Genomic DNA, 248,922 nt, shown 5'->3' with positions numbered 1-248,922 from the left:
CAAGCTTGAGTGTCCTCAGACCACATGTACTTCTCACCAACCGGCTGCAAATTTGGAGATTCCCACCGTGCCCTCAGGTTTGATAATTATAACAACTCGCAGAACTCAGAAAAGCATGACACTTTCTTTTTCTTTTTCTTTCTCTTTTTTTATTTTTTTGAGGTGGAGTCTCGCTCTGTCGCCCAGGATGGAGTGCAGTGGCGTGATCTCGGCTCAGTGCAACCTCCGCCTCCCGGATTCAAGCGATTCTCTTGCCTCAGCCTCCCGAGTAGCTGGGATTACAAGTGATCACCCCCAGCTAATTTCTGTATTTTGAGTAGACACAGGGGGTTTCACCATATTGGCCAGGTTGGCATCGAACCCTTGACCTCAGGTGATCTGCCCACCTCGGTCTCCCAAGTGCTGGGATTACCAGCGTGAGCCACTGTTCTCGACCAAGCATGATACTTGCACTACAGTTTTACATAAGAAAAACACTGACAAAAGTTAAGACCGGACAAAAGCAGAGACGCATAGTGGAAACTCTGAGAGCGTCCCACAGATGACACTTCTGTGTCCTCAGGACGCACAATCCTCTCAGCACATTGATGTGTGTCACCGACCAGGGAAGTTCACCTGGGCCTCCACATCTGGGGCTTTGATTACATTGGCCTGGTTGACTCGATCATTGGCCAGGCAGTGGAGTCATCCTCCAGCCCCCCATTTCCTTTCTGGACGTCGGCCTGATACCATGTGGCTCAAAGTCGCAACCTTCAAATCACATGATTGGTCTTTCTAGTGTGGTTGACCAGAGTCAATCACAAGTCAGCTGGTTGGCATAAACTCAGGTGTGACCCTGGGGGGGTCACCATGAGTAACAGACACGCCTATCACCCAGGAAATTCCAAGGATTTAGGGGCTGTCTCCAAGAATCAGAGACAAAGGCCAGAAACAACTGGGAAAAGAAGGGCAGGGAGGTGTCAGAACAGCAAAGAAACATAAAAATTCCTTTTTATATGTCCATATAGATAATGTATATAAAACAGAAATTTAATGTATTAATGTATTAAATATATAGATTGCTTTATAAATATAAATATATGACATATTTATATACAACTTATATTTATATATATAAATATTGTAAATATAGGGAGAAATATATAAATATCCCTCTTTATTTATTTATTTTTGAGTTGGAGTCTCGCTCCGATGCCCAGGCTGTAGTGCCGTGGCTTGATCTTGGCTAACTGCCACCTCTACGTCCCAGATTCAAGTGATTCTCCTGCCTCAGCCTCCCGAGTAGGTGGAAATACAGGCACCCACCACCACGACTGGCGAATCGTTGTATATTTAGTAGAGATGGGGTTTTACTATTATGGCCAGGCTGGTCTTGAACTGCTGACCTCATGTGATCCACCTGCCTCGGCCTCCCAAAGTGCTGGGATTACAAGTGTGAGCCACTGCGCCTGGTCAAATTTCTCTCTATATTTATACTTATAAAGGAAACATATGTGTTTGTGGTGGTGGTGGGGAGGGAGGTCTTGGGCTACCATAACAAAATACCCTAACTAGGCGGCTTAAATAGCAGAAATTTCTTTTCTCACAGTTCTGGAGGCTGGAAGTCCAAGACCCAGGCGCCATTAGGATTGGTATCTGTTGAGGCCTCTCTTCCTGGATTGCAGGTGGCTGAGCAAACAGCAACATCTGTCTCTGGGTCTGGGAGGCTGAGAGACATCCTGAGTCTGGTGAAAAGCAGTGCAATCCATCTCGAGTGTGGACCCAATGTCAGAACAGCGAGGGAACCTTTAGAACACTCCCAGAATATGTTGTTGAGAGAAATGAAAGAAATTAGCAAACCCCCTTTTAATGGGAGTAAGCTAAGGGGGAGGTTCAACTGATGAGAACATGTCAGCATTTCTAGAATGACTGAGAAAGTGCCTCCAGGACTCGATGTCCTGGGACTCCGAGGCAAAAGGTGTCAGGTGGTCCTCAGCACCGACTTCATATCTCAGAGTGCCCCAGATAGCTCCAGAAAGCTCCACAAATGGCCATAGGCTCTGACATTAACCCCTCCCAGCTAGTAGAGGCAGACATCCAGGTTTCCCTTTTTTTTTTTTTTTTTTTTTTGATATAGAGTTTGCTGTCACCCAGGCTGGAGTGCAGTGGCTCAATCTCAGCTCACTGCAACCACTGCCTTCCAGATTCAAGCAATTCTTCTGCCTCAGCTTCCCTAGAAGCTGGAATTACAGGTGTCCACCACCATACCCGGCTAATTTTTGTATTTTTAGTAGAGATGGGGTTTCGCCATGTTGGCCAGGCTGGTCTTGAATTCCCGACCTCAGGTGATCCCCCCGCCTCGGCCTCCCAAAGTGCTGGGATTACAGACATGATCCACCACACCCAGCCGACTTCTAGAGTTTCAATAACAGAGATGTGGTTCAAGAAGAAAGGGAGACATCGTTTGTGGAAGGCAGGAGCTTCACGAAAAGAGGCCAGTGAAGGGCAGGACGTGTAGTTGTCAACCTACGGGAAACCAGCCAGGAGCCTCCCCGCAGGGACTTCACCACAGACGGCCGGGAAAATCTGCATTAACCTGAGCCCTGGGTCTAAGAGAGTACAAGGCCTTGACTGTTTCTGCAGACTCACAAGACGCAATCTCTGTGGTCCATGCCCATGATGCGATCTGGAAAACAGGGGGCCTTCTAAATGCCAACAACAAGGAAATCAAATGTGCAACAAACAGAAATACTGGCATTGATGTGGGCCACGGAAAGGCCTAAACAGATGACTGCAGTCCATTGCCAAGGTCATCAAAGGGGTGACTCTGAAATAATAAATTTCAGACGCCATGGCCCAAATAGCTGCACGAGGTGGGGAAGTCCTCCATGTGCCTCTGCTTCCTTTAGTACCTCTTTACGAAATAAGCCGAGGTACTTCCCTGAGGAATTTCTTTTTTCTTTCTCTCTTTCGAGATGGAGTCTTGCTCTGTCTTCCAGGCTAGAGTACAGTGGCACGATCTCAGCTCACTGCAACCTCACCCTCCCGGGTTTTAGCAATTCTCCTGCATCAGACTTCTGAGTAGCTGAGATTACAGGTGCATGCCACCATGCCCAGCTAATATTTGTATTTTTAGTAGAGACAGGGTTTCACCATCTAGGCCAGGCTGGTCTTGAACTCCTGACCTCGTGATCCACCCGCCTTGGCCTACCAAAGTGCTGGGATTACAGGCGTGAGCCACCGCGCCCGGACTTCTTTTTTTGTTTTTTGAGATGAAGTTTCGCTTTTGTTGCCCAAGCTGGAGTGCAATGGCACAATCTCAGCTCACTGCCACCTCCTCCTCCCAGGTTCAAGCGATTATCCTGCCTCAACCTCCTGATAGCTGGGATTACAGGCACCCAGCACCAAACCCAGCTAACTTTTTGTATTTTTAGTAGAGATGGGATGTCACCATGTTGGTCAGGATGGTCTTGAACCCCTGACCTCTAATGATCCACCCGAATTGGTCTCCCAAAATGCTGGGATTACAGGCATGAGCCACTGTGCCCAGCCCCTCCCATACCTCTTTTGGCCAAGGCAGTACCATTCAGAAGAACCTTGCCAGGGAAGACTGGCAAACGGACATCAACGTGATGCCTATGGCTCCTGGAGGATTTAGATACCTCCTGGTGCTCACTGATATCTTTACCAGTTACATGGGGGCTTTTCCATGCCAGACTGAAAATGCAGGAGATCACTGATCAACCTTCAACTATTCACTAGCAGAACACTGAGGGGACTGTTCAGTCACCAATACCTCCTATTGCACTTGGATAAACACCTCCCGGGAAATAGAGATGAATAGAAAGGAAATAGTCAAACTAGCAGAATGGCTGCATTCCTTCAACCAGAAGGGTCCATTAGTCTGTTTTCATACTGCTATAAAGAACTACCTGAAACTGGGTAATTTATGAAGAAAGAGGTTTAACTGACTCACAGTTCTGCAGGCTGTACAGGAAGCATGGCTGGGGAGGCCTCAGGAAACTGACAATCATGCAGAAGGCAAAGGGGAAGCAGGCACGTCTGGCCATGGTGGAGCAGGAGAGACAGAGAGAGTGAAGCGGGAGGTGCTGCACACTTTTCAACAAGCAGATCCCACGAGGGCTCACTCACTGTCACGAGAACAGCAAGGGGGACGTCGGCCCCCATGAGCCAATCACCTCCCACCAGCTCCCTCCCTCAACACTGGGAATTACAATTTGACATGAGATTTGGGTGGGGATACAGAGCTGAACCATATCAAGGGTAGTTCAACTACTGAGATAGATAGATAGATAGATTGATTGATTGAGATGGAGTCCTGCTCTGTTACCTAGGCTGGAGTGCAGTGGCACAATCTCGGCTCACTGCAACCTCCGCCTCCCAGGTTCAAGCGATTCTCCTGCCTCAGCCTCCTGAGTAGCTGGGACTAGAGCACATGCCACCATGCCTGGCTAATTTTTGTATTTTTAGTAGAGATGGGGCTTCACCATGTTTTCCAGGCTGGTCTCGAACTCCTGACCTCATGATCACCCTGCCTCGGGTTTTCTTTTGCTGGAATTACAGGCGTGAGCCACTGCACCCGGCCAACCACTGAGATTTAGAAGGCAGTCAAGTCCACTATACCGCACCTCACCTGGTTTCTTCCTCTGCTGGGGCCCCTTGTGGCCACTGTTCTGTTACTTTTTGGCCCAATTTATTTAAATGGATGGTGAGCTGTTTGTCCTTCAGGCTCCAACACTTCCACCTTCAGCCTGTATTACAACAATACCAGCCTTTCAAGCTACTCCAGGTGACCCCAGAACTCATTTGAACTCAGAAGCCCAAGAGTTTCATTCCTCTCACTTTAGGGGACTCAGTGCCCCTGGTCAGCATGAAGTCGATACAGAAGCATGACCTCCATCCCTAATCCCTCAAGAATGAGGAGTGGAAGGTGTCTGCAGGAGGGTGGGGGCACAGTTTGTAAATCTGTAACTGCATCAGACCAAATCTAGTTCAACTTTTTTCTTTCTTTCTTTCTTTTGACGGAGTTTCGCTCTTGTCACCCAGGCTGGAGTGCAATGGCACGATCTCAGCTCACTGCAACCTCCAACTCCTAGGTTCAAGCGATTCTGCTGCCTCAGCCTCCGGAGTAGCTGGGATTACAAGGGTGCGCTACCGCGCCTGGCTCATATTTATATTTTTAGTAGAGACGGGGTTTCACCACTTTGGCCAGGCTGGTCTTGAACTCCTGACCTCAGGTGATCCACCTGCCTTGGCCTCCCAAAGTGCTGGGATTACACATCTCAGCTCAAGTCATCCTGAGCTGCTCGTACTTCCTCAAATGTAGCTGCTGTTACATTCACTCTCTGCCTCTCTTCTTATCTTTCTGGTGAATCCCTTTTTTCCTGGTTCACCTGTTCTATGAAGACTTTTTTTGACCAATATTGTATTTCTCAGGACTCTTGATTTTAAGGGACAGAAACCCAACACAAACTGGCTTCAGTTAAAAGGGGATGTATTCACTCATATAAACAAGGACTAGACAGAGCCACCACAGGAATGGCTAGATCCAGACACTCAAACAATGCTGTCAGCTCTCTCTCTCTCTCTCACACACACTCATATGTACACGTATTTTGTCTTCTTATTATGAGTTGGTCTCATCCTTTCTTGCTAGGGGAGACTGTACTCACAGGGAACTCTAGACTTACATACAGTTTTATCACCCCAGGAGAGAGTGAGGCTTCTTTCTCCCAGTCTCAGGTTATTAAAATTATGGGAAAGGCTAAGAGTAGCCTGGCTGGTGACATGTGCCCAGCACTTGGCCCATGACTGGAGGGACAGTGTTGTGACTGACCATGCCTTGGACCCTCTTTCTTGACCTAGGAAGAAAGAATGGGTATTCCTCTTGTCAGGGAGCAGCTGTCAGATAAAAGAAGGAGTCTGTTATCACATAAAGAGGGTAGACCACTGATGTCTCCTTCTTACCCCTCCCTCCACCTCCATTCATGTTCCCACTGCCCTCTGTGCATAGGCAAAGAAGGGGACAAAACAGATTTTGGAGTCAGATAGACATAGAGCCAGTTACTGGCTTTATAGTAACAATGTTACTTTGGAGATGTTTTAAACCTCTTTGTGCCTCTGCTTTTTCATCTGTACGATGTTTTAGGGATGTGTTGTAAGGGTTAAAAACCTAGGCAGAGTATCTGGCACATAGTAGGTACTATGGCAGTCATAACAATTATATTTGACCATCTCCCCTTTCTAAACCATGACTTGGCCGGGCATGACGGCTCACACCTGTAATCCCAGCACTTTGGGAGGCAGAGGTGGGAGGATCACTCGAGGCCAGGAGTTCAAGACCAGCCTGGCCAACATGGTGAAACCCTGTCTCTACTAAAAATACAAAAATTATCCAGGCATGGTGGTGCATGCCTGTAATCCCAGCTACTTGGGAGGCTGAGGTGAGAATCGCTTGAACCCAGGAGGTGGAGGTTGCGGTGAGAGGAGATTGCACCACTGCACTCCAGCCTGGGTGACAGAGTGAGACTCCATCTCAGAAAAATAAAATAAAATAAAATAAAATAAAATAAAATAAAATAAAAATAAACCATGATCTGCGTGAGGCAGGGCCTTATTTTAGGCAAAATTTAACTTGCTTATAAGACCAGGGCTCAAATATATGATGGATTGATTTCTGTCCACTGAAACAAGATGATACTGAAAGATAAGGCAAGTTTTGCAGATGAGGGAGGCATTCAGTTCTGTCTTCTTTAATCTTGGCTTTATGATACTGGCCCATTGCCATTAGGTAGTCTTCTGTTTCAAGCTCTCCAAAGCATCTCCACATCTGTTACTTGACTTCACTGTGTCACCCTGGAGGGAGGCTTCATGAACAGATCTGATGAGGGATCTACAAGACACAAAGTCAACCAAGAATGGGCAGCAGGGGACGCTGTGGACAAGCCCCGGGAAAGCCAAGGGAAAAACTGCGGAGGTTCTGAACCTAGACCTGCCCAGCGTCCTACTGACTGACTCAGACACCTCCGGACCTGGGTGTCTGGATATTGATCGGGTACATGCTGAAGCATGCTTGCCTCCCAGGGCATCTCATCACAAATTAGGCCCCAGCTCTGGGATCTGGCCCAACGCAGGCCCTCTCCCATATATAGGAGCTGTGGGGACAACACAGGAGGTTAATGGGAGCCTGACTAGGATCCCAGGAAATAAAGCGCTGAGGTTTGATACATTGGTGGGCACACTGTGGACAGCAGGCTGGCTGGACTGGGGCAGGTGGAGTGTTATGGGAGGTTTCGGTCACGTGCCCTCGCCGAAGCCCCCGTCTCTTATATTCTTATGCTTCCTCCGGCTTCGGTTGTCAGGAGTAGGTGCTTGTAGTCTACAGAGTCGTTTATATTTGAAATCCTGCATGGATGCGTTTGGTTCTCACCGCATCCTTCCTCCCTTCCGGAAACTGTACGCTCCCCTCCTTTGGAGACGGTCACTTCTCCACTCCATGGGGTTCTAGCGGGGCTGCCAATCACAATGCGTTCACATCTCCACCCTGACCCCACCCCCCAGCCCACCCAGCCACTGCAGGTGGGAAAGACCAAGGGCTTGTCAGAAGGCAGACCTTGAAGGAGAAGACCCTCCCAGTAGGGAGGTTAGGAATGTGCTCAAAATCCAGGCTCAGATGTCTTCAAAAGCCTGGAGAGATGTCACCCACCATGCATGGCGGTCTTTGGCAACACATGTGGGACAGAGCTATAGACTAAAGAATGTTCTGCCCCATTCTCTTGTGGAGGACAGAGCAGGGGAGAGTAGAGCTCCTTCCAAATTCGAATTTCCCTTTCTCCTCTTCACGGCAGGGGGTCTGACCTTTGTGTTCCTCCATCAAGTGGAATTTGTGCTGCAGGGTAGACAGTGAAAGCTGCTGAGACATAACCTTTTTTCCCCCCTTCTTTCTTTCTTTTTGTGAAAGGCAAAACTCCTCAAAGTCCCAAACTGTTAAGAGAGTTAGGTGCCCCAGGAGGAGAGGGGAGAGACGTGATGCCTTCAGGGCAGCAGCAGAAGCAATGGAAGGATGGATGAGGAACCCTGCAAAGGGGAGAGAGCTCTGGGGTCTGTGAAGAGCAGGGAGCTGAGACCCAGCTCACTATGTTACGGGTTGTGTGTTGCTGGATCCAGCAGGTAACAGCTTGCTGGACTGAGCGTTAAAGTCTCAAGAGTTTTACAAACTGGTTGACTTTACTTTTTAAATTGGCTTTATTGAGGTACAATTTACATACTTGGAAGCAGCTATGGCGGAAGTGTTTTTACACCATGGAGAATGGCACATGCTACAACTCAGGACTTTCTTGCTGCCCCAAAGCCAGCTGCTAAACATTTACCAGCACACCACCGAACGTAAGAGTGGCTTCTTCCAGTCTTATCATCCACATATGGCTTCTTCCTGGGGGACAATGAGTGACAGGAGTGGGAGAGAGAGGGCCAGAAAGTATGTTACACCAACAGCACACCCCTGAAAATGGACTGGAGGTTCTTCATGGAAACAAAGAATGGAGATAGAGGGGCTCCCTCTACCTTCCTTCCTTCCTTTTTCTTTTTTTACTCCATAATAATGACTATACTGAAGATTTCAGGAAAGAATAGGAGGCATCAGAGTGGTGGTTGAGAGTAAGGCTTTGGAGTCAGATGGCATTCGGGTTCCCACGGCGACTCAGCCACTCTCGAGCTGTGTGGTGTTGTATAAAGTGGAGCAAGGTCAGAGTGAGAAATATCGTGATGTGTATTTAGGGTAGAAGCCAGTCCACTCTGGTCATATGAGCTCTGTCGAGGATCTTCATTGGCCACAGAGTCCTCTTTTCATCTTCTCTGAGCCACTGCAATGAATGAATGGTGGTAGGCGTCCACAAACCTGCTGCACAAAATATGGATAGGATTTAGGTGATATCTTGACAATTCAAGCAGAACCAGGTTTCAACAGTCCAAGAGGCAGTTGTCTCCTTCTTCTAGGCACATCTGAAAACGAAATGCCAAACGGGAGGTCCTGTTGCGAATGTTGGTCCTTCGGTTCTTTATGACGGAGTGGGTAGATCCCATGGACTGTCTGAATGTCAGTTTCCTCTTCCATAGGGTAGAAATGACAGGATAGCCTCATTATCTTTTGTGAATCCATATTAAAAGGCCCAGAACCGTTGCAAATTTGTTACTGAAACTTTCTGGAGTCCCCCAGTTGGATCCAATTAGGATCATTACTGAGGTGGTTGCCTCCCCTCAGCTGAAAGAAAAATGCCACCGTTAACCTGTAATCATTCACAACAAGCCCAAAGGAAAAGTCCTTGGCCTAGGTCTTAACAGGGCTATTAAAGCTATTTTCCTATTCAGCTGCTTAGACTCGGGGTGAATAACCCGGTAATTTTCTACTGCTTCTCCCCACGGAATGTAAAGGACCAAGAGTGAACTTGTTTTCCTCTGGGTAGATACCTAGCAGTGGGATTGCTGGATCAAACGGTAGATCTATTTTTAGTTCTTTAAGGAATCTACATACCGTTTTCCACAGTGGTTGTACTAGTTTACATTCCCACTAACAGTGTGAAAGTGTTCCCTTTTCAACACATCCACACCAACAACTATTATTTTTTTATTTCTGATTATGGCCATTCTTGCAGGAGTAAGGTGGTATCGCATTGTGGTTTTGATTTGCATTTCCCTGATCATTAGTGATGTTAAGCATTTTTCCATATGCTTGTTGGCCATTTGTATATCGTCTTTTGAGAACTGTCTATTCATGTACTTAGCCCACTTTTTGATAGAATTGCTTGTTTTGTTCTTGCTAATTTGTTTGAGTTCTTTATAGATTCTGGATATTAATCCTTTGTTGGACGTATAGATTGTGAAGATTTTTCTCCCACTCTGTGGGTTGTCTGTTAACTCTGCTGATTATTTCTTTTGCTCTGCAGAAGCTTTTTAGTTTAATTAACTCTCATCTATTTATCTTTTTGTTGCATTTGCTTTTGAGTTCTTGGTCATGAAATCTTGCCTAGGCCAAAGTTTAGAAGGGTTTCTCCGATGTTATCTTCTAGAATTTTTATGCTTTCAGGTCTTAGATTTAAGTGTCTGATCCATCTTGAGTTGATTTTTGTATAAGGTGAGAGATGAGGATCCAGTTTCATTCTTCTACGTGTGGCTTGCCAATTATCCCAGCAGCATTTGTTGAATAGGGAGTCCTTTCCCCACTTTAAGTTTTTGTTTACCTTGTCGATGATCTGTTGGCTGTAGTATTTGGCTTTATTTCTGCGCTCTTTATTCTGTTCCACTGGTCTGTCTATTTTTATACCAGTGGTACACTTTGGAAAAAATTTTTATCATAATTACCAAGCTTGAAGTACATATAACTTACAATTCAACAACCCCATTCATAGGAATATACCCAACAGAAATAGGTACACATGTTCTCTAAGAGACATATACATGAATGTTCATAGCAGCTCGATTTTTAATTATCTCAAACTAGAAACTGGCTTAAAGTCTGTCAATTTAAGAATGAATAAACAAAGTGGTATGCTCAAAAAAAAAATATTGAGCAAAGAGTAACAACAGCGACACATAACACTCTTTTTTTTTTTTTTTTTTTTTTTTTTCTGAGATGGAGTCTTGCTTATCACCCAGGCTGGAATGCAATGGTGCTATCTCAGCTCACTGCAACCTCCATCCGGGGTTCAAGTGATTCTCCTGCCTTAACCTCCTGAGTAGCTGGGATTATAGGCATGTGTGGCCATTCCCGGCTGATTTTTGTATTTTTAGTAGAGACAGGGTTTCACCATGTTGACCAGGCTGGTTTCGAACTCCTGGCCTCAGATGATCTGCCTGCCTAGGTGGATGGGATGCAGATGCAGTCCAGGCACAAAGAGGCTGAACTCAAGTACACAGGCACCCTCGATTGCTGGAGGACCATCTTCAGAGAGGAAAGGGGCAAAGCTTTCTTCAAGGGCGTGTGGTCCTCAGAAACAGGGACCTGCTGGTCCTGTAGGATGAGCTGAAGAAAATCACCTAAATGCATCTGTCTCCCCAGTAAAAGAATCAAGAGACTCATGAAGAATACTTCTCTTTCTCTCTCTCTCTCTCCCCCCTTCTCCCTCTCTCTCTCTCTTTCTATTCCCAGGCTCAAGTGATCCTCCCACCTCAGCCTCCCGAGTAGCCAGGATTACAGGCGAGTGCCACCAGCCTGGCTAATTTTTGTATTTTTTGTAGAGACGGGGTTTCGCCATGGACAGGCTTAAAATACTTAACTGTTACAGATCACTGACCGAAAAATTCTAATCGTCTTTATCCTGGCCAGTTCGTGTCTGTAGAGGGTTGCAGAAGGCTCTAGAAAAGGAGCTCATTGTGATCACGTGTGACCATTGGCACTTGATGCCACGTATTGATCACTGAGCTGAAGGGGGGAATCATGACATCATTGTGGGCCCAAGCGGGAGTCAGCTCCACTACTCAGACCTAGAGTCCAGATACTTGTAGGACCTGAGTTGTGTTTAAGTATTTATTAAAAATAAAAGAATCATGTCTCCTGTTTGTGCTTAAGTGCTAGCAACTCTTTTGCACAGTTGAATATTTGCGATTATGTTCTATGTTGGGCACTCTGCTGCAAAATACTGAAAACAGGACATGGGGGGAGAAAACCATGTTGCTGAGTGGAACAAGCCAGTCCATAAGAATAAATATTGTGTAACTTCATTTACATAAAATTCAAATGCAGCGATAGAGAGTAGGACGATGGTTACCAGAGGCTGGGAAGGGTAGTGGAGGTGGTTGTGGGTGGTGGGCATGGTTAATGGGTACAAAAAAATAGAATGAATAAGACCTAGTATTTGATAGCATGACAGAGTGATTATAGTCAATAATAATTTAATTGTACATTTAAAAATAACTAAAAGAGTATAACTGGGTTGTTTGTAACACAAAGGATAAATGCTTGAGGGGATGGATACCCCATTTTATATGATGTGATTGTTAAATGTAGCATGCCTGTATCAAGACATCTCATGTACCCTATAAATATATATACACCTACTATGTACCTACAAAAACTAAAATTAAAAATTTTTAAATTTAAATACAGGCAAAGAACAACTATTGTGTTTGGGGTTCCATGGTTATGAGATAAAACTATAAAGAAAAGCAAGGAAATAATTATCACTGAAGTTAAGGTAATAATTACTTTGGAAAGAAAATAGGCAGTGATTGGGAGGAATCACCAGTGAGATTCCTGGAATATTGGCAATTTTGTATTTCTTGACCTGGGTGTTGTTTTGTGATATCTCATCAAGCTGTTTTGTACACATTACTGCCTGCACATTAGACTGACCCAGGAAGAAGTAGAAAGATTGGATAAACCAATAACTAGAGAGGAAACTGAAATGCTAGGCGAGACCTACTTTCCAAAAGGGACCAGATCCTACGACTCTATGGCTAGGGTCTATCAGGCTTTTAAGGAAGAAATATTTCCTCCCTTATACACATGTTACTGTGCTAACACCACCCTATACCAGAGCTAATGAGGAGAGCACAAGAAATAAAATACAGGCTAAGCTCATTTATAGAAAGATACCAATGTTCTACATACAATACTAGCAAATCCAATCTAGCAATTTATCAAATGCATAATAATCACAACCAAGTCAAGTGTATTTCAGGAATGAAAGGGTTTTCCAACACCAGAATATCTATAATGTAATCCACCAGAGACGTGAAATAAAGGAGGAAGATGATACGAACACTAACTTGGTGGATGCCATAGAAGCATTTCTATGTGGTCTGTCCATACAATGAGAAATTATTCGGCCATAACAAGGAATGATGTACTGATACATAATACAGCATAGAGGAACCTTGAAAACACACTATTGAAAGAAGCTAGACACAAAAGGTCACATATAGTATGATTCCATTTCTATGAAATGTCCAGAATAGTCAGATGTATGGAGACATAATTATTCTATACCAGCAATAACAAAAAAACTCCTCAACCCAGTGAGGTTCCAGAAATGCAGGCATGGTCCATTATTAGGAATTGTACCAGCTGGGCGCGGTGGTTCATGCCTATAATCCCAGCATTTTGGGAGGCCGAGGTGGGTGGATCACCTGAGGTCAGGAGTTCGAGACTAGCCTGGCCAACCTGGTGAAACCTCGTCTCTACTAAAAATACAAAAATTAGCCAGGCATGGTGGTGGGCACCTATGATCCCAGCTACTTGGGAGGCTGAGGCAGGAGAATCGCTTGAACCCGGGAAGCAGAGGTTGCAGTGAGCCAAGATCGAACCACTGCACCCCAGCCTGGGTGACAGAGTGAGACTCCTCAAAAAAAAAAAAAAAAATGGAATTGTACCAATGTGCTACTATATTAAGAGATTGAGGGAAAAAGTATAGTCATCACAGTAGATACTGAAACGCCATTTAGCAAAATTGAGCATTCATTCCTGATTTAACAAACAAACCAAAATCAAAACAAAAACCAGTCTTAGTATCTTAGAAATAGCTAGATTATTTTTGCCATTATAAAAGTTCAGCATCATACTTTAATCTCCATTAAAGAAAGAAGATATTATGCTACACAGATGTATATATTTTTTAATAAAAAATTTTAATTAAAAAATTAACATGTACCATATGGCACTTTGAGGAAGTATGTGTTTAGTTTAGTTTTGTTTTGTTTTTTGAGACAAAGTGTTGGTGTGTTACCCAGGCTGGAGTCCAATGGCATGATCTCGGCTCACTGCAACCTCCACCTCCTGGGTTCAAGCGATTGTCCTGCCTCAGCTTCCCAAGTAGCTGGGACTACAGGTGCCTGGCACCAGGCCTGGCTAATTTTTATATTTTTAATAGACACAGGGTCTCATCATGTTGGCCAGGCTGGTCTCGAACTCCCGACCTCAAGTGATCCACCCGCCTTGGCCTCCCAAAGTGCTGGGATTACAGGCATGAACCACCGCTCCCGGCCAGAAGTATGTGCTTAAAAGACATGTAAGAATATATTATAAAATCAAAAATGTTAATACGTTAACAACTACAAAATCTTTAGATTATAAGGAGACTCCAATTCCAAATCGTAGAACAAAGATTCTGGTTACAACCAGGATGGTTACCGTGGTTTACACTTTGGGGTGAACTGGAACACTCTGAGCCATCCCAAAGTGATGGTGTGCCAACAAACGAACGATTTTATTATATAGGTAACATATATTCACTGTAGAAAAAGTAGAGACTAGCAAGAAGCAAAACAATAAAAAGGAAGCCCTGTAATCCCACGACCCATTAGATAACCATCAGTAACTTTTTTCTTTCTTTTTTTGAGACAGTGTCTCACTCTGTCACCCAGGCTGGAGTGCAGAGGCACGATCTTGGCTTATTGAAGCCCTGACCTCTCAGGCTAAAGTGATCCTCCCACCTCAACCTCTCAAGTAGCTGGGACCACAGTCACACACCACCACGCTGGCTAATTTTTAAATTTTTTTGTAGAAATAGTGGGCAGTCTCTCTATGTCACCCAGGCTGGTCTCAAATTCCTGGCCTCCAGTGATCCTCCTCCCTCAGCCTCCAAAAGTTCTGGAATTACAGGCCCATCAGTAACCTTTTAAAGTAAGATATTATACTTTAATAATGCTTTGGAAATCCTAACCAGTACAATTAAGAAAATAATTTAAGAGTTAAAATGACCTCTTATGGTAAGGAGGATTTATTAATTTAAATGGTATCAAATAATAACTAGAAACCTGATGAAAATAGGCCAAAAAGAAATGTTAGGAGTCTGGGGGAGATTGCAAAAACAGCTCCAATCTTTTGCAGCTCTTCTCAGAAATGAAGTATATTTCTTCACACTAGGAGCTCAACCATGTGACTTTCTTTAGAACAATGGGACATTAGCAAACATGATGCAAGCAGAAGCCTGAAAAGTGTTTGTGTGTTGGGACTTGCCCTTTTTCACCATTTTAAGAGACTGAGGCCACTGCTCTGTGAATGGGCCTAGGTTGGCCCCGGCACGATGAGAAACACACAGCCTCTTCATCCCTGTTGCTCCAGCTGACACAGGACCAACTACCAGACATCTGAGGGAAGCCACTCTCATCTATCAAGGCCAATTAAAGTGCCAGGTTTCTGCAGAAATAAACCGAGTTGGCCCACAGAGTTGAGAAATAACGTTTCTTATTTTAAGACACTAAGTATTGGGTGGTTTGTTTTGCCAGAAAAGCTAACAGAAATTATAAGACAATTTTAGTAGTTACTTTTTGTATAATTACTGTACAAAACGGCTAGTTAGAAAATACAGTGAAAGAAAAGATCCCATTTAAATAGCAATATTATCATCAATTTATCTGAAAATAAACTTAACTAGAAATAGGCAGGACCATATAAAGAAAATATAAAATCTCTATTAAGGGATATTAATTCTTGCTAAATTTAACCTATCAACTCAGTGTGATCCCAATAAAAATATTTTAAAATTTCTTTTCAACATTTTACAAGATAATATTGGGTTCATCTGTAGAAATAAACAAGAAAGAATAGCCAGGAAGAAAATCTCAACAGAAAGATATTAGGCGAGAGGAGGCAGTTAGATTAAATATTTAAATACATTTTGAAGTTACAAGAATGAAAACATTTAAGCTGGGTGGGGTGGCACGCACCTGTAGTCCCAGCTACTTGGGAGGCTGAGGCAGGAGGATGGGTTGAATCCAGCCTGAGCAACATAGTAAGACTCCATCACTAAAATAAGTAAATAAGTGAAAAAAAACCGAGTTTGATTCTAGCAAAGATTTAGATAGATAATGGAATAAAATACGAAATCCAGAAATAAATTAAAATGAGAATTTAGTAGATGATAATGGTGACATTTCTGATCCATCAGAGGAAAGATGAATTATTCAGAAAACAGTGTTGAGACTATGGCAGGACTATCTGGGAGAAAAAAAGAGTCAAGCTGTATAACTCTACTTCTTTCATCAAAGTAAATTCCATAAAGAGTATGATGTAAAATGTTAAAATGAAACTCTAAAAGTAGTAGCAATAAAGAAGTCAGACACAAAAGGCCACATACTTTGATTCTATTTCTATGAAATGTCTTGGGAATCCACAGAGACAAAGATTAGTGGTTGCCAGGGACTTGGGGGATACGAAAATGGGAAGTGATCACTTAATGGGTGGAAGATTTCTTTTGGGGGTGATGAAAAAAATATAAAATTAGATAATGGCAAAGATTGCACAACTGTGAATATACTGAAATCACTGAATTGCATACTTTAAAAGGGTACATTTTATATGTGAATAATAAATGTACTCTTACTAAAAAAAAAAAGAAAGCCAGAGGCGAAGGAGTCCATAGGAGGCTCTGACCCACATAGTGAGGTCGGGAAGGTTGTCTACAGAAGGAAGAGGAGGACAGGGTCTGAAAAGGTGTTTCATGGCAGTAGATGTTTTGCAGGTGAGAAAGGGGGCAGGAAAATTAACTCTCTTGGCTCTGAGTACCCTGTGACTCTGTCTCTTTCCAGGACTTAAGAACTTTGCATGCACTGGACAATAATTTTGAATTTAATGAGTGGTTTTTGAGTAAAATAAATGCTAGAAGAAAACAAGGGTGAATTTATTTATAATATTGTTATGAAGACTTTGCATAAAACTCAGAAACCATATAGAAAATAATTGATAAGTTTGCTTAGAAACGAACAGTTTTATATTTAAAAACCATATATATATGATTATAGTTTTATAGTTACATTTAAAAAAAATTTTTGTCTTTAGAGATATACACTGAAAATACTTGTGGACGAAATGATGTCTGGAATCTGCTTCAAAATAATTTTTTATTAAGAGACAGGGTCATACTCTGTCACTCAGACTGGAGTACAGTGGTACAATCACAGCTCACTTAACCTCTAACTCTTGGGCTCAAGTGATCCTCCCTCCTTAGCTTCCCAAGTAGCCGAGACTACAGGTACACACCACCACACTCAGCTAATTTTTTTAGAGATGGGGTTTCACTATATTGCCCAGGCTGGTCTCCAGCTCCCGGCTTCAAGTGACCCACCTACTTTTGGGGTTACAAGTGTGAGCCACCATGCCTGGCCCTTAAAATAATTTGAGGTGTGGTGGAGATTAAATCTGGTAATGGGTATATAGAGTACTCTTTCTCTACTTTTTAAATATATTTGATGTATATATTTTTATATTTTGGATTTTTCCATAATAAAAAGTAAAAAATAGGCCAGGCATGGTGGCTCACACCTGTAATCCCAGCAGTTTGGGAGGCCAAGGCAGGCGGATCATTTGAGGTCAGGAGTTCAATACCAGCCTGGCCAACATGGCAAAACCTTGTCTCTACTAAAAACACAAAAAAAATGAGCCGCAGGTGGTGGCATACGCCTGTAATCCCAGCTACTCAGGAGGCTGAGGCAGGAGAATTGCTTGAACCCAGGAGATGGAGGTTGTAGTGAGCTGAGATCGCGCCACTGCACTCCAGCCTGGGTGATGCAGTGAGACCCTGTCTCAAAAAAAATATAAATAAAATAAAAAGTAAACAGCAAGAAGAAAGATCTATGTACAAAGTAAAAAGATAAACTGGGAACAGATATTTGCAACATAAGATATTAAAAGGGCTAATTTCTTAATTTATTAAGAATGCATACAAATTACTAAGAAAAAGACAGCCCAAAAGAAAACAGTGGGTAAAGGTAACAGGTGGAACAATAAAAAAAAAAGTCGCCAATAAATCTGTGAAATGGTGACCAGCGTTACTCATACATGCAAAGGAGAACAATAACCAGATTCCTCTTCCATGGAGTAAACTGGCAACATGAAGAGGCTGGATAGTAGGCAGGATTGGTGAGGGTGGGGGAAGGGCGGTTGGACCTACTTGCTGTGGTGGGAGTGAAGGTTATCACCTTTTAGAAGGACATTTTCAGAATATCTGTCTGCAAATTTAAAATACATACCTCCATACAGTGAATATAATATTATTCAGCCTTAAAAGGAAGGAATTTCTGATACATGCTGTAACATGCATGAACCTTGAGGACATTATGCTAAGTGAAATCAGCCAGTTACAAAAAGTTACAAATGATTCTGCTTCTACAAAGTAGCCATAGTAGTCAAAATCATACAGATAGAAAATAGAATGGTGTTTGCTAGCAGGAGGGACACGGAGGGCAGTGGGGAGAATGGGGAGTTCATGTTGAATGGGTATACAGTTTCAGTCCGAGATGAGGAAAAGAGTTCTGGAGATGGCTGGTGGTGAGGGTTGCACAATACGGATGTACTTAAAACCACTCACCTGCACACTGAACAAATGATTCGGATAGTAATTTTTAGGTGTGTTTTGCCACGATGAAAAAAAAAAAATAAGCCAGGCACAGTGGCTCACTCCTGTAATCCCAGCACTTTTCGGAGGCTGAGGTGGGCAGATAACTTGAGGTCAGGAGTTCGAGAGCAGCCTGGCCAACATGGTGAAACCCTGTCTCTACTAAAAATACAAAAAAATTAGCCGGGTGTGGTGGCGGGCACCTGTATTCCCAGCTACTCGGGAGGCTGAGGCAGGAGAAATTGCTTGAACCTGGGAGGCAGAAGTTGCAGTGAGCCGAGATCACACCACTGCCCTCCAGCCTGGGTGACAGAGCAGGACTCTGTCTCAAAAAAAAGAAAGAAAGAAAGAGAAAGAGAGAGAGAGAAAGAGAAAGGAAAGAAAGAAACAAAGACAGGCAGACAGACATACCCCTTGACCAAGTGCTCAAAAAAAAGAAAGAGAAAGAGAGAGAGAGAAAGAGAAAGAGAAAGAAAGAAAGAAACAAAGACAGGCAGACAGACAGACATACCCCTTGACCAAGTGATTCCACTGCCAAACATTTACCTTAGGTTACACAAGAAAAAATATGCCAAGTATGTTTATTTCTATAGCTCTAACAGCAAAATCTTCAAACAACTTGAATGGCCAACAATGGTGAATTCACTAAATAATGATGTAATACCATACAGCACACTACTCCATAGATTTTGAAAAGGTGGTTTGAGCTCTGAGATATATGACTATGTAACCAAGGCAATGGCATACCACAGAATGTGTACTGTACGACCCATGTGTACACATTTCTAAAAATGTGTTGTGTATGTATGTGATAAATTATGAGTAATTTCTATGTAATTGTAACATGCTTTTCTGCAGTCACAAATAAATTGTTAATAGTGGGAAGAGTATGGATGGTGGTAGTGACAGTAAGACTTTTAAACCTTTTTTTTATTTTTTATTTTTTGAATGTAATTCAAAATAATTTATTTGAATGTAATTATTTTTATTTATTTATTTAGAGACAGCCTTGCTCTGTCACCCAAGCTCGAGTGCAGTGGTGCCATAGCTCACTGTAGCCTCCAACGCCTGGGCTCAAGAGATCCTCCCGCCTCAGCCTCCTGGGCAGCTGGGACTATAGGCATGCTTCACCACATCCAGCATTTTTAATATTTTAAGTTTAAAAAAAAAGGGACATTTTGTACTCAGAGGCTGTAAGCTTTGTCATGGTTTACAAGACGTATTTCTATTTGGATATTTTATCTAACCACTTTAGAAAAAATTTACATTTCCTCATGCCGCCTTGTCTAAAATCATAATGTTAAACCTTATTTTTGTCTTTCTACACATTTCTTCAGTTTTTCCTCTCTCCTTCCATTCTCTCTGGGTGCTCACTTTCCTGATTAGCTTAACTGCCTGTGGCTGTTACACACCGCGTTGGGATGTCTTTGGAATGGCTGCCTTCCTGCTGGGGTGACTTAATTCCCTGGAGGTCGCCATCTTCAGACTTTTTGTAGCACTCCTTGCATCTGGTACATGCATAGCATGTGCTGAAAATTTTTTCTTGGTCATGATAGACCCTCTTCCCTTGAAAGCCTCAAAGCTGCAGTCTTGGATTCTTTGTTCCTGGCACCTCAACCTGCACCTCCTTTTTACCCCTCAGTTTTTAGGAATATCAAGTCCACCTCAAGTGGTAAGCCTAAATTCGATTTTTTCTTTTCTTTTCTTTTTTTGAGACAGGGTCCCACTCTGTCATCTAGGCCGGAACACAGTGGCATGATCATAGCTCACTGCAGCCTGGGCTCAAGCAATCCTCCCTCCTCAGTCTCCTGAGTAGCTGAGACTATAGGTTCACACCACCACGCCTGGCTTCTTTCTTTCTTATTTTTTGTAGAATGAGGTCTCACTATGTTGCCAGGGCTAGTCTTGAACTCCTGGGCTCAAGTGATCCTCCCACCTCGGTCTCCAAAGTGCTGGGATTACTTACAGGTGTGAGCCACTGCACCTGGCCCTGAGTTTCTTACTATGTGGGTGTCCTCTTAACTTTTCACATGCGCTTTCCACATCTTTGATCTTTTAACCGCCTTCTCCAAGTGCACAAAATAGAGAAAAGAGCCCTGGAAGGCGGGGCCAGGAGACCAAAGTTTAACCCAGCTCTGCCACCCGTATCCTGAGTGGCTCCAGGCCCAGGTCCTCCTCTATGTCGTGAACATGAGCGCTAGACCCCGCCCCACACACTCCCACTGCCAGTGCTGGTGCTTGGCAAAGACCACCACACCCTCCTCTTTACCCATGATTCACACCTTCAGTTGTCCCCCCTCACCCGAATCTTTCTTTCAATCCATCAGCCTTTTAAGATATTAGTCTATTTTCCAGGCTTTGTTGTTTAGCTCTTGTTCCACCTTTCCTGCCTTACCCTCTTAAGTCCTTTTGATTCTTTCAATCAATATTCCAAAGCATAAAAACCTAGTTTCTACTTCTTTTTCCCCCTCTTCATTGAAATTACAACTCAAAACCACCACCCTCTTGAAGAGCTTTATGAATGAGTAGATGTATCACCACCTTGAGAAGCAGAGACGAAGCTTGGTAGCACAGAAAGGACATGAGCCTCAGAGTGACAAGGATCAGAACTGAATCCCCCTCATGATCCAGTCTCAGTTCCTTCATCTGCATAATGCATACAGTAACAGTTTACACCGCCCCGCCCCACCTAGTCAGAGCCGACAATGCAGCTTGTCCCCAGGATCCATTCCCTTCATAGGTGACACTCCTGCCCCCAAGCCCTCTGGTCATCCTTCTCCGACGCCCTAGGCTCCCACTAGCTGCACCTCATGGCTCTCCCCACTCTGTTCCGGCTTCTCAATGAATCAAAGCTCCCTGTGGACAAACAACAGGGAGATGTGGGGGAAGAGGCCAGCCAAGGAAATGGAGGGAGTTGAAGGGCAGTTTTTTAGTTCCATTCTATACAAAGCTGTAATTCCCACCCCCAATACACAAATACCTACTCTCTCCCCCTATCCCTTTCCCTCTCTTTTAGCGCTTAACGCTGTCTGATATACTCAATGTTTTACTCATCCTGGTTTTTGTGTCTCCACCAGAATAGTAACAGAGCTGAGACTATCCTGGATGCCATCGCAGCGGTGACTGGAACCTTTTCTTCTCTATCTCAAGTGACTTTTCTGTCCCTTGTTTGTCCAAACCACAGACCTCCTAGAACAGCAAAAGGTTCCACTTCCCCAGCACCATCACCCACCACATCTGCATCTCCTAAGGCACCTCATCACTGAACCTCTCAGAGCTCCCAGCAAAAAGACCTTTCTTCACCAGGCTCCTATATTCACTTCCTGGCCCTAAATGTGTCTGTGGCCACTCCTGCTGGGCCCAGCAGCAGAGCTCGTGGTGAAGAGGATGCACTAAGTCAGCCCAAATCTGGATTCCGATCTCCAGCTGAGCTGTCAACCCCAGGCTGGCTCACCAGCTCCTGAAACTTTACGAGGTTGAGAAGCCCCACCTAAGCCAGTCCTCTCTGTTCCGTGGACCTTGACTGATTTTAAGAGGTAGATTTTATGTCCCTGACCTCTTCCAGTTCAGGTTCTGAACTCCGTAGATTTTGTTTGATGACACAGACTAGGTTAGAGGATTTCATGAGGCTTTAATTATAACCTAATAATACTGTTAAAAACAACACATCTGTCACTTGCAGAGACCCACAGGGACACACATTCTCTTCCTCTCACATAGACTCTGAGGTAGGAGGTACACTGGCTAAGGAATAAAAAATACTCAGTGGCTGTGCAAGGCTCAGACCAGGCTCACAAGGCTCTTGGTTGAAAAGCAGCCCCTTGACAGCAAGAGCAGAGGCCATGCCAGCTGCACTGAGATCCTAGAGGTTCTGACTGGGGCTGCCCAGAGTTGGACATCCCTGACTTCCAGCATTTGAGATCTAACCTGGGACTGGTTGGTGCAAGTAGGGGATGAAGCTAAGGTGGTAGCTGGTCTTGTTCCAGGTTGCAAGGATAGAATGATGTTCCTAGCACATAAACTGCTCTCGGTGAAGATTTGTTTCATGAATTGAATGAATGGTGTGGGGGAGGGGAGGAAGAATTCTAGAGGACAGTCCCTGTGGCCTTCTAGCCCAGGATAGGGGAGCTAAGGGGTGGGGAAGCCCTTATACCAATCATTTTAGAAGTGGCCAGGGAGGGAGGTGAAAGTTTTGGGGCACCAGCTATACCAATGGCAGGGGGAAAAGAAAAGGTAGTCTTCTTTCCTCCCAAAGTGTCTTGTACGTAATTGGGGCTCTTGACCCTGCAGGGCCCAGCCCTTCTCATCTTGTTCACTGTGAACTCCTTGAAGGCAGGCCTCTGCCCCACTCAGCACCATCCCTGGTGCCCGGCCCAGCACAGGCATCCCACTCTTGCTGAGTGCATGGAGGCCACAGCAGCATCATTAGCTTATCCTCGCCTGCCTTCTGCCAGCAGTCACTCTCCATCTCTGCCGGCTGGGTCTGATCCTGCTTCAAAGGACGCCGTTCACCTCTCCCTTCACTGGCGAAGCAGCCTCAGCCTCAGCCTTGGGGAAAAAGTTCTGTGCTAACTGGGTCTGAGGCAGCTGATACCCCTCTGAGGAAAGTAGACTCTGGGCCCTGTCCACCTGGGTCAGGGTTGGGCTCCCAGCAGGGGCTAGGGTGCAGCCGGCAGTAGCACATAAGCCACAGAGCCAGGCCCAGAAAGAAGCAGCCGCCTCCTACAGGCAGCCACAGCTGCAGTGGAATCCTGCTGGGCAGCCAGGAGCTATGAGTCACCCAGGTGGCCACCAGGAGAATGCTGTCACTCAGGAGGAAGGCCAAGTGGATGGTGGCCCGGCCTCGGGTGTGGCCCTCAGCCACGTTGAACCAGGAGAAATAGAGGATACTCGGAACTGGGGTCCAGCATGAAGTCTGTGCCTTGAAGCCAAACCCAGAGCAGCAGTACCAGCCACAGGCCCAGGAAATGCAGGGCTACATAGCTGGGGAACAGGGCTGAGAACAGGGCCACAGCTAGGACTCGGGGCCACAGTAGCAGCAGGTTCCACAGGACGTAGATCACAGAGGAGCCCAGGCCCAGGAGGGGCTTGGAGGGGAGGCAGGTGTGCAAGGCCTGGTGGTAGTCGAGCAGTGCCCACGAGATGCCCAGGAAGGATGTGCAGATGCCAACCCCTGCAAGGAGTAGGAGGGAACAGTGAGTCCAGGAGCCAGCCTGCTTGGCATTCCCCAGGGGTCGCGGGTACCGTGGGGGCCCTCCAGCAACCCTGGGGTAGGTATTAGAATCCCTCGTTTGTTGAAGGCAAATCTGAAGCTGGAGAAGACCCAGCGAGTTCCCGTAACCAAAAACAAAGCTACGACTCCTAACATGGAACCTGCCCCTCACCACAGTGCTTTGCTGCACAGGTGCTATATCCAGGTGGTATTTGTCAAAGATGAGAGGGTGTGACTTGTGGCCCACCCAGCACTCAGCACCCCTGGGCCTTGGCTGCACCCTGGGCGTCTTTCAGGGCCCCATAACCCTTTCTTTCTGGGAAGAACACAAGCCTTTCTTGTGTCTGAAAATCAACAGTCTCAGTTGCCTCTTTCTTAGTCTCAAAAAGGGAGTAGAAAATCCCATGGGGTGGCAACAGGCTCTGGCTAAAGCTGCCCTCAGGGCCAGGAAAGATGTCCCTGCTGTGTGGATAGAAGGTCTCCCCACTCCCCTTCCCTCCCCTCCAAGACCAAAGGCCATCGGACTGACCCCTAGTCTTGATTTTCCAAGATCCAGAAGTTTACAACAGGGGTCCTAGGGTCCTATCCCATCTCCTGGTTGTCCCATCCTGGAGCAGAAGCACAAGGGCCTCCAAGGAGGGATGCAAGTGGCACCGGCACATCTCCTGACTGCTTCCTCCCGTCCCCGTCCATCCCAGTCACTCAACAGACGTTTACTGGAAACCTATTAGGCGCCCAGAACCCACTCCTAGCCTGGAAACAGAGCTGTGCCTGTTACCCTCACCCAGGTCTCAGCAGGGCTGATGTTCTTCCAGTTTCCCCAGCATGCCACCTTCCGTGACCTTGACAAGCTCTGCCCAGGCTGTTAGGTCGCCAGAAGCACATGCCTCACTTCCCTGGCCTACTCCTCCATCACCCCACAGGCCCCACCCTGACCCCATGCCACCCACTCAGCTGTGTCAGGTATCCCTGTAACATGCCACCCACCTCTGTCTGGAGTCTCATCACATAGTAATTATCTATTTCCTTTTCTCTGAGCTCCTCGAGGGTAGAAAACAGACTCTGCTCACTTGGGATCCCCCAGCAGCCCAGTACCTGGCACATAGCAGCGAAAGAGATGTTTGCTAAATAAAAAGTAGGGAAAATCTGTTTCGTCCCCTTACCCCGTGCCATACATGCAGTGCAGACTGTCTGCACTTGGCCCTGGTTCTAGACCTCCCCCATCCTCAACAGACAAAAACATGTGCCCAGTGAGTGCCCAGTGACCCAGAGCAAGTCACTCACCTTTCTGCACCTCTTTAAAAATGGAGATCAATCTAGCACAAACCTATAGGGCTGCTGTGAACATGAGCAATGATGACTGTAAGTGCTTCCCACCGGGCCTGGCTAATAGCTGGCACCTGGCTAACAGTGACAGCTGCTATTATCGTTTTTTCAATCAATACATAGACTCAGACTAACAAGATGAAAGGGCCCTTGGAGATTGAGTCCAACCTCCATCTTCCACAGGAAGGCTCTCCGGGTCACACAGCAAGTGACGGTAGAATGAGGACTGGTTCCTTGAGAGGCTGTGGCATTTATGGCAGTGGTGGAGGAAGGCAAAGGGGAAGGCTTGGACCCTGAATCGGATGTGAGTGGGAGCCCTATTTAGCTTGGCCACTGTCTGAGTCTGTGAAAACAGGCAAGTCACCTTCCCTTTATGGGCAAAAACCCTCCCAAAGCTCCTCACTATAAACTTCACCCATGCTTAGGGGGCCCTGTGAGCCTCTGCCACCTGCCTCTCCCTTTTCCAGTCACTCAACATGCTGTACAGTAGCTACTTGTTTTAGTCTATCATCCTAGCAGCGCAGGGGCTGGGTTCATCTTGTTCACTGCTGTGTCGTCAGCACAGTAACAGGCAGAAAAGAGAGGCACAATGAAAACCTGACTGGATGAAGGCATTCAATATATTGTTTCTTGTTTCTTTTTTAAAAATTTGAAGAGATGAGGTCTCACTATGTTACCCAGGATGGTCTCCAACTCTGGCCTCACGCAACCTGTGCACATCCCAACGTATTAAATTGTTTCTTAACAAAAAAGTTACCTACTCTGTATCAGGCACCTTACACACTTTATTATCTTCAAAATTATAAAAGTTACAATTAAGACTTGTGGGCCAGGCACAGTGGCCGACACCTGTAATCCCAGCACCTTAGGAGGCTGAGGTAGGAGGTTACTTGAGCTCAGGAGTTCAAGACCAGCCTAGGTAACAACGTGGGACCTCATCTCTACCAAAAAAAAGAAAAGAAAAGAAAAATTAGCCAGCATGGTTGACACATGCCTGTACTCCCAGCTACTCAGGAGGCTGAGACAGGAGGATCAACTGAGCCTGGGAGGTCGAGGCTGCAGTGAGCAATGATCAGGCCACTATACTCCACTATGGGCGACGACAGAGTGAGACTCTGTACCAGGAACTTATGTACCAGGAAATGGGCTTTCTTTGCATCACCTCACTTAATCCTTTCATCAACCTTATGAGGCAGGAGGATTTATGTCCGTTTTTCAGATGAGAACAAACATACTCAGAGAGGTCAAGGCATTTGTCCAAACTCAAACAGCTGCAGAATGACTTTAGGTTTCAAGCCAGATCTGCTTGACTAAAGCCTGTTCTCCTGTTTTCTAAGCAGCCTTTATAAAAGAATAAAAACAGCTCTGACATTTGAGAGAGACCCCCCAAGCCACGACAGGGGGGCCAGCCACTGGCCTTCACTCACACTGGTAGTACTCAGCCCAGCCGCTCTGCAGCATGATGGCCAGCACCAGCGTGAGCTGTGGTGCCGTCTCCAAGGTCTCAAAGAGCCGCAGCATGCTGATGTCCAGGGAGAGGAAATTGGCGTAGGCCAAGTCAAACTCAGAGGGCTCCTCCTGCTGCCACACCAGCAGCCCCTGCCGCAGCTCCTGCATGCACCTAAGCAGCACACACAGATGTCCAGAGGGCCAGGTTAGCGTCCTGTGAATTCCTCAGCCTCCCACCCATCTAATGAATGCACACAGGTCCAACCTGGCTCCTCACATCCATGCTATGGGGCCTTCGGCAATGTCCTAACCTCACTGAACTTGTTTGATCTGTAAAACGGGGATCGAGGCCAGGTGTGGTGGCTCACACCTGTAATCCCAGCACTTTGGGAGGCTGAGGCGGGTGGATCACGAGGTCAGGAGATCGAGACCATCCTGGCTAACACGGTGAAGCCCCGTCTCTACTAAAAATACAAAAAACTGGCCGGCTGTGGTGGTGCACGCCTGTAGTCCCAGCTACTCAGGAGGCTGAGTCAGGAGGATCTCTTGAACCTGCGAGGCGGAGGTTACAGTGAGCCAAGATCTTGCCACTGCACTCCAGCCTAGCGACAGAATGAGACTCCATCTCAAAAAAAAAAAAACAAAAGGGGGGATCGATACACCTACTTCTGCTGGCTAAGCACTGTCCCAAGCTCATCACAAACCTTGTCCTGTTTACTTCTCACAAGAGCCCATTTTACAGATGGAGAAACAGGATCAAGAAGCTAATAAGGTCTGGGTGCAGTGGCTCGCGCCTGTAATACCAACGCTTTGACAGGCCAAGGCAAGAGGATCACTGGAGGCCAGGAGTTTGAGACCACCCTGGACAACACAGCAAGCCCCATCTCTACAAAGAATTTTTTAAAATTAGTTGGGCCTGGTGGTATGAGCTTGTAGTCCAAGCTACTCATGAGGCTGATGCAGGAGGACTGCCTGAGCCCAGTTCAAGGCCACTGTGAGCCATGATTGTGCCACTGCACTCTGGCCCAGGAAACAGAGACCCTGCCTTTTTTTTTTTTCTCTCTGAGACAGAGTCTGCTTCTGTCACCTGTTGCCCAGGCTAGAGTGCAGTGGCACAAACTTGGCTCACTGCAACTTCCACCTCCCAGCTTCAAGTGATTCTCTTGCCTCAGCCTCCGGAGTAGCTGGGATGCTGGGATCACAGACATGCGCCACCACACCTGGCTAACTTTTGTATTTTTAGTAGAGATGAGCTTTTGCCATTTTCAGCAGGCTGGTCTCGAACTCCCGACCTCAAGTGATCCGCCCACCTCAGCCTCCCAGACTGCTAGGATTACAGGCATAAGCCACCAAGCCTGACCAGACCCTGCCTCTTTAAAACAAACAAAAAATTATAAGCAGCTAATAAGTACTGGAATGAGGATTTGGATCCAAACCTGAATTGGAAAGGCATGTTATAAAGTTGCCTGAGGCAGTAGTTCTCAAACTTTAGTGTGCCCATCATCTCCTGGGGTCCTGTGGGCAAGAGGACACTTGCCTCTTGGGCACTTCTGGGCACAGGCCAGGCCAGATGGGATCAGACTCTGCCTTACCCCAGCCACACAGGGGAGGGGCTGGAGGAGGGTTAGATTGGAAGGAGGAATCCCATGTAAGAGGCTGGCCCTGAGTGGTTAAGGATGGAGACTGGGGCAGAGTTAAGAAAGTCCAGAGGTTGGACAGACAGGCCTGAGGTACCCATTGGCATGAAGAGTAAGTGGAGGATGCACCAAGGACCCTCCACCCAGAACTTTGCTCTCAGTTGCCTATTGGGAGGGAATCCCATTCACTCATCACAAGCTCATTCACCAGACATGTACTGTCACTTCCCTTGGAAGGACCCAATAACACACTGAAGAGCAGGCAGGCAGGGTGGGCTTGTCTGTTCTTGGTAATCTCTTGATCTTAACATTTACTATCTGGTTCCTAATACATTTTATTTTGATTCTCCTTTTCTCTTGCTCATTCTCACATATTTTTAAATTCAAACTTTTTCTTCAGAAAACAAGTTTTTGGGGCCAGGCGCAGTGTGGCTCATGCCTGTAATCCCAGCACTTTGGGAGGCCGAGGAGGGTGCATCATCTGAGGTCAGGAGTTCGAGACCAACCTGTCGAACATGGTGAAACCCCCAGGCGTGATGGCGCACACCTGTAATTAAACCCAGCTACTTGAGAGGCGGAGGCAGGAGAATTGCTTGAGCTTGGGAAGCAGACTCCCTCTCAAAATTAAAAAAAAAACATACAAAAAACAAAACCAGTTTTTGGTATTATGGGAACAGAAAAGCACATGGTTAGAGAGTAAGCTTTGAAGCCAGATTCCCAGCTCGGCTACTCGCTAGCTGTGTAACAACTGCCAAGTTACTTAACCTCTCTGTGCTTCAGTTTTTTCTATAAAATGATAACAATGGCACATACATCTCATAAGGCTATTTGAAACATAAATGAAATAATCCATTAAAGCACTTAGAAAAGTGACTGGTACATATTAAGTGCTCAATAAATGTTAATTACTATAATTATCAATGCTACAAATTAAAAAAAATTTTCACTATTATTTCTTTCATCTTTACTCGGTTCTTTTTGTAGTTTATCACGTTAAAGTAGTAAGATTTATTTTCAGTCCTTTATTTTTATTTATTTACTTTTTTTGAGATGGAGTCTCACTCTGTCACCCAGACTGGAGTGCAGTGGCGCGATCTCGGCTCACTGCAAGCACCGCCTCCTGGGTTCATGCCATTCTCCTGCCTCAGCCTCCTGAGTAGCTGGGACTACAGGTGCCCGCCACCATGCCCGGCTAATTTTTTGTATTTTTAGTAGAGACGGGGTTTCACAGTGTTAGCCAGGATGGTATCAATCTCCTGACCTCGTGATCCGCCCACCTCGGCCTCCCAAAGTGCTGGGATTACAGGCGTGAGCCACCGCGCCCGGCCTCAGTCCTTTATTTTTAAAAATAAATACAATTAAGTCTATAAACTTCCCTCTAATGTATTTTCCTGCACGACCATAAAAAGGACAGAGGAGGGAGAACCCTGTCTCACTGTTTGAGTCAAGCAATTATAGCCCAAAGAGCAGTGAGAAAAATGGAATCCCTGGAACAGATGAGGGATTCTTAGCCTGTGTCCTTATAAAAAGCTGTTAAAATAGGCTAAGTGTGAGTCATAAACATTAAACTACTAACGTAAATCAAGTGTATTTTCTATCTTATACTTCCAGGGTCCTTCAAGATTATCTGATAAGTAAAATTAAAGAATCAGCACCTAAATTAAAGTGCTATACCTAAAACAAGAAACTGAATCAAATAAAATGAAGTTAACAGGGGAAAATGTGAGATGCAGCAAAACTGAGACAGGTTTATGACCTGACAGCAATGTGGGTGAAAAGAGCAAGGCTGAATGTGAGCAGACCTCATGTGGAGTATGATGTGCAGTCTTCTATACCCCAACTTTCAAAGAGACCCTGACAAGCTAGAGAGGGGCGCACAGGGAAGAGGAGAAGGGCAGTCAGGCTGACGAACGGGCAACAGCCAGAATCTCTCTCCACAGGCAAGAACTACAACCATGGCAGGACATTTCAGGAAGTACATGCTGACAAACATAAAGGAAGAACTGTCTAAAAGACAGAGCGGACCAACAAGGAAGTCAACTATCTTGCAAAGTAGCACTTTCTCCGCCACTGAAGTCAGAAACAAACGCTGTATGGCTATGTACAAGGATGCCTGTTCTGAACTCTGGGTAAATCTGGCTGAATGAAAAACCACCTGCACACTGTCCCTAGTTCTACATTCTGCCACAGGCCAGGGCGAATGTCATGTCAGCAGAGCACTGCTCCACAGACTGGCTTAGGAACCTCAGGAGTCATAGCCTAAGGGATTTTCTTTTAGAGCCTGAAAAGTTCATAGTATATACAAATACTTTCCAGCTTTATAGTTACCTGAGTTTCCACTTAGTCATACCTGAAATCAAGTGTGGTAATTAAGTACACATGTAACAGAAAGGGATGATCTCTAGAAAAGTTGTAGTAAACTCCTTTACTGGGTGGAAGCAACTCAGATAAAATCTGAGTTGTTTTAACACTCAAGTTTACATTTTTGGGGATCAGACCTGAAGTAACCTCTTCAAAAGGGTTTTCAGCAGTTATTTCATCAATAAGAATGACAGAATTTTGGAGAAACGTGGCTATTAGCCATTCTCTCAGTTGCATAAGTGACCCTCTGCAGTAAGCCCTCATTCATAAGTCTGGGTAGTTTTTACCTAATAACACAGCCAATTCGCATCAAACCTTCAAGACCAGTTTTTCCCCCCAAGCTTAACAGCACACTCAAATACCTTCTCACACATGAATTTTCTAACACCACACAAAATTTTCCTCTCACAGTTTATCTTAAGTAGGAAGAAGGAAGCCAACAAGGGCAGCCACTTTCTAAAAATTTTGACGTGCTGAGAAAATAGTTCCTGTCCAGATGCTCAGCAGACACCTGTAGCACGGCTTCCTTCACTGACTGTGAAGAAGAAAAGGTACGGTGTTGCAGCTACACACTGCCAGCAACACAGTTTGCATTACCTTGTTCAAACTTGAAATCAATTTAAGAATACTGGTTCATTTCTTTTCTCTTTTTCCTTTTTCCACTGGTTTCTGGTGATAGCTCCTGCCATTTTTTAATGGCATCAGAAAAGGCCTAAAAATTGAGAAAGGGAAAGGTTCCTTCTGTAAATGGAAAATAAGAATACATGAGACAGGCAACCCCCAAATGCCATTTTAACACAGTTTCAGCTTTCTTCCCAGCATGGCTAACAATTGGTAGTGGCAGCTGGGTGCGGTGGCTCAAGCCTGTAATCACAACACTTTGGGAGGCCAAGGCGGACGGATCCTTTGAGATCAGGAGTTCGAGAACAGCCTGGCCAACACGGTGAAACCCCATCTATACTAAAAATACAAAAATTAGCCGGGCATGGTGGCACACGCCTGTAATCCCAGCTACTCAGGAAGCTGAGGCAGGATAATGGCTTCAACCCGGGAGGCGGAGGTTGCAGTGAGCCAAGATCGCACCACTGCACTCCAGCCTGGGCAAGAGTGAGACTATGTCTCAAAAAAAAAAAAAAAAAAAAAAAAAGGAATAGGCAGTGGTAAAATAAATAGGCAGCATTTCTTTATTTTCATTTTCTCTGACTTTCATAAACTGGTACAGTGGTGGAAGCAAAATACTTACTGACAGATTAAAGACTAACTAGGGAAAAGAAAAACTGTTGGCTGGGTGCAGCGGCTCACACCTGTAATCCTAGCACTGTGGGAGGATGACGGGGGTGGATTACTTGAGCTTAGGTGTTCAAGGCTTGCCTGGGCAACATGGGGACACCCCGTCTCTACTAAAAATATAAAAAAATAGCTGGGCGTGGTGGTCCACAGCTGTGGTCCCAGGTACTCGGAGGCTAAGATAGGACAATCACTTGAGCCTGAGGCAGGGTTGCAGTGAGCCATGATTGCGCCACTGCACTCCATCCTGGGTAACACAGGAGACCCTGTCTCAAACAAAACAAAACTGTCCAAGCTGTCCTTGAATAAGTACAGGTTAAATCACATGACAATGGACTGGTGAGTCCCATTCTGTAGGCAAATCTTCCATGTTGTTTTTCTGGTCAATGCTCCTCTTTACTCTCCCCTAACCTGCTTCCCCCACGCTCTTCTCTGCATGCACCTATATCCACCCCACCCTTCAACAGGATGCTGGAGTTCAAAATCCTTCCACTGGTGAGGATCCCTTTTCTTTCCTACCTTCAGCTTCTCCCTGTTAGATTTTCCTTATCAGGATTTAAATGTGCTCAAGTTAGGGTGGGCGCGGTGGCTCACGCTTGTAATCCCAGCACTTTCGGAGGCCAAGGCAGGTGGACCACCTGAGGTCAAGAGTTCAAGACCAGCCTGGACAACATGGCAAAACCCCGTCTCTACTAAAAATACAAAAAATTAGCTGGACGTGGTGGCATGCACCTGTAATCCCAGCTACTTGGGAGGCTGAGGCAGGAGAATCGGTGAACCTGGAAAGCGGAGGTTGCAGTGAGCTGAGATCGCACCATTGCACTCCAGCCTAGGTGACAGAGCGTGACTCTGTCTTAAAAAAAAAAAAAAAGTGCTCAAGTCTTTGCCATCCTAAAAACAGGAGGGAGAAGGGGTACCTGATTTGAAACGGAAGGAAGGGTGTGTGAGGTAAGGCCATTCTGCCTGGAAGAGGAGGAAGAGTGGGAGCCTTTCAGGAAGACTGGGTGGGACTCCTGACTGTGGCAGGGGATAGGAGGCCTTGGGGCTCATGTCCTGTGGCTACGCTGTTAGGGTGCAGGGCAGGCTGGGGTCCCAGTCTGGGTGGCAATGAGAAGGTGGGTGGCTATGATGCAGTGTTTGTCTGAAACTCCTGCTGACTTAATCCCCAGTGTGGCGGTGTTGAGAAGGTGATCTCATCTCTCTTTCAATGCCAGCCCCTTTCTTCTTCCCCTCTTTGTAGAGAAACTTATCAAAGGAGCTGTTTATCTGCTGTTTCACCACCTCACCCTTATGACCACAAGCTTTCCAGCTGTCTCTAATTTGGCATCTACCCTGCCTTTGCACTTACTAATCTATGCTTATTATTGAGTGGCCAAGTCTATAAGTCTACCATCTACATTTTAGTCCTCACCTTGCACAAACTCTTAGCAGCATTTAATAACATAGGCTGGGCATGGTGGCAACCCAGTGCTTTAGGAGGTTCAGGTGGGAGGATAGCCTGACGCCAGGAGTTCCAAGACCAGCCTGCACTATCTAGCAAGACCCCATTTCTACAAAAAATAAAATAGAAAGATCATCCAGGTGTGGTGGCGCGCACCTGCAGTCCTAGCTACATGGGAAGCTGAGGCAGGAGGATGGCTTGAGCCCAGAAGGTCAAGGTTGCAATAAGCCATGATTGGGCCACTGTACTCCAGCCTGGGTGACAGAGACAGACCCTGTTTCTAAACAAGAATAACCATGATGATGATGATGATGATACAGACGCTCCAGTCTCTCAACTTCCTCCTTCCTGTCTGCCTGCCTCCTCCGCTTGGTCTTTACATGTCAGGAGTCCTCTCTTCTCACCTGGTATCTCTGGGTACCTCATCCTGGCTGGTGAGATTTTCCATATGCTGATGACTCTCAAAGTCCTATCACCATAAAACCCAAGGAGATTAAAAAAAAAAATCCTATCTACAGTCTGTATTTTCCAAACTTTCTAGTCCATTCAACCTCCCAATGAATTATTTTTACTCAGATGTCTCACAGGCCCTTCTCAGCACATTGGCAACCAACGTTTCCCAGACTGAATTCATGATTATTTCTCTCCAAAGCAGATGTTTATACTAGTTCTCACCCCAATAAATGATACTAACATCTTCCACGACCCCTTTCACCAAACTCCTATGTGGGTCTGTGATTAAATGTCCCTTGCTCAGGGAGGCCCTTCTGGAGACCCTTGGTCTACCTTAGGTTGCCTCCTGTTTTACCCTTTCAAAGCCTATTTTTCTTTCAGTCTTTTTTTGGCCGGGTGCAGTGGCTCACGAGGTTATCCCAGCACTTTGGGAGGCTGAGGCAGGCAGATCATCTGAGGTCAGGAGTTGCTGACCAGCCTGGCCAACATGGTGAAACCCCGTCTTCAGTAAAAATACAAAAATCAGCCAGGCGTGGTGGTGAGCATCTATAGTCCCAGCTACTCAGGAGGCTGAGGCAGGAGAATCGCTTGAACTGGGGAGGCAGAGGCTGCAGTGAGCTGAGATCACGCCATTGCACTCCAGCCTGGGCGACAGAGCGAGACTCCATTTCAAAAAAAAAAAAAAAAAAAAGTGGAAGGGGCTTGGCCTAGACCTCAGCATAAGCCACAGTCCTTGGCTTGGTTCTTCCCTTCCTACAGGTAAGACCCAATGAGTATTTTAACCACTACGATAACTCCACGTTTGTCCTTTGGACAAAAGAAACATCACTGTGTTTGCTGAGAATCACAAGAATTTCAGTAGAATAGAATTTAATGGCAGTAAGAGCGACCGAGAGGAGTAAGCCAAGGTCTCTGCTGGTGCGTGCGCTCCTGTTCTGGCCACAGCTACAAAGCATGCACCGTGTGCTGTCCTTCATGGAAGACGCCTGTGTTACCCACCACAAACCAGCACCCTCCTCACCCTCAACCAAGGCCTTTAAGTGCCATCTATTTTAGGATCCTGGGGGGAGAATGCTGGGAGCTGTCAGTAGCTGCCCATTCTCTTCTGAGGGGACACTGCTGTGTTCCCGGACTCTCTACAGACCTTACGTCCTATCACTGATAACTGAGCCACCTGGGGGATGGATGGTTGTGTGACCTGTCTCAAGTCGGAAAGCAAATCAGGAAGGAGCAGGATTAGAATGCATCTCTCATACTCCTGCATTCCACAGTAGAATGTATTACGCTACATGTTTTTACGGTCTAAGCAGAACTTCTCTACTTCTCATCTATCTATTATTTCTTTTCATTTAGCCCTTCACGATCAGCAAATACCCATCTATTTATCTTCACCCTCATAAATTCCTTAGCAATCATAAACCATCCCAATTTCCACAAGCTGAACTGTTCATTCTGTTACCATGGGAAGATGTAGTCAAGAGGTGTGACCCCAACAGGAAGACCAGGTAGAGTACCTTTCGGGTGATTGCATAGTGTCCTTTGAGCTCGTGCAGGGCCCACATGATGTCCTGACTACTGAGCACTTTGAAGTCGGCCATGAGGAGGTCAGCAGCTTGGATGAAGCAGTGCTGGTCAAGAGGAGTCAATTTAGAATAGTCAAAAAAGTCTTATTTTAGGCAACTGAAACGAGACAGAAGCATAAAATCAAAGGCCAGGCAATACATTTCCCATGTAGGGGAAATCATTTTAAGAATTTATGTGTAGAAAAGAATAACATTTGTTCTAATTACTCTATAAGGAAGTTACCAGCCCTATAAGAGAGATGAGAAAATGGTGGCTCAGAGAGGTTAAACAAACCTGTCTGGAGCCGGCAGACTAGTTTTACTAGTTATAACTAGTAAAGAAGTATAGTTGGGGATTTAAACCAATCTTACAGCCATCTTCTTTCCATACCATATTTACAAACAACTATTTTTTTTCTATTATAGAATACGTAACAGAGATAGTCAAAGAATCTATGGGGAGTTGGAAGATCAAGCAACAGATCTTAATAAAGTTAGTTCTCAACGATACTTTACCATATAACAAACTAAATGCCAGTTTAGATCACAAATAATGACAATGATTAAAGTTTTTAAAAACCAAACTGTTTACATCTTGATATGAGATCTGGTTAAACAGATATACAGGATACGCTGTATACAAATCTCACATCAGAAGAAAAAAGATATTCCACTCTGGGTAATGATCTGCATGCTGAAGTACTTACAGGGAAGTGTACTGATGTTTTTGCAATTTACTTTGAAATGCATTATCATGAAATGAAACATAACAAAGATGTGCTGATGGACAGACAGAGGACATATGTGTGATAAAGAGGATACAGTAAACTGTTAACTTTTTAGTAGTACCAGTGGTAGGTATACAGGTGATCAACGTAAAATATTTCAATTTTTCTGTAGGTTTGAAAATTTTCATAATAAAATGTTTAGAGTTTTGGCCAATTCTTGTTTTGCTTTAGGAATTTGCTTTGTAGGATTAAAGATATGGAGGATTCGTTCAATTCTTTGTGGGAAAAGGAAGATAAGAATTACAAGGAAAGATAGAAGTTAAAGACAGAATTCAAAGTGGCTCAGACTGGGAGATCGCACTGAAGTATAGACATATTCTGAAATCCTATGTCCCTCGGCTAGTCTTTAAAAACTTGTCCCAACAAAGCACTTTCTTCCCACAGAGATAACAACAACAACAACAACAACAACAACAACAAAGCACAGCATTTCCAGGCAGTGACTGCAAAACACGAACATGACACTTGCCTTTGTCTCATCTTGGCTGGCCAGCAGACTGCTACTGGGATTTATAATGATTCTGTCTTCTCTTTTTGGATAATCTGGGTTTTCCAGAAGAAAATTACAAAGTCTGCAGAAACAAATGATGTTACTTTCATACTGCTTCCAAATCCCAGACCTGCCCATTGCTTCAAATGCAATGTTTGAAGAATATAGTCCTTAGTCACACATTACAACTGGCCTATCAAGAAATTAAGATGTTTGTAGCCCAGAAAAACTAAACAAATAAACAAACAACTGCACTGAATTTCTATCTTTGTGAAAGATAAAAAATTTAAAAAGCAATGAACATACTGATTAAGGCAAACTCCTCTGAAGTTTATGTATCAATTGGGTGTTAATGTAATGAAGTCACTGAAACTATTATTGGTTAAACTACAAAATGGGAAAATTTGAAAGAAAAGTAGCTACTCTTTGTCAAGAAAACTATGAACAAGTAAGAAGTGGAAAACTGTGTGTTCACATTTACGATAAAAAACAGTCTGCTAAGAGATGTAATAAATAAATGAAATATAAAAGACCTTCTGTTAATTCATTAATACTTTTTATACCCCTGTGGTAACATAAATCTCTATGGTAATATAAAGATCTATGAGCCGTTGAGTTACACTTGGTTTATTTAGCTAGCTGCTAAGCTAGACTGATGAACAGATCATGTTTTCCTATGAACAGACTCTCTTCACACAAAACCCACTAGCTTTGTCTATTATCAGCATGAAATACTTCCAAAGTAAGGCTATATAGAGTGAGATAACACACACTGATGTATCACCACCCAGACCCAACAGATGTTAACTATCCAGGCTCTTCACAGTCAAATCAGACAACCACCTTGGAACGACTGCACAGTAGTGAAGACAGAGTGGGTGGGGTACAGCTCTAGCCACATTCAGTAGCAAGGAAGCTTCTTTGCTCGGAGGGTAATGGGGACTTCCCCTTTTCTCTGTTCTTTCTCTTGCTCCAGTAGATTTCTAAGATGACCTCCTAGGTGCTATACCTGCAGTTCTCACACACTTCCCTTTCTACTGGTTCTCTTTTGCCAGATGTCAATAGTAAGGCCTGTAATAGTAGAACAGGAGGTCTGGCAGAAAGAGGGCAGAGAAAAAGTGCTCAGCTCTGCTCCTTTTCTCATCCAGGTGCCAGTGTTTGGGGACTGGTTTGGAGACGTTCGTTGATTCTGCAGCCCCCGCCTGGGACCCATGTCAAAGCCTTCTCCCTCATCCTGACATCTCAATGCATTTCCCTTTGCCGTTACTTCAGGACTCCCATATACTCTTCATCTCTAAGCTCCCCACTTCCCTACCACCACAGCCTGCCCAGTCCACAGAAGACAACGCCAGAGGCCCAAAGAGAGGAAAAAAAGCAGCAAACTCCTCCTATTACAGAGGGCGACAAGAATTCCGAGTACACTTTCCTTTAAAACCATTGTCATCAGTGGTAATTCTCCATCCTAGAATTCACTGGTGTACACTGAGGTTATGCAAACCTTTGAAGGCTGACCTGAGAATTAGCCACCAGCAAAAATCCCGTCTGTAGGGAAAGGCCTGAGTTCCAGGCAACTCATTACATGTGCATATTTGACGTGGTGACAAACCAGACACGGACTAGCTTTAAAATGGTCTGTTTTTACGTGTTTTCTCAAGTAAATGATACATAAATACACCTCTACATGAAATACAGATGGAACAGTAGATATGATTTCTTGAAAAAACAAAACATGTTTGAGAGGTTCATCTCTCCCCAATTCATTTTATATTTGCAACAATATTAAGAACTTCAAATACTGAAATGCTACAGACATGAAGTTCCACATGGCAGAAATCAGAAGCTCTCACTATAAACTGTCAAAATTCATTTCCAGTTTAATCCCTTCATTATGCTTACCAACACAACTCTTCTGGAGGTTAAGTGACATTTGGAGGCACAGGAAATGAAGGACAAAGTTTTTCTTCTACAGAAACAAGTGGTAGCCTCTGTTCTAATATCTGCACCCTGGGGCAAAAGCAGTGGGGAAGCCTGTCGGACTTCAATCTGCCCACCTCTTCATATGACCTCACGCTTGAGCTGATCTGACATGCTAGCAGTTCTAGAGAAGGCACTCCTGCAAAGTAAGCCAGGCTAGTACTCCAATATTTTTTTTTTTTTTTGAGACTGAGTCTCGCTCTGTTGCCCAGGCTGGAGTGCAGTGGTGCAAGCTCCACCTCCTGCAAGCTACAAGCTCCACTTCCTGGGTTCATGCCATTCTCCCGCCTCAGCCTCCCGAGTAGCTGGCACTACAGGCACCCGCCACCACGCCCGGCTAATTTTGTTCTATTTTTAGTAGAGACGGGGTTTCACCGTGTCAACCAGGATGGTCTTGATCTCCTGACCTTGTGATCCGCCCGTCTCGGCCTCCCAAAGTGCAGGGATTACAGGCGTGAGCCACCGCGCCCAGCCGTACTCCAACCTTTCAACCCTTAGATAGTTGTTGCTGCCCTCATCCAACTGAAGTTGACCACGTGTGAGTGAAAGATCTAAGTTAACCAGCCAGAGTAGATTACCTGCCAGGTGGTTCTCTAATGAATAGGCTCTTCCTGCTTAAAATGGCCAGATGGTTCCATCTGAAGGCCATTTAAAGACGCACATAAAGCAACTGAGACTGAGCTACAACAAAATCCCAGCCTGCTCAACTCAGCTTTGGGCCTTATTTCCAGTTTCCATTAACATTTTAGTTTAGTTGTGGAGTTAACACTGTCCTAGGAGTCCAGAGAATAATGGAAAGGAAAGCAGTGTCAGGAAAACAAGATTGGCTTGAAAAGATGCAATACAATGACTGTACATTCCCTTGCTTTTTAGATTTCACGAGAATTTTTATGTGTTTAAAGATCAATGTTTCTGAGTGACACAAAAAGCACAGAGGGACAGCAAGTCCCTAAAAATAAGTACACGTGTGAGACTCAGGAAGTAGGAGAACAGAACTGTAAGAGAAGGTGTCAATTTGATTACATTTTAGTGATTTTTCTAGACAATCTTGAAGATATATTTAAACATGACGTTCATTTGCAGAAGGAGACAAAAACATGGAATATACTCAATTTCTATGAGATTAAATTGTTAAAAAATACTAAAACATGGTATCTGGTATTCAAATCATTGTTCTATAAATGAGCTAAGTTTATACTTTTCTCTATCATTTGCATTTTCTGTAATGAACAAACCTGTATTACATTTCATAACCAGGAAACAGTAACCAAAAAAAAAGGAATTCAAAGAGAAGAGAGAAGTAAACAATTCACACGCAAGGGAAATACAATTAGTAAACAAATATTTGAAAAACACAGCCAATTAGCAAAGAAATGTCACTTATGCTACTTCACGCCTACCCTAGTTAACTGCAAAAAATACATCATAACTCAGTATTGTTGAAGAGTTGTTAAAGCAATTCACACATATAAGTTGCTTTTTAGATGAGTGAAGCCTACAAAAAAGTTTTCATTGTAAAAATGTAGTCATTGCTGCTCAATTTTCCTGTAAACCTAAAACTGCTCTAAAAAATAAAGCTTAGTAATTTAAAAACATGTAGTTATTATCACACCACTTGGAAACCCAAAAAGAAAGTATTTTAAAAGCTTAGGAGGGGAAAAAAATCTCCAACAAACAATTCTGTTGGAAGACGCAAACATAGCCAATAGGAAGGAGGATGCCAGGGCGTGGGGCAAGTAGAGTTCAGGAGACAAGCAGGAGAATGTTCACAGCTACATTATTTGTAACAGTCAGAACTCAAATGCCTACCAAAAGTAGATGGAAAATTTCATTGCTAAGTGGTATAAATGGAATACCACTTAGCAATGGAAAATATATAAACTGTGGCTCTACCCAACGTGAATAAACCTCACAAACATGATGCTGAGTGAAAAGAAGTCAGACGCAAAAGACTATAGACTATACAAAATCTTTATGTAGTGTTCAAAAAGGATAGCAACGTTCTATTTCTTGAAGATTTCTGGGTTGTGGTTCCATAAATGTTTGGTTTGTGATAAATTATTGAGCTGTGCATCTTTGTTTTGTTCATTTTTCTTTATGTATATTATATACACATTGGTATACAATAACCAAGTTTAAAAACTATACACAATAAAGAATATGTGGAAAGGCTTCAGAAGAGTGAGTAACTGGCATGTAAATAACCAAATGGCTTTCTTTCCTCACTGTAAGGAAGGTTAAATAACCAGGTAGAGTCTCTTGTTGAAAAATAAAAAATGCTTTAAGAGTTTGGGTAATCCAAGCCGGGTGAGGTAACACATGCCTGTAATCCCAGCTATTCGGGAGACTGAGGTAGGAGAATCACCTGAACCTGGGAGGTGAAGGTTGCAGTGAGCTGAGATCATGCCACTGCACTCCAGCTTGGGCGACAAGGGCAAAACTCTCTCTCAAAATAAATAAATAAATAAAAGGTTTGCAAGGCACGGTGGCTCACGTCTCCCAGCACTTTGGGAGGCTGAGGCAGGGGGATAACTTGAGGTCAGGAGTTCGAGACCAGCCTGGCCAACATGGTGAAATCCCATCTCCACTAAAAATACAAAAATTAGCTGGGCATGTTGGTGCACACCTGTAATCCAAGCTACTCAGGAAGCTGAGGCAGAAGAATCACTTGAACCCTGGAGACGGAGGCTGCAGTAAGCCAGGATCGCGCCACTGCACTCCAGCCTGGGCAAGAGAGTGAGACTTCGTCTTTAAAAAAAAAAAAAAAAAAAAAAGTTTGTGTAATCCAAAAACTTCAAGACAGGAATCTAAAGTCATTTCAAACTGACACTGCCCTCGGGGACTTGAAAGAAGCAAAAGCAATTCTCTCTAAAGAAACCAACTCTATCAAGAACTCAAGACATGAGCTTAGAGTCAAACTTAGAAAATACACAAGAAAATGAGGCACCACGGGAGCCAGCAGGAAGAACAGAATATGATTCCCAAGAACTTAACACATCAGCGCAATCAAACTCACAAAGAAGCTACGTTTATTGGTTAAAGAAATTTAAAAAAGACTAAAAATATAGGCAAAGAGCAAAACTCTAGGAAAATAGCCAAGAGAATTAAAAGCTAAAATACCATAACCGAAAAACAGTGGATGAGTTAAAAGGAGATTACATTCTACTGAAGAGAAATTTGTGGGCTAGAAGACACATCTGAAGAAACCATCCAGAATGCATCTCAGAGACAAAGAGGTGGACTTAGAGACTTGGAGACTGTGGGAGAAGAGTTACAGAAGACAGGAAACAGCTACAAAATTTCCAGAACTGACCAACATCACCAATCTATGGCCAGGTAGTGTATACTCTTAATGGTTTTGCCTTACTGAGAAGCATGTTAAGTAAAATTGATAAAGATTAAGGGAAGGCCAGGTGCAGTGGCTCACACCTGTAATCCCAGCACTTTGGGAGGCCGAGGTAGGTGGATCACTTGAGGTCAGGAGTTCAAGACCAGCCTGGCCAACATGGGAAACTCCGTCTCTACCAAAAATACAAAAATTAGCCAGACATGATGGCGCATGCCTGTAATCCCAGCTACTTGGGAGACTGAGGCAGGAGAATCACTTGAACCTGGGAGGTGGAGACTGCAGTGAGCTGAGATCGCACCATTGCACTCTAGCCTAGGTGACAGAGTGACACTCCGTCTCGAAAATAAATAAATAAATAAATATAAATAAATCTGATGACAGTGGTTGCCTCTGTACAGTGGTGGGATCAGACAAGGCCACTACTGGCTCCAACAGTGTCACTGTACAAATTAGAAAAAAGTACCTACATTGGGCTAAGTACCTGGAAAGGGGACCTTCCTTCTCAGCCTTGGCAGGGAAGAAACTCACCTGCACCCCAGACTGAGAACTACAGTATAAGATACGAACTTTGAGGACAGGTGTTCAGTGAACTGTCTATTTTGTTTAAATTTACCACCAGGCTGGGCACGGTGGCTCATGGCTGTAATCCCAGCACTTTGGGAGTCCAAGGCGAGCAGATCACGAGGTCAGGGGTTCAAGACCAGCCTGACCAACATGGTGAAACCCTGTCTCTACTAAAAATACAAAAATTAGCCAGGCGTGGTGGAGTACGCCTGTAATGTCAGCTACTCAGGAGACTGAGGCAGGAGAACTGCTTGAACCCGGGAGGTGGAGATTGCTGTGAGCCAAGATCACACCACTGCACTCCAGCCTGGGCAACAAAACGAGACTCCGTCTCCAAAAAAAAAAAAAAAAAAAAATTTACAACTATTTCACCTCTGCAGATCAGAAGGAGGGGAAAGAGTATATTTTTCATTTTATATTCTTCAGGAGAACTTATTTTTTAAAACAGCGTATTTATCACTTATAACAAATTTTTTTTAAATAGAGACAAGGTCTCAATCTGTCTCCCAGGCTTGAGTGCAGTGGCCTAACATAGCTCACTGCAGCCTTGAATTCCTGGATTCAGGCAATCCTCTTGCCTCAGCCTCCCAAAGTGCTAGGATTAAAGGTGTGAGCCATTTGTCTGGCCCATATTTATCCCTTTTGTAATGAAAACTAAGAAATGTGGCCAGGCGGGTGGCTCATGCCAGCACTTTGGGAGGCTGAGGCAGGCGGATCACCTGAGGTCGGGAGATCAAGACCAGCCTGACCAACATGGAGAAAACCCATCTCTACTAAAAATACAAAATTAGCAGGGCATAGTGGCACATGCCTATAATCCCAGCTGCTCGGGAGGCTGAGGCAGGAGAATTGCTTGAACCCAGGACGTGGAGGGTGCAGTGAGCCGAGATTACGCCATTGCACTCTGGCCTGGGCAATGAGCGAAATTCCGTCTCAAAAAAAGAAAGAAAAAAACCCAAAACTGCAGAACAAAAAAATACATGTTCCAAAATTCCCCTCAAGGCTAAGACAGAATCTTCTGGCAAAAAAGAAATTAGGCATCATGGGAGGACAAGACTGGTTCAGCATCACCTGTAGTATTTCAGATCATAAAGGCCTAGTGGAGCACTCCTTTATAATCACCACACCTTCAAAAACTGATGCTGACACTGTCTCTTAAGACTCAATGACTGCATATTAACAGCGTCTTGCCAGCAAATTAATAGCTGATTAATCCATTTGTGATGAATGAGTCTTACACTTCATTCATGCCAGCAATATCATTATCTGATACAATTCTAGTCTAACTAGTCTTTTTATGTCAAAAATGAAATGTCCCTGGATTCTAAATGGTACAAAATAGGTTCATTTCAAAAGATACAGCTATGATACTAAAAGAAAAAGCCACAGGGAAAGGGATGAAGTGAGAACAAACAACTTACCTTGTCCCCGATGGCAGTGAAAGTTGTTCAAGTGAATTACCTCTTCATTGTTGTTTCCCTCTTCCATTTTCAAATGCAGACATGCACATACGGGACTGCTAATACCTAAACATGGTGACCATCTGTTTCAAAAGGGCTGAAAAGGAAGCAAAGAGGAACAGTAAGAATGAGGGAGTATCAAAACTCTTGCCATGTATCTGGTCAGTGGAACATCTGAAGCTTATGCTGAAAACATTCCTTAAGAAAACATATCCAAGGAGGTGGGTCAAAAAAAAAAACGCACAAACTCAAAACGTATGACATTAAAACATATTTTTAAAATACACGCATTAAAGAGACAAAGTACTGACAGAGAATTCACATCTTGATACAAGTATGCTAACAAAGAAATGGGCTAAGTTTATTAATAGGCAATTCACAAAAAAGAAAACACAGAAGATGCTCAACCTCACTAATAATCAGGGAAAGGCAAATCAGAAAATGAATTATGTTTCAGCCAGACGCAGTGGCTCACGCCTGTAATCCCAGCACTTTGGGAGGCCGAGGCGGGCAGGACACAAGGTCAGGAGTTGGACACCAGCCTGACCAACACGGTGAAACCCCAGCTCTACTAAAAAATACAAAAATTAGCCAGGCATGGTGGCACGCGCCTGTAATCCCAGCCACTCCAGACACTGCTGCAGGAGAATCGCTTGAACCCGGGAGGCTGAAGTTGCAGTGAGCCAAGATCGCGGCACTGCACTCCAGCCTGGGCAACAGAGTGAGACTCCGTCTCAAAAAAAAAAAAAAAAGAATTCTGTTTCAAACCACTGGGGTGGCAAAAAAGGCAAGTATGTAAGAAATGGGAAATCTTATACATTGCTGGTTTGGATAGTAACTTGGAAAAGATACTCTGAATAGCAATCAGCAATACGCCCTAAATTACAAATGTACATTCCCTGTGACTTAGCAATTCCACTTCCAGGTATATTAGCTAAAGAAACCTCTGTGTGTTCTCCAAGAAATATGCATAATACAATATACGGACAGGGATGGTCATTACAGCAAATATGTAATAAAAGCAATTGGAAATGGCCTTATTGGACTTCAATAAAGGAATACATAAAATTCATATGATACAACACAGTTAAATTAACGTTAAATGAAAGTGTGATACCATTTATGTAAATTCATACAGAAATTTTAAATACATATTTAAATATTAAATTAAAAAATACAGCCAGGCGCGGTGGCTCACACCTGTAATCCCAGCTCTTAGGGAGGCCGAGGCGGATGGATCACGAGGTCAGGAGATCGAGACCATCCTGGTTAAAACGGTGAAACCCCGTCTCTACTAAAAAATACAAAAAATTAGCCGGGCGTGGTGGCGGGCGCCTGTAGTCCCAGCAACTCGGGAGGCTGAGGCAGGAGAATGGCTTGAACCCGGGAGGTGGAGCTTGCAGTGAGCCGGAATCGCGCCACTGCACTCCAGCCTGGGCGACAGAGCAAGACTCCGTCTCAAAAAAAAGGGGGAGGAAAAAAAAAAAAAAAAAAAGAACGTTCTCTTTGCACGATCAAAGTACCTAGGACAACTGCTACCCAGGCCCTTAGGGATTCACAGAGCCCTGGCGGATTTGTCAGAAATTTCTGTAACCCGCACGCCGCGCACGCTCCAGGGTTGGCTGCAAGTGGCCCAAGTCTTAGATCCCTGGTCCCGTTCCACCGGGAGCAGAGCCACCTCGACGCGGGGACAGCGGCCTCGCTCCCTGCCCAGCTCCCGGACACCCGAGCCGGGCCAGCCCCCAGCGCCCCGCAGAAAGGTCTGACGCACTTGCGGCGCCCTCGCGAGTGCCGGATGACGGTCGCCAACTTTCGCGGAACAACACGCGCTCCAGATGTGAGGGGAGAGGAGGGAAAACGCCGCCCGCCTGGGCTGGGGTTCACAGGCACGGGCCGCCTCCCGCCGCTCCTCCAGGCCGCGCTCGGGTGCACGGACACCGCCTCCGCGGCGGCCTCGGGCCCGAGGGAGGGAAGCGGCCCGAGGGGCCGGCTCGCGAAACTTCGCGAATTGGCGGGAGGGTGTCGCTCCCGCCTCGCCACCGCAGGGGGCTTGGAGACGCCCAGCCCAGCTCCCGGGCCCGATCCCGCCCGGGCCTCGGCCGCGCCCCACAGCTCTGTGGTGCTAACGGCCCGCGCCCCCGCCCCCACCCCCGAAGCTCAACGGAGGCGTCACGCAGGGAGGCCGCCTCGCCTCACAGACCCGCCCAGAAGCTCGAGCGCGCCCCGCAGCCGACACTCACTCGCCACTCAACTCGCCGGCTAGCCAGGCGGGTTCGGCGACCTTCGCTACCACGCCGCTTACTCCTCCAAAGCTGCAGCTGCGAGCTCCGTGGCAGCCGCTGCACTCCTTCCGGCCCTGCCCCGGCGTCACCTCGCGCAAGCGCACAGCGCCCCCTTCCGACTAACGACAGGAAGAACCATAGAGGCCCTCCGGGTGCTGCGGAGGAGGGACCGGGGGGCTCACCATAGAGAGGGCCGCCTAGCCGCGCCTGCATCCGGGCTCTCCGCCTGCGGAGACTTGACTCCCCCACGAGGCTGGAGGATGAAAGGAACGGAGACCCCCAATCCCCGACCCCACAGGAGCCACCATCTCCCCAGAGCTGAAAAGGGTATGGGGCAGGTGGTTGTGGATGTTTACTCGATATCTACTTATTTGCCCTAATTCCTTTGGCAAGTCATTCATTCATTCTGCAAATATATTCTGCGGATTTCCTGTGGGCCATGCACTATTCTAGGAATTGGGGAAATTAAGAGTAAAGTGGGTCTCACGACTGGGCACAGTGGCTCACGCCTGTAATCCGAGCACTTTGGGAGGCCGAGGCAGACGGATCACTTGAGGTCAGGAGTTCCAGACCAGCCTGGCCAACATGGTGAAACCCCTTCTCTACCAAAAATAAAAAAAATTAGCCGGGCGTGGTGGCGGATGCCTGTAGTCCCAGCTACTCTGGAGGCTGAGGCAGGAGAATGACGTGAACCCAGGAGGCGGAGCTTGCAGTGAGCAGAGATCGCACCACTGCACTCCAGACTGCGCGACAGAGCAAGGCCCTGTCTCAAAAAAAAAAGAAACAGAATCTCGCTTTGTTGCCCAGGCTGATCTCGAACTCCTGGCTCCAAGTTATCCTTCCGTCTTGCCCTCCTAAAGTGGTGGTATGGCAGGTGTGAACTGCCACGTCTGGCTAGGAATTTTTTATTGGTAAAATGGGAATTTTAAGACGTTATCTCTTGCCCAGTGTTCTTGCAAGGATGAAATGGGGTCATATGTGAACTGAGAAGCTCTCATTGGAGTTATTTGTTGACATGTTCTTGTCTTAGGCATTTTTGGAGTCATAAAGACCATTATCCTATCTCTGCATTTCTCCCAGTGAGGGTGAGAGGAAGCTACTCCTTCCTTCTAGGTAGTCTGGAATCATTCAGGTTATTTTTGAAGCCTCTGGCTTTTTTTTTTTTTTTTTTTTTTTTTTTGAGACGGAGTTTCACTCATGTGCCCATGCTGGAGTGCAATGGCATGATCTTGGCTCACTGCAACCTCTGCCTCCCGGATTCAAGTGATTCTCATGCCTCAGCCTCCCATGTAGCTGAGATTTATAGGCGCCCGCCACTACATCCGCCTAATTTTTGTATTTTTAGTAGAGGCAGGATTTCACCATGTTGGCCAAGCTAGTCTCGAACTCCTGACCTCAGGTGATCTGCCTGATTCGGCCTCTCAAAGTGTTGGCATTACAGGTGTGAGCCACTGTGCCCGGCCCTGTTTTTTTTGGGGGGTGGGGGGTTGGGGTCTCACTCTGTCAGCAAGGCTAGACTGCAGTGACTCAATCAATCATAGTTCACTGCAGCCTTGACCTCCCAGGCTCAAGGGACCCTCCCATCCCAGCCTCCTGAGTAGCTGGGACTATAGGTGTGTGCCACCATGCCTGACTAATTTTTTAATTTTTTTGTATAGATAGGGTCTTTCTATGTTGCTCAGGTTGGTCTCAAACTGCTGGCCTCAAGTGATCCTCCTGCCTCAGCCTCTCAAAGTGCTGAGATTATAGGCTTGAGCCACCGCACCTGGCCTGTTTTTGTTTGTTTTTTTGAGACGGAGTTTCACTCTTGTTACCCAGGCTGGAGTGCAATGGCACCGTCTCGGCTCACCGCAACCCCTGCCTCCCAGGTTCAAGCGATTCTCCTGCTTCAGCCTCCTGAGTAGCTGGGATTACAGGCATGTGCCACCACACCCAGCTAATTTTGTATTTTTAGTAGAGACAAGGTTTCTCCATGTTGGTCAGGCTGGTCTCGAACTCCTGACCTCAAGTGGTCCACCCGCCTCGGCCTCCCAAAGTGCTGGGATTACAGGCGTGAGCCACCGCGCCCAGCCTGTTTTCTTTGTCTTAATGTTAACCAGCACCAAGAATCAGAAAGGGCAAGATAGCTACCTGCAGACTAAACTATTGTCAACAAGTGACGTTTTGCTGTTTTCCTGGGAAGAAGCATGGAAGTTCTGTCTATGAAAATCCGTATCATCCGTGCTGGCTGTAATTCCGTGCAGTTACTGCCAAAGGCGTGCAACCTGCACTCACCCCGTGAGCCTGCCAGAGAGCCGAGGCTGTAACTCCCCCACCCCATGAGTCATCACGGCACGGCTTCATTGCATTTTCTGGTTACAGTTAGTTTAATGTGCATCTGACCTGTGAAATCATTGACAGTAGTGGAGGACCGCCATTATTCACAATTTGTCCATCATCATTTTGTTCCCAAGAACTGTCATCAGCCGTATCTACATGAAGGTGTGCTGGTGTTGTCATAGAGGACATTATTCCCGAACTCAGTCTGCTTTCAGAAGCAGTAATTTCCTGCCATTTTGGCCCATTGCTTGTAAAAAAAAAAAAAAATCAATGTTATTGAGGTGTAATTTATACGTGGTACAAGGCACCCTGTTTAAGTGTACCTTTCTATCAGTTTTGACAAATTTATACACCCTCATAACCCCCCACAATCAAGATAGAGATCATTTCCACCACCCCAAACTATTCCCTCCTGTTCCTTCCAGTCCATCCATCCATAACCCCCATCCCTGGCGCTAGGCAACCACCTGCTTTTGGGCACCTGCTTTGTGTCACTTTATATTACTTATTTGTTTTAAGATGGGAGTCTTGCTGTGTCATCCAGGCTGGAGTGCACTGGTGCAATCTTGGCTTACCGCAACCTCCACTTCCTGGGTTCAAGTGATTCTTCTGCCTCAGCCTCCTGAGTAGCTGGGATTACAGGCACCCCCCCACCACACCCAGCTAAGTTTTTGTATTTTTATTTTATTTTATTTTTGTTATGGAGTCTCACTCTGTCGCCCAGGCTGGAGTGCAGTCGCGTGATTTTGGCTCACTGCAACCTCCACCTCCCAGGTTCAAGCGATTCTCTTGCCTCATCTTCTTGAGTAGCTGGGATTACAGACATCCACCACCATGTCCAGCTAATTTTTGTATTTTTAGTAGAGATGAAGTTTTGCCATCTCTACTAAAAAGATGGCCAACTAAAGTTTGCCAGGCTGGTCTTGAACTCCTGACCTCAGGTGTTCCAAAGTGCTTGGCCTCCCAAAGTGCTGGGATTACAGGCTTGAGCTACCGCACCCGGCCCTTTTTCTCATTTTAGACTAAAATTTATCTTTCTGTAGTTTCACATACATGGGATCATATGACATGCACTCTTGTGTCTGGTTTCTTTTGCTCAGCATGCTTTTTGTTTTTTGAGACAGGGCCTCACTCTGTTGCCCAGGCTGGAGCGCAGTGGTGTGATCTTAGCTCACTGCAGCCTTGATCTCCCAGACTCAAGCCATCTTCCTGCCTCGCCTCCTGAGGAGCTGAGACTACAGGCACGCATCACCATGCCTGGCTAATTTTCTTGATTTTTAATAGGGACGAGGTCTTACTATGTAGCCCAGTCTGGTCTCGACCTCCTGAGCTCAAGTGATCCTCCCACCTCAGCCTCCCAAAGTGCTGGGATTACAGGCGTGAGCCCCCGTGCCTGGCCTCCGCATGTTTCTGAGATTCTTCTATGTTACATGTATCAGTAGTTCATTCCTTTTTACTGCTGAGTAGTATTCGACCGCAAAGATATGACACAATTCATTCATCCATTCACCAGCCGGTGCACACTGAGTTTCTTTTATTTTGGGGCAATTATGAATAAAACTGCTAAGCACATTCGTGTAAAAGTTGTTGGGTGAATACATGTTCATTCTCTAAGTGTGGAATTGCTAAATCATATAGTAAGAACCAAACTGTTTCCCAAACTGGTACATCATTTTACTTTCCCACTGGCACTGAAGGAGAGGTCCAGTTGCTATTCTTGGTATCACTAGTCTTTAATTTCAGCTGTTGTAATGGACAGGTAATGGTCTATCACTGTGGTTTTGATTTGCATTTCCCGGGTGGCTAATGATGTTGAGCATCTTTTCTTGTGCTAATTGGCCTTTTGAATATCTTCCTTTTTTTTTTTTTAGACACAGCATTGTCTAGGCTGGACGGCAGCAGCATGATCATAGCTCACTGCAGCCTTCAATTCGTGGGCTCAAGCGATCCTCCCACCTCAGCCTCCTTAGTAGCTGGACCTACAGGCACATGCCACCACTCCTGGCTAATTTATATGATTTTTTTTTTTTAGAGATGGGGTCTCGCTATGTTGCCCACGCTGGTCTTGAACTTCTGGCCTCAAGTGATCCTCCCACCTTGACCTCCTAAAGCACTAGGATTACAAGTGTGAGCCGCTGTGCCCAGCCCTGGCCTTTTGTATATTTTCTTTTGTGAAATTTCTGTTCAAATTTTTAAAATCCCATTTTAAAAATTGGATTTGTTTTTGTCTTCTCATAGTTGACTTGTAAGTGTTCTTTTTATAGTTTGGATATAAGATTTTAGTATTGCATACATTTCCTCTGGCTTACTTTTCATTTCCTTCTTTAATTTTGTTTTTCATTTTTTATTTTCCAAGGCTGTCCCTTCCCTTCCCCTCCCCTCCCCTCCCTTCCCTTTTCAGACATAGTCTCACTCTATTGCCCAGGCTGGAGTGCAGTGGTGCCGTCTCGGCTCACCACAGCCTCAACCTCCCAGGCTCAAGCAATCCTCCCACCTAGGCCTCTCAAGTAGCTGGGACCACAGGCACGCACCACCACACCCAGTTAATTTTTGTACTTTTAGTGGAGATGGAGTCTCTTGATCTTGATGAGAGCAACATAGTGAGTACTGGGGTTACAGGCGTGAGCCACCGCGCCCGGCCAAATTGTACATTTAAAAATAACTAAAAGAGGCCGGGCGTGGTGGCTCACGCCTGTAATCCCAGCACTTTGGGAAGCCAAGGCAGGTGGATCACAAGGCCAGGAGTTTGAAACCAGCCTGGCCAACATGGTGAACTCTCGTCTCTACTAAAGATACAAATAATTAGCAAGGCGTGGTGGCGGGTGGAGGGCGCCTGTAATCCCAGCTACGCAGGAGGCTGGGGCAGGAGAATCGCTTGAACCTGGGAGGTGGAGGTTGCAGTGAGCCAAGATCGCACCACTGCACTCCAGCCTGGCGACAGAGCGAGGCTCCGTCTAAAAATAAATAAACAAAAAAAAGTCTTGCGAGAACAGGGAAAGGAGGCTGGCTTGGGGTTTTTATGGTGGTTGGTGGGTGTGACTGGGTGAGGGTTTGTGCACTCAGGGGCTTGTGTGGTTTAAACCTCCCATTGGCGGCAAAGGAGGGAGCACTGAGGCTTCTTATCAACTTCCCCAGATGTCAGTCACGGGGGAAGAGGGAAAATGATACTTAAAAGCTTTCAGCACTATATAAGATTTGGCCGGGCGCGGTGGCTCACACCTGGAATCGCAGCACTTTGGGAGGCTAAGGTGGGTGGATCACTTGAGGTCAGGAGTTCAAGACAAGCCTGGCCAACATGGTGAAACCCTGTCTCTACTAAAAATACAAAAATTAGCTGGGCGTGGTGGCGCATGCCTGTAGTCCCAGCTACTCGGGAGGCTGAGGCAGGAGAATCACTTGAACCCTGGAGGCGGAGGTTGCAGTGAGCCGAGATCGCGCCATTGCACTCCAGCCTGGCGACAGAACGAGACTCTGTTAAAAAAAAAAAAAAAAAAGATTTAAAAATAGAACAAGGCCAGGCACAGTGGCCTACACCTATGATCCCAGTGCTTTGAGAGGCAGAGATGGGAGGATTGCTTGAGACTAGGAGTTTGAGACCAGCCTAAACAACACAGCATGTCTCTACAAAAAAATTAAAAATTAAAAATAAAAACAGGCCGAGTACACTGACATGACTGTAATCCCAGTGGGAGGCTGAGGTGGGAGGACCACTTGAGACCAGGAGCTTGAGACCAGCCTGGGCAACAAAGTGAGACCTCGTTTTCTACAAAAAATACATATATATATGTGTGTGTGTATATATAATATATATATATTTTTTTTTTTTTTGAGACAGAGTCTCTCTGTGTTGCCCAGGCTGGAGTGCAGCAGCATGATTTCAGCTCACTGCAATCTGTGCCTCCCAGTCTTAAGTGATTCTTATGCCTCAGCCTCCCGAGTAGCTGGGATTACAGGCATGTGTCACCATACCCAGCTAATTTTTGTATTTTTAGTAGAGATGGGTTTTTGCCATGTTGGCCAGGCTGGTCTTGAACTCCTGGCCTCAAGTGATCCACCCGCCTCAGCCTCCCAACGTGCTGGGATTACGGGTGCAAGCCACCATGCGTGGCCAACAAAATTTTTTTTATATTAAATAAAAATAGGCAGTGTGTGGTAGCTCGTGGCTGTAATCCCAGTACTTTGGGAGGCTGAGGCAAGAGAATCACTTGAGGCCAGGAGTTTGAGACCAGCCTGGGCAACATAGTGAGACCCTCATTCTCTACAAAAAAAAAAAAAAAAAGTAGCCAGGCATGATGATGTGCACTTGTAGTCCCAGCTACTAGGGAGGCTGAGGTTGGAGGATGCTTTGCACCCAGGAGTTCAGGGCTATAGTGAGCTGTGATCATACCAGGTGGCAGAGCCAGACCCTGTCTCTGAAATAAAATAAAATAAGACCAAAGTGTGTTTCCTACTCTCACACCACTCAATACTTAACACAAAGCACTTTTTTTTTTTTGAGACGGAGTCTTGCTCTGGAGTGCAGAAGTGTGATCTCGGTTCACTACAACCAACCACCTCCTCCTGGGCTCCAGCGATCCTCCTGCCTCAACCTCCCAAGTAGCTGGGATTACAGGCACCCACCACCACACCCAGCTAATTTTTGTATTTTTAGTGGAGATGGGGTTTTGCTATGTTGGCCAGGTTTGTCTTGAACTCCCGGCCTCAAGTGATCCGCCCGCCTCAGCCTCCCAACGTGCTGGGATTATAGGCGTGAGCCACCATGGCCGGCCTGTTTACCAGTTTACTATAAAGGGCATTACCAAAAATGCAGAGGAATGGCCAGATGCCGAGGCCGAAGGGGCAAGTTTTGTGGGAACGGGTGGAGCTTCCATGCCCTCTCTGGGCACACCACCCTCCCGGCACCTCCACATGTTCAGCATTGAAGCTTTCCGAGTGCTGTCCTTTTGTTTTGTTTTGTTTTGTTTGTTTTGTTTTGTTTTGTTTTTTTGAGACAGAGTCTTGCTCTGTCACCCAGGCCGGAGTGTAGTGGCGCGACCTCAGCTCACTGCACCTTCGCCTCCTGAGTTCAAGCAATTCTCCTGCCTCAGCCTCTCAACTAACTGGGACCACAGGCACGCCCCACGATGCCCGGCTAATTTTTTTTTATTTTTAGTAGAGTAGAGATGGGGTTTCGCCATGTCGGCCAGGCTGGTCTCAAACTCCTGACCTCAGGTGATCTGCCCACCTCGGCCTCCCAAAGTGCTGGGATTACAGGCGTGAGCCACCATGCCTGGCCCTTCTTGGGTTTTTTGGAGGCTTCATTTCATAGGCATGATGTACTGAATCATTGGTGATGAACGCACCCGTCAGTCCCTCTTCCCTCTCCGGAAGTCAGGGGGAGGAGTAAACGTTCTAACCCTCTAATCATGTGGTTGGTTCGCCTGGCAACTAGCCCCCACATCCTGAGGCTACCCAGGACCCCCCCAGGAGTCACCTCACTAGAACAAAAGATGTTCCTATCACTCAGGACGTTACGGAGATCTTAGGAGGTCTGTGTCAGGAAACAGTCAAAGATCAAATACTACAACTAAAGATCCTCCTTAGTGCCCTCGTCTACAAAGGTTTCAGAAGCTCTGCCTCAGGAACCAAGGGAAGGAACCAAATAATATTTATTGTATCACAATATCACAAGCAGTTAAATATCAAAAAGGGAGTCAAGGCCGGGCGGGGTGGCTCATGCCTGCAACCCCAGCACTTTGGGAGGCTGAGGAGGGAGGATCGCTTGAGCCCAGGAGTTTGGGATCAGCCTGGGCAACATACTGAGACTTTGTCTCTACAAAAAATTAAAAGATTAGCAGTGTGTCATGGTGTGCATCTGTGATCCTAGCTACTTGGTAGGCTGAGGTGGGAGGATTGCTCGAGACCAGGAGTTCGAGGCTGCAGTAAGCCATGATTATGCCACTGCACTCTAGCCTGGACAACAGAGGGAGACCCTGTCTCAAAAAAATGGGTTGGGGGAGTTAGACTATTACATTTAGTATCAGTGTCAGTTCAGGTTCTGTATGCCATAACCTGACACAAATGTGGGTATTGTGTTTTCTTTCTTTTTTCTTTTTTTTTTTTGAGAGAGAGTCTCTCTCTGTCCCCCAGGCTGGAGTGCAGTGGTGTGATCTGCAACCTCTGCCTCCCAGGTTCAAGCATTCAAGCGATTCTCCTGCCTCAGCCTCCCAGTAGCTGTGGGGACTACAGGCGCGCGCCACCGCATCCGGCTAATTTTTGTATTTTTAGTAGAGACAGGTTTTCTCTATGTTTGCCAGGCTGGTCTCAAACTCTTGACCTCAAGTGATCCTCCTGCCTTGACCTCCCAAAGTGCTGGGATTACAGGCACCTGCCATCATGCCTGGCTAATTTTTGTATTTTTAGTAGAGATGGGGTTTCGCCATGTTGACCAGGCTGGTCTTGAACTCTTGATCTCAAGTGATCCGCCTGCCTTGGCCTCCCAAATGCTGGGATTACAGGCATGAGCTACCATGCCTGCCTACAGGTGCTGTTGATGCTGTTCCCTTCACTTGGAACTCACTTCCCCACCTGGATGCCTTTTTCTCACCTGCTCCTTCTTGTCCTCCTGCTCGTTTTCCAGCCATCTTGCAAGACTCAGCTGAGAAGACTTCCCTGACTTCCTTCAGACCCTAATACCCCAGGCAACATTGTTTCCCCGTCCTAGGGCCACCCCCAGACCCCCGGCAAAGACACTCTCCTTGGCCAAACTCCAGCCAGGCTCTTTTGAGCGCTTTCTCAGCTGGGCCTCAGCCTTGGCCCATAAAAACTTGAACAAACACGAACCTCGTTTCCAGCCGCTCAAGGTTGCATCCCTAGGATGGCCCCTGTCTCTCTAAAAGTGCCTGCCTGAGAAAGCTCAAGGCTGCCAGAAGTTACAGTTTGTTCCAGCAATGCAGGAGGAGAGGGCCCCTGTGTCCCAGCCTCCAGGGGAGGGCAGGAACCTAACTTTGATAAGCACCGTTAGCAAACCCAGATGGTTTCACGTGGACCAATGCCTGCTTTACACTTTTTGTAATTTTTAACTCCCCGATCCTCCTGAGCCCCATCCACCCTCTCCCTTTTCCACCTTTCTCCTTTTTAAGTTATTTATTTATTTATTTTTGCAACAGAGCCTTATTCTGTCACCCAGACTGGAGTGGCGGTGGCGCAATCTTGGCTCACTGCAACCTCCGCCTCCTGGGTTCAAGCAATTCTCCTGCCTCAGCCTCTCAAGTAGCTGGGATTACAGATGCACACCACCACGTCTGGCTAATTTTTTGTATTTTTAGTAGAGATGGGGTTTCACCATGTTGGCCAGACTGGTCTCAAACTCCTGATCTCAAGTGATCTGCCTGCCTCAGCCTCCCAAAGTGCTGGGATTACAGGTGTGAGCCACCGTGCCTGGCCTTTAAATTTATTTTTTTAGAGATAGGATCTTGCTCTGCTGCCCAGGATGGAGTGCGGTGGCACGACTGTAGCTCACTGCAGCCTCAAACTCTTGGGCTCAAGTGATCCTACTTCAGCTTTCCAAGTAGCTGGGACTACAGGTGTGCACCACCACACCTAGCTAATTTTTAATTTGTTGTAGAGATGGGGTCCCGCTATGCTACTGGTCTTGAACTCCTGGCCTCAAGTGATCCTCCCACCTTGGCCTCCTCACGTGCTAGGATTACTGGTGTGAGCCACCACTCCTGGCAAACCTGCAAAACTTTCAATTGCCATCAACCTGGCCCTGGTGGCTACTGGTGCTACCTTGAGACGGAGAGCAGGGACGGAGGGAGGGTTTTGGCCAGGTGAGGTTGATGGAGTATCTACTCAGTGTGAGTTGTCCCTGAGGCAGTGGCCTCGGTTTTCACCTGGAGATGAGGGCACGACCACCCATTCCCAGAGGCAGTGGAGAGAGAGGCTTAGGTGACCAGGCTGGGCCAAGCTGGAGCCCTCAGAGGTGGCAGGAGGTGAGTGTGGCTAAAGGGAGACAGGGTCATTAGGAACACAGTCAGGTGAGCACAATCAGGCGAGCAGACGGGGAGACTTCTGTCTGGAGGGGCAGACCTGCCGCCTGCACCAGCTTGTCCCCCAGCTGGTGCCTGCCCCAAGCCCCATCCCTGCCTTCTCCCTCATCATACTCCAACCCCGCCTCCTCCTGAGCAGGAGTCAGGCCCTCAGTTGCCATAACAACTGGATCCCGACAGTAAAAATAGTAACTAATTTTTTATTCAACATCTTTTGCTTTTGGAGAAACAGAAAATCCATTTCTAGGCTTGAGTTCCACTTCGGGGGTCCCCTCTGCGGCCCTAAAGATTCCATTGCCAAGGTCGGCTCGAAGGTCAACAGCAGGCTGGGGCCAGGAAGAGGGCGGCAGGCCATGGACCCTGGACAGGCCCAGCCCCAGCCTCCTGGGAGCTGTGGTTACCAGTGGCTGTCTGAGCCTGGCTGGGGCAGAGGTGTCGCTGGTACCTGGGGACAGGTGTGTCCCGGTGCAGTGGACAGCGAGGCCTGGACCTGTGGGGTCAGAGCAAGGGCCATAGAAGTCAAGGTCAGGGCAGATGCCATGGCATGCAGGGCTTGGCTTTGCTTACTACTTCTGTTTGACTTCCATCTTCTGGAGGTCCGAGAAATCACCAGAGCAGGAGTTCTGTGTCGGGAAATCAGCCCAGAGCCCAGCTGGGCTCCAGGACAGTCCCGCCCCCATAGGCCCTGTGACCTTGGGAAGGTCCCCAGCCCATGAGCCTCAGTTTCCCTCATCGGCAGGAGGGGATAGGAGGCATTCATTGCTCCTATCCGAGGTCTCGCTTGTTTTGTGACTTGTGACGCACAGCATCCCAGCTGGGACACGCAAATGTAGATGCCAGACACGCGGCAGAAACAAGGCTTCAAGAATGGGACTCCTCCTGACTATGCACCAATGCCTAAAAAGTCATTTCTTCTGTTTCATTTCCCTCCTCCTCCTCCTCTTCCTTCTCCTCCTCCTCTTCCTCCTCTTCTTCTTCTTTCTTCTTTCTTCTTCTCTTTTCCTTTTTCAGACAGAGTCTTGCTCTGTCACCCAGGCCGGAGTACAGTGGCACAATCTCGGCTCACTGCAGCCTCTGCCTCCCGGGTTCAAGTGATTCTCATGGCTCAGCCTCCCGAGTAGCTCGGATTACAAGCGTGTACCACCACCCCCTGCTCATTTGTTTTATTTTTAATAGAGATGGGGTTTCACCATGTTGGCCAGGCTGGTCTGGAACTCCTGACCTCAGGTGATCCACTTGCTTTGGCCTCCCAAAGTGCTGGGATTAACAGGCGCGAGCCACCGTGCCTGGCCCTTGTCTTTTTTTTTTTTTTTTTTTTTTAAGAGAGGGTCTCACTCTGTACAGGCGTGAGCCACCGTGCCTGGCCCTTGTCTTTTTTTTTTTTTTTTAAGAGAGGGTCTCACTCTGTCGCCTAGGCTGGAGTGCGGTGGTGCCATCATAGCTCATTGTAGCCTCCAACTCCTGGGCTCAAGTGATCTTCCTGCTTCAGCCTCCTGAGGAGCTGGGACTGCAGGCGCATGCCACCATGCCTGGCTAATTTTAAAATTTTTTGTATAAATGGGGTTTCACCATGCCAAGGTTGGTCCTGAATTCTTGGCCTCAAGCAATCTTTCTGCTTTGGCCTCCCAAAATGCTGAGATCACAGGCATGAGCAGTGGCTTACCCCACCTGGCTTAAAAAAATATAGATAGATAGATGGATAGATAGATAGATAGATAGATAGATAGATAGATAGATAGATGAGGCTGGGACGGAGGCTGAGATCCTGGAGGCAGAGGTTGGAAAACCAGGAGTTCTCATGTCCCAGGGCAGAAGAGTGTCTCAGCTCCAGGAGAGAGAGAGACCATCTGCCACTTTCTTTCTTTCTTTTTTTTTAGACGGAGTCTCGCTCTGTCACCCAGGCTGGAGTGCAGTGGTGTGATCTTGGCTAACTGCAACCTCCGCCTCCCAGGTTCAAGCGATTCACCTGCCTCAGCCTCCCAAGTAGCTGGGACTTATAGTCCCAGGATGGTCTCGATTTCCTGACCTCGTGATCCGCCTGCCTCGGCCTCCCCAAGTGCTGGGATTACAGGCATGAACCACCGTGCCCGGCTGCATCTGCCACTTCTAATCCATCATCAGGGTGGTCTGGTGGCCTTTGCCTCCTAAGCATTCCTGATCCCTCTTCTGGTCCCCACCTCAGCCATCCCCCACCCCACCCCCCAGCCCTCAGCCCTGCCGTGGCCTCTGAAGGCATCTACTTATAACCCTCTGGTCCTCCCCAGTGGGAGTGGCGAAATAAATTAGATGGAGTCAGCAACACCTGTAATCTCCCCAGTTTGGGAGGCTGAGGCGGGCAGATCACCTGAGGTCAAGGAGTTTGAGACCAGCCTGGCCAACATGGTGAAACCCCATCTCTACTAAAAATACAAAAATCAGCTGGGCATGGTGGTGCACGCGTGTAGTCCCAGCTACTTGGGAGGCTGAGGCACGAGAATCGTTTGAACCCGAGAGGCAGAGGTTGTAGTGAGCTGAGATGGCGCCACTGCACTCAAACCTGGGCGACAGAGTAAGACCCCGTCTCAAAAAAAAAAAGAAAAAAAGGTGAAGTCCTTTGTCTTTTTCCCACTTCTGGTCCTAGCTCCCTGGGGGCAGAGGGAGTGGGTGGGGTTATCTTCTGAATGTTCAGCAGGATCTCAAATAAAGCATTACTGTATTAATAAAAAGGAATAGGGGCTGGGGCTTGGGAAGGAGGGTGAAGTGTGCGTGCAAAGGAAGGGCCTTCTCTTGGATCCGGGGACCAATCCTAGGGTTCCTCAGGTGCCGCTGGCATGTCTTTCACATGGAAGCCTGTCTTCCCTCCATCAGCCCCCCCGGGGTTCCAAGCCTCCCATAGGGTGGTTGGTTTTCCAAAGCCCAGAACCTGGCCCAGGTCTCCTAAGGGAGAAAGCTGGAATTTGTACTCGGGAATCCAGCCACCAGATGCAAATGACCCTGTCATGGGGGTCACGAGGGTCCTCAGAGTCATGAAGTCTTGGGGGAAGAGGGTTTTCCCAGAGGCCCTGACCCTTCCCGGGCAGGTCCCATAGGGGCCCTTGTGCCTAGCAGGGACGTGGCAGTAGGGAGCCAGGCAGTGGGGGGAGCAAGCAAGCCACAGGTAGGCGGTAGGTGCTGGGCCCAGCTACACTGGGGACGACGGGCACAGTGTCCGCTGTCCCTCCAGCCAAGTTGGGGCCAGTGGGGTCGGTCCAGCCCTGTCTAGCCCTGGAGGGCTTTTTTCTCCTCACTGGAAAAAGTACTGGTGGAGGACACCTGGGAAAAAGGGGCTGGATTGAGAAGTCCCCTATCCACTTCCTACTCCCTCCACCCCCCACCAACCCCACTTTCCAGTCTCCCTACCCTCAGGTCCCCCACTCCCCACCAACTCCTCCACTTCCCACTCCCTCCACCCCCAGGTCCCCCGATCCCTCCAACACCCCCACTTCCCACTCCCCCCACCCCCAGGTCCCCCGCTCCCTCCAACACCCCCACTTCCCACTCCCCCAACCTCCAAGTCCCTCTCTTCCCACTAACCCCCTCACTCCCCCCCCAACACCCCCACTTCCCACTCCCTCCACCCCCAGATCCCCTTCTTCCCACCAACCTGCACTTCCTCCACCCCCAGGTCCCCCACTCCCCCCAACCCCCCACTTCCCACTCCCTCCACCCCCAGGTCCCCCACTCCCCCCAACCCCCCACTTTCCACTCCCTCTCCCCCCAACACCCCGACTTCCCACTCCCTCCACCTCCAGGTCCCCTTCTTCCCACCAACCCCCCACTTCCTCCACCCCCAGGTCCCCCACTCCCCCAACCCCCCACTTTCCACTCCCTCCACCCCCCAACACCCCCACTTCCCACTCCCTCCACCCCCAGGTCCCCCACTCCCCCCAACTTCCCCCACTTTCCACTCCCTCCACCCTCAGGTCCCCCACTCCCCACCAACTCCTCCACTTCCCACTCCCTCCACCCCCAGGTCCCCCGATCCCTCCAACACCCCCACTTCCCACTCCCCCCACCCCCAGGTCCCCCGCTCACTCCAACACCCCCACTTCCCACTCCCCCAACCTCCAAGTCCCTCTCTTCCCACTAACCCCCTCACTCCCCCCCCAACACCCCCACTTCCCACTCCCTCCACCCCCAGGTCCCCCACTCCCCCCAACCCCCCACTTTCCACTCCCTCTCCCCCCAACACCCCGACTTCCCACTCCCTCCACCTCCAGGTCCCCTTCTTCCCACCAACCCCCCACTTCCTCCACCCCCAGGTCCCCCACTCCCCCAACCCCCCACTTTCCACTTCCTCCACCCCCAGGTCCCCCACTCCCCCCAACCCCCCACTTTCCACTTCCTCCACCCCCAGGTCCCCCACTCCCCCCAACTTCCCCACTTTCCACTTCCTCCACCCCCAGGTCCCCCACTCCCCCCAACCCCCCACTTTCCGCTCCCCCACCCCCAAGTCCCCCACTCCCCACCAACGCCCCCACTTCCCACTCATCCCACGTCCATTCCCACTCTCCTTACCCCCCTCTTCCCACTTCCCCCAACCCCTCCAGCACCCCCTGTTCCCACTCCCGTCCCCTTCCCACTCCCCGACTCCCTCAGCCCCGCAACTTTGCATTCCACCCACCTGGCGCCCCCCCTTCCCAATCCTTCCCACTTCCCCCTACTACCACTTCCCGCTCCCCACCCCACCAACCCCCCACCTCCTGGCTTCCAGGGAGGGCACCGGGAAGAGGGGCCGGGGCCAGGGCCGCCCCAGGCCTGGGCGATGGGTGGCTCGCGCGCGCAGCCAGAACCCCCCCGTCCCGCCCCCACTCCTTACGCCCACTTCCTCACCCCCACCTCTCCCACCCCCCATCTCCCCACGACCCTCCTCCACCCCAGCGGAGGCGGCGGGGTCGCGGGAGGGAGGGGGCCGGGCTTAGGCGATTGGCAGCGCGAGCCCGGGAGCCCCCCCGTGCCCCCGCCCGCCCCGCCCCCGCCACCATCTGCTCGGGATTTGGCGTCTGCGGCTCCGGGCGCCTCCAGCTCCGGCTCGGGCTCCGGCTCCGGCTCCGGCTCCGGGCGCCGACCAGGTCCCCTTGGCCCCCGCCGCGCGCCGTCCAACCTGCTGCTGCGGCCGCCGCGCCCCCCAGGCTCTGCCAGCTACCCGCGCTCTGAGCCCGGGGCCAGATTCCCATGGAAGCGCCGCGATGTTCGCCCCCCGGCTGCTGGATTTCCAGAAGACGAAATACGCTAGGTGAGCGGCGGCCGCGGAGGTCCGCGGGGAGGGAGGGAGGGGCGCGCGGCGGCGGGGGCCGCGGAGGCCACCTTGGTTCTCGGGCCCCGCCGCCCAGAGCGCCAGAGGGGATCGGCGGACCCCTGACCCCCGCCCGAGAAAACCAGGACCCAGGCAGCCTCGTCTTCTCGCTGGGATGGAGTAACCGGGGCGCCCGCGCCTCCTCGCTAGGTGCCATTGGGCAAGTCGCTTCACTTCTCTGAACCTCATTTCCACGTTTGCAAAACGGGGGTTATGCGAGTCCCCGTGTCCTGGGTCGCCGTGAGGATTAAGCGAGCTGGTCCTTGCAGAGCACTTTGCACAGCGCCTGGAGCCCAGGCCAGCTACGCTCGGGCAGTTACGCTCGGTCTCTCTTGGGCACTCTTGTTCATGGTAAAAGGCGTTGGTACCACCTCTGTCCACCCTTCCAGCAAGTCGGAGGAAAGAGTAAGTGCTCTTTTCAGATGGAGAAACTGAGGCTCGGGGTGCGGTGGGGGGAGGCACCTGTACATCCTGGTCTTTTCATAGTGTGAACTCCGTGGTCCCCTCAGAACCTCAGTCTCTTTTGTAAAATGGTGATTAACAGACATTGTGATATCTGAGTAGAAGTTAGGCTCCTGTTGCTTGGAATTCCAGTGAAGAAGGTGGGCGTGGGGAGGGGGTTTCTCCTTTTACATATCTTTAAGATTTTGTTGGGAGATGTGCTTGCCTGGAAGCTGGCATGAAAAATCCCCTCCTAAAGTTGCTCCTCCGTCCCCAGTGGTCTTCGGCGAGCACAGACCCGTCTGTTGGGAGCAGCCCGCGGGGGCCTCTTTGGAGGGGGCACCAGGCTGTCCTCCAGGTCACCTTTCCCCCTCTGCCACCTGGGGTCCCCTGCCTTCGTGAACAGAGGGGCCTGGTGTGTGCTGAGGCTCCAGTGGGTGGTGAGTGGGAGATGGGCTGGCAGTATTCTTCCTACTCACATCAGTGTGGCTTGTTACTTGCAACTGGTTGTTGAGAGTGCCCTGGTGCTCCTGAAGTCTCCACAAGTTCTGGTCATATTGAGCACAGCTTGACAAGAGGAGCTCAGGGCTAGGATGGTGTCCAGGGTAGGGAAGGCTGGCGGACAGGACGGAACCCTTCCTTCCCCCTCAGTCTCACCCTCTGTTTCCCCCTGGGGGACATGATGAGTCTATCTCTCCTAAATGGGGAATCCCACCCGGAGATGTGATGCACTTGGGAAGGACTTGAGGATGAGTTCCTGCGGATTGACTCTGTTGACCAGATTGTGGGACTGGACTGGACTTACTTTTTTTTTTTTCTGAGATGGAGTCTCGCTCTTGTTGCCCAGGCTGGAGTGCAATGGCATGATCTCGGCCCACTGCAACCTCCACCTCCTGGTTTCAAGCGATTCTCCTGCTTCAGCCTTCCGAGTAGCTGGGACTACAGGCACCTGCCACCATGCCCGGCTAATTTTTTGTATTTTTAGTAGAGACGGGGTTTCACCGCGTTAGCCAGGATGGTCTCAATCTCTTGACGTCGTGATCCCCCCACCTCGGCCTCCCAAAGTGCTGGGATTACAGGCATGACCCACCGCCCCCGGCCTTTGTTTTTTTTCTTTGAGACAGGGTTTCGCTCTGTCACCCACACTAAGGCTGGAGTGCAGTGGCACAATCATGGTTCACTACAGCCTCAAATTTCTGGGCTTGAGCGATCCTCCTGCCTCAGCCTCGAGTAGCTGGGATTCCAGGTGTGGACCACGACAATACCCAGATAATTTTTGTATATATATATATATTTTTTTTGAGACAGAGTCTCACTCTGTTGCCGACTCTGGAGTGCGGTGGCGTGATCTCAGCTCACTGCAACCTCCACCTCCCGGGTTCAAGTGATTCACCCGCCTCAGCCTTCCGAGTAACTGGGACTACAGGCGCCTGCCACCAAGCCTGGCTAATTTTTGTATTTTTAATAGAGGCGGGGTCTTGCCATGTTGCCCAAGCTGGTCTTGAACTCCTGGGCTCAAGTGATCCTCTCACCTCGGCCTCCCAAAGTGGGCACTTGGACTTGTAAAGGCTGGCTCCAGGGGATTTTGTGAGACGTAAGTTGGTGGACTGTTCACGGGAAAGAGAGAAACCCTGGGTTTAAGGCTGCCGACGTGGACATGAAGGGAAGGAGCTCTGAAGTCTCAGCAACCAGCCCGGGCCTGTCCCACACCTGCTGTGTGACCTTGGTAGATGTCTCAACCTCTCTTGACCCCAGTGGGTTGATTTGTAAAGTCATGAGAGCTGGTCTAAATGGTCTCTAGATTTGGACACTTGCGCTGGCTGCTCTGGAATTGGAATAGGGATCTGGAGCTGGAGCACGGGCCAGTCTTTCATGCTTGGGCCAATGCAGCTTCTATGGGTGATGGGTCCAGGGAGGAAATGGATCGCATGGATTAGTTCTATTTCTGTTCCCTTCCTCGTTGTGCAGTCTTTACAACTGTACAGTCCACAAATTAGGTCTGTAGTAAAGGCTTCTTGATTAAGTGATTTTTTTTTTTAAAGATAGGATCTACTCTATCACCCAGGCTGGAATGCAGTGGTGTGATCATAGCTCACTGCAGCCTCAAACTCCTAGGCAAACATGATTCTCCTGTCTCAGCCTCCTGAGTAGCTGGGACTACAGGTGTGCACCACCATGCCTGGCTAATTAAAAAAAAAGTATCTGTAAAGATGGGGTCTCACTATGTTGCCCAGGCTGGTCTTGAACGCCTAGGCTCAAGTGATCCTCCTGCCTCAGCCTCCTGAAGTGTTGGGATTACAGGCATGAGCCACTGCACCCAGCTGATTGAATGAATTTAATGGTATAATCCAGGGCTGTCCATGAGTAATATACAAGCCACAGATGTGGCTTTATTTTATTTATTTAGTTTTGAGATGGAGTCTCACTCTGTCACCCAGGCTGGAGTGCAATGGTGCAATCTCTGCTCACTACAACCTCTGCCTCCCAGGTTTAAGCGATTCTCCTGCCTCAGCCTCCCAAGTAGCTGGGACTACAGATGCCCGCAACCACGCCTGGCTAATTTTTGTATTTTTAGTAGAGGTAGGGTTTCACCATATTGGCCAGGCTGGTCTCGAACTCCTGACCTCAAATGATCCACCCACCTTGGCTTTCCAAAGTGCTGGGATTAGAGGAGTGAGCCACCACGCCCGGCCAGCTTTAAATTTTCTAGTAGACACTCAGTTTAATGTGTGCCTAATATTCCATCTTGTTATAAGAAAGTAAAAATAAACAGGTGAAATTATTATAATTTTTAGAATATATTTTAGTTAACTCTTTATATCCAAGGCATTATTATATCAATATACAATGAATATGAACAAATTATTTAGGAGATATTTTACATTTTTCTCCCCACAAGTCTTCATCTAATGTGCATTTTATACTTACAGCCCGTCTGAATTTGGGCTAGTCAATTCCAAGGGCTCAATAACCACATGTAGATTGTGTCTACCGTATTGGTATCTTCTGTGGTGAGAGATGGGTATTCCAAATTAAATTATGTGTGACATTGTAAAAAATGCTGTCCTTCTTGGAGTCTCTGTTTCTCAGTGGGTGGTAGGCCAGCTAACCCCCTAGGTTCTAACCTAGAGTCTTTGATGTAAGTAACCACCTGGTCACCTGGAATGGCTTTTCTACATCAAGAAACATTCATATCATAAAGCTGTAAGAATTAAGACAGTATGGTGTTGGTGCATGGCTGGGCAAATTGACCAATGGAGCAGAATAAAGAGGCCTGAAATAGATTCATGCATGTAAAGGTGTTTTAAGCTGTGTGTGGTAGCACGTGCCTGTAATCCCAGCTACACTTGAGGCCAAGGCAGGAAGGATCACTTGAGGCCAGGAGATTGAGAACACTCTGGGCAACATAGCAAGATCCCATCTCAACTTTTTAAAAGGCATTTTATTTTTACCAAAGGTGGTGTTGCTGATACACCTAGGCAAGGATGATCTATTGGATAAGTGGTACTGAGACAATTCATTATTCAGATGAGAACAGTGGAACAGGAACCCTACCTCACACCATACAGAAAAGACACTTTTAGAGGGATGAAAGATGTAAACATGAAATAAATAAAAAAGTTGAAAACTTTGAGATCTATAAAAGAATAACTTTTGAACTTTGGGGTAAGGTTCTGAAGGCACATAAAGTACAAATCATAAAAAAAAGATTGATGAACTTGACTACATTAAAAATTAAGTTGCAGCCGGGCAAGGTGGCTTATGCCTGTAATCCCAACATTTTGGGAGGCCGAGGTGGGAGGAGCACCTGAGTCCGGGAGTTCAAGACCAGCTTGGGCAACATGGTGAAACCCCATCTCTACAAAAAATACAAACAATTAGCTGGGCATGGTGAAGTGTGCCTGTAGTCCCAGTTACTCAGGAGGCTAAGGTGGGAGGCTTGCTTGAGCCTGGGGATCGAGGCTGCAAATGAGCTGAGACTGAGCTCCTGCACTCCAGCCTGGGTGACAGAGGGAGACCCCGTCTCAAAAAAAGAAAAAAAAAATTAAGTTTCTGTTAATCAAAAATGCCATGAAGAAAGTAGAAGACAAGCCACAGTGCAAAGGACATATTTGCAACACCTTTAACCAACAAGTAATTAATATCCAAAATATATAGAGAATAAGAAACAGAAAAAGACAAATAACCAAATAGAAAATGTAAAAGACACGGACAGGGATTTCTTGGAAGAGAACACAGGTGAGCATGTGAAGAACTGCTCCCTCACAGTGGTAACCAAGACAATGCAAAATGAGATACCACTTTAATATCCAGTGCATAAGAAGCCTAACTGTCTGGGTGCAGTGCATGTAACCCCAGTGCTTTGGGAGGCTGAGGTGCGAGGATCTCTGGAGGCCAGGAGTTTGAGACCAGCCTCTCCAAAAAGAAAAAAATTAGCTGGGCATGGTTGTGTGCCTGCGGTCCCAGCTACTCAGGAGGCTGAGGTAGGAGGATCCCTTGAGCCCGGGAGTTCAAGGCTGTAGTGAGCTATGATCGTGCCACTGCACTCAAGCCTGGGTGATAGAACAACTCCACCTCCAAAAAATACGGTAAAAGGCAAAATGTAAATTTCAGATGAACAACTGTAAAAATTTAAAGTCCAAAGTAGTTCAATAAAACCAAAATATTTTATGAAAATGAGACTGAGGCTGGGTGCGGTGGCTCACGCCTTTAATTCCAGCACTTTGGGAAGCCAAGGCAGGTGGATCACCTGAGGTCAGGAGTTCGAGACCAGCCTGACCAACATGGTGAAACCCTGTCTCTACTAAAAATACAAAAATTAGCCGGGTGTGGTGGCATGCACCTGTAGTCCCAGCTACTCAGGAGGCTGAGGCAGGAGAATTGCTTGAACTTGGGAGGCAGTGGTTGCAGTGAGCCAAGATCTTGCCACTGCATTCCAGCCTGGGTGATAGAGTGAGACTCCATCTTAAAAAAAAAAAAAAAAAAGAGACTGAATCACACGAAAATGAAACCACTCAGGCTGAGGGTTCAACGTCCATCTAGTTGCCAGTGTAAAGAATTGGAATCGGGTTTTCTACAAGTCATGTGTAGCCCTACATCTGCAGGAGTTCAGGAGTTGTAGGAATGTGTTGATATTGATGGTGTTTCCAGCTGCCATGTGCACCTGTTGGAAGTAGCCAGGTGGTGCTGACCAAGACAATTCCCTGCCCTCCTGGAGCTCACATTCTTCTGTGGGAAGCAGACAACAGATAATAACTATGTGATAACACTTCAGATAGGAATACGTCCAGGTGAGATGGGGAACTGTAGGGATGGAGGAAACAGGGATTAAGATGACTTCCTTGGCTGGGCATGGTGTCTCATGCCTGTAATCCCGGTGGATTATTTGAGGCCAGGAGTTTGAGACCACCCTGACCATTATATCGAGACCATGTCTCTAAAAAACCAACCAAGCAAACAAAAAAACAAACAAAAAACAAAAAAAGGCCAGGTGTGGTGGCTCACGCCTGTAATCCCAACACTTTGGGAGGCTGAAGCAGGCAGATCACTTGAAGCCAGCCTGGCCAGCGTGGTGAACCCCTTCTCTACTAAAAATACAAAAGTTAGCCAGGTGTGGTGGTGTGTGTCTGTAATCCCAGCTACTCGGGAGGCTGAGGCAGGAGAATTGCTTGAACCCAGGAGGCGGAGGCTGCGGTGATCCAGGATTGTGCCACTGCAGTCCAGCCTGGGCGACAGAGCAAGACTCTGTCTCAAAAAAAAAAAAAAAAAAAATCTCATACGGAGCACGCAACCGAGATCCTCACATGTGCAGTTCACAATAGGGTTCATGCTCCTATGAGAATCTGAAAAACAAAAAAAGGATGCCTTCTTGGTAGGACTAACTGTGAGGAAATGAGTGCAGAGTGGTATACAGTAGGTGCCAAATAAACGATGGGCTGATACCAGGCAGTGTTGGGCGGAGGTTAGGGCAGTGGCCGCCCGGCCTATGCCTGGGGGGAGCTGTTCTTTCAGCACCAGCAGGTCTCAGTGTGTTTGTTTTCTCCTTGACCGAAGAGCTGAGTTGACCAATATGCAGGGAGAAATAGGAAGTGAGATTTGCCTGGAAACCCCCACTTCATCAGCAGTGCAGAAATGCATCTTCAGATTCATCCAGGCACAGCCCACCCTTCCAGGCTTGTCCCAAGTCCCGGGCCTTTTAGGATCCTTCAGGAATGAGCAGGGGATGGCCCCACATGTCCTTCAGCTTTGCACACCTCTCCCCAGCCAGACTGCAAGCCGCTCGGAGCAGGAGTGGGCTGGGGCTATTCAAACCCTCTTGTGTTCCCCAAGGGGCCAGCATGGTCTGGCGTGTGGTGGGCGTCCCTGGCTTGTCCACTACCCACAGCTGGTTAGTTGGTTCACTGATGCATTCAAAAACCTTGTTGAGGCCGAGCATGATGGCTCAAGCCTGTAGTCCCAGCACTTTGGGAGGCTGAGCTGGAAGATCACTAGAGCCCAGGAGTTCAAGACCAACCTGGATGACATGGTGAAACCCTGTCTCTCCAAAAAAAGGCAAAAAATTAGCTGGGCATGGTAGCACGTACCTGTAGTCCCAGCTACTTGGAAGGCTGTGGCGGGAGGATTGCTTGAGCCCAGGAGTTTCAGACCAGTCTGGGCAACATAGAAAGACCCTGTCTGTACAAAAAATTTAAAAATTAGCCAGTTGTAGTGGCTCATGCCTGTAGTCCCAGCTACTTTGGAGGCTGAGATGGGAGGATCACCTGAGCCTAGGAGATTGAGGTTACAGTGAGCCATGATTGTGCCACTGCATTCCAGCCTGGGTGACAGAGGGAGACCTTGTCTCAGGAGGTGGGGTGGGGAAGAATGAGTAATGCTAGATGCTGGATGGGCAGAAACCACAGGTGTCCATGACAGGACAGGACAAGCCTCGGAGGTTGCAGCATGTAAGTGGGCTCTTCAGGATGAATAGGAGTTTTCCAGGGTGAGGGAAGGACATTGAAGAAAGAGGCCATTGGGGGGTGAAGTGCAGGGACCCAGGGCAGGGTCTGGTGAGGCTGCAACACAGGCTGGGCGTGGAGAGGATACTGAGCCTGGTCCCAACGAGTCCCGAGCACACCCAACCACTGTTCCATGGGCTCTATGGCACCATTAAGGGCTTTTAAACTGAGGGTTTAAAAGCAATTAAACCGTCTGGATTTGGGCTCCAGAGGGAAGAAAATAAAGGGACAGAAGCTACTTTTGAGGCTGCCATCATAGTTATCAAGGGAGTTGCTTTCTTGGGATTCCAAGGATAGGGCTGCAGGCAGGCTGGAGCTGTAGGTGCCTCATGGGGTTGGGGCTGCCCTTCACCTCCTGGACTGTGGGAGTTGCCTGTGGACATCAGGCCCCTAGACCTACAAACCCTTCAGGGCACTCTCTTATGCAATGAGATCAAAATAAGGAAATTTAGGCCGGGCGCTGTGGCTCACGCCTGTAATCCCAGCAATTTGGGAGGCTGAGGCGGGTGGGTCATCTGAGGTCAAGAGTTCAAGACCAGCCTGGCCAAGATGGTGAAACCCTGTCTCTACTAAAAATGCAAAATTAACTGGACATGGTGGTGCATGCCTGTAATCCCAGCTACTTAAGAGGCTGAGGCACGAGAATTGCTTGAATCCGGGAGGCAGAGGGTGCAGTGAGCTGAGATCACACCACTGCACTCTAGCCTGCTGGGCGACAGAGTGAGACTCCATCTCAGAAAAAAAAAAAAAAAGAAAGAAAGAAATTTAGCTTTAAAAAGGAAGGAAATTCTGGCACACGCGGCAGCCTGGATGAACCACAAGGACATTCATTATGCTAAATGAAATCAGCCCCAAGGGGACAAATACTGTATGATTCCACTTATCTGAGGTCCCTGGAGGAGTCCAATCCATAGAGACAGGAAGTGGAGTGGTGGCTGCCAGAGGCAGGTGGGGGTGGGTAGGGAATGGAGAATTAGTGTTTAATAGGGACAGGGTTTCAGTTTTGCAAGATAAAAAGAGTTCTGGAGATGGATGGTGGTGACGGTGGTATAAGAAGATGAATGTGGGGCTGGGTGCAGTGGCTCACGCCTGTAATCCCAGCACTTTGGAAGGCCGAGGCAGGCGGACCACCTGAGGTAGGGAGTTCAAGACCAGACTGACCAATGTGGAGAAACCCCATCTCTACTAAAATTACAAAATTAGCCAGGCCTGGTGGTGCATGCCTGTAATCCCAGCTACTCAGGAGACTGAGGCAGGAGAATCGCTTGAACCCAGGAGGTGGAGGTTGTGGTGAGCTGAGATTGCCCATCGCACTCCAGCCTGGGCAACAGAGTGAGACTCCATCTCTCACACACACAACACACACACACACACACACAAAAGAAGGTGAATGTACTTAATGACAGCAAATTGTATGCTTAAAAATGGTTAGGATAGTACATTTGATGTGTGTTTTACCACAGTGAAAAAAATTATTCTAAAAATACCTAGCCAGAAATGGTAACGTGGGCAGGTCATTTGTTAAATGTGAGAGAGGAGATGGGGGGAAAAGGAAATTTAACATTGATGCAAAATTATGATCAAATTATCTTAGCCTGTTCACGCTACTCTTATAAAATGCCATAGTACTGTTCAGGCATAAAAAGAGTGATATTCTGGCTGGGCACAGTGGCTCATGCCTGTAATCCTAGCACTTTGGGAGGCTGAGGCAGGTGGATCAGGAGTTCGAGACCATCCTGGCCAATATGGTGAAACCCCGTCTCTACAAAAAATACAAAAATTAGCCGGGTGTGGTGGCGGGTGCCTGTAGTCCCAGCTACTCGGGAGGCTGAGGCAGGAGAATTGCTTGAACCTTGGAAGCAGAGGTTGCAGTGAGCCGAGATTGCACCATTGCACTCCAGCCTGGCAAGAGAGTGAGACTCCGTCTAAAAAAAAAAAAGACTGAGATTCTGTCATTTGCAGCAACATGGATGAAACTGGAGATCATTCTATTAAGTGAAATAAGCCAGGCACAGAAAGACAAACATTGCATGTTCTCACTTATTTGTGGGATCAAAAAATCAAAACAATTGAACTCTTGGACATAGAGAGTAGAAGGATGGTTACCAGAGGCTGGGAAGGGGAGTGGGCAGGTTGGGGGGAGGTTGGGATGGTTAAGGGGTACCCAAAAATAGTTAGTATGAATAAGACCTAATATTTGATAGCAAGCAGGGTGACAATAGTTAATAATTTAATAATAATAATTTTTTGAGACAGAGTCTCACTCTATTGCCCAGGCTAGAGTACAGCTGTGTGATCTCGGCTCACTGCAACCTTTGCCTCCCAGGCTCAAGTGATTCTCCTTCCTCAGCGTCCCGAGTAGCTGGGGTTATAGGTGTGCACCACTGCGCCCAGCTAATTTTTCTATTTTTAGTAGAGATGGGTTTTTCCATGTTGGCTCAGCTCACTGCAACCATCTTTTGTACAAAAGAATACAAAAACTAGTTAGGCATGGTGGTGAAACCCTGTAGTCCCAGCTGCTCTGGAGGCCAAGGTGGGAGGATCACCTGAGCTTGGGAGATGGAGGCTGTGTGAGCCGTGACTGTGCCACTACACTTTAGCCTAGACTAGGTGGCTTATAAACCACAGAAATTTATAGAACCTAAAAAGAATTTTGGAAAGAAAAAACACAAAAATGTATTTCCTACAATTCTGGAGGCTGGAAGTCAAGATCAAAGTGTCAGTACAGTCAGATTTGTTCCCAGGTGGTAGATGGCAGACTTCTTATAGACTTGGCAGTAAGAGCTCTCTGGCCTCTTCTTCTAGGGGCACTAATCCCATTTGTGAGGGCTCCACCCTCATGACCTTGTCATTTTCCAGAGGCCCCGCCTCCTAATACTATCACATTGAGGAGTGAGGATTTCAACATGTGGATTTCTTTTTTTTTTTTCAGTGAGACGGAGTCTCGCTCTTGTCACTCAGGCCGGAGTGCAGTGGCGCGATCTTGGCTCACTGCAACCTCTGCCCCCCAGGTTCAAGTGATTCTCCTGCCTCAGCCTCCCGAGTAGCTGGTACTACAGGCATGTGCGCCACCACGTCCAGCTAATTTTTGTATTTTTAGTAGAGATGGGGATCCCCCCCAAGGCTGGTCTCTAACTCCTGGCCTCAGGTGATCTGCCTGCCTCAGTCTACCAAAGTGCTGGGATGACAGGTGTGAGCTACCACACCCGGCCTCAACATGTGGATTTTGAGATGATGCCAACATGCAGTTCATAGCACTTGTATAGAGTTTGATATGGTTTGGATCTGTGTCTCTGCCCCAATCTCCTATTCAGTTGTAATCCCCGATGTTGGATGTGGGGCATGGTGGGAGCTGATTGGATCATGGGGGCGGTTTCTCATGAATGGTTTAGCAGCATCCCCCTTGGTTGAGATAGTGAATGAGTTCTTGTGAGATCTGGTCGTTAAAAAGTGTGTAGTGGCCGAGCGCGGTGGCTCATGCCTGTAATCCCAGCACTTTGGGAGGCTGAGGTGGGTGGATCACCAGGTCAGGAGATCGAGACCATCCTGGCTAACACGGTGAAACCCTGTCTCTACTAAAAATACAAAAAATTAGCCAGGTGTGGAAGCACTCCCTGTAATCCCAGATACTCAGGAGGCTGAGGCAGGAAAATCGCTTGAACCTGGGAGGTGGAGTTTTCAGTGAGCTGATATCGCACCACTGCACTCCAGCCTGGGCAACAGAGCAAAATTCTGTCTCAAAAAAAAAAAAAAAAAAAAAAAAAAAAGGCCAGGCGCAGTGGCTCACACCTGTAATCACAACACTTTGGGAGGCCGGGACAGGCAGATCACCAGGTCAGGAGATTGAGACCATCCTGGCTAACATGGTGAAACCCCGTCTCTACTAAAAATACAAAAAAGTAGCTGGGCCTGGAGGCATGCGCCTGTAATCCCAGATGCTCGGGAGGCTAAGGCAGGAGAATCGCTTGAACCTGGGAGGTGGAGGTTGCAGTGAGCTGAGATCCCACCGCTGCACTCCAGCCTGTGCAACAGAGCGAGACCCTGTCTCAAAAAAAAAAAAAAAGTGCGTAGCACCCCTCTTCCTTCTCTCCCTTCCTCCTGCTCCCATGTAAGACACCTGCTCCCCCTTTGCTTTCTGCCATGATTGGGAACTTCCTGAGTCTTCCCCAGAAGCAGAAGCCGCCATGCTTCCTGTACAGCCTGCAGAATCATGAACCAACTAAACCGCTTTTCTCTTTCTTTTTTCTTTTGTTTGAGACGGAGTCTTGCTCTGTCACCCAGGCTGGAGTGCAGTGGCGCCATCTCAGCTTACTGCAAACTCCACCTCCCGAGTTCAAGCGATTCTCCTGCCTCAGCCTCTGGAGTAGCTGAGATTACAAGCATGCACCACCACACCAAGCTAATTTTTGTATTTTCAGTACAGATGGGGTTTCACCAATTTGGCCACGTTGGTCTTGAACTCCTGACCTCAGGTGATCGGCCCATCTCGGTCTCCCAAAGTGTTGGGATTACAGGTATGAGCCACCACACCCAGCCTAAACTCCTTTTCTTTATGAATTACCCAGTCTCAGGTATTTCTTTCTAGTAGTGTGGCACGAGCCTGTACTCCCAGCTACTGGGGAGGATCCGTTGAGCCCAGGAATTCGAGGCTGCAGTGAGCTATGATTGCACCACTGCACTCCAGCTTGGGCAACAGAACCAGACCCTGTCTCTAAAAATAAGAAGAAAGAAAGGCCAGGAGGATTATAGGCCATATGGTGTACTTCACCTTACTGGGAGATATCTGGTAGACCTGCCACCCGTGGTGCTAGGTTGATCCATGAGGGCTCTAAGGTAACCCCTGGGATGAGAGATACTGAGGTCCTTTTCAGCATCCTGTTACTCAGCAGCCTCTCACCTGGTGGTCTTAGCATCCATTGGTTATCATTGTCTGAATCCTTTGTTTCACTCGCGGTTGCAATTTTATGCTTTTTCAAGATCCTCCCTTAGTGAAGACTCTGCACCCCCACTTCCCTTCAGCATCACTGGACTCAGCTTTTTAAAGTACTTGGATTTTCATTATTATCTTAGATAAAGCCAAGGTTTCATTTCTTTCAGAGAAAGGCCGCAGAGGGAAACAAATTGATCCATCCATGTTTGGAGCATGGCTATTCTTAGGATGGGGGGATGGTGTTTCGACTCTGTGAAGCTCCTGGGATTGTGTGCACGGGGTGGGGTGTGCGTGTGTGTGCGCGTATGTGTGCATGTGTGTGCATGCGTGTGTGGGTGTGTGCGTGTGTGTGCATGTGTGCAGGTGTGCGCGCGTGTGTGCGCGCGTGTGTGGGTGTGTGTGCGTGTGCGTGCGTGCGTGTGCGTGTGCGCATTTTGCCCCAGAGAGGTGTACGTCTCCAGAGGAATCTTCTCTGAGCAGGCAGCTGCGTTACATAGGAATGAATGCTGAATTCTGGTCTTTGGGAAAGGAGTTGGGCTGGAAACTGGCTTGTACCAATTTCCGAGCTCTCTGCTTTGGAATTTTCACTCCTCTGTCCTGGAGGAAAGAAGGAAAGAGGCCGGGTGCGGTGGCTCACGCCTGTAATCCCAGCACTCTTTGAGGCCAAGGCGGGAGGATCACTTGAGCTCAGGAGCTCAAGACCAGCCTGGGCAACATGATGAATCCCCATCTCCACTAAAAATACAAAAATTAGTCAGGTGTGTTGGTGCACACCTGTAATCCCAGCTACTTAGGAGGCTGAGGCAGGAGAATCGTTTGAACCCTGGAGGCGGAGGCTGTAGTGAGCCAAGATTGCGCCACTGCATGCCAGCCTGGGTGGCAGAGTGAGATCTCCAAAGGAAAGGAAGGGAGAAAGGGGAGGGAAGGGCTGGGTGAGGCGGCTCATGCCTGTAATCCCAGCACTTTGAGAGGCCAAGGTAGGTGGATCACGAGGTCAGGAGTTCAAGAACAGCCTGGCCAACATGGTGAAACCCCGTCGCTACTAAAATATACAAATTAGCTGGGCATGGTGGTGGCACCTGTAGTCCCAGCCACTCCGGAGGCTGAGGCAGGAGAATTGCTTGAACCCGGGAGGCAGAGGTTGCAGTGAGCCGAGATCACGCCACTGCACTCCAGCCTGGGTGACAGAGCAAGACTGTCTCAAAAAAAAAAAAGAAAGAAAGGGGAGGGAAAGAAAGAGAGAGAGGAAGAAGAAGAAGAAGAAAGAGGAAGAGGAGGAAGAAGGAAGAAAAAGAAGAGGGAAAGAAGAAGGAGAAGGAAAGAGAGAAAAAGAAAAAAGAAGTGTGTTGGTGTCCAGAAGAAGGGGTGGGGGGGAGGAGGAGGAAGAAGAAGAAAAAGAAGGAGAGGGAGAGGGAGAGGGAGAGGTAAGAAAAGAAGAAAAAGAAGAAAGAGCATCCTGGCTAACATGGTGAAACCCCGTCTCTGCTAAAAATACAAAAAAAAGTAGCCAGGCATGGTGGCGGGCGCCTGTAGTCCCAGCTATTCAGGAGGCTGAGGCAGGAGAATGGTGTGAACCTGGGAGGCGGAGCTTGTAGTGAGCCGAGATCGCGCCACTTCACTCCAGCCTGGGCGACAGAGCAAGACTCTGTCTCAAAAAAAAAAAAAAAAAAAAAAAAAAAAGAAGAAGAAGAAGAAGAAGAAAGAGAAAAAAGAAAAAAGGAATGTGTTGGTGTTCAGGACTGAAAAGACCAGAAGTAGCAGGGTTCAGCAGGACCCAGAGAGACTGTCTCTCTGCTATTCTGGGCTCTGCGATGGCACACTGGACCCATGGCCACTGGCCGGGCTGGACTATTCTGGTGGAGAATGGCCATTCCAAGGCCTCCTCGATCTTCCACCAGTCCTTTCGCAGGAATAGTAGGAGTGCTGAGAGGGTTGAAAAACGGAGAGCATCAGCCACTCCGGAGCCTGCTCCACAGATCCAGCGTGGGGTGAGCTGGCCCAGGTCATGCCTCTTGGCTCCAGCAGGAGGGTGGGCTCACCCCTGGCTCCCCTCATCTCTGGAACTAGACCCACCTTTGCTCCCTCCAAGTGAGCCCAGGGCTAAAGTTTCCCTGGGGCCAGGGGAGGGATGGGAAGGATTTGCTAATTTCCTTCAGAATAGATTCCAATTTTTTTTTCTTGCTCTGTTGCCCAGGCTGAAGTGTGGTGGTTCGATCATAGCTCACTGCAGCCTCGAACTCCTGGGCTCAAGCGATCCTCCCTCCTCAGCCTCCCCAGTAGCTGGGACTACAGGTGTGTGCCACCATACCCAGCTAATTTTTACATTTTTTGTAGAGAGGGAGTGTTGGATGTGGTAGTGTGCACCTGTAGTCCCCAGCTACTTGGGAGGCTGAGGTGGGAAGATTGCTTGAGCTAAAGAGTTCAAGACCAGCGTGAGCAACATAGTGAGACCTCATCTCTACAAAAAATAAAGAGAAAATTAGTTGGGGGTGGTGGCGTGCACCTATACTCCCAGCTACTCAGGAGGTTGAGGTGGGAGGATCACTTGAGCCCAGGAGTTTGAGGCTGCAGTGAGCTGTGATCGTGCCACTGCACTCTAGCCTGAGTGACAGAGCAAGATCCTGTCTCAAAAAATAAAGTAAAATAAAATAATCAGTCAACAACAGTGATTTGTCTTCAAGCTGCCCTCCTCTTCGGCTCTCAAGGCAGTTTGTGAAGTGTCTAGGATAGGGATTTTCCAGAAGGGCTACAAGCTCAGGGAGGTTAAGTACCATTTCCTGGGTTGCACAGCCAGGGCTGGACTGCAGGGCTAACATGCTGGCTACTGGTCTCCATATCTAGAGGTTTTCTGTGGCCACAGTGTGAGTGCTCAGCCTAAACCCTCCCCCTGCCCTTTGACACAAGCTAGGTAATGGGCACTGCTAGGGGACATCAGGGTAGAGCAGTTGGGTCTGTCTTCTCTTCTGTGAAATGGGTAGGGTGTGAGTTGAAAAGGGCAGGACTGACTGGGCACGGTGGCGCATGCCTGTAATCTCAGCACTTTGGGAGGCTGAGGCGGGTGGATCACGAGGTTGGGAGATGGAGATCATCCTCATCAACATGGTGAAACCCCGTGTTTACTAAAAATACAGAAAAAAGGCCAGGCGCGGTGGCTCATGCCTGTAATCCCAGTACTTTGGGAGGCTGAGGCAGGCGGATCACAAGGTCAGGAGTTTGAGACCAGCCTGGCCAACATGGTGAAACTCCATCTCTACTAAAAATACAAAAAATTAGCGGGGCGTGGTGGCAGGCGCCTGTAATCTCAGCTACGCAGGAGACTGAGGCAGGAGAATCGCTTGAACCCAGGAGGTGGAGGTTGCAATGAGCTGAGATTGCGCCACTGCACTCCAGCCTGGGTGACAGTGAGAGACTCTGTCTCAAAAAAAAAAAAAGAAAAAAAGAAAAGGGCAGGACCTCCTGAAGTGTACTCCAACTATCTAAGGGGTCACTGGCTGGGATGGAGTTAGGACAGAAGTATAGACAGGATGGGGCCTGGCGCGGTGGCTCATCCTGTAATCCCAGCACTTTGGGAGGCTGAGGTGGGTGGATCACTTGAGGTCAGAAGTTCAAGACCAGCCTGACTAACATGGCGAAACCCTGTCTCTACTAAAAAACAAACAAAAAAGCCGGGTGAGGTGGTGGCACGTGTCTGTAATCCCAGCTACTTGGGAGGCGGAGGCAGGAGAATCGCTTGAACCCGGGAGGCAGAGGTTGCAATGAGCTGAGATAGCACCATCGCACTCCAGCCTGGGCAACAAGAGCAAAACTCTGTCTCAAAAAAAAAAAGAGGTATAGACAGGATGAAAAGTGTAATGGGAATTAGAAATGTCCTCCTAGGGCCGGGTGTATGGCTCATGCCTGTAATCCCAGCACTTTGAGAGGTTGAGGCAGGAGGATAGCTTGAGGCCAGGAGTTCAAGACCAGCCTGGGCAACACAGTGAGGCTCCATTTCTAATTAATTAAAAAAAATTTTTAATTAAAAAAATAGAAATGTCCTCCCAGGCAGGGCCAGGTGGCTCACACCTGTAATCCCAGCACTTTGGGAGGCCAAGGCGGGAGAATCACATGAGGCCAGGTATTCGAGAACAGCCTGGGCAACATGGCAAGACCCCCCCCCATCTCTACAGAAAAAATAAAAATAAAAAATAAGACCAGGCATGGTGGCTCATGCCTGTAATCCCAGCACTTTGGGAGGTCAAGGCAGTGGATCATCTGAGGTCAGGAGTTCAAGATCAGCCTGGCCAACATGGCAAAACACTGTCTCTACTAAAAATACAAAAATTAGCTGGGCATGGTGGCACGTGCCTGTAGTCCCAGCTACTCGGGAGGCTGAGGCAGGAGGATCACTTGAACCCAGGCGGTGGAGGCTGCAGTGAGCTGAGATCATGCCACAGCACTTCAGCTTGGGCAACAGGGCGAGACTTCATCTCAAAAATATATAAATAAATAAATGACCTCCCACCAGCACCAGGAATGTTGCACCACAAATGTATCTTTAAAGTGTCCTTTGGCATGCAGATTATTTTGTCACCTCAAGGACTCTTTAAAGATACATTTGTGGTGCAACCTTCCTGGTGCTATTAAGAAGATATTTATTAATTTCTTTATTTGAGTCAGGGACACCAGACCCCCGTGACATGCAATTTACCTACATAACAAACCTGCACATGTACCCCTGAACCTAAAACAGCAGTTTAAAAAAGTATAAAGAAAAATAATAATAAAATGCAGTATTCCACTGTTTAAAAAAAGTGTCTTTTTTTTTTTTTTGAGACAGGTTCTCACTCTGTCGTCCAGGCTGGAGTGCGGTGGTGCCATCTCGGCTCACTGTAACCTCCGCCTCCCAGGTTCAAGCGATTCTCTTGCCTCAGCCTCCTGAGTAGCTGGGATTACAGGCACCCGCCACCATGCCCGGCTTATTTTTGTATTTTTAGTAGAGACAGGGTTTCGCCATGTTGGCCAGGCTGGTCTTGAATTCCTGGCCCCAAGTGATCCACCTGCCTCGGCCTCCCAAAGTGCTGGGATTACAGGCGCGAGCCACCGCGCCCAGTCATTAGTGTCCTTTTTCTGCTATTGCCTGAAAACTTACCAACTCTCAAAGTAAGGCTGCCTCTGACCTGCCAACCTGGGACACTCTGATTGGCTGCTGGTGATGTCACAGGAATCTCTGGGAGATGATTGGTGGGTGAGAGCCCCTAGGTCAGGTGGAAGGAGGGCTTGATGGTTAGGGCTGGTGTCTGTGGCATGTTCACAGAGGCCGACCCAGGAGCTAGCTGAGGACGAACAGGTGGCTAAGGGGCCCCCATCTTTGTTGGGGCGACCCCTCCTCCTAACCCCACTCACAGCAGCCAGCGATGACCATGGCCCCTTCTCACTCGATAGCATCTGGGAGCCTCCTGAGGCTGGGAGATGGTCCTAGCTTTGGAGATACGGACCCTTCTCATCCCATAGAGGAAGAGATTTCCCGGGGAGCCACAGGGTGGGCGCCAAGGCTGGGAGCTGGTCTCAGATCTGTCGGGTCAGTACCCCCAGGCCCAGGGGGCCGTTCACATGGGATGCCACGCACAGTGCACCTGAGTGCTGTCTCCTGCAGATCATGCCAGAGTCCCGCGCCTCTGGCACGAGATGCAAGCCCGGGCCCCTTCCACCCCTTGCTCAGTTTCCCCTTCCTGTTCCCATCACTGTCTGCCCCAGGATTTTATTTCATGACCATTCCCAGGTGGCACCGGCCCAAGGACTGTTTCCCAAAGACTGAGCCAAGATATCGCCGGCCTTTCAGGAGGAGCCTTGAATTCATGAATGGACACAAAGAAGCGGCCAGGGCCAAGCGGAGAGGGGGAGAGAGGCTTAGCACTGCCGGGGCCAACTTGGCCCTGCGTGGTCCCTTGCCTCTGTGGGACAGACGGACAGAACCCCCTTTGTGTAGCAGCCCGGGCAAATCTCTCTAGTCCTCTGTCCAAGGGACTCAGGGTCGCCACTGACAGGCACCAGCCCAGCCTGGGAGGGGTGGCTGCAGCCGCGTTCCCGGGCCCAGGCTCATTCATGAAAGGGGTCAGGCTTCTTTTTGGGGGCCGTAGACCCCAGCTGGGTCAGGCCAGAGAGAGAGAGGGAGGAATTGCAGAAGCTGAGCTCTGAGACTGGGCCTGGCTCCTGCCAGACTTCGGAGGAGGGAGCCAGGGGAGCTAGGGTGTGCCGGACCCTGCACCCAGGTCAGGATGCTCAACATGCCAGGCCTCAGGAACCCCTTCACACCCCATTAGTCAGTCCTCACTACCGTCAAGGGCAGCCACTCTCCTGGCTTCATCGGACCTTCAACAGACCTGCGCTGCCTCTTCTTGAAATTTATAGAAATAGATTGGGCCAGGTGCGGTGGCTCACGCCTGTAACGCCAGCGCTTTGGGAGGCCACGGCGGATGGATTGCTTGAGGTCAGGAGTTCGAGACCAGCCTGGCCAACATGGCAAAACCCCGTCTCTAGTAAAAATACAAAAAAAATTAGCCAGTGTGGTTCTGTACAACTGTAGTCCCACCTACTCAGGAGGCTGAGGCAGGAGATTGCTTGAACCTGGAAGGCAGAGGTTGCAGTGAGCCAAGATTGTGCTCCAGCCTGGGCAACAGCGCAGGACTCCATCTCAAAAAAGAAAGAAAGAAAGAAAGAAAGAAAGAAAGAAAGAAAGAAAGAAAGAAAGAAAGAAAGAAAGAAAGAAAGAAAGAAAGAAAGAAAGAAAGAAAGAAAGAAAGAAAGAAAGAAAGAAAGAAAGAAAGAAAGAAAGAGAAGGAAAGAAAGAAAGAAAGAAAAGAAATAGATTGGAAGTGTGTGCACTGCCATTTGACATTTGTCTGCAGTCTGCAGAGTGTCCTTATTTCTTCTGAAAGCTGTAATTCATTAATTCTCATTACTATCTAGTGTTCCATTGTATGAATATTTCTATGCTAATTCTACCATGGTGGGCATTTGGGTAGTTTCCAAGACTTTTTTTGTTTTCTGAGACAAGGTCTCTCTCTGTCGCCCAGGCTGGAGTGCAGTGACATGATCATAGCTCACTGTTGCCTCAAATTCCTGGGTTCAAGCTATTCTCCCACCTCAGCCTCCTGGGCAGCTGAGCCCACAGGTACACACCACCAAACCTGGCTAATTTTTAAGTTTTTTTTTGTAGAGAAAGGGTCTTGCTATGTTGCCCAGGCTTGTCTTGAACTCCTGGCCTCAAGCAGTCCTCCTGCCTTCCTAGTGCTGGGATTACAGGCACGAGCCACCGGGCCCAGCCTCCAGGATTCCTTTTACCTAGCACCTCTCCTCCTCAACTTTGTTTTTTTTGGGTTTTTTTTTGAGACGGAGTCTCGCCCTGTCACCCAGGCTGGAGTGCAGTGGCACGATCTCAGCTGACTGCAACCTCCATCTCTCTAGTTCAAGTGATTCTCCTGCCTCAGTCTCCCGAGTAGCTGGGATTACAAGTGCCCACCACCATGCTCAGCTAATTGTTTTGTATTTTTAGTAGAGATGGGGTTTCACCATGTTGGCCAGGCTGGTCTCCAACTCCCAACCTCAGGTAATCCACCCACCCCAACCTCCCAAAGTGAGTGCTGGGATTACAGACATGAGCCATCGAGCCCAGCCACCCCTCCCCAACTTTGATGCAGCTTGTTTGATGTCATCTGGCCTTGAGTGTTGATTTCAAAACTTGACTTTATTTAAAATGTTTTTTATTTGATAGGATTTTAAAAAGATCACTGAGGTAGTACATGAACATTGTAGCTGGTCAAGTAACACACAAATATAAATAAAATAACATTTCTCATGCCTGTCTCCCCCAGTCTCTCCTCTGCTACAGCCAAAGGTTGACTTTGCTTTCTTTCATACCTTCTGCCTTTCCAAGTCGACAACCTGGCCTTGTCCCTTGCTGTGTTTCAAATGTTTGTCTCTTCGAAAACTTATTCTGAAACTTAATCCCCATTGTAACAGTATTAAGAGGGTGGGAAATTTGACTGTGGTACTGGAGGGGTGGGACCTTTGGGAGGTGATTAGGATTAGCTGCAGTCTTGAGGGTGAGGCATTAGTGGCTTTAGAGAGGAGAAAAAGAGACTCGAGTTAGCACATACAGGCCCCTCACCACGGGATGCCCCACACTGCCTCGGGATTCTACAGCATCCTCAGCAGCAAGAAGGCCCCCACCAGACACAGTCCCTAGACCCTGGACTTCCCAGCCTAAAGAGCTGTAAGAAATTAAATTGTTGGGCCGGGCGTGGTGGCTCATGCCTGTAATCCCAGCACTTTGGGAGGCTGAGGTGGGCGGATCACGAGGTCAGGAGTTTGAGACCAGCCTGACTAACATGGCAAAACCCCGTCTCTACTAAAAATACAAAAATTAGCCTGGCATAGTCGTGGGCACCTGTAATCCCAGCTATGGGGGAGGCTGAGGCAGGAGAATCTCTTGAACCGGGAGGTGGAGGTTGCAGTGAGCTGAGATCGTGCCATTGCACTCCAGCCTGGGCAACAAGAGCAAAACTCCATCTCAAAAAAAAAAAAAAGAAAGAAAGAAAGAAAAAAAGAAAAAAAAAAAGAAAAAGAAATTAAATTGTTTTCTTAGGACCAAGTGATGTGGCTCATGCCTGTAATCTCAGTGCTTTGGGAGGCCAAAGGAGGCGGACTGCTTGAGGCCAGGAGTTTGAGACCAGCCTGGGCAATAATAGTGAGACCCCATCTCTACCAAAAAATGTTTAAAAATTAGCTGGATGTAGTGACGCACACCTGTAGTCCTAGCTACTCGAGAGGCTGAGGCAGGGTGGGATCACTTGAGCCCTGGAGTTTGAGACCAGCCTGGGCAACATGGCGAGATTCTGTCTCTACAAAAAATTAAAAATTAGCTGGGTATGGTGGTGCATGCCTGCAGTCCCAGTTACTTGGGAGGCTGAAGCAGGAACATCACTTGAATCCAGGAGTTGGAGGCTGCAACAAACTATGATTGTGCCAGTGCGTTTCAGCGTGAATGACAGGGCGAGAACCTGTCATTATTTTCTCTAAAAAACAAAACAGCAAAAAATAATTTATAATTTATAATAATTTCCCTTTCTTTCTTCCTTCCTTCCTTTCTTCCTTTCTTTCTTTCTCTCTTTCTTTTTCTTTCTTTTTTTCTTTTTGTGACAGAGTCTCTCTCTGTTGCCCAGGCTGGAGCACAGTAGTGCAATCCCGGCTCACTGCAACCTCCACCTCCCGGATTCAAGTGATTCTGCTGCCTCAGCCTCTCAAGTAGCTGGGATTACAGGTGCGCGCCACTGTGCCTGGCTAATTTTTGTATTTTTAGTAGAGACGGGGTTTCGCCATGTTGGCCAAGCTGGTCTCGAACCCCTGACCTCAGGTGATCCACCCGCCTCAGCCTCCCAAAGTGCTGGATTGCAGGCATGAGCCACCATGCCCGGCCCACAATAATTTCTTTATAAATTACCCAGTCTCAGGTATTCCAGCAGAAGATGGACTAAGATACCCTTTAAAGACTGTGTGGGCTGGGCATGGTGGCTCACGCCTGTAATTCCAGCACTTTGGGAGGCCGAGGCAGGTGGATCACTTGAGGTCAGGAGTTTGAGACCATCCTGACCAACATGGTGAAACCCCGTCTCTACTAAAAATAAAAAAAATTAGCCAGGTGTAGTGGCAAACACCTGTCATCCCAGCTACTTGGGAGGCTGAGGGAAGAGAATTGCTTGAACCCGGGAGGCGGAAGTTGCATTGAGCTGAGATCGCGCCATTGCACTCCAGCCTGGGTAACACACTGAGACTTTGTCTCAAAAAAATAAAATAAAATATTCTGTGGCAAACATTTCCTGTATAATTTTAGCATTTTTTAGGCTGGTTGTGATGGCTCATGCCTGCAATTCCAGCTCTTTGGGAGGCTGAGGCAGGAGGATTGCTTTAGCCCATGAGTTCAAAACCAGCCTGAGCAACACAGTGAAACCCCATCTCTACAAAATAAATTAGTAATGAAATAAAAATAACACTTTTATTGTAGTTACATGAGTAAAATTTGAATACAATCTTATAAAGATTCAAACAACACAAATCAAATGAAAGACTCTTTATCTCCCACCCAATCCTAAAAATTAAAAAAATAAGGGAGGGGGGCAAAGTCTTCTGTGACCAGCACCCCCAAACTCACCAATCTCCCTGTTTTCTTTCAAGTCTATTTCTATGCATTTATGTTTCTAAAATGTTGGGGTGTGTGTGTGTTTTACACCAATGAAATCATGTTGTGTATATAATTTTATTACTTGATTTTTTCATTTGATTTTGATGAACATCTTTGCATTGTATGTGGTTACACTTTACATTTTTTTTTCCTTTTTTTTTTTTTTGAGACAGAGTTTCATTCTCATCACCCAGACTGGAGTGCAGTGTCACGATCTCAGCTCATAGCAACTTCTGCCTCCCGGGTTCAAGTGATTTTCCTGCCTCAGCCTCCCGAGTAGCTGAGATTACAGGTGCCCACCACCACGCCTGCCTAGTTTTTGTATTTTTAGTAGAGATGGGGTTTCACCATGTTGGACAGGCTGGTCTCGAACTCCTGACCTCAGGTGATCTGCTTGCCTCGGCCTCCCAAAGTGCTGGGATTGCAGGCATGAGCCATCGCGCCCGGCCCAAAATTTTTTATTTTGAAATAATTATAAATGCACAGGTAGTTGCAAGAATGGTAGAAAGATCCTGAGAATCCTTTCTCCAATTTCCCTAGTGGAACATCTTACATAATTCAAGTACAGGGTCCAAAGCAAGAAACTGACATTGGAACCACTCCACAATGCCAAGCATCATGGCCTAGCACCATCAACGTATACAAATTTTTTTGGTTTTTTTTTTTTTGAGACAGGGTCTTGCTCTGTTATTCAGGCTGGAGTGCAGTGGCTCAATCATGGCTCGCTGCAGCCTCAACCTCCCTGGGCTCCAGTGATCCTCCCACCTCAGCCTCCTGAGTAGTTGGGAGTATAGATGCATGCCACCACGTCTGGCTAATTTTTTAATTTTTTTGTGGAAATAAGGTCTCACTGTCTCTGCCCATTTTTTAAATGCTAAAAAAAAAAAAAAAAAAAGAAACTTCTAAACATGCCAATATCCAGGCTTTACCCCAGACCGAATAAACTGAAATCTCTGAGTGTGGAGCCCAGTCGTCCGTATTTTATTATTTTTTGAGACAGGGTCTCACTCTGTGGCCCAGGCTGGAGTGCAGTGGCACGATCATAGCTCACTGCAGCGTCGACCTCCTGGCTCATATGATCCTCTCGCCTCACCCTCTGAAGTAGCTGGGACTACAGTCGTGCCCCACCACGTATAGCTAGTTTTTTTTTCTTTTTTTGAGGCAGAGTCTCGCTCTGTCTCCCAGGCTGGAGTGTGGTAGCACGATCTCGGCTCCATGCAACCTCTGCCTCCCGGGTTCAAGAGATTCTCCTGCCTCAGCCTCCTGAGGAGCTGGAATTACAGGTGTGCGCCACCATGCCTGGCTAATTTTTGTATTTTTAGTAGAGATGGGGTTTCACCATGTGGGCCAGGCTGGCTTTGAACTCTTGATCTCAGGTTATCCGCCCGCCTCAGCCTTTCAAAGTGCTGGGATCACAGGCGTGAGCCACCGTGCTCGGCCTTAAACCGTATTCTTTATGACACCTGCTGGCTAGGTAATATTATTCCCGTTTACATACTTGGAAGCTGCAGCCCAGAGACGTTAAGTAATTTTCCCTAGCTCACACAGCGGTCAACTGCCCATGCAGGCATTTTCCGCCCAACAGTGCCAAGCTCCAAAGCCTGTACCTCCTCAAGTTCAGGGTGAGAATTCAACATTCTCTCCTCGTCTCCTGCCAGCATCTGGCTCTGGGTCCCGGCTGAGTTTGGGAGTCCTCCACCAAGCCATGGCCATGTGCTCATGTAAGCAGTAAGGGTTGGCTACAAAATGAGGAGTCTGTTCTCCAGGGAGGAGGAAGAAAAGGCCACTTCCCTCCTTTAGTTTAACCAGCCACGGCCTGCTAGAAACGTCGGCTCTTTCAAGAGAAGTTTCCCACAGCCGAGGCCGCCTCTCTGACTGCCACCTCTGTTCTAACACAGTCTCAATTTTATCTATGCATTTCACTTGTTAAACATGCATCCCTGCCAGGCCCAGTGGCTCACACCTGTAACCCAGCACTTTGGGAATCAGAGGCAGGAGGATTGCTTGAGGCCAGCAGTTTGAGACCAGCCTGGGCAACATGGCAAAACCCTGTCTCTGCTAAAAATCCAAAAAAATTAGTTGGGTGTGGTGGTGGAAGAAATAAAAGCATTGTGGGCCGGGCATAGTGGCTCACGCCTGTAATCCCAGCACTTTGGGAGGCCGAGGTGGGCAGATCACTTGAGGTCAGGAGTTTGAGACCAGCCTGGCCAACATGGCAAAACCTCATCTGTAGTCAAAATTCAAAAATTAGCTGGGCGTGGTGGTGGATGCCTGTAATCCCAGCTACTTGGGAGGCTGAGGCAGGAGAATTGCTTGAACCCGGGAGGGAGAGGTTACAGTGAGTTGAGATTGCACCATTGCACTCCAGCCTAGGAGACTGTCTCAAAAAAAAAAAAAAAAAAAGGCATTGTGGCCGGGCACAGTGTCTCATGCCTGTAATCCCAATACTTTGGGAGGCTGAGGCCAGAGGATCACTTGAGTCCAGGAGTTTGAGAGCAGCCTGGGCAACATATCAAGAGCCTGTCTCTGCAAAAAATTTAAAAATTAACCAGGCATGGTGGTGTGTACCTGTGGTCTCAGCTACTTGGGAGGCTGAGGCAGGAGGAATGATTGGGCCTTGGAATGCGAGGCTGCAGTGAGCTATGATGGCACCACTGCACTCCAGCCAGGGTGATAGACCCTATCTAAAAAAAAAAAAAAATGCATTTATTATCCCTCAACTGGAGAATGAATGAACAAACTCTGGTATGTCCATGCAAAGCAATATTGCTCAGCAGTAAAAAGGAAGGGACGTGCAACACCAGGGAGGAGGAATCTCAGATGCTCCCTGCCCAACAACAAAGCCAGACGGCAAAGGGGATGCAGGAGCAAAGATAGGGATGGAAGAGTCGAGAATAATTACCAGGAAAGATAACGTTACATTTAGGAGGGGCCATTTTCTTTTAGTATAAAACAAATTTACCTTCAATACATTTTGTTTTATTTTGAGACAATCATGCTCTCTCACGCAGGCTGGAGTGCAGTGGCACGATCTTGGCTCACTGTAGCCTTGACCTCCTGGGCTCAAGTGATCCTCTTGCCTCGGCCTCCCAAGCAGCTGGGACGACAGGCACATGCCACCACACCCAGGTAATTTTTTAATATTTTGTAGAGACCGGGTCTTGCTATGTTGCCAAAGCTGGTCTCAAGCGATCCTCTCGCCTCGGCCTCCCAAAGCGCTGGGATTACAGGCGTGAGCTGCCGCGCCCGACCACAATACATTTTAAGAGAAAACAAGTAAATCCCTTTTTGGCATTCAGAGTACAGTTTCTTTTCACTTTCAACTTTATACAACAGATTCTCTTTAAACATAAAAAAAAAAAAGGCTGTAAAACTGTGTGACTCCACATAGGTGACATTTTGGAAAAGGCAAAGCACGGAGACCAGTCCTGTTGGCTCATGCCTGTAATTCCAGTGCTTTGGGAGGCCAAGGCGGGTGGATCACCTGAGGTCAGGAGTTCAAGACCAGCCTGGCCAACATGATGAGACCCCCTGTTTCTACTAAAAATACAAAAATTAGACAGGGGTGGTGGCACATGCCCGTAATCCCAGATACTCAGGAGGCTGAGGCAGGAGAATCACTTGAACCCAAGAGGTGGAAGCTGCAGTGAGCTGAGATCATGCCATTGCACTTCAGTCTGGGCGACAGAGCAAAACTCCTTCTCAAAAAAAAAAAAAAAATGCACCACAGAGGACAGAGGACAGGGCCTTAGCTGACTGGCTGGCACTGGGCAGAGGTTTCAGGTGCAAAGAGGGGACAGGAGAGAATTCTGGGGGATGGTGAATCTGTTATTCACCTTGATGGTGGCGGTGGCAGTTACAGGACTCTCCGTATTTGTCAAAACTCACAAAACTATAGCAAAAAAAGAGGAAATTTTGCTTTATGTAAATTATAAAGCAAATTAAAATATGAATTCACTTTTTCTTAAAATGCCTGACTAGAGGTTTAGGGAGGAAAGAAATGAGGTCGCAAGGAGTTAAAGGGAAAGTGCTCGGGTCTTCAGGGTGGTGGGAACACTGTTTCTTGGTCGTTTGCCCACGGCCCTGTCTCCGGGCCTCCCTCTCCCCTCTCCGCCAGCATTCAATGGCCACAGTGACTGAGAGACAAGGAGAGTCTTGTGGAACTCAGAAATAAATAAATAACTGCCCGCCCCAGGTCGCCACGGCAACCGTGACATCACCCTGGGACCCATGTGGCTGGCACCCTTGGTGGTTTCCTGGTGTTTGTTACAGGAGCAGGGGAAGCCAGGGCTGCAGGCCTGCACCTGGTGGCAGGTAGAGGGAGAGACCTCGGGGAGAATAGGTTTCCCACCTTGGAGACCAGTGCAAACCACACCCTCATAGTTGGTCTCCGGACTCCCTGCCCAGTTGGTGGGAAGCGTAAATTGGCCCGGCCTCCTGGAGGGCTTTTGGGCAGAGTCTCTCTAAATGAATACTGTGAGGCCGGGCACGGTGGCTCATTCCTGTAATCCCAGCACTTTGGGAGGCCAAGGTAGGACGATTGTTTGAGGTCAGGAGTTTGAGACCAGCCTGGGCAACAGAGCAAGACCCAGTCTCTACAAAAAATTAAAAAATTAGCTGGGTGTGGTGGCATGCATCTGTAATCTTAGCTACTCAGGAGGCTGAGGCAGGAGGATTGCTTGAGCCCAGGAGTTTGAGACCAGCCTGAGCAACACAGTGAGACTCTATCTCTACAAAAATTAAAAAGTATTAGCTGGGCATGGTGGAGTGCACCTGAAGAGGGAGGATCCCTGGAGCCCAGGAGTTCAAGCTTGCAGTGAGCTGTGATCACACCACTGCACTCCAGCCTGGGTGACAGAGTGAGACCCTGTTTCAAAAGAAAAAGGTAAAGAGGCCAGACGCAGTGGCTCATGCCTGTAATCCCAACACTTTGGGAGGCTGAGGTGGGAGGATTAACTGAGGTCAGGAGTTTGAGACCAGCCTGGACAACATAGTGAGACCTCACTTCTACAAAAATAAAAATAAAAATAAATTAGCCGGGTGTGGTGGTGTGCACCTGTAGTCCCAGCTACTCGGGAGGCTGAGGTGGGAGGATTGCTCGAGCCCAGGAGGTCGAGGCTGCAGTGAGCTATGATAGTGGGGCCACAGAGCAAGACCCTTTCTCAAAAAAACAAAAACAAAAACCAACAACAAAGGCCGGGCACAGTGGCTCACGCCTGTAATCCCGGCACTTTAGGAGCCAGAGACAAGTGGATCACCTGAGGTCAGGAGTTTGAGACTAGCCTGGCCAACATGGGGAAACCCCATCTCTACTAAAAATACAAAAAATAGCCAGGCCTGGTGGCGGGCGCCTGTAATTCCAGTTACTCAGGAGTCTGAGGCAGGCGAATCACTTGAACCCAGGAGGCGAAGGTTGCAGTCAGCCGAGATCGCGCCACTGCACTCCAGCCTGGGTGATAGAGCAAGACTCGGTCTCAAATTAAAAAGAAATAAAAATAAAGAAAAAAACAAGCACGACATGCACCTGTGTTTTTGTCCGAGGGCTGGAATCACAGGTGACGACACAGCAGTGGCTTACAACAGCAGATATTTCTTCGCATTGCCACAATCTCTGCCTCCACCGTCACATGGCTGTCATCCCCGTGTGTCTCTGTCTTCATTTGATGTTGTCCTCTCTGTGTCTCTTTCGTCTTTTTTTTTTTTTTTTTTTTTTTTTTTTGGAGACAGAGTCTCGCTCTTGTTGCCCAGGCTAGAGTGCAGTGGCACGATCTTGGCTCAGCACAACCTCTGCCTCCCAGGTTCAAGCGATTCTCCTGCCTCAGCCTCCCGAGTAGCTGGAATTACAGTTGCCCACCACTACGCCTGGCTAATTTTTGTATTTTTTTTTAGTAGAGATTGGGTATTGCCGTGTTGGCCAGGCTGGTCTTAAACTCCTGACCTCAGATGATTCTCCCACCTCCGCTTCCCAAAGTGCTGGGATTACAGGTGTGAGCCACCATGCCCGGCCTGTTTTGTCTTTTTAGGGAACCCTACTCATATTGGATGGGGGCCCACCCTACTGCAGTCTGGGCTCTTTTTTTTTTTTTTTTTTGAGATGGAGTCTTGTTCTGTCTCCCAGGCTGGAGTGCAGTGGCGTGATCTTGGCTCACTGCAACCTCCACCTCCTGGGTTCATGCCATTCTCCTGCCTCAGCCTCCAAGTAGCTGGGACTACAGGTGCCCGCCACCATACCCAGCTAATTTTTTTGTATTTTTAGTAGAGATGGGGTTTCACTGTGTTAGCCAGGATGGTCTCGATCTCCTGACCTTGTAATATGCCCGCCTCGGCCTCCCAAAGTGTTGGGATTACAGGCGTGAGCCACCATGCCCGGCCTGTTTTGTCTTTTTAGGGAACCCTACTCATATTGGATGGGGGCCCACCCTACTGCAGTCTGGGCTCTTTTTTTTTTTTTTTTTTGAGATGGAGTCTTGTTCTGTCTCCCAGGCTGGAGTGCAGTGGCGTGATCTTGGCTCACTGCAACCTCCACCTCCTGGGTTCATGCCATTCTCCTGCCTCAGCCTCCAAGTAGCTGGGACTACAGGTGCCTGCCACCACACCCAGCTAATTTTTTTGTATTTTTAGTAGAGATGGGGTTTCACTGTGTTAGCCAGGATGGTCTCGATCTCCTGACCTTGTAATATGCCCGCCTCGGCCTCCCAAAGTGTTGGGATTACAGGCGTGAGCCACCATGCCCGGCCTGTTTTGTCTTTTTAGGGAACCCTACTCATATTGGATGGGGGCCCACCCTACTGCAGTCTGGGCTCTTTTTTTTTTTTTTTTTTTGAGATGGAGTCTTGTTCTGTCTCCCAGGCTGGAGTGCAGTGGCGTGATCTTGGCTCACTGCAACCTCCACCTCCTGGGTTCATGCCATTCTCCTGCCTCAGCCTCCAAGTAGCTGGGACTACAGGTGCCCGCCACCATACCCAGCTAATTTTTTTGTATTTTTAGTAGAGATGGGGTTTCACTGTGTTAGCCAGGATGGTCTCGATCTCCTGACCTTGTAATATGCCCGCCTTGGCCTCCCAAAGTGCTGGGATTACAGGTGTGAGCCACCGCGCCCGGCGCTGGCCTCATTTTAACTAATGAAATCTGCTCCAATCTTGTTCCCAAATGAGGTCCCCTTCTGAATACCAGGAGTTAGGGCTTCGATGTGTGAATGCTGGGAGGACACGGTTCAACCCATATCACTATTTTCGTTGTTATTACTTATTAGTTAATAAGCCAGTCTTGGCTGGGCACAGTGGCTCACGCCTGTAGTCCCAGCACTTTGGGAGGCTGAGGCAGGCAGATCATGAGGTGAGGAGATTGAGACCAACCTGGCCAGCATAGTGAAAACCCGTCTCTACCAAAAATACAAAAATTAGCCGAGTGTGGTGGCGGGCGCCTGTAGTTCCAACTGCTAGGGAGGCTGAGGCAGGATAATCACTTGAACCCGGGAGGCAGAGGTTGCAGTGAGCCAAGACAGCGCCATTGCGCTCCAGCCTGGGTGACAGAGCAAGACTCCGTCTCAAAAAAAAAAAGAGACTCCATGTCAAAAAACAAACAAACAAACAAACAAACATAAGCCAGTCTTGGCCACAGGCAGCTTCCTGGCCCACCTTGAGGAAGGTGGGTGGATGGGCGGCGTGTTCTGGGCTCCTGGGGGGGGCTTCAATGGGGTCCCCAGGGTGGGTCCTCCATGTTCTCTGTGACTGTAATTCCAGTTTTCAGTCTGCCCCTGCAAGGCTGCTGCGGCCGTGGGAGATGGGGGTTGGTGTCTCTCTGGCTTGCTGCAGAAGCCTGGCCCCAGGGGTCTTAGTTTTCTCATCTGTCGAATGGGCTCGGCGTGACCCTGGTGTTGAAGTCACTTGACTGACTGGAATCACGTGACCATGGAGTCCCAGCTGGATGTGGGCAGAGAGCAGTCACCCGAACCTGGAGACCCCTGGACTCACCCAGGCGCCAAGTGTCCCAGGACAAATCACAGTGTCAGTGTCTGGCAGACCCCCCTGCCCAGCTTTCACTCCTGCGCTGCCCATACCAGCATACGTAAAGCCAGCATACACAGTATGCTCCATAAATGAGCCCTGAACTATGCTAGCATACAGCTAGCACACAGAAGGTGCTCAATCAATGCCCCAGGTCTGTACTAGCGTGGAGCCAGCACACAGAAGGTGCTTAATAAATGCTCCATGCGCTGCACTTAGCATGGATCCAGCACACAAAAGGTGCTTAATAAATGCTTCATGAACTATACTTAGCACGGAGCCAACACATCAAAGGTACTTAATAAATGCTCCATGAACTGTACTTAGCATGGAGCCAGCATACAGAAGGGGAGCCAGCACACAGAGGGTGCTTAATAAATGCTCCATGAGCTGCACTTTTCATGGAGCCAGCACACAGAAGGTGCTTAATAAATGCTCCATGAGCTGCACTTACCATGGAGCCAGCACACAGAAGGTGCTCAATGAATGCTTCATGAACTATACTTAGCATGGAGTCAGCACACAGAAGCTGCCTAATAAGTGCTCCATGAGCTGTACTTAGCATGAGGCCAGCATACGGAAGGTGCTCACTGAATGCTCTGTAACTGTACTTAACCTGGATCCAGCATACAGGAGGTGCTTAACAAATGCTTCATGAACTGTACTTAGCATGGAGCCAGCACACAGAAGGTGCTCAGCGAATGTTCCAGGGTCTTGATGAGCGTGGAGCCAGCACACTGGAGATGCTGAATAAATGCTCCATGCACTCCTGATATGACGCCAGCATACAGAAAGTGCCCAATAAATGCTTAGTGACCCATATATACTGCATGGAGTCATTTGTCCTGAACCATACACTCATTTGTTTGGGGGGCAGTCTACAAAGTAACCATCGGACCTGAGGGGAAAGTTTTTGGTGTGTTTAGTGGAGTTTAACCCCATTGGGTGGCTGCTGCTTGGCAACGTCCAGGTGAGCTGATTCCGAGCCTGTGTGGGCCGAAGACATGCACACTGCTGTGGTCCCGGCTGCTGGTCCGACAGCCAGGTGTGTGCAGACCTTAGCCCCAGTTCTTGGATGCCTCTTCTCTGCCCAGCCAACCCTTGTCTGTCTTCCCAGCCTGACTAAGTCCCCGAGCACAGACTTGCGTCAAGGCAGAACCAGACGTCGGAGTCAACCAGGGCTGGGTTGAGTCCCTTCCCACCGGGTGATTTCTTTCCCTCACCTCCCTGCCCTGTAGCTTCTCCATCTGTAAAATGGCCAATAGCTCCACGTGGTGCTCCGGTGAGGATTAAACAGAGGTGATAACGCTTTGAAGATTCTAAAAAGACACCAAAACATCGGGAATTTTTGTTTTGTTTGTTTTGTTTTGGTTTGGTTTTTTTGAGGATGAGTCTCTCTCTGTCACCCAGGCTGGAGTGCAGTGGCACAATCTCGGCTCACTGCAACTTCTGCCTCCCGGGTTCAAGTGATTCTCCTGCCTCAGCCTCCCAAGTAGCTGCGATTACAGGCCTGTGGCACCACGCCTGGCTAATATATATATATTTTTTTGAAATGGAGTCTCACTCTGTCGCCCAGGTTGGAGTGCAATGGTACGATCTTGGCTCACTGCAACCTCCACCTCCCTCAAGCAATTCTTCTGCCTCAGCCTCCCAAGTATCTGGGATTACAGGCACATGCCACCACTCCCAGCTAATTTTTGTATTTTTAGTAGAGATGGGGTTTCACCATGTTGACCAGGCTGGTCTCGAACTCCTGGCCTAAAGTGATCCGCCTGCCTCGGCCTCTTAAAGTGCTGGGATTACGGGCGTGAGCCACTGCCCCTGGCCAGGAACGTTTATTTTTAAGATAAAGTCATGTAGCAATTTCACCTGAGCCCAGCAGAAATAAGTGCACGTGTTCACCAAAAAATATGCACAAAAAAGTTCATGGGCCGAGTTCTCCATAATATCCCCAAACAGGAGTGTCCCCCTGCAGTGGGTTGGAGAAGTCACTTGTGGTCTGTTCACCCAGTGGAATACAATACAGCCATGAAAACTACCAGTTGCTTTGCCGGGCGCGGTGGCTCACGCCTGTAATTCCAGCACTTTGGGAGGCCGAGGCAGGCGGATCACGAGGTCAGGAGTTCGAGACCATCCTGGCTAAAACAGTGAAACCCCGTCTCTACTAAAAATTTAAAAAATCAGCTGGGCATGATGGCGGGCGCCTGCAGTCCCAGCTACTCGAGAGGCTGAGGCAGGAGAATGGCGTGAACCCAGGAGGCGGAGCTTGCAGTGAGCCGAGATCGCACCACTGCACTCCAGCCTGGGAGACAGAGCGAGACTCCGTCTCAAAAAAAAAAGGAAAAAAGAAAACTACCAGTTGCTGTACCCCAAAATGTGGATGAATCTCGCAAAAATCACGTTAAGCAAAAGAAGCCAGACAGAAAACAGCGTGTTCTGCGGGAGTTCATTGAGCAAGTTCAAGAACAGGGGAAACAAGTCCAAGAAGACAACGGCAGAGGGTGGTTTCCCTGGGAAGAGGTACCCATGGGAGGGGGCACTGGGCACTTTCTTGGGGGTGAGGAGTGAGCCGTAGCTCTTCCTGGATGGTGGTTTAGTGGGTCTATGCATCTGTAAAAATCCTTCAAGCTGCCCCCTTGCAGAGCTATATTGTTTGTAAGTTGTACTTAGAGAAAATAAGAAACAGGAAATGAGGCCGGAAGCGGTGGCTCACGCCTGTAATCCCAGCACTTTGGGAAGCCAAGGTGGGAGGATCGCTTGAGCCCAGGAGTTCGGGACCAGCCTGGGCAACGTGATTAAACCCTGTCTCTATAAAAAATACAAAAAAATTTAGCCGGGCATGGTAGATTGTGCCTGTAGTCCCAGCATCTCAGGAGGCTGAGGCGGGAGGATCACGAGCCCAGGAGGTGGAGGCAGCAGTGAGCCATGATTGTACCACTGCACTCCAGCCTGAGAGACAGAGTAAGACCCTGTGTAAAAAAAAAAAAAAAAAAAAAAAAAAGCCCGGACGTGGTATCTTACGCCTGTAATCCCAGCACTTGGGAAGGCTGAGGCGGGCGGATCACCTGAGGTCAGGAGTTTGAGACCAGTCTGGCCAACATGGTGAAACCCCTTCTCTACTAAAAATACAAGAATTAGCCTGGTGTGGTGGCACATGCCCAGCTACTCAGGAGGCTGAGGCAAGAGAATTGCTTGAACTTGGGAGGCAGAGGTTGCAGTGAGCTGAGATCACGCCACTACACTCCAGTCTGTCGACAGAGCGAGACTCCATCTCAAAAAATAAAAATAAAAAAGGTAAATGAAGAGAATGCCATATCTAGCATTTAGTAAAATTTTGTAACAAATACCGCTTTGGGGATTAGGCACAAAATATTGGATAATCCAAAACCATTTAATGATCGGAAAGAGTGAGGGAGGGGAGGAAGAAGAGAGAGGGGGGGGAGATGAAAAAGGGAGAAGGGGAGTGCTCTTCTTTTCCTACCAGTAGGAAGTAAGGTCTTCAGGCTTCCTGGAAATTCGGATGGCACCTCTTGCCCAGCGGAGCTTCCTGGAATTCTCCCTCTCCTTCCAGGTTCATGAACCACCGAGTCCCTGCCCACAAGAGGTACCAGCCCACAGAGTATGAACATGCGGCCAACTGTGCCACCCATGCTGTGAGTTGGCTTTTGGGGAGCTCAGGGCTGAGATGGGGACACTTCCGGGGAAGGGGGGTGGGGGAAGTCACCTCCTTCATGTATGTCCTAAGTGGCCTGTTCCTCGGGTCTTCTGTGGCCCTCAGAAGAGCGAGTGCGTCTCGAGGGAAGGCCACTGGGGTAAACTGGACTGCAGTGCTGGCCATGTCTCTGTCTTGCTCTAAGAACCTTCGATGGGGCCGAGCATGGTGGCTCATGCCTATAATTCCAGCACTTTGGAAGGCTGAGGTGGGCAGATCACCTGAGGTCAGGATTTTGAGACCAGCCTGGCCAACATGGTGAAACCCCGTCTCTACTAAAACTACAAAAATTAGCTGGGCATGGTGGCGGGCACTGTAACCCCAGCTACTCTGGAGGCTGAGACAGGGGAATCTCTTGAACCCTGGAGTCGGAGGTTGCAGTGAGCCGAGATCATGCCATTGCATTCCAGCCTGGGTGACAGAGCAAGACCCTGTCTCAAAAACAAACAAACAAAAAAGAACCTTCGATGGCTCCCTAGTACCTAGTATGGCATCCTGTCACTCTAGCAAGCTCCTAGCCCGTCTGTCCACGCACCTCCCACCACCATGCTCTTGCTCTCAGGCTCAAACACTTGAATCCCTCACTGTTTCCTAAATGGAAGACATGACTCCATGCCTTTGCACGTGCTGTTCCTGTTACCGGGAATATTTCTCGTCTGCACTCCAGCCCTGCCTATGAAACCCTTTCCATCATTCCCAAGCCTTGCTGAAATGTTCCCCAACAAAGTCTTCCCCTCTGCCCAGATGCTGGGAAGCTCTGAGCCAGTGCCTGCCTCCCCAGCCATTGTAGCCTTCACGGCCCATCACCATGCCAGCTGCCCATCACATATTCATTCAGCAAACAGTTCCTGGGTACCCTCAAGGCAGCAGGCAGTGCTCCAGGCCCTGGCAATGCAGACATGAGTTCAAACAGAACCCCTGCTGGATTCTTTGATATCTCAGGACATCTCAGCACACCTGGCACAGGGAAGTGCCCAGATAGCGTGTGTGGAGGTGAATTAATTCTCAAACCCCCCGCCCTGACCTGTTAGACCCCGGGGGCTATTGTGTGTTTGGCCTGAGCCCAGGCCTTTAACAATGGGCCACCGGTGTCATAGAAAGGAGTGGCTGGTGCTGATTCGAACTTAGTGTGTGCCTGGACCACACTTGGTTTTGTTGTTGTTGTTGTTGTTATTGTTTTGTTTTTGTTTTTTTTTGAGACGAACTCTTGCTCTGTTCCCCAGGCTGGAGTGCAGTGGTGCTATCTCGGCTCACTGCAAGCTCTGCCTCCTGGGTTCATGCCATTCTCCTGCCTCAGCCTCCCGAGTAGCTGGGACTACAGGCACCCGCCACCAAGCCCGGCTAATTTTTTGTATTTTTAGTAGAGACGGGGTTTCACCGTGTTAGCCAGAATGGTCTCGATCTCCTGACCTCGTGATCCACCCGCCTTGGCCTCCCATAGGGCTGGGATTACAGGTGTGAGCCGCCGTGCCCAGCCCACACTGGGTTCTAAGTTCGCATTTTCTCAGTCAGTCCCTTTTGAGCAGGTGCTCTGCTGAGCAGAGACTGGTTCTCACTGGCTCTTCTCTGAAGCCCCATGCTGTGTGCATCGTAGGGGCTCGGAAAATATTTGAGAATGAACACATGACTCCCTCTTTTGCAAGGGAGGAAACTGAGGCTTGGGTGAGAGAATCTGCCCAAAGCCGCAAGCTAACTCATCGACACAAGTCTACACTGCACCCCAAAAAGTAAAGCTCTAGGAAGAGAACACCTGCCTTTGAATCCCAGCTCCATCATTTAGTGGCCCTGAGCCTCAGTTTCCTTATCTGTAGAATGGACATCGTAAGAGCCACTCCCAAGGGTGGCTGTGAGTGTTGCTGAAGGCACCATGTTGGCACAATGTAGGCACATTGACAAGTGTGTTTCTTTGACAGCACACTCCTGAGGAAAGAGGTGCTGAATTGGCCGGATGCAGTGGCTCACACCTGTAATCCCAGCACTTTGGGTGGCTGAGGCGGGCGGATCACTTGAGGTTGGGAGTTCGAGACCAGCCTGGCCAACATGGCGAAACCCCATCTCTACTAAAAATACAAAAATTAGCCAGGTGTGGTAGTGTGTGCCTGTAATCCCAGCTACTGAGGTGGCTGAGGCAGGAGAATCACTTGAACCCAGGAGGCAGAGGCTGCAGTGAGCCAAGATTGTGCCACTTTACTCCAGTTGAGTGCAGGACAGAATGAGTGAGACTCGTTTACAAAAAAAAAAAAAGTGCTGAATTGATTCTGCCATCATACCTGAGAGAAGCTGTGAGGCTGGGGACAAAAACCTATTTATGATCTCCTCTGACCACTGATGCTATAAACACAAGGCATATTCATAGTCCAGCAGGCTCCAGGAAGTGGGTGACTGAGTCACAGGTACCAGGCCCCTGCTGTTAACTCATTCATTTATTGGATGCTCCCTCAGTTAGCACCTATGAGCACAGGGTGAGGGCAGGGTGATGGGCATGTATCATTTCATTCCTGAGGACATGTCCTGTGCTCACAGGTTTGTGGAATGAATGAATGAGTGAGAGAGGAACTCAATGAATACTAGGCATGGTAGGTGATCGCAAAATAGCACAAACTAGGAGCCAGGCGCAGTGGCATGTGTCTGTGGTCCCAGCTACTCAGGAGGCCAAGGCAAGAGGATCATGTGAACCCAGGATGTCGAGGCTGCAGTGAGCTATGATTGTACCACTGCACTCCAGCCTGGGCAACATAGAGAGATTCCATCTCTAAAAAAAATATGTATATATATTTTAAAATAGCACAAAACATAATTGGAGTCTACAGCCTAATGAGAAGCATGTCCCCAAATTATGAAGTAGCATGGATAGCTGCTGTTTATTTATTTTTTTAAAAATGGAGTCTTGCTGGGACTACAGGCGTGCGCCACCACGCCTGGCTAATTTTTGTATTTTTAGTAGAGATGGGGTTTCGCCCTGTTGACCAGACTGGTCTCAAACTCCTGGCCTCAAGTGATCTACCTGCTTCAGCCTCCCAAAGTGCTGGGATTACAGGCATGAGCCACTGCACCTGGCCAGTTGCTGTTTATTTTTTTAAGATGATGTAATAAGATTGATGAAAGTGATTTCTTTTTTTCTGAGATGGAATCTCGCTCTGTCACCCAGGCTGGAGTATGGTGGTGTGATCTTGGCTCTCTGCAACCTCCGCCTCCTGGGTTGAAGCGATTCTCCTGCCTCAGCCTCCCAGGTAGCTGGAATTACAGACGCATGCCACCATGCCTAGCTAATTTATGTATTTTTAGTAGAGAGGGGGTTTTACCATGTTGGCCAGGCTGGTCTTGAACTCCTGACCTCAGGTGATCCTCCTGGCCTCAGCCTCCCAAAGCGCTGGGATTACAGGTGTGAGCCACCGCACCCGGCCAGAAATGATTTTTTAAAGTTATAATTCCATCCCCTACAGCAAGGCTTCTATCTTCCCTGTTGATGTTCAGTCTGCCATGCGCAGATGGACATGTGGGTGGCTGATGGCCTCTTATTAAGGAGCCATCCCATTCTGGTGCATTGCTGTTGACCTGTCCCCATCCGGCGCCCAGCCTGGGTGTCGGGGAGGCTAGCGGGACACCTCTTTCCTTTGGGACTCACCTGGGCTGATCTTGCAGGCAGATTGCGTTCAGTGAGTCCTGGAGGATGCACACGGTAGGGGCTGAATTCCCACCTGCCTACTTTTTTTTTTTTTTTTTTGAGACAGAGTCTTGCTCTGTTGCCCAGGCTGGAGTGCAGTGGCGCGATCTGAGCTCAGTGCAATCTCCACCTCCTGGGTTCAAGCAATTCTCCTGCCTCAGCCTCCTGAGTAGCTGGGATTACAGGCGCGCACCACCATGCCTGACTAATTTTTTGTATTTTTCAGTTGAGACGGGGTTTCACCATATTGGCCAGGCTGGTCTCGAACTCCTGACCTCGTGATCTGCCTGCCTCGGACTCCTAAAGTGCTGGGATTACAGGTGTGAGTCACCGCACCTGGCCACCATCCACTATTTAAACCCGTTTACAAGCTGAATGGTACCTGGGCGCCTGTGCTGCTTAGGGCTGGGCTCTTCCTTCAGGGCAGTCCAAGCAGATGAGGTCAGGACATCAGTGGTGATGATGGGTGACATGTGGCACATCATACTTCTCTGTGTCGTGGCCCAGAGAGTGGCTGGGATGTGGTGGGGATGGCCACTCTCTGGGACGTGGTCTTTGACCGTTTCATACATGGACCCCTTTGAGAATTGAATCAAAGGTCTAGACCTGCACTGTCCAGGTTGGCAGCCACTGGCCCCACGTGGCTGTTGAAATTGACACCTGAGGCTGGGCATGGTGGCTCACGCCTATAATCCCAGTGCTTTGGAGGCCAAGGTGGGAGGATAGCCTGAGGTCAGGAGTTCAAGACCAGCCTGGGCATTATAGCCAGACCCCACCTCTATAAAAAATATAAAAATTGGCCAGTCGTGGTGGTGTGTGCCTGTAGTCCCAGGTACTTGGGAGGCCAAGGTGGGAGGATCACTTGAGCCCAGGAAGTTGAGGCTGTAGTGAACTGTGATTGCACCACTGCACTCCAGCATGGGGGACAAGACAAGGAAGGAAGGAAGAGAGAAAGGGAGGAAGGGAGGGAGGGAGGGAGGGAGGAGAGAGGGAGGAGGGAAGGGGAAGAAAGAAAGAGGAAAGGAAAAGAGGAAGAAAAGAAAAAAAGCAAAGGAAAGGGGAAAGGGGAAAAGGGAAAGGAAAGGAAGGAAAGAAGGGAGGAAGGAAGGAAGGCTGGAAGGAAAGAAGGAAAGGGAAAGGAGAGAGGGAGGGAAGGAAGGAAGGAAGGAAGAAAGAAAGGAAATTTACACTTGAATCCCTTAAAGTGAAATAAAATGATTCCGTTCTTCAGTGGCACTGACCACATTTCAAGAGCCGAGTGCTGCCACGTTGGGCAGCTCAGCCGGGGAAGGGGCAGGAGGTGTGCTCTGAGCCACCCAGCTGCTGCACCTGTCCCTGCCGTCCCTGCCCCTCCAGTTCTGGATCATCCCCAGCATCCTGGGCAGCTCCAACCTCTACTTCCTGTCGGACGATGACTGGGAGACCATCTCTGCCTGGATCTACGGCCTCGGCCTCTGCGGCCTCTTCGTGGTGTCCACTGTGTTTCACACCATCTCTTGGAAGAAGAGCCACCTCAGGTGCCTCCCGCCCAGAGGGGACCCATGCCGGGTAGGGGGTCGGGGCAGGAGGACCCATGGCAGCCCGGGGGGTGAACCAGGACATCCGGTCTGCCTGGTGACATTCTCCACTGAGCTGGGAGGGGCTGGGCTGGGCGACCCACAGGCTGGCTTTGCAGGAGGCACAAGCCCTGCCTTAAACAGGCTGCAGTTGAGTCTCTTCAGGGCAGACCACCTCGCCCACGGGAGCCTGGTTTGCTCACTTTTTTTGTTGTTGTTTTTTGTTTTTTTTGAGATGGAGTCTCACTCTGTAGCCCAGGCAGGAGTGCAGTGGCGCTATCTCAGCTCATTGCAACCTCTGCCTCCTGGGTTCAAGCAATTCTCCTGCCTCAGCCTCCCGAGTAGCTGGGACTACAGGTATGCACCACCACGTCCAGCTAATTTTTGTATTTTTTTGGGGGGTGGGTAGAGATGGGGTTTCGCCATGTTGGCCAGGCTGGTCTCGAACTCCTGACCTCAGATGGTCCACCCACCTCGGCCTCCCAAAGTGTTGGGATTACAGGTGTGAGCCACTGTGCCTGGCCAACTTGTTTTCTTTTTTGTTTGTTTGTTTGTTTGTTTGTTTTTTGAGAAAGAGTCTCAATCTGTTGCCCAGGCTGGAGTCCAGTGGTACAGTCTCAGCTCACTGTAGCCTCCACCTCCAGGGCTCAAGCACCTCCTGCCTCAGCTGCCTGAGGAACTGAGACCACAGGTGTGTGTCATCATGCCTGGCTAATTCTTGTATCTTTTTGTAGAGATGGGGTTTCACCATGTTGCCCAGGCTGTTCTCCAACTCATGGGCTCTAGTGATCCACCTGCTTCAGCCTCCCAAAGTGCTGGAGTTTCGGGAATGAGCCTTCACGCCTGACTTGTTTTGCTTGCTTCTGAGAGGACCAAGAGAAAAGCCCTTGCTGGCTGCAGGGTGGTCACGACGGGCCAGCTCCCCTCTGGGCTTCGTTCCAGGCATGCTACAGGCGCCATTCCCTAATCTTTCTAATAATTCTGCAATGCAGGCACTAGAATCCCTGAGTATTACAGTTTTGATTTTTATTTTTTTTTGAGATGGGGTCTCAGTCTGTCACCCAGGCTGGAGTGTGATAACGTCATCTCGGTTCACTGCAGCCTCCACCTCCAGGGCTCAAGCGATCCTCTTATCTCGGCCTCCCGAGTAGCTGGGACTACAGGCATGCACCACCTCATCTAGCTAATTTTATGTATTTCTTGTACAGATGGGGTTTCATCATGTTGCCCAGGCTGGTCTTGAATTCCTGGGCTCAGGCGATCTGCCCTCCTTGGCTTCCCAAAGTGCCAGGATTACAAGTGTGAGCCACTGTGCCTGGCTAGTTTTGATTAAAAAAAAAAAAATTACAGGCCAGGCAAGGTGTCTCATGCCTGTAATCCCAGCATTTTGGGTGGCCGAGGTAGGAGGATCACTTGAGGTCAAGAGTTTGAAACCAGCCTGGCCAACATGGTGAAACCCTGTCTCTACTAAAAATACAAAAATTAGCCAGGCACTGGGGCTGGCACACACCTGTAATCCCAGCTACTCAGGGGGCTGAGGCATGAGAATTGCTTGAACCTGGTAGGCGGAGGTTGCAGTGAGTCTAGATAGTGCCACTGCACTCCAGCTAAGGCAACGGAGTGAGAATCTGTCGAAAAAAAAAGAAAAAGAAAAAGAAAAGAAAAGAAAAAGAAAAGAAACCTTATTTGCTCAAGGTTGCATATCAGCCACATTCAACCCAAGCTGACTCTGGGAATCCAGGCCCCCCATAAAGCTGTATGCCACTCCCTTTAATTTCTAGGAAGACATGCAGTTGAGCCGTGCATACAATCATTAGTCAAATTTGTTCAGGGCTGCACTTTGCTAGACAGAGCCACAGTTTGTACTGGTCAGTGATTGCTTTGTAACCAAGTATCCCAGAGCACTATGGCTTAAAATAACAAGAAACACTTATTCTGTCTCAAATAAGAGTTTGAGAGCTTTAGCTGTGTGGCTCCAGTCTGTGCTGTTTCCTGTAGTCAGAGGCTGGCTGGGGCTGCTGTCATCTGATGGCTTGACTGGGGCTGGAGGCTCTAAGCTCCCTCACTTGGCTGGTGAGCTAGTGCTGGGTTGTAGTGTGGCTGTCTTCACAGCCACATGGGAGCTTGTTTTCCCCAAACTTAGCGACCTAATAGAACAAGGCAGAAGCTGTAATGTCTTTTATGATCTGGCCTCAGGAACCACACACCATCATTTCTGCAATGTCCTATTTGTTCCCTGAGTTTACCTTATCTGTTTTGGGAGGGGAGGGTCCCAGTGTGTGAATACTAGGGGCTTGACTCATTGGTCACCATTGTGGAGGCTGGCACCATTCCAGTCCCATGTATTGAGGGTTATCGCTCACTACACAAGGTGAGGTCATCATAAAAATGGTTGGTGTTTATTTATTTTTATTATTTATCTATTTTTTATTTTTTTTTGAGACAGAGTTTCACTCTTGTTGCCCAAGCTGGAGTGCAGTGGCATGATCTCGGCTCACTGCAAGCTCCGCCTCCCAGGTTCATGCCATTCTCCTGCTTCATCCTCCCAAGTAGCTGGGACTGCAGGTGCTCACCACCACACCCGGCTAATTTTTTGTATTTTTAGTAGAGACGGGGAATGTTTTGTATTTTTTGTAGAAACGGGGTTTCACCATGTTAGCCAGGCTGGTCTCAAACTCCTGACCTTAGGTGATCCACCCACCTCGGCCTCCCAAAGTGCTGGGATTACAGGCATGAGCCACCATGCCTGGCCAAAACAGCTGGTATTTATTGAGCACTTACTATGTACTGTGCTGGGTATTAGCTAATTTAATCCTCCCCACAGCCCCATGTCAGGTTGCTGGCATCCTCCGTATTTTACAGAGAAGGAAGCTGAGACCTAGATCAAATAGGTAACTTGCTCAAGGTTATGTACTCCTGAAGTGTAGAGCTGGAATTCGAACCCAGGCCTTTTGGCTCCACAGCTTGGATCCGAACCACTAAGCTCTTCTAGCATTAGAATGTCAGCTCCCAGACAGTCTTGAGGGGCACGTAATTTAGTAGTTTTTGCACTTTTTTTTTGAGACAGGATCTAGCTCAGTTGCCCAGACTGGAGTGCAGTGGCACAAACATGGCTCACTGCAGTCTCCACCTCCCAGGGTCAAGAGATCCTCCTGCCTCAGCCTCTGGAGTAGCTAGGACTACAGGCATGCACAATTATGCCTGGCTGATCTTCCTAATTTTTAGTAGAGATGAGGTCTCACTGTGTTGCCCAGGCTGGTTTCCAACTCCTGAGCTCAAGCAATTCTCTTGCCTCAGCCTCCCAACGCTCTGGAATTACAGGTGTGAGCCACTCCATCTGGCCATTTTTGCACTTTGTCCACAGAATTCTTTCCCCATTATAAATCTTTGGAAAAACCCAGTATATAAAGCAGAAATGCACAGTGGCTCTGATTAAAGTAGGGGAGGATGGCCAGGCGCGGTGGCTCACGCTTGTAATCCCAGCACTTTAGGAGACCCAGGCGGGTGGATCACTGGAGTTCAGGAGTTTGAGACCAGTCTGGCCAACATGGCGAAACCCCGTCTCTACTAAAAATACAAAAACTAGCTGGGCATGGTGGCAGGTGCCTGTAATCCCAGCTACTTGGAAGGCTGAGGCAAGAAAATGGCTTGAATCCGGGAAGCGGAGGTTGCAGTGAGCTGAGATCGTGCCACTGCACTCCAGCCTGGGAGACAGAGCAAGACCTTATCTTAAAAAAAAAAAAAAAAAAGTGGGACGGAGGATGTTCAATCCTTACCTGTAGGGGCGCAAGGCCCTCAGTGGGACCCCCGAGGCAAGGTGTCTCCATGCAGCCCCTAGGGTGATAAGGAGCCTGGTTTGAAGACCACTGCTCTGGTCACTTACAGATGGGGATTCTGAGGGCCAAGGGGTCTTGGCTGGACAGAGGAGCCCAGCCCTGCTAACCTGTAGGCAGGCACGATCAGCCCAGGGCACGGCTCTGGGGGCACTGGCCCTTCCCTGCTGTGCAGGGGCTGTGACTGCCGGCTTCTCTGCCGCCCTAGGATGGTGGAACACTGTCTACACATGTTCGACCGGATGGTCATCTATTTCTTCATAGCGGCTTCCTACGCACCCTGGTGAGTACCATCCCGCCACCCAGCAAACCCTTGGCGGCCTTTCTTTTCATCGTTTGAATTTATTTTTCTATTTGGCTGGGTAATGTGTTGACTTGGCACAAAGGAGTTAGGTTAAAAGCTTCCCGCCACCCTTTTTTCCTTCCTGGAAGCAGCTACTTATATCCACTTTGCTGTGTTATTTTATGCAGAAAATAACTCACTTCTTGAGTTATTTTATGCAGAAAAAGCAAATATATACATTGTTTTTTTTTTTCTGAGAATTCTGAGACAGAATCTCACTCTGTCACCCAGGCTAGAGTGCAGTAGCGAGGTCTTGGCTCACTGCAACCTCCGCCTCCCTGGTTCAAAAGATTCTCCTGCCTCTGCCTCCCGAGTAGCTGGGATTACAGGCATGCGCCACCACGCCCAGCTAATTTTTGTATTTTTAGTAGAGACGGGGTTTCACCATGTTGGCCAGGCTGCTCTCGAACTCCTAACCTCCAGTGATCTGCCCGCCTCAGCCTCCCAAAGTGTTTGGATTACAGGTGTGAGCCACCGTGCCCATCCAGAAAAGCAAATATTAATATGTACATATGTATGCATATGTGTCTACATATATACACATATATAAATATGTGTAATAGACATAGACGTATGCATACACATGCATATACATACATATATACTTATATTTATATTTACTTAATATTTAATTTATTTAATATAGCTTTTAAATTTTTAATTTTTTTTTAAGAGACAGGGTCTTGATCTGTTGCCTGTGCTGGAGTGCAGTGTTGTGATCATAGCTCACTGCAGCCTCCAACTCCTGGGCTCAAGTGATCCTCCCGCCTCAGCCTCCCAAGTAGCTGGGACTGCAGGTGCAAGCCACCATGCTTGGCTAATATTTTTATTTTTGTAGAGATGGGTCTCAGTATGTAGCCCAGGCTGGTCTTGAAATCCTGGCCTCAAGCCATCCTCCCGCCTCAGCCTCCCAAACTGTTGGGAGTACAGGCGTGAGCCATTGCAATGGCCACATTTTATAAGTATATATTTATTTTGTTTTTATTTTTTGTTTTGTTTTGTTTATGTTTTTGAGATGGAGTCTTGTTCTGTTGCCCAGGCTGGAGTGCAGTGGCATGATCTCGGCTCACTGCAACCTCCACCTCACGGGTTTGAATGATTCTCCTGCCTCAGCCCCCTGAGTAGCTAGGACTACAGGCACATGCCACCATACCCTGCTAATTTTTGTATTTTTAGTAGAGATGTGGTTTCACCATGTTGGCCAGGGTGGTCTGAAACTCCTGACCTCAGGTGATCTGCCTGCCTCGGCCTCCCACAGTGATGAGATTACAGGTGTGAGCCACCGCGCCCGGCCTGAGTTTCTCTTCTTTACCTTTACCCCTGGTTGTGATTGACTGGGCACTGCCCTGTGTCAGGCCCTGTGCTGGTATCTGAGGGTATTGTCACAAACAAAACCCCCAGCTCCCTCTCTTTGTTGGGGACAAAAACAAACAAACCAAAAACCAAATAAATATTGAAGGTTTTACATAATCAGGGAGAATACATTTTCAAAAAGTCTAAATTACAGCAATCAGAGAGAAGCTGATGGAAATGAAAGAGACAAATTCTGCAGGCATTGAGACTGAAAAAGTAAATTATTTGCAATGTGAAAAAAACAAGCTGGCTTCTGAATGTGGCCACAGCACCATTTAATGCTGACACACAGTGGAGACACTTCTAATAATTTCCCAGAGATAGACTTCAGAATAAACTATCAAATGGGGTTGTCATGCAGACATAAAAACAATAGGCACCATGGTCACGCATGAAAGAAGTCCAAGAATACCATAACCATGAGGAGTTTTTGAAAGAAACTAGTTTGTGATGGCATGTGCCTGTGCTCCCAGCTACTCAGGAGGCTGAGACAGGAGGATCGCTTGAGCCCAGGAAGTCGAGGCTGTAGTGAGTTATGATTGTGCCACTGCACTCCAGCCTGGAAGAGTGACACCCTGTCTCTAAAAAAACAAACAAGAAACTGAAACATGTAATTTAAAAAATCCACCTGCCAGGCGCAGTGGCTAACGCCTGTAATCCCAGCACTTTGGGAGGCTGTGGTGGGCGGATCATGAGGTCAGGAGATCGAGACCATCCTGGCTAACACGGTGAAACCCCGTCTCTACTAAAAATACAAAAAATTAGCCGGGCGTGGTGGCAGGCACCTGTGGTCCCAACTACTCGGGAGGCTAAGGCAGAAGAATGGCTTGAAAAAAAAAATCCACTTTTTTTTTTTTTTTTTTGCCGAGATAGAGTTTCGCTCTTGTTGCCCAGGCTGGAACGCAATGGCATGATCTTGGCTCAGTGCAAACCCTGCCTCCCGGGTTCAAGCAATTCTCCTGCCTGAGCCTCCCAAATAGCTGGAATTATAGGCTTCCGCCACCACTCCCAACTAATTTTTGTATTTTTAGTGGAGATGGGGTTTCACCATTTGGGCCAGGCTGGTCTTGAACTCCTGACCACAGGTGGATCCACCTGCCTCGGCCTCCCAAAGTGCTGGGATTACAGGCGTGAGACACTGCGCCCGGCAGAAAATCCAGTTTTCTTGTGCTTTACATAATTTATCTTAACTTCAGAGTCCAAGTGAATTTTATGGTGAAGAAACATTTGTTTGAAGTTCAGCAAAATTTGTAAGTGTCCATTTTCTTCTTTTGAAGTCAAGTTAAAATTAAATGTAATACTTTTAATTAAAAAAGATGTGTATAACTTTAATTCTCACCCTTTCTCCTTTCCCTTCATCCCGTCCTATCCTTCTACCCAGTGGCCTATTTTCGGGTCTACTTGGAAGGATATCTAGAATGATGTTCACTGATGGTTATTTTGGGTAATGAGATGGGTTATTATTTTTTACTCTTAAACTTTTCGGTGTTACTTAAATTCTTTACAATGACAGACTCCAAGCAGGTCACTTTTTTTGGCAGAAGTTTTACATAACACATTCTCATTTCAGAAATTCATTCCAGGCCAGGCGCGTGGCTCACGCCTGTAATCCCAGCACTTTGGCAGGCCGAGGAGGGCAGATCACCTGAGGTCAGGAGTTTGAGACCAGCCTAGCCAACATGGTGAAACCCCATCTCTACTACAAATACAAAAATTAGCCAGGCATGGTGGTGCGCCTGTAATCCCAGCTACCCGGGAGGCTGAGGCAGGAGAATCACTTGAACCCGGGAGGCGAAGGGTGCAGTGAGCTGAGATTGCCTCACTGCACTTTAGCCTGGGTGACACAGCGAGAATCCATATCAAAAAACAAACAAAAAAAGAAATTCATTCCAGAAAAAACTTAAAGGACCCTCTTCCTCAGTCATCACCACCACTGTTAACTACACCTTTCCAGACAAAACCACTTGGGAAGAGGTTCAGATCTTTTTCTGTGCATTGACCGTTATCCCTTTTTTTTTTTTTTTTGAGACGGAGTCTTGCTCTGTTGCCCAGGCTGGAGTGCAGTGGCACGATCTTGGCTCACTACAAGCTCTGCCTCCCGGGTTCACGCCATTCTCCTGCCTCAGCCTCCTGAGTAGCTGGGACTACAGGCGCCCGACACCACGCCTGGCTAATTTTGTTTTTGTATTTTTAGTAGAGACAGGGTTTCACCATGTTAGCCAGGATGGTCTCAATCTCCTGACCGCGTGATCTGCCCGCCTCAGCCTCCCAAAGTGCGGGGATTACAGGCGTGAGCCACCGCGCCCGGCCAACAGTTATCTCTTTATACATACACACAATATTGTCATCTTATTCTTCTTGGTTCATACCCTCCACCCTCTTGAACACCTCACAATATAGCTTAGAGATCTATCTATGTTGGTAAAAACAGATCTTCTTCCTATTTTTCATTTTTTAATTATTATTATTTTTAATTTTTTTGAGACAGGGTCTTACTCTGTTGCCCAGGCTGGAGTGCAGTGCTGGGATCATGGCTCACTGCAGCTTCCACCTCCCAGACTTAAGCGATCCTCCCACCCCAGCTTCTCAAGTAGCAAGACCCTGTCTCTTAAAATAATTATTAACAAAGGATTGGAGGCCGGGCACGGTGGCTCAGGCCTGTAATCCCAGCACTTTGGGAGGCCAAGGTGGGTGGATCACCTGAGGTCAGGAGTTCGCGACCAGCTTGGCCAACATGGAGAAACCCCATCTTTACTAAAAATACAAAATTAGCCAGGCATGGTGGCACATGCCTGTAATCCCAGCTACTCAGGAGGCTGAGGCAGGAGAATCGCTTGAACCCGGGTGGCGGAGGTTGCAGTGAGCCGAGATTGTGCCACTACACTCCAGCCTGGGGCACAGAGAGAGACTGCATTTCAATAAAATAAAATAAAATAAATAAAATAAAATAAAATAAATAAAATAAAATAAAACAAAACAGCATTGCCTTGGTTAGCTGCCGGAACTGTGGTGACAGAGAATGCACAATCGCCCCCAAACAGGCTTTACTTGTTCATAATCCCACCAGTTTGAGGTGCTACTTACCTTTTCTTCTAGATATTATCAATTTTGCTAATTTTCCTCTAATCATTGCTTGCTGTTTCAAGTTATCTAGCACCCTTTCTGCCTGTTCACCCGTCTTCCTGTGAGCACCCATGTCCCAGCCATGGAGTCACAGGTGACAGGACTTCCCTGGGGTCCATTTCCTGTGACAGGCCAGTCCTCGAGGGCCGGGGTCCTGGTGGGCCCCCCTCAGGGCCATGGCCTTGGCTCTTTCTCTCCCAGGCTGAACCTTCGGGAGCTGGGCCCCTGGGCCTCCCACATGCGCTGGCTGGTCTGGATTATGGCTTCCGTGGGCACCATCTATGTCTTCTTCTTCCACGAGCGGTAAGCCAGGCCTGGGGGCTTCAGGGAGGCGGGATTCCCTTACATGCTCCGGCCTCCCCAGCACTCCTGGGCTGCCGAGAGTCCAGGATGATCTCATAATCATGAGAGCACAGCTCTGGCTGTCACGTCATTCAGGCTCATGGGTGGCCACCAGGTCTTGCAGACCCTAGGGTCAACTTGAAGTTGTCAAAAAGACATCATAGGTGGCCAGGCATGGTGGCTCACGTCTGTAATCCCAGCACTTTGGGAGGCCGAGTGATCCACGAGGAAGGCAGATCACTTGAGGTCAGGAGTTCAAGACCAGCCTGGCCAACATGATGAAACCCTGTCTCTATTAAAAATACAAAAATTAGCTGGGTGTCATGATGGGCGCCTGTAATCCCAACTACTTGGGAGGCTGAGGCAGGAGAATGGTTTGAACCCGGGTGGTGGAGGTTGCAGCAAGCCGAGAGCGTGCCACTGCACTCCAGCCTGGGCGACAGAGCGAGACTCTGTCTCAAAAACAAACAACAACCAAAAAACATAGGTTCCTAGCCCCATTGGACTGGGGTGGGGGGGGGGAGGCGGGGGTGGTCACATGCCACCTGCCCTACCTAAATTATTAGCAGATGAAGGGGAGAGGTCTTGAGAGAGCCACACTCTCTGTATTCCCATTCTGTCGAGTGATGGGGATGGAAATAATTCAGTGGGGAAAGAAACAGGACGATACAAGCAAAAGAACATAACAGACTTCCTGTAGTCTCAGAGCCCAGGAACCTCTGGAAGTCATTTAGTCCAGGGACAGCAAAGAGGCTTCAGCTGCTGCAGCAACCCAGCTCAACTGGAAGTGGCTGCTTGGGCCTTGTGGGAAGAGATGCTGGGATCGAATAGTGATGTCTGCCATGGGCTGAGCATCGGAAGTGCCCATGTGTGTGCTATGCCCAATGTTTGTAATCCCTGCTCTGGCACCAGCATGCATTTTACAGATGTGGAAAGTGAGTCTTAGGGAGGGAAAGTGCCCAAGGTCACATAACTGCCAGCACCTGTTGGATGTAGCTGGGTGAAATCTGAGCCAAGCCGTGCTGGACAGAGAAAGCGTCCTTTCTTCTCACTGTTCTGGCCAGAGTGTTCCCTCTTCCCCAAGAACAGGGAGCTGTGTGCAGTTTCTTCGTGGGGAGGCATGTCCTAAGGCCGGCACGGCTTGTCTTCCTGCCAGGTACAAGCTTGTGGAGCTTCTCTGCTATGTCGTAATGGGCTTCTTCCCCGCCCTGGTCATCCTCTCCATGGTAAGTGCTGCCAGCCCTGCATAGATGGGTCCCTGCAAGAGACCAAGAGTGTCCGAGCTGGACCTGGCTGTTGAGATTGTCACAAACCCTCTCCTTTGGCAGGCGGGGAAACTGAGGCCTGGCATGACTTGTCTAAAGAGGCAGTAGGCCAGGTATCAGTGGCTCATGCCTATAATCCAGTCCTTTGGGAGGCTGAGGTGGGAGGATAATTTGAGTCCAGGGGTTTGAGACCAGCCTGGGCAACATAGCAAGACCCATCTCTAAAAAAAAAAAAATTAGCCAGATGTGGTACACACCTATAGTCTCAGCTACTCTGGAGGCTGAGGCAGGAGAATGTCTTGAACCTGGGATGCAGAGGTTGTAGTGAGCCGAGATTGCAGCACTGCACTCCAGCCTGGGCTACAACAGTGAAACTCTGTTTCAAAAAAACAATTTTTTTTTTTTTTTATAGAGGCAGGATCTCCCTGTGCTGCCTAGGATGGTCTTGAATTCCTGGTCTGGTGAGGGCTTGGCAGGTTCTTCTTGCTTAATTCCCTCCTATTCTATGAGTGTTTCTTTTTTTTAGAGATGGGGTCTCACTATGTTGCCCAGGCTGGTCTCGATCTCCTGGGCTTAAGCCCACCTTGGCCTTCCAAAGTGCTGGGATTACAGGCATGAGCTACCGTGCCCTGCGGAGAGTTTCTTTCACTAAGAACAACTCGTGTTAATAGTACTCACATCTGGGGGCCAGGACTACTACTTTTTTCTTACCATGTTTTTTTTCTCTAAATATTTTTTGCCATGAAGCAAAAACAAAAATTATTTTCTCTACTTTTTTTTGTTTGCCATGCCATTACTTTAAAAAACTGTGGTAAAATATTCAGTTCAGTGGCAGTAAGCACACTCACATTGTCGTGCGTCCATCACCACCATCCATCTCAAGAACTTTTTGCATCTCTGCAAACTATAACTCTGTCCTGTCCTCATTTTTTTTTTTTTTTTTTTTGAGATGGAGTCTCACTCTGTCGCCCAGCGTGGAATGCAGTGGCACGATCTCGGCTTACTGCAACCTCCAACTCCCAGGTTCAAGTGATTCTCGTGCCTTGGCCTCCTGAGTAGCTGGGATTATAGGCGCGTGCCACCACTCTCGGCTAATTGTTGTATTTTTAGTAGAGATGGGGTTTCACTGTGTTGGCCAGGCTGGTCTCGAACTCCTGACCTCGTGATCCGCCCTCCTTAGCCTCCAAAGTGCTGGGATTATAGGCGTGAGCCACCGTGCCCGGCCTTGAGCTCATTTCGTTTATCCATTCATTCCTTGGCTGACCCCTGGGTTGCCTCCACCTTTTGCTGTTGTGATTATACTGCTATGAACATGGGTGTGCAAGTATTTGTCAAGACCCTGCTTTCAATTCTTTGGGTATATACCCAGATGTATTACATTTTTACAAAAGATAAGCTATAGGCCAGGCGCAGTGGCTTCCGCCTATAATCCCAGCACTTTTGGGAGGCCAAGGTGGGCAGGTCACCTCAGGTCAGGAGTTGGAGACCAGCCTGGCCAACGTGGTGAAACCCCATCTCTACTAAAAATACAAAAATTAGCCGGGCATGGTGGTGCATGCCTGTAGTCCCAGCTACTCGGGAGGCTGAGGCAGGAGAATTGGTTGAACCCAGGAGGTGGAGGTTGCAGTGAGCTGAGATCTTGCTACTGCACTCTAGCCTGGGCAAAAGAGCAACTGTGTCTCAAAAAAAAAAAAAAAAACAGATAAGATAAGTTATAAAAATATTATTTGAGGCCGAGTGTGGTGGCTCACACCTGTAATGCCATCACTTTGGGAAGCCGAGGTGGGAGAAGCACTGGAGACCAGGAGTTTGAGACCAGCCTGGGCAATATAGTGAGATGCCCCCATCTCCAAAAATAAAATAAAATTAGCCAGGCATGGTTGTGCCATGGGATATCTGTAGTCCCAGCTACTGGGGAGGCTGAGGCAGGAGGATCATCCCAGGAGTTGGAGTCTACAGTGAGCTACGCTTGTGCCACTGCACTCCCGCTGGGGCAACAGACCAAGACCCTGTCAAAAGAAAAAAAATTGGTGAAGTTTTAATAGAAATGAGAATGTCTATCATCTGAGAACTAGTCTGGGGAGAATTGCTGGTATGTCAGTGTTGAGGCTTCTCACCTGGGAGTCTGGGCTGGTTTGCCATCTGCATGTCTTTTGGTTTTGGGTGGTGGGGACTGGCTGGTGCTTTCAGCCACACTGACTGCCCCTCTGACCTGTGCCCCACCCTTGTCCTTGCCGACAGCCCAACACCGAGGGCATCTGGGAGCTGGTGACCGGAGGGGTCTTCTACTGCCTGGGCATGGTCTTCTTCAAGAGTGACGGGAGGATCCCCTTTGCCCACGCCATCTGGCATCTCTTTGTAGCATTTGGTGCTGGTACCCACTACTATGCCATCTGGAGGTACCTCTATCTGCCCAGCACCCTGCAGACCAAGGTGTCCAAATGAGGTGACCCAGACTCGAGAGGTCGTTTGGGCTTTAGGAGTGGAGCACGTTTCTGCGAACGTTAACCCAGAGCACAGCGCCAAGGCCTGTCTTCCCTTTATTGGGTAGAGTTCTTGATGGCTCCAAGGTGACTTCTGGTGACAGCCAGATCGTCCCTCGAGTCCCCAGCGAGAAAGAAAGCATTTAGCCATTCTTACAGAGGAGAAATTAACCCTGTAATGTGTTTCTATTTTAGATGAGTGTTTCCTAATACAAGCAACATTAACATCTTCAGAAAAGGAAGCAGGCATGGTCCTGGAAAATTGGGGAATGACGGGCCAATCTGTGTTTCCTAAGGTCCTGAGGAATCTGGCAAAGAGTCCTGTGGGTTGTTTATACCTGGGTGGCCAGGGCCTCCCTCTCTGTTACCAAAGTCCAGGCTGGCGTATTGTCTCTGGTTCAGGGAAAGGGGACAGCCCAGCTTGGAGATGAGGGATGGTGAATGGCTGTGACCATGGCAGACATCACCAGTCAAGTGCAGTACATGGGTGATGTCAGAATTCTTCCCAGCACAGTGTTCTGGGCAGCCAGTACCAATCAATTTGGCACTCATGATGGGACCTCTTTGCCCTTCCTGTCTGGTGTGCTCTGAAATGGGATAATGGCCAGAGTAGCTGAAAATCTCCAAATGGGCATTTGCATGCCTATCTCCTCATCTCCCCCTCCCTTTTGGGAAACTCCTGGAGTAGGCAGTTTGGGGGCAGTAGAGGGAAACTGAGGCACACACCCATGCAGCCCCTGATGTTCTGTTCCACCGTAGTTGGTTCTCAGTAGAGTTGGGAATGAGGATGCTGTTACTTGGCCATTTCTTCCCATCTCCAAAAATCCAGAGACATTACGAGAGCTATTCATTCATAAGATGGGGCAAACAGCCCCCAGGCACTTGCTCCCTGCTCCATACTTAAGGTTTGTGATGCCAACATTTGGATTCTCTCTTGGTGCCAATCAGTGGCTGTTAGAGGCTACTCAGGTGTACCCCAAACGGAAGGCACATGGATCTGGGGAGACTGTTCCAGGTCCTCCCAACCTCTGAAGTGCTCAGTAGCCCAACAACAAGGCTGCTGGGGGCCTGTTCTTCAGCCCCCTTCAGGGCAGAGCCAGCCTCTCTGTCCAGTGCTGCCTGGACATTTACTGGGGAGGTGAGTAGCAGGCCGAGCTCCAGGATCTGAATTGGAATCTCAGATTCTCTGGATAAAGAATCTGTCTCAAGTCAGGAGGTCCTCATTCTGCGACTCCCAACCAGGGTGGAGTGGGCACAGACAGGATGCCTTATGCTTATCTCTAGCACATTCCAGGGGGTTCCAGGGTTCCTGCACCTGGAATCCAGTGTGTCCAAGCCAGTATTAAATTATCTCAACACATTCCACAGACCAGACTGCCTCCGTGCTGGGAGATGCTGTGTGGATAGCTTTTGTCCTCCTGCCCGTGTGTGTGCGTGTATATGTGCGTGTGTGTGCGTGTATATGTGCATGTGTGTGTACACGTGTGTCTACACAGGCACTCCTAATGCCTGGAAGCTGTCTTCGGTAAGCCTGACCTGTGGAGCTCACCAAATATTTCCCACCAGCTGGGGTCAGGGCTGGAGGTCAGTGGGGAAACTTTTGCAGGGGAGGGCTGGTTGGAGAGAGACTCGTTCCCAAATGGGGACAGAGACACTGAAAACTTGACCTCTGCCTGGGCCTGGGGCTGGGAGAGGGGGTTCTGAAGGTTCTGGGGTGTTGTTTAGGAGACCTCCCAAGGCGTGGCACCATGCCAGGCCAAGATAAAATCCTGTGATCACGATGCTGACGGACACCAAAGCACCTTCCTGGGACCAGTGACTTGGGACTACTCCTTCTTCCTTGCTTCCTTCTTTCCTCCTCCTCTTCCTCCTTCCCTCCCTCCTTTCCTCCCCTTCCTCCCATTCCTCTCCTTCTTCCCTTTCTTCCCCTTCCTCCCCTCCTCCTCCTCTTCCTCTTCCTCTTCCTCCTTCTCCTCCTCCTCTTCTTCTTCTCATTGCTGCTTCTTCTTCCTCTTCCTCTTCCTCTTCTTCTTCCTCTTCCTCTTCCTCTTCCTCCTCCTCCTCGTCCTCTTCTCCTCCTTCTCCTTCTTCTTCTTTTCTTCTAAGATACTTTGACTTCTTTTCCTATTTGGATGACTTTGGACTTCTTTAGTGGCCCCATAGCAGCTGCTGACTCCTCAGTCTGACACCTGCACCTCCCGTGCCCCCTCCTCCTGGGCATCTGGGCTTGCATTTCCCCAGGACAGCCTGCTCCTTCATGCCCCTGGATTTTTGGAGGTGCTGGTCCCACTGGTGGGAACTGTTGATCCCCTTGTCCATGCAACTTACTCCTACTCATCCTTCAAAGTCCAGTTCAGGCATCAGCACTGGGGAACTTCTGGCCTTCCTCTGACTTAGGGGCTTCCCCTCTGCTCCCTGTCATGCCCCCTGCCCTCCGGCATCACGGCTTGGAGCCCCATCCTTCATCATGCAGCTACTTGCACTGGTCCCAGGCCTGGGAGCTCCTGGAGGGAGGGACTGTGTCTTGCTGGACTTGGGATCAAATTCAGCATAACCCCGGCATTGTGGGAGCTTTGGTCAGTTTCCTAACCTCTCTGAGCCTCAGTGTTCTCAGTTGCTAAATGGGGAAGGCAGCACTTTATGGGCTGCTTGAAGATGCAGCAGGATAACAAATGCACAACACCACCTGCTCTCCTCATTAGTTCTGTTGGCTTTCCAATGGAAAGCAACCCCTGATCCTAAAGATCACACGATTTCAGGGGTGTCAGCCAAAGGAATGAATCACTAATGGTGGAATTTCCAACTGTAGTCTGGTGAGAACATGGAGGGCATTCTGAAGGGCTTTGGCCACATTTCCTCCCCTCACTCCAATTCAGGGCATGCTTCCCATAAACCCTTTCTCTTCCCCAGCATCATTCTGGAAGTGATTTTCCCAGGATTCCATTCCACCCAAGCCCAGACCCTGGATGTCCTCTGAATGTATCCTAAGTAGTGCAGGAAAGGAAAAGAAGTTTCCTAGGCCATTCTCTCCGGTGGGCAAGGCCCTGTCCTGGGAGCATTCTAGGCTGCGCACTGGGTGTGTGGTGTAGAGAGGGGCGCCGAGCACAGTGGCTCACGCCTGTAATTCCAGCACTTTGGGAGGCCGAGGTGGGCGGATCACCTGAGGTCACGAGTTCAAGACCAGCCTGGCCAACGTGGTGAAACCCCATCTCTACTAAAAATACAAAAAATAGCCAGACATGGTGGCACATGCCTGTAATCTCAGCTACTCGGGAGGCTGAGGCAGGAGAATCACTTGAACCCGGCAGGCAGAGGTTGTAGTGAGCCAAGATTGCACCACTGCACTCCAGCCTGGGCAACAAAAGCGAAACTCCGTCTCAAAAAAAAAGGGTGGGGAGGGCATGCACCGGAAATTCAGACAGCAACACTCTCTTCCTTTCCATCCCTGGGGCCGTGAGGTTCCCGGTGACCCAGCAGAGCTGTCGTCATGCCTCAGGGAGTCAGGAGAGCAGTCGGCAGCAGGCTGGCCTGTGTGATGTTCTGGACTCGTTGGCCTCTGCACCTGTGCTCAGTGGGCACTGCCAGGGCAGGATGAGTGAAGGCAGGTGGGAGTGAGGCAGTGTCCTGCTCAGTAGACTCACATTTGGCAGGGCAGCTGAATCAGTGGCCCCAGCAACACACCTCCCACACCCCGGCTGCGTGCCCACCTGGGAGGACTTCTCTGTAAGGCCCAGACAGAGCTTGGCTAGGCTGTCCCCAGGGTCGACAGCCTCCCGGCCAGGGAAGGATTTGAGTCAGCATCACAGACCAGAGCTGCCTTTCCCACTGGATTGGAAGCTGAAGGTGTGGTGTGAGTGGCGTTGAGCCTTCTCCTTTCCATCAGCTTCAGGCTCCGCGAGGGAGAATCCTAGGATAGCGCTTGAGGGTGGGGAGGGGGATGCAGATGGACCCAGAACTGGAGATCTAAAGTCACTTTGGTCATGGGTGGGGGGCTTGCACAGGGGGATGACAGCACTGAAGGCTTACAGAACACTTTTACAGTCCCCAATTTTCAGCTTCCCAAACTCTCGTTTGTTTTTGGTTTTGTTTTGACATGGAGTCTCGCTCTGTTGCCCAGGCTGGAGTGCAGTGGGGCAATCTCGGCTCACTGCAACCTCTGCCTCCTGGGTTCAAGCGATTCTCCTGCCTCAGCCTCTCGAGTAGCTGGGACTACAGGTGCCCGTCACCACACCCAGCTAATTTGTGTATTTTTAGTAGAGACAGGGTTTCACCATGTTGGCCAGGCTGGTCTTGAACTCCTGACCTCAAGTGATCTGCCCGCCTTGGCCGCACAAAGTGCTGGGATTATAGGCATGAGCCACCATATCCCAAACTCTCTTTTCCGTATCAGTTTGCAAAAGCTACAGAGCATTTCCTTCCACCGATGCCTGAGCCCCTGCTACTGGGCTCAGGAAGTGGGAGGTGGGAGCAGCTTGGGGTGCTAAGGGTGCCCATGCTGGCTTCATGCACCACGGGTGCTGAGAGGGGGCAGGTAGAGGTCAAAGGGTTGGGAGATGGGCACCTGTCAAATTTGCCACCATGTACAGCGTAACCAGATGCCGAAATGCAGGCTCTGGGGACAGCATCTATGGGATTCAGAAAGAGCCAGTGACAATTCCAGCATCCACTTCCAATGAGCATGCTGATGTCACAGGCGTGGTATTCAGCAGGTGTGACGAGAAAGAGCTGGAAGCAGGGCAGGCAGAGGCTCACCTGTCTGGGTCTCCTCCGGGGTGCCAGTCTCCCTTGGTGGTTTCTAGATGCTGTCTTCACCGATTCACACAGACTCCCCCCGTGGGGTAAGGATAATTTGCTGATATTACAAAGCAGGAAGCCAAAGCCCAGAGAGGTTTGGTGATTTTCCCGAGGGCACCCAGCTTCTAACCAGCGGAGCAAAGCGTTGAAGCCAGGACTATCTAATACCCAAGCCTCCTGCCCTTGGCCAGACCTGGCTGCTTGCAAGGAAACACACTGCCTCCAAATCTTTTGCCCAGGGAGGAAAGCTGACCTTAAAAAAAATTAAAGAATATTTTTTTTGGTGGGGCGTGGTGGCTCTCGCCTGTAATCCCAGCACTTTGGGAGGCCAAGGCGGGTGGATCACTTGAGGCCAGGAGTTTGAGACCAACCTGACCAACATGGTGAAATCCCATCTCTACCAAAAATATAAAAAATTAGCCGGGTGTGGTGGCACACGCCTGTAATCCCAGCTACTCGGGAGACTGAGGCAGGAGAATGCTTGAACCTGGGAGGCAGAGGTTGCAATGAGCCGAGATTGCGCCACTGCACTCCAGCCTGGGTGACAGAGCGAGATTCCATGTCAAAAAAAGAAAAAAGAGAGTAATTGTTTTAAAACCTCTGGTGTGTAGCATTGTCAATTTCCATGGTGTAAATACTCATGCCAGTGCCAATTTTGTGCTGCCAAAGTGGCATTGCCAAGGATGAAAAGCAATGTATGTAATTGGTCGTCGCAAATGCTACAAGCCAGGTGCAGGCTCCCCCTGCTCCACCACTTCCCAGCTGTACCTCTTGTGAAGCCCGGCCAGGGAAGCCAGGGATGTGAAGTTGGTGACAACAAACCCAGCCCCAAAGGGTCCCTGTGCAGGGCCAGTTCTGTCACAGAGACACTCAGAAATGGTGAGGTAGGAGTCCAGAGTCTGGTGCCAGTCGAACCTGACCCAAATTCAGCTCTCCAGAGACCAGTGTGCAAGACCCTTGGACCTGTCCCTTATCCTCTCTGTGCCTCAGTTTCCTGATTTATAAAATGGAGATTATGATCCACAAGTGCTATACACACATCAGGGTTTGAGTTTTTTCTGTTTGGTTTTTAAATTGTATTTATTTGTGTATTTTTTGAGATCGGTTCTCTGTCACCCAGGCTGGAGTACAGTGGCATGATCTTGGCTCACTGGAAACTCTGCCTCCCGGGTTCAAGAGATTCTCTTGCCTCAGCCTCCCAAGTAGCTGGGATTACAGGCGCATACCACTACGCTCAGTTAATTTTTGTATTTTTAGTAGAGACGTGATTTCACCGAGTTAGTCAGGCTGGTCTCGAACTCCTGACCTCAAGTGATCCGCCCACCTTGGCCTCCCAAGGTGGTGGGATTACAGGTGTGAGCCACCACACCCGGCCAATATCCCACTTTTTTTTTTTCGATAGTGTTTTACTCTTGTCGCCCAGGCTGGAGTGCAGTGGTGTGATCTTGGCTCACTGCAACGTCCGCCTTCTGGTTTCAAGTGATTCTTGTGCCTCAGCCTCCCGAGTAGCTGGGATTACAGGCGCCCACCACCATACCCGGCTAATTTTTATATTTTTAGTAGAGATGGGGTTTCACTATGTTGGTCAGGCTGGTCTTGAACTCCTGACCTCAGGTGATCCACCCGCCTTAGGCTCCCAAAGTGCTGGGATTACAGGTGTGAGCCACTGCGCCCGGCCCAGAGAGCTGATTTGTATGGAAGATATAGAACAGTCAACCCTAGCAGGAAGAGCAAGGTGTGGAGAGGAGGAGGCAGGAGGAGTCCCACACTTGTTCTGCTGCTGATCTGGTGGGTGGCAGAAGAGGGGATATGGGTTGTGGGGGGGACGCTGCTGGAGGGAGAGCCATGAGCACTTTACATGAGGAGGGTATACCATCCCGTCTCATGTTGCTCCACTGCTGGGGCGGGAGGTGAGGAGTCATTGAAGGTATCAGTGTTCTTACATCCTTAGGGCACCCTGGAGACTGACTGTTACATATTCAGGCTTTCGCAAGTTATTAGAAGACTGGTAGGGTGAAATTAACCAAGGTGTGGTGATGGGTGAAAGCTACAGATCAGAGCTTCCTGTTTTTGGAGAGCTAATTTACAGGCACACCATGACCTGCACCCCATGCACACATCTCTGCACACCATCCCCCTTTTTACCAGTATAACAGATAATATGCGCACTTATGAACGTGCACACATTCACATCCCTCTTCTTGTATTTTGCTCTTCCAAAACCTCACAAGATGAAATTACTGTTTTCTTTTTCTTTTTTTTTTTTTTTTTGAGACACAGTCTCGCTCTGTCTCCCAGGCTGGAGTGCAGTGGTGCACTCAGTGCTGCCTCAGCCTCCTGAGTAGCTGGGATTACAGGCACCTGCCACCACGCCTGGCTAATTTTTGCATTTTTAGTAGAGATGGGATTTCACCAGTTGGCCAGGCTGGTCTTGAACTCCTGACCTCAAGTGATCCGCCCACCTCAGCCTCCCAAAGTGCGAGGATTACAGCCATGAGCCATATGAGGACACCGAGGTTGCTCAGACAGGTTAAGTGACGTGTCCAAGGTCATCTAGCTGGTGCAGGCGGGGCCTGGAATTCAGCTCAAGGTCCTTGGAGGTCACATGCTTCTTTCCACAACACCTGGTTGTTTTGCTCCCCTAGAGGCCAGGCAGGTAAAGGCCATTTCCCTAAGTCCTCCTGGCGACTCCGTGTCCTGGCTGCTGGATCTCTGATTTTGTCAATTCTTCCTGAGCTTTGAGAGGTCTGAAGATACAAACACTGATGTTCTCTGCCTCTGCCTCCCATCAGGCCACCACAGGGAACAGGCAAAGGCTGGAAGTCTCTCTGGTGGGCAAGGACACTTTTGGTCAAAGCCTTCTGCATGGCCCGGCAGCCTTTGCAACCTCAGCTCTGGGAAAACCCTTAGTTTTGGGGGCTTGACTGGGCAGAAAGGAGGTGTGGGCTGTGAGCCTGTCTCCTATAGCGTCCGTCTTTGTGCAGAGCTTTCTCCACCAGCACCCACGTGATAAACAGGCGTTTAAATACCTTAACTAGGTAATATTTTATTTAAAGCATTACGAGTGTGTACATAGGCGACTGTTTTTATCTATCTGGCATTTTGGGATGAGGATTTGAGATCTACTGGACTTGGCGCAGCCATGACTGGTTATCACAGGTCTGAGTGGAGATCTGTCTGCTCACATACCTTCAGCTTGTCCTGACAACTTTCTCTTTGCACATCTGGCTTCCTGATGGACTTTCAATGGATTTTTGCCCCTGTTGCAGTGTTAAAAGAGGAGGGTGCTACATCCTGGCTGGGGCCAGCAGCCCTTATGGGTTAGGTGTTAGGTTTACCTGTGTATCATGTGACCCGCCCATTTCATCACCTGGGGTCCAGGTGGCAGAGGTCAGCCGTCTTCTGTTTACTCCCACAGGGCAGTGTTTTTCAAGCCTTTTTGTTGAAGACCCATACTAAGAAATACATTTTCCACGCTGGGCGAGGTGGCTCATGCCTGTAATCCCAGCACTTTGGGAGACAGAGGTAGGTGGATCACCTGAGGTCAGGTGTTCGAGACCAGCCTGGCCAACACAGTGAAGCTCCCTCCCACCGTCTCTACTAAAAATACAAAAATTAGCTGGGCACAGCGGTTTATGCCTGTAATCCCAGCTACTCGGGAGGCTGAGGCAGGAGAATTGCTTAACCCAGGAAGCGGAGGCTGCAGTGAACTGAGATCATGGTACCGCACTCCAGCCTGGGCGACAAAGCAAGACTTCGTTTCAAAAAAAAAAGAAAAATACATTTTACACAGTGATTCCAGTTTACTGAAATGGGGCTGACTTTGGTGATATGCTCTGATACTTGCTATCCTATCCTATCCTGTCCTAGCCTTTGTCTATTTTGGCTGCTATAACAAAATACCATAGACTGAGTGGATTATAAACAACAGGAATTTATTTCTCACGGTTCTGGAGGCTGAGAAGTCCAAGAACAAGGAACTGGCAAGTTCAGTGTCTGGTGAGGGCTGTTTCCTGATTCGTAGGTGGTGTTTTCTCATTGTGTCCTCCCATGGCTGACACATGGACAAAGCAGCTCTCTCAGGCCTCTTGTGTAAGGGTACTAATCCCATTCGTGAAGATGCAGCCTCCCTGACCTAATCACCTTCCAAACCCTCCCTTCCTTCCTCCCTTCCTAGCTTCCTTCCTTCCTTGCTTCCTTCCTTCCTAGCTTGCTTGCTTGCTTGCTTGCTTGCTTCCTTCCTTCCTTCCTTCCTCTGTCTCTCTTTCTTTCTTTTTTCTGAGACAGAGTCTCACTGTGTTGCCCAGGCTGGAGTGCGATAGTGTGATCTTGGCTCACTGCAACCTCTGCCTCCTAGGTTCAAGCAATTCTCCTGTCTCAGCCTCCCAAGTAGCTGGGATTACAGATGCGTACCATGGCGCCCAGCTAATTTTTGTATTTTTAATAGAGACAGGGTTTTGCCATGTTGGCCAGCTGGTCTTGAACTCCTGACCTCAAGTGATCTGCCCACCTTGGCCACCTCCTGAAGTGCTGCAATTACAGGCGGGAGCCACTGCGCCCTGCCCAAACGCCTCATTTCTTAATACCATCACCTTGGAGTTAGGTTTTCAACGTAGAATTTGGAGGAACACAAATTCCAGCACCATCCAATCTTATCCTATCCTATCCTTCCCTACGCTATCCTATCCCATCCCATCTTATGTCATTGTTTCAAATTACTGGTTGCAACCCACCAAATGATGTTATGACCCATGAGTGGGTCTAAATCCTAAGTTCTGAAAGCTGTTCTTAGTGGTACCTTCCCAGAAAGCCATAGTTGTTGGTAATCAGTGCTTAGTGTGTATTTGCTGCAATTGGCAGGGCTCAGCATGGTGTCATACCTTGGTATCCAGAGTGCCCCCAGGCCATGTGGGGACAGGTAAGGAGAAAGACATTAGGAGCTTCCAAGAATCTGGTTACCCAGAACCCTGACCCCACTAGGAGGAATACAGGATCACATTTTGTGGCCTCTTGTCTTTGTGATGGCCCGTGTTCGTGGGGGACCTTGAGGCTAGGTGGTCCTAGAGACCCAATGGGCAGCGTGGCCCTGAACTTAAGCCAGCATTAGGTCAGGAGGGTTTAGAAGGCAAGAGAAAGAGATAGGCCGGGTGCGGTGGCTCACACCTGTAATCCCAGCACTTTGGGAGGCCAAGGCGGGTGGATCACTTAAGGCCAGGAGTTTGAGACCAGCCTGGCCAACATGGTGAAACCCCGTCTCTACTAAAAATACAAAAATTAGCCAGGCGTGGTGGTGGGCACCTGTAATCCCAGCTACTTGGGAGGCTGAGGCAGGAGAATCTCTTGAACCCGGGAGGCAGAGGTTTCAGTGAGCCGAGATCACACCATTGTACTCCAGCCTGGCAGATAGAGTGAGACTCTGTCTCAAAGAAAGAAAGAAAGAAAGAAAGAGATTAAATACACTGGAGAAAGGAAGGAGGGCACCCAGTGTTGGAAGGGCTACTCTGCCTCCATCAGCATTTTCAAATTTCAGGCTCTGGCCTTTCACCGAATGCACTTCCCACCAGTCCTGTTTACACTGCCAGGTTCCGCTAGGAGCTTTCCCACCTCTGCAGGTGCAGGCCTCACTGCTTCTTAAGGCCTTTCTCTGGGGTGGGAGGAAACAGAAACTGTATGATTGTCTTTCATATTCACTTTTATAGACCTATAATGTCTACAATGTCTGAGAGTGGCATTTGCGGCATGACTTTTAAAAAAATGTCCTGCTGGTATTGGACCCTTTCTGTGTTTGTGAAATTGCTATTTTGTATTAACACAGTGTTTGATAAACATTTATATTAAGAAGAATAATCCCTCTGCTGAATATTATTGTTTCCAATGGAGTAGAAAGAACTTAAATTAAAAAAAAAAATCAAGATGTCTCACTCTGGCCTAATTGTCTTTTTTTTTTTTTTTTTTTTAAATATAACACTTGCCAATTCTTTTTATAAAAGTGATCTCTGTTCACTGTAGAAAATGGGATAATTAAGGCCGGGCATGGTGGCTCATGCCTGTAATCCCAGCACTTTGGGGGTGCTGAGGAAGGGCATCACTTGAGGTCTGGAGTTCCAAACTAGCCCAGTCAACATGGCGAAACCCCGTCTCTACTAAAAATGCAAAAATTAGCCGGCTGTGGTTGTGGGTGCCTGTAATCCCAGCTACTCCAGAGGCTGAAGCAGGAGAATCACTTGAACCCGGGAGGCGGAGGTTGCAGTGAGCTGAGACTGGGCCACTACACTCCAGCCTGGGCTACAGAGCGAGACTCTGTCTCAAAAAAAAGAAAAGAAAAGAATAAAGAAAAATAAAGAAAACGGGATAATTATTGCTGATATAAATGGGGGTGGAGTAACACTAAAGAAAAAAACAAAATGGGGTATTTAGAAAAGACAAAGAAAATGAAAACTCCTGTATTAGCTCTCTATTACTGCATATCATAAATTATCCTAAAATAGTGGCTTCGAACAATAGTCATCTATATCTTTTGTGGTTTTCACGGGCCAGGAATTAGAGTCTGCGGCTCAGCTAGAGGAGGTGGAAGTGGAGGCTGGAATCAGTTGAAAGCATGTTCATGCACACATCTGTTGGCTGATGCTGGTGGCTGGCTAGGGACCCAGCTGGGAAAGTTGGCCAAACACCCTGTTTTATTTTATTTATTTTTTTTGCGACAGACTCTCGCTCTGTCACCCAGGCTGGAGTGCAGTGGCACAATCTGGGCTCACTGCAACTTCTGCCTCCCGGGTTTAAGCAATTCTCCTGTCTCAGCCTCCCAAGTAACTGGGACTACAGGCATACACTGCCATGCCCAGCTAACTTTTTGTATTTTAGTAGAGACGGAGTTTCACCATGTTGCCCAGGCTGGTCTCAAACTCCTGAGCTCAGGCAGTCCACCCGCCTCGGCCTCCCAAAGTGCTAGGATTACAGGTGTGAGCCACCACCTGGCCTATTATTTATTTTTGAGACAGGAGAGCAAGGCCCTGTCTCAAAAATCATTAATAAAAATGTAGGTTTTACCATTATTCAGGTATGGTGAGACCAACAGATCACAGGTGACAACTGCCGCCAAAAACATTGTTTGTTACTCACAGATCCCAAAAGGAGGGGACACATCATACCATGCAGGGTCATGTGGGGAAGCACTAGGCTTGGTCAGGAAGGAGTGATGGGAAAACGTGGGCAGGAGTCTTTGTCATGATTTCCCGGGAAGGAGTGGGCAGGGCATGCTAAACAGGCTTAGGATTTGATAGTTGAGTAATTGAAGCAGGTTCTGGGTTGTACAGGTTGTCCTGATGATACAGAATACCTGGGCTCAGCCGGGCGCGGTGGTTCACGCCTGTAATCCCAGCACTTTGGGAGGCCAAGATGGGCAGATCACGAGGTCAGGAGTTCGAGACCATCCTGACCAACATGATGAAACCCGTCTCTACTAAAAATACAAACATTAGCCAGATGTGGTGGTGCGCGCCTATTATCCCAGCTACTCCGGAGGCTGAGTCAGGAGAATTGTTTGAACCCGGGAGATGGAGGTTGCAGTGAGCTGAGATCTCGCCACTGCACTCCAGCCGGGGTGACAGAGCAAGACTCTGTCTCAAAAAAAGAAAAAAAAAAAAAAAGGAATGCCTGGGCTCCTGGCTAAACTCCACCCTCAAGCCTGGAACCTCAGCCCTAAGTCAAAACCGCTGACCCCATTTCTCCACACCGTAACCCCGCCAAATAATTGCCATTTTGGCCCATCCCACCCCTAGCCTGTGTCCATAAAAAGACTTCAGCTGGCTAGGCTCCGTGGCTCAGGCCTGTAATCCCAGTACTTTGGGAGGCCAAGGAGGGCGGATCACCTGAGGTCAGGAGTTTGAGACTAGCATCGCCAACATGGCAAAACCCGTCTTTACTAAAAATACAAAAATTAGCCAGGCATGGTGGTGGGCGCCTGTAATCCCAGCTACTCGAGAGGCTGAGGCAGGATAATCGCTTGAACCTGGGAGCGGAGGTTGCAGCGAGCCGAGATTGGGCCACTGCACTCCAGTCTGGTGACAGAGCGAGACTCTGTCTCAGAAAAAAAAAAAAAAAAAAGACTTCAGCTGGCTGATGCAAGCGGTCAGGGATGCAAGCAGCTGAGCGTTGGGGATACAAGTGGCTGAGAGTCAGAGACTACGTTTAAATGAGGCTAACTTCAGACAGTGCAGCTTCCAGGAAAGATCGTTTTCTTCCCACAGGATCCCCTTTCCAATTCCCCATGGATGGCTGAGAGCCACATCCATCACCCAATAAGAACCTCCACATACACTACCTATCCTTCAACTTGTTTGGGTGACCTGATTCTTCCTGGACACGGAACAAGAACCTGGGTGCCGAGAGGGCAGGGGCGTAGAGGCTGCTGCAGGGTCCTCACAGAGCCTGCTCCCACCAGAGACAAACGACTGGCTGGTTCCAGCGTGGGTTCCCTCTGGTTCCTGCACTTGCTAGCTTGCAAGCTCCCTCTCAAGAGGAGTGGCCAGGGGCGGGCTGAGTGAAACAATCCATTCCAGTTCCCGCCCACGAAGGGAGTCAAGGTCAAGGGAACTATCCCATCTCATTGAGATGTCCGGTACCTGGCCCTGGGGTGATTAGGATGGGGGAATATTGGACTGGAATCTGATGGCCCAATAGAGGAGGTGGAGGGGGTGAGCTGCGATTGCTTGGTTTGCATATGAAAGGCACGCTTAAAAGTCACTCTGTTACTATCTCTAGGAATTGGCTACTCCTGGGAGGGGTAGTCCCTCCAGGATCAGAAAGGCCCCAGGTGTCCAAACAAACTTTTTATTCTATCAGAAATAACTGAAAAGACAGGCTTAATATACATTCACATGTGACTTCTGCGTGTGGCCTGGACTTCCCCATGTGGCCTGGACTTCCTTACAACATGGCGGCTAGGTCCTAAGGCAAGTGTCTCAAGAGAAAGAAAGAGCCAGCTGGGAGACTGTTGCCTTTTATGATCTGGCCTTGGAGGTCGTGCATCATCATTCCTGCCATATTCTTTGGTCAGAGGCATTTGAACCAGAGTGACTCCATCTTGAATAGGGGCTGAGTAAAAAAGACTGAGATCTACTGGGCTGCATTCCTAGGAGGTTAAGGCATTCTAAGTCACAGGATGAGATAGGAGGTCAGCACAAGATACAGGTCGCAAAGACCTTGCTGATAAAACAGGGTGTGGTAAAGAAGCCCACCAATACCTACCAAAACCAAGATGGCGAGGAAAGTGACCTCTGGTCGTCCTCAATGCTTACACTAATTATAATACATTAGCATGCTAAAAGACACTCCCACTGGCATCATGACAGTTTACAAATGCCACGGCAATGTCAAGATGTTACCCTATAAAGTCTATAAAGGGGAGGAGTCCTTAGTTCTGGGAATTGCCCATCCGTTTCCTGGAAAACTCATGAAGAATCCACCCCTTGTTCAGTATATAATCAAGAAATAACTGGGCCGGGTGTGGTGGCTCATGGGTAATCCTAGTGCTTTGGGAGGCCGAGGCAGGCACATCACCTGAGGTCAGGAGTTCAAGAGCAGCCTAACCAACGTGGCGAAACCATGTCTGTACTAAAAATACAAAAATTGGCCGGGTGTGGTGGTGCATGTCTGTAATCCCAGCTACTTGGGATGCTGAAGCATGAAAACTGCTTGAACCTGAGAGGTGGAGGTTGCAGTGAGACGAGATTGCGCCACTGCACTCCAGCCTGAGTGACAGTGCTAGACTCTGTCTCAAAAATAAATAAATAAATAAATAAATAAATAAATAAATAAAAGAAATAACCATAAAATAGCCAATCAGCAGGCCTTGGTGATGCTCTGCCTATGGAGTAGTCATTCTTTTATTTCTTGACTTTCTTAATAAACTTCACTTTACTCTGTGGGCTCTCCCTGAATTCTTTCTTGGACAGGGTCCAAGAACCCTCTCTTGGGGTCTGGATCGGACCTTTCTGGTACCACTTTTGCTCAAGGCAGCTGCAAGGGTCCTGCTAGCTTCAAGGGGAGTGCGTGTAGACCCCACTCCCCCACACCTGATAGAGGTACAGCCACTCCTCTTACAGCAAGACGAGTGCATAGGATGGGATCTATGTATTGAGGTGGCTATCTTAGAAACCACAATTAGTCAGCCGGGTGCGGTGGCTCGCGCCTGTAATCCCAGCACTTTGGGAGGTAGAGGCGTGAAGATCATGATGTCAGGAGTTCGAGACCAGCCTGGTCAACATGGTGAAACCTCATCTGTACTAAAAATACAAAAAATTAGCTAGGTGTGGTGGCACGCCTAGTAGTTCCAGCTACTCAGGAGGCTGAGGCAGAAGAATCGCTTGAACCCAGGAGGCAGAGGTTGCAGTGAGCCAAGATCACACCACTGCACTCCAGCCTGGACGACAGAGCTAGACTTCGTCTCAAAAAAAAAAAAAAAGAGAAATTGCAATTAGTCATAAACTCTATCACCTAGAAATCAACACTCTTAGTATATTCTACCTGTCCTGCTTGCACATCTTTTAATTAATTAATTTTTTCAGATTTATTTATTTATTTAGAGCAGAGTCTTGCTTTGTCACCCAGGCTAGAGTACAGTAATGCGATCTCGGCTCACTGCAACCTCTGTCTCCCAGGTTCAAGAGATTCTTCTGCCTCAGCCTCCCGAGTAGCTGGGACTATAGGCACCCACCAGCACGCCCAGCTAATTTTTGTATTTTTAGTAGAGACGGAGTTTCACCATGTAGGCGATGCTGGACTTGTACTCCTGACCTCAGGTGATCTGCCTGCCTTAGCCTCCCAAAGTGCTGGGATTACAGGCGTGAGCCACTGCGCCCGGCCTTGATTTATTTTTTATTTTGTTCCTTTAATTCACAAATAAAAATTGTTTGTATTTATCGTCTATGGCGTGATGTTTTGAAATATATATACACATGGTTGAATGGCCCAATAGAGCTAATGAACATTTGCATTATCTCACTTAATTATCATTTTTCATGGTGTGAACCAAAAGTATCTGAGACAGGTCTCAATCCATTTAGAAAGCTGATTTTGCCAAGGTTAAGGATGTGCCTGGGACACAGCCTCAGGAGGTCCTGACGACACGCGCCCAAGGTGGCTGGGGTACAGCTTGGATTTCCATGTTTCAGGGAGACATGAGATATCAATCAGTATGTGTAAGATGGACAGGGGTTCAACCAAGAAAGGTGGGACAACTTGAAGCAGGGGGCGCTTCCAGAACATAGATAGATATAGATAGATAGATAGATAGATAGATAGATAGATAGATAGATAGATAGATGATAGATTAGATAGATAGATAGATAGATAGATAGATAGATACATAGATAGATAGAGAGATAGGTAGGTACGTAGATAGATAGATAGATAGATAGATAGATAGATAGATAGATAGATAGACAGGTAGGTAGGTAGATAGATAGATAGATAGATAGATAGATAGATAGATAGATAGATAAATAGGTAGATAGGTAGGTAGGTAGATAGATAAATAGGTAGATAGGTAGGTAGGTAGATAGATACATAGATGATAGATTAGATAGATAGATAGATAGATAGATAGATAGATAGATAGATACATAGATAGATAGATAGATAGATAGATAGACAGACAGACAGACAGGTAGGTAGGTAGATAGATAGATAGATAAATAGGTAGGTAGGTAGGTAGATAGATAGATACATAGATGATAGATTAGATAGATAGATAGATAGATGATAGATTAGATAGATAGATAGATAGATGATAGATTAGATAGATAGATAGATAGATAGATAGATAGATAGATAGATAATAGGAGACAAACAGTTGCATTCTTTTTTTTTTTTTTTGAAATGGAGTTTCGCTCGTGTTGCCCAGGCTGGAGTGCAGTGGCGCAATCTTCACTCACTGCAACCTCCGCCTCCCGGTTCAAGAGATTCTCCTGCCTCAGCCTCTCAAGTAGCTGGGATTTCAGGCATGCACCACCACACCCAGCTAATTTTTTGTATTTTTAGTAGAGATGGGGTTTCACCATGTTGGCCAGGCTGGTCTCGAACTCCAGTCCTCAAGCGATCCACCCGCCTCGGCCTCCCAAAGTGCTGGGATTACAGGCATGAGCCACCGTGTCCAGCCTCAAACAGTTACATTCCTTTGAGTCTTTGATCAGTTTTTTCACTGAATACACAATTTACATGTGAGAGTTGGGTAGACGAATAGTCATTTATGCCTTAGATGGGCTTAGTGAACCTGCCTTTTTTTTTTTTTTGAGACGGAGTCTCACTCTGTCACCCAGGCTGGAGTGCAGGGGCGCGATCTTGGCTCATTGCAGGCTCCGCCTCCCGGGTTCACACCATTCTCCTGCCTCAGCCTCCCAAGTAGCTGGGACTAAAGGTGCCCGCTGCCACGCCTGGCTAATTTTTTGTCTTTTTAGTAGAGACGGGGTTTTACCGTGTTAGCCAGGATGGTCTCGATCTCCTGACCTCGTGATCTGCCTGCCTTGGCCTCCCAAAGTGCTGGGATTACAGGTGTGAGTCACCGCGCACGGCGAGAATCTGCATTTTTATTAATACATACTAGGGCAGAGGAAGCAATCAGATATGCATTTGTCTTCAGTGGGCAGAGAGATGACTTCGAGTTCTGTCCTTTGTCCCACACCTGTGAAGACCAGCTGTCAATTTATGTTGCCGGGGGAAATTCAACAGAATTGTTTTAGGGTAAAGATCTTGAGGCCCACAAGGAATTTCCTTGTGGATAAATTGTGAGGGAGCTATGTAGCTTTTTTTTTTTTTAATCTATGTAGCTATCATTTAGGAATAAAATGGGAAGCAGGTTTACCTGAAACAGTTCCCAGCATGACTTTTCCCTTTGGTTTAGTGATTTTGGGGTCCAAGATTTATTTCCCTTTCACAGTGGTGAGATTGCACATCTTTTAAAAAACATCTTGGCCAGGTGTAGTGGCTTACACCTGTCATTCCAGCACTTTGAGAGGCCGAGGCAGGAGGATCACCTGAACCCAGCAGTTCGAGACCAGTCTGGGCAACATAGCTAGACCCCATCTCTACAAACAATCAAAAATATTAGCTGGGTGTGGTGGTGCATGTCTGTGGTCCCAGCTACTCAGGAGCTGAGGCAGGAGGATTGCTTGAGCCCGGTGAGCTATGACTGCACCACTGCACTCCAGCCTGGGTGACAGAGTGAGATCCTATCTCTGAAAAAACAAAGTGCGCAGACATAATGATGTCCACCATACAGAGTGGAGGTGGTGTTTAGTTCTGTCTGGCAGATTGGATGATTTGTTCACACATCTTTCTTCCTCCTCATCCCAGACATGGCCACTTACCAGCTTGGGAAGAGCATGCTATCCTGACCCCTGGACGTTGAGTAGCCATGTGATTTGTTGCTTTTTTGTTTTGTTGTGTTTTTTGAGACAAGGTCTTGCTCTGTTGCCTGGGCTGGAGTAGAGTGATGCAATCACAGCTCACTGCAGCCTCCTCCTCCCAGGCTCAACTGATCCTCCTACCTCAGCATCCTGAGTAGCTGGGACTACAGGTATGCACCACTACATCTGGCTGATTTTTGTATTTTTTGTAGAGACAGGGTTTCACCATGTGGCCTAGGTTGGTCTTGAACTCCTGAATTCAAGTAATCCATCTTCCTTGGCCTCCAAAAGTGCTGGGATTACAGGCATGAACCACTGCACCTGGCCATGTGATTTGTTTTGGCCGACGAAATGTCGGTGGATCTAACATTAGCAGATGCTTTAGATAATCTCATGTGGTTTGGCTTGGCCTCTTGCATCTCTGCCATCTATCATGAGAAGACCATGCCCCTGGTAAGTGCTGCTCCCAGAATATGGAAGCACGTGGAGCAGATCTGAGCCCAAACTTTGCCAATTCAAACCCAGCTTTCTAGAGCCACAGGCAACCCACAGGGCTTACCTGCTCTCAATGTTTTGAAATAAACTTTGAAATTTTAGAATACTTTCAGATTTAGAGGAAAGAAGATGAACCTCAAAAACTATGCCAAGGGAAAGAATCCAGACACAAAATGTCAAATACTGTGTGACTCCACTTACATGAAATATCCACGAGAGGTGTGGCCACAGAGGCAGAAAGTGGATTGGTGGTTGCCGGGACCCAGGGGCAGGAGAGAATGGGGCGTGCCTGCCTAGCTGGCGTGGTCTCTCCTTTGAAGGTGATAACAATTTTTTTTTTTTTTTTGAGACTGAGTCTTGCTCTGTCACCCAGGCTGGGGTGCAGTGGCATGACCTTGGCTCACTGCAACCTCTGCCATCTGGGTTCAAGCGATTCTCGTGCCTCAGCCTCCCGAGTAGCTGGGACTACAGGTGCGTGCCATCACATCTGGCTAATTTAAAAATTTTTAGTACAGACAGGGTTTCACTGTGTTGGCCAGGCTGATCTCGAACTCCTGATCTCAAGTGGTCCTCCTGCCTTGGCCTCCCAAAGTGCTGGGATTACAGGCATGAGCCACAAGCACTGCTATTTATAGGTGTGGAGGGCCTGAAGAATGGAATCCAAGGATTAAATCACTTGTTCTGCCACATCCCTCTAGGGATACCAGATGTAAGAGTCTGGGAAGGAAAGGTTGGGATCTAATGCTCCCTGTGCACTTCCTAAAGCCTGCCTCCTCTCTCCTCTGGGCCCCGAAAAAGCCCAGTCTCTGCCCCTGGACGGCCATCCCTTGGGCACCGGAATGTTGGACCTTAACCAGATCCCTTTCCCCTGGGCTCACGTCCTTTCCTGGAGTCAGTTGCCGGATTCTGTCACTCTCTGGTGGCCAAGCAGGACAGCTCAACACTCTATTTTTGGCCAGTGGATTTCCAAAGATACTTAACCCGACAGTTCAAAAACTGCCCAGGAGCCAGATGCTGGGATACGGAGATGAATACAGCTTTGGACTTTCCCTGGAGGGAGGGGGTGAGAGTGGATGGAAATCTATTCCTTCATCTACTCATTTAACAAATATTTATTGAGCACCGGCTAGTTGCCAAGTATAACAGTAAACAAGACACATGAAGCCCTTGCTTTCCAAAAACACAAATTCTAGTGTGTGTTAAATACATAAGCAAATACATTGACATGGTGACAAACTCTATGAATTAAATAAAACAGGTGGTCAGGTTTGGTGGCTCACACCTGTAATCCCAGTACTTCAGGAGCCGAGATGGGAGGATCGCTTGAGGCCAGGAGTTTGAGACCAGTCTGGGCAACATAGGGAGACCCCATCTCTACAAAAAATAAAAATAAAAAAATTAGCCAGGCATGTAGTCCCAGCTACTCAGGAGGCTGAGGTGGGAGGATCACTTGAGCCTGGAAAGTCAAGGCTTCAGAGGATCACTTGAGCCTGGAAAGTCAAGGCTTCAGTGAGCTATGATTGCACTATTGCACTACAGCCTGGGCAACAGAGCAAGACCCTATCTCTCTCTCTCATGCTCTCTCTCTCTCTCTCTCTATATATATATATAAAGTAAACTTTATATATATAAATTATGTATTTATAAATATATATAAATTAAATCTCTCTATATTTTATATATATGTATAATATATATATGTATAATAAAATCGAGAATGACTCGGGGGTGATGGTCAAGAGGTGGTCAGAAGACAGGAAGGGAGATGAGTTTCTGTGCTGGGAAGGGGCCCAGCATGAAAACACAGAGGGAAGGCTGTGGGGTCAAGGAGACCAAAGAGGAAAGGTCTCGGAGAAGGGAGATGACCTCAGAGTGCTTGAGGAAAGAAGTTCTGAGGGCTGGAGATCCAAGGCCAAGGAAGAGAGCAGTTGGAGCTGGGTTTTGCAAACCTACTTTATTCTAAGTGCAAAAGGAAAAGTTATGAGAGGGTTATAGGTGGAGGAGTAATAACATCTGGTTTAGGTTTAAGGAACATAGTGTGATTGATGTGGACTTGCTTAATAAAAAGGTAACAAAAATAAAAGACTGTGGGCGCACACAAGAGGACGTGTAACCAGGTCTAGGAGACAGGAAGATCTTTCTGGATAAGGGGTATTAGTTATCCATTGCTACATAACAAACTGCTGCCAAAACTTAGTAGCTGAGGTCAATAATAAACATTTATCAGCCGGATGTGGTGGCTCATGCCTGTAATCCCAGCACTTTGGGAGGCTGAGGTGGGTGGGTCACTTGAGGTCAGGAGTTCGAGACCAGCTTAGCCAACATGGGGAAATCCCATCTCTGCTAAAAATACAAAATTAGGTGGGGGTGGTGGCAGGTGCCTGTATTCCCAGCTACTCAGGAGGCTGAGGCAGGAGAATCACTTGAACCCGGGAGGTGGATGTTGCAGTGAGCTGAAATTGCACCACTGCACTCCAGCCTAGGCAACAGAGCAAGCCTCCATCTAAAAAAAAAAAAATTATCATCTCATAGTCTTTGAGGATTGGGAATTTGGGAGTAGCTTTGCTGCAGGGAGGAGGGAGCTTTTTTGGCTCAGGGTCCTTCAATGGACTCCAGCTGGGATGTCTGTCACCTAAAGTCTCCTGGGGCTGGAGGACTCACATCCACCATGGCTCACTGACATGGGTGGCGAGTTGGCCTGGCTGTTGGTGGACGCCTTAGTTTCTCACCATATGGACCCCTGTAGAGCTGCTTGAGTGTCCTCCCAACATGGCAGCTGGTTGACCTCAGAACTACTGATCTAAGAGAGAGCAAGGGCAGAAGCCACATCTTTTATGATTGTGTTCCAGAAGTCACAATGTCATTTTGGCAATATCTTACTGATTACACAAGTCTGCCCTATTCAACATGGGCCTATACAGGAGCATGAAAACCAAGAGGTGGGAATCACTGGGGCCATCTTGGAGGTTGGCTACTACCAAAGAAACGCCTTATCTGAGTCTCAAAGGATGAGTAGAAATTAGCGGCCGGGTGTGGTGGCTCATGCCTGTAATCCTAGCACTTTGGGAGGCTGAGGCAGGCGGATCGCAAGGTCAGGAGTTCGAGACCAGCCTGGTCAACATGGTGAAGCCCCATCTCTACTAAAATTACAAAAATTAGCCAGGCGTGGTGGCAGGTGCCTATAATCCCAGCTACTCAGGAGGCTGAAGCAGGAGAATCGCTTGAACCTGGGAGGCAGAGATTGCAGTGAGCCAAGATTGCCCCACCGCACTCCAGCCTGGGCGACAGAGCAAGGTTCCATCTCTAAAAAAAAAAAAAAAAAAAAAAAAAAAAAAATATATATATATATATATATACACACACACATTAAAAAAAAAAAAAGAAGTTAGCCAGGTAATGAAGTTTGCTGTTATGGTCTGAATTCTGTCCCCCTAAAATTCACGTGTTTGTTGAAGCCCCGACCCCTCACACCTCAGAATGTGACTATATTTGGAGACAGGGCCTTTAAAGAGGTGATTAAGATAAAATGAGGCTGTTAGGATGGGCCCTAGTCTAATCTGACTAGTGTCCTTATAAAAAAAGGAGATTGAACACACAAAGAGACAGGTGAGAGGTGCACACCCAGAAGAAAGGCCATGTGGGGGCACAGCCAGAAGGTGGCCGTCTGCAAACCAAGGATAGAGGCCCTCAAAGAAGCCAAACCTGCTGACAACTTCACCTTGGACTTCCAGCCTCCAGAGCTGCCAGATAAAACATTTCTGTTTTTCGAGCCACCTGATCTGGCATTTTTTAATAGCAGCTCAGATAATCTAATACAGTTGGAAAAGGTGTTTGAAGGTCAAGGGACCGGCCTGAGGGAAGATCTCGAGGCATGAAACAGCATATTCATACCAAAAAGTCAGCATTTCTAGATCAAGAAGCAATCTGAAAAGTTTCTCTATAAAGGGCCAGGTAATATTTTAGATATTTGGGGCTGTAAAATCCTGGTTGCAGGCAAGCAGTCGTAGATAATATCTAAACAAATGAGGGTAGCTGTGTTTGAATAAAACTTTATTTACAAAAACAGAAGGCAGCCCAGATCTGGCCCATGGGTTGTAGTTATCCGACCCCTGTGGAAGAAGGATGTGGGGAATGTGGGAGATGGGCCAGGAGCAGGGTGAGGAATATCTCAGGAGGAAAACCCAGGCCTGAACCCAGGCTCTCCTTCAGCTCTGACCATTGTCTCTTCATGCGCACCTGAATGAAATATTCAAGCACGTCATTCCTTTCAAGCATCCCTTCCTGGGGTAGGCGAGGAGGTTGGTGTGTATACGGAGGGTCCTGTATTCCTGGCTCAGTTCTTGTCTCTACCTCCAGCAGCCTGACCTCTCTGCGTCTCTATTTTCTCATCTGAAAAATGGGAGTATTACTGAACAAAAGGGTTCTGTGCTTGCTCTGCTAGAAGCCAATCTTGATCAGGTGCAGAGGTTCATGCCTGTAATTCCAGCACTTTGGGAGACTGAGGTGGGTGGATCACCTGATGTTAGGATTTCAAAACCAGCCTGGTCAACATGGCAAAACCCCGTCTCTACTAAAAATACAAAAATTAGGTGGGCGTGGTGGTAGGCGCCTGTTAACCTTAGCTACTCGGGAGGCTGAGGCAGGAGAATCGCTTGAACCTGGCAGGTGGTGGTTGCAGTGAGCTGAGATCACACCACTGCACTCCAGCTAGGGCAACAGAATGAGACTCTGTCTCCAAAAAAAAAAAAAAAAAAAAAAAAAAAGCCAATCTTACTGCATTAAGTTTTTGAGACAAAAGCTTTTTTTGTCCGTATTGTGAGTTGATCAATAAGGAGACAGGAGCCTGGCTCAAATCTGTCTCTCTGTGTTGACTTTGAGGCACTATTTTTTATTAGAAAAGGTTTAGGAGGTGGACTTTAGGATTAGCAGGTGATCGGTGGAGGAAAGGGGAGGCCTGGAATGTCTCAGACATCTCTGTCTCACAAGAGTTGATGTGAGCATTAAGTGAGGTGACCTAGGTAAAGTTGCCTAGGGCCTGGCACACAGGTGGTCAATAAATGTCTGTTCCCACACTCATCAATGTCTGCTCCGACCTCCATCGCGAATATGGGGTCATGACTACGGAAATCATACCACGATAGCTGTCCACAAAAAGGTTCACTCCCGAGGCCCAGATTCTGCATATTGATATTCCGAACCACCTGAATCTCCCAGGTCTAGCCCACATTCCTCAAAGGGAAAACCCCAGCCAAAGTGCCGAGGACACGAGCTGCTTTTTAAACAAGTCCCCAGGGAGAGCAGTTGGGGCCAGAGCCCCAGAGCTGACCTGGTCTTTTTTTTGCATAATTGTAAGCAGGAATGCCATGACCTGATTTGTCTTTTAAAACTCTGGGTGGGAGACAGATGGTACGGGAGAGGAAATTCCTCCCTTGTTCCTTTTCGATGTCTTAGAAGATGTTTATTAATTGGGGGCACAGCTCTACCCTCCCCTACACCCACTCACTGGGCTACTAGAAGGTGCTGTCTCGAAATAGCCCACCCAACCGCAGGAGCCCAGAGCCCACAAGCAGCTCAGGGACTTAGAACTGGTCCCACCCTTCCTCCGGGAACCCCCCCTCCTTAAGCTGCAGTCTGTGGGTGGGCTGCAAGTCCCGCCTCTCCACAACCAGCTCCACCCCTTTCTTCAAAACCCCGCCTCTCCGGTGAGGCCCCGCCCCCTCGAGGCTGCATCCCCGTCCATTGGGCGGCCGGCAGGAGGCGCCAGAGCACAGCCCGCCTTTTCTAGCAGGTTGGCCCCGCCCCTCTCCTGGAGACCCCGCCTCCTCGAGGCTTTCTTTCTGCCTATTGGGCGCCGAGGCCCAGCTCCAGCCCACCTGTTCTCCCCCGCCCCACCCTTTGTGGCCCCGTCCCCTTGAGGCCCCGCCCCGCCCGTTGCGCCGCCGGCAGGAGGCGCCGCGGCACGCGCGGGTCTGGGCGCCGGCCCCAGCCAACGGCGGGTGGGAGCAGCGCGGGAACGTGGCGGCGCGGCGGGTTGTGCCGGAGGTGAGTGTGGGGTGCGCGAGGAGTGACTGTGGAACCGGGGGTGGCTCGTAAGGGGCGCTGCTCGGCCGCTGCCGGGGGCCTGGGGCGCGGAGGCCGCGGGGCGCGCTCGGGGACACTCCCGGCCGCTGGTCGGGGCGCGGAGGGCAGGCTTGCCCAGTTGCCATGGGAACCGACTGGCTGTCGGGCCCCGGCCTGGACCGGGGGGCGGTACCCGGAGGCCGGCTAGCGCGGGCAAGGGCGGCCCAGCCTGCGGGGATCCGGGGGTCCGCGCTGCCGACCCCCGAGAGCGCCTGAGCCTGGCTGTCCGCGTGGGCCCCGGACCCCCAACTCCAGGGGACTCTCGGCCCTCAGTTTCCCCGGCTGTGCCCTGGAGGGGGACGTTCGTCCGGGGAGCGCAGCGGGGGAGCGGGGCGCAGGGTTCCGCGCGCTCTCCCACCTGGGCCGGCGAGACGTCCCCTGCACATACCCCGTCCCGGTTGCAGCCCGATCCCCACTCGTGCGCCAGCTCAAAGCATTGTTTCCCGGCTATTTATGTACCATTTCCAGCCCCTCGACAAATACCGCATCCAAGATAACAGATGCTGAGCCGAGCTCCTGGGGCCTCGCAGGAGGAGCCTGTTGGTGGGGTTGGCAGGGCCCTGGCGGGGCTGCGGACCAGCCTGCCCTGCCCTGTCGCCTGTCAAGTGTTTAGCTAATCTGAATTGCACAGAAGAATCTGATTGCTCGTGTCCCGCGGTTAATATAGGCCACCTCTTGTGCATTCCAGACAGGAACCAGTCTTGAAAGTCCCTTTTGCTCGGGGGCAAGTCAGTCCCCTCTCCAGCAGCTAGCAGGTCAGAATTAAATCTGATTGAATTATGTTTGCATTTGAAAGCGTGGCTCGGGCTGGGGCTGTAAAGATAGGATTCATGGAAGGAGGGCAGAGAGCTGAGTGTGTAAAGTCTGCGCTTCGTTTTCCCTCCTGCTGGAAATGATAATGGGTTCCACATTGTCCTGTTGGAGCAGAGAGGTCGCTCCACCCATGTCGTCAGCGCAGCACTGACCTCACTCCCTGTACTCGCCGCTGGGACTTGAGCTTGTTTTTCATCAGAAACTGGACCCTTCCTTGAGAACAAGAGAAAACATTCTCTAAGAGCAGCACCAGCCAGCGCCCCACACCCTCACTGTCCGAGCCCTGCGCTTTCCCCAAGTATTTGTGTCACAGAGGAGCGAATGGGGCAGAAGAGGCCGGTCGCACTTCCAGAAAAACAGATCTTGTTACCCAGGGCGTGCTCCGCCCGGTCGGATTTTCCTGCACTCCCCTTGGCCTTTTAAAAAACGAGTCCATCCCATTCTCACAAACAGGCCAGGCTCCGCCTTCTGGGATTCGGAAGCGGGCAGCGTGTGAACAAGTGGGCACCCTCTGGTCTGGCCAAGGGAGGATGACCAAACGGAGAGAAATGCTTTCTGAAAATCCCAAAACATAAGGTTTGTGTGAACAGGGACTTCTGGGGGCTTAAGAAGGAGTTATTGGAAAGGAGTCAATCATATTCTCTCTGCTTACATTTTCTCCTGTTTCATGATACTGCTAACTCTGCCTCTGCCTTCGAATCCGGCTCCGGAAACTGTGGGAAAAGCAGGGGTGGGGGGAATGGGGGGGAACAACATTTCTGAAGTTCAAGCTTCTAAGACCCTGGGAGGGGACCTAGCAGTTGTGTGTTTGTAATTTTCTATTTGTTTTTTATTAAAGAAGAATTATGTAAATGTCAGACCTTACAAAACATATATCCACCCCTGGGCCCCAAATATCAACTCACTTTTCCATTGTATTTGGGGCCTTTTTATAATTTTTGTCTTTTTTTTTTTTTTGAGACGGAGTCTCACTCTGTTGCCCAGGCTGGAGTGCAGTGGCGTGATCTCGGCCCGCTGCAACCTCTGCCTCTGGGGTTCAAGCGATTCTCCTGCCTCAGCCTGCTAAGTAGCTGGGGTTACAGGCACCCGCCACCATGCCCAGCTAATTTTTGTATTTTTAGTGGAGACAGGGTTTCACCATGTTGGCCAGGCTGATCTTGAACTCCTGACCTCAAGTGATCTGCCCGCCTCGGCCTCCCAAAGAGCTGGGATTACAGGCATGAACCACCACGCCCAGCCAATTTTTGTCTTTTTTTTTTTTTTTTTTTTTGAGAGGGAGTCTCGCTCTGTCGCCCAGGCTGGAGTGCAGTGGCATGATCTTGGCTCACTGCAAGCTCCGCCTCCCGGGTTCACGCCATTCTCCTGCCTCAGTCTCCTGAGTAGCTGGGACTACAGGTGCCCACCACCATGCCCGGCTAATTTTTTGTATTTTTAGTAGAAAAAGGGTTTCATAGTGTTAGCCAGGATGGTCTCGATCTGCTGACCTCGTGATCTGCCCGCCTCAGCCTCCCAAAGTGCTGGGATTACAAGCGTGAGCCACCGTGCCCAGCCATCTTTTTTTTTTTTTTTTTTTTTTTTTAACAGAGAGGGTCTCACTCCATTGCCCAGGCTGGAGTGAGGTGGTGCAATCATAGCTCACTGTAGCCTGGAACTCCTGGGCTCCAGTGATCCTCCTGCCTCAGCCTCCCGAGTAGCTGGGACTACAGGTGCACACCATGCCCAGCTAATTTTTTATTTTTATTTTCTATAGAGACTGGGATCTTGTTATGTTGCCCAGGCTAGTCTTGAACTCCTGGCCTTAAGCCATTCTCCCGCCTTGGCCTTTTAAATACTTGGCTCTGCTTCATGACTTTTCTGTGATATGGGCTTTCTCCTGCCTGGAGTGGGCTTCCCCAGTTTTTGGTATCATATTTATATCAGCATTCAGACTTCATCTCCGGAGGCAGAGGTTTCCTGAGCCACAGCTGCCTGGTGGCAGAGGCTGTACCATCCACCACCTGCACTTTGCCTTTGCACCCTGGGGAACCCGTTGGAAATGAGCACTATGAAAAGGTGGTGGCTGACCCTCTGCCAGTGTGTGCTGCCTGGAGGCTTCTAAGCCTGGGGCATCTGGAGAGGCGCTTTGGAGCCGGGTTGTGCAGCTCTCATGGATGGTTAATAAGTGCCGGCTGGAGAGGCTCTTTGAGGGGTTTTGTTCTGTGATTCCAAGTACTCACTTTGAAAACTGACCACGGGAGACTGAGGTCAGACTCGAGGGCGATTTGAAGCCGCTGGTGTGGTGTGCACAGGCCAGGCCGCACGTTTGTGATGTGAGCACTGTCTGAAAATGCTTTTGTTGTAAATGAAACCGAGGCCTTTGATGAGTCCGTGGGGGAAGCTGCGGCCGGCTCTGAGCTTCTTAGGATTTGACAAGGCCACTCGTTGCACCTTCCTCAGAGGAAGAGAAACAAAGGCTTTGCTCCTTTACTCCTTTATGGCCTGGCTCGATGGAACCTCAAGGATCCATCTGCTTATGACCTGTACTGGGAACTCCGTGACACCTGTTACAGCAAATTCACCTCTTCAGAAAGCCAGGCACAGCGAAAGCCTTTGCCGTGGTGAAGTGTCCGCAGTGGGCTATAGGAACAGGAGAAGGGCCAACCACCCACCCCGCAGGGCAGACGTCCGCGTTGGGAACCCAGTCTCTGGTGTGCGAAGCTGTCGGAAGTATTTCTGAAGAGTTCAAGGTCCTCGGAGAAAGCGCAGCTGCTGGCTGACCTGGGCTGGTTCTGGAGGAAGCGAGTGGTGGTCTGATTTCAGGACTCACCCATGACAGCTCTGGCGGGCAGTGAGAGGCTCCAGAGAAGACGACCCACGCCCCGGTGATATTAGAAAGAGGCCAGTTCGCAGTGTCAGCTTTGGAGGCCGGGACGGTTCCACTGTTTAGTTTCCTAAGGGACAGTGTGGCTCCTTTTCTTTGGAGGGGTTCCCTGGTTGCTTTCTGTGGCCCTAGGCAGCCACCGTCCTTTCCAGAAGCCTTTTGCAGCGCCCACAGCGCGACGAGTGAGTCAAGCCTGGACAGTGTCAGTTGGCTGCTGCGGGGTTTAGTACTGACCCCAGTCGCGGTGGCAGGCGACCTGTGCTGTGTTCACTGGGACCTGGCCACTCTTTCCAGAGCTTTCCAGAAAATAGGCTTTCCTCCTGGCTCACTCGTCTGCCGCCTTTGTCTTTGGTGAGAACATGAGCACGGAAGTGGGGTACAGTAATGGGGAGATGTGTGCGCAGTTTTCCAGTATTTTCCTGCCTTGCAGTCCAGCCTCACCTTTTACAAATCGGAGACCTGCCTTCCTTTTTCTCTGCCCTCCTGCCCCCACAGAGGTTCTGGAGGGAGACTGAGAAACCATCTGGAACTCCTGGCCCTGGGCACGCTAAGGACATTAGAAGTGTGATTGTATGACACGCCAACGCGTCCCAGGCTGTTTTCCAGTTTCCCCAGGAGACTGCATCTCTGTGGCCTGGAGCGCCGGGCACCCGCGGCCTGTGGTGGGCGGGACGCACGCATTCCGGCCATGCCTGCACCGGCTCGAGAGGGGCCCTTTGTGCCCGCTGTGCTTGCGAGGCCACTCAGTGCTGCCATCCCAGGGAGCATCTCCTTCAAGCCAGGACGGGTCTCTTGCCCAGAGGGGTAGATTCTGGGGGTTTGTGTCTGGAATGCCTGATGGTCTATTCTGTCAACGTGGCTGCGATTCGCCTGTTTTCCTGGTTCCACTGTGTTTGTGACCCATTTCCCACGTCGCAGCCTGTGGGGTAGGAGACACGAGGTTTACGGAGAAGCGAAGCTTTGCCCTCGGGCTGCCCGCTGCTCTTCTGTGGCTGTGGCGGTGCTGGGGGCGGCTCCGGGTGGGGCGCTCCTTGATGCTCACTGCACACGGGCGCTGCGCCCAGCACTTTCCAGAAATCCAAGCCCTGCAGCGGAGCGTGTCTTACTTAGGCGACCTCATTGTGTTTCCCAGTAATGGCTTTCCTTGAAGGGCGCTCCAGCCCGTTTAGTCCTCTCGGTCTCTGGTGGCCCTGCAGGCTCCAGCCACATCCTCTGCTCAGGTGCTCTGGTGGCAGGTCTGCGGGGCCAGGATGCCCACGGCCTGTTATGTCCATTAGATTTTGAGATGGGGTCTTGCTCTGCTGCCTGGGCTGGAGGGCCGTGGCACGATCATAGCTCACTGCAATCTTGAACTCCTGGGCTCAAGCCATCCTCCAGCCTCAGCCTTCAGAGCAGTGGGTACAGTGCACACCACCATGCCTGGCTAATTTTTAAATTTTTTGTAGAGCCGGGGTCTTACTATGTTTCCCAGGCTGGTCTGGAGCTCCCGGGCTCAAGCCGTCCTCCCACCTTGGCCTTCTAAAGCGCTGGGATGACGGGCAGGAGTCACCGCCTGTGGCCTCATTTGCTCTTGGTGGTCGCGATGGTTGGCGCTAGCCTCTCTCACTTTTTCTCCCAGGTCACGGCCTCCCCACATCCTTCGGCTGAAGCCCGCGGTCCTCATCCATGAAGCCTCACCCACCATGTTTTATGGGACGCACTTCATCATGTCCCCGCCCACCAAGAGCAAACTGAAGCGGCAGAGCCAGCTGTTGTCCAGCATGCTGTCCCGGACGCTGAGCTACAAGTACCGGGACCTGGACTCCACCTTCTCCAGCCTGGGCGCCAGCGACGACCCCGCCGAGCTCTCCACCCAGCTCTCGGCCCCTGGTGTCCTGAAGGTGTTTGGGGACAGTGTCTGCACAGGAACCCACTACAAGAGCGTCCTGGCCACTGGCACCTCCAGCGCCCGTGAGCTGGTGAAGGAGGCGCTGGAGCGGTACGCCCTGGACCCCAGGCAGGCCGGCCAGTACGTGCTGTGTGACGTGGTGGGCCAAGCCGGCGATGCCGGGCAGCGGTGGCAGGCCCGGTGCTTTCGGGTGTTTGGGGACAGTGAGAAGCCCCTCTTGATCCAGGAATTATGGAAACCCCGAGAAGGTTTATCCCGGAGGTTTGAGCTGAGGAAGAAGTCGGACGTGGAGGAGCTGGCAGCCAAGGAGGTGGACACCATCACGGCAGGTGAGGGGGGCCACAGGTTCAGGAAGAGCCGTGGGTCTGAATGCTGAGAAGGCCAGCCGAGGTAGGCGGAGAAGGAGTGGTGCAGGGGACACGCGTGGGGCGGGCTCGCTCTGCAGGAGGCAGTCGGAGCCCGTGTCCTGGATGTTTGAAGGCTTCCTCTTTTGTTTTCTGAGACAGGGTCTTGCTCTGTCACCCAGGCTGGAGTGCAGCGGCACAACCACAGCTCATTGCAGCCTCCTGGGCTCAAGCGATCCTCCCACCTCAGCCTCCTGAGTAGCTAGGACTATAGGTGCACCACCACACCCAGCTAATTTTTTACTTTTTGTAGAGACAGGAGTCTCGCTGTGATACCCAGGCTAGTCTTGACCTCCTTCCCTCAAGCGATCCTCCTACTTTGGCCTCCCAAAGGTTTCGTCTTAAACTCACCATTTTCACCTCAGCTGTCTGGGAAGTCGTAGTTTGTCTACATGGCAGGAGCCTGGCTGGTGTTCCTCAGAGGCTCCTGATATATTCTTGCAATATTTGAGGCCATATCTGTTCTTTTGTCTGATCAGATTATTGTCCAGCTCTCCAGCAGTCATCTCATTGACCACAGCAACCACGCACGCCTTGTTAAATACAGGGTCCCGCCAAGTCCCTTAGCACCTGCAACCTTGTCGGGGAGTTTTTGGGGCAATGAAGTGAAAAGACAATCAAGGAATCCGTCCCAGGCCAAAACCTACGTGGCTTTGCCGGGTTGCAAGGTCTCCAGAGGTGACCACGGTGCACTCGGCGTACCGTGGGTCTGTGGGTGCCTGGGCGGTGGGAGGCCTTCCTGAGGAGGGCCTGGCCACGGGCAGCCGATCATTATCAGTCTGAGGAGTGCCGAGAGCGCGGGCGGTGTTGAGTGCCTGCCGCAGGGCTTGATAGCCTCGGGGCCTGGGGCCCACTGTGTCTGGTGATTTATTCACTTGGTGGAAAGAAGTTGATTATCTTAATAGGTGTGTGTCATAAAAAATAATTTTGGCCGGGCGCGGTGGCTCACACCTGTAATCCCAGCACTTTGGGAGGCCAACGCAGGTGGATCACCTGAGGTCAGGAGTTGGAGACCAGCCTGGCCAACATGGTGAAACCCCGTATCTACTAAAAATACAAAAATAAGCCAGGCGTGGTGGCAGGCGCCTGTAATCCCAGCTACTCAGGAGGCTCAGGCAGGAGAATCGCTTGAACCTGGGAGGCGGAGGTTGCAGTGAGCCGAGATCATGCCATTGCTCTCCAGCCTGGGCAACAAGAACGAAACTCAGTCTGAAATATAAATAAATAAATAAAATAAATTTGGCCGGGTGTGGTGGCTCACACCTGTAATCTCAACACTTTGAGAGGCCAAGGTAGGAGGATCGCTTGAGCCTAGGAGTTTGAGAGCAGCCTGGGTAACATAGTGAGGCCCCATCTCTACAAACAATAAAAAAATTAGCCAGGCATGGTGGTGCATACCTATGGTCCCAGCTCCTCAGGAGGCTGAGGTGGGAAGATGGCTTGAGCTGCAGATGCTGCAGCCCGGATTGTACCACTGCACTCCAGCCCAGGCAACAGAGTGAGACCCTGTCTCAAAAAAATAACAATAAAAAGAGTAACTTGTGGTTGCTTTAATTATGGCTCTTAAAGTCTGCTCAGACAAGCACCCCCAATTGCCTGCACCTGGGGATCCTTCCTCCACCCAAAGGTCGCCACTTCTGGGATTTGGTTTTCATCCTGACCCTGCCATGTCACGATCCGGTGGTCCCTTGGAAGGACAGGTGATCTGGTGGCAGAGATGGGGTCCCTCCCCTCCTGATGCAAAAAGACCTCCTGTGAGGCCAGGAAACCCGACAGGGAGGAGGCGCATGGTGGGATGTTTCCTGCATGGGAACAAAGGCTCTTCAATGTCAGACACAGAATTTCAGTCATTCTTCCACCACGCGTCGCCTCTGCCAAGCGGAGGGCAAAAAGCGAGTGGGACAGGGCCACCTTGGGGCTGCAGAGCACGGGCCAGGGTTGCTGCTGTGTGGCTGGGGATCAGCCTGGCCTGTCCTCAGGCCATTGCGTTGTGTGTCACCGGGCGAGGAGGAGCCCTGGGAAGGCCCGCCTTCTTCACAGGTGCTGGGTGACTGCCAGTGTAGGACGGTGGGGCCAGAGTGCATGTTGCAGGAGACAGGAGCTTGTCTGAGGCTCACGTGCTTCTTTTTTTTTTTTTTTGAGATGGAGTCTCTCTCTGTCACCCAGGCTGGAGTGCAATGGCATGATCTCAGCTCACTGCAACCTCTGCCTCCCAGGTTCAAACGATTCTCCTGCCTCAGCCTCCTGAATAGCTGGGATTACCGCATGCACCACCATGCCTGGCTAATTTTGTTGTTGTTGTTGTTGTTGTTGTTTGAGACAGAGTCTCACTCTGTGGCCCAGGCTGGAGTGCAGTGGCGCAATCTCGGCTCACTGTAAGCTCCGCCTCCCGGGTTCACACCATTCTCCTGCCTCAGCCTCCCGAGTAGCTGGGACTACAGGCGCCTGCCACCACGCCCAGCAAATTTTTTGTATTTTTAGTAGAGATGGGGTTTCACCATGTTAGCCAGGATGGTCTCGATCTCCTGACCTCATGATCCGCCCGCCTCGGCCTCCCAAAGTGCTGGGATTACAGGCGTGAGCCACCGCACCCGGCCAATTTTTGTATTTTTAGTAGAGATGGGGTTTCACCATGTTGGCCAGGCTGGTCTCGAACTCCGGACCTCAGGTGATCTGCCCACCTTGGCCTCCTAAAGTGCTGGGATTACAGGTGTGAGCCACCACACCTGGCCAAGCTCACGCACTTCTTTTGGAATCATTCCTGTTAAATTATTCTGGGCAAGCAAAAGCGCCCCTGCTCACAGCCTGTCTAAGCTCGTGGCGGTTTTCCAAACCTGCCAAAGAGAGTCCATCAGGCTGCCCAGCCATACTGACACACTCATCTGGGCTGGAGCAGGTTGTGTTACCTACCCAGAGCTGGCCACCTGGGCCTCGGGGACTCATCCTTCCTTGCTGACCTTCTCTGGCTGTGGCCCAGGGACTCCTGTAACCCTCAGCCATGCCAAGAAGGTTCACCAAGGCAGCTGGGTGGTTTGAGATGGAGCGGCTGGTAGAGGCATGCACACATGCTTCTGCTCATTACAGAACGGTTATTGAGCCTCTGCATGAAGCTGGGGGAAGGCTAGACCCGGGGGGTCCCCATGTGGATAAGCCAGGCTCCGCTGGGGATGACCCCGCACAGACCCCACTGTAGCTGGACAGCCCCGCCTCAAATGGGCCCGCGCCCAGAAGCTTTGCGCTAGAGCGTGTTCGGTTGTTGTGGTGACACATGGGTACCTGGACAGAGAAATGTCCACACAGGTGCTCACACACACAGTCTCCCACTTGGAACTGTTCCCTGCGTGAGACACCTGCACGGCCTTTCCGTGGGTTGGAGGTGGCCTCTGTGCGCATCCCTGGAACCCGCCTCTGTGAGGTCTCTCCTGCTGGCTTGGAGGCATGGAACGGGGAGGGCGCTGAGCCTTTGCTGTGTCCCACGTCCCCCTGAGTGAGTTTGCAGCCGGCACTAGGCGATTCCTCCCTCGCCCCTCCAAGGGGAACGACTGAGAGCCAGAGAAGGGGAGGAGGTGGGAAGCCGAGGGGTTTTTTACTGTAGCAGCTTCTCCAGCAGCCATGGGCACCAGCCTGCCTCAGGTTGGAGTGACGTGGAAGAATCGTGGTGGGGAGGCTTTCCTGACACCCACCGTGTCCTCTCCATTACATACCTCCGGTGATGGTGAGCTCTGCGCCTTCCAGCAGCCCGCCTGTCCTGCGCCTCCCTGGGCACCGATGGGGCTGCTGTGGTGTCTGTTTGTCCTGAGAGCGGCCCTCAGTGTGGGGCATGCGTCACTGTGTCGCTTTGGGGGAAGGTGGGGGGCTGCAGTGAAACAAATCCTACTGAAGTGGGTGGTGTAGTTTCAAAAGGATGGCGGGATGGCAGGATCACATCTGCCCCCGCAGGGCAGGCCCAGTGAGGTCCAGCGCACGCCAGGGCCCCTTCAGCTCCTGCATTCTCTCCCAAGAGGACCCAGCGTGGGGCTGTCACTGATCCCTGGTGAGATAACAGTCCGATCTCACCTGGAAAAAGTGGCGAGAAAGGGAAGGGACCCCTGGCCTGTGCATGTGGTGATGTGGTGTGCACGTGTGACTGTGTGTGTGTGTGGTGTGCATGTGTGTGCATGCATGTGTGACCATGTACGTTTGTGTTAACGAGTCCAGCCCCAGGTTGCTCAACACTGTAACACTGTTTTTCAATAATTTCCCATTACTCCTATGGTAAGAGTCACACTTGGCCGGGCGCGGTGGCTCACGCGTGTAATCCGAGCACTTTGGGAGGCCGAGGCAGGCAGATCAATTGAAGTCAGGAGTTCAAGACCAGTCTGACCAACATGGTGAAACCCCGTCTCTACTGAAAATATAAAAGAATTAGCCGGGCATGATGGTGCATACCTGTAATCCCAGCTACTTGGGAGGCAGAGAATCGCTTGAACCCAGGAGGCGGAGGTTGTAGTGAACTGAGATCACACCACTGCACTCCAGCCTGGGTGACAGAGCGAGACTCTGACTCAAAAGAAAAACAGAGTCACATTGGTTCTGGGTTGGGCTAACGGGTTGCACCATTTCAGGGGAAGCATTTCGCCAGAGTCTCTCAGGGCTCTCCCCTGCCCCTCACCTCGGACTCCCCTACAGAGTCAGGTGGGGAAGGTGTCAGCCAGGCGCTTCCTGCCGGTTCACTCATCACTTAGTTCACTGCTACCCCCCTGTAGAAATGCACGCAGGCACTTTGGGTTTTTGTTTTCCATAAATGTCTCCTTCTCATGGCCACCAGGTCCCCCCTGATTTCCAGAGTCACAAAACCTAGAGGGTCTCTTCCAGGAGGAGGCTGGTGCTGGAGGTGTGGCCGGGCTGGAAGTGGCTCTCACTCCCCTTTCCTAGAAGGCTGTATTTAGGGCTGGTGCCCCACGGAGAGGGCCTGGGTCCTGTCACCGAGATAAGACAGCAGTCACTTAGGTGCACTGGGGAGGGGCGATGACAGGGCCATGTGGTTTTTGTCAGGGGCTGGGGAACGGTGAGGGGAGGCTTGGTTTGCCTTTGCAGCAGGGGTAAGTGTTAAACCCGCGCAGAGCCCCGGGAGGGCTGGCCTTCCTTGCTTTCTCCCTTCCTCCCGTTACATTTTAGGTTGGGGCATCTTTGCTGAGGGAGGCGTCCGTGGTTGCAGGGCGATGAGCAGTGTCCCTGGCTCCTGTGCCCCCATCCCCAAGTTGTAACAACCAAACATGTCTGCAGACATGGCCAGATGTTCCCTGGAGGCAGACCTGCCCTCGATTGAGAGCTGCAGTATTGGACCTGGCTGCCTGGACTCGGTCACACGAGCCCCTGCCCACTGGGACCATGTGGCTGAGTACCCGCCCCAGGCCCTCAGGCCTGATCCACAGTGGCGACATTTGTTTCTCCTGGGCCACTCTCGGAGGGGCTGGGTGCCTGGCAAACCCAGGGTCTCAGGGATGGTGACGTGCAGAGTCTTGGCATTCATGCGTTCCTGGAGACAGGGACATCACCGTGGCTTTGGATACCCCCTTTGTAAAGAGGCACCCTAGAGAGTTTGTAAAGCCGCCGAGGTTTAGCTAGGAAGGTTCAGGCTAAACAAAGCCTGGGAACACCACCCCAGCACTCACTGGGCTTTTGACTGAAAAACAGCCCATCCAATGTCTGGTATACAGTAGGTACTTATTAAATACCTGTGGAAGGGTTGGTGCCCTGAGGAGAGGAGGCCCCTCTGTGGGTCTTAGCTCCTATGCGTCTGCAAGACTCCCGAGTGGGGTCCGTTTTCTTTGTGTGTGTGTGGGAGGGTGGTGTGGGGACGGTGTGGCCGTCCAGGAGTGTGGATGTGGCTTGAGCGACGGAGGAACCTGCAGCCCTGGCCACCCGGCGGCGTGGTGGGCTGCCCTCCTGCCCCCAGTGCTGCGATGGAGCTGGCAGGCGGGTGGCAGGTCTGTGTTGTCACTGAGTGCCAGCTCTGAGTTTGCATTTGTCGTCCCGCCTTGTCACTCAGGACAGGTAGCAGGACTCGGCCTCCCCGATGACAGCCAGGGGTGTTCGGGCCGCAGGGACTGTTGTGTGCATGCGGGAAGCACCGCTGCCTTCCTCTGCCGACGGGGTGCCGTGAGTTCTGTCCTCCCTTGTCCGCAAACCTCTTTGTGGTTGTTTTCATTTGAAATATTTTTCTTCCGCTATGACTCTGACTTGAAAATAACTCTTATCTTAGCACAGTGGAGGTGAAAGGATTGCTTTTCCTCTTTTTACATGGGAATAACTCACTGCCACTTAACTGGGACTTCCCTTCCAGTGGATTCCCAATGACAGAGTCACAGTGGGAAATGTTCATTGTATGTGGTCTGGCTAAAAACAAAACAACCCCAAACCTTTTTTCACCAGCCTAAAACTAGAAAAGTTATTGAACTTTAAAGACATGTTTGAGCATTTCCAATTCAAAGAGAAAATAAAGTTGAATGGTTAGTTGCTCACAGCCAGTTTCATCCTTCAGTTTACTGCTTACACTTAAAAAATCAGTAACCTTCAGTTTGATCATAGAGGCACCGTTGACAGCCTTGTTGTCCCCTGAGCTGAGTGAGTCCCGGAGGGGCAGCACCCCCTCCTGCCCTGGGGACTCGGGTGACGTCCAGCTACGTTCCATAAGGGGCCACTGACAGAGTTTAGCATTAACACCAAAAACACAGGGGGATGTTGTCGCTGGTGTGAACTGTTTGAAAGACATAAAATAGTCGGGCACGGTGGCTCACACCTGTAATCCCAGCACTTTGGGAGGCCGAGGAGGGTGGATCACCTGAGGTCAGGAGTTCCAGACCAGCCTGGCTAACATGGTGAAACCCCGTCTCTACTAAAAATATAAAAAATTAGCCAGGCATGGCGGTGGGCACCTGTAATCCCAGCTACTTGGGAGGCTGAGGCAGGAGAATTGCTTGAACCTGGGAGGTGGAGCTTGCAATGAGCTGAGACTGTGCCACTGCGCTCCAGCCTGGGCAAGAGAGCGAGACTCCATCTCAAAGAAACAAAACAAAACAAAACAAAAAACCACGTTAATATCTGTTGGTTCCCAACAGTGACCTATAATGTTGGTTGAAAGATGTTTGGGGATCTGTTTAAATCATATTGAGTAGTGTCTCTCATGGTTTTAGAGAATATACTGACAGAGAATGTATCGTTCTTTTGTTTTGAGGGTTTAAGTGGCAGAAGTGTTTTCAGAGGTTTCAGATATATACAGACTGAGAGGTCAGCTCGCCCTGCGCCCCCTTCCCTGCCGTGCTGTCCTTGCAAGACTTGGTGTCCGTCTTTGTTTTTGTTGTTGTTGTTTGAGACAGGGACTTACTCTGTTGCCCAGGCTAGAGTGCAGTGGTGCAATCATGGCTCACTGCAGCCTCGATCTCCTGGGCCCAAGCGATCCTCCCACCTCAGCCCCTCTGAGTAGCTGAGAACACAGGCACATGCCAACACACTCGACTTATTTCTTTATTTTATTTTTTTTGGTAGAGATGAGGTCTCACTATGTTGCCCAGGATGGTCTTGAACTCCTGAGTTCAGGTGGTCCTCCTGCCTTGGCCTCCCAAAGTGCCGGGATTTCAGGTGTGAGCCACTGCACCTGGCCTGAGTGTCCATCTTTGCGAAAGAGTCAGATTCTCGAATGCCTATGATAGGTTTGAACAAGACAAGCAAGAGTGGGAGGGATTGACCTTATTAGTCTTGAGACATACCTTAAAGCCATGGTGATTGAAACTATGTGGTTTTAGGGGCAGGAAGAGACAAATAAAGCAATGGAACAGAAGAGAGAGTGCAGATGCAGACCAAATACCCTGTGGGAATTGGGTGGGCTATAGCATGCATCATAAATCCTGGGGAAAGAATTTTGTAAATTATGTTGGGATAACTGGCTTCAGCTATATGGAAAAAAAAAAAAAGGAAATTGGGTCCTTCCTCTAAATGCATCAGAGACCTACGTGTCAAAGGTAAAATTATATAGCCAAATGAAAGATTTCATAAAGAAGGCTTAAAAAGTGCAAAGTGGTTGGGCATTGTGGCTCACGCCTGTAATCCTAGCACTTTGGGAGGCTGAAGTGAGAGGATCACTTGGGCCAGGAGTTGAAGCCCAGCCCGGGCAACATAATGAGACTCTGTCTCTACAAAAAAATATGAAAATTAGCTGTGTGTGGTGCCACAGGCCTGTAGTCCCAGCTACTCAGGGGGCTAAGGTGGGAGGATCACTTGAGCCCAGAAGGTCAAGGCTGCAGTGAGCTGTGATCATGCCACTACACTCCAGCCTGGGCAACAGGGCAAGACCTCATCTGTTTTTGTTTGTTTGTTTGTCTTTTGAGATGGAGTCTTGCTCTGTCACTCAGGCTGGAGTGCAGTGGTGCAATCTCAGCTCACTGCAACCTCCACTTCTCGGGTTCAGCCCATTCTCCTGCCTCAGCCTCCTGAATAGCTGGGATCACAGACAGCTGCCATGAGGCCCGGCTAATTTTTGTATTTTTAGTAAAGACAGGGTTTCACCATGTTAGTCAGGCTGGTCTTGAACTCCTGACCTCAAATGATCTGCCTGCCTCGGCCTCCCAAAGTGCTGGGATTACAGGCATAAGCCACTGTGCCCAGCCTGTTTTTTTGTTTTGTTTTGTTTTTAAAGTGCAATCTGTAAGGAAAAAAAGTAGATAGATTTGACTATATCAAAATTCAAAATTTTTCTTTGACCAAGGACACTGTATAGATAAAAGATAGGTGATATACTAGAAGAAAATGTTTGCAATATCTAAAACTGATGTGATGAATAACTAGAATAAAGTAATGCATGTCTAAAGATCAGCAAGAAAATGGCAAAACATCCACTAGAAAACGTGAAGCTGGCACAAGTTTGCAGCTGGAGGAAGGTGAAGCAAGCGTGGCTAACACACACGATAGGGGAGGCTAGCTTCACTGATGCCGTTGCCACCCACAGCTGGCTCTGGCTGCAGAGGAAGCTAGACAAAGATTTCGGCTCTGCACCCTCTAGTACAAGGCAAAGAAGTTGTGAGGGTTGCTGATAGCTAATCCAGAGGCTGCCACCCGTACACATATATGTTATTTAAAAAACAACAGTTCATGGCCAGGCAGAGTGGCTCACACCTGTAATCCCGGCACTTTGGGAGGCCGAGGCGGGCGGATCACGAGGTCAGGAGATCGAGACCATCCTGGCTAACACGGTGAAACCCTGTCTCTACTAAAAATATAGAAAATTAGCCAGGTGTGGTGGCGGGCGCCTGTAGTCCCAGCTACTCAGGAGGCTGAGGCAGGAGAATGGCGTGAACCCGGGAGGCGGAGCTTGCAGTGAGCCGAGATCATGCCACTGCACTCCAGCCTGGGCGACAGAGCGAGACTCCATCTCAAAAAAAAAAACACGGTTCATTTCCCCATAATAAGAAACCAATGATGTCAAAGTCAAAGTTATGAAAGTTAGTTTACTCTGGCCTGCAGCCATGACCGAATGCCTAATGCAGGACAGCCGTCTCACCAATATGGGGAACAAGGAAGTGCAGAGAAAGGGCCAAGCTTCTCTCTGCTTTGTGTGGCCATGGGTTTCCAATCTGTTGGCAGATGCTCTGGTGGATGGATAGGATCATTTTCTTTTTTCATTGTCATTGTCCTTGGGAACCCACTCTAGTGTATTAATGAATACCATTCCAACTTAGCTTTCATATATTTGGATTCATATGTATCCTTAATACATAAATAATATTTTGTATATGTTTAATTTACCTAAGTGGGATTGAGCTATAAAGCTCATTGCTCCTTTTGTAACTCACATTACATTATTTATTTATTTATTTATTTTAAAAATAGAGACAGGGCCTCACTATGTTGCCAGACTGGTCTCAAACTCCTGGGCTCAAGTGATCCTCCCACCTCAGCCTGCCAAAGTGCTGGGATTACAGCCATGAGCCACCACACCTGGCCTCACATTATGTTTTTGACACCTACCCATGGTGCTCTAGTCAGCTCATTGCTTTTGACTGATTCATAGTTTTCCATTATATGCCTAGACTACATATTCATTTCCTTAAGCACAGACACTCAAATTGGGTACAGCTTCTTCCTACTAAAATGGTGACACAATGAACCTGTTGAGGGCTTGTGCAGAGTTCTCGGGGGCATTCTTCCAGGAACGGAGCTGCTGGATTACAGAGCATATGTGCATGTCATTTCCTGGTGAGCATGGCTGGACAGCAGCTTCCTCAGAAGCCTCATGTGCCTGTGTGCCCCTCCACACCTTTAGGCGCTGCTTTAGTCCATTTCTTGTTGCCACAGCAGAATACCTGTGGCTGGTAATGTATAAGGAAAAGAGGTTTATTTATCTCACGGTTCCACAGGCTGCGAAGTTCCAGGGCACGGCCCTGGCTTCTGGTGAGGGCTTCTGTGCTGCATCATCACATGGCAGAAAAGGTCAAAGGGGAAGCAGACAGGTGCAAAGAGGGAAACCTGAGGGGTGCCCTGGCTTTATAGCAGCCTACTGTTCTTGGAAACCAATCCATTCTCGATCTGGTCTTGCCAGAACGAAAACTCATTTACTACGGTGAGCACAGTACCAGCCATTCATGAGGGATCTGTCCCCATGACCCAAACACCTCCTACTAGGCCTGCCTCCAGCACTGCCCCTTTGGGGATCAAATTGCAACATGAGTTTTAGTGGGGACAAACAAACCCCATCCAAACCATAGCACTGACTGTGCTGCTCTCCTCACCCCTCACTGACCCAGGATAAGTCTCCCCTGGAGACACTTTCAAATCAAAAGGCATTGCAGTGGAGTGGAGTGTTACAGGAATGCAGCCATAGAAACTCTGTAGCTGTCTTTTGTGAGCAGCTGTGAAACGGACAATTAAAGATTTCCCCAAGGTCACAACGTATAGATTTGAAATTGCCCCTCTATCTAATCAAAACTCAAGAAACAGATTTTCTAGATATTGATTTCCCAGAGACTTGAATGAGAAATATTTTTTTGTTCTCATTTGTTCATAAGTAAAATTTGGCTACTCTGTGTTAGGCATTTGACTAGGCGCTGGATATGTTGCAATAGACAAAACAAATCCATTTCATGGATTTATAAATAAATGATTTCATGGAGTCAAGAGTCTAGTAGGCAATCAAAACAAAGATGTGGCTGGGTGCAGTGGTTCATGCCTGTAATCCAAGCACTTTGGGCGGGCAAGACAGGCCAGAAGTTCAAGGCTGCAGTGAGCTATGATCACACTACTGCACTCCAGCCTGGGTAACAGAGGAGACCTTATCTCTTAAAACACACATACACGCACACACACATGCACACGCACACACACAGATATAATCACTCAAAAAACATGTACAGTCATGCACCGTTAATGATGGTGATATGTTTTGAGAAATCCATCATTAGGCAATTTGTCATTGTTGGAACATCCTAGAGTGACTTACACAAACCTAGATGGTATAGTTTACTACACACCTAGGTTATATGGCATAGCCTATTGCTCCTAGGTTACATACCTCTACAGTATATTTCTGTATACTGAATGCTAAAGGTAATTAGAACATAACGGTAAATATTTGTGTGTCTAAACATATCTCAACACAGAAAAGGGGTTCACTCACCTCCCTTTCTGCCTCCGCTGCTGCCATGGCTCCTGTGAAAAACCTTGTGGTGAAGGGGGGCAAAAAAAATAAGCAGGTTCTGAAGTTCACTCTTGATTGCACCCACCCCGTAGAAGATGGAATCACGGGTGTTGCCAATTTGAGCAGTTTTTGCAAGAAAGGATCAAAGTGAATGGAAAAGCTGGGAACCTTGGTGGAGGGGTGGTGACCATCGAAAGGAGGAAGAGCAAGATCACTGTGACATCCGAGGTCCCTTTCTCAAAAAGGTATTTGAAGTATCTCAACAAAAAATATTTGAAGAATATTGGCTACACGTAGTTGCTAACAGCAAAGAGAGTTACGAATTACATTACTTCCAGATTAACCAGGACAAAGAAGAGGAGGAAGACAAAGATTAAATTCCATTTATCTGAAATATTTTGTATGAGTTCTTGAGTAAAACTTGGGAACCAAAAAAAAAAAAAAAACACACAGAAAAGAAACAGTAAAAATACAATATTGTATTCTTGCAGGGCCATCATTGTATATATGGTCTGTTGTCCAAAATGTCATAATGTACATGACTACAACTACAAGTTGTTTTATGTGCTATGAAAAAGAAGCACAGGTGCTCATTTGGAATGGGGGGTGAGGGAAATTCACTCTGAAGAGGTGAAATGTAAGCCAGTCTCAAAGATGACAACACACCAACCAGGTAGAGAGCAGTGGGCAGTCGGTGGGGCAGGAAGAGCATTCTGGTCAGACAGAACAGCATTGTGTGAAGATCCAGGGATGAGAGAGAATGAAGCAAAGGCAGGCACTGCAAGAAGGCCATTGCAGCTGGTGCAGAGGGGAAAGTTGCAGAAGGTGCGGCTAGACAGATAGTTGGGGAAAAGATCAACCTGGCTTGTTATGTATTTTGGATTTTACACTGCGTATAATGGGAGGTCATTGGAGGGATTAAAAGATGACTCTGGCTCCTAGGTAGAGAATACTTTGAAAAGGTCAGTAATAGGAGATTAATTCAGTTGTTGTAGAAGTTGAAATGAGAGTTGATGGTGGCTTGGGCTAGAGTTATAAGGGAACAGGTAGAAAGCAGTAGAGGGATTTTAAGTATATTCTGGAGGTGAAATCAACAGAACTTGTAAATGAATTGGATGTTGAGGATGCAAAACAGGGAGGTGTCCAGAATGACTCCCAGGTTTCTCGTATCAAGAGTTGGGTAGAAAGAGATGTCATTTCCTAAAATGGAGACTACTGAGAGAGAAGCAAACTATGGGAGGATGAGTTAGAGTTCTCTTTAAACTATGTTAAGTTAAAGACATCCAAATATAGGTGGCAACCACAGGCAGTCAGATAATATGGATCTGGAGTTCAGAAGACAGTCTGATTAAAATATGAATTAATCTGTAAGTAAGTGGTATTTAAAGCTGTGGAAATCAGCAGATTAACCAGGCAGTGAATGTACATGCAGTGAGGAGAAATGAGGGCTTAGAATGGAAACTGGAGGAACTCCCAACATTTAGAGGTCAAGTAAAGGAGGAGGAATCAGCAAATTCGACTGAGGAGTGGCCAGACATGTGGAAGACAACATAAAGAGTATGGTGTCGCAGAGGCCAAGATGAAGTTACCATAGGTCAAAGAAGATGGAAATCATTGGGGTCATGGATTGGGCAACATGGAGGTCACCAAAGACCTTGCTGATAGCTGTTTTTGAGCATGTAAGCCAATGTTGAAATGGATTAAAAAGAAGGTATTTATATTTCTGGCAATATATGGGATTAATTATCCCAGAAAATCTTTCTATGTAAAGTGCCTGGAAATGTTGGATAAATATAAGAAATCATTTTTTTGAATGCATAGCTGAGTACCCAGGAAAATAAAGGAAGTCTCTAGGGCTGGAAAAAAAAGAGATACCTTGAAACCTCAGGATTTTAGCTGATTCTGAAACTAGAACCGCCCTAGAGGCATTGGCCAGTCTTGGAAACTGAGAAACTTAAGTTTAGCAGCTGTCCAAGAAGAGACAGAAAGCTCTTGGGACCTTAAAAGGTAGGGAGTTAGAATTGAGACCCCTCCAAATACAATTGGAATCCTCAAAGGGTGACACATTGAGTGAAAAAATGGAGTAAGAAGAATCTGTTACCTGGTGAAAGGAGATGGCAAAGGAAGTTCTCTCTCTTGACTTGGGTGGGAAAAACTAAAGACTGTTCCTTAAAATTGAAAACCACATGTCCTCTTACATGTATTTGGGGTTCAAAGTTGCACCATCTAGATGTTGTGGATAATCCCTGGATAAGAAATTACACTGACTGCAATTCTATAGTGTACAAGAACATCTACTGGAAACAAAGCAAATCCTCTTTGGAAGGACACAGCCTCTACACAGGCATTCCAAGCTTCACCAGAAATGAGCTCACAATCCAAAATTACAAGACCCAAGAGGTAATACCACTCTGAGTTCTTGGATAACAACAAACTATACAGTTTCTCAAGAGCATTCGGAATTAGAATAATTAGTTATAGAGTACTAAATAAGTCTGTTTAACACGTTTAAAGAAATAAAAGGTAGGGGGAAAACCATGAAAGAACAGAATGCCATCTAAAAGGCAGAGAAGCTTGGAAAAGAACAAAATAGTGAAATATAAGTATTTAAGTGGATATTTCAATGATGCTTAAACAGCAGACTAAATACAACTGAAGAGAGGACTTGGAGGTAATCTGGCATCACCCAGAAAGACACACGGCTTAAGAGACATGGAGGACAGAGTGAGAAGGTTGACAACGTGTCTAGATGAAGAGAATCAGGAGACAAGTGGGAGAACATATTCCCAGGAAGTGCCCAAGAAGCTTCTGGAGGTCATAAAAAGCATGACTTCTGATTCGGGAATCATAGTGTATCCTGGGTAAGATTATATTTTTTATTTTTATTTTTAATTTAATTTTATTTTTTTGAGACAGAGTTTCACTCTTGTTGCCCAGGCTGGAGTGCAATGGTGTGATCTTGGCTCACTGCAACCTCTGCCTCTCAGGTTCAAGCAATTCTCCTGCCTCAGCCTCCCGAGTAGCTGGGATTACAGGCATGCACCACCACGCCCGGCTAATTTTGTATTTTTAGTAGTGACGGGGTTTCTCCATGTTGAGGCTGGTCTCCAACTCCTGACCTCAGGTGATCTGCCCGCCTCGGCCTCCCAAAGTGCTGGGATTACAGGCGTGAGCCACTGCGCCCAGCCTGGGTAAGATTATTAAAGAGAAATCTATGCCTGGACACACAGTGGTGGGATCACAGGGCACTAGGGACAGACACTTTTATAGCTGCCATAAGAAAAGACAGACGAGCAGTAGTTCACCTAGCTGCGGAATTCTCAACGGGAACCAGAGGACAGCAGTATCGCGCCCTTAAAGCATGGCCAGAACACAAATGTCGACCTCGAAATGCTGCCCCAGCTAAACCAACGTCCAGCAACGGCCCAAGAAACAAGACAGAAGCTGCTTTCCACCGCGGGTTCCCACCACGAAGGGGTCTTTGGACTTCCAAAGGGTGCACGCTAGGGTGAAGAGTGCTGAGGGTGCCCCCAAAAAGGATGCACATCTGCGATGTCGAGGGACTTGGAGAGCAAAGAATTAGATGGGTAAAGTTGGGCAAATATGTAAAATAGTGGCAATAAAGGGTTGAGTTTGGCCGGTCATCAACAATGTGAATCCTGCCCACCCCCATGTATAGCCCCCCGCGCAGCGGTAGGAGCCCCAGCCCAGAACGCCGTGGCTCCCGTGAGCCCTCGCGCTGGCGGCGGGTGCGCAGGCGCCCGCGCGTGTACGGTAGGTTCTGGAACGCAGCCGCTGAGGGGTCTGGCGCCATGTTGGGGCTGAGGGGAAGGAGGAGAAGCTCCTGAAGCGGCGGGCGCGCAGAGGGAGTGGGAGTGGGGTCGGACCAGGGCAGCTAGAAGCCCTGCCCTTCCCGCCTCAGCGGATCATGACCCGGGCGGCGGCCGCGAAGGTCGCGGTGGTGGGGGACGTGCCCTGGCGGGGCGGGCGCTGAAAGATGATGCCGTTTCCGGTGACAACCCAGGGACCACCGCAGCCGGCGCCGCCGCCGAAGCGCTACGGCGTCTTCTCGCCTATCAGTCTAGCGGTCCCCAAGGAGACGGACTGCCTCCTCACCCAGAGGCTAATAGAAACCCTCAGGCCCTTCGGGGTCTTCGAAGAGGAAGAGGAACTGCAGCGCAGGATTTTAGTTTTGGAAAAATTAAATAATCTGGTAAAGGAATGGATACGCGAAATCAGTGAAAGCAAGAGTCTTCCCCAGTCTGTAATTGAAAACGTTGGAGGAAAGATTTTTACGTTTGGCTCTTACAGATTAGGAGTACATACGAAAGGCGCAGATATTGACGCCTTGTGCGTTGCACCAAGTCATGTGGATCGAAGCGACTTTTTCACCTCATTCTATGCTAAACTGAAACTACAGGAGGAAGTAAAAGATTTAAGGGCTGTCGAGGAGGCATTTGTGCCAGTTATCAAACTGTGTTTTGATGGGATAGAGATTGATATTTTATTTGCAAGATTAGCACTACAGACTATTCCAGAAGATTTGGACTTAAGAGATGACAGTCTACTTAAAAATTTAGACATTAGATGCATAAGAAGCCTTAATGGTTGCCGGGTAACCGATGAAATTTTACATCTAGTGCCAAACATTGACAACTTCAGGCTGACTCTGAGAGCCATCAAACTGTGGGCCAAGTGCCACAATATCTATTCCAATATATTAGGTTTCCTCGGAGGTGTTTCCTGGGCCATGCTAGTAGCAAGAACTTGTCAGCTTTATCCAAATGCAGTAGCGTCAACTCTTGTACGGAAATTCTTCTTGGTATTTTCAGAATGGGAATGGCCAAACCCAGTGTTACTGAAGGAGCCTGAAGAACGGAATCTTAATTTGCCTGTATGGGACCCAAGAGTAAATCCCAGTGATAGGTACCATCTTATGCCTATCATCACACCAGCATACCCACAGCAGAACTCCACATACAACGTGTCTATTTCAACCAGGATGGTCATGATTGAGGAGTTTAAACAGGGGCTTGCTATCACACACGAGATTTTGCTAAGTAAGGCAGAGTGGTCCAAACTCTTTGAAGCTCCAAGCTTCTTTCAAAAGTACAAGCATTATATTGTACTTCTGGCAAGTGCATCAACAGAAAAACAACATTTAGAATGGGTGGGCTTGGTGGAATCAAAGATCCGAATCCTGGTTGGGAGCTTGGAGAAGAATGAATTTATTACACTGGCACATGTGAATCCACAGTCATTTCCAGCACCCAAAGAAAATCCTGATATGGAAGAATTTTGTACAATGTGGGTGATTGGGTTAGGGCTAAAAAAGCCAGAAAACTCTGAAATTCTCAGCATTGATCTCACCTATGATATCCAGTCTTTCACAGATACTGTTTATAGGCAAGCAGTGAATAGTAAGATGTTTGAGATGGGTATGAAAATTACTGCAATGCATTTAAGAAGAAAGGAGCTTCACCAGCTGCTGCCTCATCATGTGCTTCAGGACAAGAAAGCACACTCAACAGAAGGTAGAAGATTGACAGATTTGAACGACAGCAGCTTTGACTTGTCTGCAGGCTGTGAAAACAGCATGTCTGTGCCTTCATCTACTAGCACTATGAAGACAGGCCCATTGATTAGCAGTTCTCAGGGTAGAAACAGTCCTGCCTTGGCTGTAGTGACAGCATCTGTGGCTAACATACAGGCTACTGAAATTTCCTTGCAACAGGTGAATACCAATGAAAGTTCAGGGGTTGCATTAAACGAAAGTATTCCTCACGCTGTCTCTCAGCCTGCCATTTCTCCATCACCAAAGGCCATGGTCGCCAGAGTTCTTTCTTCAACATGTCTCATAAGCCATCCAGACCTTCAGGAAACTCAGCAACAAACATATCTAATCCTATAGTTGGAGTCTAGAGGATATTCTTGCCTCATAAAGAAGAAAGGACCAAGAAAACCAAAACGGAAGAGGAGAAACTCAATACAAAGACAAGTACAACTCCATTAGAAAAATTCAGACAGCATCTTCTCTATTGGCCTCTCGGGGAACATCAGTATAGATCTTTCCGGTATCCCTGTTCTCCCTGCAAATCCAATTCCTGTTATCAAGAATTCAGTAAAACAGGTTGAATGGTTAAAAACAACCTCAAGGGTCCGTGAACAATATCTGCGAACTGAACCTGTTGTCTTCAAATACTAAGGAAGGAGAATGAGGGGTACGGGACTAGATATGACTTGAAATAGATTGAGGCTCATTTGGTAACTTCCTTTACTGAGCCAGTCTTGATCAGAAGTCCACATTAGTATGTGACAGCTAGAGGTACTGTTATTAATGTATCAGCAACAGTTACATTAACTATTTCAAAGGACTACTGCCCTTAAAATGAAAAAACCTTTCAGCTATATTTGTACCCGTGACTGACATCTGGACTGGATTTATGCTTGATGCATTGTTGGGAAAATATGCAATACAAACTGGTATCAGAATTCCTTATACTGATGAGGCACTTTATATTTTTTATTAGAAAGTAGAACTAATTTTAGATTTTTCAAATTGGTGAATTTTATTTTTCCCTGAAGAGGTTTCTTCACTATTAATCTTAAAATTGGATACCATTGTGCAGTGGTGTACTATACTTCAGAGAAAGCATAAAAGTACATCTAGCTCAGTCCCTATGAGGTAGCTGTAACCCTTTAAAATGAAATGTCAACTTTAAGGTATGTTTTTGACATCAACCATTAGTAGGTCTTTGGTTTTGATGGCACACTATGGAGAAAGGACACACTGGTTTTAATCTGTAGAACTGTTTTAGAGTAATCAGCAATCAAACATTTTCTTTGAGCTATCAAGGCTCCATATTCTCTTGTCCTCAATCATTAGTCCTAAAACAAAAAAGCTTTTTGCCTCCCTCTCTTCTCTTTGCTTGTATGCACACAGTATGCTTATGTGTCATTTCACAAGAAAAAAGGAATAATATTCTCTAAACCATGATGTGACTGACAATCCTGTGGGCACATGGCACAAAACACCAAATATTGGTTATGACGAAACACCACATTTTAGCAAAACTTTACTAAATGTAATGTCTATGAGATATGTTTCTGATCTTGGATGACCATTTGATCACTGCATATGAGAAGTTTTGTTCATTCCACAGAATACCTCCTTATAGGAAAGTTAATTTCCAATTGCACACATAAGCAAAAAGGCATTTTCTTCAAGAATTTTAAACACTTTTATTTTTAAACGATTTATCAAAATTCATCTCTAAATTTTACATGTAGAAACATAAAAAAGTAATTTTTAGCAAGCACTTGACATCTTACTGGCTTTCTGCTCTTTTAGTCTACAAAAGATCAGCAATACTTTAAGTTTAAAAAAAAATGTCATAATTAAGCAGTAGAGCATCTATGATTAGGAAATGTGAGGGGCAACAGATGTGAATGAATGAAGGTTGAGTCTTTCTTAATCTAGACAGCAGACTTAACAGGCTTTCCAGTTAGCCTTGCTTTAACCCCCCCCCCGTCCCTCCTCTAACTCTGCACTTTTCATGTTAAACTGCAATTACTTAAACTCTTTTCCTGTCCTTCTGCATTAATTTTCCAAAGTTGGAATATAGTCATGTCCTTTTAGGCTGTAGAGACTTTTCTTTCACCATTACTTTCTGATATCTAGTATACAGTATTTCTTTTTCTCACATCTTTGCCCTTTCACCACAATAATAAATCGGGTGAAGTGTGCATAATATCTGTATTTTGAATGGCTATGGCGTTAGGTTGAAATGGCCAGGCACAAATTTAGTCTGGTCATTTTGTTTACACATTGGGAAAAAAATTAGTTTATTAAACATTACCTGTAACTATGTCTGTTTTACCAAGCTGGAACCTTGGGACTTTTTATTTCTAATTTTTATTACCTGAATGTCAGACCATTTTTTCATGTGATGTACCTAGTGAGTGGAGTTTGCTTTGTTTTATGGTATCTGTACTCGTGGTATATTCAAGCACTGTTTTGAAAACAGATGACTTATTTCTCCATTAAAAATGCAATAAAAATAAATGGCAAACAAGCAAAGTGAAACTAAAATACTGGACAATAGTACGATTTAAATCTAAGATATGAATTCAGATGTACTTACATTGTTCTGAAGGAGAGTAGAGTCACTGATGAACTTTTCGACCTTACTAAGTCTAGAATGTAGTAATGTTTAGGGAAACATGAAAAGGTTAAAATTTCAAGTAAGTAAAAGTAAAAAATGAAGTTAAGCTGAATCCAGAAGAAGGCAGGAAAGAAAGGGGGAAAGCACACAAAAAAATAGAGTAAAAAGAAAACACGATCTATGGTCATGGAAATGAAACCAAGTATATCTGTCACTACAATAAATGGACCAAACTTCCTGATTAAAAAAGGCAGAGATGGTCAGATTCCATGGGAAAACCAAGTCCAACTGTATGCTGTTTTACTTAAAAGAGACACAACCAAAATAAAAGAATGGAAAAAAGGCACGCTAATGAAAAGAAGCTGGGATAATAACAACATTATTCAAGTAGGTGTCAGAGCAAAAATAATTATTAAGGGCAAGAGCACCATGCATTAATGATAGAAGTCCTACAGCATCAGGAACATTTAATGATTTAAAACTTGTCTGCACCTAATAACTCAGCCTCAACATAAAATAACAAAGATGAACAGAAATTGCTAAATGTGTCATTATCATAGAAGATTTCAAAACAGCCTTTCATTAATTGATATCAAGCAGATAAAAATAGAAGGGAAACAGTTTTTGAACACAGTCCGGTGTAGTGGCTGGTGGACTTTTTGTATTAAGGACCAGACAGTAAATATTTTCAGCTTTGTGAAGCCATCCGGTCTCTGTCACAGCTACTTAACTCTGCCTTTGTAGAGGGCAATCAGTCATAGACAATATGTAAACAGATGGCCAGGGCCGGATTTCTCACCCATCCCTATCAGCCATTGTTTGCCATGAATGATCTGGTGAATGTTTATTATAGAACCTTCCACCCCACAATTGGAAAATGCATGTTATTCTCAAGTAAGCATTGGGCATGTACAAAAATTAACCTCTTGCTATATCAAAAGTAATATTTAACATACTTCAAAGTATCTGATTTATAGGACATGTTCTCTCACCACAGAACAGTAAGTTAGAAATTAAGTAACAGCATAAAGAAGACACAAAAAAGCTCAAGTCATGAAAGAAGAGATTGGTACAATTAAGAGATTTTGTTCATCAGATAATGAACCGTGAAAAGTGAAAAACTGAAAAACAGGCCCTAAGCTGGGAGAAGATTTTGTGATAAGATAAAACTGACAAATGATTACTATCCAGAATATATTAAGGGTGACAAAGGAAAAAGTCTGTTTTAAAGATCAACAGGCCGGGTGCGGTAGCTCACGCCTGTAATCCCAGCACTTTGGGAGGTCGAGGCGGGTGGATCGCTTGAGACCAGGAGTTCGAGACCAGCCTGGGCAACATGGCAAAAACCCATCTCTACTAAAAATACAAAAATCAGCTGGGTGTGGTGGCATGTACCTGTAGTCCCAGCATGTACCTGTCAGTCCCAGGAGGCCGATGCAGGAGAATCGCTTGAACCCAGGAGGTGAAGGTTGCAGTGAGCTGAGATCAAGCCACTGCGCTCCAGCCTGGGTGACGGTGAGAGTCTGTCTAAAAAAAAAAAAAGCTGGATTCAGTGGTTCATGCTTGTAAGCCAAGCATTTTGGGAGGCCGAGGCGAGCAGATCACTTGAGGCCAGGAGTTTGATTCCAGCCTGGCCAATGTGGTGAAACTCCACCTTTTGTATTTTTCTCTACTAAAAGTACAAAAATTCGCTGGGCATGGTGATGCGCACCTGTAATCCTAGCTGCTTGGGAAGCTGAGGCATGAGAATCACTTGAACCCAGGAGACGGAGGTGTCAGTGAGCTGAGATCAGGCCACTGCACTCCAACCTGAGCGACAGAGCAAGACTATGTCTCAAAAATCGAAAACAATAAAATCCCCAACAACCCAGTTTAAAAAATGGGCCAAAGAAGCGCATAAGCACTTCACGGAAGAGGAGCTAGGAACGGCCAATAAACATGAAAAGATGCCCAATCTCAGTAGTAACAAGGAAAATACAATATAAGACCAGAGAGGTATTTCTTTTTTTTTTTTTTACAAAAATAAAAAAGTCTAACACTGTCTAGGTATGGTGAGGATGAGGAGCAACGGAAACTCGAACACGGTGCCAGTGAGAACATGGTGCAAATTGTTTTGTCCCCTTTGGGAAGCAGCTTGGTCTTATCTAGCACAGTTGACGGGCCCACACTCTGCGTTCCAATTAGTCTCCTCGTAGGTCTTCACCCTCGTGCTGCGGGACACTGATGTACTTCATCTTACTGATCCCCTTAGTCTTTGGGGTGACCAGAGTCTGTGGGACCACAGCCGTGTCCAGAACTCTACACACCTTCTAGTTTACCTTCAGTGTGCCATTTAACTACCATAATTTTCTCTGGTATTTCGCGTGGTGGTAGAAAAGTCAGGAAGCATTTGAAAATGAGTATGAGAGTGTTTATGTCAATGTTTTGTAGTAGCCGAAAGTTCCAAACAATCCACATATCCATCAATGAGGGAATGGCTGGATGGTGGCATATTCATGCAATAAATACCATAAAGTTGTGAAATTAGACCGTAGCTGCCTGCGTCAGTGTTAGCTGTGTGTCATCGTGTTGAGGGAAAAGCACAAAAATGCACACAGTGTGATACCATTTACATAAGGTTTCAAAATAAGCAAAGTAGAGCAGTATAATTTAGGGTTCCAAAAATGTGTGGTGTAACTATAAATGAAAAAAGGCCATGTTAAATACGGAATCCAGGAAAGTGATTCCCTTTGGTAGGGTGAGAGGTGGGGACAGGCAAGAAGATGTGCTTGGGAGGGTTGATGTGATTCTGGAACTAGTCCATTCTTTTTAGGTTGGGTGGTGGATGAAATGGTGTTCATTTTGTTATTAGTCTAAGTTACAAATGCTTTCATATGTGTGAAATATAATTAAACAACCAATACCAAAGTGGTATCTTTTTGTTTTTGTTTGTTTGTTTGTTTTGAGACGGAGTCTCGCTCTGTCGCCCAGGGTGGAGTGCGGTGGCACCATCTCGGCTCACTGCAACCTCCGCCTCCCGGGTTCAAGTAATTCTCCTGTCTCAGTCTTCCGAGTAGCTGGGATTACAGGCGCCCGCCAACATACCCAGCTAATTTTTGTATTTTTAGTAGAGACAGGATTTCACCATATTGGCCAGGCTGGTCTTGAACTCCTGACCTCAGGTGATCTGCCCGCCTCGGCCTCCCAAAGTGCTGGGATTACAGGCGTGAGCCACCGCGCCTGGCCCAAAGTGATAACCTCTTTATCAACAATGACAAAGACCAAACACCACCCTCCCCAGAAACAAAAGCAAACAGAAAACCCCACCTAATGCCGCCTCATGAGTTCGGATTGCATTTGGCCAGGTCAGAGTAGCCTGGGCACAATACAGCTTTATTTCACCTAACAGTAAGTTCAGGGCTGGTAACGGTGGCTTTCCTGGTCACCAGGGACCAGGCTTTTTCTCCTTTCGGCCCCATCATTCTAGTTCATGCCTTCTATCTTCAGGGTTACCTCAAGGTGCAGGATGGTGAATGGGGCCCCTGCCATCACATCTTCATTTAAGGCAGGAAGAAAGAAGGAAGATGGGGAAGGGCAAAGGTGTACCTGCAAACTGCCCACCTATGGAGCTTTCAGAGAAGTCCCAACAGCGGCATCTCCTCATCTTTCACTGACTGCACCGTAGTCACATGGCTGTGCCTACCTGCAAGGGAGACAGGAAAATGTCTCTTTTCTTAGCTGGGTACATCACCTCACCGATAGCTTAGGGCTTATGCTATTAAGAGGAAGGAGAGAATGTCTAGTAAATGGCAATGATAGTCTTCTCTTTCACAACACACATATATTTAGAAGTTCAAAATCACTTCCAAATAACTTTCCATGTACACCCAGCATTTTTTTTTTTTTTTTTTTTGAGACAGAGTTTCGCTGTTGTTGCCCAGGCTGGAGTGTAGTGGCGTGATCTCGGCTCACCGCAACATCCGCCTCCCAGGTTCAAGCGATTCTCCTGCCTCAGCCTCCCAAGTAGCTGGGATTACAGGCACCCACCACAATGCCTGGCTAATTTTGTATTTTTAGTAAAGACGGGGTTTCTCCATGTTGGTCAGGCTGGTCTCAAACTCCTGACCTCAGGTGATCTGCCCGCCCTGGCCTCCCAAAGTGCTGGGATTACAGGTGTGAGCCAACACGCCCGGCCTACCCCCAGCATCTTAAAGTCACCAGTGGCACATGGAATCTCCATCATTCTTTGAGTATTTGACTTCCTTTCTGCTATTTAAAAGGCCCATGTGTTTAGGTGAGGCCCACCTGGATAATCTCCCTTTTGATGAACCCAAAGTGAACTGATGAGAAAACTTATTTACGTATCTGCAAAAATCACTTTTGCCATACAACAAAACATAATCATGAAATGATACGAACAGTTCCCACTCACGCTCAAGGTTGGAGGGCGGGTTATGCAAAGCAAGAGTCACTGGGGGTCATCTTAGAATTCTGGCTGCCACAGTCTGCCCTCTGGCCTCCAGTGATCCATAGTTACACCCGCATGCAAAATACACTCACCCCATCTCAAGGTCCCCCAGTCTCATCCTATTATAGTATCAGTTCAAGTCTAAAATCTCATCATCTTAATCTAAATCAGGTGTGAATGGGGTGTCTGGGTATAATCCATTAAGTACCACTCTTGGGGCGCTAGTTCTTTCCATCTGTGGACCTGTAACACTAAAGACACAAGTATCTGCCCCAACCCTCCCAACTTGCAAGGGTGGGACAGGCATAGGGTAACAGTCACTCTGGTTCAAAAGTGAGGGAAATGGGCCAGGCGTGGTGGCTCACGCCTGTAATCCCAGCACTTTGGGAGGCCGAGGCAGGTGGATCACGTGAGGTCAGGAGTTTGAGACCAGCCTGGCCAATATGGTGAAACCCCATCTCTACCAAAAACACAAAAATTATCAGGGTGTGGTGGCACATGCCTGTAATCCCAGCCACTCTGTGCTATGTGGGCAACATAGCAAGACCCCCATCTCTACAAAAAATAAAAAATTAGTCAGGCTTGGTGGCACACACCTGTGTTCCCAGCTGCTTAGGAGGCTTAGATGGGAGGATTGCTTGAACCTAGGAGTCTGAGGTTGCAGTGAGCTTTGAACATGCCACTGCACTCCAGCCTGGGCAACAGAGCTAGACCCTGTCTCAATAAATATGTAAATAAATAATAGGAGAAAATGGAAGGTAAAAAGGTGCCACTGGCCTGGCCCAAAGCATTTTTGAACTCTAGTGAGGTAAATTCCAGTGGAAGTTCTTTTGTTCCGTTCCAAGGCCTAGGGTAGTCTCTCAGCTCTGCCCTCTGTCCTCTTGGTGCCACCCTCTGGGATCTTGGCTTCATCCTCTGAGTCACCTTTCCCTCTGCATGGACGGTAGCATGTCTATCAGCCACTTCCTGTCTGTAGCCACCCCCTTCATTTTTCAGTGTCTCTGTTCCCTTCAGTCTAGGCCAGCCAGTGTTTCTGCTGGTATAATTTTCTGAAAAGCCTGTGGGCCGGATGAGGATTTCCTGAGAATTCACTCCAGTAGGCAGAAGCCACATCCATAAATGTCTCTGAGATAATCCCTTCTCTACTTTCAGCTTCTGGTGAGATGGTGGAGGGACAGTGCTCTTGAACTTTCTTGAGGTCCTCTGTTTTGACTAAGAAAAATATATGAGGAACACCCTGACTCTACTGAGTCATTTATGTGGCCAGGTACCCTGACCTTTTGGTCTTCCTGGGTTTCAGCAAAGGGTTGTCTAGACCCACACTTGGTTTTTCCTCTGTGCCTCTCATCAGAAGCCATTTCTGACTTTTGGCATCTCTTGTCATCTGGGAAGGCTGCGCATTTTCAAACTTGTCCAGTCCTGGTTCTTTTTTTGCTGAACAGTTCGTTAATTTCTCTCTCTCCTGTTGCCTCTTAACCATAAGCAGCAAGAAGAAACCAGGCAGCACCTTCTACACTCTGCTTGGAAACCTCCTCAGCCATCTCTTCAGGTTCACCATTTGCAAATTCTCTTTCCAGCAATTGCAGGATGACATATTCAGTGAGCTCCCTGCCCTCACATCACAAGAACCCACCTTCCTCCAGTTTCCAGTAACATGCCCCTCGCTTCCTTCTGAGCCTTCGCTGGCAGCCTTGTGAGCATCTAGGTTTCTGCTGTTTGCAGCAATTTTGCCTTTCTCTGAGGTGATTTAGGAAAGTTCTCACTTTATTCTGAGAAAGAAGCAATGTCTTTACTGTGCACATTTCCTAGTAGCCTGTTCAAGGGAATCTAGACTTTTCCCATCCTGCTTCTCAGAGTCCTTCTAGCCTCCACCTATTGCCTGGTTACCAAAGCACCTTCACATTTTAGGTATTTGTTACAGTAGCACCCCATTTCCTGGCCCTAAAATCTGAACTTTTCTTTTCTTTTTTTCTTTTTTTTTTGAGACGGAGTTTTGCTCTTGTCACCCAGGCAATGGCATGAGCTCGGCTCACTGCAACTTCCACCTCCCACATTCAAATGATTCTCCTGCCTCAGCCTCCTAAGTAGCTGGGATTACGGGTGTGTGCCACCATGCCCGGCTACTTTTTCTTGTATTTTTAGTAGAGATGGGGTTTCACCATGTTGGCAAGGCTGGTCTTGAACTCCTGACCTCGGATGATCCACCTGCCTTGGCCTCCCAAAGTGCTGGGATTCCAGGTGTGAGCCACCAAACTCGGCCCTGAACTTGTTTTCTATTGCTTGCAACTACAAGTGCAGCTTAAAACTATACTATTTAACTTACATTTTCCACAAGTCAGGAGTCTGGGCACGGGAGAGCTGGACCCTCTGCCCAGGTCTCACATGGCTGCACTCAAGGTATCGGCTGGGCTGCGTTCCTCTCTGGAGCTCAGGGGCCTCTTTCAGACTCACAAGGTTGTTGGCAGAGTTCAATTCTTTGTGGTTTTAGGACTGAAGTCTCTGCATCTCTCCCCTCGTCTCTCACCGGCTCACAGCCGTGGACCACTCTCAGCTCCCAGTGACTGTTGTCAGGTTGCCCCGTGATGCCCTGGACAACTGCCCTGGCATCACACACGTCTCATACTTCAAACCTCTCTGACTTCTCTTCCGTGACCAGCTGGAGAGAACTCTGGGCTTTGAAGGAGCACACGTAATTAGGTTCGGCCCAGCAAATAACCTCCATATCTCAAGGTCAGCTGATAGACAACCTTAATTATATCTGCAGAATCTCTTCTGCCATGCAGCATAATCACAGAGTGAGCCCAGGGGGGCAGAGACCATGGAGCCATCTTAGAATTCTGCCCACCATAGTGACCTTCCATGCTTTTTCTGTGCTTATATTATTCTGCAGGGGACTTCTTACACATGTATATACATACATACAGGGTTCTTTCTGTCAAAGGTTTTTTTTTTCTTTTTTTCTTTTTAAGGGATCGTCTGTGTAGTGTGGGTAAAAGGAATGAAGAAAAAAATAAAAAGAAAACAATGAGGGAATCATATACTTACTTTTCTGTATTTTTCATACCAGATCCTCTCTGGAAATTACATCGTGTGTTATACCTCCAATTCATTCATCTTAATGGTTATGGAATATTCCTTGGTGTAGACGAAACACTCTATGTATTTGGGGATTGTTAGGAACAATTTTGCAACATACATTCCTACATATACTATATTTCACCAAATAAAAGATGTTATCAGTAGTAAGATCACCAGTGTTAACCACCATAAAAAATACAATTAAACTAGGACATAATACTTTCTTATTACCTAGGATTTTTATTTTTGTACTTAAGCTATATTGTAGCTAAAGATTTATTTCAACACAGATTTTGATCTGTGTTCATTTTGTGCGTACGCAGAAAGGTATGCAGGAGTGAAATGAATTTAGAGTGTAAGTCTTTTCAAATGAGAGCCGTCCCTGTCCACACTCCCCACACAGTATCATTTTCTTTGTCCTCAAGAGGATTGGTGATGTGGCACCCCCTGCTGTCTCTAGTACATTCTTCCAAGCCACCTGCCATTCGGTCTGCAGGTTTGTTGCAGATAACAGCTGGAAGGCATGTTCATGCCTTGGATGGTCCTGAATGAACTGAAATGTTTCAGAACCTTGCCCCAGGCAACAAAAACCAAGCTGTAGCCTCACAGCTGCAGCCTGGCCGACATTCCACAGAATACAGGATGCCTTCCAGTTCCAGAGATGTTAGAAGATAAACACGTGTGTTTAGGAGTTGATGGGATTGATCCCATCAACGTTCATTCATTCATTAATTCATACTTGCAGTAGAATGAAAACTATGTACACTTAAATATTTTTACTTATTTTCACCAAGGTTATATATATATGTGCACAGTTAAAGCAATAGTTTCTCATTACTGATTAAAAGCAAAACAGCAGTTCTCTGCCATAGCCGTTCCTTGTTCCCAGTTTTGAACTCCCCATAACCACTTTCAACTGTGAACTCTTTCTTTCTGGCTTTTAATTCCTTTTTTTTTTTTTTTTTTGAGACAGAATTTCCCTCTTGTTGCCCAGGCTGGAGTGCAATGGCACGATCTCGGCTCACCACAACCTCTGCCTCCCAGGTTCAAACGATTCTCCTGCTTCAGTCTCTCGAGTAGCTGGGATTACAGGCATACGCCACCACGCCCGGCTAATTTTGTATTTTCATTAGAGACGAGGTTTCTCCATGTTGGTCAGGCTAGTCTCAAACTCCTGACCTCAGGTGATCTGCCCGCCTCGGCCTCCCAAAATGCTGGGATTACAGGTGTGAGCCACCATGCCCGGCCTAATTCCCTATCTTTAACAAACGTATCCTACTATGTCTTGATTTTTAAAAATTTCAGACATTTTCTAGTGACTTCCTTCAGTGGAAAATGAGAACTTAGGTCTTTTCACCACCCGCCTCTCCAAATTTCCAATTCCTATTGCCCGATCTTCTCAATATAGCCATGTTTTTTTTTAAAATTAATAATCAGGGTTTACCTTTTTATGATCATGTATAGCTTTTCACAACTAAAGATGGGTCTATACGAATATTGTTTTTCCTTCCTGTCCAACTTTTATTTTTCTTTGTAGTTAATTATTGTCCTTCTTGCTTGTCCATTCTTTTCCTTGCTACTTTTCATTATTTCCGCATTCCCTTAACACTCTGTTGTCTTCCCTCTTTTAAGATGTTCAGATATATTCGATATCTTATCAATTTCAGCTTCTCGGAGCTATCTTCCTTGTCTCTGTTGGACTGGGGGCTTATGACGTAAAGAAATGTATTTGCTGGGTTTTTTTTTTTTTTTTTTTTTTTTGAGACGGAGTCTCACTCTGTCACCCAGGCTGGAGTGCAGTGGCATGATCTCGGCTCACTGCAAGCTCTGCCTCCCGGGTTCATGCCATTCTCCTGCCTCAGCCTCCTGAGTGGCTGGGACTATAGGTGCCTGCCACCACGTCTGGCTAATTTTTTCTATTTTTTTAGTAGAGACAAGGTTTCACTGTGGTCTCGATCTCCTGACCTCGTGATCCGCCCGCCTCGGCCTCCCAAAGTGCTGGGATTACAGGCGTGAGCCACCGTGCCTGGCCTATTTGCTGGGTTTTTTTAAAAAAAACTTTTATTATAAGAGGTATTTTTATACCATAAAATTACCTGTTTTTAGTATACAATTGAATGAATTTTTAGTAAATTTACAAAGTTGTGTGATCATCATCATCACAGTCCAGTCTTAGCAATTTTTTTTTTTTTTTTGAGACGGGGTCTCACTCAGTCACCCAGTCTGTGCAGTCACCCAGGCTGGAGTGCAGTGGTGTGATCTCAGCTCACTGCAACCTCCACCATCTCCCAGGTTCAAGCAGTCCTCCCAATTCAGCCTCCCGAGTTAGCTGGGACTACAGATGTGTGCCACCATGCCTGACTAATTTTTGTATTTTTGGTAGAGACAGGGTTTCACCATGTCACCCAGGCTGGTCTCGAACTCCTGAGCTCAAGCGATCCGCCTGCCGCGGCCTCCCTAAGTTGCTGGGATTACAGGCGAGAGCCACCGCACCCGGCCGGCACGTTTTCATCGCCAAAAGATCCTTTGTGTCTATTAGCAGTCAGCCGGTCCCACCCCCAGACCCAGGCAGCCCCTGATCAGTTTTCTGGCTCTATACATTTGCTTTTTCCAGATATTTCATATATATAGAGTCATACCTGTGTGTGTGTGTTTTTTTTTTTTTTGCATCTAGCTTTTTTCACGTAGCATATTTTTGAGGCTCATCCATGTTGTAAGAGGTATCATCAGTATTTTGTTCCTTTTCATTGCTAAACAGTAGCCTATCGTATGGATAGATTTTGTTCATCTGTTCACCCGTTGATGGACATTTGGATTATTTCTCCCTTGTTGACTATTCTGGATAATGCTGCTGTGAACATTTGTGCATAAGCATTTGCGTGGATGTGTATTTTTTACTTCTCTTGGGCATATACCTAGGAGTTGAACTTATGAGTCACAGGTAAATTCATGTGTAACATTTTAACAAACCGACAAGCTGTTCTCCACAATGGCTGCACCATCTTACTTTCCAGCAATCGTGTATGAGGGGTCCAGTCTTTCTGCACTCTTGATATTGTTTACCTTTTTTGTTGTTGTTGTTTGGTGAGATGGAGTCTTGCTCTGTTGCCCAGTTGCAGTGCATTGGCGTCATCTTGGCTCACTACAACCTCTGCCTCCTGGGTTCAAGCGATTCTCCTGCCTCAGTCTCATGAGCAGCTGGGATTACAGGCACTTGCTACCACCCCCAGGTAATTTTTGTATCTTTAGTAGAGACGGGGTTTTACCATCTTGGACAGGCTGGTCTTGAACTCCTGACCTCAAGTGATCCACCCACCTTGGCCTCCCAAAGTGCTGGGATTACAGGTGTAAGCCACCATGCCTGGCCTGTTTACCTTTTTTATTATAACCATGGTAGTGGGTGTGAAGTGGTATCTTATTTTGGTTTTCCTCTGCATTTCCCAAATGACTAATGATGTTGAGCATTTTTTATTGTATTTTACTGTACTTATTGGCCATGTATATTTATTCTTTGAAGAAATGTTTATTCAAATCCTTGTCCATTAAAAAATGTGGTTGTGGCTGGGCACGGTGGCTCATGCCTATAATCCCAGCACTTCGGGAGGCTGAGGTGGGTGGATCACCTGAGGTCAGGAGTTTTGAGGCCAGCCTGGCCAACATGGTGAAACCCCATCTCTACTAAAAATACGAAAATTAGCCAGGCATGGTGGCACACACCTGTAATCCCAGCTACTTGGGAGGCTGAGGCAGGAGAATTGCTTGAACCTGGAAGGCGGAGGTTGCAGTGAGCTGAGACAGCACCACTGCACTCCAGCCTGGGCAACAAGAGCAAGACTTCGTCTCGAAAAAAAAAAAAAAGACAGATGCAGGGGAGGGAAGGGAGTTGGAATCATTTTCTAGATGGCAAGGGAAGACTCCCCCACCAAAGTTAAAACTCAAGATACTTAAAAAAACAATAGGGCCGGGCGCGGTGGCTCATGCCTGTAATCCCAGCACTTTGGGAGGCTGAGGCGGGTGGCTCACGAGGTCAGGAGATCGAGACCACACTGGACAACATGGTGAAACCCCGTCTCTCCTAAAAATATAAAAATTAGCTGGGCATGGAGGCAGGCACCCGTAATTCCAGCTACTCAGGAGGCTGAGGCAGGAGAATCGCTTGAACCAGGGAGTCGGAGGTTGCAGTGAGTCGGAGGTTGCAGTGAGCCAAGATCGCACCACTGCACTCCAGCCTGGTGACAGAGCGAGACTCCGTCTCTTTAAAAAAAAAAAAAAGAAGAAGAAGATTGTAGCTCTGGGACAAAAGAGACAAATAAGCAGTGGTGCCTGAGATGAAACAGCGCCTTCCATAGGGCTGTCGCTGTTGGTGGCGTGCCCAGCGCCATGCTGGACGCGGTGAGCAGGACTGTGCTTCGCTGGTCACCGTGACCCTCTCTAATGAAGGGCTCACAGCTTCCCGGGGTAACTGGCTACGGCCCCTGGTTTCGGCTGGAGGAAGTTCTCGGTTACGCCACGCTGCTCTCTCCTCGGCACAGCCCCGGAGAGCTCTGTCTCCATCTGTGTCTGCCTAACAAATGGCTTAAGCATTTTATCTCCTCAGTTACCCATTATCTTAATTAGGTTTTCAGTTGCTTTTCAGAGGGCGCGATTGTTGTTCCCTGAGTAAGACTCTAATTAGTGTGAGGCGGTCCAAGTTTCATCATGGAAATAATACCCTAGAGTATGTAAAAAAATAATTTCTTCCCCGTCTAAAAAAATGGAACCTCTCAATTTGCCGAAAATTTGGAAAGTAAGTGAAAGTATAGAGAAAGGAGGAGAAATCACGTGTCAGGTCACCTCCCGGAGAGAATCATTTTCAACGCTTTGGTGCTTTTCATTCTGGTGTTTTCTTAGTGTATGCATTCATTTACTTCATTTATTGATCGATTAGAGATGGGATTCTGGTGTTTTCTCAGAATATGCCTTCATTTTCTGACTTCATTTATTAGAGATGAGGTCTTGCTCTGTCACCCAGGCTGGAGCCCAGTGGCACAATCATAGCTCACTGCAGCCTCCATCTCCTGGGTTCAAGTGGTACTCCTGCTTCCACCTCCTGAATAGCTGGGACTAAGATGTGTCCCACCACATCTGGTTCATCTTTTTATTTTTGTGGATTTGGGGTCTTGCTGTGTTGCCTAGTCTGCTCACAAACTCCTGGCTTCAAGTGATCCTCCCGCCTCAGCCTCCCAAAGTGCTGGGATTACAGGCATGAACCACCATGCCCAGCCTACATTAGCTTTCTTTAGGTTAGGTTTCTAAAGTATTCTGTAAATATGATTTTCATATACGGGACACCTCTCGCTTCTTTCTTCCTTTTTTTTTTTTCCTATGTAGGTCAAATTCTAACACCCCTCGTTTCTTAATTCGGTCCCTTTCCTCAGTCCTAGCACTCAGGGGCCACATGTGGTTGACTCCTGGGTCATGAATCCGACATGATTTGCTTCTGATCTTTAAATATATTACTGGCCAGGTGCAGTGGCTCATACCTGTAATCCCAGCACTTTGGGAGACTGAGGCCGGAGGATTACCTGAGCACAGGAGTTTCGGCCAGCCTGGGCAGAATAGTGAGACCCTGTCTCTACAAAAAATACAAAATTAGCTGGGCGTGGTGGTGTGCACATGTAGTCCCAGCTACTTGGGAGACTGAGGCAGAAGGATTGCTTGAGCCCAGTTAGGTGGAGGCTGCAGTGAGCTGTGATCGTGCCATTGCACTCCAGCCTGGGTGACAGAGCAAGACCCTGTCTCAAAAACAAAACAAAACAGCCTGAATTTTGCTTATTCACCATGTCTAGTCACCTTGCTAAATTCACTTGTTAATTGTAATAATTTTTCCATAGATTCTTTTGCATTTCCTACATACACAATCACATTGTCTGCAAAATGATAATTGAACTTCTTTCTTTTCTTTTCTTGTTTTTTTTAGACGGAGTCTCACTCTGTTGCCAGGCTGGAGTGCAGTGGTGCGATCTCGGCTCACTGCAACCTCTGCCTCTCGGGTTCAAGCAATTCTCCTGCCTCAGCCTCCCGAGTAGCTGGGACTACAGGCGCGTGCCACCACACTCAGCAAATTTTTTGTATTTTTAGTAGAGACAGGGTTTTACCATGTTGGCCAGGATGGTCTTGATCTCTTGACTTCGTGATCTGCCCGCCTCGGCCTCCAAAGTGCTGGGATTACAGGTGTTGGCCACTGCGCCTGGCAACTTCTTTGTTTTCAATCCTGTATCTTTCCCCTATTTTTCCCTGCCTGTTGTACTGGCTAGGACCTAGTACAAAGTTGAAGAGAAGTGGTTACAGCAGGCATCCTTGTCTTGTTCCTGATGGCAAGAGGAAGTTACATATACATTCTCCCTAGAATTGTTTCCCTAATGGCAGAATTGGTTCCCAAAACGAGGCTAATATGTTCCTGTCTAGCCACAGTTCCTTCGTAAGGCTTTTTTTTTTTTTGAAATGGAGTCTCGCTCTGTCACCCAGGCTGGAGTGCAGTGGCGTGATTTCGGCTCACTGCAACCTCCGCCTTATGGGTTCAAGCAATTCTCTTGTCTCGGCCTCCCGAGTAGCTGGGATTACAGGTACCCACCACCATGCCTGGCTAATTTTTGTATTTTTGGTAGAGACGGGGTTTCCCCATGTTGTCCAGGCTGCTCTTGAACTCCTGACCTCAGGTGATCCACCTGCCTCAGCCTCCCAAAGGGCTGGGATTACAGGCATGAGCCACCGTGCCCAGCCTTTGTAGGGTTTCTATAATGAGAATAAAATGGAATTAGATGCAAAATGCCCAGAGTCAGGCTGGCCATGGCATAGAGAAATGCTTACCAAATGATGCATGAGAAGTTCTTTTTTGTACATTTGAAATGATTTTCCTTCAAGGACTGCTTGATGGTCTTACGGCTCTGTGTCCTTTGCTAGCTTAGAAAAGGGTGCCTCAGCTAACAGAAGACTCGTTTCAGGCCCATCTGACCTCTGTGTTTTGCAGCAGTAACTGCAGAGTTTATTTAGCAGCGCGTCCCCGGTTGTTACTAGGGGCCACTTTAAAATCATCTCTTGGCCGAGCACGGTGGCTCACGCCTATAATCCCAGCACTTTGGGAGGCCAAGGCAGGCAGATCACGAGGTCAGGAGATCGAGACCATCCTGGCCAACATGGCGAAACCCCATCTCTACTAAAAATACAAAAAATTAGCTGGCGGGGGTGGGGGGTAGTGGGCTTCTGTAATCCTAGCTACTCGGGAGACTGAGGCACAAGAATCGCTTGAACCCGGGAGGCAGAGGTTGCAGTGAGCTGAAATGGCACCACTGCCCTCCAGCCTGAGTGACAGAGCAAGACTCCTTCTCAAAAAAAAAAAAAAAAAAATTGTCTCTTGCCGGGCATGGGGGTGCGCACCTATAGTCCCAGCTATTCTGAGGCCCTGAGGCCAGAATTTCGAGGCTGCAGGGTGTTATGGTGACCACGCCTGTGAATCCACACTGCACTCCAGCCTGGGCAACATAACAAATAAGTAAAATGGTCTCCGGTTCCCCAGTAGTGGTAAAGTTCCCCAGCCCAGGAACGTTTCATTATCCCCTCCGTCTCCACTCCTAGTCACTTCATCTCTGAGGCCCGCGAGTGGGGATGGGTGACAGAAACGGTTCCAAGTTGTATATATCATTATTCCAAACCATCAAGAGCCAGGGAGGGAAGAGAAAACAGGATCAGGAGGTGAAAGCTGCCGGCTGAGTTTATAGAGGAACTGAGCGACGTTCAGGAAGAGCCTGTGTTTTTCTTTCCAGGGCTGTTCAGAGTCCGTGGGAGCTGGTGATGGTCACCAGCTGCTTGTCCAGTTTCCCTGTGCACCCCCGGCACGCAGAGCCCTGCCCTCTCTGCCAGCAGTGGGTCACTAGGCACTGCCTTCTCGAGGAGGGGAGGGGGGTGGCCTAGACAAAGCCATGTGGCCGTGGCTGCATGCTGTCTCCCTCGCCGCTTCCTCCAGCAGCGAGTATCTCACCTGGGAGATGAGGCTGTGCTCAGCAGCTCGGCTTGGCCCAGGCTGGGGAGGAAGGCCGCTAACAGAGCTTCAGGGACACGGAGCTCAGCCCTCCTTTCCTTACGGCCTCTGCTGTGAGAGTAGAAGAAGGATGTCAACAACGACCGTCCCATCCCCATCTTCCCCATTGCCCCGGCGCCCTGCACTTTCTACTCCTTCTATCCCAGTGTCAAAGGCAAACATTTCATGACCAGGCAGACCTGTCTGCAAATCATGGTCCCTTACGAGGCCTACGCTGCTATTCCAGCCTCTGGCCTTGTTGCATCTTTTTTTTTTTTTTAGAGACAGGGTCTTGCTCTGTTGCCCAGGCTGGAGTGTGGTGGTGTGATCGTAGCTCACTGCAGCCTCGACCTCCTGGGCTCTGGTGATTCTCCCACCTCAGCCTCCCAAGTAGCTGGGACTGCAGGCACACACCACCACACCCAGCTAATTTTTGTATTTTTTGTAGAGACTTGGCGACGTTGATCAGCCTGGGCTTAAACTCAAGCCATCCTCCCGCCTCGGCCTCCCAAAGTGCTGGGATTACAGGCGTGGGCCACTGGGCCTGGCCTTGTGTTCTCTTCTTAAAATGTCAGAAAGTGTACATTTTGCTTCTGAGGCTGGGACCCTGTGTATTAGCAGATGTTTGGAGCCAGGCAGTTTCCTGAGGGTTGCTGGGGGTGAAGCAGGGCTGCCCACCAAGGTCCTAGTTACCCAGACCCCACCTTATTCCTGGGCCGGGTTGTTTTTCTGCCTCTCCACTAGAGTGGATCAACAAGGGGCAGCAGGGGAGACCCGCGCCCGCCGGCTTCCTCTGCAGGAACCGACAGACACTTATCCTGAGAAGGATTGAAATCAACACTAGATCAAACTGGATGCTCCCACCAAGCTCTCCCAGCGCTTGTGGGTGTCACTTTGCTCCCTGTAAGGAACTGCTGTGGACAGGGCTTTGGGGGAGGGGGAGTGCCCTGGCAGTGGCTCCTCTCCGTGGCTGCTGTTCTAGAAACTTCCAGATGGCATTTACCAATACAGATTCCTGGGCATCCCTTAAACCTACGCAGCACCTCTGATCCCAGTGAACTCAGTCACGCCAGGGCAGGAACATTCCCAGGGGTCCTTGAAGAAGACAAGGGCGTTGGGGCCACAGCTGACCTCGGCTAAAACCAGGCGGCCTGTCTTGTCCCTCACATGGGGTAGGCAACAGAAGACATGGGCGTATTCTGGCTTGCAGCCTGGAGGTGTCTCCTTCACCCACAGCAAGGTCTGGCGCTTTATTTAAGATGAGTAACTTCCCATCTAAAATTACTGTTATGAAAGGCTGCGGCCGTCCTGCCATTTTGCTTTATTAGAATTCATTTGTTTTGAAGTAGTGGTTTCCTTTCGTTGTTGTTGTTTTGTTTTGTTTTGAGACGGAGTCTCGCTCTGTCGCCCAGGCTGGAGTGCAGTGGTGCGATCTCGGCTCACTGCAACCTCCACCTCCTGGGTTCAAGCCATTCTCCTGCCTCAGCCTCTCGAGTAGCTGGGACTACAGGCGCCCGCCTCGACGCCCAGCTAATTTTTGTATTTTTAGTACAAACAGGGTTTCACCATGTTGGCCAGGATGGTCTTGATTTCTTGACCTCGTGATCCACCTACCTTGGCCTCCCAAAGTGCTGGGATTACAGGCGTGAGCCACCGCGCCCGGCCAGAAATAGCGGTTTCTTGATGATGTATTTCTCACTGAACTTATTTCATGTTGGCGGAATCTCCCATTGGTTGCATAAGGGCCCCTGGGGTGACCCTGATCTTGGCAAAGAGCACACCTATATAAGACCCCCAAATCAGGCAGTCCCTAAAATTGCAAAGCCCTGGCCTACCCTTCCTGAGCAGTGTGCTGCCGGGTCTGAGGGCCTTGACAACTCCACGCTGTGTGTCTAGCGATGGCGCCATGCGATGCTTCTGAAGGTGGCTGGGGTCAGCGTCGCGAGGGATGCTCTCCACGTGCCTTGGCTCCTGTCTCCCTCCACCCAAAGGCCAAGTGGGGGCGATTTCTGTCCCAGTTGAGGCAGATCCGCCCTGGGTCTGCACAGAGCTGAGATACTCAGGTGACTCAGGTGACGAAGCTGTATCAGGTCAGGCACAAACAGGGCACGATTGCAGCTCTCTCTATGGGAACTTGGGAGGCCATGTCGGCCCCCAACAAGCCTGACAGCTGACCCCCTGGGAGCAGAGTGCTGGGTCCCATCTCCCGCAGCCTCGTCTTGGGACAGGGCCAAGTCACAAAGCCACACGTGAGCAAGAGGCCTTTCAAACTTCTGTGATTTTTACTTTAACAAAAGTGTTTATGCTGGGCACGGTGGCTCACGCCTGTAATTCCAACACTTTGGGAGGCCGAGGTGGGCGGATCACTTGAGGTCAGGAGTTCGAGACCAGCCTGTCCAAGACGGTGAAACCCTGTCTCTAAAGATACAAAAATTAGCCCAGCATGGTGGCACGTGCCTGTAATCTCAGTTACTTGGGAGGCTGAGGCAGGAAAATCACTCGAACCCAGGAGGCAGAGGTTCCAGTGAGCCAAGATTTTGCTACTGCTACTCCAGCCTGGGCGACAGAGTGAGACTCTGTCCCAAAACAAACCAACAAGAAAGCTTTTAAAAATAAAGTATCATCAGTTACATTTATCTGACACCTGGGTTCCCACCTCCCAGATTTGACAGGTAAAGATTTTTATCATATTTGTTTAGAGTTTAAAAAAATGAAATAAGTCAAACATGATATAAAGTTATGATAATATATTTATCATAAATTATATATAACATATATTCTGTTACATACTGGACACTATACTAAATCCTATGAAATTGAAGTCATTTTTTCCACCACGCCTAGGCTTCCCCTGCCACCTGTTGAAGACAGCCGCCATGTGGTAAACGCACTGTGTGCATTTCTCTTTTATAAAATAGCTCTACACTGACCACACGCTTGGCCATAAAACACATTTGTTTGAATTCTCAGCGAATTAAAAAAAAACTGAAATTATACCAAGCACACTCTCCGACCCCAGCCCAATAAAAATAGAAATCAGTACTAAGAAGATTGCTCAAAACCATACAATTACATGGAAATTAAACAACCTACTCCTGAATGTCTTTGGGGTAAAAAATAGCTTTGCATGCGCATATATAGAAACCATAAGCCATGTACAGTGGTGTTTTAGGTGCTTTTAAAAAAACTGAGCCAACGCGTCATATCATGTGTTACATCACGTCACGTGTTACCTGCAGCTTGCTCTTTCACCCTGTGGTCACGTACAGAGCTGGCTACGGTCTTCTCTCTGCAGAGCTCTCCTCCCGTGCATGGCGGCTCCCTGTGGGGGGTGATTGGGTGGGTTCTGGGCTTTGCTAACTCAAGCGGTGCTGAATGCACGTGTGCATGCATGTGTGCACGAGTGCACGGGTCCTGCTGGCTGTTCCACAGCAGGGGACTGAGGAGCAGAGTGGCGTGGTCAGTTGCTGTCCACACTGGCCATGCCCACAGCCGTGCCAGTATTGGCAGTGGCTGCTGCTGCTGCTTCACCTCCCCCACACCTGCACTCAGAGGGAGGCTCTGTCATGCTTGTGGCCTTGGGTGCAGGGACAGCGCCACCGCCCAGAGGAGAGGCCTCACCTCCGGCCCCTCGTTGGAGGCTGGCAGCCTGGCCCTTCTGCACACATGCAGGCCTACCCAGCACCAGGAAGGAGACCCTGGGAGTGGCCCCTGCGTGTCAGCATTGGTTCCGACCTGCAGAGAGCCCAGCCCTGGGCCTCAGGAGGCTGTGGAGCCTTGCCTGGAGGAGCAGGGTACACTCAGCTGCGAGCCACTTGCCTGGGGCTGCAGCCCCAGGGGACACAGGCCTGGGACATCCCGTGCCGCATTTGTGGCCAGGTCCTCTGGGAGCCCCTGGGACTCTAGGAGGAGAAGCAACCCTTCCTGCCCCATGGCCCTGGGACTTCCAGCAGGTCACTCTGAGGTCACCTCCTACAACCTGGCCCTGGACTTGGGAGAAAGTTGAGGGCCGGAGCATCATTTGGAGCTGTTTTTGTTCTTCTTTCGGATCTGGCCCCATAGTTGTGCAATGAGGCTGAGCTGTGGGGCTGGTAACGCTTGTGGGAGTGGCAGGTGGGATGAGGTAGGGGAACTGGGCCCCACCTGCTGGGCACCTGCCGCCTGCCAGGCTGGGCCGGGTTCTGCAGCCGGCAGGAGCTCGGGCGGTGAGCAGCCCAGCCCAGCAGCCTCGCACTGCGGCTGGGCGGCCTCCCTCACGCCCTGGCCCCCTGCGGGCTGCAGATGCACAGGCTGCCGGCTGCCTTGGGAAGGACGGCGGGGCTGCTGGCGCTGGTAAGGGTCGTCCTCGGCCAGCTGCCGCCTCCCTCCATCCGGCTTTTGTTTGGTTTTATTGGGAATGGTTGGAGGAAAGGCCGCCACAGATGGGGACGGATCTTAACCTGAAAGGCTGCGTACAGGGAACTCAACAGAGGGCTCAGAAAAGACAGCGCCGGGTCAGCTGGGGACTGGTGAGCGGTTTTCATCTATCGCAGCCGGCTGGCTTTCCCAGAGCATGCATTTAGAGAGCGTGTCTGTATTTATGAGATATTAAGTCTTCTAAGGGTGTGTGTTATCTCTGAACTGTGCGCATGTTTGTGTGCATGTATGTGTTAACGTGTGTGGGTGCATGTGTGTTGGCGTGTGTGTATGTGTGTGCATGTGTGTTTTTGTGTGGGTGCATGTGTGTGCATGTGTGTATGCGTTTTTGTGTGGGTGCATGTGTATTTGTGGGCATGTGTATGCACACGTGTGTTTGTGTGTGTGCCTGCTTTGGCTTGGGGGTATCAGAGGCAGCCTTGGGAAGGAGGCAGCGATGCTGTTGCAGGAGCAGGCCATCGGCAGCCCCATGGGCTGGGGTGATGTGGCACAGTGACACCTCCTCCTTGTAAAGTAGGGGCATGATGCTGACCAGTCCGTCTCATCTCATCAGAGCACCCCCCCAGGGGAGTTTCGCCTGGTGCACAGATGGATGGGGCAGGGCTCTGGAGGCGGCGTGGTGACCCTGCAGAGGCCCAGGCTGCTGTAGGAAAATGTCTGTGGTGTGAGGCCTGTGGGCCGTGGTGCTGGCTGGTTGGGCAGGCTGCGGTGCGACCCTGGGCTGCTGCAGGGGAGGTGTGGTCCCCTCAGCCTGAGGATTTGACAGGCAGGCTGCCTGCTCTGAGACTGTTCTGTGGGTGCCACGGTGGTGCCAAGGCACTGTCTGGTTTTTTGAGGGGCGTGGCTAGAGGGCAGAGTCCTTGAGTCTCCACCAGACCTGTTTTGACAGAACAGTAACGGGCATTAGGAGACGTGGCTTAGTGGGATTTGAACTCAGAAGGACCCGGGACATGGGCGCTATTAGACTTACCTATTTTTTTTGGCGGGGGATGGAGTTTCGCTCTTGTCACCCAGGCTGGAGTGCAGTGGTGCAATCTCAGCCCACTGCCACCTCCGCCTCCTGGGTTTAAGCCATTCTCGTGCCTCAGCCTCCTGAGTAGCTGGGATTGCAGATGCGCACCACCACGCCCAACTAATTTTTGTATTTTTAGTAGAAATGGGGTTTCACCATGTTGGCCAGGCTGGTCTCGAGCTCCTGACCTCAGGCGATCCCCCCACCTCGGCCTCCCAAAGTGCTTGGATTACAGGGGTGAGCCACCGCGCCCAGCCCTGGTGTTAATAGACTTCTAACTGTTCACCTTGTGTTGCTTCTGTTCCAGGGATAAACGCCCAGGCCCGGAGGCTGCAGCGGAGTCGCGCGAAGGGAACCCCGGCCCTGGCCCTGGGGGATGCCCGGAGCTCCCCTCCACCCCGGTTGCGCCGCACAGTCAGTGAGACCAGCCTGAGCCCAGTGAACGCCCTGCCCGCTGCCGCCCAGGGCCCCGAGGAGCCCGGCCCCGACGCCATGCGGTACTCGCTGTACCAGTCCCCGCATCTGCTCCTTCTGCAGGGCTACAGCCAGCAGCACGTGAGCCTCCCCTCCTGACACCCACTGCCTGGTGCCACTGCGGGGACAGCAGGCGGGACTCAGAAGTCAAGGCCTCCTCCTGCCTTTAGCCCAGTCGGCCGCGAGCTCTGTGGCTGCAGCCTCTCTGGCTGTGCCGAGGCTGTGGAGTGGGATGGCGGGGGCACATGTGGAGTCATGCACATTTTCCCTGTCCAGGCCACGGTGGGTGGCAGTGGGGGCTTCTCACTTCCCCAGTCCCAGAGTGGGTGCCCTCAGCACCAGGCGCCTTCAGGGAGAACTCCTCACGCCTTCCCAGCCTTGGTCTCCCGCCTGGCTCTGGGGAAGGGCATGGGCAGTTGGCCAGGGCCAGTCTGCTTCCTGCTTCTAGCGAGGGGGCTGCTGAGTCACCAATTGGTGGCCACATTCTCTGAAGGGGCACCGAGCAAAGGCCCATGCCACCCCTATCTGCCCAGAGCCGTTTCTCACCACTTCCATCAGAGCAGGCAGGCTGTCGCCCCGAGCAAATGCCAGGCGCAGGGCCACCTCGCCTCACCTTGCCGGACACTTGCCCTGCCAGACAACTGTTTTCCCCACCCCCTGCTCACCCTACCCCCGCCCTCCTGTGCAACCAGCTCCTTTGCTGTTCATTTCCATGAGCACTTTACAGCCACAGGGCTCCTGTGCCCAGGTTTTAGGTGGCATCTTCCCTCGGGGCAATGCTCTCACACAGGGGGCAGTGCTCTCACACAGGCGGTGGTGCTCCCACACTGGGGGTGGTGCTCCCACACTGGGGGCGGTGCTCCCACACTGGGGGCGGTGCTCCCACACAGGCGGTAGTGCTCCCACACTGGGGGCGGTGCTCCCACACAGTTCTGGGGATGACCTGGGGGAAGTTATGTAGTCCTTGGCCCGTTCTGTAGAACCAGTGCCTGTTTCCTGGCCAGCCCTGACCTGGCCTGTTGCTGTCTCAAAGCTGGGTCTCTCCTGGGTCTCTCGTGTGCTCCTCCAGGAAACCGACCTCCTCTGGGATGGGCCCGGACATCGAGGGGCGGGTTCCTGAGAGCTGTCGGGGTTCTGGTGTGGGGGTGGCCAGGGACATGGAGAGCCCGTGGCGACAGCATCCCAGCCAAGCTGCTTCAGCAACCAGTGACTAGACACGGGACGCTTTTCCCGTGTGCTGCTCGCATGACGCCTGCCCTGAGCGGAGTCTCTGTTTCAGGACAGCCTGGTGTATGTGCTCAACCGGGACCGGCACACGGTGGGCCAGCGGACCCCCTCCAGCAAGCCCAGCATCAGCCTCTCAGCCCCCGACATCCTGCCTCTACACTGCACCATCCGCCGACAACCGCTCCCGGACAGCGGCCAGGCCGGGGGGAGGCTGGTCCTGGAGCCCATCCCTGGGGCGCCCATCTCCGTCAACTTCTCCGAGGTGGGGCACAGGACCGTGGTGCTGCACCACGGGGACCTGCTCTCCCTGGGGCTCTACTACTTGCTGCTATTCAAGGATCCCGCGCAGGCCCAGCCCCTGCCCGCCCGGGCCTTGGCGCGCCTCCGGGCTGTGCCGCAGAGCTGCCGGCTGTGCGGGGCCGCGCTCGGGGCCCGGGGAGCCGCCTCCCCTACTCAGGCCGCCCTGCCCCGGCGCCAGCAGCTGCTCCTGGAGTTTGAGCCCCACCTGGAGGACACGCTGCTGCAGAGGATCATGACATTGATCGAGCCGGGGGGCGACGACCACAAGCTGACCCCCGCCTTCCTCCTGTGCCTCTGCATCCAGTACTCGGCCACCCACTTCGAGCCGGGCACATTCGGGCAGCTCCTGCTCAAGATAGCCAGGCGGATCCGCGAGACTGTCTGGGTCAGTGTGCTGGGGTGGGCGGTCTGGGTCCTGTGCCGGGCTGGGGGAGGAGGGGCCCGGAGCTGGCCCCGGCTGGGAGGCGGGAGCGCCTCTATCTGACCCCCACGGTGCTGTGCTGCTAAGCGCAGGGCGGCCTTTCCCTGCCTGTCGCTGCCCCCCAGCCCCACAGGCCACCAGAAGCAGCCCCAGAACCCAAGGTGTCAGCTGCAGCCCTTTGCCCCTGAGGGTGGGGTTTGCGTGGGGTCCTAGGTCTCCTCCTGAGCTCTGGGCTTGTACCCTCCCTGGGGTCCAGCTGGGCCCAGCACTGTCACGTGCCAGGAGTGAGCTGCCCCTGAGCCTGGGCACCACGAGGCCGAGGTGACATTGATAGCTCTCACAGGCCCCTGCCCAAGAGCCCCAGAAGCCCCTGTGTGTGCTGGTGCCCTGTGCTTGCTGCCAGGGGCCGGTTGAGCACATACCCACCGGAGCCATCCCTGATCCGAGTTTGGAGGTGCAGGGCCTGTCACCTTTTGTGCGTTGACAAACTTTCCTCCAGGCCAGCCTCTCTCATCCCCAGCCCTGTGGACACTGTGGCAGGAGAGCTCCTTGCTGTGGGGCTGGCCTGTGCATTGCAGAGGATTCAGCAGCATCCCTGGCCTCCACCCCTAGATGCTGGTCACCCCCTGCCGCCCCGCCACACACACACACGCACATACACCCATGGCTGCAGGCATTGCCAGTGTCCCCAGGAATCCAGTGTGGCCGCCAGTGAGCAGGACCGCCCTGGGCCCATGAGTGCTGGAACAGGCATCACACAGTCATGGCCCCCCGCTGGGCCCCACCCCACAGTGACTTGGCTCCCAGGGACCCAAAGGACAACTCGTAGTTGTTCAAGTTCGTTCAGAGACCCTCAGACCCTCGCTAGTCTGGGCCCTGCTTATCCCCGGCAGACATGGGAAGGGGGAACCACTTGACTGTGTAGAAACCTTATCAGTTTCTCATATCGAAATCCACATTTTAAATGTCTGAGACTTTTAAAAAGTAAAAGCCAGCACAGGCTGCCCTGTCCAGAGGTCAGTGGGAGCCGTCTCTGTGCACCGTGGGTGTTGTAATCCGGGTGTCCGTGCCTCTTCCCCTCGGGTTCCCGGCTTGGGATTTGATGGGAGTGCCACTGCAGCGTGCCCGTGTCCCCTCCGTGCAGTCATGGACACAGGGCCAGGTGATGTCCCTGTAGTGTGTGTCCACATCGTGGCCACTGTGACCGAGAGTTACCTGCTGGCCAGAAGTCATGGGTTTTCGCACGATCATTGTCATTTCCCGAGTCTCCTCTGCGCCAGGCACTTACTTGCAAACCAAACGCTGTTTAATTTCTTTATCACAACCACCCTGACGATGTAGATGCCACATCCCATGTCACAGTCAGGGAAACTGAAGCCAGGGGGCCGTAAGTCACTTGCTGAGGGACCCGGGTCCCAGCCTGTGTCCCAGCCACCTGGGGCTCGCTGTGTGGCTGGCCCACTCCCCGCAGCACACCAGGGCTCACCCTGCCCCTATGCTACAGGCTCTGAAACAGAGGCTCCCAGAGGTGAATTGCCTGGTCCAGAGATTGAGCTGATAGACATGAGACCGAGCCTGAGTCCACCTCTTCCCCCTGCACCCACTGTGGGAATCCGAAGCCTCCGCTGGGTGCTGTCCAGATCCCATGCGAATATCATTTGCGCGTTTGTTTCCTGAGAATGTGCAACTGTGTCGCCACTGCCCCGTCCTCATTCCTTACCAAATATACACGCTTAGAGTCTACGCGCACTCAGCCATCACGGTTACATTCAGCCGGATAATAACTTACTACTCAGGCAAGAATAATTCTTTTTTTTTTTTTTTTTTTTTTTCTGAGACGGAGTCTTGCTCTGTCACCCAGGCTGTAGTGCGGTGGCGTGATCTCGTCTCACTGCAACCTCCGCCTCCCAGGTTCAAGGGATTCTCCTGCCTCAGCCTCCCAAATAGCTGGGATTATAGGCATGCGTCACCACACCCGGCTAATTTTTGTATTTTTAGTAGAGCTGGGGTTTCACCATGTTGTCCAGGCTGGTCTCGAATTCCTGACCTCAAGTGATCTGCCCGCCTCAGCCTCCCAAACTGCTGGGATTCCAGGCGTGAGCCACCTTGCCCAGCCTCTACTATTTTTTAAATAGCCGGTTGTTATGTAAGCTAGAGAGTTGTGAGATACTCTATTGTAGGAAACTTGTAGGTCATAGTCGGTAATGGAATGGGAAGATGTTGAAGTCACATGGAAAATGTCCTTTCCAGCACAGCTTGAATAAATAGTCAGCGTCACACAGGATGCCTGGGGCAGCATGGCTTGTTTTCCTGTCGATGGTATAATGTGTATTTGAACGCGTCCCTGTGTTAGCCTGTTTTTCTCACTTGCTTTTTCTCCCGCTTTGTAATTGTAGGAGAAAACCAAAGAACTAGCAGAGAAGCAGGCGCAACTGTGAGTATGACCTGGTTATTGTGCCCGCCTCCGGGCAGCAGGTCCTGGGGGCTCACACTTCCCGGGGGAGCCAAGTCCCGAGGGATCTCCCCACGCCTTGGGGTCAGCTCCGGGCTTTGTCCTTCCATCCAAGCGGCGGCCTTTTTTGCTTCTTTAGTCATCACCCTGGGAAGCTCTGAGTTTTGGGAAATTGCTTCAGGGCACCCTTAAGACTGGATGGGTGAGGTCTTCTTTTTTTGTTTGTTTTTGTTTTGTTTTGTTTTGTTTGCTCTATCGCCAGGCTGGAGTGCAGTGGTGCAATCTCTGCTCACAGCAACCTCCACCTCCCAGGTTCAAGGGATTCTCTTGCCTCAGCTTCCCGAGTAGCTGGGACTGCAGGTGCGCACCACCATGCCTGGCTAATTTTTTTTTTTTTTTGTACTTTTAGTAGAGATGGGGTTTCACCATATTGGCCAGGCTGGTCTCGAATTCCTGAACTCAAGTGATCCACCTGCTTTGGCCTCCCAAAGTACTAGGATTACAGGCGTGAGCCACTGTGCCTGGCTTTTTTTTTTTTTTTTTTTTTTTTTTGAGAATCTTCACAATTTTATTAGTTTATTTATTTTCCACTTTTATTTTAAGTTCAGGGGTATGAGTGCAGCTTTGTTACATAGGTAAACTTATGTCGTGCGGGCTTGTTGTACAGATGATTTCATCACCCAGGTATTAAGCCTTGTACCCATTCATTATATTTCCTGATCCTCTCCCTCCTCCCAGCCTCCACCCTCTGAAAGGCCCCAGTGTCTGTTGCTCACCTCTCTGTGTCCATGTGTTCTCATCATTTAGCTCCCACTTGTAAGTGAGAAGGTATTTGGTTTTCTGTTCCTGCGTTAGTTTGCTAAGCATAATAGCCTCTAGCTCCATCCATGTCCCTGCAAAGGACATGATCTCGTGCTTTTTTTTTTTCTTTTTTTGAGATGGGGTTTCGCTCTTGTTGCCCAGGCTAGAGTGCAATAATGAGATCTCGGCTCACGGCAACCTCCACCTCTCAGGTTCGAGCGATTCTCCTGCCTCAGCCTTCTAAGTAGCTGGGATTACAGACATGCACCACCACGCCCAGCTAATTTTGTTTTTTTTTTTTTTTGAAACGGCATCTCGCTCTGTCACCCAGGCTAGAGTGCTATGGCGCAATGTCGGCTCACTGCAAGCTCTGCCTCCTGGGTTTACACCATTCTCCTGTCTCAGCCTCCCGAGTAGCTGGGACAAGAGGCGCCCGCCACCACGGCCAGCTAATTTTTGTTTTTTTGTATTTTTAGTAGAGACGGGGTTTCACCATGTTAGCCAGGATGGTCTCCATCTCCTGACCTCGTGATCCACCCGCCTCGGCCTCCCAAAGTGCTGGGATTACAGGTGTGAACCACCGCGCCCAGCCGCTAATTTTGTATTTTTAGTAGAGATGGGGATTCTCCATGTTGGTGAGGCTGGTCTCGAACTCCTGCCCTCAGGTGATCCACCTGCCTCAGCCTCCCAAAGTGCTGGGATTACAAGCGTGAGCCACTGTGCCCGGCTGATCTCGTGCTTTTTTATGGCTGCACGAGGCCCTCTTTTGAGCCTTCTCCTCCCTTGCTCTCCCGATTCTGTGTTAGAACTAACCTGCTCCTTCAGGGAAAGGCGCAGCTCCTGGGTTAGAGGTAAGGCAGTGCACCGCCACTCTCCAAGGGTTGTTTGCGCAGAAAGCACTATCTCTACCCTAGACGCTGCTGGGGCACTTGGGAAACCATTCCGTTGATCTGATACAGACGTGCGGCCCCTGCGGCCTACGCTCCCACTCTCGAGTGGGCCCTAGAGAGACACCTGCTGGTGGAGGGCAGTGTGTCCGCACGGGAGCTGAAGCCGCCACGTGTCTCCTCCTGGTGGCAGGGAATGACTTTCAGCCACTGCTCTCTCAGTGCAGCTGAATCCAAGACAATGTTGGGAAAAAGCACCTAGCACAGTGTCTGTGATATGGTTAAATGCCCACACACACACACACACACACACACACACACACACACACACACGTATGTATGATATTCACAGCCAAGCCATCCTGTTTAAGACACACACGTGAGATAACACTGACGAAGGCAGAGTGGAAGGTGGTGGCCACGCTAGGCAGTGAGGGAGGGGGTGTGTCTGGGGGGGCTCAGGCTGAGTGGCTGGCAGCATCCCCTTAAGTCAAGCTGTGGTACACAGAGGTTTGCGTGATTCCCATCTGTGCCTTTATTAGTCTGTTCTCACGCTGCTAATAAAGACATATCCGAGACTGGGTAATTTATAAAGGAAACAGGTTTAATGGGCTCACAGTTCCACGTGACTGGGGAGGCCTCACAATCATGGCAGAAGGCAAAGGAGGAACAAGGGCACATCTTACATGGTGGCAGGCGAGAGAGTGTGTTCAGGGGATCCACCCTTTCTAAAACCAACAGATCTCGTGAGGACTCATTCACTATCAGGAGAACAGCATGGGAAAGACCCACCCCCATGATTCAGTTACCACCCACCGCGTCCCTCCCACAACATGTGGGAATTGTGGGAGCTACAATTTAAGATGAAATTTGGGTTGAGACACAGCCGAACCCTGTGAGTGCCTCATGTACCAAAAATGGTCCATCCATAAAGCCCATTATTGCCATATGTGCCTGCTGATGTCTACCCTGGGTCCATCCTTCTTTCAAAGGTAGGAGGGACAGGCATGGGACAGCTTGGGGACCACTGACCTGGAGTCCCCAGCATCCCCACTGCCCGGCCCAGGGAGAGCTGAGCTCCGAACGCCTTCCACTTTCACTGGCAAACACCCGCTCCCTAGAGCCAGGTCCCGATGCCATGCACTGGGGGTGGGTCCTGGCCTCTGAGATCTGGGAGTGTGTGAGGGACCCAGGCTCTGCCTCCCAGCCTGACAGGAGGGGGCTCCATAGAAGCCAGGCCCCGGACAGCATCGAAGGGTGATGGACAGCCTGACCCACAGCGAGGAGGTCCAGGCCCGGGCCCCTACAGTGGCACCTGACATCTTGTGGGCTTTCAGTGTTGAGGAGAAGTTTGCATGGGAGTTGGGAGTGGGCCCAGTAACAGGCGTGGTGGCCTCCCTCTGGGGGTCTGCTCCAGGACAGCTGGAGTTCTAGTGTTGAGGCAGGGTGTGGAGGGGATGGGAGTGTACCCAGCCCTCATCCTCCTAAGTGCTGAGGTGCAGGGAGGACTGGAACCTTCCACCCCAGCGCCTGTTTGCTGGGCAGCCTGCAGTTTGAAGCTGAAGCGCAGCTCTGGGTGGACCCAGCTTCCTCGTTGACGGGAAGGCCCGGGCCCTCCCTGCTGCAGCTGCCCGCTCATGCTGTGTGTACCAGAACCGTCATCATTAGGGCCTAAAAACAGCCGTTTCCATCCCTCATGCATGCCTGGAGGGCTTTTCCTTTTTCCTTTGTAAAATAATGAATCACTTCCAAAACACAGAACAGTACGGAATCTGTCACTCGCCCGTGATCCCACACCTGAAACTGATGTTATGATGATGATGATTTGGGATTTAATATTACTAACATTTTGTTTGCCCTGTTTGCCTCAGATCTTTGTGTTCTGTGTTTCAAATTGTGAATGATCACTGAATTTGACTAAATCATTTTCTGCATCTGTGATCAACATATTTTCCCCCTTTAATCTGTTAACGTGGAGTGCTACATTCCTAGGTTTTCTTTTTTTTTGAGACAGGGTCTCATTCTGTCACCCAGGCTGGAGCGCATTGGCGCGACCTCGGCTTGCCGCAACCTCCACCTCCTGGGCTGAAGCGATTCCCGCTCCTCAGCCTTCAAGCAGCTGGGACTATAAGTGCGCGCCACCATGCCCGGCTAATTTTTGTGTTTTTTGTAGAGATGGAATTTCACTATGTTGGCCCAGGCTGGTCTCAAACTCCTGCGCTCAAGCAGTCCTCCCGCCTCAGCCTCCCAAAGTGTTGGGATTACAGGCGTAAGCCACTGCACCCAGCCTATATTTTTAATATTTTGAGGAGCCTCCATACTGTTTTCTGTAAAGGCTGTACTAATTTATATCCCCACCAACAGCGTGCAGTCCTTTTGAACACCTGTGATCTGTCATTGTTTTGATAATGGCCATTCTAACAGGAGTGAGGTGGCGTCTCGTGGTTTTGATTGGCATCTCCCTGAGAATTAGTGATGTTGACTGTTGATCTTTTAATTAGGATTTTCCCATCTGAATTTATCGGTAAAATTGGTCTACGTTGTTTTTTTTTTTTTTTTTTTTTTTTTTGCACTGTCCTTGTCTGATTTTAGTAACAAGGTTCACAGAACATGAATTGGGGAGCTTTCTCCGTTTCTTAGTTCTCCGGATCAGTTTGTATGAGGTAAGGGCTGGCCCTGAAGGTTTGCTGGAAGAACATCTGGGCCAGAGTCCTCGGGGAGGGAGACCCGTGTTGGCCGAATCCCTTTCTTTAATGAAGATTGGTTTACTTCATTTTTTATTTATTTCTTTTTTGCGATGGAGACTCGCCCTGTCCCCCAGGCTGGAGTACAGTGGCACGATCTCGGCTCACTGCAACCTCCGCCTCCCAGGTTCACGCCATTCTCCTGCCTCAGCCTCCCGAGTAGCTGGGACTACAGGCGCCTGCAACCACGCCCGGCTAATTTTTTGTATTTTTAGTAGAGACGGGGTTTCACTGTGTTAGCCAGGATGGTCTTGATCTCCTGACCTCTGGTGACCCACCCACCTCGGCCTCCCAAAGTGCTGGGATTACAGGCGTGAGCCACTGTGCCCGGCCCTTTTTTTTTTTGAGACAGTCTCGCTCTGTCGTCCACGCTGGAGTGCACTGGTGCAATCGCATTTCACTGCAGCCTCCGCCTCCCAGGATCAAGCGATTCTCCTGCCTCAGCCTCCTGAGTAGCTGGGATTACAGGCGCCTGCCACCATGCCCAGCTAATTTTTGTATTTTCAGTAAAGACGGGGTTTCACCATGTTGACCAGGCTTGTCTTGAACTCCTGACCTCAAGCAATCTGCCCACCTTGGCCTCCCAAAGTGCTGGGATGACAGGCGTGAGCCACGCTCCTGGCCTGTCCTGATGATTCTTATTGGCCTAGAATCTTTCTTTCCCTGGGGTGAGTACCACATCCCCTTTCACTGGTTTACTATTCGCCTCATCAGTTTTTTCCATGCCCGTACATGGAACCAGGGAAAGTTTAGGTTCACCCTTTCTGTGTCCTTTTGTTTTATGTTTTGAAAGCCATTGTTTGTTCACCTGTCTTATCTTTGTTAATGGGCAAGTCGAATTATTTAGGTTTATTGCCATTCCTGATGTCTTTGGCCACATTTTTACCATCTGTTTTGCACTATTTTCTGTGCGTTTTGCCTTTGATTTTTATACTTTCCTATCTGATTGGGTTTTTTTTTTTGAGACGGAGTCTCGCTCTGTTGCCCAAGCTGGAGTATAGTGGCTCGATCTCAGCTCACTGCAACCTCCGCCTCCCGGGTTCAAGCGATTCTCATGCCTCAGCCTTCAGAGTAGCTAGGATTACAGGCACGCACTACCACGCCCGGCTAATTTTTGTATTTTTAGTAGAGACGGGGGTTCACCATATTGGCCAGGCTGGTCTCGAACTCCTGACCTCACGTGATCCACCCGCCTCAGCCTCCCAAAGTGCTGGGATTACAGGTGTGAGCCATCACAACTGGCTTCTGACTGGATTTTTAAAAACTCCCCTTTTCCTTCTTTATTAGTTTCTGAAAATATTAATATCTTCATCCTTTTGTGGAACACTAGATCTTAGGATGCTTCGACCCCCATCCTCACTTCCGGGCTTTCATTTTATTACTGACATTATTCCAGCTTCAGCTTGCTTTTAACACTACTGTGTCTCAAATCATTCTTTGTTTTTACTTCATTTAATTTAATTAATTATTATTTTTTGAGACAGGGTCTCACTCTGTTGCCCAGGTTGGAGTGCAGTGGTACAGTCACAGCTCACTGCAGCCTCAACCTCCTGGGCTCAAGTGATCCTCCTGCCTCAGCCTCCCGAGTAGCTGGGACTACAGGCATGCACCACCATGCCCTGGCTAATTTTTTGATTTTTTTTGTAGAGACAAGACTCAAGTGATCCTCTAGCTTCAGCCTCCCAAAGTGCTGGGATTGCAGATGTGAGCTACCGCACCTGGCCCCAAAGAGCACCTTTAACAGTTTCCTGCAACATATTCACCATTTCATTTCCCTTTTTTTTTTTTTTTTTTCTGAGACGGAGTCTCGCTCTGTAGCCCAGGCTGGAGTACAGTGGCACAATCTCGGCTCACTGCAACCTCCACCTCCCGGGTCCTGGTTCAAGAAATTCTTTTGCCTCAGCCTCCTGAGTAGCTGGGATAACAGGAACATGCCACCACACCCAGCTAATTTTTGTATTTTTAATAGAGACGGGGTTTCACCATGTTGGTCAGGCTGGTCTTGAACTCCTGACCTTTGTAATCTGCCCACCTCGCCCTCCCAAAGTGCTGGGATTACAGGCGTGAGCCACCGCACCCAGCTTTTTTCTTTCTCTCTCTCTTTCCTTTTTTCTTTCTTTCTTCCTTTCTTCCTGGGTGTGATGGCGCTGGCTGAGCTGTCTGTGGTTTGCTTTCTCACTCACAACCTCTCCAGGTGGGTGGATGTGGCTGACCCATTTTTTGGGGCATGCCATTCCCTGGTCCTCTCCTGATGGACGCGACAGGCATGCATAGGCTGTGGCCGGCAGCCCACGCTCTGGTCTCTGTGCTCCTTGTGGGCCCTGCGAGTGTTTCCATCGCCTTGGTTCCCAGGAGTGGGACTCCAGTGCTTCCCTCCACCCGCAGGAGATACCCGCGCCTTGACCAGCCTGCCTCAGCCTGCTGTGCCCGTTCCTCCTGCCGGGCCGTGCTGCCCCTGCTGAGTGCCCTTCCCCTCTGCCCTCTTCTAGAACTGCCCCAGCCAGCTGCGCCTGTTCCTCCTGCCAGGCTGTGCTGTCCCCCCCCCGAGTGCCCTTCCCCTCTGCCCTCTTCTAGAACAACATGGGTTTTCCTTTTCCGCCAGACCTGCTCCTCTGTCCACACAGGCCTGGGTAGGATGGGCTGGATCTTCATCATTCCCTGGGCCCCCACTCACATGGCCCCAGGTTGGCAGGTGGGGGCGCGTTCAGTGCCAACCTGGCCCGAGTCTGATCCCGAAACTCCAGTTGCAAAGCCTGGTCACTTGTTTCCTGGGAGAGGCCTGTCTACCCTCCGGGTTCCGGTGAAATTGAGAAGGGCAGCAAATTTTGAAAACAAGATGGAATTAGTCTCCGAAGAGCCCAGCGAATCCTTCTTTAACTGTATAAAAAGCTCCTTCTGCCCATCTGCAGACATGCGTGTCCTTCAAGCCAGTGTCCAGAATGGGCAAAAGGGAGCAGGACTTTGAGCTGTGCCAGACACATGAGCAGGCAGCGGACCTGCTTAGCCGCCAAAAACAGGAGAGACGGTCTCAGTGCAGTTTCTTCCCTCCCCGGGTGTGTGCACGCGAGAGAGGTCAACATTGTTTGTGGACAAAAGTGAAGTGACGTCAGAGAGAGCAGGCAACACTTTGGGTACCGGGGAGAATCTGGGACGCAGCCTGGGGTTCCTCCCCCAGCCCTGCTCGGCTGCCCAGCTGGGGAAAGAACAGGGAGGAAAACAGGGCCTCAGCCCTTCCCAGATGCCCTCACAAACTGGCTGCCTTAAGGTCCTGGTGGCATTTCCTGTGGGCTTGGCACCTTTCAAAGGACCCCAGGCCGGGTCCACACACGTGGGACTGAGCACGCGATGGTCACTCTGACGGCCGTCCAGCCTTGAACCTGGCTCTGCCCCGGGACTGGGGTCAGGCACTGGGCTGGCACCATGCCCTGCGGCCAGCAGAGTGGCAGCTGCCTGGCTCACCTCTTAGAATCCCCCCAGTAAGGGACACAGGTGACAAGGGGTACCCGGGCCAGCCATGGGGCAGGCAGCAGGGCCGCCCTCCACACCCCAGGCAGACCCAAGTCAGATCTGCGTGATTTGATCTGTTTGCAAAAGGATCCCTTCTGCTCGCTGCTCAGGGGCACACGGCTATTTGTGTCCGCCAGGTGCGATTATGGAGACTTAGGGATGAATGCATCCTCTGAGCTGCCAGGACCCTGGGGCGTCCCAGGCATCTTGTCCAGTGGCTTAATGCTGAGCTGGTGCATGGACCAGATGAGGAACCTGTGAGAAAGATGTGTGGCTGGCATTTTAAATGAGGAATTACCCGGGCACCTCAGCACAGCCTTGCCACGTCCACCCCTCAGACGTTCCAAGAGGCCGCTGAGGACACTAGAAGGCAGTGTCAAGTCACACCAGACAGACACATCCTGTGGCTGGTGCCAGAGATGTGGGAGAAAGGGTTTGGGAGCTCTGAGCTTGGAAGCCAGCCTGACGGTGGAGGCTGCCGCTGAGGGAGGAGGCAGCCCTGATGATGCCGTCATCCCCTGAAAAGGGAGCACTGAGCCGGAAGGCAGCAGGCCTGGGAGGGAAGGGTGCCCCCCCACCCCTACCTGCATTGGGCTGGCCAGGCAGGGGCCTGAGCTACTTCTACTTTTGTTACTCAGAGTAACAATGAACCCCATGGATACAGAATCAGGGCTAGGCATGGTGGCTCATGCCTATAATCCCAGCACTTTAGGAGGCCAAAGCAAGAGGATTGCTTAAGGCTAGGAGTTCAAGAGCAGCCTGGGCAACATAGCAAGACCCTGTCTCTAAAAAAAAAAAAAAAAAGTTTTTTAATAATTAGCCAGGGATGGCAGTGCATGCCTGTAGTCCCAGCTACTTGGGAGGCCTCCGAGGTTCAAGCGATTCTCCTGCCTCAGCATTCTGAGTAGCTGGGATTACAGGCACCCACCACCACGCCCGACTAATGTTTGTATTTTTAGTAGAGACGGGGTTTTGCCATGTTGGCCAGGCTGGTCTCAAACTCCTGACCTCAGGTGATCCACCCGCCTTGGCCTTCCAAAGTGCTGAGATTACAGGCGTGAGCCACCACGCCTGGCCTCAGTTTGGGTTTCTAACGATTGCCTCTGAGTCTTCAAATCGCATGCTTTGCCTGCTACCCCGCGATTCATGGACTTTACACGTGATTTTCTGACTTCCTGCTTTAATAAAGTAGCATTTCATTTTGCCTTTGTGCACCTCCCAAAATAGCTCTATTATTGTTTATTTCCTTTGGTAATTACCTTGTTAACTTAAATAATATAATGGAACTGACATTTCTTGTTCTAAAAACCATGGATCAGCCCCCACCCCCATGCACGCATACACGCACACACATAAATATTGGCACACATTCTCTCAGCATTCACAGCCACTTTATGATCTCATTCCAAAAGAGAAGACATGCAAGCCATTTACTTACCAAGGTTTTTTACCTATGGCTGTGGCGCCCAGCTGTCTTCCTGCTAGGTTTGTAGGGGCCTCTGGCTGTCGGGTGTTGTAGGCAGGTGCCAGGCGGGTACACGTATTGTTAAACGTCCCCGCCCAGCAGTGTCAGGTTGATGGTTGCAGTTGTTGTCAGCGTCCCATGAAAACGCGCATCCTTACGTAGAAAGAGTGGTAGATTCAGCCTCCCGAGGGTCGGGTCCCCGCGTAACTCTTAGTCTTTCTGTCTTGGTAGCCAGGAGCCCATCTCGCTGGCCAGCTGCGCCATGGCTGATCTGGTTCCAGACTTGCAGCCCATTCTTTTCTGGATGTCTAACTCCATCGAGCTCCTGTACTTTATCCAGCAGAAATGCCCACTCTACATGCAGAGCATGGAGGAGCAGCTGGACATCACAGGTACGGCTGGCGCTGCCCTCCGTTCCCCCCGCCAGCACCCCAGGCAGGGGAGTGTGGCATCTCCTCGCCGTCCTCGGAATCTAGTTGGCCATGATAGCAGGGGTGGATTCATGCCGGGGGCTTCCTCAGCCCCTAGACTGCCATGTGTCAGTTGCTCGGGGACGGCCTGTGAGGCTGGTGCTGGTGGCACGGGCCAGTCTGGCACCTCCCTCCACAGCACCTTGGCACTCAGTCTGTCCCCATCATTCCGTGTGCTCCGTGTGGTGGCGTCCCCTTGACCGCAGCCCCACTCTTCTGCTTGCAGGAGGGCCCGGGGGGTACACAGATCACTCAGTAGGGGAGACACAGATGCCACCGTGAACCAAATGTAAGGGGCGGTAGAGAGAGCGTCGGCCATGAGACCGCCGCCCGTTCTGAGACACACCGTTATTCCAGAAGGACAGATGTTGCCAGTCATTGTTGTGAAATTGTAGATTATGTCGGTTTCACAGATTAAGATGTGGGAAATACACATTTCAGGATTTCTTTTTCTTTTTTTGAGACGGAGTCTCGCTCTGTCACCCAGGCTGGAGTGCAATGGTGCGATCTTGGCTCACTGCAAGCTCCGTCTCCCAGGTTCAAGCGATTCTCGTGCCTCAGCCTCCTGAGTACCTGGGATTACAGGAGCATGCCACCTCGCCCGGCTACTTTTTGTATTTTTGGTAGAGATGGGGTTTCACCATGTTTGCCAGGCTGGTCTCAAACTCCTGATCCGTCCCACCTCAGCCTCCCAAAGTGCTGGGATTACAGGCATGAGCCACCGTGCCTGGCCATCATTTCAGGATTTCTGAAATGCAGTAGGAAGTGTTCTGAAAATACTAAGGGAGAGGGATTCCATCGGGGCAGTCTACGGGGCTTCGTGAGGAAGGTGGCATGGGGCCGGGCCCGGAAGCCGGGGTAGGATTTCGGCTCGTGTGTCTGCTAAGGACTGTGTGGGGCCTGGAATGGAGCCAGACGGGGCAGCAGGACTGTGCCGCTGTGCTGCGGAAGTGAGAGCCGGCCCAGGGGACTGGGGGCCAGACCTCTCATGGGAAGCCTTGGTTCTGCCCCCAACGGCCTTGCTGTCCACCCACTGCCCTCACATCTGTGGGGTGGGCTGTCAGGCGGGCACAGTGCCAGAGGGTCCTGAGTGGCCGTGGCGTGGCGGTCCGGCCTCTGGAGGATCCGGGTAGTGAGTGGTGCATTCAGAGCTGCTCCAGGCTGCGTCTCTGAGCTTCGAGGGAGGCGCAGGCCCGGCGTGCAGGGACAGGAGCTCCCACAGGCTCAGTCTACCAGACGCTGCGGGGTCTCTGTGTACTCAGCTGTGTCCCCGTCCCTGGGAGGGGGCTGTGGCTGTGGCTGCATCTGAGACAGCCCGGAGGACACAAGGCCAGGCGAGGTACTGGCCAGGCTGTGTTGGGGGCGCTGGGACCCTGCTGTGCCCCCCCATGCCTTAGGGGCAGGTTTCCTGAGAGGAGGGGCTCTCCGTGGTGAGAGGGAGGTGGCGGGGCATCTGCACAGTGACCCTGTGGTGGGACAGGCTCCCACAATGCGTCGGGGCCCAGTCCTCAGCCTCCGGGCGGGGGCCGGGCTGCAGAGACCAGGCTGGACTGAGGGTGCATGGAGGAGGCCGGGCTGGCCCTGGCCATGAGGTTGTGGGGTGGGGCCCCCGCTCCCGGGGGAGGCAGAGCCGGCCAGGATCTGTCCGAGTTCCTTCCTGCCGGCCACGGTTCCTTCCCACTGTTTCCTTCTCCCCTCCTTCACAGGGAAGGGGATGTGGGGATCTGCCAGGGTCTCCCCAGTCTGGGAATCGGGGCTGCCTTCAATATGTGGGGGTAGTGTCAACCCCTCCTGGCCTCGGTGGGCATCCGGGCATCTGGCCTGTGCCCTTGCCCCCCACGTGATGGGGCAGCCCCTGCCTGTCCACGGGGCCTGGGCCTAGGGTAGACCTTTCCTCTGGCTTTTTCCTGGAAAGTGACGTAAACGACTGTGGGTCCCTAAGTCTCCACGCAAGGTTCCCACCTCCAGCTGCCCGGCTACAGGCCTCCCCTGGGGCTTCTGGGCTCCCGGGACTACAGCGCCCGTTGCCTCTCCCTGCAGACCTGACTCTGCCATCCTCCAGGGCTGGATTTGCAGCCGGCAGGTGGCCCTGGGATGGAGGCAACTCCGGGGTTGCGGCCGGCCAAGGGTGACCCTCACTGACCTTGCAGTGCACTTGGTCCTTCCGTGTGACAGGGGGACGGGGCCAGCTTAGGAGCCCCTTTTGTTCCGGCCCCCACAGAAAGAGTCAGCTCAGGGACCTGTGATTTTTGGGCTCCGTGATCCTGGAGAGTCCCCAGCTGACTTTCCACGTGGCTTCGTGGCTGCCTGGGTTTGGTGGCCGCAGGCAGCTGGGTCCCATGTGGTCCCCGTGCTGGCTGCTCTTCATGGGAAAAATTGCTCTGGGCTATTGGAGCTGCTGCCTTTGGTCTTGGGAGGAAGTTATTTTTGGTCAGGGGCCTGAGTAGTGTTTGGCCCGGCGATGGGAGTCGGGGCCCAGGGATGCCTGCAGGCTCCGGGTGTCGAGGGCCAGGCAGGCACCAGGGAACAGAGTGGGAAATAGCCCCTAGCAGGGGCCGGAGGGGCAGAGCCCCGTCAGCCTCCCGACCCTCTGCAGGAAATGTCTGTGGGAAGAATTCGGAGAGCAGGGCTGTCGCGTCCCGAGGGTGGGTCACGTGGCTGTTGTCATTCCGCAAACACTGTTTTGTCCAAAGCTCTGACCCAGGCCCCTCCCGCGCCGCCTTACACCATCGTGTGCGCCTCAGATTCTCCTTGTGGCTGGAGCTCAGTGCCTTCTTCTTTAGGGATAGGGCCAGTTCCTCAGTGGTCCTGGAGTTTCGGGGCAGGGCAGGGGCAGCCGGCTGGTGTGTCCTCTTAATGGCTCGTGGGTGTCGGAAATCCTCAGAAATCCCCACCAGCCCTGGTACCACAGGGAGAGGCGTCTCGCGGGGTTTAGAAATGGAGTCTCAGGGCTGGGCTCACACCTGTCCTCCCCGCACTTTGGGAGGCCGAGGCAGGCAGATCACATGAGGTCAGGAGTTTGAGACCAGCCTGGCCAACATGGTGAAACCCTGTCTCTACTAAAAATACAAAAATTAGCCAGGCGTGGTGGCATGTGCCTGTAGTCCTAGCTACTTGGGAGGCTGAGGCAGGAGAATCACTTGAACCTGGAAAGCTGAGGCTGCAGTGAGCTGGGATTGTGTCATTGCACTCCAGCCTGGGCGACAGAGTGAGACTCTGTCTTTAAAAAAAAAAAAAAAAAAAAGAGAGAGAGAGAGAAATGGAGTCTCGGGGCCGGGTGTAGGGGTGCATGCCTGTAATCCCAGCACTTTGGGGGGCCAAGGCGGGTAGATTGGAGTTCCAGACCAGCCTGGGCAACATAGTGAGATCCCATCTCTACCAAAAATTAAATAAAAGAAGAAATGGAGTCTCAGGCCCGTGGTGGGTGGCTGGAGGCTGCTTTGTGGTTTCATTCAGCACAGTCCCTGCCACCTTCTCCTGTCATTCCCATGCCCCGTTTCCCTCTTCCCACCAGTGCCCTGCCCCTGCCCAGGGAGTGATGTGGGGCTGGGTTCTCAGACCTGGCAGCCTGAGGCAGCTGGGGTCAGGGCACCAGGACAGGTGGACGGGACAGAGCTCAGCCTCCTGACCCGCCTGCCGTGGCTGTGAATATCCTTTGCTGGCACTCGCTGTGGGCGCCGTCGGGCCACCTTGTGTGTCTCCACAGGCCTGGAGGCTTCTGGGCACAGTGTTGAGGTTGGCAGAGCCCGAGAGCCCCTTACTGCCCCGGACCCCGGGGTCCCTCCAGCTGCCCTGCCTGGTTCCCAGATGTGACCCTGTGGGGCAGGCACTGGGGGGCTTCACAGGTTCTTGGGGAGTGGGCTTGGTGGGTGGGGGCCAGGCAGCCCCAAGCCCCTGAAGGAGGAGCACCAGGAGCGGCAGAGCGAAAGTGGCAGGGGCTTGTCCAGGGGCTTGGCGCACCATTGTCCTGGCCATGAGTGGGCCGGCCTCCGGTGCAGTCTGCCCGGCAGAGGGGCAGCTGGGGGCCTGTGCTCCTGGGAGGCCCGCGTTGGGGTGAGTGTTGGCCTGGCTCACCAGGCGCCGCCCATGCAGCCCTGGCAGGTGGCCTGGACAGGCAGCCCCCACGATGCGGCCCCTCTGCCCCTTCTGGAAGAAGGCCCCACAGGAGGGAGAGGAGGGGAGCTGTGGCCGCCTACCCGGCTGACAGGGAACACCACCGTGGTTGGCCGCCCACAGTCCCAGGAGAGAATGAAGGCGCCCAAAGGCGGAACACCCAGGGTCCTGGCCCCTTCCCCAGGTGCTGATGGGACCCTCAGTCACTGAGACCACCACATGCTCCCTCACTTTCTGGAAGCCCCCGGGGAAGGCTCCACCCTGTCGGGGGCCTCCCACCTTCACAAGAGCCCCCACCCAGACAGCAGGAACCACTCCGTGGGCAGCTCCCCCCAGCCTCAGCTCCAGCCGCCCCAGCTGACACCCGGGGGTGGGGGTGAAATAGCTGATTTGGGCTTTTTCTTCCCAAAAGACTGTTAAGATTCCACAGAGTGGCGGCCACTCAGGGGCTGCTGCCAGAGTCCTGTGACCCGTGTCGCGAGTGAGAGGTGACCTGTGGGGAGGCAGTTAGGACCTGCTATGTTGGGTGCAGTTGGTTGGAACAGAAAACGTATCCAGAACGTGGGAGTGAATGAGCGCTTGGGCTGGGCTGGGCTGGGCATTGAGATGTTGGGTGTCTGGACCCCTCCTGCCCCTCCCCGGCATTCCCCTCCCCAGGTAAGAGTGGCGGCAGGTTTGCTGCGCTCGTCCCAGCCAGGGCCTAGAGTCCCTCGGCCAGTTTATCGCATCTGGACCCCAGATGGGCGCGTTGGGCGGTGCCTGCGCCAGGGAAAGAGCTGGCGGCTGGCTGAGTTGCTGCGTTCCTGAGTGCTGTGCCCGTTGTGACCATTGGTGTGGCTGTCTCCCGGCAGGCTCGAAGGAATCGCTGTTCTCCTGCACGCTGACGGCCAGCGAGGAGGCCATGGCGGTGCTGGAGGAGGTGGTGCTGTACGCCTTCCAGCAGTGCGTCTACTATGTCTCCAAGGTGCACGGACGGGCTCTGCTTCTGCACTCAGGCAGCTCCTGGGATCAAGTGGGGCTCAAGCTTGTGCCTGTGGCTCTCCTAGGACCCTTCTGGGGGGCTGAGGGAGGGGACCGTGACAAGCTCCACTTCAGCAGGGAGCAGTGGCTGCAGGTTCTGCACAGGCCCAGCTGCACCCCCCACACCCGTTCCTCCTCAGGTCGCACAGAAGCCCTAGAACCATCCCAGCTCCCTTTCCCTCGCCTTGAAACACCCCCTTCCTGCCAGTATTTCGAGGGTCAGGGATGAGGTGGGGGAGGCCCCAGCATGGGGCGCAAGGGACATGGCCCTGTTGTCACCCTGGACCCACGGGTGCCAGAGGTGCTGCCGCTGGTCCCCCTGTGGCCCTGGCCAGCTTGGGGTGCATCGGGGGTGCGGTGAGCCACTTTCTGGGGGAGTGGTGGCTCTCCCGTCATTACCCACGGGTGTCTCCAGCCCCTTTGTTGGAGCCCATCCCCCCAGGCGCCACCTCTGTGCGCCTTCTGAGTTCATCTGTGCCTCCGACAGCAGATCCCCCTGAGCCCCCTGCACCCCACCTCTGCTCCCAGCAGCCCCAGGAGGCAGCTCCTGTGTCCCCACACCCCACACTGGACATTTGCAAAGCCATGGCCTGTCCAGCAGGAAGCTACCGAGGCCGGGTCCCTGCAAGCAGTGCGTGGGTGGGGAGCTCGCTGGGTCAGGCCCCCCGTTCGGCCGCCAGCGCTCCTGGAAATGCTGGTTGCTGTTCTCCTCTCGCCCCCGCCAGTCCCTGTACATCTGCCTCCCGGCACTCCTGGAGTGCCCGCCATTCCAGACGGAGCGCCGTGAGAGCTGGTCCTCGGCCCCCGAACTGCCCGAGGAGCTGCGCCGCGTGGTGTCTGTGTACCAGGCAGCCCTGGACCTCCTGCGGCAGCTGCAGGTGCACCCCGAGGTGGCCTCGCAGATGCTCGCCTACCTCTTCTTCTTCTCCGGGACACTGCTTCTCAACCAGCTCCTCGACAGGGGTGAGGGCCTCGTGCAGGGTTGAGGGGTCGGGGGCTCACATTCCTGGACATGACGGCTGCTGGCCCCTCCCTCGCCAGCTCCTGGAGGCGGCTCTGCCCTTTTCGGGCTCCTGCTCCCTGAGCATCTGGTGTCCCTGAGGGGTGAGAGGCCAGAGTGAGGGGGGACAGATCACCATAGCCCATCCTGTAGGAGCCAGGGTCCCATCGGGGTTTCAGAGAAGCCACGGCCGAGAGGTCTGCATGGGACCCCTTCCCCGTGACAGGGAGGGAACGGGCTCAGGGCATCACTGGACTGTCCCAGAACTGCCCGGTGGACATGTCAGGGCCAGGATGGAACCCAGGTCTGTGCAGCCGCGGACTCTGGCCTTGGACCCTGCCTTGTGGAGTGACTTCCCACATCACCTGCGGGGCTCAGGAGCACTGGCCACTCCCAGCCAGGGCCACTGGGGGGTGTGGGGAGACCCAGGTGGGGGCAGGCCCCCAGCACATGTGTATGGGAGTGGGAGAGGGTCCCAGCCAGGGCCACTGTGGGGCACAGGGCTCAGGAACACTGGTCACTCCCAGCCAGGGCCACTGGGGGGCGTGGGGAGACCCAGGTGGGGGCAGGCCCCCGGCACATGTGTCTGGGAGTGGGAGAGGGTCCCAACCAGGGGCTGCACTGTGGAGTCAGCGGCAGTCACAGCCCACCCTGCCCTGCTACGTTCACCTCCCACCGTACCCCCGCTCCAGAGAGGGGTTCAAGGCTGGTCAGTTGCCTTGAAAACCGAGGGAAGGTCTCCTGCCTGTCATCGAGCTGTGATGTCCTCAGTGGTCCAGAGCCGGGAAGGGCAGGCTCTGGGGACAGGCCCATGTCTGTGTCCCCCCGGGAGGGCAGCCCAGGCATCACCCTCCTTCCTTCCCTCCACAGGCCCCTCCCTGAGCTGCTTCCACTGGCCCAGAGGTGTCCAGGCCTGCGCCCGCCTGCAGCAGCTCCTGGAGTGGATGCGGAGCGCCGGCTTCGGGGCGGCCGGAGAGCACTTCTTCCAGAAGCTCTCCTGCACCCTCAACCTGCTGGCCACGCCCAGGGCCCAGCTCATCCAGGTAGGGGTGCGCATGGGAGGCGGCGAGTGTGGGGAGGGGCGGGACCACATGCTGTGGGTCCCTGGCTCACAAACCAAGCCTGGGGGCTGGGACGGGGCTTCTAGGCTGGAAACCTCAAAGCTTACGTAGGTAATTAGCAAAGTTGCTTCCATTCCATGGCTGTGTCCACCTGCGGTAGACAGGATAATGGCCCAAAGATGTCTGAGACCTGTGACCGTCTTACCCTGTGACCGTATGACCCCACATGGCAAAGAAGCCTCTGTACGTGTGACTACGATTAAGGACCTTGAGATTCGGAGATGACCTGGGTATCTGGGTGGCCCAGTCCACTCAGACAAGTCCAGAAGGGTGGGTCAGAGAGAAACAGAAGAAGAGGGGATGTGGCTCTGAGGCTGGAGGAGGGGCCAGGAGCACAGGAGTGCAGTGGCCTCTAGAAGCTGGAGTGACCCCAGCTGACAGCCAGTCTGGAAGCGGGACCCCAGTCCTACAACCACAGGAATTGAATTCTGGCAGCAACCGGAAGAGCAGGGAGACAGATCCTCCCCCGGGAGCTTCATCTTGCTGTCAGCTCTGTGAGACCCAGCTGAGCTGTGGAGCCGTGGAGCTGTGAGTGCACTGTGTGGCCGTGACCGCCAGGCGTGTGGGCATTTGTCACAACGGCAATGGGAAACCGACATGCCCCTCCCCCCGCCGCTTCCCTCGCTGCTCACCACCCCCCTCCCAACACAGTCAGCCACTCACCACCCCCCTTCCCAACACAGTCATCACAGGTAATTAATGGAAATAGACCGATGGTTTCCTCTCCTGCCTGGAAAACGCTGAACATGCTGTACGGTGATGGTGACAGTGGCCACAGGGCAAATCGCTTGAACCCGCGAGGCAGAGGTTGCAGTGAGCCGAGATCATGCCACTGCACTCCACCTTGAGCGACAAAGTGAGGCTCTGTCTCAAAAGAAAAAAAAAGTGAAGCATTTTTATTGACTATAGAAAATTCGTAAAATGAGGCTGTCTGGATCCTACGTGTGGCAGATTGAACACATGAATTTAGTTTGCTTCTCCTACGGTATCACCAAACAGAAGTAAAGCAATGCTTTTTAATGCCACAAACCCATGAGGATAAAGTCTAGAGGCAAAAGCAATGCGATTTTGGAAGGTAGAAAGCAGATGGGTGAAGAGCAACTGCCTTAGCAGATTGAAGAAAGCTGACTCGGCCAGGCACGGTGGCTCATGCCTGTCCTCCCAGTGCTTTGAGAGACTGAGGTGAGAGGATCGCTTGAGGCCATTGGTTTGAGACCAGCCTGGGCAACACAGCGAGACCCCATCTCTACAAAAAAGAAAAAAGCAATCTGACTCCTGAGAAGCAACCCAGTTTACAGGAAGCCACCAAGAGCTCAGGAATTGGTGGCACCAGGTACCTCTGGACACCGATGTCAAGATGGGGCTAAAACAGAAGAACAGTTGATAGACATTGTGGCAAGCACTGAGGCTTGGATGGAGCAGCTGAGCCTGCAGTGCCACTGAGGACAGCCCGCACAGCCGGAAAGAAACACAAAGTCATCTGTTGAAAGGCGTGAGCGAGCTCCTGAAGGATGAGGAGAGAGTGAGCCTCCACAAAGAGCTGACTGAAGTTCCTGTTGCTTTTCCCTGGGGACATTTGCTGTCCTGGGAGCAGGTGACGGTGTGAGGCTGAGAATCTAGGCTTTGTCCAGGCAGGGGCCACTGGTGGGGAAACAGAAACCGGAACAGCACAGCACTGGCCATCTCACAGGAGAGAGGCAAGCTCAGAGACTTCAGGGGCCTGAATTGCACAGCCGGCTTTTCCCTAAGACACTTGCCAACATTCTGAATCTCCAAGGAGTGCGATGGAGAGAGGCTTTAAAACGGAACCAAAAGCATTGAAAAGGGGAGTGGAATCTGTGGTGCCTTCACAGTGTAGAGGAGACAGAGATGACGAGTCCAGGACCCCTTGGGAAGTAAACACCAGGCCCCCAGTGGAAACACTGGGGTGAGAGGCAGGCATGGGGCAAACGCCTCTAGTCCCAGCTACTTGGGAGGTTGAGGCAGGGGGATCATTTGAGTCCAGGAATTAAACGCTTCAGTGAGCCATGATCACACCACTGCACTCCAGCCTGGGCAGCAGAGGAAGACCTCAACTATGACAGAAAGAAAGGAAAGAAAGGAAAGAAAGGAAAGAAAGGAAAGAGAGAGAGAGAGAGAGAGAGAGAGAGAAAGAAAGAAAGAAAGAAAGAAAGAAAGAAAGAAAGAAAGAAGAACCTTGGGGTAGGGATCAAGCAGAGGCTGTCTGAGCCTCACCAAAAGCTTGCCAACCCCAACTCAGCATTAAGTTCATTGGCAACAATGAAGATACAAAATATCCAAACCTGTGGGCTGCAGTTAAAGCAGTCTTAAGAGGAAAAGTTATAGCCTTATATGTATATGTTAGAAAACAAGGAAGGCCAAGCATGAATAATCATGAGGTAAGAAAGAGAATGACAAATCAAACCCAAGGAAAGCAGAGGAGATGACGGATGAGAGCTAAAAATCAGTGAACTAGGAAGCAAACAGGGTTGAGATAAGCAATAAAGCCAGGAGTGGGTTCTTTGAAAAGTTGAATAAGAGGCTGGGTGTGGTGGCTTACACCTGTAATGCCAGCATTTTGGGAGGCTGAGGCAGGTGGATCATTTGAGGTCAGGAGTTTGAGACCAGCCTGCCCAATATGGCAATACCCCGTCTCTACTAAAAATACAAAAATTAGCTGGGCGTGGTGGCACGTGCCTGTAATTTCAGCTACTTGGGAGGCTGAGGCAGGAGAATCCCTTGAACCTGGGGGGCAGAGGCTGCAGTGAGCCGAGATCATGCCATTGCACTCCAGCCTGGGTGACAGAGCAAGACTGTCTCAAAAATAATAATAATAAAATAAAAATAGAAAGTTGAATAAGGGAGAAAACACAATTGCTAGTATCAGAAAAAGGAGGCCATCACTCAGATTCCACAGTAAAAATTAAAAATTAGTAGTAAGAGGAGATCATAACCAACTTTTTGCTGATAAATTTGACAATTTAGATGAAATGGACAAATAAGAAAAAGAATACTTATTGAAACTGATTCAACAGGAAGTTAAAAATCTGAATGGTCCTGCATGCTTTAGAGAAACTGAAAGGCTAGGTGTGGTAGCGCCCACCTGTAATCCCAGCACTTTGGGAGGCCAAGGCAGGAGGATCCCTTGAGACCATGAGTTCAAGACCAGCCTGGGCAACATGGTGGAACCCCTATCTCTACAAAAAAACACACACAGAAAAAGTAGCCAGGCATGGTGATGCATGCCCGTGGTCCCAGCTACTTAGAAGGCTGAGGCAGGAGGATTCCTGGAGCCCAGGAGACTGAGGTTTCAGTGAGTTATGGTTGTGCCACTGCACTCCAGCCTGGACGTCAGAAATGAGACCTTGTCTCAAATTAAAAAAAAAGAATTTAAATTGATTAACATTTTCCCCTGAAGAAGATTCAAGGTCCAGATGGTTTCATTGGTGAATTATTTTAAACATTAAAGAAGAAATAGGCCGGGCGTGGTGGCTCACGCCTGTAATCCCAGCACTTTGGGAGGCCGAGTTGGGTGGATCACGAGGTCAGGAGATCAAGACCATCCTAGCTAACAAGGTGAAACCCCATCTCTACTAAAAATACAAAAAATTAGCCGGGCACGGTGGCGGGCGCCTGTAGTCCCAGCTACTCAGGAGGCTGAGGCAGGAGAATGGCGTGAACCTGGGAGGCGGAGGTTGCAGTGAGCCGAGATGGCGCCACTGCACTCCAGCCTGGGCGACAGAGTGAGACTCCATCTCAAAAAAAAAAAGAAAGAAAAAAAAGAAATAATACCATCAGTACCAAATTCTTACCAGAAAGTAGAAAAAGAGGAAACCCTATCTCACTTTAAAACATCAGTAATACCTTGACAGCAAAACCCGAAAAGGGGCTGTAAGAAGAGAATTACGCATGAAAGATGGACAACTTCATTCGTCATCAGAGAAACGCAGCCCAAACTCTCCACATTTCAGGCTGGTCCAAGTGTACTGGTGTTTAGAACTAATTCATCACAACCAGTTACAGATTTTGTTGTTTCTTCTCCACTCGCATTGCTTCACTTGACTAGCCTTAAAAAACAAAAGCAAAAACAAACCTCAGCAGTTTTTTTTTTGTTTTTTGAGACGGAGTCTCGCTCTGTCGTCCAGGCTGGATGGAGTGCAGTGGTGTGATCTCAGCTCACTGCAACCTCCACCTCCTGGGTTCAAGCAATTCTCCTGCCTCGGCCTCTTGAGTAGCTGGGGTTACAAGCATGTGCCGCCACACCCAGCTAATTTTTGTATTTTTAGTAGAAACGGAGTCTCACCATGTTGACCAGGCTGGTGGACAAACTCCTGACCTTAGGTGATCCGCCCACCTCAGATCCCCAAAGTGCTGGGATTACAGGTGTGAACCACCACGCCCGGCCTAATCTCAGCGTTTTAAACACCGAACACATGAGAATGGTTGAAAGGAAGAAAGCTAGGCCCTGGTGAGCAGGTGCAGTGGTTTGAACCCTCAGGTGTTCCTGGTGAGGTTGTAAATGAGGCTCGCCACTTTGGAAAGCTGTCTGGCAGCGTCAGCCGAAGCTGACCGAGGGCATGTGCTCCGATTGAGCAATTTCCCCGACGGAGATGCTTCCGTGGGTCCCTCGCCACGGCCCGCTTAGGGATGCTTCCAGTGGCGCCACTCGTAACCGCCCCAGACTGGGAAAAACCCATATTCTATTTATCAACAACATGAGGGATGAATGAAGCAGTCTCTTCAGTACAGTGAAATACGGCAGAGCAACGTGACTGAGCAAACTCGTTCCGGGGAGACACGGACACACCTGAACCGTCGGCTGGGCACTTTGGGAGGCCGAGGCAGGAGGATCACTTGAGCCCAGGAGTTCCAGACCAGCCTGGGTAACACAGTAAGACCACCCCACATCATCTTTCCAAACATAATTTTTTTTAAAATTAGCCAGGCATGGTGATGTGTATTCCCAACTACCTGGGGAGGCTGAGGCAGGAGAATTGCTTAAGCACAGGAGGTCTGCAGTGAGCTGTGATCGTGCCACTGCACTCCAGCCTGGGTGACAGAGTAAGACCCTGTCATAAAATTAAATAATAAAAGAAAATAAATAAGGCCGGGCATGGTGGCTGACGCCTGTAATCCCAGCACTTTGGGAGGCCGAGGTGGGTGGATCACCTGAGGTCAGGAGTTCGAGACCAGCCTGGCTACCACAGTGAAACCCCATCTCTACTAAAAATAGAAAAACTAGCCAGGCATGGTGTAAATATACAAAAATTAGGCAGCTATTCAGGAGGCTGAGACACATGAATCACTGGAACCCGGGAGATGGAGCTGGCAGTGAGCCGAGATCACGCCACTGCACTCCAGCCTGGGCGACAGAGCAAGACGCTGTCTCTATTAAAAAAATACAAAAATTAGCCAGGCGTGGTGTAAAAATACAAAAATTAGCCAGCTACTCGGGAGGCTGAGACGTATGAATCACTTGAACTCGGGAGATGGAGGTTGCAGTGAGCCGAGATCACGCCACTGCACTCCGGCCTGGGCGACAGAGCGAAACCCCGTCTCTAAATAAATCAATTAAATAAATAAATAAATAAAATAAGATATAAAATACTCCTGAAAGGGCAGGTTGAGCTGAAGGAGTCGAGTTCAAGGAGCGTGTCTGCAGGGCTGGAAGTGGGGCGGGACCTGCCGTGGTGCCTGGGCGGGCCTGGGGGCTCCCGAGCAGCCGCCGCCCACGTTCTCATTCTTGTTTTGGGGGCTGGGCACACAAGCGTGTTCCTCGGGGGCAATTCGTTGGCTTGTGCGTGTCAGATGTGTGGTTTTCTGTGTGCACGGAAAGGAGGCAGCAGCGACACTCAGGATCTCCGCCTCCCCCTGCTCAGCCGGGCAGGGATATTTCTAGAACGTTGAAAACAGGAGTTCTCCTGGCTAGGGAAACTAGGCCGAGCCGAGGGCAGGAACCTCGTGCTGGAAAGGGGCCCCGGCCTCTCGCCCAGCTTGGCAGCCAGGCCCGAGCGCCCCTGCGGGAGATGGGCAGGCCCGAGTCGGCAGTGACAGCCCGGGGAGGCGGGGGACAGCGCCAGGGGTCTTCCAGAAGCGTTCGGGCCACCCCACGCTGAGGCCAGGAAGCGCCTGTCCTGCGCCCCGCATCCTGAGCAGAGCGTCTAAAGGAGACGCGGAGGGGCAGTGGTGTTGGAACGGGGGGCAGTGACGTCGGAAGGAGACGCGGAGGGGCAGTGGCGTTGGAAGGAGAGACCAGGGCCGCGGGCTGCTTTTTGTAAAGGGCCAAGCTGTGAGGACTTCGGGCTTTGCGGCCGCTTTTGTCTCTGTCCCATCTCCTTCTTTGTTTTGTTTTTCTCAAACCCTTTAAAAACGTGAAAACCATTTCTAGCTTGGGGGCCCTATAAAAATAGGCCTCGCTGGCCCTAGTTTGATGACCCCTGAAACAGACAATTCAAGGAGAAGCTTAGTGAAAGAGTCACTTATAGCCTCATAAAAATAAGAGACGATATAGTATACATAAAATAATAATAAGATTGTATCCATGAGAGAACAAGAGCGGTCTTGGAAAATAAAACTGTGGAAGCAGAAATAAAAAGCTGTGCAGAGCCTGGGAGAAAAGCCCTCCAGAGAGGAGGGTGAGGAGCGGGGAGAGAGAGGGGGCAGAGGGATGCCAGGGTAGGGAGGGGAGTAAGAAGGGAGAAAAAGATACAGGGAGAGAGGGGAGAGAGAGAAGGACGGGGGAGAGAGGAAGAGGGGAAAGAGAGGAGGAGAAGGAAGAGAGGAAGAGGGAGGAGGGAGGGAGAGAGAGAAGGAGAGGGAGGAGGGAGGGAGAGAGAGAAGGAGAGGGAGGAGGGAGGGAGAGAGAGAAAGAGAGGGAGGAAGGAGCTGAGAGAGACTGAGGGAGGGAGAGAAGGAGAGGGAGGAAGGAGCGGAGACGGAGGGAGGGAGAGAGAGGAGGAGAGGGAGGAAGGAGCGGAGACGGAGGGAGGGAGAGAGAGGAGAGGGAAGAGGGAGGGGAGAGAGACGGAGGGAGGGAGAGAGAGGGAGAGAGACGGAGGGAGGGAGAGAGAGGGAGAGAGATGGAGGGAGGGAGAGAGAGGGAGAGAGACGGAGGGAGGGAGAGAGAGGGAGAGAGAGAAGGAGAGGGAGGAAGGAGCGGAGAAAGATGGAGGGAGAGGAGAGGGAGGGGGGAGAGAGGGAGGGAGAGGAGAGGGAGGAGAAAGGGGAGAGAGGGAGGGACAGGGAGAAGAAGAGGGAAGAGGGAGGGGAGAGAGACGGGGGGAGAGAGGCAGGGAGGGGAGAGAGATGGAGGGAGAGAAGGAGAGGGGGAGGAAGGAGGAGAGAGAGGGAGGGAGAGGAGACGGAGGAGGAAGGGGAGAGAGACAGGGAGGGGGAGAAGGAGAGGGAGGAGGGAGAGGAGAGGGAGGGGGAGAAGGAGAGGGAGGAGGGAGGGGAGAGAGAGAAGGAGAGGGAGGAGGGAGGTGAGACAGAGAAGGAGGGGGGGGAGGGGAGACAGAGGGAGAGAGAGAAGGAGAAGGAGGAGGGAGGGGAGACGGAGAGAGAGAAGGAGAGGGAGGAGGGAGGGGAGACAGGGAGAGGGAGGAGGGAGGGGAGACAGGGAGAGGGAGGAGGGAGGGGAGACAGAGGGAGAGGGAGGAGGGAGAGGAGACAGACAGAGGGAGGGGGAGAAGGAGAGGGAGGAAGGTGGAGAGTTCTGTTCCCTTGAAGCTGATCTCTTGGCCCCGACCTCCGGCCCCCTCTGACACCAACCCCGGACCAAGCACAGAAGTGAGAGTAGAGAAGGTTCTAGGAACTCACAATTAAACAGAACCACCCCCGGGCAAACCAGAGGCTTTCTTGAAGTGTGTGTAAGGGGTGAGGGTGGTGGGGGCCGGTGGTGTTGGAGGATGTCGTTCTGTGCCCTCACCCCTCCTGCACAATGCCCGAGACACCGATTGTCCTTCAGCGTGGACATCTGGTAGCCACAGCCCAGGCCCCTGGATATGGGCAGAAAAACACATGGGAGAGAAACAGAGCGAGGAAGCAAAGGTGAGAACAGAGGGGACCCACCAGCGAGGCCACATCCAAACAGTGGGAGTCCAGAAAGAGCCAGCAGAGGGGCGGAGGGCGCGGGGAAGGCAGGTGCAGGCAGTCTCCAGAGCCACGCATCGAGGTGGAGGAGCTGTTGCCAAGAGTGGGTTTACAGCAAAACTCAGCATCCCAGGACTTCAGGACAATGGGTGCAGAGAACCCACAGGCTTCCAGACAAGAATCAGTACAAGGCAGATCCTGAAGATCTGCACTCAGGTTGCTTTTGGACGAGCAGCACGGGAGTCACAGGACAAAACAGCACCTGCAGAATCCGAAGGGTGACGCCCTCCCACCTGGAGTTCTGTGCCAGCCAGATGACCAGTCCAGGGTGGAGGTGAAGACAGTTCCAGCACGCAGGGCAGTGGGTTTCCTGCAATGCGCCCCTTTTGGGAAGCTACTAGATCTATTCCATAGAAACAGGACAAACCAGAGAGCTGAAGAAATGAATTGCAGAAAATAAGAACCGGCTGGGAGCCGGGGAAAGGAACCCCAGAAGGATGATGATGGAGGTCCCGGCAGGCCGCAGAGGCTGTTTAATTTTATTGGAGGAATCCACCCTTCCTTACGGTGTAGGCTTTTTGTCTTGCCTAAAACGTTTTCCTGGGCCGGACCCAGTGGCTCATACCTGCAATCCCAACACTTTGGGAGGCTGAGACAGGAGGATCGCTTGAGGCCAGGAATTTGAGACCAGCCGTGGAGTTTGAGACCAGGAGTTTGAGACCAACATAGTGAGAACTCCATCTCTACAAAAAAAAAAAACAAAAACAAAAAACTAATGAGCTGGACATAATGGTGCAAGCCTGTCGTCCCAGCTACTCAGGAGGCTGAGGTGGGAGGATCGCTTGATCCTGGGAGGTCGAGGCTGCGGTGAGCTGTGATTGAGCCACTGCACCCCAACCTGCATGACAGCATGAGACTCTGTCTCAAAAAACAAGCAAACAAACAAATGTTTTCCCTGCCTCCTGTCACCTAAATGATGAATGTCCCTGCCTTCCAGGCAGGTTTTTAGCCAACTTGATTGACTTCTTTCACACCGTTGGAGGCAGGAATCTGATTTCACTGTTCATTTCCCAATAGTGGTTTCTCTGGTTGGCGGCCGCCTGTGAGGCCGGCCCTTGCTTGAGATGGGGGTGGGTTCCCTGGGCAGGGGGTTCCCGATGGCACTGGCCGGCCTCTCCCTGGAGCAGCTGCCCTTGGAAGTGCCAGGGGTTGAACTGCTGCTGTGACACCGTCCCCCTCACAGATGGCCCCTGGTGGGAGTGAGGACCACAGGGCCCCTCAGCTGGCTACCCCCAGGCCACCTGTGGAGGCCATCCCTCTTTGGGCTGGGGTCTGCACCCAGAGACCTGTGACCATGAGCTCCTTCTTGTCACCCAGATGAGCTGGACAGCCCTGCGGGCTGCGTTCCCCGCCCTGAGCCCAGCACAGCTGCACCAGCTGCTGACTCACTACCAGCTGGCCTCGGCCATGGGCCCCATGAGCGCCTGGGAGCCAGGGGCCCAGGACAGCCCCGAGGCCTTCAGGTCAGGTAAGCCCTGCCCCAGGGCAGGAGAGGGCTGGTGACTCAGTGGGAGACTCGCCCCGAGGCTGGAGGCAGCATGCTCTCATCCCAACTGAAGTGGAGTGTGGGGGACCTCTCTCCTGGGGACCTCCCTGGAGGAGCCTCCACCCAGAGGACCCCCCCGCCCCATCCCCAACCTGGGGATCCGGGGACCTCCTCAGCAGGGGAGTCAAGGAGCCGAGAGTCCAAGCCGAAGTTCCAAACTCCAGGCTCAGGTCCAAGGCCCCCTCGTTCCCTCACGGAGCCGGAGGATGGGGCCTCCCCTGTTGTATGGCTACCCAGGAAGGGAGCAATGGTGGTACACAGCCGTGGGGACGCATCCCTGAGCCATGTATGTGCACACGCACACACATATGTCCATATGGAGGGGTCTGTGTGCGTATACATGTGTACGTGCATACATAGGGGTGCGTTTTATTTTATTTTATTTTTTGAGACAGAGTCTTGCTCTGTCATCCAGGCTGGAGTGCAGTGGTGCAATCTCAGCTCACTGCAACCTCCACCTCCCAGGTTCGAGCGATTCTCCTACCTCAGCCTCCCTAGTAGCTGGGATTACAGGTGTCCGCCACCACACCCAGCTAATTTTTGAATCTTTAGTAGAGACGGGTTTCACCATCTTAGCCAGGCTGGTCTCGAACTCCTGACCTAGGTGATTCGCCCACCTCAGCCTCCCAAAGTGCTGGGATTACAGACATGAGCCACTGTGCCTGGCCGAGGGTGCCTTTTATTGATTGATTGACTGAGACAGAGTCTCGCTCTGTCACCAGGCTGGAGTGCAGTGGCTCGATCTTGGCTCACTGGAACCTCCACCTCCTGGGTTCAAGCGATTCTCCTGCCTCAGTCTCCCAAGTAGCTGGGATTACAGGTGCGTGCCACCATGCCTGGCTAATTTTTGTATTTTTGGTAGAGACGGGGTTTCACCGTGTTGGCCAGGCTGCTCTCGAATTCCTGACCTCAGGCGATCTGCCTGCTCCTGCCTCCCAAAGTGCTGGGATTACAGGCGTGAGCCGCCGCCCCCGGCCAGGGGTGCATTATAATGTGTAGATTATACACACATCTCCCTTCATTTGCATTATGTGTTAACACCTCAACAAAACAGAGTACGGGATGGCGGGAGGCGCAGAGGCGATGGGGCCTTGGATGCCCCGCCGCAGCCCCGGGTCACCGTGGAGAACATCTCTGAACAGGACCCCTGGCTCCACCTGACACCTTCTAAGTCCTCCGTCCGCATTGATTCATTTCTGTGGCCTGAATTCTGTGCTGGGAGCTAGGAGCTCAGTATGCACGCACTCTACCGCCGCCTGAAAGGCGCTCCTGTTCCTGGGGACAGAGAGCAGCCCGCACACAGGCCGTTTGGGTCCCGTGATTCCTGCAGGGAGGCAGTCGGCTCCAGCCCTGGGAGCACCTGGGAGGAGCTTGCGTCCAGCTCTGCCGGGCTGGGGGAGCTCCAGTTACCCGGAGACAGCATCAGAGACCAGTGGGGCAGAGACAGGCCCAGTGCAGAGCGGCTCAGTGGAGCTGGAGGGTTCCTGGCAACAAGGCCTTGTTCTCAGTCCTGAACTGCTCAGACGTCATACCGGGTGGTCAGCGGGGATTCAGAAGGGATGAGTCCTAGGGTGGGGCCAGTTACTGTGGCCAGGATCCCAGCCTCCTGTGTCCACAGGGCAGGGGACTCAGGGCTCAATCTGCTGGCCCCTGGGTTCCCACACCGTTGGGCGGGGTGGCCTGGCGAGGGAGGCAGCTTCTCCTGTGGCCATTACGGGCATCTTCTCTCCCCCGCAGAGGATGTCCTGGAGTCCTACGAAAACCCCCCACCCATCGTCCTGCCCAGCGACGGCTTCCAGGTGGACTTGGAAGCCGACTGCCTGGACGACAGCATCTACCAGCACTTGCTCTACATCCGCCACTTTCTGTGGGGTCTGCGGAGCAGAGCCAGCCCCGGCAGCCCTGGCAGGCCTGGCAGTGGGGCCTCCCAGCCAGTGTGCCCCGAGGTACCTGGGGAGGGGGCCCCCCAGCCAGCGTGCCCCGAGGTGCCCGGGGAGGGGATGCAGCCAGCGTGCCCCGAGGTGCCCGGGGAGGGGGTCCAGCCAGCATGCCCCGAGGTACCCGGGGAGGGGGCCCCCCAGCCAGCGTGCCCCGAGGTGCCCGGGGAGGGGGCCCAGCCAGCGTGCCCCGAGGTGCCCGGGTAGGGGACCCAGCCAGCGTGCCCCGAGTTACCTGGGGAGGGGGCCCCCCAGCCAGCATGCCCCGAGGTACCTGGGGAGGGGGCCCCCCAGCCAGCATGCCCCGAGGTGCCCAGGGAGGGGGCCCAGCCAGCATGCCCCGAGGTGCCCTGGGAGGGGACCCAGCCAGCGTGCCCCGAGGTGCCCGGGGAGGGGCCCAGCCAGCGTGCCCCGAGGTACCAGGGGAGGGGGCCCCCCAGCCAGCGTGTCCCGAGGTGCCCGGGGAGGGGACCCAGCCAGCGTGCCCTGAGGTGCCCGGGGAGGGGACCCAGCCAGCATGCCCCAAGGTGCCCGGGGAGGGGGTCCAGCCAGCATGCCCCGAGGTACCCGGGGAGGAGGCCCCCCAGCCAGCGTGCCCCGAGGTGCCCGGGGAGGGGGCCCAGCCAGCGTGCCCCAAGGTGCCCGGGGAGGGGGTCCCCCAGCCAGCGTGCCCTGAGGTACCCAGGGAGGGGCCCCCCCAGCCAGCATGCCCCGAGGTACCCGGGGAGGGGGCCCAGCCAGCATGCCCCGAGGTACCTGGGGAGGGGGCCCCCCAGCCAGCGTGCCCCGAGGTGCCCGGGAGGACAGGAGAAGGGTTGGAAGCTGGGCTGGGGGCAGCAGGCGGGAGCTCTGGGAACCCTGGGAGTCCTGGCCCAGTGCAGGCTGTGCTCTGGATGGCGGGGAGCCCCTTTGCCTCTTGCGCGTCTCAAGCTGCACAGGCTGCGGGAGTCCTTTGCTGACCTCTGCCCCGCGGCCTGACGGCCCTTCTGCTGCAGGCTGCCCAGTTGCCCGAGTGCTGTGTCCACCTGGCCACTCCTCTGCCTGAGCTGTCACCCTTCCTCTCCCCAGGGTATGCACCACGTGGTCCTTGACGGGCACCTGGAGGCCCCGAGCTGCCCCCTGGCTCCCAGGGACCCTGGCCCAGCAGCCCGGGAAGTGGCCCCGGAGCGTACTCTTCCCTTGAGGGGGGCTCCCTGGGCACAGGCACCCCCTGGAAGGCAACCCGGCCGTGGGGGCTCCCAGGCTGGCCCCCCGCACACGGACTCGTCATGCTTGCTCACGCCTCCCAGCACTCCACTTGGCCCTGAGCCTGGGGACCCCGACTGGGCAGAGTCCGGCGGCCCCTGTGGAAAAGCGCTCCCAGAGAGGCAGAGGAACGGACCCAGCGGCCTCCGGGGTGCAGCTCCGGAAGGTGAGCCCTGCCTGGTGCTCAGGCGGGAACCCACCCCAGACCCCGCACAGCACCTTGATGGCTGGTCCCCTGGGATCGTTCCACCCTTGGGTCCTGGGTTTCATTACCTGCCCCACAGACACCTGCAACCTGAGACGGGGCCAGATGGAGAGGGCTCGGGGCTGCTCAGCCCCCAGCAGCTGGACCACACGGTCGCTCAGTCGCTGACACGTCTTGGGCAGATACTCACTGTGATCTGGGAGGGAGAGAGTCTAGAAAGTGGCTCAGAGTCACTCCTGCACTGGGCAGAGGAAGGGATGGCTGAGCCAGTGGAGAGGATGTGCTGAGGGGGAACCCAGGGGTCTTCAGGGAGAAGGTGGAGCTGGAGTCCTCCAGGGCAGGGCCTGTGTGTGCCTGTGTGCTTGTGCGTGTGGATATGTGTGCTTACAGGTGCATGGGTGTGCTGGTGCGTGTGTGCATGGGTGTGTGCATCTGCATGGGTGTGTCTGCATGGTGTGCATTGTGTGTGCATCTGTGCATGGGTGTGTCTGCATGGTGTGCATTGTGTGTGCATCTGCATGGGTGTGTGCATGCATGCATGGGTGTAAGTGCACGTGTGCATGGGCATGCTTGCACATGTGTGCATGGCTGTGAGTACATGTGTGCATGAGTGTGTGTGCGCAGCTGGCCTAGGCTGGGGAGGGCATTGAGGTTGAGGCAGCCCCAGCCGGCCCTGGCCTCCTGTGAGGGGCTTGGGTGTGCCTTGCAGGAGCGAAGTGTCCTGGGTGCGGGTGCAGAGTCAGAGTGTCCCCTGTGGCTTGGGGCCACCTGGCCAAGCTGGGTCCCAGGCAGGCCACCTGCTCAGGTACACAGCTCATCTCTGACCTAAGTGCCCCCACAGCAGGATCACCATTATGGAGAGGGCACCAGCTGGTGGCCCTCAGGGCAGGTGCTTGGGCTGGGCTGGGCTAGGGCCTGGGGCCCCGGTCTGGTCAGCGGTGGGAACCCCTCAGGGTGCACATGGCCACATCTGGGTGTGGAGGGAGGAGGAGGAGGAGCAGAGATTGCTGAGGAGGCGGCATAGAACCGCGTGGTCCCTGGAGCTGGAAAACAGCCGCCCCCAGAGGGGCGAGTGTCCTGGGACTGCCAGGGGCGGGGACTGAGGTGCTCCCTCAGGGAACATGGGGGTGTCGCCCATGGGCGGACCCCGACCCTAATGTCTGGGTTGCCGGTCACATTCTGCCTGAACAGTGTCTCCTGGGAGCCACAGGAGGCTATCCCATCCCTGACCCCCTACAGAGGCAGCCAGGCCAGGACATCCCATTCCTCGTCGTGATTCCTGGCGCCTCACTCCCACCCACCTTTCCTGGCCCCCACCCAGGAGACTCTGCAGCCCTTGCGGACGAGTCCCCTCCAGCCCCGTCCAGCCGCAGCTCCAGCACCGAGGACTTCTGCTACGTCTTCACGGTGGAGCTGGAACGAGGCCCCTCCGGGCTGGGGATGGGCCTGATCGACGGGATGGTGAGTGGCCCAGGACCCCCGCCGCACCCCCATACTGGCTGCCTGGCCCCGCCTGTTCATGCAAGCCTGGCCGCAGCTTGCGTGGCCATGTGGCTACAGGAAGGCCTTTGGGGAGGAGAGTGGGGTTGGCCTCTGCAGCTGGGACGGAGAACCCAGCCTGTCCAACGGCCACGCCCCCTGGGCCTGCTGTCTCTTGCCTCTGTCCTCAAGCCTTTGGGGTCTGTCCTGGGCCTGTGGGGACGGTGGTGTCCACTGCTTTTCTGGAGGGACGCGTGAAACCATGAGTGGGCCTGGCTGGATGCCAGGCGGGGGCCTGTAGGTGCCAAGGGAGGGGCTGCGGTGGTCCTCGCTGGGGACAGCGAGTCGGGCCTGTGGAGCTCTGAGGCCTCTGCTTGTCCCCAGCACACGCACCTGGGCGCCCCCGGGCTCTACATCCAGACCCTGCTCCCGGGCAGTCCCGCAGCGGCTGACGGGCGCCTGTCGCTGGGGGACCGTATCCTGGAGGTGAATGGCAGCAGCCTCCTGGGCCTTGGCTACCTGAGGTACCCCCACTGCATGCACGCCCGGCCCCTTCTCCCAGATGCCCTGCTCAGGGGAGGGGACCTGGGGTAAAGGAGGGGCCCGGCTGCACGCTGTGGGGCTCCCCTGGTGCTCTCCTGCCCACCCCCACCTCTGGCATGGATTTCAGAGCCGTGGACCTGATCCGTCATGGCGGGAAGAAGATGCGGTTCCTGGTCGCCAAGTCTGACGTGGAAACAGCCAAGAAGATCCATTTCCGCACGCCCCCTCTCTAGGGGGGCTGCGAGGACACCCCCCCAGGCCCGGCACCCGGTCCCACCTGATGACACTGGGCTTCCTCCCGCCTTCGTCCCTGTTTTGTAACTGACCAAGTTGGGTCCCGGGTGGGGAGCCTCACCCTGGGGACACGCCTGTTGATAACACACATCTTAGTGTAGGTTCTATTTATATGGCAGATGACGTGAAGTTGTGATGTTTGTTACAGAGCTTTTATGTTTAAGGACTTCAATGGAGAAGTACGGTTCAATAAACTATTTTTCCCGTTCTTAGAGGGTGCCCTGCTGGGGTCTCAACTCGGGCAGCAGGCGTGGGCTGCTCGGAGGGGCCGCAGGGGCTCCCCATGGCCTCTGCCTGCCACTGGCACGGGAGAATGCGGTGACAGCTGTCATCAGGGGATCATCTGAACTGACTCTCCCTGCCCCCGTCCCACCCAGACACAGGGCACTGCAGGAAGCAGCTCCAGCAGCCCCTCCCAGCTGAAGCAGGGCCAGACCTGGCAGAGGATGCTGGACTTCTGATCCTGCTGCTCAGCACAGGCCCCAGAGAAAGGTCTAGACACCCAGGGGTTGGAAAGTGGACCGGCCTGATGGTCTCTGAGGCGCCGAGCCCACCCTGGGCCCTGCCTCCTCTCCCAGGACTCCTGCTCCCTCCTGAGTTCCTCTCCACTACTAAAGCCACCAGCGTGGCCCTGATACCAGGCTGGCGGCCCCAGGCCCTTAATCCTCACCAGCGTCCCCCTGGCCACCGGCCCTAACCCGGGCAGGAGGCCAGCGTCCCTCTCCACCAGCCAGCTGACCATGCGCAGGACCAGGGCAGGGCACTTACCGCCTCGGGGTGACAGCGCGGGTCGCTGGGCATCTTCAGCAGCTCCACCGACTGGGTGTGGGCGGCTTCCGCGCCCTCCTGGCTGTGGTGGAACTGGTGGCCCAGGGTCATCTTTGATAGCAACAGAGAAACCCTGGGGAAGAGGGGCCCGGCCAGTCAGTTGCAGATACACCTCTCACGGGGACAGAGGTCTGCGCGGGGTCCCCAGATCGGTGTCCTGGGTCCGTCCCAGGCCCTGGGCCTCGTGCAGCTCCACGCTGCCCCCTGGTGTGCGCTACGGCGAGGTGCAGCGCGTCCGCCCCGCGCCCTCCGCCGACCCGCAGTTCTGTGTGCGGCTACGCATTGCGCCTGGCTCGAAACGGCGACCACTGCCAGGTTCCCAAAATAGTGGATAAAATATATATATATATATATAGTGTTTGTATATATATTTAAGATATGTAAAATATATGAATATATATAAACATATATATGAATATATTACATATTCATGTATACGTAATATATTCGTATATTTTATAAACGTTTTTTATATTTTATTATATAAAGTATAAATATTTATTTAGTTTTTTTTATGAGACGGAGTCTCGCTGTGACCCAGGCTGGAGTGCAGTGGTGCGATCTCAGCTCAGTGCAACCTCCGCCTCCCAGGTTCAAGCAATTCTCCTGACTCAGTCTCCTGAGTAGCTGGGATTACAGGCACCTGCCACCACGCTTGGCTAATTTAGTACTTTTAGTAGAGACAGGGTTTCACCACGTTGGCCAGGCTGATTTCAAACTGACATCAAGTGATCTGCCCGCCTTGCCCTCCCAAAGCGCTGGGATTACAGGCATGGGATTACCGTGCCTGGCCTTGTTCTGTTTCTTTTCCTAGGCGTCCCACAACGTGTGTGTTAGCACTGCCGAGAATGGCTCACAGCTCTGGACGGTCTGCATTTCTGGACCTGGTGCAGATCCCAGGATCCTGGACTCTGATTTGATGCCTTAACGGTGGAAGGGGGTTGAGTATATTTTTTATGTGGGAGGGGTGTGGACTGTGGCCAGAGGAAAGACAGTGGCAAGGCATTTCCAAAGGTGGCCACCAACAGTTCCTCCCACAGAGAGAAGGGGGCTTATCTCTTCTTCCCTGCAATATTCTCCGGCCTTCTGACTTGCTCCGAACAACAGGATGCAGCATAAGTGATATTCGGGGACCTTCCAAGCCAGACTGAAGGGCCTTTGGTTTTTATTTTCATGCTCCTGGAACTCAGCATCCATGGAAAGAAGCTCTTGGCATCAACCCAAGGAAGGGAGGCCCCGTGGAGTTGGGGAGGCCCAGCCAGCCTCTGGCCGCTGAAGCACCCAGCTGAGGTACAGGACTGGTGAGGGCCGCCACTGGCTGTTCTGGTCTTGCTGAGCATCCAGGCAAATGCAGTCCCACCAGTGATCCCGGGGACACCACGTGGAGCAGAACGACTTCCCACCCAGGCCCCAGACAATCTACAACACTGTGAAAGGTAACACTTCTTATGGGTGTTTTGTTTTTTGGGTTTTTTTTGATGGAGTTTCACTCTTGTCACTCAGGCTGAAGTGCAATGGTGCAATACGGCTCACTGCAACCTCCGCCTCCCAGGTTCAAGTGATTCTCCTGCCTCAGCCTCCTGACTGGGATTACAGGCACCTGTCACCACACCCAGCTGATTTTTGTATTTTTAGTAGAGACCAGGTTTCACCATGTTGGCCAGGCTGGTCTCAAAACTCCTGACCTCAGGTGATCTGCCCGCTTCGGCCTCCCAGAGTGCTGGGATGACAGGCGTGAGCCACCGTGCCCGGCCTGTTTTTGTGTTTTAAAAGCATTTTATTTTGACATAATTATAGATCCAAAGGAAGCTGCAAAAAATAGCAGAATCCCGTGTACCTCCACCAGCTTCTCCCACTGCAAAACCTGAAAACTGACATTGACTTGTTACTATTAATATAGCAGTTACGCTTTGTACATATTCAGTTGTCACCACTTTTTAAGTTAAAGTGAAATTCACATAGAGTTAGCTATTTAAAGTGTATAATTCAATGGCAAGCAGCACATTCACAGTGTTATGCAACCATCACCACTGTCTAGTTTGGTCACCTCCAACGGGGAAAACACGGCCACTAAGCAGGCTCTCCCCATTCCCTTCTGCCCCTAGGCCCTGGCAACCACAAACCCACTTTCTGCCTCTGTCTACACCTCTTGTGGATATTTCATGTAAGTGTTATCAGAAAGGGGTCCTGATCCAGACCCCAAGAGAAGGTTCTTGAACCTCGAGCAAGGGAAAATTCAGGGCAAGTCCATAAAGTGAAAGCAAGTTTATTAAGAAAGTAAAGAAACAGGCCGGGCGCGGTGGCTCACACCTGTAATCCCAGCACTTTGGGAGGCCGAGGCGGGCAGATCACGAGGTCAGGAGATTGAGACCATCCTGGCTAACACGGTGAAACCCCGTCTCTACTAAAAATGCAAAAAATTAGCCGGGCGTGGTGGCGGGCACTTGTAGTCCCAGCTACTTGGGAGGCTGAGGCAGAATGGTGTGAACCTGGGAGGCGGAGCTTGCAGTGAGCCGAGATCGCGCCACTGCACTCCAGCCTGGGCAATAGAGCAAGACTCTGCCTCAAAAAAAAAAAAAAAAAAGAAAGAAAAGAAACAGGCGCAGTGGCTCATGCCTATAATCCCAGCATATTGGGAGACTGAGGTGGGTGGATCACCTGAGCTCAGGAGTTCGAGACCAGCCTGACCAACATGGTGAAACCCCATCTCTACTAAAAATACAAAAATTAACTGGGTGGGCCAGACGCGTTGGCTCACGCCTGTAATCCCAGCACTGTGGGAGGCCAAGGCCTGATCACCTGAGGTGATCACCTGAGGTCAGGAGTTTGAGACCAGTCTGGCCAACATGGTGAAACCCCGTCTCTACTAAAAATAGAAAAATTAGCTGGGAATGGTGGCAAGTGCCTGTAATCCCAGCTACTCAGGAGGCTGAGTCAGGAGAATCACTTGAACCTGGGAGGCGGAGGTTGCAGTGAGCTGAGATTGTGCCATTGTATTCCATCCAGCCCGGGTAACAGAGCAAGACTCTGTCTCAAAAATAAATAAATAAATAATAAAATTAGCTGGGGGTGGTGGCACACACCTGTAATCCCAGCTACTCAGGAGGCTGAGGCCGGAGAATCGCTTGAAACCAGGAGGTGGAGGTTGCAGTGAGCCGAGATTGCGTCATTGCACTCCAGCCTGGGCAACAGGGCAAGACTCTGTCTCAAAAATAAATAAATAAATAAATAATAAAATTAGCTGGGGGTGGTGGCACACACCTGTAATCCCAGCTACTCAGGAGGCTGAGGCCGGAGAATCGCTTGAAACCAGGAGGTGGAGGTTGCAGTGAGCCGAGATTGCGTCATTGCACTCCAGCCTGGGCAACAGGGCAAGACTCTGTCTCAAAAAAAAAAAAAAAATGGCCACTCCAAAGGCAGAGCAGCAGCATGAGCTGCTAGTGAGTATACTTAGAGTTATTTCTTGATTATATGCTAAACAAGGGGCGGATTATTCATGAGTTTTCTAGGAAAGGGATGAAGATTTCCTGGAACTGGGTCCTTCCCCTTTTTAGACTACATAGGGTAACTTCCTGACGTTACCGTGGCATTTGGAAACTGTCACTGCGCTGGTGGGAGTGTCTTTTAGAATGCTAATGAATTATAATTAGCAACTAACGAGCAGCAAGGATGACTAGAGATCACCGTCGTTGCTGTCTTGGTTTTGGCCAGCTTCTCTACAGCATCCTATTTTATCAGGAGTGTCTTTGGGACCCGTATCTTGAACCTGTACCTTGTGCTGACCTCCTATCTCATCCCGTGACTAAGAATGCCTGTCCTCCTGGGAATGCAGCCCCGCAGGTCTCAGCCTCGTTTTTACCCAGCCCCTATTCAAGACGCGGTTGCTGTGGCTCCCACGCCTCTGACCTGAGTCATGCAGTATGTGGGCCTTGGGTCTGGATTCTTTTGTGTCCGGAATTGGTGGGTTCTTGGTCTCACTGACTTCAAGAATGAAGTCGCGGACCCTCGCGGTGAGTGTTACAGTTCTTAAAGGCCGCGTGTCCGCAGTTTGTTCCTTCTGATGTTCGGATGTGTTCGGAGTTTCTTCCTTCTGGTGGGTTCGTGGTCTCGCTGGCTCAGGAGTGAAGCTGCAGACCTTCGCGGTGAGTGTTACAGCTCTTAAGGCGGTGCGTCTGGAGTTGTTCGTTCCTCCCAGTGGGTTCGTGGTCTTGCTGGCTTTAGGAGTGAAGCTGCAGATCTTCGCGATGAGTGCTATAGCTCATAAAGGCAGTGTGGACCCAAAGAGTGAGCAGCAGCAAGATTTATTGCAAAGAGCGAACAAACAAAGCATCCCGGTGTGGAAGGGGACCCGAGTGGGTTGTCACTGCTGGCTCGGGCAGCCTGCTTTTATTCTCTCATCTGGCCCCACCCACATCCTGCTGACTGGTAGAGCCCAGTGGTCTGATTTGGCAGGGCGCTGATTGGTGCGTTTACAATCCCTGAGCTAGACACAAAGGTTCTCCATGTCCCCACCAGATTAACTAGATACAGAGTGTTGACAAAAAGGTTTTCCAAGTCCCCACCAGAGTAGCTAGATACAGAGTGTTGATTGGTTTGCATTCACAAACCCTGAGCTAGACACAAGGTGCTGATTGGTGTGTTTACAAACCTTGAGCTAGATACAGAGTGCCGATTGGTGTATTTACAATCCCTGAGCTAGACATAAAAGTTCTCCAAGTCCCCACCAGACTCAGGAGCCCAGCTGGCTTTCACCCAGTGGATCCTGCACAGGGGCTGCAGGTAGAGCTGCCTGCCAGTCCCGCGCCCTGCTCCAAAGGCACTCCTCAGCCCTTGGGTGGTCGATGGGACTGGGTGCCCTGAGCAGGTGGCAGCACTCGTTGGGGAGGCTCGGACTGCACAGGAGCCCACGGAGGGGAGGGGGGAGGCTCAGGCATGGCAGGCTGCAGGTCCCCAGCCCTGCCCCGCAGGAAGGCAGCTAAGGCCCAGTGAGAAATCGAGCACAGCAGCTGCTGGTCCAGGTGCTAAGCCCCTCACTGCCCAGGCTGGCGGGGCTAGCCGGCGGCTCCGAGTGCGGGGCCCACCGAGCCCACGCCCACCCGGAAGTCGCGCTGGCCCGCAAGCACCGCGTGCAGCCCTGGTTCCTGCCCGCGCCTCTCCCTCCACACCTCCCCGCAAGCTGAGGGAGCCGGCTCTGGCCTTGGCCAGCCCCGAAAGGGGCTCCCACAGTGCAGTGGCAGGCTGAAGGGCTCCTCAAGTGCTGCCAAAGTGGGAGCCCAGGCAGAGGTGGCGCCAAGAGCGAGCGAGGTCTGTGAGGACTGCCAGCAGGCTGTCACTTCTCACTTTCACTTAGCATATAATGTTTCTAAGGTTTATCATCTTTTCTGTAAATCTGAAACTATTCTAAAATTTCAAAGTTTATTTAAAAAAAAAGTTGAGAGCTGGTGAGCTTTGCCCTTTTCCCAGCTGCCTCCTGGAGGCCACCTGAAGGTTGCTGGGGTCATGCCTGGGCTGGGGTCATGCCCTCCGAGGCCCTGTGGCCATGAGCTCCTTCTTGTCACTTGGATGAGCGGGACGGCCCTTCAAGTCATACTCCCAGTCCTAAGCCCGGCGCAGCTGCACGGGCTGCGGACTTAGCACCAGCTGGCCTGGGCGGTGGCCCCACGAGTGCCTGGGAGCTGGGAGCCAGGACACCCCCAACGCCTTCAGGTCAGGGAAGCCCCGCCCCAGGGCAGGAGGGGAGCTGCGGACTCAGTGGGAGACTCATTCCGAGGCTAGGGGCAGCCCCGCGCTCTCTGAGCTTCAGGATGAGCCCAGCAGCGCCCCCACACCCCCTGCTGCAGGCGGGGTCGTGCACCGCACTGGGAAGTGATCCCAAGACCCGCGCACTGGCATGCACGTGTGCACGCACGCCTTGGTATGCACAGTTCTACACGTGCGCTGCTGTTTCCACGTGGAAACACAAACACAGTGCTGCCGACGGAAGCGCCAGCCTTTCCTGCGGCCCCGGCTCAGCGGCCCTGGGCTGTCATCGCAGGCCGCGGGAGACACCACCCGTCCTGGAGCTCGGAACGCGACCCAAGGCCCAGGCTGTGGGGCAGGCGAGCGCTTCCTGGGCTGGAACCTGGCGGTGAGGACCCCGCGGTTCGGCTCGGGCATCTGGGGAGCTCCTGAGCCCGCACGGTGTCCCCTGCTCCGTTCCTTGCGCGTCACTCGCCCCCTCCATAGTCCTGAGGCTGGGCAAGGGGCAGGACCCTGCAGTCGCCTTCAGCGTGTGGTTTCTTAGCCGCGGAGCTATGGGGGATTGGGGGCGGGGCCGAGGCCGGAGGGGAGGTGGGCGGGGCCACAGCAAAAGAGTGGACCGGGGGCGGAGCCAGAGTGGGGAGGGGGAGAGTTTGAGCCTGGGGGCGGGGCGTGAGGCTTTCGGGGCGGCGGCGCCCCCTGGCGGCTGAGCCCGTCCCAGGCACCGGGCGGAACGTGGGACGCAGCTGTGCCTTGGTAGTCCGGCGGGTGGGACCACAGGGCCCAGGAAGGTGGCGGGGCTGGGGCAGCACGCCCAGACACCTCCCCTTCGCGCGAATCCAGTGTTCTGAGCTCCACTCAGGTGGCGCAGGTGGCTCCCTGGGGCCTTCCCTCCGAATGGCCAGAGGCCGCAGCCTGCATAGGCGATGGCGCTTGCAACCCTCCCCCGGTCCCCTTCATCTTCAGGCTATTCAAGGGCATCAAAAGGGGCACTGACAAGCGCACCACCCAGAGCGGTGACCACACCCGGGAACTCGCGCTGCTGCCTTCTGGGCTGTGCACAAATGACCTGGTTTCTGTAGCAGCAGTGGCACGCCGGGCTGAGCCTCCAGGACTGGCAGCAGCTGCCAGGGGTTCCCATCCCTGGTCCTCTCCCCAGGGTGCAGGGCAGGTAACGGAACTGATCGCGCACTCTTCACACAGACGCTTATTAAAGGAGATTTACTTTTACTGCAGCTCTTCTTGCCCATCAACTGTCCAAAACCAAAAGACTAGGAAACAGACCCAGCAGCCTCCACCCAGCCACAGGGCCTCAAGCCTCCAATCAGAGCTGCTCCATGGTTCCCCTCAGCTCAGCTCAGTGTTGCCTGGGAGCAAAAGGCTCGGAGACAAAGCCCAGAGGGTGAGCAGGGGGGCCAGCCCCGCGTGTCTCTGAGGGTGCCAAGCCCACCGTGGGCCTTGCCTCCTGAGCTCCTATCAGCCTGGCCTCAGTAGCAAGCTGGCCGCCCCAGGCTCTTAATCTGCACCGAAGTCCCTGGCCACTGTCCCTTCACCCTGGCATGAAGCCGGCCTCCCTCTCCACCAGCCGGCTGACCGTGCGCAGGGCCAGGGGCAGGGCCGTGTTGGCATCGCGGTGATAGCGGGGGCTGCACACCTCCGTGCTGGGTGTGAGCACAAACTGGGCCACGCTGGGCATCTTCAGCAGGGTCAGCAGCTCTGTGGCCCGGGTACGGATGGCTTCTGCGCCCTCCTCGCTGTGCGTGGAGCTGGTGGCTGGACTGTGAGCCAGGGTCCTCATCTTTGACAGCAATAAAGAGGCCCTGGGGAAAGAAGGTCCCTCCGTCAGCTGCAGATGCTCCCCTCCCAGGACAGGGGTCTGTGTGGAGGGGCCAGGCCTGAAGCGCCCAGCAGAGTGGCTTTAGCTCAGCAGGGCCCACCCAGGACCTGCGCTGCTGCGACCATTTCACAACACCTGGATGGGAAGACCTCAGAAGCCACCTCTCTTCCCCAGGAGCCAGAAGGCTTCGCTCCCTCCCTGACCAGGCACCTGGGGATCAGATCTTGGCTCCGGGAGGCCAGCTTCGTCAGCGTGGTCATCAGCACGGTGACCACCTGGTGGGGACACCTGGGCAGGGCAGCAGAGGGGCGGCACTGGGTGACCTCGAATAGCAGGGCCTCCAGGGCTTCGAAGAACTTGTTGATCTGCTCCACGGTGCACCTCCGATCGTAGGTCACCGACAGGTACTCGCCGATGGCCCACACCTAGGCCCGGGGACAGAGATTCAGCCCCCACCCAGGCTTCCTCGGTCAGGAGCGGCTGGGGGAGGCCAGCGCCCGCCTTACCACGCTGGTGACGAGGCTCGCCCTGCTGCAGAGACCATTCACGCTGCCCAGGAACTCCAGCAGGTCTCTTGCCAGCTCCACCACCAGGGAGGGTTTCAGCGTACACAGGGCCAGGAACTGAGAACTCAGCACACTGCGCAGAAAGCCGGGTCCACGCCTGCTCTGTGCAGACCTCTGACCCCATCCCCATCCTGGCCACCCCATTCAGGCCAAGGGCCTGGAGGGACCCGGGAAGCGTCTGAGTGGTAGGTGTATGCTGCACCCTCCGATAGAGGGACACAGACGACTGCCAGCCCTAGAGAAACTGTCCTCCTCACTGGGGAGAAGGCTGGCACCAGCGCTGGCCTAAGGCCCGGGCTCAGAGTGGAACCAGGATGGGCCTGCATGCATCAGGCCTTTGGAGAGAAGGACCCCAGGGGACAGGACGTGGAAGAGGGACCTGAGCTAACCCTGAAGAGGACAGGCTCGGCAGAAGGAAGGACGGGAATGTTCTTGAGAGGCAGAGAGGAAGTGCCTGGGGCTGGGTGTGGGGCTGTGGGTGGGGGTGGCAGGGTCTGAGGCTGCTGAGGGCCCAGCTAGGGGTGGTGCCGAAGTCACTGAAGGGGAGGGGAGAGGGGGAGGGGTCCAGGAGGCACCCGCCCAGGGCTGTGGCAGGAGGGACCTACCTGTGCACACCAGCAGCGTACCCTGGGGCCGGGTAGAGCGAGTCGCTCGCCCAGGGCTGTGGCAGGAGGGACCTACCTGTGCACACCGGCAGCGTACCCTGGGGCCGGGTAGAGCGAGTCGCTCCTGCCCAGGAGCAGCAGCGCCAGCTGGTTGATCAGGGACCCGTCAGCCACCTGGGGGTCAGGAGTGGGAAACAGGCTCAGCCCCACCCCCACTGCAGGCCCTAAGGTTGGGGGTGAAGCCATGGTGAGGGCTGGGGGGCAGCTGAGGGGCTGGAGACTCCTCGTCCACTGCCTTCCCCAACCCCCAGGGACACAGAGACTCAGCTGGCAGCATCCGGGCACAGGGAGGGAAGCCCTGGGCCGACCCAAGTGCCCCCGGCAGAGGTGTCGCTTCTGTTCCACGGCCAACTCCCGCTCTGCAAGGCCAGGCACACGTCTTGTTTGGCCAAGGGTGCGCCCAGGCAACGCCCAGCCCTGTGCCCAGCCCCCTGCCGGCCTCCCCACCTCCCAGGCTCTCCTGCACTGGCTTGTAGAGCTCCCCGAGGTGGGAAGCAGCAATGGGGGAGATGGGGGGCACCAGCCTGTGGGAGCCTTTATTTTGGCCTCAGATGGGGATGCTGAATTATCAGGGGCAGCAGGGGGACAAACTGCTCCGGCCCCAGCTGTGCCGCCAGAGCCCAGGCCACTCACTTGCCCTGTGCTGGGGACGGAAGACAGGGCCTGCTGGGGCAGGGGGATGGAGCCTGCTGGGATGGGAGACAGGACCTGCCGGGATGAAGGGGTATGGGGGACAGGGCATGGGGAACGGGGCCTGCTGGAATAAAGGGGACGGGACAGGGGATGGGGCCTGCCGGGGCTGTGGCATGTGCCTCCCTAACCCTCACAGTGGCCATGGATGGTGGGTGTGGCGGGAGCAGCCTTCTGCAGAGCTCAGGAGGGCCCCACAGCGCTGGCTCTGGCCTGCCCCTTGGTTGTGAGGCCCGTGGGAATGGGGGGCCCCAGGCGGCGAGCTCACCTGGGTCACTGCTGAGAAGAATGCCTGCAGCAGCGTGGGCACGGCCTGGGCACACTGGGCCACGCGGGCACAGCCGGCCATGGGCTGCAGCAGCTGGTGGAGTGGTGCCAACCTGAGGACACAGTGTGGCCGTGAGTGCCGCCCGCTCCCCGACCTGGTGACTGCAGGCCAGGGCCAGGCACCGGGGCCACGTCGCCACTGCTCCCTCTCGCACAGCTGAGCCCGCTCCCATCCTCACTCATCGCCTCTCGGGACCTCCTGCTCCCCTGGGTTTGGGGAGACCCCTGACGTCAGCACACCCGGGACAGTAAAGCCATGGGGACAAAGGCTGGCGTGGGCTGAGGGCAGGAGGCCTGTGGCCAGTCCCAGGCCTCCTGCTTCCTGGGCTCAGGCTCGGTTTGTCCATCTGCAAAATGGAGCACCCACAGGGCCGACCCCCAAGCTTATGAGGGTTGATTTATGAGGGTTGATGTGGGCAGCAGAGAGAGCTGAGACCAGGCCCCGCCCCCGGCAGACCCGTGGTGCAGAAGCAGGGCCTCTATAATGGTGATGACAGTTGCTCCCCAGGGCGGGGACGCAGCCTTGTCTGGGACACAAAGCACCCTGGCCTCAGCCTAGGGCTGAGCAGCGAGCCCCACCCCAGTGGCTGTGGCCTGGCTCTCTGAGCCACTGGTGGCCCCCTGGCCCTAGGGCCCCGTACCTCTCAGTGGTGCCACTGGCCTTGGGGCGCAGCAGGTATTGGAAAAGACCCTGGAACTGCGGGTCCCGGAAGGCCTCCAGGCAGCTGGGGGCCCTGAGAGAGGTGTCCCAGAGTGGCCTCTCGGATGCAGCCGGTGCTGACCTGCGTGGACAGACGCCCAAGGCCAGGCTGGGATGCAGCCCCTGCACTCAAGGGCATCCCCATCAGGGAGACACACGGCAGGTGTCCCTAATATCAGCACCTCGGGTGCCGGGAAGGGCTTGGCATGGGAGGCTCCAGGCCTGGGCGTGAAGACGGGTGAGGCACTCCAGGGTGCAGGGGCTGCCCTGGGCGAGTAGCCAAGGGTGACAGACACACTCTGTCCTAGAGATGGCTTTGCAGGGGAGGACTGGTCAGGTGTTGGGGGGGGAGGAAGGAGGGTCCCCGGTGTAGGGGTCAGGAGCAGCGAGGAGGGGGCCCAGTGTGTGGAACCAGCTGGCTGGGAGACGCAGCGCTGGCAGAGGGTGAGGGGCCCACCTGAGCTGCAGGTCCAGCACCGCCGTCAAGCAGGGCAGGTCCAGCAGCGCGTGCAGCATCTCCAGGGCTGTGCCAGCGTCCACCAGGGCCGGGAGGAGTGCCACAAACTCGGAGGTGAGGGGTGGGCTGTTCCAGGCCAGGAACTGTGGGCACAGCACAGCGGTTCGGACACAGCTCGGAGCTGTGGAGCAGGCGGCAGAGGGAGCAGCCAGCTAGGGCCCCACAGCTGTCCCAGACCTGCAGTCCCCAGGAGGGCTTCTACATTTGCCTCCTCCCGCTTTTTATTTTTTTGAGACAGGGTCTTGCTTTGTCGCCCAGGCTGGAGTGCAGTGGTGCAATCATAGCTCACTGCAACCTCAACCTCCCAGGCTCAAGTTATCCTCCCACCTCAGCCTCCTGAGCAGCTGAGACTACAGGCACACACCACCATGTGAGGCTGTTTACTTTTTGTAGATAAGAGGTCTCCCTGTGTTGCCCAGGCTGGTCTTGAACTCCTGGCCTCAAGATCCTCCCGCCTTGGCCTCCCGAGGTGCTGGGATTACAGGTGTGAGCCACTGCCCCCAGCCTGTATCTACTTTTGTACCAACAGGTCAATAATTTTCCACTGTCCTGGTTTTTCTCCAGAAAGAGGATTCCCCACCTCAGTTGAAAAGACCTTACAGCGAGGCGAGGCTGCAAAAGACACTTCAAAAGCAAATGGCACCAGGCCGGGTGCGGTGGCTCATGCCTGTAATCCCAGCACTTTGGGAGGTCAAGGCGGGAGGATCATCTGAGGTCAGGAGTTCGAGAACAGCCTGGCCAACATGTCGAAACCCCATCTCTACTAAAAATACCAAAAATTAGCTGGACATGGTGGTGGGCGCCTGTAATCTCAACTACTCAGGTGGCTAACGCAAGAGAATCGCTTGAACCCAGGAGGCGGGGGTTGCAGTGAGCTGAGATTGCGCCACTGCACTCCAGCCTAGGTGACAGGAGTGAGATCTATCTCAAAAGAAAAAAAAAAGGCAAATGGCACCCAAGTGCCCAAGGCACCAGGCAGGGCTCCCGGGGGAGGGATCCTACCAGGCGGCAGCCCTGCCCCAGTGCTGTGAGAACAAACTCACCGTCTTGTGTCACGCCCCCCTCTCCAAAACACCCACAAGGGAGTTCTTGGACAGCACCGTCGATCACGTGACGCTGCAGGGACACCCCAGATCCCCACCTCACCCTGCACACCGCATTCCAGGCCCGGGACTCACAGGGCTCTATGCTCAGCCAGGACTTGCCCTGAACCCTGCTGGAAAGAGGGGAGGAGCCCCAGGGACTTACCATGCCCCTGCCCTGGCACCCAGGGATGCCCAAATATACCTTAAAGAGGTTGGGGAAGCTCAATCTGAGGGTGCTGAGGTGCCCGCTGAACAGGTGGAGGTTGTCCCTGCAGAACTGGATGAATTCAAAGGCCAGCATGGGGCTGTGGAACTGCTCCACCGGGATCCTGGTGAACAGGTGCTGGTAGACGGCTTCCGAGTCCACTGCAGCTGCCTCCCCTGCAAGACCAGGGCCCACCAGGGCACACGTCTTGACCTCGTCCTGGCCGTGCTTCTGTGACTGGTTAGGGGCCCTGAGTCTCAGGCCTGCTCTCCAGGACACCAAGGGCTCCGAGGCGTCCTACGCTGGGACGCTGGGGAAGCGGCACTTGGTCTCCCTCGCCCAGGGACATGGACAGCTCGTGAGTCACACAAACTATGGCACATTCTTTGGAAGGTGCTGGTTCCTAGACTTTCAGGTTTCCTGGGCTAGGGACACAGCAAAAAGAGTTTATTTCTCTATTTAAAAGTTTAAAAATTACCAACATCTGGCACAGCAATCCATCAAAAAGAAATATGAGCTGGGCATGGTGGCTCATGCCCGTAATCCCAGCACTTTGGGAGGCCAAGGCAGGAGGATCGCTTGAGGCCACGAGTTCCAGACCAGCCTGGGCAACACAGCAAGACCCCTGTCTCTATGCAATCAAAAAAAAAAAAAAAGGGAAGAAGAAATTCCATCCTAAAACTAAAGGCAGAAGCAGAGCCCCGAGTCAGTGCCACCCCACCCTGGGCTCACCGTGGCTCAGGAAGAAGTGGGCGAGGGGCAGCAGCACCCGCACAGAGGCCGGGTCCCCGCGCACCCGCCCGTGCAGGGCCTTCAGGCAGGAGAGACTTCGGTACAGGAAGGACGGGTCCTGCCGGCACAGCACGTCCAGCACCAGCACGGCCTCCACCAGGCACTGCGGGACGTGGACCACATCAAATGGGCCGAGTCGCTGCCTCCCATCCCCTGGTCCCCAGCCACTTACAGCTTTCTGCAGGTCGGAGTCCCCCTTCCTCAGGGCTCCTGGAAGGAGGGGAAAAAGTCAGCCGGCTCTGTCTCAGCCTTGGAGTGGCCCAATGAGGGGGCAGCTTGTGCTCTGGAAGCTCCAGGCAGGACCGGGAGCAGGGGGGTGGGACAGGCCCCCAGGAGGACTTGAGTGGGACTGAGGCGAGGGGCCCAGGCGGGACAGGGCCGGGCTGGGGGCTGGGGTGGAGCCTGAAGAACACTTGGGGCTGACCCCAGAAGCAAAAATGCCCCTGCTCCAAACCGGCTACCCAGGGACCCCCTCTGTGGAGCAGCAGCTCAGGGAAGCTGTGCTGGCCTCAGGTCGCCTTGCAGAGCAGGTGGGTCGAGCCCTGGGGAGGCCAGTGCCCTGGGTGGGGGACTCACGTCGGTTACTTTGCTCAGTGAGGCGCTGGCAGTACTCGAAGGCCACCTCCCGAAGCCGCTCCCGGGGCGGCAGCAGGCGGCCGGCAGAGGAGGTGGCGGAGATCACCGACAGAGTGGAGCCCTCCTGCTCTGACCTGTCATCTGCGGGAGGTGGGAACTCTCAGCAGGCTGACGTGTGGCTCCCGGGCTGGGACATGCCTGCTGCCCTGCTTGGAAGGGCAGGAGGAGAGCACAGGCCGCAGCCCCTCCCGGGAGGCGTGAGGCGTCACTGTCTCAGGACGTCCACCCACCCGGCAGCTTCCCCGTCACGGCCGCCCTTCAGGGTGGCTGAGGCTTCTTCCCCAACAAGTCCACAGAGCAGCCGGGAGGAGCTCAGTGGCGTCACTCCAACAACCTTAAGGGTGCCTGCCTTAAGTGGCAGCTCTCACATCTGCACATTGCATGAGGGTCACGGGGTGTCCAGAGGATCCCCGGTGCTGACCCTGGACCCCAAAGATGCTGGCCAGGGAGTGCTCTCAGCCTAGCTCCAGGTCAGCAGGCTGCGCTGCCCACTCCTGACCTCTGCTGCGTCCTGGGCACACCTGAGTCCCCCCACCTCCGCCCGTGTCCCCCTGCGACCAACCCATAGTGCGCCCACCTCCCACCCCTGACGTCATCCCCCCGCCCCGCACACCTGTGTCCAGGGTGCCTGGGCCCTCGGGGCCGCTGTGCAGCAGCCACGCCCGCAGCATGGAGAAGGCCTGCACGTTCAGCCACTGGTCTTCTGTGAAGCGGTGGCCGGTGGAGAGCACCGTGAAGAAGTCTGTGGCTACTGCCCCGTCCACCTCGGTGATGGGGCCCGGCTGTGGGAAGGACAGGCAGGAGTGGGCGGAGGGGGCCGAGGCCGGGAAAAACGCCAACCTTTAGCACAAGCTCCTCAGGAGGTGGAGGAGAAGCTGCCTGAACATGAGCCCGGGCAGCGGCCCGCCCTGTGTGATGCAAAAACACCATCCCCACCTGACCCCCGGGCAGACGCGCATCGCACACCCTGCTCCGCAGGCCCTGGGAATGAACCCACGCACAGACCCCCAGAGCCACACGCGTCAGGGGGCTGTGGCCCTGCCTGACCCAAGCCCCTGGACCCTGTGGAACGACAGCAGGCCTCGCCCCTGTGGGCGCAGGAGCTCTCGGGGAGGGGTTGTCTGTGACTCTGTTCCCCATGGTTCCAGAACAGTCCCAGCCTCACCTGCCGGGCCCTGGGCGTGGAGAAGAAGCTGCCGGAGTGCGGGAGCCCTTGCTGGAGGCTGGCGTAGCGCAGCCAGTCGACCAGCCGCTTGCTGAGCAGGGTGGCCTGGTCTGCAGTGGGTGGGGTGGCACGGGGAGGTGAGGTTAAATCCTACGGATGCCCGGGTTGTTGGGATGCTGGCCGATTTTTCTCAGAAAACAGAATCCTGCAGCGTCCCAAGCCCTCGGGCCTCCCCGTGTCCCCCACCCGCCCCCCACACTCCCAACCCACCATGGGCCCTCAGGGAAGGACCTGGGAAGGCAGACCCCCCAACAGCCTCTTGGGAGGGGCCCCACGTACCCTCCTGGAGGGTGCCCGGGCTGAGGACCACGACCTTGGCCATGACGGGGAGGAGGTGTCTGAGGCTGGGTCCCTCAGGCTGCCGGCTCTCCAGCGCTCGCAGCACGCCCTGGCCCACGGCTCTGACCTCCTCGTTTCTGTCACCCTTGAAATCAAACAGGGCAAACGCTGGGGTACTGGCCTGTGCCAGAGACCAGCTCCCCCATTTCGGAAGTCTGTGTGACACTCCTGAGAAGCGTCGGTCGCTGAGACCCCAGCCTAGCAGGTGGCAGGGAGGATGCCGTGCCCAGGCCCACCCCAGGTCACAAGGTGCCTGCTCCGCCTCCAGCCTCTTTCCCTGGGAGCTGCATCGCTGAGGCTGGAGGGGGCCTGGGTGAGGGCACGACTGAGTCAATGCTAAAAACACACTGGCGGCCACCATGGGCCTGGCCGCAGCCACAGGACACCCCATCCTGCGGGGCCTCCAGTGTGGATCCCAGTCTTTAAACCACCCACCTCACTTCGCACACCCAGGTGCTGAAACATCTGAGCAGCACCAGAGACACCCAGCACAGGGGCAGGGCCGTCAGGGCAGGGAGGAGGGCGGCTGGGTGGCTGGGAGGCCACATGCCGGGTGGGGGGTGCACCGCTGGCGCCTGGCAGCAGTTCTGCAAGATCATCTTCCACTGAAAAAAATGAGTTGCTTGAGGAGAAGGGCGGGTGAAACAAACAAGAAGAGCCGGAGTCATCTTGTTCCAAAGGCCAGGAGCTACCACAGCATTACCGGGGTCATCTCGGAGGCCTGGAGGTGGCCTGCAGGAGGTCTGTGAGGTGAGGGGGCTGGGCACCAACCAGGATGACCCCAGTGATGAAGTACAACGCCCTGAGTACGCCGGGGCCCACAAGCTCTCGCCCACACAGAACTAAAGCAACTGCAGGCTGCACCCCAGCACAGGAGGCAGCTCATGACACTGCAGACTGGGAACGTAGGGAAAACCCCAGCTCCATCGCAACCTTCCTGCAGACTCTGCACCCCGGGGCAACCCATGAGCAGAGATAGCAGCTTCTCTCACACAAAGGCAGCCTGTGAACCCCTGGATCCCCACGCTGAGTGCCCAGGCCTGCTCCCGACACAGAGGGAGGGAGGACATGGACTTGGCAAAAACTCCTGGCCAAGGAGGGTGGATTGCTTGAGCCCAGAAGTTTGAGACCAGCCTGGGCAACATAGTGAGACCCCGGGTCCCTACAAAAAAATACAAACATTAACTGGGTGTGGTGATGGATGCCTGTAATCCCAGCTACTCAGGAGGCTGAGGTGGGAGGACTGCTTGAGCCAGGGAGGTCGAGGCTGCAGTGAGCTTTGATCACTCCATGGCACTCTAGCCTGGACAGCAGAGTGAGACCCTGTTTCTAAAAAACAAAACAAAACAAAAACCCCAAAAAGAAGGTCTGGAGGCCCAGCCTCCACTGACTCGCTGTCTCAAGGCTCTGTCTGAGAAACCAAACTCCACCACCTCTCCTGAGCACCAACATACCACGTGGGCCTGCTGGGCATGGGACCCCGTTCCAGTCAACAGGGCATGCCCCAGCCTCAAGTGTGCCAGGCACTCAGCACCGAGATGCGTCTAGAACAAGCAGCCACCTGCCAGCTCTGGCGCCCCTGCTTCCTGTCTCCCCTGTTCCTTGGGAAGCAGCCATCCGGTGCCAACTGGGGTGGTGACTGCTGCGCTACCTGGGCCAAGAGAACGGAGGCCACCAGGCTCAGCTGCCGGCTGTTCTGCGTGTGGTCCCAGGCCAGGCTGAGGCTGTCAGAGGGGGACATCTCTCGCAGGATGGCGGCACAAAGCACCTGGAGCTGTTCGGGGCATGCAGGCAGGCCGAGGGTGGCCTGCAGCAGGTCTACGCATGTCTTCTCCAGCCTGGAAGGCGAGATGCCCATGGTGGGCGGTAACACGTCATGACCGTGGCAGGAGCACCCGGCGCCCCAGAGCACCTGGCCGGGCACCCTTGGGCCAGTGGACAGAGCATTTTACATGAGGATGGACCTTCAGCACTGGTTTAAGTGGACAAATGACTCAACCCCCAAGGAGCATCTGCAGTGACCTGCTGGGCGTGGGCTGGGTTCTCCTGGGGCTGCTGTGTGAGGAGCCGGCCTGAGCCGTCGCCACACTCACCTCCGGCTGTACTTCGTGGCTGAGATGATGAGGAAGAGCCTCTGCAGGGAGTCCAGGGTGTCCGGCCCCAAGTCCTCCGCCTGCAGCAGTTTACAGATCCGGGAACAGAACTTCTTCAGCTCCTCGTCCTGGATCTCCCTAAACAAAGAAGAGGACTTCACGACCCAGAAGCACTCGCTGCTCGGAACCAAAAAAAGGATAACCCTTGGAGCAGGGAAAATCCCTCTTTAGAAAAGAGAAGCCGAGTGTGTGGAGGAACACGGTTCCACGGCTCATGGCTCTCGAGATAAATTCGCTGATTCCCTGAGCTGGTTCCTCTCACCCTGGGATTTCCCGATCCATCGCTGCAGGGCACTATGACGAATCTCACTCACGGAGGCCCCACGCACTTAGATTTTCTTGTTCCCAGGGCAGAAGGACTAAAACCGATTCTTTTTAGGGGTCTCATTCAAGAGTAGGAAATTTACTCTAGAATAAGGTGCCTTTCAAAAGATGTCTTCAATGAGCCTTTTGCTTATGGGAACAAGAATAAATTTTTTTTTTCCCCGAGATGGAGTCTTGCTCTGTCACCCGGGCTGGAGTATAGTGTCATGATCTCGGCTCACTGCAACCTTCGCCTCCGGGGTTCAAGCAATTCTCCTGCCTCAGTCTTCCGAGTAGCTGGGATTACAGGCACCCACCACCACACCCGGCTAATTTTTTTGTATTTTTTAGTAAACACAGGGTTTCACCATGTTGGCCAGGATGGTCTTGATCTCCTGACATCGTGATCTGCCCAACTCGGCCTCCCAAAGTGCTGGGATTACAGGCGTGAGCCACCGCGCCTGGCCTACACCCGGCTAATTTTTGCATTTTTAGTAGAGACGGGGTTTCACCATGTTGGCCAGGCTGGTCTCAAACTCCTGACCTCATGATCCGCCCACCTCGGCCTCCCAAAGTGCTGGGATGACAAGCGTGAGCCACCACGCCTGGCCTGAGAATAAAATCTTATATATTAAAGAACAAATGTCATCACATATTTAAGGTAAGCCCATTATGTTTTTTTACTCGAATAACTAATTGGCTTAATTTTAAAATCTCCCTAGTAAGCCACAGGTAAGATACTGAATAAAGTTCCAAATGGAAGCCTGTTTTTAGGTTTCTATCCCAGTCTAAAAGAAAGAACCAATAATGCGCAAAGGGGCTGCTGTGCCAGGGGACTCTGGGGACTCCCTGAGAAGGGCCCCCTACGTGGCTGTGCCCTCCCCAGGCCACCTGTAATCCCAGCACTTTGGGACGCTGAGGTGGGAAGATGAGTTGAGCCCAGATGTCTGAGACCATCCTGGGCAAAACAGTGAGACCCCATCTCTACAAAAGAATTTTAAAAATTCGGCCGCGCATGGTGGCTCACACCTGTAATCCTAGCATTTTGGGAGGCCGAGGCGGGCTGATCACCTGAGGTCAGGAGTTCAAGACCAGCTGGCTAACATGGAGAAACCCCGTTTCTACTAAAAATACAAAAAAAATAGCTGGGCGTGGTGGCACAAGCCTGTAATCCCAGCTACTCAGGAGGCTGAGGCAGGAGAATCACTTGAACCCGGGAGGAGGAGGTTGCAGTGAGCTGAGATCATGCCATTGCACCCCAGCTTGGGCAACAAGAGCAAAACTCCGTCTCAAAAACAAAAAAATAAATAAATAAAAAAAATTCACTGGGCATGGTGTAGTCCCAGCCACTTGAAAAGCTGAGGTGGGAGAACTGCTTGAGCTGGAAGATCAGGCTGCAGTGAGCTGAGATTGTGCCACTGCACTCCAGCCTGGGTGACAGAGTAAGACTCTACTTCAAAAAATATATATATATAATATAATATATGTTATATATAGTTATATATGTTATATATGATATGTTATGTCATATATGATATATCATATATAACATGTTATATGTGATATATAACATGTTATATGTGATATATAACATGTTATATGTGATATATAACATGTGTTATATGTGATATATAACATGTGTTATATGTGATATATAATGTGTTATGTGATATATAACGTGCCATGTGATATATAACATGTGTTACATATGATATATAACGTGTTGTATATGATCTATAACATGTTGTATATGATATATAACATGTTATATATGACATAACATGTTATATACGTTATATATTATATATAATGTATATATACATTATTTCTAACGTTATATACGTTATATCTAATATATATGTTATATATGTTATATATTATGTTATATATGTTATGTTATATATAATATATGTTATATATAGTTATGTTATATATAACATGTTATATATAATATATAATATGCTCTATCTCAAAAATGTATATAATATATATTTTATATATATTACATATAAAAATATATTTTTATATCTATCTATCTATATATTTTTTGAGATAGAGTCTTACACGCTGTCACCCAGGCTGGAGTGCAGTGGCATAATCTCAGCTCACTGCAGCCTGATCTTCTAGCTCAAGCAGTTCTCCCACCTCAGCCTTTCAAGTAGCTGGGACTACACTAAGCCCAGTGAATTTTTTTTCTTTTTTTGATTATATTATATATATAATATATAATTATATAATATATAATTATATATTATATATGTACTAAATATATATGTAATACATAATATATAAAATGTTATATATAAATTATATATACACACATATACATATATACACACAACGGAAAATCTTTCCCAGAAAGGTGGAACCCCTCATCCCGATTTAATTCCCTTCAGCATATCCTCCAAGTCTCAAGCTTCTCTCTAAAATCCAACCCACCCAAACCCTTCAATAGCTCCCCACTGCTTTCAAATCCAAACTCCTACAGACCCTAACGCTGCCTACAAGACCCCGGCCCTGCCTTCCTTCTCCAGACTCCATGTGCTGTTTCTCTTGCTTCTGTCCCTTCGCACAGACCCTGTGCCTGAAACATGCCCCACTAGCTCCCGAGCCAGTGGGCTGAGGCTCTTCCTCCTGGAAATCCCCAACCTTGCGGGGCACCCCTCCATGCCCCCATCCTTTACTCGCTTCCCGCTCTCTCCATTTATCCTTCAGCTTACAGAGCTATCTTTGATCACTTTTTCCACCCTTGCTTTCCGTATCTCTGACACATTTAGAGAGAAACTAAAGTTCACTCCAAATCTTTTTGGCTTTCTTTGGAGACAGGGTCTCCCTCTGTCACCTGAGCTGGAGTGCAGTGGCACCATCATAGCTTACCGCAGCCTCAACCTCCTTGGCTCAAGTGATCCTCCTGCCTCAGCCTCCTGAGTAGCTGTGACTACGGGTACGTGCCACCACACCTGGCTAAGTTTTTTTAAAATTCTGTTTTGTAGAGACGGGTCTCGCTATGTTGTCCAGGCTGGTCTCAAAGTCCTAGCCTCAAGCGATCCTCCTAACTCGGCCTCCCAAAGTGTTCGGATTACAGGCGTGGGCCAGTCACTGTGCCTGGCCGGCTCCAAACCTTAACCCTCAAACTACAGTCATTTATTTTAAAATATCATCAGAAATCACAGGCTTAAGAATATTGTGAAAACCGGTAAGCCCTAATAGATTAGCCTTCTTGAAACCCTAACAGAGGGCAACTGCAGAACTCATGTATGTTACATAGGGAAATTCAACCACACTCTGTCCTCAAAAACGGCTGCCCACCCGAGCCAGGGAGGCAGAGAAACAGGTATCTAAATAGTGAGGGCTAAGCCGGGTATGGTGGCTCACGCCTGTAATCCCGGCACTTCGAGGGGCCGAGTCAGGCGGATCACCTGAGGTCAGGAATTCGAGACCAGCCTGGACAATGTGGTGAAATCCCATCTCTACTAAAGATACAAAAAATCAGCCGGGTGTGGTGGCGGGCACCTGTAATCCCAGCTACTTGGGAGGCTGAGGCAGGAGAATTGCTTGAACCCAGGAGGCGGAGGTTGCAGTGAACTGAGATTGCGCCACTGTACTCCAGCCTGGGTGACAGAGGGAGACTCTGTCTCAAAAAAGACTCTAATAAAAATAAATAAATAAATAAATAAATAAATAAATAGTGAGGGCTCTTCCTTTTGTCTTTCATGTCACAAGTTTATGACCTTGAGCAGAATGTGACTGGGAATGAAGTTCTCAGTGGGTGTTTTTCCTTGTCTCTTGGCAAGGACCTTGGGATTAACATGTTACATGCTGAGATGCCAGTATTTTTCATTTTCATATAGTCCCCACATTCACATGAATGACATATCTGTCCAGGATTGAAGGGAAGGTTGCCTATGTTGAGCTGCTGGGAGATGGTGCTGCATATTCACCAAGCCTCTTCCTAATGAGTGGACTCTTAAGGGTTATTTTGATCAGAGATTTTTGTCCTGTTCAGTCTTTAGAACTTAACCTGCCTTCAAGACCTCACTCACTATAATCACAGCAATTTCAACCACCCGAATCTTTCCCACCAATTGGTCTAGCTCTGAATCCAGGTTTGCTTGTTTGTTTTGACATGGAGTCTCGTTCTGTCACCCAGACTGGAGTCCAGTGGTGCGATCTTGGCTCACTGCACCCTCGGCCTCCTGGGTTCATGCACTTCTCCTGCTTCGGCCTCTCACCTCACCAAGTTTGTTTACGTTTACCAAGGGGCTGTAGTGCTGGCTGTATTTTCTTTACTTTTTTTCTTTTTTCTTTTGAGACGGAGTTTCGCTCTGTCCCCCAGCCTGGAGTGCAGTGGCGCCATCTCAGCTCACTGTAACCTCCACCTCACAGGTTCAAGCAATCCTCCTGCCTCAGCCTCCCGAGGAGCTGGGATTACAGGCACCCACCACCACGCCCGGCTAATTTTTTTTTTTTTTTTTGTATTTTCAGTAGAGACGTGGTTTCCTCACGTTGGGCAGGCTGGTCTCGAACTCCTGACCTCAGGTGATCCGCCTGCCTTGGCCTCCCAAAGTGGTGGGATTACAGGCGTGAGCCACCACGCCCGGTCAGCATTTTCTTCTTTTAAACATGTAGTATGAAGTCTTTGCCTGTTTGGTGGACCGTGAGTCTGTTCAGTCCTGGCTTACACTGTTTTCCCCCATGACTGATTAGTTGGTGAGAAAGGAGCTACTCACTCGTTACTGGGAGTCCAGACACAGCCTGAAACCAGCCTGGAGGGTGATTTCTCAGCCTAGCTAATACATCCGCGCAAGAGAGATCTTTTTAAGTCACAAAACCCTCCCACGGTTCCGTAAAGCCCTCGGATGGCCTCCAGCTCCCCAGCCTGGCACACAGCCTTATTCCTTAACAGGCCTCCGGACACTCTGACTTTGCGTTCTTGACTGTGAGGCACTGAAATCTCCCGGCTGCCCGATTTCCTGCCAGACGCGGAGTTCTCACCGCCAAGCCTTTGACTAAACTGTCGACTGGGTCCCACCCCACTTGCTTTCACTCACCAAGACTCTGTTCAGGTGTCACCTCCTCCGGGGACCCACCATGACCCTCCCCGACCTCCTCACCCCAAGCCTGGCCGCCGTGTTGCCTTCCCCGATCCCCAAGTCTCGAGGGCGAGTCCAGTCGGGTTCCTGCAAGGCTGGCGCCCGAGCCCCTGCCCTGTGAGACCCACCCCCGTGTGCCCCTAGGGAGAGATGCAGGAAGGAGGGCCGGGGCCGCAGCTCCCCCGTACCTGGCCTGGTGGAGCAAACTCTCCGCTCCTGCCGAGAACATCACGCCGCCGCCACCAGACACGCACGAACCTCGGAAACTCCAGGAGCTGCAGCCCAGAAGCTCCGCAGCCCGGTCAACTTCCGGGACCGCATCACGTGAGCGCAGCGGCCTTACGTGGCTGCGTCACGTGCCGCATCACATGAGCAGGAGGGACAGGTTGCCGACCAATGGGCTTTGGCGTGGAGCGACTGGGGCGGGGCGTAGGTGCCGCGGCCGGGGGTCCGGGTGGGCGCCTGGGAGCTGCGGGATCTTGCGACCCCGGAACCTCGGCACTCTGGAGCCCCGGCGCCCTTCGACCCCGGAAAGCATTTCGGCGGAAATTGGGCGCCTGGGGCTTTGGGAGAGGGCATTGCTGGCCCCAAAGTGTCACTGCCCCAGTTCTGGTTTCTGTTTCGTAAACAGCTTTGTCGTGCGGGAGTCCCCTTGCTAAGTACGACCTGAAAATCTGATGCAAACTCCGACACTTGTGGGGTGAGCCCAGCAGCGTCCAGCAGTTTGCAAGGAATAGCCGCGGCTCTGGGCAGTTTTGGGGATTTTTTGAGCTCCCATTTATTGAGCACCCATCCCGCGCTGTTCCTGCTGCTTGAAACGAAAAAATCCCTTATTCAATCCCCACGGTATTCATGGGATCTCGCGATCTCTGTTTTACAGATGAGGCCACAGGCTCGGAGAGGGGAAGTTTCTGTTCATTCTAACGGATGTGTTGGGTGCCCAAATGTTCTGGGCCCTGGCCATAAGTTTGCCATCCTGCAGACGGCCGAGGGACACAGGACGACACGCCAGCGTCATGATAAACGCTGTCACAGCCTGACCTGGTTGGGGGTCCAACCGGAGGAGGAAGGCTTCGGCGACTGCGGCCTAAGATGAGCCCAGAGGGTGTCCAGACCAAGGGGTGGGGAGGGGCGGGCCTAGGGCAGCGATCTGCTTCCTATGGCTTAAATGCACCCCAGGGGGAAACTGACCTCTGGCCACAGGGGAGATAATGGATTGGGAAGCTCCCGAGGGAGAAAGGAGGCTGGTGCAGTTGTCCAGGGAAGGGAGGTCGCCCCGAAAGTAGGCAGATTCAGTACCATTTAGAGGTAGGATTTGCACGACCTGTGATTGAGGAATTTGCAGGCAGGAGGAAGAAAGTGGAAAAATCAAGGGTAACTTCATGTTTGTGGGGTGTCTGTCTGGGGCAGAAAAGGACGAGGAAATTTGTGCCAAGAGTCATTCATTAAGTGGACAAGCGATGATTGAGTCCTAGCTGCGCTAGGCACTGCTGAAGGTTCTGGGGAATAGGGTAGGGGGTGGGAATCAATGTTGCGTAGATAGGGTGGGTCAAGGTTAGGCCTTGAAGGGATAAGCCCCGAGAAGACCCCTGGATGGAAGGAAGGAGGAGGAGGAGGGAGGGCTTCCTGCAGGAGTTCCAAACATGGCTTTGAGATGCCCTAGGGCGCCCAGTGATGTCTGAGGGCACCTGGTGCAGAGAATGAAGAGATGGGAATCGGTGGATGGTGAGCGGTGGATGGGAGTCGGTGGAGTGCGGCGGGTGCCCCTGGAGCCGCAGGTTGAAGACTGGCAAAGGAAAGCTGGTGACAGGTAGTCTATGGAAAGCCTACTGCCAGTGTTTAACGTTTACTAGGGTAAAACGTCCACACCAAAGCGCACAAATCTTAAATGAACTCCACTTTTTACATTTCTAGAAATCGGTGGTAAATTGGCAAATATCTTAAGCCTCGGCTCCATTGGCGACGGTGGGGAGCCGGGGGTTGATTTGTGTTTGATAATTTCTGTGGTGTAAATTTTCCTGCCATGGTTTGAGTTCAAGACCTAGACCATTTCCAGCTCCCCAGAGGTTCCCCGCTGTGGCCCCCTCCCAGTCAACGCCCACTCCCCTCCCCCACAAGTAACTGCTAGTCTCTCTTATCACCAGAGATTAGTTTTGCGTCTTTTTATACTTCATGCAAATGGAATCCTACCGTACTTAGCTTTTCTTGTTAGTCCATGAATATTTGGTTGGTTTCCAGATTTTGACAATAACGAATAGAGCTGCAGTGCACAATTGTATGTCTTCTGGGGTTCTGAGAGATGCACCCCTCTT

General features: G+C 50.7%; 4 protein-coding genes and 2 pseudogenes across 14 annotated transcripts; 4 read left to right on the top strand and 2 right to left on the bottom strand.

Annotated features, from left to right (window-relative positions):
* Positions 1-21,937: 21,937 nt before the first annotated feature.
* Positions 21,938-49,501, bottom strand: LOC100985236 (XK-related protein 8-like; annotated as a pseudogene).
* Positions 49,502-61,231: 11,730 nt separating this feature from the next.
* MMD2 (monocyte to macrophage differentiation associated 2) lies at positions 61,232-121,931 on the top strand. Of its 5 annotated transcripts, XM_055114881.2 has the most exons (8): positions 61,232-61,564; positions 87,221-87,338; positions 95,787-95,868; positions 100,948-101,108; positions 105,189-105,263; positions 110,001-110,102; positions 111,298-111,367; positions 113,648-121,931. In XM_055114881.2, exons 1-8 carry the CDS (start codon positions 61,504-61,506, stop codon positions 113,849-113,851), a joined length of 873 nt encoding a protein of 290 aa, XP_054970856.1. In that variant the 5' UTR covers positions 61,232-61,503; the 3' UTR covers positions 113,852-121,931. The 5 variants fall into 5 exon arrangements, with proteins under 5 accessions (XP_054970856.1, XP_034819460.1, XP_003819801.1 ...); XM_034963569.3 differs by lacking the exon at positions 87,221-87,338 and having other exon boundaries at positions 100,948-101,504; XM_003819753.5 differs by lacking the exon at positions 87,221-87,338 and having other exon boundaries at positions 61,236-61,564.
* Positions 121,932-138,502: 16,571 nt separating this feature from the next.
* On the top strand, positions 138,503-223,122 carry RADIL (Rap associating with DIL domain). 4 transcript variants are annotated; one of them, XM_034963562.4, is made up of 15 exons: positions 138,503-138,623; positions 143,993-144,591; positions 185,816-186,063; positions 187,262-187,894; positions 190,327-190,364; positions 200,018-200,178; positions 205,221-205,333; positions 206,115-206,352; positions 207,260-207,432; positions 216,979-217,129; positions 218,945-219,153; positions 220,213-220,555; positions 221,916-222,055; positions 222,458-222,597; positions 222,744-223,122. In XM_034963562.4, exons 2-15 carry the CDS (start codon positions 144,057-144,059, stop codon positions 222,847-222,849), a joined length of 3,228 nt encoding a protein of 1,075 aa, XP_034819453.1. In that variant the 5' UTR covers positions 138,503-138,623; positions 143,993-144,056; the 3' UTR covers positions 222,850-223,122. The 4 variants fall into 4 exon arrangements, with proteins under 4 accessions (XP_034819453.1, XP_034819457.1, XP_034819456.1 ...); XM_034963565.3 differs by having other exon boundaries at positions 138,526-138,623; positions 222,458-222,559; XM_034963564.3 differs by lacking the exon at positions 138,503-138,623 and adding an exon at positions 139,721-140,090.
* On the top strand, positions 156,227-158,105 carry LOC100983427 (large ribosomal subunit protein eL22-like; annotated as a pseudogene).
* Positions 160,111-167,024, top strand: PAPOLB (poly(A) polymerase beta). The gene has a single exon (XM_057302819.1). The coding sequence runs from the start codon at positions 160,332-160,334 to the stop codon at positions 162,243-162,245; it is 1,914 nt and encodes a 637-aa protein (XP_057158802.1). The 5' UTR covers positions 160,111-160,331; the 3' UTR covers positions 162,246-167,024.
* A 7,561-nt stretch (positions 223,123-230,683) lies between the features above and the next one.
* AP5Z1 (adaptor related protein complex 5 subunit zeta 1) lies at positions 230,684-247,424 on the bottom strand. 4 transcript variants are annotated; one of them, XM_003819750.6, is made up of 17 exons: positions 246,799-247,424; positions 241,155-241,292; positions 240,713-240,899; positions 239,002-239,146; positions 238,663-238,772; positions 238,111-238,279; positions 237,438-237,578; positions 237,034-237,071; positions 236,802-236,964; positions 236,067-236,245; positions 234,720-234,862; positions 234,204-234,344; positions 233,504-233,615; positions 232,562-232,659; positions 231,821-231,953; positions 231,525-231,739; positions 230,684-231,297 (listed from the first exon to the last, which is right to left on the bottom strand). In XM_003819750.6, exons 1-17 carry the CDS (start codon positions 246,837-246,839, stop codon positions 231,027-231,029), a joined length of 2,424 nt encoding a protein of 807 aa, XP_003819798.1. In that variant the 5' UTR covers positions 246,840-247,424; the 3' UTR covers positions 230,684-231,026. The 4 variants fall into 4 exon arrangements, with proteins under 4 accessions (XP_003819798.1, XP_034819452.1, XP_054971674.1 ...); XM_034963561.3 differs by lacking the exons at positions 240,713-240,899; positions 241,155-241,292 and having other exon boundaries at positions 246,799-246,934; XM_055115699.2 differs by lacking the exons at positions 240,713-240,899; positions 246,799-247,424.
* Between the last annotated feature and the right edge of the window lie 1,498 nt (positions 247,425-248,922).

The sequence above is a fragment of the Pan paniscus genome, chromosome 6, assembly GCF_029289425.2.
Source record: "Pan paniscus chromosome 6, NHGRI_mPanPan1-v2.0_pri, whole genome shotgun sequence".
Lineage (NCBI taxonomy): Eukaryota > Metazoa > Chordata > Mammalia > Primates > Hominidae > Pan > Pan paniscus.
Note: the sequence above shows the minus strand (reverse complement) of the source record. Positions and strands in the feature narration are given on the sequence as shown.

Bases quoted from the DNA above. Each gene is read 5' to 3' on its own strand.
- MMD2 (XM_034963569.3), top strand. From the start codon at position 61,518: ATGTTCGCCCCCCGGCTGCTGGATTTCCAGAAGACGAAATACGCTAG. The intron at 101,505-105,188 runs GTATGCACCACC...CTGCCGCCCTAG, and splicing joins CCGAGTAGCTGGGACTACAG to GATGGTGGAACACTGTCTAC. The intron at 105,264-110,000 runs GTGAGTACCATC...TTTCTCTCCCAG, and splicing joins GCGGCTTCCTACGCACCCTG to GCTGAACCTTCGGGAGCTGG.
- RADIL (XM_034963562.4), top strand. From the start codon at position 144,057: ATGTTTTATGGGACGCACTTCATCATGTCCCCGCCCACCAAGAGCAAA. The intron at 200,179-205,220 runs GTACGGCTGGCG...GTCTCCCGGCAG, and splicing joins GGAGCAGCTGGACATCACAG to GCTCGAAGGAATCGCTGTTC. The intron at 207,433-216,978 runs GTAGGGGTGCGC...CTTGTCACCCAG, and splicing joins CCAGGGCCCAGCTCATCCAG to ATGAGCTGGACAGCCCTGCG.
- PAPOLB (XM_057302819.1), top strand. From the start codon at position 160,332: ATGATGCCGTTTCCGGTGACAACCCAGGGACCACCGCAGCCGGCGCCG.
- AP5Z1 (XM_003819750.6), bottom strand. From the start codon at position 246,839: ATGTTCTCGGCAGGAGCGGAGAGTTTGCTCCACCAGGCCAG. The intron at 237,579-238,110 runs GTGTGCGGGGCG...CACCTCCCGCAG, and splicing joins CCCAGGCACCCTGGACACAG to ATGACAGGTCAGAGCAGGAG. The intron at 234,345-234,719 runs GTGGGCCCCTCA...CTGTCCACGCAG, and splicing joins GTGCTGGACCTGCAGCTCAG to GTCAGCACCGGCTGCATCCG.